Source organism: Neolamprologus brichardi, chromosome 16 (genome assembly GCF_056152115.1).
Source record: "Neolamprologus brichardi isolate AB-2024 chromosome 16, ASM5615211v1, whole genome shotgun sequence".
NCBI lineage: Eukaryota > Metazoa > Chordata > Actinopteri > Cichliformes > Cichlidae > Neolamprologus > Neolamprologus brichardi.
This window is the reverse complement of record NC_142119.1, coordinates 3153851-3442208: the sequence shown is the minus strand read 5'-3', so window position 1 is coordinate 3442208 and position 288358 is coordinate 3153851. Positions and strand designations below refer to the sequence as shown.

Below are 288358 nucleotides of genomic sequence, written 5' to 3'. Positions count from 1 at the left end.
CAGGATAACCCTCCGCCTACCCTACTCCTGCTTTACAGGTGAAAATAGAGCAAAAGGATCGCTAGTCTTTGACTTTATTTATTTTCTGCTGTGTTTTACTTGCATCTGAAAGAGTGAGTGTAAACACAATATATATATATATATATATATATATATATATATATATATATATATATATATATAATGTGCTGGAATGTGCAGAAAATAGGTTTAAATGTTAAACTAATTTCTTCCAGTCAGAGAATGGTGCATATAATTAAAATTTTGCTTCATGCATAAAGTTAAAAGATTAAAACTAACAAAACAAGTTTTAAAAAGAGACTTTTCCATTTGATTACATTTTGTATGATGGATTATGTAGAAAAAGTAGAATTGGGCTGAAAGATCTATCGCTTTATCGCCTATTCAGGTTGTAAATCATGTTTTTAAAAAGTAACTAAGTAACTAAGTAACTAAGTAATTAATTACTTTTGAAAATAAGTAATCAGTAAAGTAACGGGATTACTTTTTTGGGGAAGTAATCAGTAATTAATTACTGATTACTTTTTTCAAGTAACTTGACCAACACTGATAGCCACTATTTTTACTCATGAATTGCGATCTTTATGGCGACATGGTTATTCATTAAATGGAGAAACATTGTGCATTTCTTAGATGAAACTCTCTCTTTTCACCTTAGATTTTCTTGAACTTCTGATACAAGTTAAACAAAAACCAAACGGCTGGAGTGTGGTGTGGGACACAGGGTCCTCTGGTAGGGCATTAGACTCGAAACATTGGGTGTTTTTGACCATAAAGCCTTCAACTGGAGGGCAACTGGAGCTGCATGCTCCCTGCTGCAAAATTATTGGCGGGTCGGGTGATGAACCCTCTGAGATCTACTGACTAATCTGATAAGTATGTCCACTTGCAACCAGCCAAGATTAGATCCTAACATCTTAAAACCATAAGCGAAAGAAAATGGTCCAGCGTAGTCGGTTCACTGTGGTCAAACTGAAAAGTGCATTCCACAAACTCAATAAGCGCTGCTCTGTGACAGCCTGTGGTGACTTGGTTTCTTGATTAACTGCGTTCTGGAAAGATGTCATGTTGGTCTTAAAGTAGCTTTTGCGCAATACTTGCATGTCACAAAGCCACAACAGCTGCCTACAACTTAATATTGCTTTTGACGCTGTTCTTTTCCTGCCTGTTTTAATTATGAATCCAAGTGATGCATAAAAATCCAGTCCAGAAGCCAAAGCTGAACTTTCATTATTGACTGAATTGTTTTTTGGGGGGGGTTTTCACAGCCATCAGTTTCTCTTCACAACTCATTTCCTTACCATAGCTTTTTTGTGGTCCGATTTACTTGACAGAAACTCTCGAGTGAAATTGCAATCCGAACATGATTTATTCATAGAAATTAAGTTAGATGAGGTTCCCAGAATTGAGACATTTTAATACAGAGGTATTTGCTTGAAAGTCACAAAGGCTACAGTAGAACTTTTGTTCACAGTGTGTTGTTCAGTTGATGTGGGGTATTTTAGATGGCTTTGCCCACCGGAAGTCTAGATGGAATAAAAACAAAACAAATCCCTCCAGTGAATTCTGAGTCTACTGTATTTTGAAAATCCCACAAAGGATGCACACAGGAGATATCTTGGTCAGATGCAGCTAACTTCAGATCTCTGAGCGCCCTACCTCTAATGCTGAGCTCAGCATCACTTAATTTAGCGTCTTTTAGTCACTACCTTGATCTCTTTTGATTAAAATGGTCACAACTGTGCATATAAATATTAGGGCTACCACGATTACGTCAACTATCAAAATCGTAGACGACTAATTTAATAGTCGACGCGTTGTTTGAAGCTTTGTAAGATCCCAGAAGACGCAGGAATAAGTAGTGGGATTTAAGAGTGTAATAACGGACTGAAACAGAAGATGGCAGCACTGCATGTACAAGGATGCCAGCTGCCGTTAAACCCCGAAGAAGAAGAAGCAGAAGCAGTGTCCGGTATCGTAGCTGTATCCAAATTCAGGAACCGCATCCTCCTGTGCCCGCATTTGTAGGCCGATTATGTTACAACCACACGATGAAGACGGTCCAAATTCGAAGATCCCGACAAATGCGGCCGACAAATGCACGTTTCATTTCCCCAGATTTGAAGGATGGGTCGGGTGTATACTTCGTGGCCCAACCTATCCCAGAATTCATAGCGCGGCCCAGCTCAGTTTCCAACAATGGCGGCAGGTAGTTAGTTTTAATATTACTCTTATTAATCTTTCTGGGTCACAAAATAAAAGTTTAACATATTTTCAGGCGAGAATGTAGCTGTGTAAACTTCAAATATCTGCTCAATTTATCAAAACATCAAATATTTTCAAAAGCGCTCCAACGTTTTCAGAGACGTCTGTTACCCACCAGCTGGATAGCTAGCCGGGAGCAAGGCTCACTAGAGCCCGTGAGAACACCGGATTCCCGTTTTCAAACCCACCACTGTCTTTCGCTACTCAGGTTAAACATATATAAGTCACTTAGATAACTTAAAAATGTTATTGTTTGGCTTTTTTTAGTATTTTATTTGTTCCTGAGTAAATCGGTTTGGCTGAGATTAAAGTTATAGTTTTTACACAGCTGAATAAACGTCAAGCAGACAGCTGATTATCAGAAGTGTGAGATGCTCGAGAATATACTCCGGTGTCCTGTTATATTTTAGCAAGGAGTTTAATAAACTTCACCGAAAATATCTGCAGATTTTATTAAAATTTAATAAACTATCATCTTGTCTTTATTTTTAGTTAGCACATACTTTAAACACTTAAAGCTGTAAACTAATGATAGTTATATAAGAGCAGATGCTGCTGGTGCAATAAGCTGTACGTTTTACATCCAATGGATGATGATCTGATTAGTTGACTAATAGCAAAAATAATCGGTGACTAGTCGACTATCAAAATAATCGTTTGTGGCAGCCCTAATAAACATGCAGCTTGTGCCTAAGTGAGTCCACTTGGTCACCTGACGGATAAACGCCTTCCGAAATTCTTTCCAGAGATAGTCGAATGTTTGGTCATATGAATGCCTTTCTGCCTTTAGATCAGGAAACGTACATTTGACAAAGTAAAGAAGCTGTTTGTTACACGTGCTGGTCGAGAGGAGCGCTCCGGTGAAACGCTGTCAGCCTGCGAGTCTACATTGTTGCATTTCATTTTTATTTGTGACCTTTCTAAAACGATTGCTCACAGATCCTACAGTCCAAGACTGTTCAAAGACCCCCTCTCAGTATTAGACATGATTTAGGGTCAAAATTTACGGTTTGTATTTAAAAATGTTAAAGTTTTGTAAGTTTTAGAGTCCTTCTTGTCAAATAATTTTCCAATTTTCTGATCTTGGAGGGTTTTTACTATCTGGCATCAGCTGAACTGGGAATTTAGCTTATTTTATTTTGCAGGGACTATTAGAGTAAATGCTTTTTATTGTGCGTTTACTGTAAATTACAGCAGCACATCATCTCACCCTCTGCTCCTGCTTCCTTGGACGTTAGCATTTAAAAATGATTACCGATTTCTCGCAGAACTGGTGCAGTTCTCTAAAGAGCTGTTGTCTGTCATGGTCTTTATATCCAAGGTTTACCAACATGTTGCTTCAAATGTTTTCTCAGAGTGGTTATTTAATAAGTTACGTTTACAGAACTGCCAAGACTTTACCTAATGTGAACAGGGGTTTTTGTCAGATTATATTTTTAATCAGACATGAAGAGATTAGAGGTTTGTTCTGAAGTCTAATTTACATTAGTTTTGTGCATTAAAACGCCGAGAGCAGAGAGTTGTGGGCTGTGAGTCATGTGTTGCTCTGGGGACATTGCTATTAGTCCACTGTGCACTCACTCACTCCCTTTTGGTGATGGCAAAAATGGCTCTTGGTAGGTGCCAATAATCTAACCCGTATAGGGAAGAAACAGAATGCAACACCTTCCTAGCTAAAGCAGATTCCTTGAGTCTTTCATTTGGATTTTTCCACGGGATAACATCACCATGTGATGAATCTCGGTTACTCTTGTCAGCTGTATACATAGCCAGTCTTGGAAATTTGTGTGTGTTGCACCTGTAATAGCAGCAGCATGGTTGACTTCTCTTGTGAGAAGAGGTGCACATCACTCAGATGTGCCTTCCCATGGAAGCTTCACTACTGTTGTGTGGGTTTTTTTTTTTTTTAAGCTAAGTGCATATGTACTAGTTTTTTGTTTTGTTTTGTTTTGTTTTTTTTTTTTACGTTTCGAGTTGTTTAAACTTGAATGCAAAGGCCATACTGTGAATGTGTTAGATGTTTTAAATGTTTGAAGTACCAGACATCTAAGTATAAACATCAGCCTCAGTCTCAGGCAGGGTGGAGCAGATCATCTGGGCTTAAATCATGCGAGTATAGTGCTGTCAGAAGGGTACAGACAGCATTCATCACATTCCTCAACAGATGCCACAGACGTAAGACCAGCACGCCTTAAATGCATTGGACCTGAACCTGGGGCAGGCAAAACCGAGGAAATCAGAGCTGACTGGGGCACTGACGGAGAATGCTTTGAGGTAAAAAAAGAAAAATACTGTTAAGCAGACTTCTTACCATTTCCTCGTCTGCTGAGCTGCACCACCCAAAATGTATAAACAGACCTGATGAATATGTGTGTTGATGGATGCAATAGCACGCATTTCAACAGCAAATTAAACTGCACATGGCAGTATGGAATGTACTAGCATTAAAGTTTCCTATTATGTCTGTTTCCAGGTTTCCCTTACAGTGTTAGATACACTGCGTGAAAGGGAGATGGACCTCACAACATCTTTGTTTATCTCAATGCATCAAATTAAAGTAACAAAAAAAAAAAGTTTTTCCACCTGGCCTGGAAAAAAAATTCCAAGGTTTAGATGCACTTTTTTAATAGGAATGATGTAAAATGTAAAGTATTTAATTTTTTTTGTGTGTAATTGATGATAGTAGGGTTATTGCTAGTTGTCTTCCTTGACCAGTTTTTATAGGGTCCATTTTAATATCCTATTGTGGAGAAGTGGTTGTGCTAGACCTTTGAAATGTTTTAGGGTAAATGTATGGACTCTCAGGAGTGTAGCTCAAGTGATGGATTGAAAGATATAGAGCATAGGTGTCAAACTCTGGCCCGCGGGCCAAATTTGGCCTAATTACATTTGGCCCGCGAAGCCATACCAAATTACTATTAGAGCTGGCCTACTGGTATTATACAGCTAATATATATATTGTTTAGTATTAAGCTTTGCTTGTTCCATATTCAGTTTTTCAGCAAAACTTGAGTCCCTAAGAAGAGATTCATTCTTAAATCTGAAGGAAGATTTTTTTTTTTCTTTTCAATAAATATTAACATTAGCCCGCGACCTTGTTCCAGTTTTGAATTTTGGCCCACTGTGTATTTGAGTTTGACACCCCTGATATAGAGTATCTGGCAGCAGATTTGGAGGCCTGTAAAAACCACAGCTTTGTAGGTATGGGACTGATTTATTTATTTATTTTTAGCATATTCTCATATACATAGCACATTATATTATTTATAACAGTCCAAATCAGGTGACTGGTTTGACAGATATTGAAGTTTGATTGTAGAGGGAAAAACAGACATTTTCATCTAACTTTAGAATAATATTCCCAAGTTATAAAGTCAAGTTCCAAATCAGAATTTTTTTATTTGTAGAGCGGGTGAAGTTAATACTACGGCCAATATGCTGCTGCTGCTGATGATGATGGTGATGGTGATGATGAGGAACTCTCCAAGACGGAACATTTCCATGTAACACTTTTTAAAGCAACTTTTAAGATATTTCCTGAAACACTTTTAAAACTGGGATAGTGAGAGTTAGAACAGTTGAGTTCCACATGCAATCAGAAAGTAAAGATTCTTGGAGTTCCACAAAAAACCCCAAACACCCCAAACAAAACACGCCAGTGGCGCAATTGCTGGACAACACACTCATAACTGGCTCTGTTTTAGTTTTTCGCTAACTGCTTTAACACGGCCAAGGTCTTTGGACCGCTGAGCACAACATACCAGCACTATTACTTTTTCCTGACTCAGAACATGTAGCGGGCTTTAGCTTGTGGCAAAGATAATCAGCGTACATTGTTTGTGCATTGTTCTGCTTTTGAAATGGTTCTAATTTCTTTTAGCTTTTAAGAATTGTTTCAAAGGTTGGCTGTGATGAACAGCCATGCAGTTGAGATTCTTTCGGGGCAGTCATCATATTTGTGTGAGCAGAATGGGTTTGAAGCTCTCCACATTTCTGCTATTCTTAATTGACCAGATCTAATGACATTATTTATGTTTTCTTCTGTGAATAAGGACAATTTTCTTGTAATTGGATCACATTTGAAATATATAATTGGTTGATGCAGTGCTAGGCATTCATTCTTTGCATAGTTCACAACTGCTATTTGTGGTGTTTTAAGCTTTAAAGAGCTCGTTGACATTTTGAACGATTGAGATGTACTGCCAAAAATAAATAAATAAATAAAAAAATCCCAAATTCCACAGCTTTCCCAATCTCAGTCCTTTGTGTTAAGATTTGTCACATTTGTCAGTTTGGGATTTCCCCAGGAATTTTCAAGAGATGTCTAAACTTCAGAGGAAAAACAAAAAAATGTAAGAACAGCACTGTGAAAACACAACGTGGATTATCTGCCATCGTGAGCAGGGATAAGGCGCACGGTTCTTAAAAGAAAACAATCCAAAGAATTTGCATGTGCAGAAACTTCCAGCTCCAAGATGTGTTTCTGAGCGACTGAACAGGAAATCTTGACTTGGAGCGAACATAAGCATCTTTTTTCACATTTCATTTTTAACATTTTAACATTTTGTCTGCTTTTTCCTGTTCCTGTCTGCCACTGGGGCAAAACACCAGCAGGAGAGGGATTGTGTTTGATTGTGGTGGACCAAAACCCAGACTACTGACCAATACGCACTTTGAATCGGGCTTCGAAGGATCAGATTCAAAGTGATGGAGTGGAGAATGGAAGCAGGCAGATCTCTGTGGGTTGGAAGACTTTGTGAGTTGTGAAAGATTTTTGCCAGAGGACAGCCAAGCGGATGGCATCTGTGGTCAGCAAGGCATTGCCTTTATTTCCTTGGATCAAAGTTAGCCAGGAATCGGTCTGTTTAAAGTAGGCTTTCTAAAACTCTAACTTGGCAGCTTTTAACTTGGAATAATAAAAATACATCTGATTTGTAATGCACCTTTCATACAAAAATGCAGCTTTGTTGCCATGTTCCCAGTGAGCAGCCATTTCTTAACCACAGTTTTTGTTATGTGTACCCTTGTGGGTCACATGTAATTTTGAATAGCTAAAGACAAGATGGAACTTAAAAATATACAAACGGCTTCCTGCCGACTAAAGAATTCAGGTCAGCTGTTTACATGGGATGTGATTTTATTCTAGTCTTGTGTTTAAATGTCACAACACATTCAATCAGAACAGTGTTAAATGCTTTGCATGACTCATGGTTCAAAATAATCCTTGTTTTTCAGTCCTTCAGTTCATTCTGTCTGAAATAAGCTGTTTTAGTTCCTATCCTTTATGGCCTCTCTCCCTTTAAACCACCTTTGTGCTGATTAATTGCAAGAGGCAACCAAGGTGGGGAGTCGGGGGCAATTTAGACTCTCTAATTAACCTAACAAGCAAAGAGAAGAAGCCAAAGATCCTGAAAAGAGCCCCCCCATGCATTGGGAGAACATTGAAACTCCATAAAGAAGGCATCCTCAACTAAAAAACATCTTGCTATGAGGGAACAGCACCAACTACCACATTATAACACATTATTAAAACTTTGCCCAGGGTTCATGTTAGCACCCTCAAAAGGAAAAGCACAACATATAAGATTTTATGTTGAAAACAAACTCTTCACAGAGTAGTTGAGCTTGGAAGCCAGCAGTCTTGGAAAGCAAAGAAGCATACGGCCCCACGCATTTTAGGCCAAAACGGGCTGCATGAATGCAAAGCAAGGGGCAATGCAGCCAGCAGTGAATCACATTAAAGCTCTTGTGTGGTAGAATTCTTCTTTCAATCTGTTTTTGAAAACATTTACTCCGTTGCATTGAAATTCCAGCTGTTTATTCAGATTTAGGTGTTTATGTGGAGCATTTTTAAAATCTTGTGTTTGGTTTTTAATGCGATTAGAATCATTATACCACGCGCCATGTAAATGTAGCTATTCTTCTACCAGCCGCAGGCCTTTTATTTACCCTGTAGTCAAATATTTTTATACTAATTTTCATGAGTTGATTTGTAGCTTAGATACCCTGACTACACTAGACTGCATACATGTTCTTCCCAGCTGCCTTTGCTAACCACGTCTCGGTTGTGTATTCTATTTATGCCACTCATGACACCAGAGAACCAACCGGCTTTGCCCGGCCTTTATGACAACACCTGGCTTGTATTTAACTGGCCTATAAATAGACTTTACTCCAAATACAAACCACCTGGATGGGGTCAAACCACTGTCACACGCATTCATTTCAGTTTTGCCAGAAAGGGTTATCTGAGATGTAACGATGGTGGTGAACAGTGATTTACATAGATGATATCCATCAGAGCCTGTGGTCAGCCCTGTGGTCTGTGAAGACTAAGCACACACATGGAGGCTTTTTGGTGTCTACTCCATCATTGCTAACCAATGTAAGTTAAAGGGAAAAAACGTGATTTACTCTGAGTGAATTTTAATCGTCTTGTAATGGTTTTACTGCTTAGTCCCACATAACTGATGGGTTTGGGATGGGCCTCACACATGAAATGTCTGTGTTTGGTTTTCAGTAATTGCTTTTGCATGACTTGGTCACAGGTGTCAGGCAGAGACTTTTGGTAAATGTTTGGCATGGTAGAGTAAGAAAAGTTTCAGGGCCTACCTGGAATAGTCCGGGCTTTAAATAGCGACAAGGCGTTACCCGTTTCCTCTGCCGGTTCACTCACAAACACACATGAACTGATGAAAGTTGACTGGAAATTATGAAGACTTGGAGAAAATAAGAGCAATTTTGCAGTAATTGCCATCAAGCTGTTAGGTCTTCCAGTGCAAAGGCTGCGTTGCGTGTTGGGAGTGTGAGTGTGGTGGGAGGTAGATATTTTTAGAATCAAACTCCTCTGTTCCAATGGCATGGCACTCAAGCACAACATACCTTCTGTGCTGTGCTTTCCTCCTTAAGACGAGCACTTTCCCTTCTATGTTTTGTGTGCTGGGCTGGCGGCCAAGACGGTGGCTTCACAAAGGGTCACAGAGCAGGAGCTTTTAATATGACCGGCTTTTGCTGACTCAAAAAAAGAAGTCCGTGGAAGGATTTATGTAACTACATAACAGCAACAGACTGAACTTAGATGTTCCCTTTAAGGAAGGCTAATCTAAAAGGAAAAGCTTGTGAGGTTTGGAAAAATGTGATTGAGTGGTTAGACAGTTGTCTATCTTCATACTATCCTGTTGTTGTCACTGATTACTTGGAGGCAATCTGAAAGCATCCTGTGGCTCATTCGCTGCTCATTTTGGTTTTTGTTTTTTTAAATAAATGCCAGTAGATAAGAGTTTTACCAGCCAGGGAGGAAATTATTGTAATTACTTTATATACTACAGGATATTGCATAATTTAGTAGTAGCTTTCCAAATAAAGTACATGTAGTCACGTACACCCTGAATAGAACAAGCAGCAGTGACTGCTGTCACCCGGCCACTTAGTTGACAACAGTCTAAGAAATATGGAGATCTGATCCAGTGATTTCAAGTCGCTGATTCAAAGACTAGGATTAGAGACATTTGCACACCAGCTAAATTTAACTATTGCAGTAGCAGACATATAGAGTATTGATAAACAGGTTTTGAGGTGGCAGGCTCAAAGGACATCATAGCATTTTTTGATCTTGATTTTATTAATAGAACTTTTATATACATATACACGCCCAATTGCCACTGTAGCTTCTCTTCAGGCCCACAGTTTGTGAAACCGCCTTGCAGTTTCTCAGGTCATTGCACAGTCTGACCTCAGGTGAAATTACTGGGCCATCAGCTCCTGGGAAAAATGTTACATTATGTTAACACATGCCTGAATGCACTAGATCAGCAAATTATTTAAAGTTCTGCTTTTATAGAGATGCTCATGCTTGCTGATGATGAATTAACCACATGCATTTTATTAGCAGCTCTTGGCTGCGACTTACTCTCTTAATTACTATGGAAACAGTAACCTGTACTTAGTTTTTCACAGGCCATCAGTCCTTTTTTTTCCTAAATTCTTTTATAGGGAAAAGATCTATATGCTACTGATGCAGAGAGCAATATAAAGTTGACTTGCTGAAACATGAGAACAATAATTCCCTGTTTCCTTCAAATCCCGCCCCCTCCCCCCCCCCCCCCCCCCCCCCCCCCCCAAAATCCACAAAAGCATCACATTCCCTAACTATGCCCAAGAGCAGCAGAGCTGGCTGTGATAAATGTGCCGTGGTCATAACAGCTGGGGGATGACAGAAGCTGTCAGACTACAGATTAACTCAAAACCCCACTGAAAGCAGTCATGTCACTTCTTACCTGATGTGCACAGAAGAGCTGATATGCGCACGCACGCACACACGCACGCACACACACGACTGCACACAGAAGTACAAACTAAACTGCTTTGTTTTGTTGCACACATGGCTGAGATGATCTCTTATCATGATTTGCTTTTGCACACATGCGCACACAAAAACAGGCATGAAAGATCAAACACATGAGATATAGATCAGAGCACGGATGTGCACAAAGCATATACCGTACACCTCCACCCACTCAAATCACACAGGTAAGTTTTATTGTGTCTTGATGATGAAGCCATTAGTGCTGCAAATGTTCTTTCTGATTGATTTCTCTCAAGCTTCCCACACTGTTTTTGTTTTTTTTGTTTTTTATCTCAGCAAGTGGAAAGAGGTGGAATTGCTTCTTGCCTATACTGTGAAAAAACAGTGCTGGGGTCTGAAGTGATGGCACTTATGTGGAAGACTTTATTTATTAAAGCTCAGATATAATAAGTTGGAGCAAATGATATTGGTTTCATATTAAAACTTTAGTTTAGCACCTTAGAACACACAGTAACTTGTGTTCCAGATTTCATTACTGCAGAACCTGCTTCTGTTGTTCTATCAAGTGGATAAATATGCTTTATTTTGTTCTTACAGATGCTTAATGGTATGCAAGATAATACTGTCAGAAGCAGGCAGTCATTTGCTGAGAGGCCGTTTGTCAAATTCCATTAAGCAACAAAAATGTAGGAACAACATGTAAACTACCAGATATTAGACTGATATCGGACTGCGTGGGTGAGATTAAACATGGCATGCTTTTTTTTGCTGCAAACCCTATGACTAGTACAAACTTCAAAAGATTTGGAAAAAAAAACTCGATTAAAAATGAGGTCCAGTGTAAACTCTGCAAGACCACGTTAGCATGTCATAAGTCTACATCTACATGGTGGGACATTTATATGGATACACCGTAATAACATGGGAATGGTTGGTGATATTAAAGTCCTGTTTGTGGCACATTAGTATATGTGAGGGCTGCAATGACCCGGTTACTGCGTTCACCAGATATCAACGCAATTTCGATCCGCTCCTCACGTGTTAACTTCTTCGACATATCAATGGCTGTGAACAAAGAGAAACTTATAAATAACTCATGAAAGAATACAGTTACGTTGAAACCAAGCACACCATTGTTTTTCTTGTGACATTACCAATAAATTTGATGTGTCACATGGCCCTCTTCCTATTGGAAAAAAAAAAAGTTGTATCCAAGATGGCCGACTTCTAAATGGCCACCATGGTCACCACCCATCTTGAGAAGTTTGCCCCCTCACATATACTAATGTGCCACAAACAGGACTTTAATATCACCAACCATTCCCATATTATTACAGTGTATCCATATAAATGGCCCACCCTGTACAATCATTCAAGTGTGAATGCATAGGGCAAAAAGGTGATGGGTTCTCTGGAGGGGCTGGTCAAAAAAGGGAAGATCATGATCATGAAAAGCAACATGATTACTCATTGATTTTGAAATAATTGTGGATTCAAGTGCAGGAAAACCAAATCTTTTCTTTGCACTTTAACTATAATTCCCTTGAAAAATAAATATGAACTTACTAATTTAGCCACAGTCATACTGGGAGTCAAATGAAAGGGCCATGCTGAAAAGAAAAACAAGAAAATTTATGCAAAACTGAAAAGATGAAATATTTGATATTATCACTTCATATAAAGAGACTCCTTCAGCCCCAAATCACACGCTTGAAGAGATCAGTTGGCAATCATATGGGAGTCACTGGTCGCAATGGAAAATTGTCTATTCCCTGACTGGTTGGTGACTGGTTACTAGAGGTTGCTGGCTGTAGCTAGGTGAAATCTCTTTGTGATTTCTTTAGTCACTACTAGCAGATTGTTAACCTGTACTTTTCTGCAAACACTAACCAACTACTCATAGAGCAACCGTAAAACATAGAAAATCTGCAGTGCAAACTGAAACATTTTCACATTCACATGGTAAACAGTCCACATTTCTCTTTTGTGTCACACTTTTCAGTGAAGCTACTTGTCAGGGAATACATTTCTTTTGTCCATGGGTGGTTGACGGGGGGGTTGTTGACAAGTGTCCTGGCAGTGAGATTAGGGCCTAAAGTTGTGGGTAGGGCTCTGAATTTTTAACCTAACAGCACCCTCTTCACTCCTGTAAAGACTGCTGTGTTGGGTTTCTTGTTTGCTTTAGCTCATTGTCATAGTTCTGTTATTATTTGACTGTCGCAGAGATTCAAAGTCAGAGCAAATTTTACACACAGAGTGATGCCTTCCTATAATGTTATTGTGAGCACACTTTTCTGAGGATTATCCCTTTGGACCACGCAGTGATTAATAGGCCTCCTGTACCTTGCAGCACCATTCTTACCCAAATTAATACATCTCTTGGAAAAGTTTGGGGCCAGTTTCAACTGTCTGTCATGCAGTTTCATGGAAACTCTCAAATCTCTGTGTGTGCTCCATGCAACTTGCAACTTGTATTTGGGCTTGCGTGTGCTTACATGTGGTTGGCACTGTATATGGCATTGTCCTATTTGCACTCCAAATAATTAGTCCAAATGAGTATCTACTGAAGCATGAGACGAAGACAAACGCACACCAAACGTCATTAATCATTATCCCATCAGTTTTTAAAGATATTAACTGTAGCACCTCCGATTGTAGTTGAAGAATCACTAGAAGTTAAGCTACTTGTTGACAGTTTCTTTTTGCATTATTAGTTATGCCAGTGTAGTTGTAAAAGCATCATACCATTCATAAAAGTACCCCCATTTGAGTCTCGATGTGCTGGCTGGTTATCAATTAGCAAAAAGAATCAACATGCCACATGAAAAAGATGAGGGGGATTGTTTTTGGCTTTGAGGGTTTTTTTTTTCTTTTCTTTTTTTTCTTTTTTTACCCGCAGGTCATAAAATGATCAAGCAGTCCCTGGAATGCACAGTGGAACTCTTAAAACGTCCTTCAGTGCCAGAAGGCAAACCTAAAAGGAGCAGAAATATTGCCAGCTGTTGCAATCAGAATGGGAGGAGGTACATTTTTAACCTTTACAATATCACATCGTTTATTTCTGGGATTAATATAAACCGAAGGCTTACAGCAGATGTTTTCATAAGCTTGAATTTTTGTATTTATATACTTGCAGTAAATCATGCCACCTTACAGAGCTGTAATCAGTTTTACACATATCATATTTCTTTCCAGTCCATCGGCTCTAAAGTATGCTGAAACAAAGTATAGGTTTTGTAATGAGAAAACAAATTGGCAACAGTTTTAGTAGTTCATTAAATGGTTAAAATAAAGTTTTTATTTGTCATCATGGTAAAGGATGGTAGGGTTAGACATGACCAAAGGTTCAAATATTTAGGTTGGTGTATGTGCAGGTAATCCGTGTGAGGAATTCGGGCTTCTGTCTAGTCTAACCATCTGTGTTGAGTATTGTTTGAATACATTTGTACTTAAACCTTGTGATTATGCAGTGCATCCAGTCAGAAGAGAGTCGGCTTAATGGGAAGACCTTAAAGAGGGATGAGCTAAAACTGCTTGTTTTAGACAAAGGATGAAGTGAGGGGCTAAACAAAGACCAGTACAAGCTACTAATGGACCCCAACGATGAGGAGCTGGATGCTAACATGTCCTTTTTAAGCTGGCCAGGGAATGGAAAATATGTTACCTTGGGCTTGATAAAGTTTGATGTATCTATAGTGTGTTTTCTGTGAACAATGTATATGTAAATATAAATGATAATATAACAGTAAAACAGAAAGTATTCTAAGTGCTTGGTTTGGTTGCTTTATGCTTTATGCCCCCAGGCACTTGTGTAAACTGCACTTAAGCCAAGCTGAACTGTCTTTTTGTGCAAACTGCTGTTGAATTCAGCTCGTCAAACACGGCTTGTCTTAATTACCGTCTCATAGAGCGTCCCTGTCGTTCCAAACAAGATTGAGACGTCTAACAAGCTGACAGGGTCGTTTGTACTTTGAACTGAGCTCGAGAGTCTAGAGATGGGCCTCTCCTCTCTCTGGGAGCTGACACATGGAAAAATGAGGGTACACCGGAATGAATGTGTAGGTTTCTGCATATAGTGGAGATGTAAAATGCGAGGAAAGGAATGAATGCTAGCGTCTGCCCATGGACCGTGGCTCCTGGTACTCGATGCTTAAGTGCGATAGCGTGCATAAAGAATTTATGCATAACTGAGTTAGAGACAGGGCGGGTCGGGTACAACATGAATAAATTGACAGACAGACAGACATATGACCTGCGAGTAGCTGTGGAGTCGTTTGTACAGCCTCGCCTTTTATTGGTTTCACTTTAAGCCGGTCTCCGAATCTACACACTGGTTTCATTTAGCCCAACTCATGCTAGGTGTGGCACAGTGGCAGGCGAAAGGAAACCAAAACCAAATGGGCTCCGGGCTTGGCCCCTTAGCTGAAGCCGCCGTTGGTCCCTCCAGGAGCTGGCTGCTGTCTCGTGGCTGCCCAGGAAGAAAGGAGTGTAAATCAGGCTACATAGGCGTGGTCCACCGCAAAGCACACCACTGCACAGCCAGCCACATTGTAGATTGGCACAGGGACAGCCGGCAGACACAAGCCCCGTATCCTAACATGCAGTGAGGGGTTCACGGGAGGTTGGGGAGGCCAGCTGTGTGTGTTACTGTTTCTGAGGGCATTCACTCTTAACGAAGAAAGACACCTCTGGCAAAACGGATCAAGTAAGTGGAGGACGGTAAGGGAAGAGGGCAGCAGGAACACAAGGGCACAGCGAGTGCACTGTGCCAGCACCGCTGCAGCACTAAGAAAACAAGCGCCATGACCAAACTTCATGAGGCGAGCAGTGAACATGCAGTCGAGGAGGAGGAGACGACCGAGTGCCCTGCCAGCCCTCAGATTTAAACCAGAGCTTGAGTTTGTTGATTTTCTCGTAAGAAGGCAACAGTCATGCCAGCTCCGTTTTAATTCACATGGCTACTTTGCATGAGAGATGGTGAAAGCATACCTTTTAGGACTTTGTAAATGAGCCATTTGTTTTAATTTCAGTTGGTGTGCGTGAGTGGCCGCGAGTGGTTTTGCTCTTAAATGTGTCAACGTGCTTGTCTGCAGAAACACTGTAAAATCGTATTTGTGTGACTAATGCAGCACATATTACATTATATTTGGATAAACAACACATGCTCATAACCTAATTTATCCATTCATTCATCTCTCAGAGAAGTAGCACGTGAGGTTGTGAATGACATTGATATATGTGCTAGTTTTGCCTGAGCATAACCAGTAGCTTCTAGGGTTGGGTGATCTGCAGAACAGTCTGATGATCCTGTTCCCTTTGTGACATTGACAATAACCAATATCAACACTGCAGGGTGGTCACTACTACTACGTGCCTGTTTACACTCTTCTCAAAGCCCTACACACACATAGACACAGCAGAGTCCTTCGCCAACAAACATACAACAGTGAAACAGTGGTGCGAGAACGAATGTGGACACTCAGACATGTCAGGGACATGAAGAGTTGCCAATGTGAAAATACAGTGGGGAAGATTAAATTTGATAAGATGACCTGATGGAAGACTTTCTATTCCAGTATGCTTACCAAAGCAGACAGTTGCCTTTAAATGGAAAGCAGCTAAAGCTAAATATTAACAAAAATGTCCATGGCCACAAATCCCTGCTGTGTGTGTGTGTGTGTGTGTGTGTGTGTGTGTGTGTGTGTGTGCGCGCAGTATATAGGCCACAACAAGACCCAGATGCAGGAGTGGAAGAACGTCGAAGGATCATTTGCTCTGATGCAAGAATCCAAACACAACAGAATGACAGCAGCGGGCTGAGCTTCAGCCACTGTGAAAACCGGACTAAACAAAGGTTGAACACAATAAATAAAAAGACAAATCAACGATAAATGAAAAATGTTCAGATTAGATGCACTACCACACAGACATGACTCAGCCATGAAGGTAAGTGTAAGAGGGTCCACTCATCATTAACCATAGCCCCGAGCTTTGTAGAAAGGGGGGATACATTTAACTTATAAAACAAGCCATTTTATTGTATTTAATCTAATTGTTACATTGTTTTCTTAGTTACTAGTAATGTTCAAGAAGAATTAAAGCTGCTGCAGGACAGCAACGTAACTGTCAAATGACAGAAGCTTGGTACCTTGCTTTTATGTAGGCAAACAGTTAAGCTGAGGCCCTTACAAAGAGACACATAAAGATACAGACTGAACCAGATAGATTGTAACCTGTCACAAGGACTGTGCTGTCCTATTTTTACTCTAGTGTGACTGAGCCATAAATGATCAAAAGTTGTAATGGTGATAAATCAGAATGATCATTGGCTGATACCCGCTGATATGTTAGCAATAATTTAATGTGGTAGATTTAACTGCTATGGTTGAGTTCGATATCCCTATCAGTAAATTGTTATTCACTGTTTCCATTGGTCTGTGATTCTGTTGGGTCCCACTGATGCTGTGGTGCAACATAAAGATGGGAGAATATATTGATATTGGTATTGGCCCAGTTGTCATTCGGACCGTCCGTATGTGTTCTGAGCAGTGAGATGCTACTTTTTAAATACTGTTATGTAAGGTTTTTGTAATCATGTCTTATGTTTCTGGTGTGGTATTGTGTTGGTGTATTTATATGTACACATGTTGTAGCTTTGTCTAGTCACCAGGAAGTCTGAACATGACAATAGCTAAAATGAATTCAGCAACATTTACTGTGAAATAAAGTGGCATAAAAGTAAAACATAAGTACTTCAAAATTGTAGTTTCAGTTAAAACACTTGGGAGTTATGCCTCTGCCAAGCCATCTGCCTCCTTATGCTGACTTTGTTCTTCTTTTTAACGTAGAAATGTGGAGTTTCGTTGAATGGGAATAAGTTTTAAAAGACGGGGTCGCCTGGTATTAATAAACCCGACAGCTGAGATCTGCTCACATTGTGAGTCAGATCACCTCCAGGTCTGGCTGGTGCAGTCGCATTCCTATGACAGTGTGTACATGTAGTGTGTCTACATTTACAACTTGCATTAATGTGTTTTGCCTTATCCAAGCTGGGCTCTAGACTGCACATTAAAGTGATTTTATTAATCAGAAATGTGGGTTTGGATTTAGATGTGGAGCGTTTGCTAGAACCTTTCAGATCATGTTTTAATTACTCTCACTGGATGCATCCTCCTACAAAATGCCAGAGCATGCAAGATTTCGTTTTTTTTTTTTTTTTAAAGCTTTCTTTAAACTCGTTATGTGCTTTGATTTGTCCTATTCTACGTGTGGGTTGTGAGTTTTGTGTGTTTTTGCATGAAACGTGCTCCCTATGTTTCTGTGTGGGAACTGAAAAACTTGAAGTAATAAAAGTTTTTATAAGGTTACCAAAGAGCATGTCTCAGCATCCTACACAGACCGCTTTTACAATCTAATCAATTTCTCATTATGATGCTGGTTTTGATTTCTATGCCAAAAGGTTAACACCCGACTCCACATGTTCCCCCAAAAACTAAATGAATTTCTCTTGTTCTGCCAATACCACCAAAGGGGGCTTAAGCAGGCGTATTTCAATTATCTTCCATTAATGTTAACTTTTTGCCCCGAGGTTATTAAAAACTTAGAACTGTCTACTTTGATTTTAGCACGTAGTTTAGTCTCCGTGGCAGTTTTGTTTTTTTGGGGTTTTTTTTTAAAATGGAAAACAAGATCTTGGCTTTAGTGAAGGTTTTATTCTTGTGTGCAAGACAAAATAATTGCAGATCTGCACTGACACACGTTGAGTCATTCTGAATACAAGCTGAGAAATTATCCAATTGATCCTGACCTTTTGAGATGGGCTCTCTAAGACCAGCTCTTCCTCAGTTCCAGACATGGTCTACTGGCAGCCTTAAAGCTCTGAACCGTGTGACTCCTACAGAGGACTGTCCTGCCAGGCTAAATTTCTTTCACCTGCTCTAAAGTTAGACTGCCCTGTCTTTGGCACTTCATTGGCTCTACCATAACACTTGGTTTCTGGAAGGCAGCTGAGCATACCGAGGATGTTCCCATGTGACTTTCTCTTACAGTTTTAACAGAAAGGTACTTGACTTTAAGCTACAGCGTGCTTATCTATCCACACATCTCAGGTGAAAATAACTAGACAGAGATTTTTGGTGTCTGCTACATTTCCATAGAGCCATCTTTTGTAGAGAAGCACGACTACAGAAGTTGTAAAGCTCCAAACTACACAATAATCTGTTTAAAGAGGGCAGCCTAGCAGATAAGACTTGTGTAAATATTGTTGGAGTAGATTTAGATTGTCGTGTCGAATGAAGGTACCAGCATGCTAGCAAGCTGCAGTGTTCGTGTAAGACATGAATGAAAGCCCTATGCAGAGCCTTTATGATCGAAAGACTGTTTTGTGTCACTGACATGATTGTTCAAAGTCTGTCTGCTTGCCAAAACATGCATGGCATTTTCAGAAATGAACGCATGAAATGTGTCCTCCTCTAAAGATTTTCATACAAATACTTACGTGTCTATTTGGAAGTTTATTCATTAGGAAATGTATTGGGCTTTAAATTTGAGGATTTGGATGTTAGTCCCAACACTGATCATAGTTTGGACATTATGAGAGAGAGAAATGACACTCAGAGACTCGCCATCAACAGCTTAAACGGGAACGTATTAGCTGATTACATTTTTCACTGAAGTCTGTTCCCATTAGAGGTTTTGAGCAGATTTGGCCTTTGGGTCGGAGACGAATCTGAATGTGAATGGGATCTGTTTAGTGCAGCGGTCTCCAACCTTTTTTGCGCCACGGACCGGTTTATGCCCGACAATATTTTCACGGACCGGCCTTTAAGGTGTCGCGGATAAATACAACAAAATAAAACTAGTGCCGGTACCGAAAAAAAGAAGATTTATTCATAACACACGTGAAAAGACCCAGGAAAACCGAGTTAATGATAAAAACGATAACAAAATAACGCTGAAAACCGATAAAAACCCTGAAAACTATACATTTCACACCTGAGCCTCAACTCTCGCGGCCCGGTACCAAACGACTCAAGGACCAGTACCGGTCCGAGGCCCCGGGGGTTGGGGACCGCTGGTTTAGTGCAAAGACTCTGGGTTGAGTTTTTAGTGAACGATGTAACGTGAAACTTTGCACATTTATATTAAAAGCTTTTATTTGCTTTTTAAAACATTCTTTGTCATTTGTTTCATCATAAATCCACACCCGCTTCCAAACATAATGGCTTGAGCATCAAATTTCAAGTGTCAGTGTTAATTTTCTGTTGACAGAATGATGACTTAATCAAATAAATATGGGAGGGATTTCTAATGAGTGAAACAATCATTTTAACTTTCCAGTAATATCATCAAATAATTCTGGTGTTATGTTTCTGGGAGGTCTTTTCCCACTCCCAGTGAACTCCTGATACCCTAATGACATAAATCCAAAACGTATTATCTGTAAGAGAGCCATAGGACGGTCGTAATTCTTTTCTCAGTTTTGTCCACGCTGAGCGGCAACAAAAGGCAAAACATGTTCCCTCATCAGATCAAATGCTTCTGTTTCCAGCTGTGCAAAAGAGCAACACACACACACACAATTGTTGTATGTGTGTGTTAGGGCTATGTTGGTATTCAGCCCATGTGTGTGGAGTGCTAATAACTGTTAGATCGCTTACTAATCTCTATGAGATGATGTCTGAATGGCTCTGTTGTTTTATTTCAAATCTAAATACCCTTTAGTTTCCTTTATTTCAGTATTATTATTCTTTTTTTGGAAAATATGCTGTAATTTACTAAAAATCTCCCTTTCGGGGAGCGATCGTGGCTCAAGAGTTGGGAGTTCGCCTTGTAATCGGAAGGTTGCCGGTTCGAGCCCCGGCTCGGACAGTCTCGGTCGTTGTGTCCTTGGGCAAGACACTTCACCTACCGCCTACTGGTGTTGGCCAGAAGGGCTGATGGCGCGATATGGCAGCCTCGCTTCTGTCAGTCTGCCCCAGGGCAGCTGTGGCTACAACTGTAGCTGCCTCCACCAGTGTGTGAATGTGAGAGTGAATGGGTGGATGACTGGACGTGTAAAGCGCTTTGGGGTCCCTAGGCGGGACTAGTAAAAGCGCTATACAAATACAGGCTATTTACCATTTACTTTCAGTCTCACGTCTTATCCAATTTACGTTGTATAAAATCATTTTAGATTTCACGTGTTGATAGGTCTTTGTGTGCTGTAGCTTAGTTTCAAGAGTTGATCAGAGTCAGAATAATACATATTTTAAGTTCAATGGTATTTCCCTTTAGAGCAGGCAGTATTTCTTTGCGTTCTCTTACACTTGTTTGCACTGGCGTCATTCTTGTATTTGTCTGACCACTGCATGACCACACATTATAAAATGTCCTCCGAGCCGACCTGCCTCGTGCACAAATGTAATTATCGTTATTTGCATATCAGTTTGATCTCATCTCATGACGTCACTCGGCTTTCAAAATTGGATTTTCAAATACAAGGAAGGAACAGTGCTCATTAATGATAACAGTGAGCTGTGGTGTAATGGCTCAATTACTAATATGAAAATGTATTTCCAGGGTTGTCAAAATAAAACTCTGAAACAGGAAGAAAAAAAGAATTCCCCTTCCAATTTAGCTCAGGATGTGATTTCAAGAGATTGTTTTACAGCAGATGTCTCCCCTTTGAAAAATAAAATGACTAAATGATTGCTTGATAATCACATAAGTGGTCTTATATTTGTGTGAGTCATGTTACAGTATTGATTGGGAATCCGATTCTCTGATGCCTCTAAACTTCTCATTCAGGCTATGTGTTACCTCACATGACCTCACTAGGAGAGGAAAAAAACCCTCATCAGCGCTATCTGGTGAATTTAAAAAGCATGTCATTTATTCCTTCCATATTTAGTGGTGACTGTTAATTTGCATACTGGTGATTTGGGCTGTGACACATGAAACAAATGGAAACAGAGAATGTAACAAGACATTGCAGGAGGATGATGAATACATAAACAAAAAGATAAGAACTGTTTTTCAAAAACATACAGATGTTAATAATCGCTCTGTGTGCGCGCTACAATCATTAACTAATCAATTTCTGTTTGAAATTTATGCCACACAAGATATTGCAGTGCTATGCTGTATCCACACCACCCAACTCTATTAAAACATATACTGAATATGAAATATAAATGTCATCCATTGATACTGCAACTTCCTGTATCGCTACTCAATGTAACAGTTTTTTGTATCAGGCAGTAAACATGTTTATTTCTGTTGTGGATTTTGAGGTTTTTAACATGGTAGCGTATGGGGACTGATTCACTTTTGGATCCAGCCTCTAGAGGCTGCGTTGCTGTGCTGATCAGCTAGCGCAGACCTTCCCAAAGTGTGGGGCCCGCCACACTTTTGGGGGGGGAACAAAACGCTTGGACACTGCTATCATGGGGCGCCTACAGAAACACAAAGCAGGAGATGAAGCATCGCTGAATATGTTTCCAAACCAACTTCATTCTAAGCCAAAGACTAGAAAATATGGTGAAGCATATCTTCCCTTTGGTTTCACCTGCACAAGTGCCGAGGTAGGTCTCCCCTGCAGGATTGCTTTTCCCTTCGTCAGGAGCAGCGCTGGGCTGTTTAAATCACGGACAAACAGGGTCCCACATTCGTGATTTTTAGTTACAAACACTTCTTGTAATGACTAACTACTCCTGACATTTTGGAGACGTTAGCTCTTTATACAGTAAAGTTACAGCGGGATACAAATAATATCAGGCTAATCCTGCCACAATTTGTCCCCCCGAACATTTTTCTTGTAAAACAAAGGGGGACCCAGCAAAAAAAGTTTGGGAACCACTGAGCTAGCGGGTGTGTTCGCTTCCATTTTCAATGAGTCCCTGGCAAAGTCTGTGATCCCCACATGCTTCAAGAGATCCACCATCGTCCCTGTGCCCAAGAACAACAAGCCCTCATGCCTGAATGACTACCGACCAGTTGTGTGACTTTGGTGGTAATGATGGTGTTTGAGAGGTTGCTGAAGAACAACATCTCCTCCTCCATCCCAAGCACCACAGATCTGCTCCAATTCGCCTACCGACCCAGCCTTTTATTTTGGACACATTTCACTGCGTGTTGTACTTGTATGCATGTGACAAATAAAGAATCTTGAATCTAGATAAACTGCAGTTTGTAGCACATTTTTCAGCCCAAGAAACTTTTAATGAAATTAAAAATGTCATTCGTTTAGATAGAGGCTTCAAAATGACCTAAAGCATCTCTAAATGTGCTTCTGGAATGGCTTATACCTGCGTTGTCACGTGCAGTGTGAAACAAGTTTAAGTGTTCTGCTTTCTCTTGGGACTGTAGAGCTATGCTTGTTCCTCACTTTAAAGAATGAACTTGGGTGTAATATGTGAGCAGGCCTCTATTCCAGACTTCCGTCAAACTCTAACACAGCCAGTTTGCCAGCTTTTTATGGAAGGTCAATCAACAGTCCTCTGCACCCAACCACATGACAGAATTGAGGGGCAACCAGAAGCATCGCTGCTCTGCGCATGAAACGATGAAAGGGCCTGCTCGATGTAAGCCAGTGGAAAAAGTACTCGAGTGTATTTTTTCCATCATCAGTCAGATGTTTTGAAAAACTAGAAAAATACAAACCCACAAGTAGATATGAATCTTCTCTACAGAGTAGCATTTTTTCACTTCTGTTCAGTTAATTTCACTTTACTGTCTGACGGCTGTGCTTCAAAGGGTACCTTCTTAACTGTCTGCCGTACTGTTCCGGGTCAAAGCATCATCAGACCTCTGGCTCTGTGTAGGAATTAATGCGTTACAACTTCTGTAGTTGATTTAGTCTTTTCCTCTGCAGCTCTTTCATATGCTCAGTGGGTCCTTGGACCTCACCCAGTACAGGAAGCTGAACTTCTTGTGTGCACCTTTCATGTGATTCCAGACAACAGGGAAAGAAGGACACGCAAACACACACACATACACACAAGGCTAGGCAAATAGGGGGGGGGAAAAAGAGAGAGTTGCAGCTAGCCATAGAGCAAAACCGATTCCAAGGATAGATTTCATTATCTGTGTTTGGCGGCTTGAATTTCTGACCTCTGCAGCTGTGAACACTGTGGCTTTCTGACTGTTTTGGTGCCGCGTCGGTGAGGAGTGCAACTTTTAGTTGCCCTCTATACTGTATATTTTGACCACGTCTAGAATCTAATTATATATGCCATGTGTTCATACAGTAGCTTAGAATAATTTTGATTTTGTTTTGCAGAAAAACAAAAGCGTAACAGTCAAATCCAAAATTCTCGCAGGAAGTAAAATAAAGAAGTTATTTTTACCGTCTACACCATGACACGAAAACAAGATGCTCTGAATATGTCTTTCCTTCTGTTTTGTCTCCTTGCTCCTCTTTGTTCCCTGTTGTGCTTTCCACACCATGCTTTTTTTGCCAGTGCTTTGCTCCTAATGACAGTCCCAGATGTGGCTTAATAAATATACTGTTGAACCCCAGATTAACTCTGGGAAGTTCACTGAAGACGCATGTTTCACGGCACCGACAGATGAACCCGTTCATTCTAAGTTGGAAACTGTTTTTACTCTTGAAGAACAGAGCATGCAGGAGGTTTGGGGGAGGTGGGGGAACCTTCCTCCCTGCACGCCCACAGAGTATGTTTCACATTAGGGACACATCATATTTCATGTCATTTTATCAAGAAGATGGTCAGGAGTACAGGCTGTATGGAGCTAGTGAAACCGCAAGCTAAAAATACATTTATGTGCCACGATTGAGGCTGCAGCAGTACGCCCATTGCATGCATTGAAATGATTTTGTGTGGATCAACATCAGCGGCTTCAGCAGGCTTAATAACACACACTGTGCGTTTATATGGCCATATGTTATAAAAGCGGATGTATCCATATTGGACATGAGTGACAGACAGAGAATAAGCAAGCGATGAGACGGAGACTGGAAAAAATGCAAAGAAAAAGACTCTGAAGACCTGTTTGTCAGTAACTAGTTTAAAATAACTTTTCACCTTCTGTGCTGGCAGACTGAAAATGAGCCTGGTCCTGAGCCAGGTCTTGAGTCTAACGTGTTACATAAAGATACTTCTAACAAACCACTAGCAACATATTTGAACACACTGGATACAGTTTATGGTATTAAGCCTTTCGACGAGCATGATTAATGTTGAGAGTGAAACTGTGATATCAAAGCATTAGTGACTCAGCCTAACCAAAGATTCTGTGACAGCAAAACTACACACATACTGAAAACCAATCAAAACTCCCACAGAGGACACAAACCGTTGACTCGCTTCTGATTTATGCCATAACCACTTCTCTTGCCTCCCTATATGGCCTTTTAATGCTCTTTTAAATAGGAAGCTGTAATATTTTCGGGATTCAATATTACCATGGCTGATGAATCAATCTACCATCACCTGGGGACAGCTTAAAACGTCCTCTACTACCTGTCGTCAAGTTCAGATCCAAAGAGTTGTTATGCGTGCATAGTGCAGGTTTCTGCATATGATGGCCCTCCAGCTCCAGAGCAGAAGGTGGACCAGCCAATGGCAGCTGCAGTCCAAGAACGCTGGAGTACAAAAATGCCAACCTCTCCAACATGAGAAGGGAAGGGACAGGGCTAGGTGGTTAGCATCAACTGAACTTTTATAAGAAGAAATTATAGTTGGCCACCAGCAAACTGATCATGGATGTTTTCCTTCTCTTAGACAGATATATTTTAAAAAATCCTTTTAGTCTGTGAGAAACCCTGTGTTACCCACAACCAGACAAGCATTTGGCATTTCAGTATTTGCATGTGAGGGGAAAAAGACAAACTTTTGCTGGCGCACAGTAATTGGTCAAAAACTTGACAGAAAGATGCCAATAATTTTAGACACGGACACGCTTTAAATCTGCAATCTTGCTCAATTAAACAATTACTTACAAAAATTGGAACTGATTAAGGAACTTTTTGTGATGAATATGTAACAGAAATAATGGGGCCGTGAGTGACTTTATCCAAATTGCTTTAAGTGGTTGTTGAGCAAATGATTGGGGGCAACTACGAGGTCTTAAATCTCTTTATGTTTCTGGCCGTTTGATAGGTCCACCATGGACTCGTGTTCCTCCAGCTTGTGAGGAAAAAATGTCTCCTCAGACTGTTGTTCTACTGCACCGACCGCTCATTTGCTTTGGAAAACCATTTGACAGCTGTCTACGCTGGTATTTGGTGGAGCTGATGAGACTGGCGAGAATGAACAATATAATCTATGTGCAGGCCGTGTAGCCAAAACAATGAGCTAACGGCAGTGTACAGATCCAGGGTTACATGTGCAGGAAGTCAAATGGAGAAAATGCACGTTAAATGCTTCATCAGTTTAATTTGAAACAGGGTTGCATTTTGTTTAACTGTTGTCAGGTTGCAATGGGAGTTTAAGTCAATGATGGGCTTTAAAACTCCTCCATCACCTCTCCCTCTTCTCCCTCTTGGCTGTGAAGCACCAAAGCACATCCATCTTCCCGTCCCCCTCCTAGCTGCCATCTCTTTAACACCTCTTTAACACCACCTGTGACTCTCTCACCAGCAGCTCTGCCCCAGTTTTAACCACTCTCTCCCTGGCCTCTCACTTAATGGGCTGTTAGTTTGGGTCAAACCTTCTGATGGAGGATGGAGATCCATGTGGTTCAGTGCTGAACACTAAGGTAATGTAACAACCATAGAAAGGATTGGATTCGTCTTCCACAGTTGAGTTAAAGTGTTGCTTGCACATCTTTTGAATACAAAACGTCCGCCACCTCTATTAACATTGAGTGTGGTCAGCTTTGCTTCATGGAACTTGCAGTGGATTTTTATTGACTGCCAACTTTTTATGTGGAAAAACAATCTAACCATCATTGGAAAACTCTCGGATAAATTTAAATGATGCCGCCAGGATACTGTCTTAAAATCACTGGTTGATATTAAGCAGATATAAAACTGTAGTTAATTCACAGACAAACCTGTATGTGACTCAGTAAAAAGGCATTGGAATATGTTATGTTACTGTCATTGGTTTTGTTGTATATCCAAGAGTTGGGATGAATGTGTTTATTTGGAAATTAAGGGAGATGACGGAAAGGTTTTTCCATTACATTTGTTCATCTGCGTATATCTCATTTTTCTGAATCACTGTGAAAACAAATGGGTTTATAATCTACAAGTTCATTTGACAGCTGTGTACAAAGTGTGTCATTTTTGACGGCGTACAGAGTGACATGGTGAATATTTGAAGTTAACAGTAACCACATCAATTTAAGACACACATAGACACATGTAATCACATCACTAATACACTAATGCACTTAAATTCCTGCTAAACCTTTGCTGCTCTTAGCTAGCTATTAGCCAGTGTCATTGCTATTATTGGTGATGACACTGAAGACATATAACATCCTACATCCTCTATGTGGCCAAAAGAGCATTCACTCATAGTAACCAACTGTTAGGAGTGTAGCCTAACAGTGAGTCCTCACAACACACTTCACATCTTAATATATATTGGAGGGGATGCACCGTCACCATCCCCCGCTATTTCAAAAATGTACACAATGGGATCCCCGGTATTTTTATGAGATTTTTAAAAAATGGTTTGCTAAAAAGTGTCAGTAACTTCATGCAGTGGAAACATGATTTGTTTTTGTTGGTAAAAACTTTTTTTGAAAAAAAAGTTTTTACCAATTTTACCAGTTTTTTTGCTAATTAATTAACTTTAACACTAACTATTTTATCCATAAGGTAATTTTAATAAGTTGCCAAAAACTGCTGTTTCTAACGGCCTCTTGAGCCTTCCTCTCCCCATGTAAAAATGTCCAATTTGGTGAGAGCTTCTACATCCCGGTACAATGATTACCTCTGGGCCTCTATGGGGGTTCAGGCCAAAGAATGGGAATCTGTCCACTGTGTGTGGGGTGTTGGTGCCTTTTGGAGAATCTTTGGGAAAAGACATAATTTGGGCCATTGTGAGTTTTGTGCTTCTTTATTTTCCTTTGTAAAGCGAAATCCTAGCATCTTTGAGTGGATTGGTCTGTTACATAACACTACAGCTATCTGTAGCCAGACTAACCAGACTACCTTATAACTCAGCACTTCACCTTCCCATCCAAACATGGTCATCTCCATCTCAAAAACTCATTGTTACCACTTTGGTGGCCAAACTGGAAACGATGAGTCTTCAGAATGTGCAGTCCAAAATCAATAAATGACATCACATATGCAATCTTTCGTAATCAAGAATGATGCTCACATGTGTATTCGACTATCCAAAATGGCCCTGACTTAGATTTGATTTCCTCAAACTCGAATCCAAGGCTACTGCCTTGCTTCACATAAACTGGACCTGTCAGTGTAAATATGCTTTATTTACTAGATTTAGAATAAAAGGAGTGACGGGTACCCTGTGGAGATGAAAAATTAAGCCAAGGCAGAAGTGACAAAAACAGCAGTTCCTCCAAGTGTCATTTGAGGCTGGCTCAGTCCCCATAGACTCCCATGTTAAAAATATACAACTTTGACAGCATTAGCCCCTTTATAACAACTCGCAATTGTGATAAATGGGGGATGAATTATTTTATAACTCATCCACTTGGATAATGAGTTTGGGGTGTGGCCACGATGATTGGCAGGTGTCCTGATAAGCATCTTCTTGGCCTCATCACTACTTCATGTTGTGTTATTGGACCTCTTTACTGTGTATGCAGCTGGTGCTTTTAGGGCCATTTTTAATGGGTTATCCGACCAATAATATGGCTTCCTCTGAGGTACAAACCATCCCAACGTCTGTGCTCAGGGTTTGATGAGTGGAAAATAAAGTGTCACTAATTAGCTAATGATGTGTCTGTCTTATGAATGTAGCTTGCTAACCAAGTTAACTTCTGGCTTAAAAAAACAAAAAACAAAATCCGCAAAAGCATTCAAAGCGCTTAAAAATGCAGAGTCTAGTGACTGCATCAATGTTTCATACAATACACATTTTTCAGTATCACCCAGAACAAACATCCTACCTTACTTTGCATTGGTCAGTGTCCTTTTACATGCTTTGTGGGATAATAAAAGCAAATGCCAACTATTGTGCAAGTCCTCTTGTGCATTCACTGACACACTGGGTTATTTATTGAGTTCCCTGAGACATTTGTGAGAAGTTTTATGTGGCATGTCCACATGTTGTGTACAGATAGGAGTGGGTGCACCGCTCTTGTGCATAGTGTACTTTAGCTTTGATGATGTTTAAGTGTTAAATTTAAGTAACTTGTCATAGTAACAGCCGCCTTAATGCTGGGACCCATTGCAATGAAGTGATTAATTGTAATTCAGAGACAAACAAGTGAGCGTCAGCCAGGAGAAAGTATCATTCTTCCTTTGCACAGCAACATCACTCCTCCTCTACAGAATGATTTACGTGTTTAGAAATGTGTCCGTGTTGGTAGCCATGTGTTTGGTTGCAATAGTTTGTGCTTTACATAAATAAGAAAGGCTTTGCATGAAAAGTTGGTTTTGTCTCGTGGAGACTTAAAAGGTGAGGTTGAAGCGTAGCATGGCCTCGTACAGTAACTGGTCTCGACTTACGAGCGTGAACAGAGATTAATGTGACCGTGTCCCTGCATGTGCATCGCAGGGTCAGATGTGCATGCCTGAGTCTGTTCAAACACAAACTCTAACACCCTCTTAAGTAGATGTCAGTGTTTATGTGGGCGTGTGTTTGTGCAGAGCTCATACACCACACTGACTAAAGAAAGAGGAGGAGGAGGAGGAGGGGGGGAATGTTCCCATGGAAGTGCTGCGAGCTCCATGATGCCCTCAATTTGTTTGGTTGCTCCTGTCAAGCTAATGAGGTGAGTGAGTGAGGGCGGCCCGGTGGAGGCAGAGGTCAGCCAAAAGCCAGCGCTGCCTGCCAGGCTGCTTTGCTGTGAGACTGTAGCCCAGGGCTCGACTGAGACTCTGGTCACGGCACAGCTCCCTGGCGAGGCTTGGCACACAGCGTGCCCATCTGCCACACATCAAAACACTGCATGGCAAAGGCAGGTTTACACTGTTGCATGAGTGGGCCACTTGTCCATGTAGAAAGTATGCATATTGGCACATCCCGTGAAACACACACACACACACTCTGTTCGTTTTTGGAGAGCATCTTTTCTAGCCCCCGCAAGACCGCCATCAGGGTGGACTGCCCCCACCAGCTGCCAGTATAGCACTCAGAGTGGATGCTTCAGTGCATGCATCAATATGAGCAATTCTTTTAATTATGGGTGTTGTGCGGCCGATGCCGCTGTGTTTCCTGGACACAGTTCCAGTTATTGGGTCATTCGCACAGACTGAAATCCAATCTGTTTACAATTTTAAATGCCTGCAGAAGTTAAAATCTATTTTTCCTATCTTGTTGGTCTTCATGTGGTATGAGCATGTGTCTTAGTAGGCATACTTAGTTTTACAAATTGGAGCTGTCCGCTAATGGAGCCACATGTTGTGCTCAGATGCCGTGGAGTATAAATGTCAGATTAAACTCCGAACAGGGGATAGCATATCTTGTCCATTACACGAAACTTTATCCTGTGTATGGAGCAGTTTATTTCAGCTAGAAAATCTACCTTTTAAATGTTTATGTAATTGCCTACTTGGTGATTAAGTGCATTAAAGTGTATTTAATAAGGACATCCTGCTGGACAGGTAGCAGTTGTTTATATTCATTTCCAGGAGGCTCATCATCCTGCAGTGTTTTGGAGCACACAGTGCCTGATATTCCACATGCTCGTACTCTCAGTAGCTCTGCAGCCGTCAGAATTGCAGCTCTAAGCTGAAATCAAGTCGCCACACCTGCCGGACAGTGCAGCTGCGGCTGTGACACAAGTCCACAGTAACGGAGAGCAAGTCAAAGGTCATCACCTCCCCTCCTCCTCATCTCCGCAGCAGCACTTGCCAACCCTGTGACCCATAGCCCCTTCGGGGTAGTGTAGCAGCACCAGTGTTGCGTGTGTGTATATATATCAACACACTCGCTCACAGCTGAGGGTGATTCGACACAGAGGTCAAGGTCAGGCAACAGATGGGACTCTCTGTCGCAACCTCGTATGGATAACAGCAGCTTGATTAGGCCGTTTACTCGCTCCACCCTGTGAAACTCAGACTGGGCTTAAACCACTCACAGCCACCTGCTGAGTAGAATTATGGCCTGTATTTCTATCCCAGTGATTTCTCATGCAGGTAAAGGGTTACCTGCATGAATGAACTGCTTAAACACACTTTTTGCATTAAGCGTGAAGTCTGAACAAGATAACATGCAGACATTAGTACCCCAGGAAACAAGTGATTGAAATGGGGAAAGTGATCGGTGATGATGAAGGTGATGATGGGATTATTATGGACATCCCGTCTGTGACCTTACAGGCCCCAGACACACAGGCCTAGGGTCTGGCCACCACTGGTTGTGAGGGAAATTTGATATACCCAGGCCAGTTTCGAGTGGTTGGTGGGAGTTGCTGGCAGTAACTCTAATATTAATTTGTAAATTCACACTCATGCAGGCCTAGTGACTGGGCTGTTGCCCCTCTGGTAACCACTTGTTGCTAGAAAAAAGCGAGTGTCCAGAAACCAGTTGGAGAGTACAGGGTGGGCCATTTATATGGATACACCGTAATAACATGGGAATGGTTGGTGATATTAAAGTCCTGTTTGTGGCACATTAGTATATGTGAGGGGGCAAACTGGTGGTGACCATGGTGGCCATTTAGAAGTCGGCCATCTTGGATGCAACTTTTGTTTTTTCAATAGGAAGAGGGCCATGTGACACATCAAACTTATTGTTAATGTCACAAGAAAAACAATGGTGTGCTTGGTTTCAACGTAACTGTATTCTGTGCAGGAGGGGGGTTGGGGGGGGGGGGGGGGCTTTTCAGAAGAGAGACATCAGTCTATCCTCGGCTAGAGCGCCAACTTTAAACTTGATGTGTTATTTAATATTTGGATGGAAGGGTGCAGTATGTAGCTGTTTAGAAAAATGAGAGGGGAGGCAAAGACATGGAGCTTGTTAACATAATGAAACCGTAACAGGGTCAGTTGTTGTTTCACTGCGGTGGGATCCAGAAACCGAGCCAGCGAGTGGTCTCGGGTCACGTCAGGGTCTCGTCTCTCACAGCATAAGTGCAAACGTGACAATGATGCCAGCTTCCACTGTGAGCGGCAGTCTTCTGCCTCAAATTACTTATTATGGGAATTGTTGCAATCAGCTATTGGACTGCCCATTACAGTATGTGATGTTATGTAAAACACTGAATATTTTCCAGGACATTTGTTGACAGTATCATTGTTTTTCATTTTTAAGCAACATCTCTTTTGGAGACCGATGTTCCTGTTACTGCACACGTCTGGGTGCGCGGGGCTTTACGCCGCCTTTTGATTATTGATGTTTTCAACAATTTATTATTTGTTGGCCTCTGTTTAGTTTAAAGCTCTGAGACTGACTGTGTTTTTCCTGACCTTTCACTCCAGTGTGAGCCAAACTAATATAACCAAATTGTACTCGCGTCTCACGTCACAGGCGCCCGTGCGCACGCAGTGCTGTTACAAGAAATATCTGGACTATACTCTCAGCTGGTGACGGACATAGACAGACACATGCGCTGGCATGCAACAAAACTGGGAAGTGGACAGCGAAAGTGGGGAGAAGGAAGAACTACATACCAGTAACTGTTTACAGTTGCCCACCCCTTCCCCACACAGACGCACACATCCCGACGGTCCCACCAGGCAAATGCATCTGCCAGCGAAGATCCGGCCTGAGAGAGAGAACACTTTCCCAGAGATATCAGTGACGTACATATGTGAGCAAACGCACTTATAGTTTCTCTCTCGTACACTCTCTCACTCTCACACACACACACACACACTCAGATGTCATGTCAGTCACCGTCAGGTTTCATTGTTTTTGCTGGATTGCCTGTTTATATTATAAGCCGATCCCCAGGGAGCCGACAGTGAATCATAGATTCTGGCCGTACCCTTCCTTTACAACGTGAAGGTCAAGACATAAACAACTACATAACATGATTATTTGTATCTGTGTCTCAAGTATGCATCATTGAGATCTGTGAACATTTGTTGTATTCAGTCTGTTTTGTGTCTGTGAGTTGGAAACCTCAGTCGAGGAGGCCTAGAGAAGAGTCAGCAACCCCTGTCAACCACCAGGTGCTAGAGAAAATGTATATTCTTAAACCCATTGACGAGGAGTTACATTGTGACAGATTAAAACTGTTGCAATGAGTTTACTTGACTGGTCGCCACGGTGGCTGGTAGTTTGCATGGAAGACGCTCGCCAGTGATTCATTGAGCTCCAGTGAAACTGAAAAAGTACCAGAAATAAAGACTGCCTTCAGAGTTGCTCCTTTGAATACATGTTGGATGCCGCAAAAATGTTGGGTTCCAGCAGCTTTCCAAGCTTCATGACTGCGTGGTGAGTAGTTGGTGTTTGAACTAAACATATTTCATGAAAACTACAGGAAAACAGTAAAGGTTTCACTGCAGTACCCTCTTTGTGATCAATTTCCCCCAGAAACGGCCAACAACTATTTGCCAACTGGTCAGAGAATACACAAATTATCACTAGGGCTTGCTATATAGGCCTGTGAGACCTAGCTGAGGAGCAATAGGTTATTGTGAATTGACTTCTAGGGATAAAGTCCAATTTTGTGAGGCTTTCAGTACAGCCAGTGGGTGTTAGGTCAGGATTTTAGTTTCCATCAGTTGTTTGTTTTTTTTAAACTTAACACATAGGGTAATTATTCACACATGCATTTAGGAAGCCAAAAACTAGCAAGGTTCTTGTGAGAAAAACTGTCCCTTGCCTACAAATACAGACTTTGTTAAGAGATTAGAAAATAACAGACCCCAGGGCCCTGTACTAAGGAGCAAGTTCAGCATACCCAGGATATCTTTTCCTTATTCGGCTCTGCTCAACATCGTCAATCACAGTTGACATAAGCTAATAGTTTTCAGTATCGCAGCTCTATCACAGAAAGAGCAAACATATGATTACGGTTTCCTATTTCGTTAAATTAATCTGATGTTTAAATGTGCCCAAGACAGTTTTAGTCTCGTTCATTCAGTCAGTGTACTTAACCTCCTTGGTTGATTTATGTAAGGTCAGCAAGTACAACTCTTAGGCGCTTTATTTTAGGATTGTATATCAGTTTTTGATGGCTTATAAAGAAACAAAATTGATTTAAAATTGCTTGGACTCAACAGAAAAGTTGTCATGGTGATGAACCCCGAAGTTTCCCCACTAAGACAAATTCTTTATAGTGCAGGCTTCTCACATAGCTTTATTTTATGTCATATCATGGCACATAGTCTGGGTCTGGTGTGTTTAAATGATGGACAGACAGGAGGATGACTGCCCCTGTGGGTATAAGGGTTCACACTCAGTTTGTAGACCGGGCGGTGATCGGAGTCTAGACGCCTTGTAGGGAAGATGAGAGGCCGGGTGTTTGCTTTCCAGCTCAGAAAATGATATTGCCGGCTCGTGTTCCTTCACTTTTTCACCCCCTTTTTCTCTCTCGCTCTCCTCACCTCTGAGTCTAACAAAACAATTTGCACTTTCAGTCGCTAAATCTGCATATGGACCCAAGGCTGTTTTGGCCTCAATGCAAATGTCTACTTTTATGAAAACTACTAATCGCATAATAATATTATCCAATTTGTGAGTGTACAATGTGTAATTGGGAAAAATGTTTTCCTAATCTGTGAGGTGATTACTGTGACAGTGCAGGCTACTCCATTTGTGGAAATCCTGTACTAAAGCAGGATAAAACTTTAAACAAGGAAAAATAAATTTGGGGAGAAGAAGAAATTTGAGCTTTATTTTAATTTTCAGCTTAAGAAATTATCACTACAGACAAAAATCTAAAACACATTTCCACCTGGAAATCGTGCAGTGTATATATTTTAGGCCACTGTCTGGCTTCTCTTCTTCCTGAATTTTTAACGCGATCACCAAAGTTCAGCATTTTCAATTCAATTCAATTCAATTCAATTCAATTCAATTCAATTTTATTTATATAGCGCCAAATCACAACAAAAGTCGCCTCAAGGCGCTTCATAGATACAGAGAAAAACCCAACAATCATATGACCCCCTATGAGCAGCACTTTGGCGACAGTGGGAAGGAAAAACTCCCTTTTAACAGGAAGAAACCTCCGGCAGAACCAGGCTCAGGGAGGGGCGGGGCCATCTGCTGTGATTGGTTGGGGTGAGAGAAGGAAGACAGGATAAAGACATGCTGTGGAAGAGAGACAGAGGTTAATAACAGATATGATTCAATGCAGAGAGGTCTGTTAACACATAGTGAGCGAGAAAGGTGACTGGAAAGGAAAAACTCAATGCATCATGGGAATCCCCCGGCAGCCTACATCTATTGCAGCATAACTAAGGGAGGATTCAGGGTCACCTGGTCCAGCCCTAACTATATGCTTTAGCAAAAAGGAAAGTTTTAAGCCTAATCTTAATCCCTTTGTGTTCTCACCAATGGCATCAAATTGAGAGAAGTTTATGGAGTAATCACGCTAATGACAACAACAATTGGAGACTGCGGTACAAACAAAGTAACTGATAATGTGCAATTAGCTTGTGGTCTCGTTGCCTTTGAAATGGTTGCTTCAAAGACGGGGACCAGAGGTCTGTACAAAGCAGGATTTTCTGTGCTACAAAGGTGGTTCACTCCTTATCAGAATAATCCCACGACAACTTTTGCTGTATGTTTAGGCTCCACAAATAGTGACAGAGTTGGTCAACTCAAAAATGTGTATGACAACCTTGCCTTTACATAGGATTAGAACTAGAATACAATCAGTTGGCAGCCAGCTGATTCAAGTCCCCTGTTGCAGGAGAGTCATTGCTCAGTGGTGCAGACTGACTCAGATTGAGTGCAACATGTTGGGAATCTGTCTGCATTTATAAATTAGGTTACAGTTATTTGCAAACCTTTGCCAGTCGGTCTGATTCAGACCACAGTTTTTCGGAGACGGGCTGAATCATACTAGGAAACCTGTGCAATTTCCTTGTAATCCAAATTGGTCACCCAGCTGGTCACGGCAACTTCTTGCAATCTGTTGGTACTTGCAAAAAGATTCAGTGTAATTACTGATCAACCACCATTTTTTTATAGTTTGCAATGAGGCTGCTGTTCTGCTTTTACTCAAGTATGAATAATCGTGATTTTATGGATTGGTTCTTATTTAGCACTTTTCTACTCTACTGTAGCTCTATATAGAACTTGTCTCATTCACCCATTATATTTATTCACACGCATTCACACTGCTGGTTCATCAGAACTGCATCCTTGCCCAAGGATACTTTGGCATGCAGACTGGAGCAGCCAGTGATTGAACTAGTAGATGACCTGAGCTACTTCCTGAGCTACATCCACCTTTTTTTAAAAAAAAAAAGGTTTGTTTGCTAGTGTTGGCTAAATATTTAAATTTCTTATCTTATAAACTCAAAACTTTATGAAACTTTCCACACAATGTAAGTGAGCCACAGTTACATACTCGTGTGCTCCGTGATTAAGCATGAACATCAATCTTAAATAGACCAAGAAGGGTCAGGGGTCTTTTAGGGTTAAAGAGCACAGATTAATCAGAGCACCATGCTGTCCAGGTTCAAGTCCTTCCTTGTGCTCTTGTGTTTATTGTGGCCATCCCCCCCCTTCTCGACTTAACCCTGTACTTTTCCAAAGCAGATGCAAGGGGGTGCTGAGTAAGCCGAACGCGTAAATTCTTGTGCCTCAGTCTGGGATGACCGCTGAATCTCTCCATCCTGACTTCTTGACCTGTAATCAAAGCCCTGGCTTTGGGAAAGTATGGGGTTGAGGAGGGGGATTGGAGGCCACATGCTACTCATCCACCTGCACACTGACAGGCACACAGGCCATCTGACAAACACCCCTGCACCCTGGCTTAACCTTTGCCCACCTCCACCATACCCCACTGCTCCCCTGGTGACCTCTGGAGCCATCTGTTAGAAGGATCTGAGATGTGTTGAGTGGATGGAGAGCGTGGGGTAAGCAAAGGGGCACCAGTAGGAATTGGGCCTCCTTCATTGGTGATTGAGAACTACGAGGTTCAAGGGAATTTGTACACAAAGCATTGTGGGGTTCAAAGTGACACCTTGTAATAACAGTACTCTGTATTTATTTTGGCAACCCACAAAGGCCGTAACATATCTCAAAGCATTGCAAGGGTGCCTTTTGTTAAGGATGAGACTTTTTCAGCAGCTTGGTGTAGAGTGCTGGGTCGTGTTACAGTGTCCTGCACAGCCTTTCTACACGGCCGCCATCAGCGCTGCTCAAAAACACTCGAAGGAGGGCTTCCCACTGTAGCTCGTGCCACAAACAAGCAGTTGGCCAGTAATAATGAAATTCTTTTTCAAGATCCGTTTGTTTTGTTGTTCATATATGTTTATTAAAGAAAAAACAAAACAACTTATGCACTATCTTGTGTGTGGGTCACATTTTCTTATATTCTATATTGTAGAGGTTTTGCTGTGTATTCTTTCCTATGGCTGAATGCATACTGACTAGGATAAATAAGCTTCTAAAGTAGTGCCCTTAAAAACGTATGTTTGTCCAAATGTGGCTGTGTTGAGTCCAGAGATGGGCAGTAACACGCTACTTGTAACGCGTTACTGTAATCTGATTACTTTTTTCATGTAACGAGTAAAGTAAGGGATTACTATTGCAAAAACGGTAATTAGATTACCGTTACTTTCCCGTAGGAACGCTGCGTTACTGCGTTACTAAAACCGTGATTTTTTGCGAGAATGTCTCATGACAGTGACGTAAGCGAGTTCGACGTTCGTGATAACAGCTGTGTGCAGATCAACAATGGATCATATATCGAGTGCAGAGAGAGTATGAGCGTGCAGCGTTTAAAGCGTGGAAGTACTGACCTTACTTTGAGTTTGATTCCATAAAAAGTGACAAAAACATTAGTGTCCGTTGTGCGTGGGAAGAAAACTTCTTTTTACAGCGAAAAAACCCCTAAACCTCCAAGCAAGCACCGAGTGCGCAACAACAGTAACAGTAAGTAAGTAACTAAGTAATTAATTACTTTTGAAAATAAGTAATCAGTAAAGTAACGGGATTACTTTTTTGGGGAAGTAATCGGTAATTAGTTACTGATTACTTTTTTCAGGTAACTTGACCAACACTGGTTGAGTCTGCTTTTTCAGTCCAGCTATTTGTTTGTTAACAATTGAGATTTGAGATGGTTGTTGTGATCTGGAGCTTTCTGCCAGAAAAACAGAAACCAGAAGAATCTGTTTAAACCAAAATTGTGAGCAAGGCAATCAACTTTTTTTTTTCCTACTGAAAAGCTGGAAACGTTTTAGTCTACCTGCTGAGAGTGAAAGAAACAGCATGTAAAATGAAACAGCCATGGAACAGGTGGGTCTGCTCTGTTATGCAGCTAACTCTCCCACTGCTGGAGACATCAACCACCTGATGCCTTTTTCTGGCTGCCCACTCTCTGTCCTCTTTTTATTTATTTATTTATTTTTAACTGTAGTATTGTAAGTACTTCTAAGGTTTGTCCTTTACCACATTTCCCCAGGGCTGTTTTTACTGGCACATGCTTCACATGTACCAGAGGCCAGGTGGAAGGAGGCATTTTTCTGGCCTGTGCTGTGATGTGTTTAAGCTGTAATACAGTATTCAAAGCCATCAATGACTGTTTACGTAGCCTGTAATCATACACAGCCTTTATAGTTTGCAATGGTACAATGCATCAAATACAATGTTTTCCACACACAGGTTTTACTTATTTGGCCTCCCAGGTACATTAATGATAGTCAAGTATACTTGGCTGCTGTTTTTACCATTTATTTATTTTTCTGTGAAAGAACAGTATCACTCTCAATCATTTTACTATCGCTGGGCAGCTCTTGTTGGGCGTTTGGATTGGTCCTCAATTCCACGTGTCGAAATATCTTTGGGAAACATACAGAATCCCAAACTGCTCACGATGTAGCTGTGTGAGAGTCTTAGAAAGCATGTTGGTAACATCTTGACGCCGAATACCACAGCACAGCTCAAGTCCAGCTTCCTGTAGTAGCATCGAGCTACCTGGGGAACACCTGGCGTCCTGGTGCCAGGCACCAAGCACCTTCTTCCATTGCTTAGTGGTCCAGTTTTGATGCTCACGCGTCCATTGTTGGAGCTTTCGGTGGTGGACGGGGTCAGCATGGACCCCCTGACTGGAATCCACTGAGACACCTTTCTGTTAGAACCAGCTGTAAATATTTCTGCAATTTGAACTACAGTAGCTCATCTATGACCGGAGCACACGGGCCAGCCTTTGATCCACTTTGCTTATTTTCCACTTGTGAGTAAAGGAGGGGAAAAAGATGCTAAAATTTATATTTACCTTTGTCTTTACTGGTGTTTGGTATGTGTAATACATCTCTACTGCCAGACTGTGGCAGCCAGAAACAGTTTGCTGACCACCAATAAAATAAACAACAGAAAAGAGCACAATGCTAACTTCTAGTCCGGCACACACATTTTATCAAACGGAAGAAACATGCAAAGCCAAGACACAGACACAGCCATCAACTAGAAACAAAAATGAAGTCTAGTAAAAAACAAATCTGCCAGGTAGAGCTGACACAGGTGAATGAGGGTTATCTTGCACTGGGAATCATTCCCAGTGAAAACTTGCAAACCTGCTCTTCCTGAAATTTTAAACAAGATTAATTACCCATTTATTTGTGACATGTTTATATATGCTAAACGGTCATAAACAGAGTATCTGGGGTTCCAAATTTGGTATAGATATTTATTGTGAGGCATTTCTTGGAGCATATACTGAATGCATAGACTCCAACTGTAAGGGTTGGTGCTTGTCGCTGAAAACTGTCAGTTGCAGGTCGATAAGAAGGGATTGGCTGGCTAAAAACCACAGAGCTTTATAATGGAAAAAATGCTTCATAGAGCTGCAGTGGTCAGCAATAATCTAAGCAGGCTGGTCACTACATGAAAACCCAGTCACATTTAAAATAAGGTTTTAAATAGGCCTCAAAAATCCACCATAGTAACTTCTTCAGGAACTGCCTGTCGTCAGAGCCATCACATGCTTATTAGACTGCATTATTACTCTGACTGATGTGTGTGAGCAGTTTAACCTTTGTTATTTATGGAGAGAAGACAGAGACATCAAGTGCCAGGTTCAGAAAAGAAATCCAAGGCAGTCATGTATCGGTGCCTTTGCAATAACATCCTGAAGGTTGTATTTTTAGCTGAAGTCTTTGAGTCAGGGACGTGAGGCGGGCAGCCCAGGAGGGCCCTTACCATCCAGATGGTGACAGCACTCGATGGTTTTGCCTTTGAGGCGCCAAGATGGAAACATTTGGAATAGGAGTGAGTCACACACACCGGTCACAGGATGGACAGTCAGTCACGAGTCCAGAAATCACTCACACATATACACAACGTTTGTGTACACACACAGGATGCATACTGTATTTCTATTACATGTTTGTCCTTTCTGTGCACCAGTGAACCCCAGCAGCCGCAAACATCCTGTAAAACATGTCTAGCATCTCAGTCCCAATTGTCAAGATGAAAGGACAAATCAGATGTCCTCCTGTTTGTGACTGAATCCTCGCCAGATCTGGAGATGTGGCGTAATTTACACGATTAGAGCAAATACATTATCGTGCATGTATGTATTTTCGTTCTGCTTTTAAGGTTTGCACGCCATCTGGCAGAGTGTAAACTTTGCGCATCCAGTTGGAGCCAGGAGGCCTGACACTCATTTCTCACTCCAAATGGTGACATGTTTCCATGTGTGACGACGGGCAGCAGGCTTTAGCAAGAAACAAGACACCTGTTGCTCTGGTCAGATTACCGCGCTTTGCCAAGCAGACGTAATATTGATTTTCACATTTTCCCTCCCATTAAGTAGCATGGTTGCACTTTCCAAAAGATGAAAAATGGTTGGAATAGGTACTCTGATGGTTAAATCAACATTTATTCTAAAGTTGTTTTGGTAAATGGATTCAAACTGAGGATTCACCCACTCCCACACCACTATTCTGGGCTTTTAGGTGATTTCTAACTCTCGTATAGACACTTAGAATTTATGGTTCAGTGTATTACTTGGGGGCACTTTGACACCCAGACGGGTAGAACGACCCAACGACCTCCCGATGAGGTCTTTAGTCTGATCTGCAGCCATCTTTGATTCAGTTGAGCTGTAACTCAGGCTGTTTTTTATGTTGCAGAAATGTACATTTGTAACTTAAAATTTACAGTTATTAATTTAAGTTACATTTTAAAAGAAAATCTCCAGTGCTTAGCTGTTAGTAGGTGTAGGTGTGGTGACGTTTAGTAAACCAGTGCAAAACTGCTGCTCTGTGAAGCAGATTTGGGCGTCAGGTTTTCAGAGTGACTGCTGAAGCGAAGCCCTGCAGTCACTGGTCAGTTGCTGAAAGTAGTTATTAAAATTGGCTCCCATTCAGATTTCAGTTGTGATTAACGCTCTGTCCTGAGCCGCTGTAAGCGGGCAGCCATCTTACGTATAATACTAGAGAAAGTAGCGTCTGCCCCAACTCTTACGTCACAACAAAAGTGGTCATTTGTTATGCCCTGTGGTTTGTGTGTAGTTATGTTTGGGTGACTTAAACTACTTGTGGTTATGGGAAGCTCATGCATATAGTTTGGGTAAGTGATGTCATTGTTTGCATGGCATAATGATACCTATCGGACAAGAATGGAGTCAGGTAAGGTTAGACTTCTGGCTACAAACCAACCAAACCAACCCAGTCTGTGGATAAACCTCGCAATCAGGTGATCAAAATCAGTATTTGGTTTGGCGAGCCCGAGCTAATTGGCCCATAATTGTACAGCAGTTGTCTCTCCACAAAGCCAAGATTATATGTCTGAGTATGACAAAGGTGTCCAAATCAGAGCCACAGAGGAGAGAAACTAGCAGGCGAGAAGGCTAAACACAAGCAAACGCAGATTAGAAGTATTATCCACCGTCAAATCAACAGCTGATGCTCTCGTCGTGTCATCTGGACGCCATGCGGCGAAGCAACTTACCACTTCCAGAGTCGCAGCTCTGGCATGAAGGAGATGAAACGATTGGAATTCTGCTCATGAATCCTCTACGCACGACTCGCAGAGTGGTGATAAATCTTTCCCGTAAAGTGAAGGTTGAACTCGGTGGTAAGAATGCATTTAGAGAGAATGCTGAGGAGGGATGTTGCTTTAACTCTGAAAGACAAACTTGAGCTTTAATGTGAGATGATGATGGAAGGAGTTTTATGCACAATCACTGGGCTGCTTAAAAAGAAAAGAAATGCACCATTCCTTCTCTGAATATGACCCACACAACAACAAATGTTTTTTTTTAAAGCCATAACAATTTAATGTTGGTATGAGAAATACATCTACATGTACGAGTGGAATCCATAGAAACACAATGTACAGCTTACGTTCACTGAGGTGAGATGGAAATATTGTGCACAATACAAATGTGAGCAGCTCTGGACAAACATCTGTCTGGAAAGGAAACACTGCCATCAAGTGGGCGGACACATTATTACAGACCACTGCTGCAGCCGCAAGTCATACCACATTAAACTGAGAAGTCAGTGTTGCTTATTGGAAAACATCTGTGTACTATTGATGGATTTGTCTTTAAGCCATTTTGTCTGTACATTTGATCCCTCTGTGAGACAAACGTTTAAAAATCATTGATTTAACCCTTTAAAGCCGGTCAGAGCAGCACGCTCTGTTTTGCGTAACTATTTTTAAATCCCGGTAGCTCTGCAACCACGTAAGCTAGCGCAATAATTTTTTTTGCATATGAAACCGGAGGAGTTGTACTTACATCTTATGCCATCAGCTTGTCCTCGGTCACAGTTTCCTTCCACATATAGTTTTGCAAAAACTGCATAAAAAGCGCTTGCAGCAACAAAAACATAATATTCCAGAAACACGCTTTGCCATCTGATCAGCTGTTCATAACACTTCCTACATTGGATTAGAGGTCAGCGCAAACTATTGCATGTCTGCCATGACCTGCCCGAAACCGGAAGTGACGTCATTTCCGCGGAAATGTAGTTTTTTATCGTCCGGGCCTCAATGAGCCTATACTGGTGTTTTTAAAAGTTATGTTTGACTTTATGACTTTCTGTGTCGTTTCTGGGATGCTTAGGACTCATATTGCACTGCTGGAAATAGTTTATTTTGATGCATATGCTGCTTTTTTGCAAATTTGCATTATAATATTTATTTTCGTTTTTCCTGCAGTATATAAAAATTGGTGTATTTCAAAAATAAAACTATGAAGACACTCAAAATAAATTTCCTGTGGTGGGAAACTATTTTGTGCAACTTTTTTGTATTTACAGTTTTGAGGGATAAGCCTCTTAAATTTCTTTAACTAGAAATATATGTTAAAAAAACAAAAACGATTTTCAATTTTTTTGTAGTTTATTGCACTTTTTTGCAATTTATGTAATCACTATGCACTTAATTCATACATATTATTAAAATCTGGGCTGTAATGGTTGTATTGATGTATAGCAACTTGAAATGCTCCCAAAAATGGCTCCACAGCATGTAAACATATAATATAAGCTCTGGCGGACTTGGTTCTATGGTAGGTCTTAAAGGGTTAATAAGGACATCCGTTACAGCATCATGTAATACTGGATTTGTGCTGAGTAGTAAGATAAAAATGTTTGCCCTTTGTGGCATAAATGATTCTGTAGTGAGAAAAACACCTGCTGAGTTGCCTCGAGTTATCTCACCTGGTTTTCTGTGCTGTGTGTGGAAGAGCTGCCTGAACCCCGCCCACAGAGAAACTCAGAGACGCAAATGATTTTAAAATATGATTTAAAAACGAAATACCAAATATTATCATAATAAAACTCCTTTTGTTATTTAGTAAATGTGTAACTATTAGTGCTCTTATTATTGTTGCTATACTAAATATTTTGTGTTGATCAGAACCTTCATCCATGTATGTTGAAACAGATTTAATGGTGTCAATTTAAAAATGTCTTCTTGCATGAATGACAAAAACAACAGTGCTCACACTGTTTGTGTGAGTTCAGACATGTCAGTCAGATCTTATTATTAAATTCTTCCCTTCTGCTTCCTTGCTGTCACATGTCATATGTGACTTTTAGCCAGCGCTTAGACGTCAAAAGCAGAACTTGGCACGCACCTTTTCTGCCTTTCGCCGTTTTCCCAGATGGCCAAGATTTGATAGAACATGTTTTAGGATCCAGAAATATTGCTCATTATTCTCCTCGTGAAGAGATGGAGTATGTGTTTGTTCTGTTTGTTTGTCTGTTTGTTAGCAGCCTAGAGTCCATAGTTCTCAAGCTTTCATGTGTAAGTTTTGTGTGATTGTATGAATAATACCTCGAGCTGATTTAATTTCGGTGACAATCGTATGGGCTCAAATTCTGGTCATAAATATTTTGTACTTGTAAATCAGACTGCGTAGCTGTGAACGGAGTTTTGTAACCTTGTAAATCAAAATATATGAAAACTTTGTTTGTGCATCTATAGATGAGTGTGTGTGTGTGTGTGTGTGTATTTCCCCACTATACGAATTTGGTATGTCACTTTTTCTTGAGCCTTTGACTTCGCAACTAAAACACACAAATACACTCCTCTATATGTCTATATGGAGTGATGTGCCACTCTTCACTGACCCCCATATTTGACCCATTCCAGTTTGCTTACTGGCCAAACCGCTCTACAGAGGATGCCATTTCCTCTGCTCTCCATCTGAGCTTGGCACATCTGGAAGGAGAAGAACATTCACGTACCAATGCTGTTTGTTGACTTCAGCTATGCATTCAAAACGATGATCTCGCAGCAGCTGCTGAGCAAACTGACCTCCCTGGGTATCAGCACGGGGGTCAGTTTGCACCCCCCCATCAGCCCCCCCATGTGTAACTACCTGCTGGGCTTTGGTGAAGACTGCTGAGAAGATCATTGGGACTTCTCAATGTCCCATGCACAGATGCCATCTCAGCAGAGCCCGCATCACCATCAAAGACTCCGCCCAACTCCAGCCGACGCTGTTCTTCCTGCTCCCCTCTGGAGCTTTTGCAGCATCAGCATAATCTATTCTATTCTATAAGGACTCCTTGTCATCTCATTCTGAAGTTTGATTTACTCTCCAGCTTTTTCATTTAGTATTTATTAGAGACCTTTGTGAAGCCTCTTTCTAAACCATGTGTTTTATTTGCTTTTTGAGTTTGGTGTTCTCAGGCCTGGAGAAACTGTAGACTCGTGACATCATTGAAATAACACAAATGACATTAATTGCAAAGTTTTTATACCGTGACGTTCCTTTACCCTGCTCATATTAACTGTGTGCATTTTTTCATAATTTTATTAGGCTAGTAAGGCGACAGAAAATTGCTGTCTGTAAAACTTTATTATAACAATTGGAGAATTTAATAGACTAAAGCAATGATGTCATGAGATTGCCCTACAAATAATCCCAGTAGGTGCAGCTAGACTTGGCTGTGGATTTTAATGGGAAAGCCATTTGTCGCCGTTATGTTGTAAATCATGCGTGTGAGCAATAAGCCCAAGAACTGTGTCATCCTAAGATGACACACTTGTAATAAATAAGCCGTGGTTATTTCGGAAATCTGGAAGTTACATTTGATCAAGTGTTTGGTTCGCAGTGTGTCAATATGATGTGGAAATGATCACACGTGATTTTATTTTGCGATTATTCGAATGATGTAATTGATTATTCTTTTGTCTAAGCAAATCTTCGCCTACAAAGTGCCCAGAACGGTCCCCCACCTGTGTCCTCTTTACACTGGGTTTAGGATCCAATTCAAAATTTTAGGGATCATCTTCAGAGCTCTTCATGTCCACGTGTAATAGTGTGCTTTAAATTGAAACACCAGCCCTGACCTGATAACCAACCCAGCCACGTGAGCTGCAGCCACTTGGTTTTCAGTAGTCGGGTAAAATAGTTTGAACTTTATATTTTTTACAAAGAAAGTGAAAGTTTTTGTTTTTGAAGACAAGTCCATGGAGTTTTAGGCAAAAAGAGTTTTGAATAACTAGGATTTTTAATGCTTTAACCACTTTTTTACACACTTTGTTATATTCAGCATTCAAGTTGATTAAAGATGCTATTTTCCCACCAGTCTACATCCAATAAAACTTTTAATTTTGGCAAATTTGTTAAAAGTGTTGAATTTAAGTCTGTCATTTACAAAAGTATTCTCATCTTGCTCAGCGTTCTTTAACAGTCCCTTTTGCGGTAATTACAGTTTTGAGTATTCGTGGATAAACGTTGGGTTTCCTGGATTTGAGCGGGTTGATCCAATTCTTCCTGTCAAAGCTTCATCACACGGCATGAGAAGCATCTGTGAACATCAGCTCTCTCAAAGCAGGGTTCTGAGGGGTTTAAGTCTGGGCATGGCTGGGAAATTCTGACAGTTTGAGCTGGAATCGCTCTGCGATATTGTGTGAGCAAAAATATTGAGCCAATCCCCTTAATCTTTGAATTCGGGTGTTTACAGTCCCATTACCGCAAGTTTATAAAAAATCAAGCCCCTATGGATGCAGTCTGCCTTTGCAAATGTTTGTGAGAACAAGTTGACTGAAATTGAGTGTCATACTGTAATTATCTCGGTTACAGTTGATGGTGGAGGAAAGACATTTCTGACTTGTTGCAAAGTGGAAGCATTTAGGTACCACAGCAATCCAGCCACCACAGCAGGCCATGTAAAGTTACAGAACAGGGTCTCCAAGTGCTGAGGTTTGTAGTACCAGACCTGCTCTGGCATTAACATCAGACTTTCCACCAGGAGCTTCAGGGTTTCCATGTCTGAGCAATTGATGCAACGTAACGGTAAGGTCTAGCTGACCCAGTGCTTTTGTACATGTAATGTACATCTCCAAAAGTTGATTCTGTTCATCTGGACGTAGCGTTTCGTGGGAGAAGAGGAAAAGAGGGCTTTGCTATCCTACCCTGGAACACCACCAAGCCATTGGTTCAGATATGTGGATGACACCTGGGTGAAAATTAAATCTCAGGACATTTCACGGATCACATTAACTCAGTGGACCGACACATCAAATTCACCAGGGAGGATATGAAAAGTGGCAGGTTAGCCTTCTTAGACTGTGAGATTTCCATCAGTAATGGGGGACATCTAAAAGCTGACGTGTACCGTAAACCTACACATACGGATCAGTATTTAAGGTTTGACTCTCATCATCCACTGGTCATCAGGACACAGCAACACAGCAACACAGAGTGAACACCATCCCCACTGACACAGCGGCCAGGGAAGCAGAAGAACAGCACATCAAGAAGGCCCTGAGTAAATGTGGTTATTCCAACTGGACTTTTGCCAAAGCTGGAAAGGCACCTAAAGAAAGCTCCAGCCGATCCAGGAGAGAAGAACAACCGCTGCCCAAGCGAAAACCTGTAGTGATCCCATATGTGTCAGGAGTATCGGAGCAGTTGAGACACATTTTTTCTAAACACCAGGTCTCTGTGGCTTTTAAATCCCAAAACACGCTGCGCCAAAAATTGGTCCACCCCAAGGATCGGGTCCCCCGACACAGAGTAACATAGTGTACACTGTTAAGTGCAGGAGGATTGCCAGGATTTATACATCGGGGAAACCAAACAACCTCTGGCGAAGCGGATGGCACAACACAGAAGAGCTACCTCGTCAGGCCAGGACTCTGCAGTCTATTTACACCTGCAGGCCAGTGGACACTCTTTCAAGGATGAGGATGTAACATCCTGGACAGGGAGGAACGCTGGTTTGAGGGCGGAGTCAAGGAGGCCATTTACGTGCAAAGGGAAAGACCATCTCTGAATCGAGGAGGGGGCCTAAGGGTTCATCTTTCGCCATCTTACAATGCTGTGATTGCAGCCATTCCCCAACTCTCTGTGAATGGTACTCATGGCCATTGATCAGTGGTCTTTGATCAGGGGGTTTTGGTCAGTGGTTGTTGATCAATGGTCATGAGAATTTGCATAATTATGATTAAGGAACTGACCTTCCAGCCCATTGTTCCTTCAGTGGGCTGGTTTCTGTCATTATGCAAATGTACTGTTTATAAGATTGAAACCTGCAGTCAGCTGACACTGAAGAAGTCACCTGGATGAGTGACAAAACATTTCTCCCACAAAACGCTACGTCCAGATGAACAGAATCAACTTTTGGAGATTTACTTTCCTGGATGATTGAGAATGCATCAAGATGTAATGTACATCTTTGTCTTTCAGTCTTCCTTCTGTTTTGAAGAGTATCTCTGGCTTTGCCACTGTGAAGCAGCCATAAGATAAGATAAGATGACCTTTATTAGTCCCACAGGTGGGAAATTTGTTTTGTTACAGCAAAAGTGCAAAGTTAAGTAGCAGAAATTAGGAATGCACTGGAATGCAATAAAATACAATAGAATAAAATAAAATACTATATACAATAGAATAAAATAGAATAGAATAATATATACAATAGAATAAAATAGAATAGAATAATATATACAATAGAATAAAATAGAATAGAATAATATATACAATAGAATAAAATAGAAATACAAATACTATATACAACTGAGTAGGAAAATACAAAAATACAACTTCGTCAGAAGAAGAATTGCACAAGAATTGCACATATAGCAGTCTTATTGCACATGTGTGGGTTTGTGTGTTTGATCAGCTGTAATTCAAAAGATGAACACGGCCACCATAATACCACACATTGATTTTAGACGTTTTGAAGTCTAAGACTAGTCCAAAAGTCTAAAGGCAGAAAAAAACATCCAAAATTAAACAATGGACATGATCTTATATGAAGGAATTTGATTGTTTCAAATTTCACTGAGTGTCAAATTAGTTTTATTCAGTATGGCTAATGTTAGCAGTGCTAGCACCAGTAGTCTTACTTTCTGCAGGCTATTGTCCACATACCTGTGTAAAATGTGGTTGTACATTGCTTTGGTTGTGTGGATATATGTCATAGCACCCTGACACAGTCTATATAGGATTGTTCATTTTCCTGTAACTGGTTACTGTCCACCTCACAGGGAGACGGACACACTTTCGTCTGTCTGCAGCCCCGATTAGAGTCTTGGAAGCAACAGATAAGGCCAGTTGTGCTCCCGTAAGATAATACATCTGTTATTAATCTTACTTCTCATCGCAGAACCAATGTCATTTATTTGAGCATTTCAGCATGACAGACTATAGAGATTGACACGAGGCAGACTGAAGTGGAAATGAGCAGAACTGCAGTTTTGGCATTTCTGAGTTGGCTTAACTTTCCACACTTTGCAACTTCGAAGTATCCTCACTGTAGCATCAGTTGGTGAGAAGCAGTGTCTGGTTTTCACCACAGTATAGTTTGGTCTAAAGTGCTGTTTTGTTTTGAAGGGTTTTTTTGGCACGCTCACATTGTCCTTTAAAGGATAGTTTGTAACAACAGGTCTGTTATGAGCAGTGCTTTCAGTTTTAGGCAATGTGAACTGTGAGACCTTATGTACATGTGTGTGTGCTCTTCGTTGATATCAACTGGCTAAATGGCTGTTATCAGCTCTTATCAATCCCAGACCTGCTAACAGGCGGATATCAAATCATTCAGTGGTGGTTGTCGCCCTTGTTAAATAGAAATATTAAAGCAGCGTTTCAGTCTTAAAACAATGGACTTGTGTGGCGTGAGTTTGAGGCCAGGCTCTTTGGACTTTGGTTTGTTTTGGGTTTTTTTCTTTAAATCACTCTTCACTTAAATTTTTCACAAGTTACTCGGTTATGTAATTCGATTACATCACATATTCAGTTACAATACGTCTTTTTACAGCGTACAACAGATGCTTCAAAGCTCAAGTTGCTGCAGTACCTTGCAGCAACTTGTACTACTGGAGCATCTATATTTATTGCTGCACATAAGTGCTAGAGTCCTTCTGTGTAATCTGCGTTGCCCTGTGGTCTTTTCACATTCTTCTTCTTCTTCACGTTGTTTCCTTTTTCCCTCAAGGTCAAGAAAGTGTTCTGAAAAGATGAGGGAAGCATCTATGGGTGTGATTTGTGTACTCCAAAAAATAAAAACCCTCCTATGCATCATGAAAGCAAACAGAATGGACCTGACTACAGTCTGCCTGAGTGCTAGATTTGATTAAATTATAATGTAAAAAACAATAAAGTGTAAACGTGCACAGATCAGAACCACATCTTTGCACGTCGAGCCAAACATGTGTCTCACTTTAAAGTTATCCAACCAGGAGGATGAATAAACCTGTTTTATTGCAAGAGTCTGACTTTGCAGACATTCTTTACATCCTCTCAAATTTCATATGAACAATCCTTTAATAACAATCATAATCCACCATTTTTTTTTTGACTCCTCCCTTTATCCCCCCCTAAGTCCCATCATCCCACTCTGTCACACCAGCGCTCTACATGTTCTCCTTCACTACATCCATGAATCTTCTTTGTGGTCTCCACATCTTTGTTCAGTACGCCCACACTCCCTCTGCATGTATCCAGACTATAGCAGCCTTGTCTCTTTTCAAACTGCTCGACATCTTGGTTCATCCTGGTCACTCCCAGTGAAAATCTTCTGTCAGCTCAGCCTCCTGTCTTTTGTCAGTGCCGCAGTCTGCAATGCATACATCAGAGCAGGTCTCACTACCATCTTGTAAACCTTATCTTTGATTTTTGCCACCATCCTTCTTTCACAAACCACCCCTGACACTTGTCTCCACCCACTCCATCCTGCCTGCACTCTCTCTCCTTCACCTCTCTGGCTTTCGATGGTTGACCCCAGGCAACTGAACTCCTCTACCTTCACTCCCTCTGCTCTTTGCGCCTTCCACCTGTCTCCCTCTCACTCACACACATGTATTCTTTCTTACTTCTACTGATTGTATTCCTCTTCTCTCCAGAGATGTGACCCCTGCCGCACACCTCACCAACGCTGTGGGGTGGCTGTGGCTCAGGTGGTAGAGCAGATGTGCTAGTGACTAGAAGGTTGGTGGTTCGATCCTTGGCTTCCCCAGTCTGCATGCCAAGTATCCTTGAGCAAGATACTAACCCCAAGTTGCTCTTCACAGTGTGAATGTGTGTGAATGCTTAGATTGCAGTTAAGTATAGAAGGAAGTGCTTGTATGAGTGGGTATGAATGGGTGAATGAGGCATGTTGTATACAGCGCTTTGAGTACTCCGGGAGAGTAGAAAAGCTCTATAAGAATCAGTCCATTTACCATGTCCTGCATATATTTCTCTGCCACCCCGACTTCTTCATGCAGCACCACAGTTCCTGTCTCGTCACACGGTTTCAGTGAAACTCATTCTGACCTCCTCTGTACTCCATCAACGCTCTCAAAGCAAACGTCACATCTGTAAAGCTATTTCTTAATTTAAAGTTTCACTGCTGCTCACTGATCATCACCACTCTTCTTAACCAAACAACTCATTCTAACATCTATTGTTAGAATGAGTTGACTCGTATTGTATAGTTATCAGCTTTATCCGTGTAGTTGCCACAGCTCTGCAGATCACCTTTATTCTTGAAAATCAGAACCTGTACACTTCTCCATTTCTCAAGCATCGTGTCACTCTACACAAGACTGTGTTAAACAGTCTGATTTAAAAAGCCTTCTCTCGTAGACATCTCTATATCTCCATGGGAATCTCATCTGAGCCTTTCTGCTCGTCATAGCTGTCCTGTCTTTACTTTAAAATGTTATCCCCCCCCCCCAAAAAAAATGCTAAATTAACCTCAAATCTTCTGCACAACAAAGCCAACCTGCCTGTTTAGTGAAAGAACAAACTTAGGCGGTTTTGATTTGTACTGCTTTTTAATGTGTTTTTTTTTTCCATCAGAAATAGTAAAAGCCATACAATGTAGCAAACCAAAACAACATGACAAAGCTCTATACAGGAATAGTAGCTCATTCACACACATTCTTGGGTCCAGACGCCACTGGAGTGTCCATCTTGGCAAACAAATGACTGACATTCAGTTTCATGGTTAGGAAGTCTTATATTTTTTTCCCCTCAAGAAGGAGTTTGTAGGCAAAAAAAGCTTATTTGTCTTGTAAGCTGAGCCAAGAGGCAGTCGTCAGGTGAAACTCGCACTGATATCTTCCTATGGGCTTCTCTGCGGAAAGGCTGGTTTAAATGAGACATGAAGATGCTGTGCACAGATTAGTCAACAGGCCGAAGGTTACAATTTGAGTCGAGCATGCAAGCTCCTGCTAATAAATAACGGAACATTCTAGTCAGGTATAAAACTCCTGGAAGGGCTCCATTGCTTAGGTTTGAGTCCATATAGGCCCCCAAACTAACCCTTACTGATGTTGCATCATGCTGCCATAGGTGGGAGTTTTCATTGCTGCTCATTCCTTTAATTAAAATTGAAAAAGCAAAATAATTTTGTTTGTCAAGAAAACGACAAAATCATTTAAGTTTTGTCAGTGATCAAATTATGTTAACTCAATATTTCACAGCTAAAACACTGTATTAAATTAAAAGTGGCTCCTTTGTAGTGATCCTTTTGCGCCACACGGGGGAAGCAGCTACTTACTAAACTGACTTGGTTTGGCTGTTAAAAGCCTCAGACCTGCTGTGAGGCGGTGTGAACGTAAGGACCCCCGATAGTCTGCCTGAATACACGCAGGGACATGACACAGGTCTGTCAACAGCGCCCCTCCACTCGGTTGACAACAAAAACACAGATAATACTTTAACATTTTAAGTGCTCTAAACTTAGACAACGTATTTTCTCGGCAGGTTTTAAGTGAATAAAACAGCGGCGTTGGCATCACTTTAGGATAACTCCAATTTGGACTTAACAGTAACAATAGTAACAACCATTTTTCATACAAAATATTTCCCCCAAGAAAACAACAACAAGAATGTTAACAAAAGAAAATGCTGTGAAAAAAACATTCAAAAACAACAGTGATACCCCTTTTAAAATGCACACACTTTACACCTTTATATACGTCAATGCACTTGACTTTAGCCAAAATAAAAGCAATCTTTTCTTCTTGCTTTCAGTAATCTTGATGTATACTTTATAATACATGTATACAAGATAATATAGAGCAACAAAGCAACAAAAATAAATATCTTAAGTCACTGTTTGGAAGTTTATATATATATATTTATATCTATATATGTATATTTATATGTATAGCTTACTTTTGGGTAGGGTGAGAGCTTCTTTCATCGATGGAAACTTTGAGCAGAGAAAAGTGCAGAGCAGATTTGGAGGACTAAATCTTTTTTCTTTAAAATAAAGATCGTCCTCACAAAAACTGCCCTCGGCCCTTCAATCATGAGTGAACGGTGTGGCTGCGGAGGCTGAACAGAGGATGGCAGCAGACGGGAAGCAAACCCTCCTCCTCCACGCTTCTCTGATACAATCAATGCCTTGTGGATGCAGTGATTCAGTGGCCTGTTCTGTAATGTTTTTTCTGTGGTCTCACTGAATGCAAGGTTCAGCTGATCTCTTCGGGCTCAAGCTGCACATCAGTCGCATCTTTAGCTACACTACGAACAGGGAAGGACCTGTGGTATTTTGGCTATTTGCATATATTAAGACGGCGTGGATATGTTTTAGGTTCTTTTTTTTTCTTTAAAAGCTCTGCATTTAGTTAAGAAAGTCAGGCACCAAATGTTATCTAGAACAGTCCTACTCAAAAAAAGCAATCTAGAGTATTTACACAACCCTTACCAGCTGCAAAAAATCTTTTTTTTTTTCTTTTTTTGCAAGATGGCAACGGTGCAGAATTGACCTACAGTATCAGTACATACAGAAAGAAACAGTATTTTTTGTTTAAGCAGCCATATTTGTTTTACAAAAGAATACTTCCGACCCTCATAGTCAGTGGCACGCTATACCCGCCCTGACTGCTTTTTTAAAATCTTTGGTTGACCAGTCAAAAAAGCCTGATAGATTCACAATCCACCTTTTCCATCACACTACTTGACTTCTTCTTTTTTAAAAAACCAAAAATGAAACAGTTGCTAAAAAAATAACATTTGCACACAATGTCATTCCCTCTTCCTGTTCATGAGTTAACCCTGCCCGGGAGGTTAAAGTCGCCTCCCTTGCCCATTGTCACACACAGCCACGCCTCATCCTGCACTTCCTCTGGTCCATTCTGGAGTCCATCCAAGATTATAAGCAAACACATGCAACCACGCACACACGAACACACTCTCAACACACACGCGCACTCATTCTTTCACAACTACACACGCGTTGGCTTAAATGTGAAAGAGCAGGAAAAATAAAGCGATGCGTAAAACTGAAAGCCGAGAGCGTCTGTGAGGTTTAAAAGAAAAGGAAGGAAAATAACCAAAGTTATTTTGAAAAAAAGCGTGAGGGGTTTTTGCTGACAGCGCTCATCGTTTCTGCGAGGTGATCATCTTCGAGACGAAGTTGACGATGGCGCTGGCAGGTTGGTCAGGGTCCAGCTCGGCGAAGAGGTGGCTGACGTTGTCTGTTGTGCTTCCCTGCTTACGCGCCACAAACCCGAACAGCCTGAAACATCAATATTGGAGATTTTGTCATTAGGGCTGCCATTTTCATTCAACGACTTAACGCAGATTTACAGACACTTTAACCCTTTAAGACCTACCATAGAACCAAGTCCGCCAGAGCTTATATTATATTTTTACATGCTGTGGAGCCATTTTTGGGAGCATTTCAAGTTGCTATACATCAATACAACCATTATAGCCTAGATTTTAATAATATGTATGAATTAAGTGCATAGAAATTACATAAATTGCAAAAAAGTGGAATAAACTAAAAAAAATTTGAAAATCGTTTTTGTTTTTTAACATATATTTCTAGTTAGAGAAATTTAAGAGGCTTATCCCTCAAAACTGTAAATACATATAAGTTGCACAAAATATTTTCCCACCACAGGAAATTTATTTTAAGTGTCTTCATAGTTTTATTTTTGAAATACACCAATTTTTATACACTGCAGGAAAAACAAAAATAAATATTATAATGCAAATTTGCAAAAAAGCAGCATATGCATCAAAATAAACTATTTCCAGCAGTGCAATATGAGTCCTAAGCATCCCAGAAACGACACAGAAAGTCATAAAGTCAAAGATAACTTTTAAAAACACCAGTATAGGCTCATTGAGGCCCTGATGGTAAAAACTACATTTCCGCGAAATGACATCACTTCTGGTTTCGGGCAGGTCATGGCGGACATGCGATACTTCGCGCTGACGTCTATTCCAATGTAGGAAGTGTTATGAACAGCTGATCGGATCGGCAAAGCGTGTTTCTGGAATATTATGTTTTTGTTGCTGCAAGTGCTTTTTATGCAGTTTTTGCAAAACTATATGTGGAAGGAAACCGTGACCGAGGACAAGCTGATGGCATAAGATGTAAGTACAACTCCTCTGGTTTCATATGCAAAAAAAATTATTGCGCTAGCTCACGTGGTTGCAGAGCTACCGGGATTTAAAAATAGTTACGCAAAACAGAGCGTGCCCGCTCCGACCGGCTTTAAAGGGTTAAGGTATTTTTGTAAATGTGTGTTTGGTTTTGTTTATTTAGTTCAATCTCTTCCGAACTGAAGTCATCGACAGGAAGTAGTTTTTGAAAATACATTACCTGAACTATTGCCAGGATGTACTTCATTATAATACCAATAGTACCCTTAGTACAAAGTACTAAGTACTTAGTACTAAGTGAAACTGAATGTTTGTTCCTGCTTCCCATGGAGGTGAGGTTTTTACCAGTTACCAGAGCGTTATTACAAAAAATGACCTTTTAAGTAGTTCACATTAGAGCCCCACTGACATAACAGCGATAGCATCTTTGATGATATATCGTTATGTGGTTGTAACAGCCAACTAATCAAAGTTTAAAAAGGAAGGAAGAGATGGAAGTAACACCGACCATTGTGTTGATGTTACACAATCCACCAGAGGGCACTGTGTAACTTCTCTGTTTGCAATGTGTTTGAAACACTACAAACACAAGCAGAGTGTGAACGAATAATCAGCAGGTTGGAAGAGTAAAACAAACTGTTTCTTTTCAAACTTCAATGCCATATCATCTTAGTAAGGACTCAAATTACTACACGAAGCAACTGTTATGGGTGCGTCTGACAGAAACTAAATATCAGCATCAGTCAGGCTCTTAAAAAGCGTGCTTTCAAGTATCAAATATTGACTGAAAGGAAAGTTTACTTACTTGGCTGTTCCTCCCTCAGGCTTGTTCCATCTGAAATGATTTAAAAGTATTTTGTTTAAGGTCTTAACAAAACCAATGTGCTACTTGGACTAGCTGAAATCACGGGCTTTAAACACACTTGAGGAACTGAAAACAAGTCGCTAATATTGTTCTATTTTAATGGCTCTCTGTACTCACTTTCTGTCCTGAGGGTCTATATCACAGAACGTGACAGTGTTGGTAGGGTAATGGCGTCGGAAGAAAAGCCTAAAAAAGATGTAAATGACACAAAACTTAAAAAGTGAAACGTCCATTCTGTGGAGTGCATGTCATAAACTTTTATAGAGCTTTTAAACAGAGCAACCATTGATGATTTAGACTGATTTGGTCAATATGAACTTTAAACTCAGACTGTCCCAGTTATGCAAGGGCTCTACTTTTTCTCGTGTATCACTACACATCAGACTGGTTCTAAATTGTTCATTCCATCAGTACCAGTAAGCTATCTCTCTTTGTTAATGCTAGCATGCTTTTCCTGACAGCTGTGCATTTAAAAACATTAATGTAAAACTTGTGGAAGCTGAGCTTCTATGATAATGCTGAAAGTTCATGTTTTCAAGCATTCGAGTAGTGAACTTGAATGCTTGAAATCACTCTTCCTGTTAAAAATGAGTTCTTCTTCTCTGCCGTCACCAAGTGCTTGATCACAAAGTTGGAGTTTAGGGTTGCTTTGAGAAAACTGCTGCTGTGAACTACCACTACATAAATAAAAATTGAAACATATGCTGCACATGTCCACCCTTATGCTTATCTAAAGTGCTTTTGGTATGGCCACTCTAAAGGAGAGTAAGACTTCCTTTCTCCCCAAGATCTTTTTCCATCTCCTCCCAGGGAATGTTGAGATATATAATCGTTCCAACAAATTCTACTGTGGGCTCCCGTCCCAGCTGGGTGTGCCCTAAAAACCTCAAAAGGGAGGTATCCAGGATACATCCTGATAAGATGCTCAGATCACCTCAGCTAGCCCCTTTTGACACACTTTTGACACTGTGTTCCTCACAGTATCTCTAATGCTGGGCTCACACTAGGGATGGGTATCGAAAACCGGTTCTTGTTGAGAACCGGTTCCCACTGTTTCAATTCCTTGGAATCGTTTGCCATATTTGCAAACGATTCCCTTATCAATTCCAGTCGCCCCGAATGATGTCACCACGTTGCGGAGCGTCATTTACCTGGCAGGAAACACGGCGGCTCAAACGCTAAAAAGTTTGGTTATACTTTACGAGAACGGATGACAACAGGGCAACTTGCAATACTTGCAAAGTAGATATTTCATTTAAGGGAGGAAACACTACGAATATGCAAAAGCATTTGCTCACAAAACACACGATGACCTTAAATGAATGTCGTGTTTTTAATTCCGCTCCGGACTCGTGAATCTCAACCCAGCAGCAGCGGTAACGTTTGCGCGTCCTCTCCCGTTAATGCGGCAGGTAAATAATCAACTAACAGTGCATATTATGTTAGCGCAATCTGCCTTATTACAAAACCTGCCATTACTGTGCATTTAGGTGACCATGATGAGAGAGACAGAGTCTGGCTCAGATGCTGGCAGTTCTCGCTGCAGTCTACCGTTAGCGTCTCCTTTCAGGCCAGGATAGACGAATGTCACCGAGCAGTGACTCAGTTTGTGGTCAAAGGCTTGAACCCATTTGCCACAGCAGATGATTTTCAGTAAGTGAATGTGTTTAATTGTAGGCAGGGACATTACTGGATATTCTTGTGTAATTGCTACAGAATAATTTATGTTATACTTTGTTATTGCTACAGAAGAATATTTATTTTATTATTTTACATTCACAATTTTTTTCCTGGGGACCCTGTGACACCCCATTGAAGAGCCGTAGGCTCTGGATCTCTTAAGATCTCACTGTTGGGTCTGTAAGGCCATGTTACTCCTAAATTTCTATCTTGTTCAAAGAGAAGATAACAAAACAAAGTTCTAAGCGAATCGACCTTAGTGTTCTCCTTTTTAAAAAAAAAAAAAATCGATAAGAGAATCGAATCGTGAAACAGAATCGAAAATGGAATCGGAATCGTGAAAATCTTATCAATACCCATCCCTAGCTCACACTGTGCGATTTTTTTCAGTCGCGCGATTCAGCTCCTGCTCAAACTGCACGATTGACTCGCAGGGGTTAGAAGTTCGTAGGTCACGATGCAGGTCTCACACTATACGACCCGATGCTCTGATGCGACCCGAGTGCTCACACTGTGCGTCCATAAAATGAAGGTTATAACAGAAGTTCTGTCGCTCGCTCTCCCTCTCTCTTTCACTCACACAGACACACACCACCATCAACTTTGCTAACTTGCTAATGAAAAACATGATCAGGCAGCTGTGATTGAGCAGCAACGTCTATCCAACTATTTTCAAGGTTGTTGTGGTCGTGATAATTTGGTGATGCCACATCGAAAAGGCTCGGATGAGCTTTCCAAAGTTCTACAAGTGCCTCCATCGCTTGTGTCCAGATCACACGCTGCACTGCCGTGCTGCGCCGTCTTTTTCGATGACATTTGTGTTTGCGCGTGCGCAGTGTGAGAAGCTGCGGTGACACCCTCGCGACCAAGCGATTGATGATCGGGAGCTGGTCGTGAGGTGTTAATCGCTTCTCGTTACCCCACGTATACTACACGATGCACGACGCACGATGAAGGCCAAAATCGGGCCGATCGCCAAAACGGTCGCACGACTCAAAAATCGGCTCAAAACGGGCCAAAAATCGCACAGTGTGAGCCCAGCATTACACCCTTGCAAAGCTCAGCACCCAAATGTAATGATGATATGCAGATGTAATAATAGGGAAAGCTGTGAAATAGTTAATAATACAGTGTATAACAATTCTAATACTTCGATTTTCTCTATTGTTTTGTGATTGTGTTCAGTTGCTCATATTAATACCAGCCCTTTAAAGACATGTTTATATCTTAAAATACGCTGGGATGTCAAAGGCTCGTCAAAAATATGTCTGCAACAACATCTCCATATGACATACAACGTCTACACTTGTGAGACATCAAACACCTCATGTTTAAGATGGGACAGGCGTGGTTTAGACTTACTTCCTCTGGTTGTCAGTCAGTGTGATGCCTTGTGAGGACACCTTGAAGTGCACAATGGTGGCAGTAGGTGGAGAAGCAGCAGCCAGTGTCTCAGATATGGCCTTAGCGACAGCCTGAGGCCCTGTCAGTGATTCCATCTCCACTGAGTTGATGTAGAGAACATTGCATGCTGCAAAGAGAGCAGACATCCCAGCTGGGTAAATGGTGTCAAACCCAATCGTGAACAATCTGTTCATGCAATAATGTTGACAGTGTCCTCATTAGAGTGCATGCTTTCTGCAACAAGGCTGGGGTTTTAGGAACCAAACAGATCATTCCACATAAAACATTCTGTCTGTTATGGAGGGCAAGCTGGACGCTAGTGTTAAAAGACATGTTCTGGGGAAATCTGTCACACAGGACTGTTATTTATTCGTCTTCATTTGTGGAGCATACACGGACAGACAACACACAGACACGATGCACATTCCAGTTGTAGGTTTCCAAATGAAAGTGCACAGGGTTTACCATGGGAATCAGCAGGGGCCCTCAGCACTGGGACAACAAGAACGTCACGTTGTCAGAATGAGTGACAAAACACACTAATGACGCTGACAATTATGTCCAAGAACCTCAGAACTTGGCTGACTGTCTTGGAATGTTAAACTTAAATAACCTAATGACTTTTAATACTGACGAGGAGGTTTTACCTGCTCCTTGTTTCAGCCTTTCAGCCATCGGGTTTGCTGTTGTGACCTCCGGTACTTCCTCAGTGAGCTCTGATTTACAGGAGAGAAAGTTTAAAGTTTACAGTTTTAGCACGAGAACTCCATCAAGGGTCAGATTTTCAGTTCATATAACTTTTTTTTTTTTAACTGTAAAGATTTGCTTAAGAGTAACACAGAAACACTTTTAAATGGAATACATGTTACACAGAACACTTATTGCACATACCTGTGGTGGGGATGACTAGTTTGCATGGGAGGGCCAGTGGTGTTATAGCATGTTGGTAGACCAATGCAGACAGGCAACCTGTCAAAGAGAAACAAGTTTTTATAAATGTTCAGCATTACTTAAAGGGAGTTTTGAGTTGCCATGAGAAAGTTTGTGGATTTTTTTTCTCTCAAATAACTGGATCAATTCTGCCGCTTGGTAGTTTTCTTCTTAGAGTGCCAAATCACAACAACAGTCGGCCCAGGGTGCTTTATATTGCAAGGTAAAGAACTACAACAATGGAACAAAAACCCCAACAATCAAATGACCCCCTTAGAGGAAACACTTGTTGACAGTGGGAAGAGAAAAACTCCCTTTTAACAGGAAGAAACCTCAGAACCAGGGGAGAGCCATCTGCTGCGACTGGTTGAAAGTGATGGGGGGGAAGACCGGTGGAAGAGAGGCAGAGATCAATAATAACTAATGATTAAATGCAGAGAGGTGTATAAACACATAGTGAGTAAAGAAGAAACACTGCAGTACATCATGCAGCGTGACTAAGGGAGGATTCAACATCATCTGGTCCAGCCCTGACTCTAAGCTTTATCAAAAGGAACATTTTAAGCCTAATCTTAAAAGTGGAGAGAGAGAGAATCTGTCTCCTGAATCCAAACTGGGAGCTGGTTCCACAGAAGCTTCCAGTTTGGGAGTGTTGCTTTCTTCAGTTATAACGACCATCTTGACACGTGGTGTACATGACCTGTAGCTGGTTAATTGTTTAACAAGATTGCTGCCATTAGGCTTTTATTATGGAGACCCATATTAAAATTATAAATAAAGAGGTAAATGTATGTGCGCGTTTTGACCAGTCTGAAACATGAGCTTTTGACTCTTACAGTGACTTATTGTTGCAGGTTTTCTACAATAGATAAGCCCTATTTACCTGCTTTTCAAACCTTCTGTTTCCATTGGGCAGCCAATCTGATGAAAGCAAATTAAAGGGAGGTGAAGGGAGTTAAAAGGCTTCTTTTAGGGAGTGTATGAACTGAGGGGCTGCATCACGGTCAAGGATTACTGAAAACGACTCTATTAGTGTCGAAGAATACAAATTTAGATTTTAAATTAATCATAATGGATCCCTCGTTAACTAAATCTGTAGTACGCCTGACTTCTTACACAATGACAGCTAATCTTTTAATTGGAGTTATTAATGTTACTTTTTTTAAATGGTGGAGGATTATGGATAAACTTCACGAGCTCTGAAAGAGGGATTCAAAGGACTCAGGTTTAATTGTTAGATGTATTCAATAAAAGGCTCTTGAACCCCACCATTCATTGTTGGCTGTAATGTCACACTGAAGTAAATATTTTTTTTTTAAAAAAGATGACAGGAAAAACAAGTTTTGTGCTTCTGTGTTAGTTGAAATTAAAGAAATACAAGCAAAAACTCCACTAAAGAATAAGAGCGATAAAGTGAGTTACAAGCTGAAGACAAGAGTGGAAGAGAAGAAACGAGGAGCGCGAAGGCAAAAGTTCACAGAAGTTGGCCTGCCCCTTTAGTGCATGCAGACGCACACACAGCCGTGTAGTGTAATTAGAAGGGAGAACACGAGAGAGATCACGTCACTCAATACTATAATTACAGCAGGATTAGACGTTTTCAAACTTGGAAAGGGGCTCAGATTTTAACTGACACACAAAAGAGAGAAAGCGCTCGTGCTTGACATTTCCTACAGACTCGTTATGTCACTGCTAAGCTGTTAGTGTATGTTTTAGAAATGAAAGACAGCAGCGAGAGTGCTTCCACTAACCAAAGTAAGGCTCGTTGGGGCAACCTTTCAGCTTCACTCCTTTAGGGCTGCTCTCGATCAGGAAATGCCTCACCAGTTCATTGGTGATGTCACCTGCAACAAAAGAGCCAAGCAGTGCGTGAGTCCAGGCGGGTAATACACCAGCTGAATCACATTCAGACATCGCCTCATATCTTTGGTATTAATGTACTAACATTCATGCTGCCTCCAACAAAACAAGAAGGGCTGCACTAAACACAGACGTAGTGTGTGTACTGAATATTTGGCACATTTGTAACTGCTTTGATGTACCGCCCACCGTCCTCCCCCTACCTTTCTTGTTCGGATGCACAGTGGGTGGAGGAGACGCCACCTTCATGGCTAGGCCATAAGCTCCTTTGAAGGAGTGACTGTCCCGGATAACAAAGGCTCCGGGCTCCCTGTCCTTCAGCAGGCTGATGGCTGGAACACAGAGAACATTGACTTACTTTAGAACATCAGGAATCTGGGAGGTGATACAATAACCTACATGAAAAGCCACCGGTGCAGCAGGGCTGCGGAGTCGGTTTATGCACCGACTTAGATGGATTGATGTTCCAACACTCACCTCAAGATAAATTAAGATCTTTTAACAAATCTTTAAACAAATTTCCCATGTGTGGGACTAACATCTACTGACTGTTAATCTGATATCAACAAGCCACATTTCATTTGTGCCTTTCTCAACAACCAAAACTCGAATGTAAAAACTCTTCGGCCGTCCGTTTCTGATAGCATGCTGTTGCTAGCAGCCCACAGAACGACTCGCCTGTGCCTCATTATGGCCTCACAGATGAAATAACAGTCGCTCTTTACTTTTGCTGGGTTCAGATGACACAACAAAGATGTAAAGCAGCACCAATCCAAAGATTTAGGCTATAATGGATAAGAGAGGCCATCAACAGTTGCCATCTATCAGTAAAAGCTAGTAGTCTTGGGTACAGTGTAATGCATGAAATGATACATCGGCCAAAGGACAAGCAGTCCAGATCTGTCCTCTTAGTATGATCTAGTGTTTGTTTAAATTCTTGTCTTTAGTTGTAATTCTCTGGCACCTCCTTCCTGATTATATCAAATAGGGGCAAAAGGCAGCAAAGCCAGATCTGCTCTGTGTTTATGTAGAAATGTATGTATCCTGGCCAAAGTCGGCAAGAATCTTTGAGCCTACAGTCACCTCATACCACACGGTGACCATCTTAAAGTCCTAAATGTCATACAGAACTAAGTGAACCTGGCATTAGTCTTGTTATTTATCTATTACATGCACTTTCCTCTGGGTTATGTCAATAAGTTGTAACAAAGCTCAGTATTAGATTACATTGTCAGTGTGCAGTCCACTGGCAGGTTGTTGTTAAAACATGGCGAAACTGCATACTACAGTATACAAACCACATGTTACACAATTATGGTTAGAAGCTTTATTTGTTACAATAAGTACTTAACAAAAAGAAATGCATTTGAGGGAAAGAAAAATTGGACAATGTGTCCACAATGGAAAAACCTCTTTATTATTCCACCAGCTAAATTTAGGTGATGGAATTTGGAGGTCGGAAAAGTCATTAAAGAAGGAAGGTAAGCCAAGGAAGAAGGTGGCATCAAGTCAAAAGTGAAGCATGAGTAAGAGTAGGATGAAATGAGTCCTGACCCTGCTGTTGGTCTGCATTTTATTAGAACTACAACTTCTAACATGACACTTTGCTTCAGACACTCCATTGTTCACAGAGAGGAGCTTTAGAGCTTTAACTTCACTGTTTAGTTCAATGCCCAGGCCTGTCCACATGTGACAGTTTAAACAAGGAAGATGGATGAGATGAGCAACACATGCAGATGTTCCCTAATTCTCTGCATATGGTGTGGCTTTCTTTCTGGGAGTGCACTGCACTAAGTATAAACTCTCCGTGTGTCTGATGTCATCGCAGTTGAGCATGTGCTTATGTTTAACATGATATAATCCATTACAGGCCAGTCACTAGCTGCTGACCTCACAGCTAAAACACACGAGGACAGAAATGTTTTGTGTATGCTGCTGCATGCATCGTCAGTATTGTGCAAATGCGTACGTGCATTTATCAAAAGTGATGACGTTGCCGGGTCCTGTGACTTACATCGCTGACATTCAGAACAATGACTTGAGTTTCAACAAAGACTCCTTTTAGTCCAACTCAAAGGATTCAGAGTAATACTCAATTAAACCATGCAGCCCAAGTCATTTCTATAATATGCTCTGTATGTTCACCACAATAACATTTGCAAAAGTACTGCTCACAACACAGCTGATGTGTTACGCTGCTAATGATGACAGCTGCTTCTGTTCCTTAATGTTTGTCTAAATGTTTAAAAGTATGACATAAATCCACCCACTTGGATGGATCTATATTTGATTAATATATTAAATGAGGTCTTTTGACTTCCTACCTTGCTCTCTGGAAATGTCAGGTTTGTACCAGAACTTGGACGTGTCTTGAACAAACTTGACGTTCAGCCTGCTGTCGGGGCTTCCATCTGCAACAAAAATCCAAAGATGTAACAGGATATCACAAAAATATGTCCTCTTTGCCTTGATTGTGAACTGGATCGGCCAAGATATAAAACGGATGTCACCCCAAACACTTCAATGCTGATTTGTGGACTGCTGTTTTTGAAACCCTGACTTCACCATAGTGGTGCTTTGAAACTGTACTAATTGTTTAATTCTAGAGTTAGCTGGCTAGCTTGCCAGCAAGATCAAGCAAGCAAGCAAATCCATAGTTTACTGAGATATTACCTCAGATGCTAATTTTGCACAGTTGATCAGTTTAAATCAGGTTTGTCATTTTCATTTTTCTGGTCAGAGTCTGGAAACTTTTCCACCGCACTTCTATATACAGTGTATGGAATTGAACCCCGTAAGAATCCATAAATTGTATTTACTTACCAGTCATAGTGAACCTTGAAAAGTCAGAAAGGGTGTGGAAGTAGCTGGGATTGCCTCCTCCACTCATTGTGGGCATCATCTTCCCGTTCATCGTGCCATAGGACAGCGCTCCGTTTGGTCTATCGCCGCTTGACATGCGTCTCTTCTCTGGAAGCTGGGGCTGGAATCCAGGGGCTGGACTGCCCTGCCTGAACCCTAAACCCATCCCCATCATCCCTCCATCTTGGTAGCCTGCAGGTGAGATGGGGAATGAGGGAGTTGGTGGTCCCTGGTAGCCCGAAGAACTGCTCTGTCGTGACAGGTTCCCATGTCGTTCATCTGGTGTCGTGTAACCACTGTGCATGGGGTGACGGTCTAAACTGGGGCTTCTCTGGGACATCTGAGAAATGGAGGGGTGACGGCCCAACACCGGACTTCCTTGAGCCTGTGTGATCGATGGCTGTCGGCTGAGCACAGGGCTGCTCTGAATAGGCTGACCGAGGGACGGCTGTCTGCTGAGGACTGGGCTCTGCTGGGGCCCTGACCCCATAGCAGCCTGCCTGTTGAGGACTGGACTACTCTGCGCTCCCTGAGATGGACAATGACCAAGGACGGGACTGCCGCTGAGACCCGACACGCCCACTTCAAAGCCGTTAGCTGGTGATGTCTGCTGGTTCATGACGGGAACTTCCTGATTACTACTGGGGCGCTGCTGGAGGACGGGATTGTTAGTAGAGCCAATGATGTTGGTCTGGATCTGTTTACTGGGGCTTCCATGGCCGAGTGTGGTCTGAACTGGTTCTGAACTGGGCGGGTGGGGATCTGAGGATGGATAGCTTCCTAACAAGGTGCTAGGACCCAGGTAAGGTGGTGTGGGTGTTGCAGTGCCAAGGTAGGAGGAGGTTGGAGAGCTAGAATCCAGGTAGGATGAAGTGGGGGTATTCAAGGCTTGATATGATGGAGTAGGAGTGGGGTAGGCACTCTCTGTAGGCTGGGAGCGGAACCCGGAATCAGTAGTGGGTTGGGACGGAGTGCTAACGCTGCTCTCTGCTACAGGGTGATCGCTGAAAGAGAAGCGAGAGAAGTAAATAAGCGTGCGTAATAATGCAGTATAGCTTCTCACGGAGGAGTACAAGTACTCAAGGAGAACTTTATAAGACAGGCCCATCTTACCCCGGTGAGCTCTGTATGGGACTGCTGCTGGACAAAGGTGGGTTCAGTGTGTGAGTGGTGGTGGGACTTGGACTTCTCTGCTTGGCTGTAGCATCTCCCAGCGGAGTAAGGCTTCTATGTGATGTGCATGGCTCTCCTCCTGCCACTGCTGACTTGGCGACAGACTCCACATAGCTTCTTGGTGCTGCATATGAAAGACACGCCTAAATAAATAAAAGCTCTATACTGGGTTTCTGATTTTCCAGGGTGGGGTGCCTCATTATTGTCCATAAGGGTGATAAAATGCAAATAATAGCACTAAAGTGATACTTAAGACCACTCCGAAAAGCAGCATACACTATTACTTAACTCTGATGGCAACTAAAAATGGGAATGGCTTTGCCGAATGTGACACGTGGACGGAAAAAGACTAAATATGTTGAGAAAAATGGGGTGGAGAGGGTTAAAGTGAATGATGATATGTGGCATTATACTGGAGCTCTTACCTTCCTCACCCTCACTGCTTTCATCATCTGTGAAGCATCATTGGGATAAACCAAAGAACAAAATGTTGTTTTAAAAAAAACCAAAAAAAAAAACCAAGACGTTGTATCAAGGGGGTTGGAAATTTAGTGTTTGGTGTCTTTAGGGAAAGACATATTAGCAGCAGTTAAATGTTGTCTTGTCATTTTTAACCAAACTCCTTTTATTTCTGTTTCTCAGCTCATCTGAACTAAAATGTATGCTTATAATGATCTTCAGTTGTATTTATAGACGTCATTAGAAAGGACTGGCAACTTGACTCTCATTTATCGATAACAGAAGGTGTTTGCATCACCAGAATCTGGAAAGTGTTGCAACCAACCTGAGCCTGTTTGATTGAGGAGGATTTCTGCGGGGTTGTGGGGCTTCAAACCCAGGGCTGACAGTGGAGTCTTGGCAAGGCCAGGAGGGGAGCGACCTGAAGAGATACCAGACATTTATCACCGCGCACCATGGTACATTACAGACCTCTTGACAGCTGCTACCTGCTCGCACAGTTTAACACCAACTCATCACTGGTTTTAGAAAATTATGAGGCAATCTAATTAACTTAATGTTTAAACCTATTAATGCTAAATTAACAGGTGAAAAGCTGTCAAGACACAGTATTGCATTTCCATCAATTAGCACACACGAGTGCAGTGTTTAGAAGGATGTGCCCATGCCTCATGCTCTGATGGAGGAGCAAAACATGCATGTGACCAGTAACGGGGTAAAACACGAGCTTAGACAGTCTCTGCTGTACTGACACTGGAGGGAAAGATAAGAAGAGGAATATGTTACTTCTCAGGCTTTAGCCATTAGACCTGTGTTACTCTAACAACAAATATGTAATACTCCTGTTGACTCTTTCCAAAACATTACCTATCTTACATCTGTTTTATTGCAATGCCCACTTCTCTTTTTTCCCCTCCAGTCCAAATTCAAATAAAATCAAGATAACAGAATTATCAGATCAAGACACTCTAGCTGGGTAAGACTGACAGGGGAAGGGAGGCAATGCAGTGAAATAAGGCAGCAACATGACCCCAAACACGAATGAACAATATACACTGAGAGCAGCAGCTCTAGAGAGTGTAAAAGTTCATGATAATGGCTGTGCTGTGTGTGTGTTTGAGTCTGCATGTCCTAATCTGTAGAGTTTTAACTGTAAGTGCTGCTCTCGTGTGGTTCTCATGCCAAAGCGGTGCAGGATTGTAGTACATGGCGGGTAATGGGGGCGAGGGGGTCGTTATGGCTGACGTTGTGGGACAGTGGAACTCCGGTAGAGCCGTGCATCCTCCACTTACCAAAGAATCCGAATCAATTCTTTGTACTTGAGACCCTGATGTGTCACCTTTAATCAGTGGTTTTGGTGTGTGTGTGTCTTTAGAGCGAGGGAGGGACAGGTGATTTGAAGACACACTACTCAGAAGACAGCTTGGTGGGAAATAAATCCGATGTCACGTGCGCTCATCATTTAGCCAACCATGCGCTTTCAACCGGTTTTGCAAAGGACTTGCAAAACTGTTCTCAGTTAACTGGTAACCAGTTAACTCCAGTTTGTGCACAGCTGGAGAAAAAAAAAGGTTTTCTGGCCCATCGTCATGTTTTTAAACCCAGTCCAACAATTCTTTTTCTCCCTGTTTCGCAAACATTTAGGTTTGCTTTGTGAAAAAAATGTGCGGCTCCATGTGACTGAGAAGTGTTCCTGAGCAGTGTTCCTAGTTTAAGTGGAAGGAAATATCTTCTGCCACAAAATAAGTGTTAAAAATACAGTGTCTGCATTTTATAACTAACTTTTATGGGAGTGCCCAAAGGGGAGATACGCAAGAGAGCTGGATGAGGTAATTGGCAGAGCTGGCTAAGACACGGTTATGTAATGCATGACCTTTTTTGTTGGGTGTGTGAGAGACTAAGAGGGGGTAGATGGATGTATGTGGATATGCTTCCAAACTTATATGCTGGTTTGTCTACATAGTTCTTGTCAAAAACTCTGTTGTCCAAGTTACAAACTCATTTGTCAACACTAATAAAGCTTATCCTGTTTTATTATCTTTTTTACTTTGAGCATACTTTGCTAAACAAACCTCGTGTCCCACTGAATTTGATTTGAAACAGTTGGTGGGGAAGATAAACAATCCAGTGTTAACTGAGGTCATAGATCGAGTGTTAAGCTGGGTTATCCTCTCACAGAATTCTATATGTTCATTTTGCGACCAGGAGAGTCGCCATCTGCTGGCCATCAGAAAGAATGCAGGTTCAGTGCTGGATTAAAAAAGGCTAAAAATAATAATTTGTTAAATTCCAGGATATAAATCTTGAAAAAGTAATTACACCTGAGCTCCACAGTGCCCTCTGTCAGCCGGAGGGGGGACTTACATAGGTTGAAGTAAGGGGTTTGCGGTGAGACGGGGAAGGCAGGGGTTTGGGGAAACACCTCACCACCAACTGTGGGTGTAGGACTGATGTGACCTCCTTCCAGCTCCTCAAAGGCCTCTCGATAGCTGTGCATATTTTTCTGGAGTAGGAAAAGAGATGAGATGAGAAGAAAAACAGAAATTGCCATCGCTGGTGCAGAGAAAATGTGAAAAGCTGTTCTAAAATGTGCGTTTTCTACCTCCTTTGGCCGTCCACCGGGGTTCATCGCTATGGCGTTGACAAACTCTGGTGAAACACACCGAATAGGAGAGCGAAGTGGGACATCAGGAGACGTATTGTCATCTGATCCGTTCTGGTTCTGGCCTTCGCTGGTGATGCGACGCCGGGGAGCAGCTGTGGGCTCATCCAAGGATGACACTCGGGCCTGGACGCCTAAGAAAAGCAAGTGAGTGTTACAACTTGGCAAAAGCTTGCTGCTTCTCTTTTATCCGCCTTCACTCCATCACTTCCATCACCGCCACCGGATGTTAATGGTTGTCAGCGCTCGCTAGTGCTCAATGCACAGGCCACTGTGTGTGTTTTGCAGACAATCAAACCAGGCAAAGCATTGGCAGGAGCCCGTGGTCCTTTCAAATTTAACATGCACATACAAAAAAAATAAGTTAAGAATGGATTAGCTGCTCATCAGAAGAAGAAGCCTGAAGGTCAACAGCGTTATTCAGAAGAAACCCACACCATGTTGGAAATGTGGCACACAGAATGATACTCCCGTCGTCTATGCAACAATTCTTTAATACTAGGACAACATGTTCTGTTACAAACTCTTTGATGTGCTGGTGCAAACTGAATGTTTTGGCTGAACTTCAGAGCAGCCAATAAGCTGATTTTTCCTAATCTCATTTGAACTGAGAGGCAGAGAGAAAAGCTAGCAGCATAAAATAAACAGGATTGGAGTAAAGAGGCTTTTGTATGCTAATATTCAGCAGCATTGACTCAAAGGATTGAGGGAGCAATACCTGAAATGCTGGCCAAAGCAGAAAATGTCAGTGCGAAAGATTAGCGCTGGCTGCCCAGTGCTTTGAAACTAGATGGAGGTTAATGGGAGGAAGTGAAAAGAAGGAAAAAAACATTAAGAAACAAAGAGGGGAGTGGGCGGATTATAAATGCTGTGATGGTGCTTGTTCTCAGGCGGCTGTTTACACTTTTTAACAAGTATCTTGTTTCAAATTTTGTCACCAACTCTTCTCCTGCTTCTACCTTTATGTTTATTTATGCCTCTAATTCAGACCTAAATGAAAAGATGCCTTGTACAGGTGGAATATCCTTACAGGGAGATAAAGTTTAGTCCCTTTTTTTTGGTACGTTTTTAAAGTCAGCACTAGCCAGCGAGCCCCAACTATTCACAGCCTATGTACGTGTTCTATCAGCCACTGGAGCCATCCTTTTCTGGACCATTTTACACTGCAGCTGCTGGCAGATCATCTTCTGCTCTGGAGATCGGGTGTGAGCTAACCAGAACCCAGAACCTGCAGCAGGTGTACAACAGGTTCACAGAGACTGCAAAGCAAAAAAAAAAACCTACCAGCTGTCATTCAAGACGGTGGAGTTGGACTCTGTCCACTCAAAAAGCTGCAACAGAAAATAATGACTGTATATATACAGCATATAGAATTCCTTAATTGTTATAAGAAAGCGTGCACCACCCTGCTGCAGATTCTGTGGGAAACGCTGGTGTGACCGAGCGCTTCTCTCATCCTAACACTGGCAGATGATTTTGTGGACATCTTGAAAGCCTGACTGTTGTGGAAACCTAAAAATATTGATATCCCCTTCACTCGGCTCCACTTTGAAGTGAGACAAAAAAAGACTTGGCCAAATATCTTAGGAGAAAAGTTGGAGATGTAGCAGTCAGACAGTCGGGATTAAAGTTATCAGGCACTGCTTTTACCGAAACCTGAGATGTTAAAAAGAATTTCCTGTGAGTTATCACCAAAACTGAATAGAACTTTCCAAATGCATGTGTTTCATTTTCCTGTTATTAATTTATGTATCTAAGTCATTCATCAATTTTAAAAGGCAGAAATCGGTGCCGGCGTAGGTGGAATGCCTCGGATATTTCAGCACTGGCCAAAATCTTCATCCAGACAGCTTTAAAAGTATGCAGTCTACACCCCCAGAACAGAAACACACCATCACACCGAGCCTGGAAACTGACAACCAGATGTACCCATGATACACTGCTCTACAGCGGAGCACTGTCAAACACCATGCCGTTGCCTTAGCGACAGCTAATAGTTTCCAGCTGGGGCTGCTGGTAATCCCTTGAACTGATTTTTTTGTCTCTCATCTCCTATTTCTGAGCTTTTGAAAGTCCAACTATATCATGGCATTGATTCGAAAAACAAACTTGATCGGTGATCCTGTGGCGTGCTTTTTCTTTTCTTTTAAAGTGAAAGACGCCGTTTCCATATGTGCACACCTGCAACTAAGAAAGGGCATTTAAGGCCAGACTGAGCAGACTGTATTACTGGGAAAGTGTTCAGATCGATAAGAGAACTGAGCAGTCTTAATGATCTGCACTTTTGCGTGACATTTGCGTGAATAGTTCTGAGAGTTTGTTGTATATAAATGTCATGGCTGTAAATATGATCTCAGAGATTATTCCAGTTCTATCCTCGATCATTTTAACATTCAACTGTGATGTGGTGTTGCATCACTGCAAAGGATATTACTGTCTGTGGTGGAGAGGCCAGACTGACCCCTTACACAGAACAATCCTGTCTGCATTGTGGTCACTAGTTCTCAGGGGACATATAGCACTTTAGTGATGTTTCCAACTAGGACTGTGTCCCTCTTTTACATTCGGTGTCTTTTGTCTGGCTTTGTAAATCTTGAAAGTAGCACAAGAGAAAAAACTCGGCCTTGAATGAGCCCAGTGTATCCTGGCCTCGGTATTGTTTCCCAAGTTTGGCAAAACGGATCTTGTGACATGCACTCTCCTGGCAAGGGACAGAGCCTCCTTTGTGCTTCCCCTGTGTCGTTCTTGTGAAACTTTAACATTATCCAATTGAGGGTTTTTTTCCCCTTCTTTTTACACCACAGTTGGGGCGATTCCCTAACCTTGAACAAGAAAACAGCTCAGCAGCTCAGAACAAATATAGATGAAGTGTGAGCGTGTACGAAGAAAGGAATCAGTGGTTAGTTTGATGATGATGCACCTCAAACCTGATGATGACAGAGAAACGTATAAAAGGGAGGAAGTGGAATAAAAAGACAAAATGAGCAGATGGGGGCAGTCTAGTATTAAACAAGAAAAATGGTTAAAAATGCAAACCAAAGCCCACATCAGTCAAAGGCAAAGCAGACACAGACTCGGTTTGAAGCAACACTTGCAAAAAAAAGAAGAAGAAGAGAGGATCTCCTTTTCTTTCTTTCTTTTTCCTTTTTTTGAAGTGTTCCTTCAGACAGGATGGGAGAACCAACCCGAGAGGGAGTGAGAACGACGGTGCTCAGACTGAGAAGAGGTCATGCTGGGGATGACACTTTGGACACGAGCCGAGTACTCTGGGTAAACAGATGAATGATGAAAGAAAGAAGAATGATGAGGAAACTGAAAAAAGGAGATGGGGGGAATGAGGGGTCTGATAAGAACAGCAGAACGAGGAGATAACAGACATTTTCTGTTCGCATAAAAGATGCTTTTTCCTGAAAACAAGAGTGAATCACACATACACACATAAAAAAAACCCAGAAGTTACACAAAGTTGCCTTCACAGTCCCCAAACAAATTACATAAGTGTATTTCTGTTTTAAAGAAAGTAAAAGGTATTTTTAACTCCTGATGTTACAAGAACAAAAACTAGCATTTTGTGCTCCTTAATGTAAAAAGTGTTCTACATCCAAATGGCAGCAGAATGAAGTATTGTTGATTCTGGAAAGCCTCATGTTCGCTATCTGAGGTCATGGCTATCGCACTTCGTCATGTTGACTTTGTTCAATTTCTTGCCATTCTCCAGGATGTCTCCCAGGCTTATCTAGGGATAGTCAACCTGCTGGACTGGAGAGAACACTTCCTGTTTGAGCCGGAGTGACGGGGACTGATGATGTGACATGCAGGAAATGTGATAAGGGCTGAACAGTGTTTTCCAAGAGAGATGTGTATACAGTGCACAGATGATGGCATCAACTCTACTCATCACTACATTATTCTACATTTGCTGCCAATTATGAACTAAATGTACAGTGACGGTCATGTGAATGAGTTTCCATCAGACTCCTTGATGTCCTGTAAAAAATTTACTACAGCCCGTGATTAAGTAGTATCTAGACCCACCTTTAGCAGCAATAGGTTTAAGTAATTATTTGCTGTGTGAGTTTATTAGTCTCACACTTCATTGTGGAGGAATTTTGGCCTGCTTAATTCATTGACGTTTACAGGAATTCCTTCTTGCACAGCCCTCTTAAGGTCTCACTACAGGATTTCAATCAAGATTCCAAAGGTTCTGTGGGTGCAAAACAAGCCAAAGTCATCCGCCCTCTCCCACTGTGCTTCATAAATGGTATGAAGCTTTTGTTGGTTTGTTTGTTGGCATCATGGCCAAACATCCGTCCAAAGGACATTGTGCTAGAAGTCTTGTTGTTTGTTTAGATGCAACTTTTGTAAAATCACGGCATGCCGTGATGTTCTACCCTCAAATTTCCTATGGAAGCAGTAAGGGTGCATTTATTTAGGACTGCAAAGTGTCCTGTAAAAACTTTTCACATGACTGTAACGGGGGGCTGTAGTAAGAGAGTTTGTCAGTTCCGTGCCAGTCCTCATGGTAGAAATTTGGACAATTTTGTAGAAAGAGACAATGTCAGCTGCTGAACTCTTTAGTAAAACAGTCTCTAGATTTTAGAAACGGTATCTGTCAGCTGTATATAAAACACTAGTTAAAGAGCTTTATGAGAGAGCAGATTTCTCCTGTTTTGGCTTCCCTTCATTGGCTTCCTGTTAAATCCAGAATTGAATTCAAAATCCTGCTCCTCACATACAAGGTCTTAAATAATCAGGCCCCATCTTATCTTAATGACCTTGTAGTACCATATCACCCTATTAGAGCACTTTGCTCTCGCTCTGCAGGCCTACTTGTTGTTCCTAGAGTATTTAAAAGTAGAATGGGAGGCAGAGCCTTCAGTTTTCAGGCCCCTCTTCTGTGGAACCAGCTTCCAGTTTGGATTCGGGAGACAGACACTATCTCTACTTTCAAGATTAGGCTTAAAACTTTCCTTTTTGCTAAAGCATATAGTTAGGGCTGGACCAGGTGACCCTGAATCCTCCCTTAGTTATGCTGCAATAGACGTAGGCTGCCGGGGGATTCCCATGATGCATTGAGTTTTTCCTTTCCAGTCACCTTTCTCACTCACTATGTATTAACAGACCTCTCTGCATTGAATCATATCTGTTATTAATCTCTGTCTCTCTTCCACAGCATGTCTTTATCCTGTCTTCCTTCTCTCACCCCAACCGGTCGCAGCAGATGGCCCCGCCCCACCCTGAGCCTGGTTCTGCCGGAGGTTTCTTCCTGTTAAAAGGGAGTTTTTCCTTCCCACTGTCGCCAAAGTGCTTGCTCATAGGGGGTCATATGATTGTTGGGTTTTTCTCTGTATCTATGAAGCGCCTTGAGGCGACTTTTGTTGTGATTTGGCGCTATATAAATAAAATTGAATTGAATTGAATTGAATTGAATTGAATTATGACACATAGTAGAAAATAATGTAACGCTTTTTAGACAGAAAGCTCATCTTATTTTTTACTTTCAAAGACATCAACAGTTTGCTAAATTGGAAGTATTGGAGTATAAACCTCCACAGACTGTGGCACTTCAAGCAATTTAGTTTTTGTTGAATGTCATATCAAATTGACTACTTTGTGGTTATCGTGGCTGAACAAAAATAGAAAGTAAGTATTATTGACACACATAGTTGAATGTACTGTAGGTCAAGTTCAGTGCCCATACATCAATCTGTAGCAAAGATGGATTTTAACTGGGTTTTTTTTTTAACATGCCAGAAAGAATACAGAAAGCTGTCAGATCATATACAGCAAATACCTTTGAAGATACAACCTGCAGCATTATAATAAGTTTTAAAATCTATACATACATAAGGGTCAGCATAAAATAAACTGTGTGATCTTACCAGCCACTCTTTGGGCCACCAGACCTTCGATGTTAAAGACCTCATCAGGCTCACTGTCTCTTGGCTGGGGTGATGCTGAAGATGCACTAGGGCTTTTCTGGGGTTCAGAGGCCTCTGCAGACTGGGGCAGCGTTGTTGGTGGGTAACTGCTGACCGTCTTGATCTGGCAACTTACAGTGGGGGAGGCTTGTGAGGAAGTACTTGTTGAAGCTGTTCCAGAGGTGTAACTCAGAGATCGTTGGACAGGTGCAGGTTCTGATGTACTAGGCTTCACAGGTGGTGATGAGTGGCTGGACACGGGGCCTGAAAAATGGGTGTGAATGGTGGAATCAGGCAGGTAGGAGGGCCTGGTTTGGTTCTGAGAAAAGGATGGCTGTGTGGTCACTACAGCAGTGTTTTCGCGCAATGGAGCACTTTGGGACTTTGTCACCAGCGAACGGCCTGGCTCCAGGTCCAACATAAGGAGATTAAGAGTTTCAATTGATTGCTCAATCTCTTGTTGCGAGGCGCTGTGGCGATGAGGGAACTGTGGCAGGCTGTGGTGGCTGGGCATGGTTGCAACAGTGGGAGGCGGACTAAAAGTGAGACCTTCAGTTACTGGCTCTTCTGGCACTCCGAACCGCTGCCAAACATTGAGACCGCGCTGGACGGCATCCCTGCTACTAGTGGTGCGAGTGGGAGCTTGTGGCATTGACTTTGACTCTGCACCAAAAGACTGAGAGCGGTACAGACTGCCATTCTGAGTAGGCATGTAACTACCAGCGAATTGGGTAGAATCATTGTGGGGCAACGTGACAGACTTGCCAGATATGCCAAGCTGTGGTTGGACGGTTTCCAGAGGCTTTTCTGGGACATTGCGCTCCAGATATGGCACGTGGTCCTGACCATTGATAATGGACTCAGACTGATAGTAGAGATCAGCTGGTGTAGCCCGCCCATCTGTGGAAGAGAACGTCCCAAGGCTGTCAACACTGTTGCCCTCTTGACTGGTAGGAAGCTCATCATCTAGAATGTCGGTCTCACGGTCAATGTTACCATGCCCATTAACATGGACCTGTGCGGGCACCAGGTGAAGCATCCCTCCAACAGCGGATGCCGGAGCTGATAGGTAGGCCTGTCTGTGCATGGGCCCCTCCAAGCCACTCAGTAGCTGCTCTAGCTCCTTTTTCTCTTGCGGACTGATAGACTGTTGGGCAGGTGGAGCGTGTTGATGGACCGAGGGTAACTCCTCACCCACAGGAATGTGTGTCTGGTTCACTGTGGAAGCCGGAGGGGCTGCTGTTGCTTCATCAGTTCGGTCGGTTTTGATAGAGGCAGTAGAGTTTCCTGAGTCGCTGCTCACAGACAAGGCATGGTCAACCGCAGGTAAAGCATGTTCAATAGCAGAGGGTGGAAGGCCGTTCGATGTGACTGCTCCGTCAACAGATTCTTTTTTGCGTACTTTGGCATAGAGGCTGCCATCCAGGGGTCCTTGGGTATGAATGACTTCTAAAAACAAAAGTATGAAAAAGCATCATTAGAATCACATTAAGCCAAATACAAATATTAAAGATGCCTACATTTTCCACAAACCTTAAATTTTCTGTTACCCAAGTATTTTTTAGAGCCACAGCAATTTGCACATTTATTTCTGTAATTGTTAATCTTCAAAATATAAACACATGGGATTCATCAAGACATTAAGAAGAAAGAAAAAGTGTGAGGAAATATCAGAGATGCTGGATATCAAGAGGTTCTGTGGGTATAGCCAAAGCAGCTGCAGTAAAATTAAACACTGGCTCATGTCCACCTATTCTACCAGCTTCAGGAAATGAGCCGGGTCTGTGGCATGTGCTGTGGAAAAAACGATGAAATCACGAGGGTCTGCCTTGCACTTTCTCAAGCCAATTGCATTAAATGTGTCACCTGAGAAATGCTGGCATATCAGCAGATGAACTGGTGGTTAACTTGTTTTTTTATGATCCCCAAAACCGCAAACATGATGGTCTGATATAAAATAAATAGAGCTCTATACACAGCAGATGTAACCTGCTGAGTTGTTTCTGCATAAGCCAAGATTGAAGTGCCGCTGTAAACAAGCACAAACACGTGCGCGCACACACACACTGACACATTATATTGTAGATCTACACTCAGCCACAAGTCTAATGAAGAGGAAGTAGGGTGCCCTAAACAGAAAATTTTAGTCATCACTGGAAAAATCTGCCTCACTGAGTAAGGAAGTCCTGCAGGCTTTTTCTGGCCTATGCAACTGAAAGCAAAACAACAAAAAAAAGGCTGAAAACACATGTATACACATGAGCTTACATGCTCGCTTTTTCCCCTCTCTCATCCAGCCAACTCAGTAGCCCAATGCCAACTGAATTAGCAACTTTTTCATGTGATCCGTAACAGGAATCCAATCTTCAAGAATGTAATGCCAACAAAAATCATGACCGACATCCTGTAACACCATTTACCGACAGCTAAACAGGCTTCAGGAGAGTAAAGAGGAAAAACGGTACCTTCTCAAACAATTCCTCTTCCACTGTCTATGAAAGTTCCTCACTCATAACGCATGAATAGGCACGCCCTGATAACAAAATCAGATTTTACAGCTGGAAAAGAAGCTGCACAAAGACGCTGTCTGTATCTCGGTACCTTATAGAGATCTCCATCTCAGCTTTAGTGAATACGGGGCTCTGTAATGGAGCTCAGTGGGTGTACACAAGCCAAGTACTGCAAGGTCTCCTTGACTGGCCAGAGGCAACTTGCCAAGGGAATGGCACACTGTCAGGCTGCTGGTGGAAACAAATCTGGTGGCTCCTGGTCACAAAAACATAGGTTTTCTCCTACTGAGCTGCTAACGAGTTTGGTAGATTTTTGGGGCACATGCAGAGAGAAAGACATTATGGTAACCACTGTTATAGTGTTTCTGATATGGCCCGCTGCAGATTTACAGCATTTGGAGGCTTATATTTGATGTATATAGTAGCAGCAGTTAAGTCAACTCACTGTATCAATACTCAAGGCTGTTGCCATAGTTATTACGCACAGTACATACCAATTAGAATAAGTGTTCAGACTTCTGGTGGTTGTTATTCTGTATTATTCCCGTAAGTCTCTACTGAAAAGTTCACTAGTAAAACAGGACACTCCAAATCAAGTTATCATGACACATTTATGTAGCCCATGAAACTACTTGGGTTTCCACTGACATGAGCGCACGCACACATACACACGTGTGTGTGTGTATATATATATATATATATATATACACACACACACACACACACACACACACACACACACACACACACACACACACACACACACACTTTTAATGCATCAGTCATGCCGATAAACATAGACATAAGTCATGAAAGAAGAGCCCTCCTCACTTTCTCCATTTCAGTGCCTTTATAATCACCTGCCCGGTAGCCAAATGTGACCCCAGCCCAGCTAATTTGACATCCTCCCTGCCTCAGCTACACTACGTTAACAAGCTAACTCAAAGTTAAGTCACAGCCTTGTCAAAGGAAACGGCGGAAAGACCTCAGCAGGAGGTGGTTCCCCTACCTGTGTGAGCAGAGGATGAGAGTACAGTCCCAAACTAAGCTGGGAAAAGCCCTGCAGAGTTGCCCCCGGGGTGGGACATGAAGGATTACAGCAGGAGTTGGGGGAGTTGGTTTTGGCTACTGTTCCTGCTCCTCCTCTCTTTCCTGAATACCTCGCTGTCTGCATGGAGAGCGACTGCTGCTGTTGCTGGCTGCTCGGTGGCGCGCACTAGTCTAAAGGCTGCCTCTGCTATGTGTGCGCATGTGGGAGGTCTATCACAACAAGCTGTCTGACGGTTTATGTGAGAGGTGGAGGGTAAGGGGCCACTGAATTCCACTGCATAGCGTTTGATCAAATGACATCAGTCCCTTTTAGGTTCTCTCTGAAATGTATGGCTTGTTATGAGTTATGGGCATTTATATTCTAATACATAATATATGACACTTGTCCATGCCAGTTAATGTTATAAATAGAAGAGACAAGCTGAATAACACATTCAAACATCCAGTAATATACGTAGAAATAAGCCATATTCATGCGCACACAGATGCCCATCCCTCAGTCCATCAGTGTTGAAAACACTCGTGTAATGGAAAGAGCTACATCGTCCAACAGTCATTAAACAAGCACTCTCAAAGCTAGGAAGCAGGGAGCAAACTCCACCCTGGTGCAGGCAGATGGAGAAAACAGAAAAGAGTAGTGGGTAAAAACAAAAAAAACCCCAGAAGAGCAAATGCTGATGTGATTTATGCAGTTACTGTCCAGCTAAAACAACAGATAAAGAGTGACGCAGATGAGTCACAGTAGCTGTTTGTTATATCTTCTAACCCAAACATGGGAAAAGTGTGTGGTGCATATCACCTAGCCATTTGTATTTATTAGCATGCTGGACAACCACTTTATTATTCCACAACATAATCCAGAATAATGGACAAAAACCACATGTGTCACTCTGACTGAAAATAAAAACGTTGTAAAAACTATATATCCACATTTTAGGGCTATTCAGTGGAAGTTGGACTACTTTGAGTGGCAGATTGTCACCAGTTCCCATCTTCCTTCCTCATATCCTTCCTTCTGGTCTGTTCTTTGAGTAATGTTGATGATTGTACTGATTGCAATGACTCCAGCTGTTCCACTGTCACATCCAGTAAAAGCCCAGCATAGTCATCCCTCGGCTTGTGTCTTCACTTTAGACGCGACGTGACTGATCGGCAGTATTTGTACTACAGGAAATCTAATCTGTCACTTTACACTTGTGAGACTTTTCTTAGCCAAGCAGGACTATTTATGTTGAGGCTGCTTCTGTGTGTGCTGCTATGTCTGCTGTTTTCTTTTGGTTGAAATGAACCAATGTGAGCCTCTACAAATAACCTTTGACAGGGCTCCTTCATTTGCTAAGAAAGGGCATGTGTACGTATGACGCTCCACACTGTGTGTGTCCACGCTGGTGTGTTTTTATATAATCCCTGGGAGGTAAATACTTGCTCAGTGATCCCGAGCACAGTACTTGGAGGAGAATATCTGCAATCCAGACCTCTTAGCTTTAACTAATTATAACGCAGCAGGAGAGACTGGACCAAGTGTTACCAGTGTGGAATGACCAATTAGTCTACATCCGCTTCATAGTGACAAGACTGAGTTTGACAAACACTTTATCATGTAATGCTTTAGGAAAAAGCAGGAGGCCGGCAACCAGACCAAACAAAACAAAAACACCATCACCAAGAGATACAGTAGAGTCTACGATGTATAGTACTGTGCAAATGTCTTAGGCCTGTCCTCTTTTCTTCATGTTTTGCTTCTAAGAAGCTAGACATTCGTGTCATTTTTTAATGATCTTAATAGTAATAGTAGTAGTAATACTAACAGTTGTCCAGGATTTTGGATGATCTTCCAAAGTTTTTCTTTGGACATTGTTCCCAATCTTGAGTATATGAAAAATGCTGAAAAGATAACACAGTTTGACGGGTATAAAATTGTATGTTTGCGCCAACAAGGTAATTCAGAAAGAGCCAAAATTGTAGCACATCTCGGGATGATGTGCAGTGTGTCTGTAAGAAATCTAAAGCAGATGAACAGTATCTGAAAATTGTGTTTCTAAGAAATAGGCTGATCCAATGAAGCCTCATCAGAAGTGGTCTCAGTGGCTGTGAAGAAGTCATTCTTAAAGAAGGGAAACAGGACGAAAACGGCTTGGCAGCAGTTTCATCTTTCAGAATGACAATGATTCCAAACACATTGCCAATGCAGTAAAAGCATTCCTGGATAGGAAGGCACACAGCGAAACACTATCAGTTATGCACTGGCCTCCCCAGAGCCCGAACCTCAAAAAAAGTTTAAGATCAAAAGATGGCCAACATCAAAAAAAGAGCTCTAAATGTCCTTCAAGAAGCCTCAAGAAGAATTCCTGAAGACTACTCAAAGAAAATACAAGAAAGCTGTCTAAGAGAGCTCAGGTTGTCTTGAAGAATTGACTTTCACCCCCGTTAGACCTGTACGAAATCTGTTTTTGCCTTAGATGCAGTATTCCCATGTATGTTTGCACATTTCAGTACATTGCTTTATCTTTTTCTCCACTTTCTTCTGATAAGAAAGTAGCTCAATATTTTTTACAGTACCATATAAAAACAGATAAATGGATAAAAGAAACTGAGAAGACTTGTAGCTAGAAAATGGTGCCAGATATTTTGAGGTTCTGTGGGCCAGATGGTGCAACTGTGTGACCTCCTAATCTCTGAACTCTGAGCTATGACCTTTGTGGCAATTGACCCTCCCTCTTACAGCATGTTTCTCCTCAAGCTTACAAGTATAAACATACATGTGGCCGTCTTGAGAGAAAAAAAAGTCTGTGTGTGGGCGCTGCTGCCTAAACCAGTCAGGATGGGGGAGTCCATGTTTTCTGACTCTAAAGGTTGCACTAATAAAAAGCAATGACAAAACAATTGGACAATATATTAGTATAGCCTGGTGCCATTTTTGGTCAAAGTTAATGGCTTAACTATTGATTTGGCAACAAAGTCTACTTTTATTGTATAACTGGGCTCAAGGACACAGATTAAAGTAATACTGCGGTCTCGTAAATGATCTACACTCAAGATGATTTTAGATGTCCTAGGGTGGATTAATTGGACTTGTGAAGACTAAAAAGAGTAAGTACAAGTTAATAAAGCTGACCTGGGACAAAAACAAAACAGCAAAGTGCTTGTCATGGTAGAAGAGTTGTTATTATTATTATTATTATGAAGAGATTGGATGCACATGTAAGCACAGTTTGGCTAATACCAACACTCACAGTTGCCAGTCAAATGTAAGTACAGGAACTTGTTCTTGCTAAATGAACACTTGCCTTCCAGCTCATTAAATATACATTAAAGATCACTGTGAATCAATCTGCGTAAGTGCAGATTCTCTGAGTTGGGGAAACAAAGAGCACAGTAATGGATGGTCTTTTCAAGTAGTCAGGAAAAACCTATCGATCACTTCAGACTGGCAAACACTGTCCTGATTACAGGTACTAATGTTTGTATTCCAAAAATAAACTTCAAAGATAAACATAAAGTACATTAGCATCAAAAAATATTCATCTTATTTAACCCTATCCAGGTTTGCGGTAACCTGTAGCCAATGTTGGTCACACATAGTAACTATATTTAGCACAAATACTACTAAAAACAAACCCAAAGGCACAGCCATAACCTACGCACGCCACAAGCTATAAATTATCCCAACAGCTCATCCTCGCAGAGCATTACGTTTCATCCTGGATGAGGCTGTGTCTCAGGAAAAGTCATCAACGGTCGTTAGCAGTAGGGCTGCAAAAGGAAAAATCTTGAGGGCCAAATGAGGAGAGCGTCTGATGAGCTGGCTGCAGCTATCTTACTCCAGAGGTGAAGAGAAGCTTTGATGACCTAACTCTTCATACCCATGGTCTGGACTTACTACAAAGACAGAACTGCAATATTTGCCTTAAAGCCTTGATAGTTTATGCAGATCTTCCTCAAAGCGTCTCTTGTAGGCTCTTGTTTTAGTCAACATCCTCATAAATGCTTCAGACAGAGACCGGTCTTGCTTCTAACTGATACTTCCTGCTATTAGAGCTGTGTCAATATGATTTTACATTGGGTTAAACTCTCTCAAGTACGTTCAGACCCCCCCAAAAAACTCAGTTTATTGTGATAGTGACAGTGACCCAAGTGACTGCTGTTGCTCTTTACTTTTTAAGACAAGAGACAAGAAGAGAAAAAGCAGGGCATCTAAATTTAAAAAAAAGACCATAAAATTATGACCTTTTTTATTTTGGTGGTATTTCTGTAGCATACTACCCAGCAAAAATACCAGTTTTCAATTTTTTCACCGATTTTGATTTACAAATAACCCTGTAATTACAATCATAATCCATTATTTTGGCCTCCACGTTGTGTCACTAGCCACTTCTCTGGATCTATCCAGGATGGCAGAAGTAGTTACCGCTGTTCCGCATGCTTTTCAGAGGCGCCTCCAGAATTTTTGGCCAAAATTATCTCGGTGGGACAACAGGAAATTGTGAGGGACGTACAAATTGTATATGCAGGAATAAATAATAAGTTCATGTTTCAACTCATTATATGGTGTCCTCCTCTGTTTTGTGCTCATGTTTATTAAAATTATTACCAACATAGGACAGTCTTGTAAAGTGCCCCCAACCCCCGGTGGCGCCCCGATGCCATTCCTATCCGTGCCAGTCGGCAACCTACACAACCATTCTTTAGTGCAGCAGCAACAAAGCCACAGTCCCTCACTGGCTCCTTCCCTTTCTGGCTTTGTTTTGGTAAAAACTCATAAATCTGAGCTACTGCTATCAGGGACTGAATCTAGACAGTGATTGTGCCAAGATCTGCCTCTCAGGAATCCTAAACTATTGATAGCACTCAGATGAGAAGAGTGGAAGTTCCTTGATGTTAATATAACACTTTTTTCCCCTGGTGAAGTGAAAAATATTGTGTTCTGACAAAGACCAGGAAAAGTCAGTGAATAGACTTGTCTTTAGGCATCAAATAATAAGGCAAAGGAGAGGCCAATTATTCCCAGTGGAACTGAAATGAAAGTGAGATCTCCTGTGCTTTTACACCTCTGTGGCTCAAAAGAAGAGAAAAGCATGACCCACAGGACAGTGTGCCAGGCAAGTAATGCAGTAAATAAGAAGGTGGCATCAAAGAAGAAAACATTTTGTGCTGCTCCGCCTATTTTCTCCTGAACTGGATTAAAAGAAAGGTGAACATAGAACCATTGTGAGTGTGCAGCAGGTATTCCATCACCTATGTCAGGTCTGTCTTCTAGACACGACATTAGCTATTTCAAATGTGACATCCACAAGAGTCCAAGATGAGAGTGTTACTGCGTGTCCACTTACAGTGCAAAGACCTCAACAGCAGATAAAAGACAGATACAAAGAGGGCCCTGTGAGAAGAGTGTATGGAAAGTGATCATGATTAATTATGTCGTGACTCTTCAGTGGCACTTTTAGCCAGATCAGCTGTGTAAAGATGGAGAGAGAACAGGAGTGTCCGGCCACAGCTGGACTAAATCTGTGTCCATACGGACTTAACAAACCAGTCATTCATTCCCACGCATTATGGAAAACCAGCATCCACTCTCTCAGGATAGCCGTAGAGTATAAACTGAGGTTTTCCTGTGGGGGATTCAGCCTCTAAGTCAAGTGCACATAAAACATTCTAAAAATCTTAACTAAACCCTAAGCTCACGATGCTCTCTCTGTCACCTAGCAGACGTCCCTGTCCCTGTGCCCCTGTAGCCAGGGTCCAAACTGGGACACTCTACAACACAAGGCACTTGTTCTCTCTTTGTGTGCCGTGCAGTCTTGACTAGAGAGGCCTTTATTTTTCTGTCTTGGCTGTTACGCAATAGGAGCTGTGCAAAGTTTGGAGTCAAAGCAGCCTAATCCGCCCAAAGCCTTGGACCAGACTGCGGGATTGATAGCATGGAAGCCTGTTGCCAACACAAAAGGCCAGAGATTTGACCTCTGCACAGTTTGACACTGTCTCTGTGCTTCGAATGAGATCACATTTTTTATGGAGGAAGTTGGATTTATTTATTTATTTTGCATCAGGGAAACGGTCATTAGAGTGGCTAAAATGTGGCATAAGCAGATGTTCAGGCCAAGTGATATGAGAAGAGGTGGACAGCTGCTGTTGAGACGATAGCATTTAGGACACTTTACAAAGACGTGTACACATTAGTGTCATTTCCATTTAGTTATAATACAATTCATCTGGAAAAACCTGGCTTCCATAAGAACATCTGCAGGAAAGAAAACTTGGGAATCCAACCCGGTGGAAATATCTAGAGCTGCTGAAGGACCAAGGACCAGAACTGTTCAAGGATTAATAAAGGTTTCAGCAATATCACGTGTGATTCCAAAGAATAAAAAAGCAAGAAAAAATGTGACGCCGATATTTGAGTTTTTGAATTAAAGGGACAATTGATCATTTTAGTGTGAATTATCCAGTTCTGCAGATATCTGTTTAAATATATGGTGTGCTCTTAATGTGCAGTGGAACTAAACAGCAATTTCCGTCATCAAAGTGACAAGAAAAGAAATTTGTTTTAAGTTCATTTCTTAGCCACCAGAAAACATCCAGTTTGTCCAAAGAAATTCCACAGATTCACACAGAAACTACCTTTTTTCTGCTGACTACACCTGTCAACCTTTACACTTTGCAGGAGGAACCGTGTGCCAGCCTGTGACTGGAGGCTTTTTAGCCAGACATTAATGGTGTCCCCCTGTGTGGGGCAGTGCTGGTAGCTTGCTGTATGATTCTTTTTGTAGCTGGATGTACATGACATAAAGAAAAGTTCCTTTTTTACATTTCAAGGAACAATTCAGAACAAAATATTCTAGACGAATGAACGGCACTGTAGGATGAAGGGAGGGGGGAAATTGTTCATTTGTTTTGGCGATGAAATGTCCCTTTAATATTTAGGTATTTCTTTGAGCTGAGAGAAACTGAAAAAATAGATGTGACTGGAATTTGAAGTGTCCTTTTCTATTTTCTGATTTATCCACAAAACAAAAGAAGAAACTGCATTCTTTTAGAACAAGTAACGGCTGCATGTCACAGTCTGGGCTAATTTATTGCTCACCTGGCCAACACACCATTTGAATCCCAGTCATCCTTACGAGCCCAAACATAGTCTCATAGCAGTGATATCATGCTGTTGCATCAACTTCCATTTCCACCAGACTTATGTAACTCTCCCAATCCCACCCCGTCCCAGTCTGTGGCTCACAAATACAGACTTAAGTATAAAGCCCTCTCTATTGCTATAAGAAGTTACTAACAAATCGTCTGTGCCCACAGGGCAGGCACGATCCACCTCTGCTGGACTCCGAGCTGTTGATCCGGGAACACACGTCTCTCCCTGTGACTAATGCGCATGGGATCAAGGAGGAAGCATTAACCTCCAGCAGAGAAAGTACAAAGCATACAGGGAAATGCTTATTTGGGCACTGGATAAAGTGCAACATTACAGCATCAGAAAAACACGCTTCTGCAGACAAATCAAGGACACTTGAGTCCTCTTGTTTCTAGAATTTGCTATAGTGTCTCAAAGCTTCCAGGCAAAACATGTAGTGTCACCCTTCATCTTGAGACATTATTGCACTCATACAGTTTTGCTGAGATGTGGGAACGCTACAATGTAACTGACCAGAGAGGAATGAGAAAATCTGTTTCAAGGATGCTCATCTCCCCTCTTTTAAGTTCCATGATGATTTCTCCCAGTAGGAATCATTGATAAATTCCATAAACGGAGAGCCAAAAAACACACAACTTTCTATTGTTGTGGAATAAAAGCATTTGTAAAAGATTAAACATCAAAACATAAGTTTCCTTGTGAAGCTGAAGAACTAAGAAACATTAACAAATAGCTCACATGGTCAAGTGTTTGGATAATATATAACCTGAGGGCAATAAGTATCGTCAGGAACTGTGAAAATCAAATCTGTGATTGCCTTCAAATTTCCACGTTACTCACATGTGAGAGACGTCAAACTGCTGAATTAGTGACAACGTTTCACTCCGGAGTCACCCGAAGAGCAAACTGCACACAGGTTCGCGGCTGAACTCTTCAACAGCTATCAACGCTTGAAAAAAGGCGTCACGGTGAAGGGAAATTGAAGAAGCACCGGACACAAATTCACTGTGTAACTCTTAGAAAGTCTCTCTGCTGAGCAGCAGCGTGCACAAACCCACACTGACATTCTCTGTCACTCCTCCTCCTGTGAATGTGTGCACAAAAGAGCTTCACAGTTGAGCTGAAGAGTCCTGCCCTTAACTCCTCCGACTCCTCAGAGGACACGGGGGGAGAGAGAAAGTGAAGACTAAAAGGGCCAAAGTTTGGACCAAATAACTGAACTGTGGTTCACAAGCCTAGTGGAATATATGCAAAACGTTTTTCTGAGGCAAACCCTAATCACTTGAATCCCTCTATTTAACTTTTCATCCAACACTTCACTTAATAAACAGTTTTTTTAACTGTCTCGTAAAAAAAAATATCTCTCTTCAGCCTTGTGCAATTTTTTTTCTCTAGATACATCTCTCACGATTTCTTTTTCTCCTTATCAGTCATCTCTCCCTCCTTCTCTTTCCAGTTATTTCAGAAATATAGCAGGGTTGGCCAACTGAGGAGATGAGTACATAAGGGTAAACAAAAAAAAACAACGTCCGTCACACCGCAAAGGACTCTCAGTACAAAAATAAATGAATACAATCCACCCTTCACTGAAGCTGAGAGTTCAGGCTGTGCTGCACATCGGCTCCTCACACAGATTCCTGAAGTAACGAGACCGTTGCAGAGCAACAAGCTCGCAAAGAATTCAAGCAATGAGGACAAAATCAAAAAAGTAAAGTATCAAGTCTCCCTGGGTTGGACAATACTCGTGATATAGTAGCCAGACAGCTAATGAATGAGCTAATGAATCATTGTGATGCAGCTAAAAAAAGTCACTTCTGACATGCCCTGCAATGCACCGTCTCTCAGTCTGATTTAGGTTGCGCTGTTTGACTTCTCTGACTATATTTTACCTAATCGTGAACACCAGGATACATCTGGAGACATCCACACAAACAAAGCTGTGGCTGAGAGCTCATGATGACCTGAATGAAGGGGTCAAAGTGTAAGATTAAAAGTTTTTCTCATCTTTTTCTTGGATCTTAGCGATGGCTGAGACTAGATAAACCCCAGTGTGGTCATCGCAGCTCTGCATGCACAGCAGCTCCACCCATCCGCTGTTAAAACCTTCTGTTTTGCAAGGAGCAGCCAATCGAAAGGAAGCTGGCTCAAAGGAATGTGTCGTGCAAAGGAGAGGAGTTTAAATGGCTTGCTGTAGAGCAAAGATAAATTGAGGGTGCATTTGAATTATTCAAAGCCACTTTAGCAGGTTCCAGGAATAAAATATGGGGCTGTAAATGAGAATAATTCAAGAAATATAACCAGGAGACTCAGAACTTACTCCACCATGACTGAAATTTGACTGGCTGATTTGCATGGGCTGAACCACTGAAAGAAGGCAAAATGTACCTTAGTTATTGACATGCATGCTGTCCAAACTCATCATCCGATGAGAGACTGCCTTTCTAATATTTGACCATACTTTTTTACTAGGCTATGAAGCATCCTGTCCAAACTTTCATTCACAACACACCTCTATAACACTGCATAACTAAGGGAATAAATAACGAAAGAAGGAAAAACTGTAGGCACAGTGCTGTAGGCTAGCACAGGAATTTGCATGGGAGTAACACCACAGATGACCGTTGACTTTATTACAAAGTATTAGAGGTCCACAGGTAATACTACTCATGTCTAAATCAGGCTTTTGAGTGCATGTAAGGTTATAGTTGTGTATAGTCAGTTGTGTAAGTGTTGTTTTGGATGTTGCTTGTTGTGCTGATGCAAGGTGCAGGCATGACAAGAATCCCTGAGCTAAAACTAACCCACAGCAGCTGAAACTGTTTTTATGCAATAAACATACTAAAAGTCAACATCAATCTTTGGAAACTAACAGCCACAGAGACACCACTTACCCAGAGTTGATCCCAACAAAACATCAGCCCTATAATTTGAAGCTTTATGTAGTGCCCTAATAAGCTAAGGGATCATGCAAGTAGCCTTGTGCTTTCCCAGCAGTGATCCCGACAGCGTGCAAACCCAACAACAACTCTTTTTCTTTCTAAGACTCGTGGAGATGTAAATCCAGAGCTATTTTTCCCTTCGGCTCTAAAAGTCACTCTTTCAAAGGAGCTAATTGCCTTTTCAGCACTAACAAGTGTGAAGCCAAAAAACAGTGGAAACACTTTGATTTATTGGAAACACTTTTTCCTATCTAGTCTGCGAATTATTATTTTTTCTTTAATTTAAAAGCTATTTCCACACTGAGCCCATTTGAAACCGTGCATCAGTCTGACGGTGCTGGCCGAGTAGTCACAGCACAAAAGGCTATTAAGGGATCACCTTTGAAGTCTTATCGACTACTTCAAACTCGAGTGGCTAAAAAAAACAAAGTATGGGTGTGTGTGTGTGTTCCACATGTGCAGATGCTTACTTATATCATGCGCGCGAGTCTGTGATCTCATTAAATTCTAATTCAGATTTGACCACAGTATCATCATCAGATGACAGAAGGCAAGATGAGACAGACGGCTTGGACCAGACTGGTCTGGACACACAGATAATTTACACACACACACCTTCACTGAAACAGAGTGAGCGGAGACTTACACCTGTTCTATTTTAGTAGGGCCTATTTCAAGCTGCCGCCAAGTGTTGGGTAGACACTTTATGAGCAGTGATAGAAGGAAGCCAATTGACCTCTGACCTTTAACTATTTGGGCAGTTAATAAAAAAATGCTGGAATGTTGTATAAAATGTTTGTTAAAAGAAAAAGACCTCTTTTTTTTTAGGATTTTTTAAATATATATGGTAATTTTGAATTTGTTTGAATGTTTCTTCTTTTAACCACACTAAGTTAGAGTTTTAGAACTGTGGAGACCATGTGCTGTAGTTCTGACAGCCAAATGCTCTGCTATTATTGCTCAAGATTGGATTGTGGCTGTTCAACAGTCCAGGACCTGCTTTTGTTACACACTACATGGACAGAAGTCCTGGCCCGCCTACACAGTACACCTACAGGAGCTGCCACGAAGCTCCCGGAAACAGTTTTTATGCTGATATTAATAAAAGAGAAGATTTTGAACTACTAACCTACATTCTGAGTCAGCAGAATGTTGGTGACTTTTACACACAATGATGTTCCTCAGCATGTGGCGACTCCACTCTATAACTTTACATGGTCTTTACATGTCTCTTAAACGCTTCCACATTGGAATAATATAGCTTACAGCTGAGCCCTGCTATTTAAAACATGCAGAAAGTGATTTGGTATTGTCTTGCTGAAGTATGCAAGGGCTTCTTTGAAAAAGATACCAAATGCATGGAAGCATATGTTGCTCCACTTCTTTCTGCTTTAACTGGGACCCCAACAGATAACAAGCTGGATGGTTCCTCCTCTCTTTGAAGGACTTTGAGTTCTTGGGGTTTTTTGTTGTTTGTTAAATCCGAGACAAACCCATCTAACGTACGGTGCTGTTTCTAAGGGCGTAACATTGCTTCCTTTTTTGGGTGGCATAGAAAGCAGCACTTTGGTTACAGAGTGACCACGGCTCCCTCAAAAGGAAGCTTCTGTCCATGCCTGTGGCTGAACCCAGGAATGTCTCACACTGTGCTCTGGAAAGCGGTTAAGTTCGGTCCCAAGGGGCCCTCGGTTTCTCTGTGGTGATAATTTTACCACAAATGAATTCAGCGGTAGCGATGCCTCTCCTTCCTTTCAAAATACAATCCAACATTTACATTTGCAACCTAAAAACTTGGTAATGCAATTTTGGGGTTATTTTTGGTATTTGTAGGGCAAAATGTCTGAATGGAAAAGATCTGAATGTGTCCTCTGTATCTGTATGGTGGGTTCGGCCCATGATTTAGTCCATGACTTCAATAATCCACACAGTTTATAATAAATTAGAAAATTTGTGTAAGAAAATTATTCTATAAATCTCACATGAAATCTGACTGAGAACTATCATATGGCACATCTATAAAGAGTCAGTGGATCTGACGCATTGTAACACCTGAATTCTACCCGGTAAAGTTTGAAGGATAAGCATTCCTACCATTTTCACCTTCTGTGGTGTCCTCGCAGTTCTGATTGAAGTTTTCGTAGGAGTCCCAGCGGATCAGGGGATCTTGAGTGTTGTAGTCGACTGAGACGCTCGGCCCGTTCTCCAGGTGGTCCACACCTTGACCAGAAGTACAAAGAGGCAGAGCAGAAAATGTGAATGTCTTTACATCTGGAAAAGGGAAAAGCTATTTTTATCAGAATCAAGGAAAAAAATTGAGATTCAGAATTTATATTGAGATAATTGTTTTCCCTATTCGATTACATTCAAGACCCTGCGCTAAACTGACAAGCTTTTTTTTTTTTTTTTTTTAAACCTGGCTGGATTCTTTTGCTGCATGCTATCATCCTGTCTCACTTTTCTACCTGAAACTGTAAACTACACATGGAAGATGGACTGGTCTGGTGGTTTCTTCCTGTTACCAGGGAATTTTTTTCTTCCCACTGTCACCAAGTTACTGTTCCTCAAGGATCATCATGTTGTTGGAGTTTTCTCTCTAACACTGAAGGATCTGCATCTTGAGGCAAGGTGACAGTTATTGTAAATTAACCCTTTAAGACCTACCATAGAACCAAGTCCGCCAGAGCTTATATTATATTTTTACATGCTGTGGAGCCATTTTTGGGAGCATTTCAAGTTGCTATACATCAATACAACCATTATAGCCTAGATTTTAATAATATGTATGAATTAAGTGCATAGTGATTACATAAATTGCAAAAAAGTGCAATAAACTACAAAAAAATTGAAAATCGTTTTTGTTTTTTTAACATATATTTCTAGTTAGAGAAATTTAAGAGGCTTATCCCTCAAAACTGTAAATACAAAAAAGTTGCACAAAATAGTTTCCCACCACAGGAAATTTATTTTGAGTGTCTTCATAGTTTTATTTTTGAAATACACCAATTTTTATATACTGCAGGAAAAACGAAAATAAATATTATAGTGCAAATTTGCAAAAAAGCAGCATATGCATCAAAATAAACTATTTCCAGCAGTGCAATATGAGTCCTAAGCATCCCAGAAACGACACAGAAAGTCATAAAGTCAAACATAACTTTTAAAAACACCAGTATAGGCTCATTGAGGCCCGGACAATAAAAAACTACATTTCCGCGAAAATGACGTCACTTCCGGTTTCGGGCAGGTCACGGCGGACATGCGATAGTTCGCGCTGACGTCTAATCCAATGTAGGAAGTGTTATGAACAGCTGATCGGATCGGCAAACCGTGTTTCTGGAATATTATGTTTTTGTTGCTGCAAGTGCTTTTTATGCAGTTTTTGCAAAGCTTTATGCGGAAGGAAACCATGACCTAGCACAAGCTGATGGCATAAGATGTAAGTACAACTCCTCAGGTTTCATATGCAAAAGAAATTATTGCGCTAGCTCACGTGATTGCAGAGCTACCGGGATTTAAAAATAGTTACGCAAAACAGAGCGTGCCCGCTCCGACCGGTTTTAAAGGGTTAAGACAATATAAGTAAAACTCTGCTGAGCTGAGCTGGACTAACAACAGTCTGGCAACCTGTCCGAATTGTACCCCACGTTGCACCCTTTGACAGGTGGAACAGGCACCAGCCCCAACGCAACCCAGAATTAGATAAGCACTAGAAGAGAGATGGATGGTTCCATTTACAGTTCAGTGGAGTCACTGTTGTATGGGGCGTATAGGAGTGAGCTAATTTTCTCAGTCATGCCAATTATGTATAAGACTGTAGTATGATTATGGAAAATGCTTAGTATGGCCATAAGACCCAACACATTGATCCTTACCATGTATTTTCTCTGGTCCAAAGGAGAAAATAAACTCCACTTTTCCATATTCTGGGAATCTATCGTCTGCAAAGAAAAAAATAAATAGATAGTTTTCTCTTTATATCTAAAGATGCATATATTGTTACACTAGAAAACACATGCAGTTTTTAAAGATTATACGCCCATTCAGATGTTCAGGTTTTACTTATTACTAGGTATAAGTTCATTGTTTGCAGGAGCATTATAATGCTGTTGTCAGTAGTATTTCAGAGTTTCAAGTCTTTTACCTTTGAATGTGTCATCTAGCTCATCTTTCCCAAAGACAATCCCCAGGTCGTGAACAGCGCAGGTGTGGAATTGTACCCGGAAGATCACGTCTCGGCATGGGCTGCGGTAGCGTTTGTGGTAGCACTTAAGCTGCAGGGCGATTAAAAAAGAAAAAAGGCTAATTTGCAAGTACATTAATCTCTTTTAGCAGATCATAACTGGGTGTCATACCAAACAAGCAAAAGTAATGTGTCTTTATTAATAATTTATAATAAAATAATATTTTTATAATATATAAAAATACTGTTTCACAGGATTCAATTCACAGGATTTTAACTGAGTGCAAGCACAGAGACACAGTAGCCTGATTCCCTGCTGGCTCAGGTTTACTCTGTTTTTTTTGTAGCTCTATGTTTATTTTATTTTATTTTTTTTATCTGTTTCCCTTGTAATGGAAGGACCATCCACAAACATTATTATCCAAACTGGTTTTCCAAATACAGCAGCTTTAAGAGTAATGTTAAAACCACACTGAGGAAAATCGGCTCTCTCCCTCCTGCTGCTTCCTGACTGGCGGCCTTTTTTTAAACCAAGGCCTCATTTTTACATTCACTGAAAGAAACCAAAGAACTGTAATCATTCCTTACTGTGGATGTAAAGAATAATAAAACAGACAAGCAGATTATTGCATATAGACAAAGAAATTAAAAAGAATTCAGCTACAGCTAAAATTAACGATTTTTGCTAAAGGACTGACTGACTCGACTTTCTGACTGTGGGGTTAACCATAAAACCAAAACGTTTAGGACTGAGGAATAAAAGTAAAATATCCTCTGGTTTTGTGCAGCTTTTTGGGATATCGTAAAGGTCCTGCTGAGTGGTCCATTACCGCTGCTGAGCCAAGTTTAATTACAAAATATTATTCTGCTAATTTTATGCTAACATGCCTTCAGGGCTCGACCAATTTTCATTTTTAGGTAGAGGCTTTAAACATCCCAAAATTGTTCTTCCCTCATTTGTGAAAAGGTTATTTTTAATGTGCTATTTCCCAAAATGTCAAAGAGTTTGACATTTTGGGAAATTGGCTCATTTGCTTTCTTGCTGATAGTGAGAGAGGCAAAGGGATCAGCTAGTGCCAGGAGATGGTTAGCTTAGCCTAGCATAAAAACAGGGAGGGTTAGCTTAGTTCTTTCTGAGGGTTAAAAAAGCCATATACAATAATCAATATTAAAACTCAATTTTTTTCATCATAATGACTGTATTTCTTCTTTCATGTGTATGAAAGGCTCATATTTGCACTGAAAAGTCTCCGTACACAGAGACTAGCAAACGTTTTCTAAAAGCAAACGTTTTTTACATTTAGTTTTGTTCCTGTACCCTCATGACACTCTGCAGGCCTGTGAACACCTTGCAGGTTTGCAGAACCACTGTTAATAGCAATAACTTGAAGTTATGGTTTTCTGCATAACTTCTCTCACAGGGTTGTGGAGGAACTCTTCTTTAACAGCATTGCTTCAGTTCATTATGGTTTGAAAGCATTTGTTTATGCACTGCTCTATGAAGGTGGTCTGGACTTTATGCATTGCCTGATTCTTTTCTCTTTCAGCAATTCTGTTATAGATTTGCTACTGTGCTTGAGATCATTGTCCTGTTGCATGACCCATTTTCAGTCAACTTTTGGCTACCGGACAGATGGCCTCAGATTGCCACTGCAAAGTTTCCAAAACAAGCCAAATCATCACCCCTCCACCACCATGCTGACAGTATGAGGAATGTATGAGAGGTGTTGTGCAGACATGCTGAGTTTGGCTTTCAACACACATGCTCCAGAACACCAAAGTTCTGGCAATACGTCTGCTTTTGAAAAAGTGTTCATATTGGCTGATGATCAGTTAATCAAATGTGCAGCTGGCTGTTGTTTACCTTCTTAATTCAGATGGAAGCAGTGATATTAGTCCTGTTAAAATTTACTGTACATGTCAATGACCTTTAGCAGTGCCAAGAGGTGGATTGTGTTACACTAGGGCAGACACTTTTTTGCTAATGCAGTTCATGTTAATGTAACCATCTGCTGCTCATTAAAGAGAGGCTTCCATCTTCTCCATTCTCCAAGAAAGCCACTAAAGATTTTCCCAAAATGTTGAAATGGCCTAACTTGTTATGGTCTTTTAGGTTTAAAGTTTCATTATGAACCCCAAATGCAAACTTTAAAAAGATCATTAAAACAATTAACTGACCAATGCGAGGTTCTTCTCTGCTATTATCTTTAATCTGACCAATTAGATATACAAAACCATCACAGTTAAAAATGCAGGAGCACTCTGTGCTAATGTCCCCTCAGGCAGCGGTTCAAATTTTCCCTGTTATTTGAAAAATAACGAGCATCAGCAAGCAGTGTCTCGGCCTGACGGTGCATTCAGCAGAATCCATTAGTCTGTGTTAAATAAAGGATGAGATATGAGTTCAGCTTTGAAGGCCAAAACAGCCTCGGGTACAAACTAAGTGCTCACTTTCTAATTCTTCATGCTGACATTATGAGCCCAGAGGACATCCCATAGATAACATTATGGCTCAATTGACAGCAGAAGCAGAAACATTGCTGATGTGTGGAGTTTTTCTATAGGCACAAGAAAACCAGAGGCTCTCACAGGTGCTGCTAAACTGAGGATCTTTCAGGAATGATTTCATAAAAATTCCTTGAATCTCCCTGAGAGAGTTGCAGGGATAGGTCTCACACGAGAGTTTGTTTGAAATGATTATGTCCTGTTATAGCGATACCTCATGTATCCTTAAATGCTGTTTTAAAGGAAGTACACAGCCTTTTTCACGTCATAGTTTCCAGCAACATATTGTGTGCTAATGAGGGCCTATAAACCGAGGTATAGGACTCAGTCCAACTGTCTTTCCCCAAGTTTTTACAGCCCCATTTCATCTGTAAATGGCTACTATAAACTGCTGCAGCACATGCATTCAGTGCATTAAGCCAACGTTCAATTGGAAACACACACAGGATTCCCTCATTATTATTATCCAATAAAAAAATAAATAAAAAAATCTGAATATCCTGCATGTATTTTACCCTTATCGTCATTTGGTATCCATATATTTTTCCCTTTTCTTCTGGCAGAGGTAAAACAATAAACATTCAGTGTTACTGGCTTCACACACTGAGCTTAGCCAGTGATAAAATGTTGAGATTCGGTTTCTTTGTTTTGCAGTTAAAATCCGCGGAAGCCAAATGATTTAAATTTTACAAACAGCTAAAAGATTACTGAGGTTTTTATCAGTCTATATTGTACAGCACTAGCTTCTGGGGTATGTCTGTGTTGTTCTTACCAGGATGTCCCCCTTCAGAAGGAGACCAGGTTCAATGGTGATGCAGATGCTGGTCTGGCTGTCACCCTGGACATTACTGCAGAGAAATAAAAACACAACAAGTCACATGACAGGCCCGCTTTTATCATTCCTGCTGTGGAAATCATGACTGCAAGTCCACTGCATCAGCTTTTGTTTCTGATGCTACTTCCCTGGAGAAAACCATGTGCCAACAACAATCCCCCTTTTTTCCCCACTTTAACAGTGGCCTTCACAGAGCGTAGCCCGTGGTGTTTTGGGGTATTAGTGCCTGCCTGATTGTATTGTTGGGAAAGAAGGATCAAAGGGAGGAGAGTGACAAAAGGGAGCATGTGAGAGAAAGTGAAGAGGAATGTGATTTCACCAAAGCTTTAAAGAGTACGAAAATGTGTCTGCACTGATTGTTTCACAGGAAATGTAGCGTCATTGTGCAACCATCACCAGGCTTTGTTGTTTAGAATAAGAAGAGCAGTAACAGTGAAAAGACCGAAGAGTTTAAAACTGAACTACGAAAGATTGGATCCAATGACCATTTCAGATGAGGAGATCATTGAGTCAGAATATATATATATATATATATATATATATATATATATATATATATATTATAATCAATATATAATATATTGATTAATCATAGTTGCTGTCGTTTTACAAGGTGATGTAATGGTTGTTATTCCTAAACAACCTTAATTCAATACTTTTGCTCAACCTTTGAATCAAAGTTGAAAGTCCAAACAAGGTGTAAATGCAGAATGTGTGCCTGCCTCACCTCTCAGAGGACAGTACAGCTTTCCCTGCCTTTTTCCTAAACTCCCCTCTTTCCAAAAACAACAACAGAGAGCCACAGAATCCTTTGTTTCCTGTCTGGCCCTGGGAACCAACAGGGTCCTGTGGCATGAAAACCCTGCAGGCGTCCACACGGATGCCTGTCTGCCTCTTTCATTGGTTCTCCAGTCACCAATAACACTAGACGTGATTACGGGATCTAAAGTGGGGAAACAAGAACCTGCAGCTGGGGAGGCTGGCTAAATACAATAATGTGGGCCGAGTGAGAACTCTAAACTGGAGAGAGGGGTGCTGTGGGTGTATATCGGAGGGCAGGGGGGAGTAAGAGGAGAGGCAATAAAGGAAAATCAGCGTTTTTATTATTGAGCCATTACGAGCTCGCTATCCCTGGAATCTTGTAAAAGCAGTTGAGTGTGACTGCTTTTTAAGACTTACTAGATCCCAGATGTGTAGATGGGCTGCATGGCCTGGTAGATTTTGAGAAAAGGACGACAACCTGGGACATAAAAAATGCATTTAAGAAAGGGGTTCAAAGCTAAATTATGCGTGGTATATGTGTGTGTGTGTGAGAGAAAGATACTCGCCTCCCTTGGACTCGAAGTTGGGGATGCCGTGCATGATGACGTGATGGAGGAACAGCGGCTTGTTGTTGATCTTGATGTGTCCGGACAGCAAGCCGCTAAAGTACTCCACATACCTGAGTGAACAGAGGGAGAGAAGCAGCGGGGATTAAAGTGATGCCCAGTGTTTGACCACTAAAGGATGAACATGTAATCCAAGACACAAGCTTTCACTTTGACCTTTAGCTTGTCAGTCATGTCAAAGGAGCCAAAAAACTTCATGCACCAAATGATTTAAAGTGGCACTAATCACAAACTATATTTACTAAGACAGATCCAAAGACAACTGCCACCCAACTCTGCATGTTCAGCCAATTATGAATCTTTGATTTTGGTTATCTGCCAACCAACGAACACAACTATGAATCCACCACATATAGCAGCTAAAAAGCCTTTCTTTAAATAAGACTGACCAAAATTCATAACAGGGCAGAAATGCGACTCCAAATGAAAATGAATCTTAACGTTGACTGCTGAACGTCTACGTGTGCAAACGATTCTTGAAAGTTCCCACTTTGTTTGTGGTTACTTCTACTGCCCCCCGGAGGCCATTAAAATCAATTAATGCGGCTTTAAAAATGTAGTGAAGTGACACAAGCGAGAGAGTTCACTCAGGGGTCAAACTTGAAACAACATTGGAGGGAAGACTGACCTTTTCTGAGATGGCTGACCCACAGGAAGCACTTTGTCTTCATAGAAGCGTTTCATGGCAAATCTGTCCAGAGCCTGGTCGGCACTGCATTTCAAAATAAAGTTTTGTTAGAGAACATTTTCTAGTCCATTTCCATTTCAGTATTTCTGGAATGTTTTTTTAAAAATGTTTTTTTTTCCCCTTTATTTAACTGGGAATTCCTTTGATATAAAAAGCTCTCAAGAAAAAAAGGCAGCCGTAAGGTTGCAAAAATTAGAAAGTTGAAAATAACAAAAACAGACATGAGTAAAAAAAAATGGAGAAGATCAAAATGACCCCTGTAGAGTATTAGCTTGATAACTAGAGGAGAGAAAAGCCGAAGTAACCACAGTAGGTCTATTCATGATTTGTTAGAGATCAGAACAATGTGCAGCTGTTGGAAATGTGGATACCTTAGAATAAGTAAGACAACAAATAAAAGAATGAAGGAAAAAACAAGAAAAATGTTTTAATGACAGTGTACTATGCTATACGTCCCACAAGAAACTAATGACAGCTGTTCTACTTAACCTCAATGCAAAGAGTCAATCAAAAGCTTTGACCATAAATCAACTTTTCCCTGCACATCTGGCACATCACAATTTCACAGTTGTTTTCTGTTTGAAGCTCCTTTACCTTAGCCTGCAGGATAATGCAATAACAAAGGAACCTGACAGCTGTGCAGGAAAGTACGACGTTTTTGGGTTTTTTTTATGAACAATCGGTGTCATTTTAAAAACAACGTTGATTTGTGCTCGTCTGGTTGTTTCTTTACCAGGAGGTCATTCTGTTAGTGGTCCTATCTAAGAAACAAAGCCAACACAGAAAACGAAAAGCAGCTCACTTATAATCTGAGTCGCATGATGCGATGTCTCTTAGAACTTAACTCACTTTAGCTCACTTTTATAATCATGACATCAGGACCTGTTCTTTTGATTTACCAGAATTAAACTGGTGGTCTTCAGTCTCATGTTCTAACCCCCCTCCCACTGCCTCATCACATCTTTAACTGTACTTCAGATGTGGGCTTCAAACCTGTGAACAATGCAGGCTTAACAAGTTTTTCCTCTTAAGCCTGTCCTCATGTAACCCCCCCTCCCCCTTGTTTTCCAAAAATGCCAGATTTCATCTTCACGCCTTCTCTTTCTGACTTTCGCCCCACTTTTTAAGTGGCCGGGACATGTGACTTTAGCTCCAGCTGCAGCTGGGATCAGAGACCTACCTGGCAGATATGTTGCTGTAATGCATGTAAGCTGCCACCACCACTCCTGTTCTGCCTCGATTGCCCTGAAAAGACATCAGTCAAGCACAAGTAAGCTAATTTTATCTTCATCTCATGATGGTCAAGCATGCAGAAAACAATATTGTTATGGATTTCTTCTCTAGGTATTTCAGGCACTAACTGTGTAATGTCCAAATATGTTTAATGGTTATTTTAGTCATGTAGAATATAACAAAAGACATAAAAATAATTCAAAGTTCAAAAGAAGCAAAGAGGTACAGATATCATTCCCAGGTTAATGATAGCCATCAAATTTACACAATAAGGACCAGATGGCCCTTATTTTTACAGGAACTGCAACATTATTTAGTATCACGTTAGATAGGGTTGTTCTCTTTTTTAAAAGTAATTTTATTTTTGTTAAATTTCAAGAAGGGCATGTCCTTATTTGCAGTTCAGTTCCACCACAGGGTGCTCCACTTACACTGAGGTCCAGAAGTACTTGAAGAAAGAAAATCTGTTGTAGTTTTGGAAATTTGGGTGTGACTGTGTGTTAAGATGTCTGAAATACCTAAATACTTGTGCAATACTTTTGTTAGACACCTTGAATTAAAGCTGAAGGTGTGCACATACAAAGTATGATATATGCACTGTTGCAATCAGACAATTATGTTTGATGTAGGCTAATTGAAAAGTTGATACAGAATGTTAAAAGTTGCTTTATGCAGGTATTCGTAACCTCAGAACACATCAACTTTATGCATATTAAATGTCAAAATTTTCCAATAGAAAGTTCTTATTTGGAATCAGGCTCCAAATGACACTGTATTTAAAATAATCTATCATATTATGTTTGACTTATACAAATTCATTAAACTATGGCCTTCTTTAAAAGAAAAATGCTGTCAGGAATGCAGAGATTCAAAAACGGCAAATTTTTTTTTCTGTCATGGTAGATTCCTTGGATAAGTCTCCAGGCCCCAACCGAGAACATTGGGACTCTCCAGAGCCACAGAAAACATTATGCAACTATTTTCACAAGCTGAGCCCTCCGCATGACCAGTAAACGGACCGTTTTGTGTAAAACTGGTGAAGTGGCCCACGTCTGGTTGTAAAAAATGTCTGCATATTTGAGCACGTATATGTGTCCAGGCACGTGACACTATGTCAACAGAGACGGCGTTCATTTTAGCCCATCTATCCGCCTTTAAAATAAAGCTCGTGGTGGCGAATGAGTGAGTTCCACATTATAAATATCTCGGCAGCTTTAACAGCGTGGAGCCCAGTGGAAATGATTTGTGGAAACCAGCACGGTCAGCTTCCTTAGTGACCAAACTGTCGTTACTCAACTGGCAGGAAAAAACCAAAAAAACAACAGCGGTTGCTACAGCAGCCGACTTGTTAGTAGCCTCCCTGTGGGAATGTTTTAGGATCCCATGGTTAATTCCTATGTTGCAAAACACAATCAGGAACAGAGCGGGGTTAACGTGAAAATGATTAGGTATTACATTCGGGACGGCAGCCTAGTAGCTGTATTGGATATACTCTTTATGGTGTGTGTCAGCACACTGAGGCTTCCCACAAGCGCATAATGTGATCCAAGTAAGTTTAGGCAACAACAGGAAAATATCGGTCACTTTAGTTTTTATGGTATTGTTAAGGGTAAAAGGGGTAAATAAACCTAAGTAGCCATGATGACTGGCATGCTTTACAGCCTTAATTTGTGTTTTCCTAACCATCATCCAGCCCCAACAAGCACACAAAGAGACACACTCAGTGTCAGTGTTTCACTCAGATCATTAGACGCACACATGCACAAACAGCTGCAGCCTCTGAGGTAAGCAGGGGTCGTGAAAAGCCTGAGAGCACCCTCTACTGCCTGCAGAGATTGACTGTTTTTACAGCATCTTCTCGTTTTTCACTCTTACCTTATTGTGTATAACCACAACATTGTGGCTGTCCGCACTCAGCCACGTGTCCATGGCCTTACAGATGCTGCAGATTTTGTCCAAGGCTGGAGCGTGGTGGTCGGGCCAGCCAAAGTCCAGAACCTGAGAGAGGAGGAGAAGAAAGGTTGCTGTTCAGTGGTCATACGGTAACAAAGACAAAGAGAGGAGATGTTAAGCAGGCAGCTGTACCTTTGGATTGAGTTGGCTGATGTCGTAGCGCTTCTCACTGAGGTTGAAGAGCTAAAGAAAAGTACAAATAAATATTACACAAGATATTAAAGGAGAGAGGCAGGGCACTCTGGGAATCCTGAATACGAAAATATTAGAGAATTCGTACAGCCAAGCCAGTAAGCAACTGAACCAAACATGGGGGTTCGTGATATGAGATGTACTCATTATCACCTCAGTCTTTGGTTATCATAGTAAAGGTAAGGGTACACATGTTTTTATTTGCCTATAATCTGAGTTAGAATCATATTTGTTCAGTGTGTTTGTGGGATGAGCCAGACGGAATGATACACCACACATTACAGCTACAGGGCCATGGGAACCTGTGCCATGAAGCTCCTGGTGCACAGCTTCTGTGCTGATTTTCATCCTAGAGGAGGTTTGGAGCTCTGTAGTTATTGGCAGTTGGCAGCTTTTAGGCATTATGCACCTTGTGTGTGAGTTGCTGATTCCTAAACGCTTCCACTTGGCAATAATAAAGTTTAAAACAGATTAAAAAATATTTAGCAGAAAGAAAAAACTTCATAAGCTGACTTGTTGCAATGGTGGCACCTTATTAATTCAATTCAAAAGACCACTGAAATTAATGCTATGGCTCTCTTCCCATTTTATTTTCGGGCTTCTATCAAAATATTGTCAAGTGGCGGGACCAAGATGGCAACCAAATGTCAAGGCTTGCTTCATGAAGAATTTTGCAGACTTTTGAGGCATGCTACATGCACATAGTCGAGTAACAAGGATTAAAGTGTTTAGGGATTTGGGATTTAAAACTTCAGACAAAAGCTGTCTCATCATTTGCAGTAGAAATGACAACTCTCATTGACCGGTTTTATTAGCTATGATAGATAACTAACAAAGTAGAGAGAGAAATTGGTAGAAAACTCCATTTCTGGCTGACTTTAAAACATTTCAAGCTAAATAAGAAAGCATCAAATAAATCATATTAACAATACTACCATGTAGGAAATATGGGATTAAACTAATTGTTGTCAAACAGGACAGAGCTAGCTACTTCTATATGTTATAGTGCAACATAATGTTAGCTTTGTGCTTTAATGTTTTTGATTCCAAAGTCATGCTTCACTAAACTCCAGAGAAAAGACGACTACATTTAGCAGGGTCATCGTGGTTCAGTGAATAAAAATCATGTGCTTTTAACATCACCCAAACTCGAACGAAGCCATTTTTAGTATCTGGCGGTGGTGTTAAATTAGCCAACACATCATGAATGAGTCAGTCCTGAACAGAGTTTATTGTAACTCAACCTGTAACTCAATAATGTAGTTAGCTGTCAATGAACTAAGTGTTGCCCTTGCTGGGAAACTTCTCTATTAACTGGCTGGTTGTGCTAGTTTTGGTGACTAAAAGTGTATCCATTTCCTCCCTTTCACCCATGTGTGTTTGGATTTGCAAATGCAGTAAGAAAGACTTACTTTAAAGATATGATTGACTCTTAATAGATAACAGCAGTGTCAAGTTGGAGTTGTTTAAGTTTAGCAAAAGATTAAATGCACACATTGACTGAGGGTGTGTCCCCGCTGCCCAGCATGGGTTATATCCTACACTGCTAACAGATACAGGAAGTCACAGTTTTGGGTGTTTTCTATGTCTAATATCTTTGCTTTATATTGGTAATTAGAACTTTGTAAAAAGGATTTACCAGTAACTGAAGAAATAACATCTTTTTCATGGGGGGTTTTGTGTATGATACTATCTTTATGTGTTATTCTGCCGCCAATATAATCAATCCAGGACTTTTTCAGCCACCTAAAATATCTTTATACTCTTATGTTATTTATTTATTTATTTATTGTAATTTTTGCTGCCCTCTTGGCCAGATCCTGTTTGAAAAATACATTTTTTTAACCTCAATGAGACTTTTTGCCAAGAACTGCCTCTAACTTCTGACAGGAATGTTCTTTCTGGCTCAAAATAACTTTTATGAGAGATATAATTAAGATCTGTTTGGCAGATAATAGGACAACAAACCATTTACAACAGTTTAACCCTTTAAGACCTACCATAGAACCAAGTCCGCCAGAGCTTATATTATATTTTTACATGCTGTGGAGCCATTTTTGGGAGCATTTCAAGTTGCTATACATCAATACAACCATTACAGCCTAGATTTTAATAATATGTATGAATTAAGTGCATAGTAATTACATAAATTGCAAAAAAGTGCAATAAACTACAAAAAAATTGAAAATCGTTTTTGTTTTTTTAACATATATTTCTAGTTAGAGAAATTTAAGAGGCTTATCCCTCAAAACTGTAAATACAAAAAAGTTGCACAAAATAGTTTCCCACCACAGGAAATTTATTTTGAGTGTCTTCATAGTTTTATTTTTGAAATACACCAATTTTTATACACTGCAGGAAAAACGAAAATAAATATTATAGTGCAAATTTGCAAAAAAGCAGCATGTGCATCAAAATAAACTATTTCCAGCAGTGCAATATGAGTCCTAAGCATCCCAGAAACGACACAGAAAGTCATAAAGTCAAACATAACTTTTAAAAACACCAGTATAGGCTCATTGAGGCCCGGACGATAAAAAACTACATTTCCGCGAAATGACGTCACTTCCGGTTTCGGGCAGGTCATGGCGGACATGCGATAGTTCGCGCTGACGTCTAATCCAATGTAGGAAGTGTTACAAACAGCTGATCGGATCGGCAAACCGTGTTTCTGGAATATTATGTTTTTGTTGCTGCAAGTGCTTTTTATGCAGTTTTTGCAAAGCTATATGTGGAAGGAAACTGTGACCGAGGACAAGCTGATGGCATAAGATGTAAGTACAACTCCTCCGGCTTCATATGCAAAAGAAATTATTGCGCTAGCTCACGTGATTGCAGAGCTACCGGGATTTAAAAATAGTTACGCAAAACAGAGCGTGCCCGCTCCGACCGGTTTTAAAGGGTTAAAGGCAGGCAGCCACTTTTCGGCCCAACAAAAACCAACAGGAGCGATGCTTTAAACAATGAAGGGTGAGGCAGGTATCACATGTAATATAAAGTATACAGATGCAGATGCTATATAACCACTCAGTTAGGTGAATTTGTGGTTACACCTTAGCTAAATGAGCTGATAATGACTTTTTATAACTATTCGGTTTTTCTGAAACCCTACCAGGTAGTTGTTCCCGTGTTTTGATCGCAGCATGGAGGCCACCTCCCTCAGGTTGGCAGCGTAGCTCTGCTCCTCCACATTGCTGGGGAAGGAGACAGAGATGATCCGCTCTGTGATGTAGATCAGGTCCAGCTCGTAGCTCTCCTCCAGGGCCTGCAGCAGACTCGCACTCCTGCAGAAAAAAACCCAAGAAGTAATTCTGAGTATCAGCTGATAGAAAAACCAATGCAGGTCACCGGACTGCAAAAGATAGCTTTAATACCCCGAAGTAATGCAGCACATGTGATTTATACACTGCAGCTGAATGGCTTTAACCGAAGACTGCCAAAAGGATGGAAGCTGGTCAATTTTAATTAGGTAGCAGTTTGTGTTTAATTTATACAGATACTGGATACACATCTGTCCAGTTCATGTTATATGGGCAGAGAGGGCTGCTTTACTAAAGATGGTAGCAGTCCCAGTTTGTTTTAGGCAATAACATTATTATGGACACAGTCATTTCTTACAGAGAAATGTCACAAGACACGTCTTCTTCTGATGTAATTTCAAGTTAGTACTTTAACTTCACATCTTCAGAGTCACATATTTGGAGCCAAAGGCAACAAAAAAAATGATGTGGCTTCATACGTCATCTGTAAACTGAATGTCCGCAGTGTTGCAAACAACATTTCAGAATTACTAGAACACAACATTCTTTCTTCAAGTCAACATGGAACAAATATCCTAATATGGAGAAGGCAATACACCATATAAATCCCAAATCCACAATGACATCACTAAATCTCAGCGGGGTTCATGCTCTCCCTGCTGCATTAAACACAAGTCATGTTCTTAGACTTTGTCTGCAAAGAAAAGCGAGCGAGGAGAAGGTGACGCATCCGATGAACACACCAGGGGGCTGCGGGATATGTGGACCATGCAAACTGATGATCAGTGATGAGCAAAAGTGTTTTGGTTCTTGTTCTGCTGAGTCTTTTTTCCCCCTCATTTGGTCAGATTAGATCTAAAAGGAAGAGATTAAGGAGGCCCAGATGAAAGGGATGTCAGAATTCCCTGATTGATCCGTAATTTACTCTCAGGCTCTTGAGAAAATGAGAGCAGGTGTTGCTCTTTGACTTTTCCAGATGTCTAAACAACGCTAAGATTTGGTTAAAAAGCGAAGGAGCAAAAAAGCAATTTTTTCAGTAATCTGAGGAGATTAGCAGAAAAAGATGTGCTTTTACAGCTAAATATTGGAGAAAAGTCCATTTAAGACCAACATGCAGCCCTCAATGAGTCGTGCTTACATGAAAGAAAGGTCCTTAAAACGTGGCATCAACTTGCTTTTATGCTTAAAAAATAAGTTATCTGCATGGCTGAAGTGGCTCTCAACCAAATTAAATGTCATTTGCATTAATTAGTGGATGGTTTACTCACTTTTGAATCACATTTAGTCTTTTTTTTATCCCTCTTTTAAATGTTTGCTAAAAGATGACTTTTACTTTACAAATCCTTCTTTTTAAAGGTCAGGACTGATCAGATTTACCCCAGAAACAGCATCCTTGTAATTATTCTTGTGTACAGCACTTTGTTTCTGCTGCATCTGTTTTTAAAATGTTTACTAAATAATTTTGGGATAGTATGATACTGTATGGTACCAATGGTCGTCTGGTGCTTGGGCTTGTCCCCAAATGTGCTGCCCACAGTGTGTTTATAGTCTTTAGAGTGTAAAATATATTTCATTGTTACTTTTACATTTCTCACTGATATTGCTCTGAAGACGTACTTGAAAAATTTTCTTGTCTTTATTGATTTGTGACATTTTTCTGTCAAACTCACTTTTACATATAACTCTTGTAGCCCTGTTTACGTGCCAAAGAGCTGTTGCAACGAGCAATGTTTAGTTTAGTTCTGTGTGTGTGTGTGTGTGTGTGTGTGCGTTTCTCCTACCATTTGCACATAATTACTGAAATCTCTCTTGGAAATTTAAAAAAAAGATCCACCTAATTAGAAACACAGGAACAATGTACTGTACCAGATATTCATCTGCAGTCCCTAGAGGAGTCCATGAATGACATGCAGATAAAAGTTAGCAGTCAGATGTCATAAATCTAAAACTGACACATAAAAAGGACGTATACAAGAAAACACCTTAACAGAAAAAAAAACTGAAGAAGAAGAAGTGTGGATGGGAGAAAAACACAGTTGTCTGGTGACTTTGCACTCAGTACTTGCAGTGACCAACAATATGCCACACCCCTTAACTCTAGGGCAGCAGTTCCCAACCTTTACAATATTTTCACGGACCGGCCTTTAATGTGTCGCGGATAAATACAACAAAATAAAACTAGTACCGGTACCAAAAAAAAAGAAGATTTATTCATAACACATGTGAAAAGACCCAGGAAAACCGAGTAAACGATAAAAACGATAACAAAATAACGCTGAAAACCGATAAAAACCCTGAAAACCACACATTTCACACCTGAGCCTCAACTCTTGCGGCCCGGTACCGGTCAGAGGCACGGGGGTTGGGGACCGCTGCTCTAGGGGACCACTTTCATTTGTGATGTGATTGCACAGGTTGCACGGTGGGAGGCAATCTGTCTGCAAACAATCACAGACTGACTGTATTCACTCTCACACAAATTTGCAAAGGTTTGCAATTAAGTGCCGTCTAATTATTAAACAGATCGCCAACACATTGCAATCAGAGTTGATCTGAAATTTGTTAATTGATATGGTAAATGGACTGATTCTTATATAGCGCTTTTCTACTCTCCCGGAGTACTCAAAGCGCTCTATACAACACGCCACATTCACCCAGTCACACCCATTCTCACAAGCACTATCTCTATACTGAGTGCTTTCTAACTACACTCACACACATTCATACTCCGATGGACGCATCGGAGAGCAACTTGGGGTTAGTATCTTGCCCAAGGATACTTGGCATGCAGACTGGAGGAGCCTGGGATCGAACCTCCAACCTTCCGATCAGTAGGTGACCTGCTCTACCTCCTGAGCTACAGCCACCCACAATATATATTCAAAGATATATTCTGTTGTATTGCCAAATATTTACCAAAAAGATTGTTGATCAGGTTTTGTGGGTTTTTATTAGAAGGATCACCACATGCAAGATTTATACAATATTGCTGTGAATATACACAAGTTGGATTTTTTTCTAATTTCCTTGCAGATGTCTGGATTTGGTTTCGTTATAGGGGCTGAAGTCATTTTGCAGGCTGAGATGTAGAGCCGTACAGGCGTCCTCTGCGACTCACCGTCTCACTAGCAATAAACAGACCTCAACTGATCAAACCTCTTTCCGACTTTTGCCTTTGAGGAAAATATCAACCATAAAGAGGCCATAAAGAAGTGAAGTGGGTGAAGTGAAGGTGGGGAGTGAGTTGAAGAGGTTGCACGAGAGGTGTCTGGAGCCAGACTGCAGCATATTTCCCACATTTGTCAGCTGTGAGTAGCCCCTGAGGAAATTGCTCATATGTCTGGGAGAGGGGATCGCTCCAGCTTTACTGTTCAAATACTGTAACCTGCTCTTTTCTGTACATCTGGAGCCACTCAAAACATGCTTACTGGAAATTATTCATCACTTCAGATAAAAGAAATTGATATGTCGCACATGTCTCTACTGTGCTGAGACAGAAGTCTTATCAAGTTTTTGAAAATATTTCTTTAAACCTGCATCTCCTCTTTCCCACCATTTCCTTTTCACTCTCTTGCATCTCCTTGTGTATGCCTCTCACCTCCGAGTGTAGACCTGTGGTTTGGTCCCATTCCAGATTCACCAGCATGTGTTGACCGGCTGAGTGCCAACCTGCTTCTCATCAGCTGAAGAGATTAAGCGATTGCTCCTTTTCTGCATACCGCATTTGACAAATGACGCATTATCTCTGCATGCTCTATTTCAGTGCTGCAGTGATCTCGTTTGTCAATTCAGACAAACACTGAACCTTTTTTCCCTAAATCCAGAAACCTTAGACATTTAACTGTTAAAAAAAAAATCCCCCAAGATATCTGCAATAAAAGTCAACAAGCAGGATTTCCATTCAAAATACAGAGCACCCTACTTGACTTCAGCGTATAATCATACTTGTCATACTTCCTGATGGGTATAAGCATATTATCACATATTTTCTCATGACCCAAAAGGTCACTTGGCTCGTCCAAGTTAAACTCGCTACTTAGACTGATTTGACCTTTTCTATTATTAATATTTTGAGTTTCTTAAGCAAACAACTTAACACCATGCGCTATTCATTTTTTCCTCTGCATTAGTTACAGATGCTTTTCACCTCTATATGTTAAATATTATATAAATGTGACGCAGAAGGAATATTTCACAATGACAAATTGTAATATAAGACCGCCAAGCTCCCAGGGATTTAAGCCCATTTTAGCTTGTTTTGGTTTTCCAGCAGAGACTTATTGTATATTTCCATTTCCAGCACCAAACAGTAAACAGATAAAAGTAATAAATATCTTTTTTACCAGTTAAATATGTCAGTGCTTCCCTAGAAGGTGATGAAGACAAAAATACACCTGAAAATGGTTACATTTGTATACCTATACCGATAAACCATCGTAAATCCCAAAAAAGTTGATTCAGTCCATCTGGATGTAGCGTCTTCGTCTCTGAAGAATTGACTTGGAGTGATGATACGTTTCTCCCACTCAAAACGCTACGTCCAGATGAACAGAATCAGCTTTGTGATTTACCGGATTTATCCTTACTGGGGTGATTCAGCATGGATCAAGACAAACTATCTTAAAGTTCGGTAGTTTGAACATTTGCTTCGAATGAGAGCAAAAGAAAAAAGCTTCTTTTTTGCAAGTAGCATGTCTAAAAGTCTTCAGTTGAAAGATCTGTGCACCACATTTCAGAATCAGAGAACCTATGTAATAATATCTGCAATGTTGCATGACCACAGCTGTCAAATTAACCTGTCACTGTAGATGTGTTATGATATGTTATGTTTACCACAAGTGAGAATTGTGGTTTTCTTTAGCTTTGATAAAAAATACTAAACATGTTGTCTACACTACCTAGTTATTTAAACTAAGTAGGTAGGTAGTATTACCCAAACACTTTTATTTGTAGGCTTAGAGGACGGCATAGCAACACAAACCTCCACGCAAATAAAAAGTGTGATCACAGGAATGTACCAAACCTGTCTGAACCCAGAGTTTGACTGGATTAGTTAATTTAGCGGGAGGATTACATCAGACAACTGTCAATGATTCTGATGTTAGGCACTTAAAAATGTTTTCCTTTATATGGATGGAAATCAGGTGTAATCCTCTCAGTAAATGAACCCACGCGTTCTCTGCATGAGCTGTTAAACATGCTGATGTTCCAGATGTTGAACTGTTTTTATTACCTTATATCGTGTAGGTGAATTGCTGCGAGGGAGCCAAACTGTCATTCAAGCTTCGCACAGCACACAGTTGTGTTGTGCCATCAAGTCTGACACATTAATTACACAACTGACAACATGTGTGACTCCCTGAGGACCGAGGCTGACACCAGATATCTTTATGTCCAACAACACAGCGAGCGGTCCAGTTCAACAGCGGGGCATGTTGCTTTTACAGTGTCCCCTGGTAAAAATCGGCCAATATCACGTTACATCTAAACTTTTCATTTTCAGATTCCTCACATTATCAAGCAGGATGCAGAGAACGCACAGAGCTGAGCCTGATATTTGTTTCACCCCCCCTCATTATAAATCTGCACTTTTGCTGGAAGCAGGGGAGATCGTTTTCTAAAATAATTAAACAAACGCAGCCCGATAATCCAAATGAAGCCTTTTATGGGAAAAGTGGAGAGAAGGGAGGAAACGGCAGGGAAGAGGAGAGGAAAAGTAGGAAAACTCAAAACTGATGAGGAGGACAGGAGACAAGAAAGAAGGGAAGCTACCTCGATGGCCTGCGCCGTGGCTCCATGCTCTTTGAGGATTTTGTTGAGCCCTGCAATCACAAAGAAAAACCTTATTAGTATTCTTTGCATGCACACAAAGATGTTTCTCAACAAGCTGTTAAAAACATTCATACACCAAATAAGGAAATCAGTTAAAGAGACGTTCGAATTATTAAAATGACTGCTTCACAGTCATCCATGTAACCAGATCAGCCTTCTGAAATTTGGAAAATAATGCAGCCTTTGATTTTACAGATTACATCATAATTATTGTAGCTGTAGAAGAATCACAGACTGGTTAGGGAGGTCCGTGGGATGCATCCCAGTGAGAAACAGAAGAATGCTGCACACACAACAACTTGTCAATCACTAACTAAAGCACTACCTACTTTACCCTCTTATTTTCCTCTAATAGAGACCATAATTTACAAAATAAGCATTATGGTGTACTGAGTAAGACTTGAAACTAGTGGTTGAGGTCATAAACTCATCAGTAAAGTGTTTACTGTGGTCAGCAATCAAAATGGTAAATGGCCTGTATTTGTATAGCACTTTACTAGTCCCTAAGTCCCTTGATTTGCAAGCACAAATCTCTTATATTTAGAGACACTGTGTGCCTCTCACACATATCAGTACTGAGATATATGTTGTGTGATATCCGGACTTTATTTCTTTATTATTTAAAAGAAAATTGATGCTCGATGTAATTTAGAGATGTGTTATGGCATCATTTGCACTCCCCTCAGCGCTGTCCGCAGCACATGTAATAGGAGCAGCAACACAACTATTTGTGGAAACCGAGGAAAGAATGACTGCATCACTTCCCCTTTTACTATAATTTCAACATACCGCACGTAGATCTTTAAAGAAAACAATCCTGAAAATTCAGAATCAGCCAATCAGGCTTCAATCTGTGGAGTAGCTGAGGTAATGATACTAACAGAAAACTCCGACGACCTTCACCTCGACACGGCAGATCTTCTTACTGCTCAAATGAGACTGTAAACGCGTGTTCAAGCCAGCTGTCTCCAGTCTTGTGATGTTCTACTGTCTAACAGGCAGTTAGAGCTTGAAATTGTTTTCATCCCTACTTGTTGTTCCCAGAGTATTTAAAAGTAGAATGGGAGGCAGAGCCTTCAGTTTTCAGGCCCCTCTTCTGTGGAACCAGCTTCCAGTTTGGATTCAGGAGACAGACACTATCTCTACTTTTAAGATTAGGCTTCAAACTTTCCTTTTTGCTAAAGCATATAGTTAGGGCTGGACCAGGTGACCCTGAATCCTCCCTTAGTTATGCTGCAATAGATGTAGGCTGCCGGGGGATTCCCATGATGCATTGAGTTTTTCCTTTCCAGTCACCTTTCTCACTCACTATGTATTAACAGACCTCTCTGTATTGAATCATATCTGTTATTAATCTCTGTCTCTCTTCCACAGCATGTCTTTATCCTGTCTTCCTTCTCTCACCCCAACCGGTCGCAGCAGATGGCCCCGCCCCTCCCTGAGCCTGGTTCTGCCGGAGGTTTCTTCCTGTTAAAAGGGAGTTTTTCCTTCCCACTGTCGCCAAAGTGCTTGCTCATAGGGGGTCATATGATTGTTGGGTTTTTCTCTGTATCTATGAAGCGCCTTGAGGCGACTTTTGTTGTGATTTGGCGCTATATAAATAAAATTGAATTGAATTGAATTGAATAGAAAATAAACACTCTGAAAGACAAAGATCTGATCACTGCTGCAGAGTGTGTATTATACCTTAGGAAGGGAAGGAGGGGGAGGTCTCTTATATGAAGCTGTGTAGCGCCATGTGAGAACGGCTTCACATGGCACCTTCACAGAGCAAAGCAGAGGAAGTGTGGCTGAAAGTGACCGGCTGTGTTTGGCTCCACTAAGCCTGGCCCGCCTCTGACCCCCCCCACTCAGACCAGCTTGAGGAGGGGGGTCAGAGGGCACGTGGACTTATTCACTCTCCTGTGATGTTTGGGTCACATGTACACAGGAAGGGGCTGTTATCCGTCATCATCCATTATATCAGATTGGCTGGCTAACCATCAGTGTCAAGAGCACCACTGACCTTCCTGTATGAGCATTAGTCTGCTCTGCTCTCCTAACAGCCGACTCTCGCTGAGTGAAGAACTGACACTCTGTTAGAAATGTGAAACCTTTTCTCATGTTTCATATAATAGTCTAAAAGGTTTCTAAAAGGGAGACTCAGGTGGAGATTTTGCTTGTCTGTTTAGGATTTGTTTTAGAAAATCTTTATGCAAAAGTATCCTGGGCCATGATGGTACAGGAAACAGATGGAAGCTCCAGACAGAGGACCTTCTTTCTACTCTGTTAAGTTTTATTTGTACAGCGCCAAATCAGGCTCAGGGTTGGCAGCCATCTATAAGGCGACAGCTAACCACTGAGCCACCATGTCAGATATGTCAATAGTCAAGGCTAAGCATGACCTTTTGCTCCATTTTCCCATTACTACACCTTCTGCAGATGCACAAATACCACACACCAGTAGAATTAAAAACAACAGGTTCATAAAAATACACATTTAAGAAAAATAAAAAGTAGGACTAAATAAGATCGAGGGTAGAAAAACTGAACACAACAGATAGCTTCACTTTCAGAGATCCTGGTTCCCCTAATAGCAGCTTCCACGTCCCCGTCCCAGAGCATTTAACCGGGAAATTGCATTTTTATCACCGTGGAAGGCTTTCACTAGATCAACTGGTGATAAATGACATTAAAGCAGCTGTGGGGAGGTTACTTAACTCTGGTCCAACGTTAAAACCTCCTAAATTCTTGGGAAATAAAAGTCAAACCTTACAGTTACAGTTATTATCTGGCATTTCAACATCCCACAGCATCAAATACCAACGTTCTGACAGAAGTGGCTTGCATCCTTCGAGCTTGAATATACCAGCTGCAGCAATATTATACACAAAGGGAAAAAGTCTGCTTTGAAAGCAAAGACACGCCTCTGCAGCGTCCTTAAAAAATTATGCTTACTCAGTTTGTTTTAACATGACAACCTTTACGAGCATCTAGATGTGATGCACTGTCTCTATGTTGCTACAACCTGGTGTGTTACATCACCAACACTAAAAGGACAAACAGCTTTGACAAAACAGCGTTATTCGACACCCCAAGACAGAGTTTAACCATTATTTGGTGAATCTGGAGATTCTAACAAATATCTGTATTAATTGTGACATTTCCTGGGGGCCGTGAATGCGTTCGCATACATAGGCACAAACACTGGTATTTTTCCAGAACGGCCCGTTTGTTTTTGATAAATGCTTCGCTTCCCTCCCCTCGATTCTACAGCCCAAATGTTCACATGAGTCAGTTGCCCAACTGAGGTGACACAAAGCAAATCCACCCCCCACTCTGTCTGCACTTCGGACTAAGTGCTTCAACATGTTGCAAGGGGCTCCAAAGCGCAGCGAGTCACCAGAGGAGGACAGAGATGAATGAGCGAGAAACAACCCAAAAGAGAGGGTTCAAAGACAAACGCAGAGCGTGAAGAGGGCTGAGTGTTTGTGCCGAGCGGTGCTGAGGGAGTTACCGCGCATCAGCGTCAGGAAAAGCCCAAGCGTTTCTTGAGGTAAAGGGATGCCAACACGGGACACGGAGCCACCAGCATGCAAGCGAAAAAGTCTTAATTAGAGACTGCCAGAGAGCTGTCGTTTATATTGTGCTGCAAAGACGGCGGTTAATTCATAGTTTTTGCTTCAAATTAGCCTGAATTGTTGTGCAGAGGATTTTATGAGCCATGAGATTTAAGTTAAACTGCAACCATCTGGGAGAGTAAAGGCGCTGCATTTAAGCCAGGGTCAGCAATAAGACAATAACTTTCACTGTGGTCACATTGATGTTTCTGCCTCTGAAAAACTCAAAGACATGATGTGTGACGAGTTCATGAATGGAGGGTCTGCAGGAGCACATTGGAGTAGCTTAACAGAATGAAAGAAGAAAATTATCTTAACAAGCAACAGTTTCCCAAAGTTAAAGACAAAGTTAAAGCTCCTAAACACGACACAATCCGCATCCCATCTCCTTTGGGAACTTCCATCAGGGAGGAGGGGGAAGAAGCAAGGTAGTGGGTAAAGAGGAGGAGGAGGAGGTGGGAATTAGAGTGGGGGGTCCTCCAGGCCCTGTTTCCAGATGAAAAACATCTGGGGAGGTTGACTTTACAAGCAGGCCATACAAATTAACCATCTGAGAAAGAGTGAGGCAGTAAGGGAGGAAGGGGGGAGGGAGGGAAAAGACGTTGGAGGCTTGTAAAAGTCTGCGAAGGAGACAAAAACTTTTTCTACGACAAAGAAGAAAAAAACATTGAGCGTGGAAAGAGAAGAAGCAACAAGAGCCGCTTTTAGCCAAATCCATCATCCATCGCATCCTACCTTCCTGAAAAGGTAGCCCGTACTCCATCGCCATGCCCCCCTCAGAGAGGAGAGCCGCCTCCTAAAAGACCCTCCTCGGTTCATCTCTGGAGAGCTCCCGCTGCCTCTCCCTGCTCGGCAGTGAACTTCCCTCTAAGAAACCTCTCCCTTTTCTCTGACAGCAGAGGAGCAGCAGAGGAAGAAGGAAAGCAGAAAAAAAGGGCTCTATTTTGGGCCGTAGCCTGCAGCGGCCCACTACACGCTCGAGGTCGGGGCAGACTCCTCCACAGAGCTCCTCGTCCTGTTCCTTCTGTCCTCTGTGTGCTCTCCCTTCCCTCTCTTTCTCTGCCGTTGGCCACCCTCCCCCCTCCGTTATCTCTCTCTCCCCCCCCGCATTCAACTTTTCCCTCCCTCCCTCGCTCCCATGTCTCTTTCTCATCTTTGCATGGATCTAAATTGCTAAGCCTTTCCGTCTCTTTAGCCAAACATGTGGGAACTGATGCATGTTTGTAGACATAAACACACACAAGTCAGCTGAGTGGAGCTGCTCACCGCTGCACGTCCTAAGTCATAACCGTACAAATGTAACCACGTGCCTTTTTTTTGTGTCATCTTATCAACTTTCTCACACGAGAAGCTGAGGATCGAAGGCAGGGGGATCTGTCGGGGGAGTGAAATCAGAAAAAGAAGTAAAATGATGCAGCTTAAAAATTAATACTGATTAAAGAAAAACAGCCAAGATGTTCATAGCAGAAAAGAAAAACAAAGCTCAAGCAGAAACTGATGCAGGTCTTGTAGTCACAAGATAAATCTCTGTGATGCTCCAAGGCGATGAGGCGTGGCCAAACATCCGCCACACGTCACTGTGTAACCACACAGCAAATGCCCATGACAAGACAGCAGCAGCTGCACTTGCACACAAACAGACACTCGAGCACATACAGTCCACTCTGTACAGACATGTGATCATACAGTAAGCATAAAACACCAACTCGTCTAATCACACACTTACGCCGAGGGTGTGATTCAGACTTTGGCCCTCGTTTAAGGTGCTGACCAAACTGTGCCCGACTGGGAAAAACTCACAAGACTTTTAAAAGACTGTCTCAAGTGACTGCGCTGCAGAAAAAAACCTGAAGGATAACATGGGAAACGCCAATATAAGCAGCCACACACACCATTCCCAAAAAGGCACACAGCTCTGTTTGTGTGTATTTTTGGTCCTTGTGGGGAAAGCGGGCACTCGGCTTTGGGTGGCAACTCTAAATTGGTTACTCGATCCTTCCTTTCTCAGACAAAATACAACTCGCAGGAAGTCGTGTTGGAGACAAATAGTGCCCAGTGAGTCCAAAGCAAACATGTACCGCCCTTATTTTTGAGTGCTTTGTCAGAACATCGAAATTTATTGTTCTCAAGGAGCTGGCAAAAAGAACCAACAATCATATCAACTCTTCTGAAACTCTAACAATAACAAAAAAAATGTGTTTAAAATACATTACTACCCAATGCTACCTGTGGAGTCTGGGCTGAAAACCAGCATGTCCAAATGCTCCAGCAGTCACAGACAAAAACGTAAGGTTTAAAAATACTGGAAGTTGTTCATATCTGCTAATGTAGCTGCAGCACTGGGCCCAGTGTTGCATGAATGCATAGACATTAGATGGTCACGCCTCAAAACTTCCATCCAGTCCACACACTGAGCCCCCAGACTGGAGGTTTGTGTCAAACAGTGTATGCAATGAAAATTGAGGGTCTCCTTGTTTCACACATGTCCTTACTGATTCATACTTAGAGCTTAGTGAAGGAGGCATAAGTCACACTTTTGTTGTTAAGTTGTGACCATTCATCTCATTAACCCGGTAACCCAGAGTCTAACATCTCATGTGTAAATGCACCATGCCAGCACCTTGCATAAAACAATGCAAGCTACAGCTCCACACTTGATACTCAACACAATTTATTAAACAGATAATAATATTTATCTGATCCACAACTCATTTTATAAACTCACTTTAGCTGCAGATGCTTCAGTTACATTTTAAAAGAGTTTATACTACAGTAAACAGACAAAACCTTTTTAAAAATAGTTAGCGGCTGCCCGTGCTGGGCTTATCTCGCTCACGCTGCGTAAGCTGAACATCACTCAGATGGCGTAGTGGAGATGAAGGATGCCAGAATTCACGTGCCAGAGACACTTGTCTTTTCACTAAACACATCCACAATTTTTCCCCAAAATATTTCCATGTTATGATACCATCTAGCTTTACTCCAGAATATTTCCAATGCAAATATTGAACTTTGCAACCTGCATCATATATTTTAATATAAACCGACTAATGTTCAATGGTGCAGTATTATCGATAAAGCAACAACGTGATATATTAAGTAATTAAAATCATCTACAGCTTCAACATTAAATTGATTAAACACATTATTAAATCAGCAATTATGATTCAATAAAAGCACGGACGTCAGTCAGAAGAAAGTACTTTTACTTTACGTACTTTAAGTAGAATTTGAAGCTCAAACTTGTACCATTCAGTAGAATTAAGACTTTTTCTTAATGGGCCATAGGCCTCTGCATGAGCCTCAGAAAATGCACGCCTGCTACGCTCCAGGTGCACAGGAGAAGGTGCAAACAGAGTTTGCATTCCAGCACACTGCACTGGTCACATTAGCTTAACCAAAGTGCTTCTAGGTACAGGCTGCCAATCAACGGCCTTGCAGGTAACCGCTCTATGCAGTTTTTTTGTTCTACTCCAGATGTACTTGTTTCAGTCCAGCAGCTCAACTGTCTGAATATATTCTTTTAAAGAAAATAAGGACTACTTGGATGTAGGGTCGAAGGATGTGTCATACATTAGATCTCTTAGATCAAGTGATCTTTTGCTTTTAGCTGTACCAAGGTCGAGGCTGGTTCATAGAGGCGATCGAGCATTTGAGGCCGTAGCGCCCAAGCTGTGGAATAATTTACCCCTACACATCAGACAGGCTCCCACTGTCAATCTTTTTAAATCTTATCTTAAAACGCATTTTTATTTACTGGCTTTTAATACAGCATGAGAGTTATTTGTTAATTCATATTTGGTGTTTGCTTTTAATACTCTAAGTTGTTTTATTAGGTATGTTGTATTCTTGTACAGCACTTTGGTCAACGCTCTTGTTGTAATTAAATGTGCTATAAAAATAATTAAACTATTAAAACTACAGACACCATCTTTGGTGTTACGGGGTTCGCCGATAGATTTCAACTGGGTAATATTTAACGTTTCTGTTTTGCTCAATCAAAGACGACCAAAAGCAGCCAAGAGTCCACTTAGCTGTTTGGTACAGTAATGTGGCTTGATGCCTAGCAAAGAACTTCCTGTTTGATATGATTTAATGTTTGTGTTCTGAAAAGATAACGTGATATCATCTGGCGCAAATGTGTTTTTGTTGTGGACGATGGATGTGAGATATTGTTTAAAAATATCTCATGAATGAGTGGGATTTTGATCTCAACAGGCCCTGCTGTGCATCAAGCGTAGACTTAATCTGGCTTTTCTGAAGTATTTATTATAATGAATGTCCTTCGTGGCAGCTGGGAAACCATCCACTCATACTTTATACCTTTTCTACATCAAGTATGTCTGACCTCTCAGCCAAGGCTGCAGAGGCAGATCCATCAGCTCCTTCATTACAGCAGTCTAACCAAGCAAGAAGAATGGACCTGCGAAAAATCAGCAGGTAAACTCACCATGGTGTCTACGTGTTTGAGAGGGAGGTCACTGCTCGGCGCCTGTTCAGAAACGACAAAAAGAGACAGACAGTGAGATCAACACCTGCCGATACGCTTCAAACAGTTGACTTCGTGAGATGTTATGTTGTGTCATCGGGTGTTTACGCTACGCTCAGAGCCATTCCTTGCCCTAATGTGGCCTGGAGTGGAGTAGAACTCCACCTTGAATGCGTGGGACCATCTATAATCCTTCTGTGCAAATATTTACACAAAGAGACAGGTCTGCTTCCATTAGCCAAGACCAGAGAGTCCAGCCGAGGAACTCTCTTTTTCAACACCATATACAGCTATGGAGAGAGAGAGTGTCAGGAAAGACAAAGGAGAGGAAAAAAGGGGCACTGTGGGACAAGAAACCAGAAGAAAGTGGTGGGAAGGGGTTCTTTGCTAAGAAAAAAACCAAAACAAAAAGCACAGGAACAATCAGACAGATAAAGAAACAGGGTTTAGGGTACAGAGAGGAAAAGATGGCAGAGAGGAGAAGAAGAAAACATCAGAGCAATCTGTGACGTCATGAGCTTGTGTGGGCTCCACTAACCTCAGACTAACACACATGTGCATGGAACTAAATGAGGCCTAAAATGCATCATAGCATTTGAAGATCCACGCTGCTGTGGATTTTTATGCAGAGATGTTCATTACCTGACCGTTTCAACACCAGTACAAAAAAAAAGAAAGAAGAAGAAGTCCAAAGTTTCAATACTCTGCACTGAAAGTTGGGTTTGCTCATTTTTTCACGTTTTTTCATGTTCTGGAGATCATGAGCCTGTTCGGGCTTTAGACAGCATTATGGTAAATAGCAGGAAGATCTGAACTTTAAATACTGGCAGTACCAGTTGCTGCATATCATTCTGCATCTCTCAATCCCTAAATGTCCTCTTTCTCTTCACTAGTATGGAAAAATATCTTTTTAAATTCTCAAAACCATGGAAATAACCTAAAAAACACCCACACATTAGTCCTGTTTTTGGTAACAGAGCTGATACCAGAGAACAAAAAGCAATCTCCTCTCTGTAAATGCCATTAAAAGTCAAGAACGAGGAAACATACGGCTAATTCTCAGTGAATTACAATAAAAAGACCAAAAATCCATCTATGTGGGCTTTGTGAACATCTTTGTCTGCCTCGTGCACAGATATAGATTCTCTTCATCACACCGAAGACACTTAAGTTCTGTAACATTAAAGTTTGCCTTTAGTTTTATTGAAATTATATTTTTTTTTAATTTTATTTTTTTAACTATTGTAAAAATTTATTTGTGAAATTCTAGCCCAAAGTTTAAAATAGGGAACAGCTTTATTAGGTGACCAACACGTTTTTACTTGTGGCCTTCATCAGGGTCCAAGTTGAAGGCCGAAGCCCGTTAGTCACCTACTAAAGCTGTTCCCTTTACTTTAAGTGTTGCTGGAGTCTTCACGTCATCAGATCTTTGTCTTCTTCATGCACCTTGGAAGGAGGTTAAGTTGTGCCATGCCATTATGTGTATAACAGAATATATTTTTGTCAGTCTTTTTATTTTGTTATTATTGCTATTTTCCCCCTCTTTATTTCCTGGGAAACAAAGAATCTTTCCTATAAATATAAGGAAGTCGTTCAGCTGTTCATGACAATTTTAGAACCTTTAGCCGGACAAAGACCAAACAGACATGAAGAGCATGCTGACACAGCTGGGCATCTCCACAAAAAATCTATTTTTGTGAATTGATTATTCCTCACAGAAGATATCAAATGTGAGTCAAAGTTGAGCAGTGTGGCTCACTGAGGTGGTCTTTATCCCTGCTGACCAACAACGTAGCCAAGACACAAAGAAACGAACGTCGGGCTGTGGTTACACACACTTCATTAGTGCCAGGTAGTGGCTCACCGTTAGCTTGGGAATTTGACGACAATGCAAAAAGCATAGTAAAGTAACAACACGTCACCCTTCAAATACACTGATGAGAAAACATCTGATTGCAGCGCTTCATTCTTTAATCCTGCTTGGTAGTGATCACTGCAGAGTCCCACACAGAGAGCTGGGCTGCGACACCCAGGACGATCTGCTTCTGTAGAAACTTTCAGTGGAACATAAACAGCAAATGTAAACTGTTAATTACAGTCTGAGTGTGCAGGCCCTAGAATACAGACTCCAAACACTCAGACTAAACCGCCAAGCAGGGAGAGCACGAGAGACCTACAGTCGCTGGAGTCTGCTCCAAACGGCAGCATTTATGACTGAAAGGGATTAAATTATCAGCATCGTGACTACATTTCTCTCTGTTGTACATGCAGACAGATGTTGTTTCTAAGAATGAAGGACAAGGAAACAGCAGGCTAATGTTTGAGATTCTAAATGCAGACTGTGGATTTCACTGCAAGGCCAAAATTTGCAGCCGCAGGCATTTTCACACAAATGGAGGCCATTGTGTGTAAACCCAGAAAAACACACAGAGACACAAACAATTCTCACAATGATATATTCGAACATGTGCATTTCCGCTTTGCAAGATTGCAGCCAGATGGCTGTTTTGCATCCATGTGCACGTCGTCGCTTAGAGATGCAAATAATTCAGAGAGCACGAGAAAGCCTGGGAAGTTTTGTATCAGCAAAACAGCCGACAGAGGAAGTGTTTGCAGTTTGTGTCAGTAATCTTCAAAAGAAGCATTTGAAGAGGGGCTTTGATACAGACATTACCATTTTTTTTTTTCTTAAATCATGGCAATTCTTGCAGGCTGTGCACAATAAATGTCACAATTCTGAAACAAGAAACAGACCAAGCTTTCAGAAACTCCAAGACCCAAAGGATTAAATGCTTTAAATTAAACCTAAATTATCTGTCCCAGTTCGGAATTTCAGATTCAAGATCAAAAGGTCAAGTCTTCAAGCCCAGGACTGTGTACGTATTGACAGTGAAGGAAAGGCCAATCACTATCTTCTTTAAGACTAGATGTCTACCTCTGGTTCCTGGGTATTTAAAAGCAGAATTAGGAAATGGGCAAAACATTAAGCTTTCAGGCCCGTGTTCTGTGGAACCAGCTCCCAGTCCAGGACTCATCTTGTTGGGGTCTAGTTGTTTGGGGGGGTTCTCTATATTACTGTAGGGCCTTTACTTTACAATGCTGTGAAACGCTTTGAGGTGACTGTTGTTGTGATTTGGCACTATACTAGTTTTATTTGCAGTCCTTATGATGACATAGCAAGCTCTTAAGGCTGCAGCTTTAGTGCATCATGCTGTGTCGTTCTGCCACATGTCTGTCAGCGGGAGCCTCTGCTGAATCAAGCCAAGCAACAAGCTGATCTGAAGCTCTCATTCGAGACATGTTCGTATCGTTTCTTTTCTAAATCAAGAACAAAGCAGATGTAACAATTTTATTTATTTGAAGCTACAGTTTAAAACTTCAGGATCTCGTAATGATGAGATTAAAGCAAGAAGCTGTGGAGGATAGTAATGCATACCAGAATCCTCAATCTACTTTATAGCGAGACAGTTGTGTTTCTCATTTTGAAGCACATTGGCCCATGTGACAGGGGTGCAAACTTGCAGAATTTTAACTCTTAGCTGGCCTCCCTGTGCACACCGAATGAATGTGCTGTGGCCTGACAGCACACAACCGCAGGGCAGACTGCAAAAAACTCTTTAAACATGATCGTGATTAAACGTAATTACAACAGATGCGAGAATAAAGATGAGAGCAAAACAAACACTCCACTGTGGCCAAGAGCTTTGCAGCACCTGCGAGGCCAGCGTAAACACAAACCTCACAAGTATGTTAGTGTGCCCTTCTAATCGTGCCTCACATTAGTTAAGCATGTGCCATTTCCATACAACTATTAGTCTGAGAGTGAGCCTTTGAACTTGAAATCATTTTCATCATAGAAATTCAGATTTTGTGCCTCCTTTGCGCATCTCTTGCTCAGAGCGATGTCATCATCGTGAACAAAGTCAGCTGAGGCTCATGAGAGGGGCTAAATGCAGGCTGTTGCTCTCCCACAGATCTACAAAATATTACAACTTCGGCTTAAAAGGAAAACAAATTCAGTATGCCTGGTTTCAGAGTGAGGATATCTGGGAGGTTTCATAGTGTTTTTGGTTAATAATAATGATAAAGATTAGTTCCAGAGCTGCTAACAGCTGCATTCTGTCAACATTCATTGATCTACATGTCTCCAAACTGAACAACCTGTGTCACTTTTCTACTCATCACATTCAATTCAATTCAATTTTATTTATATAGCGCCAAATCACAACAAATGTCGCCTCAAGGCGCTTAGATACAGAGAAAAGCCCAACAATCATATGACCCCCTATGAGCAAGCACTTTGGCGACAGTGGGAAGGAAAAACTCCCTTTTAACAGGAAGAAACCTCCGGCAGAACCAGGCTCAGGGAGGGGCGGCCATCTGCTGCGACCGGTTGGGGTGAGAGAAGGAAGACAGGATAAAGACATGCTGTGGAAGAGAGACAGAGATTAATAACAGATACGATTCAATACAGAGAGGTCTGTTAATACATAGTGAGTGAGAAAGGTGACTGGAAAGGAAAAACTCAATGCATCATGGGAATCCCCCGGCAGCCTACATCTATTGCAGCATAACTAAGGGAGGATTCAGGGTCACCTGGTCCAGCCCTAACTATATGCTTTAGCAAAAAGGAAAGTTTTAAGCCTAATCTTAAAAGTAGAGATAGTGTCTGTCTCCCGAATCCAAACTGGAAGCTGGTTCCACAGAAAAGGGGCCTGAAAACTGAAGGCTCTGCCTCCCATTCTACTTTTAAATACTCTAGGAACAACAAGTAGGCCTGCAGAGCGAGAGCGAAGTGCTCTAATAGGGTGATATGGTACTACAAGGTCATTAAGATAAGATGGGGCCTGATTATTTAAGACCTTGTATGTGAGGAGCAGGATTTTGAATTCAATTCTGGATTTAACAGGAAGCCAATGAAGGGAAGCCAAAACAGGAGAAATATGCTCTCTCTTTCTAGTCCCTGTCAGTACTCTTGCTGCAGCATTTTGGATTAACTGAAGGCTTTTCAGTGAGTTTTTTGGACATCCTGATAATAATGAATTGCAGTAGTCCAGCCTGGAAGTAATAAATGCATGAACTAGTTTTTCAGCGTCACTCTGAGACAGGATATTTCTAATTTTAGAGATGTTGCGCAAATGGAAGAACGCAGTCTTACATATTTGTTTAATATGTGCGTTGAAGGACATATCCTGGTCAAAAATGACTCCAAGGTTCCTCACAGTGTTACTGGAGGCCAAGGTAATGCCATCCAGAGTAAGAATCTGGTTAGATACCAAATTTCTAAGCTTTTCAGTGCCGAGTACAATGACCTCAGTTTTATCTGAGTTGAGAAGCAGAAAGTTAGTGGCCATCCAAGTTTTTATGTCTTTAAGACATTCCTGCAGTTTAACTAATTGGTGTGTGTTATCTGGCTTCATGGACAGATAGAGCTGGGTGTCATCTGCATAGCAGTGAAAATGTATGCTATGTCTTCTAATGATGCTGCCTAGGGGAAGCATGTATAATGTAAACAGAATTGGTCCTAGCACTGAACCCTGTGGAACTCCATAATTAACCTCAGTGTGTGAAGAGGACTCTCCATTTACATGCACAAATTGGAGTCTATTAGATAGATACAGATAGACACATTACATTGAATTGTCCATGTTAGTTTAGAATACTTCACCTATAACACTAAACTAAAGATTTGGCAGATTTTGCCAGAATGCCGACAGCTGACAAAAAAGTAGAAAGCTCGGCGTGATTAAACTGTTGTTTCATCCAAGGTCCGCAACCGAAATGAAAGACAGGCTGTAGGCTCAAAGTAAGTCAGGTGTTTGTATATTACAACAGTCAATTTAGACCTCAGACCTCCCCTTCCTCCTCCTGCTTTACTCACATTGCGGAGCAACGGTAGCTGCTATGGGAAAAGAAGCATTGTTATAAAATCTGCAGCCACTAACTACATGTTGGAGAAGTGATCTAATTTAGTTTCAAATCTGTGTTGCTTTAAATAGTTAGAGAAAGAAAGGGTTGATGCAGCACAGATGGGCAGAGCCAAATTAAAGGAATCATAATAAAATGCTTTCTAATGTTATATAATTACATATATTCTGCTTCTGAATCATCTGTTCTTCCCATTTAATATCAGATCATCTGTGGTGGAGGCTCACTGCCTCACGGCTCGTAACGGCTTTGTTTCGGTGGTATAAGTAAAGTTTTTATACCTGAAATGAATCTCAGGGCAGAGGAGAACTGAATGGAAATATTAGGCCAGAGTTAAGGCAGAAGGTCTTTCTGTTCTCTGCAATGTTTACAGCACAGACTGTATGTAGAAGATGGATGTAGCTACTGTGACGACATCACCACATGGCTGGCTAGGTGTCACTGTGAAACCTTGAGCTGAGTATTTTGTTGTTTGGAAGCCATATCTGCCAAATAGGATTGCAGGGATACAACAAACATTTGATTGAGCAACTTGTTAATCACAAAATAGTTACACTTTACACACTTTATCTTTGTTTTTGACTCTAACAGTGACCACCATTTAGAAAATGAATATCATCTTCCAATGTTAGAAGACTTGAAAACAAAGATTGAAATTATAAACTCATCAGTAAAGTTTTTAATAAGGTTGTAAATCTAGGGAGCCAATTTTCCCACAGATTTACAGCTAGAGTCGCCCCCTGCTGGCTAGCAGATAGAACACAAATTTAACTGACACACCGACTTCTCTTTTCATATTGGAACACTGACTGCTGATGTTTTGGCAGAGGTTAGCATCATGTTTTTGTCATCAAACGTTAATGCCATTTGACATTGCAAATCACTTCCAGAACACAATACTCTGCTTATTCACTAACAAATTCTGAGTGAAGGAGTCTTTTAACTTAGTTACTCCTGTTTGTCCTTGTAAAAAGTGTCACGCGAAAACACACAGATGATAAGAGACCATCGACTCAGCCACGTGTTCGTCTCCTCTGAGCGCAGCAGACCGTCACCCAGAGCTCTATCTGCTCCGCCACTGTGCCATGTGCTCTTTTTCACATGAACACAGTGGCTCCTTTGACCAATTTACCAAATTATAGCCCGCTACTTTAAGGAGAGCAGAGGTAGCGAGCACGCTGGGAGTTTCCTCCCATGAGCGGCGGGGAAGAACGTAGACAGTGAGCGAGAGCCTGTCGGGCAAATGACCCAGGGCTAAATATACAGCTATGCATCTTTGGAGATCGAGACACAGCCCATTTAGCCCGGCCCAGGCGGCTTAGTGTGGACAGAAGAGTGGTTAAGATCACCACTTTGGGTGTGTGAGTGTGGGTGTGAGACACAACGAGAGAGGGACGGGGTTTTGGCCTCTGAAAGGAAACAGACTGTTTCTGTGAGCACTGGACGGCTACAGTGTTTACATTCAGTCAGCAGACTGAGCATCGAATAAACTGAAATACATTAATAATAAATATACATAGAAATAAGTACACTAGAATGACACAATGCCTGTGATCTCACAGAGTTAATCCTTGTGTCATACATATATATATACATACATATGAGTCAGGCTCAGGGAGTGCCCCTCATCCTGTCGCCCTTTTCTCTCTGACTGGACAGCCTTTTTCCAGGACTTGCTTTCTTTGGAAACCTTAAAGAACACACACCATATGCATTGGCTGCGCCGTAGCTAGGCACCCGCGCTGCTCCCTGTGTTTACACTGCATTTTGGACTACATCCCACACAGAGCTTAGCGGCCTTAGATGTCCCTGTGTTTCAGCTAAGCTGCTGAATGATACAAAAAACTCATTTTACTTTGATGAGAAGCTATGCAGCAGCATTCCTTGGCAGCGAGATGAAACGTTAAATGCATGATCTGAAACTATCCACATTACACTAAAATGTACCGTCAAAGGACATAATTTGCAGAGGAAGAAATGCATTCCAAAGCAACCAAAAAAAACCTCATTAGTAAGACTGATGAATGCTATCTAGAACAGATAAAATAAAATACTACACCATGATTGCTTGATGCTTTAGAGTGGCCACTTACGGTCTCAAATTACATTCAATTTGAAAATAAATTCAGTTGTTGGAAACCAGGTGTTGGCACCATCAGGATATATCAGTCTCAGTTTGAAAAGTCAATAAAACCTGAATATATTTAATTGCTCTCCTCCAATGTCATAAAGGCTTCAGCATTATGAGTGACACAGACTGTCTGATATGACACCAAACACCTGTAAAGTGTCTTGTGCAACAGTGCCTTCTAGTGGCGATAAGCACAAACTGTAGATCTGGACACAACGATGGTGGCTCACCTGATGCTGTTGTACAGTTACGAAAAGTTACATGTGTTAAATCTGCATTTATACACATATTTCTAAATAAATGTACATTTACAGTCAGCGTTTCCCCCTACTTCCAGGTGCTAATGCAAGTTATGATCAAGTTGATGTTTGACAATAACCTAAAAAAGGCAATCGTGCTCCAGTGGTGCATCTCCTGATGTTGGTTCCCTATGTTTTCAGTAAAAATCACCCATTATGCATACGGACATGTAAAATATACACACATCTGCATAGGGTAGCAGCACATTAAGGGCCAGTAACTCCCCAATCAGTACCTTATTAATAAGAGGCCTTTTTGCATACAAAAACATATCATCAAAGCAAAAAAAAACTGATTCCAACTTTGTATGATGGTGCAAAACAACCTGCAATAAGACATTTTCTGTTATTTTTTATTTTTTGTTCATAGGAGAATTGCACAGAATCGAAATACAACAAACAACAACATGGCACCGCTGAAAGTTAAAAACGGTAATACAGACTTATAGCCAAGCTCTCCTACTTCATCAACAACGGCACACACACAGACACACAGCTGTGCCTCTCTCATGCTCCATGCTCCTTCATCTGCAGCGTTCACATAGCCACGTCCCAGAAATGTAAACACATTGCTGAGGAGGCAGGGCCTGTGTGCATCCAAGGTTGGGGTTAAGGTTAGAGTGTTTATGCTTGTTCTCAGTTCCTCCCCCATTGGGGTTAGGCCCTAACATGCCAGGGATCCCTGAGGACCCGGGGTAAAACAGAGCGGCCGGTCCTTGCTGTGGGAAAAACTCTTGAGCCAGCCGTGACCCTAAACCACCCCTGACATCGGTCTGTTTCCTCACCCCCCGCCCGTCCCTGCTCCTACTGATACGGACCTGGCCGCTCGCTCCGTTATGTAACCACAAGCCTTTTCTAACATGTGCGAGGGGAGTATGCAAAAGCATCCGCCAACTATTTTTACTTCTAACGTGTATGTGCAACGAGAGTCTAATAAGTCACGCTGTCATGGACACAAACAAAGACACACCTATTAAACAAGCTGCTGCTTCTTTTGTGCTCTAGTACGTGCTAGTATGGTAAGAGCGCAAAAATTCCATAAAAACAATGATGTGTGTCATTGGTAAGCATGTCTCATGAGGATTCAAATGTTGTAGTACATATGGTTTTTATTTATTTTCCAAAAAAATACGAAGGATTTGGTTTAGACAGCAAATTACAGAAATTATAAAATTAAAACGTGAAAACTATGTTTAATTAGTCTTTCATAGTGATGTGTTATCAACTGAACCTACGACTCTGCTCTGCTTTACTAAGATTTATAGCAACTCTGAGCTCATTGTTTAGCTGTACTATTTCGGTTCAGTCATCGCTCTCATAGCGTCATTTTTAGCTACAGGAGGCAGCTGTGTTCAGCAGAAAGAAAGCTCTTATAAACCATATTTGTATTATGTTTATGTTATACAAAAAAAAGGAGACTGAGACAGAAGCAAGGTAGTGACGAACAGAGGAAGAATTAACAGCTAAAAGCCAGATGTGTCCCTCTGGAGGTGCTTGAGGTTGCAGCGGATTTCCAGATCATCATGTTGCTCTGTCACTGGTGGATAAACAATATATATTTAATGCAAAGCAGGCTTTTACCTTCTGAGGTATCAGTCATACAAGCTTAGAGACCAATTGGTGACCTCTGGTTGCTAGGGAAAAATGTGTATTCCCCAAGTGATTGGCAAGATGCACAAAGAGGGTGCAAACTGCAACTGTTGGAATCAGTTCCCTAACCAATTAGCAATCGGAATACACATTCTTCTCTAACTGCATGTAGTTGCAAGGGGGTTGCAGACCAGTTTGTGGCCCTGTGTGATTGTGGTGTTTTTCACAGTAATTGTTATGTGAAAAAAATCAAACTTCTTTTATTATTTCAACAGAAATTGCTGCTATATAAAAGACATGAGGTCCAGGTCAAAGACACGATGTTGGTTAGAAGCATCACTCCCTGATAGGTCTGTTTTTAGGTAAAGTGAGCAAACTTTATAACCAGATTTTATCTGATTTCGTTTTTACATCCCGTTGATCACTGAAATTTATGTTAATTTATACATTCTTCAAAGTAGCTGCCCAAATAAGTGTCCACAATATGCTTACCCTAGAATGTTTCTTTGATAATTGAATAATAGATAATAGAATGATAATAGAATGTTATCACGCTAATACAGCTTATTCTGATATTTAGGCATTGTGTTACAACTCCACTTACTGAAAAGATTAAAACATCACTAGGAAAAAAGTTGTGTTCTCACCAAATTATTTATTACTCAACATGTGACGGAACAAGATGTAGGCGTGGCTAAAAACAGCTTGTTAGCTTGTTAAGTTAGCTTGTTTAAGACTATGGTCAGGGAAAAAGGAAACCAATGCTGACTGTTTGTAAAGAGAAGCTAACTGTGGCAGTCTTACTGTGTTAACACAAATCACCCAACCAGACTCCCTACTAAGTATGGCATTGTTTGTGTAAAACTATTGAGGGATAACTGTCAGGATTTTTCAAGTAAAGATGGTCTATTTTGGTTTTAGCCATCAAACATGCTGATTATTAATAGCAACAAAACTAAAGCAGTCATAAAAAAACATAGATTTGCTGAGGGATATATTGGCATCTTATACCTTGCAGTTACTGAGTGACCACAATCTAAACTGACAGTCTTCATACTGTGTTTTCTAACACTGGGGAAAATAAATAACTGCTTAGCGTGCAAAAAAAAGTCCATTCTGGTAATCAGGTCAGAGTGAACAGAGCTGGAAATACTTGGACTACAGCTACTAAGTTTGTAGGATGACTTCATAAAACTGCAATTTATAAGCCACTGTTCAATTGTAAATCACCATTGTAAACCAAAAGGCTCAGCTATTTTCAGTGTATCAGTTACAAGTATACTGGTATATACTTTTGGTGCATTATACATTTTGCTTTGCAATTTGATGCAAAGCAACCAAACTTGTATGAGCTTTAAAATGTTATATGTTCACAAAAAAGAACTGAATCTCTAGAAGAACATGCACACTGCATTTGGTTTGGAATTCTATGGAACTGGATAGAAAAAGCATGAAAGTTACTTTCTCCTAGTTGTTTAACAACCATCTCCTTATAGAAGTCACTCTGAGCAGTATGTAACTAATTCTTTTTACTGTCTAAACCAAAGTGCCGGAAGAGGAAAAACTTGACCATGATGTCCAAACTTTCACACAGCATCTTTATGTAATATCCACTTCAAACACTTGATAATGTAGGATTATTGTGCTGTGCACACGATAAACACCAATGCATTATGCTTTAGTTGGCTCTCAGTCCAATGTTAAACATGCCTATTTTATGTTTTAGTTCCTACTTTCCCAGGGCTCTGCGAACATTCTGTAATTTGTAACCGGATCCCTGGTTGCTGCTTGTATACACAGCGTAACACAGGGCACATTGGGGAAATATGTGTGGTTCTAAACGCAGCACTAATTGGACCACATCTACACCATCTTTGCCCTGCAGTTACTCATTACTCAGCGATGTCCTGGCCCTGTTCCCTGACTACACAAGACCTATATTAAAAAAATGGTGGATGACGTAGGTGTTAGTGGTTTATGGTTCTCTGAGTGTGTGCATACCTTTACTTGCGAGAACAAATGTGCAGCCTATCTCACCGGTGAGAACACCTAACATCTCCACGACAGCCCACGTACCCTCATCTAAGGGCTGTGCAAAATAAAACTGATTCCTGGCAATATGAGCTCAACATGAGGGAATATCTGAGGAATGCTCCCAGCATGCTCCACGGCACACTGGGCACCCCTCACCCAAGAGGGGGCTAGTTGGAGGCAGTTGCTGTCATCTTCAACAGTTGAAGATATCTGAAACGCACATCATCACTTACAGTAAATGTTGGCATCACCTTCCAGCCATGGGTTGAATCATTTCAAATTCACTCCAGAGGTAGTCACCAGTATATTGCTACAACATACTAAAATCACTAAGCACCAATTTCACAGTATCATTGACTTAATGCTGGTGCTGTTAAGTTTTATTCATAAGTACAAAATTATTACTCTAACCGTTCATCTGGCTTTATCATCCACAGTTTGATTGAGACCAGAATAAAAATACGTACATTTAAAAGCTGCATCTATCCAGCTTAGTTCACAGAGTGCCCTGCACTGTTGGACTAGCTTTGTGCTGTGCCCTTAAACCAGTTGCTATGGAGACAGATTTACCTTAAGCAATGAGAAAAGTCGATTCTCTTAACACTTAAATAATGGTGATAAGTCTGCACTCTTTTTTTAATGATATTTGATTAAATCAAAAGCACCACCAGTATCAAGAACAAACTTTTACTCCCAGCTGTTGTGATAACAGGTCCTTCAAAGGGGATCAGTTATGCTCATTTACAGTACAGCTCCCTACTTTTATTCTTGGTATCTCCTAGAGTAGGTCTGCGTCATTTAAAGTTCAAAATAATCATTTTTTATCTTATACTGGGCCTTTATAGGGCCCTCTGATTCGCAGAATTGCCTTAAACCTGCAGTCTGTTAAATGACCACCAGGGGGCAATAGCTGTAGTTGCAAAATGACTTCGCTCCTGTAGAATATGGTGAAAATAGCCCTCGGCCCTGACCTTTGTAGACATTATCCTGATAAATTTTTTAAGGGTCAGTCACTACTTTGGGGTCACATTCAACAAACAATTACGTTCATTTTGCGAATTATTGCCATTATTAGAGTCTGAAAGGAGAATTATACAGGATGTGATGGTTGTTAGCCAATGAACATGCGGTTTGACTGTCAGCTGACCCCTTCACTCATTATATCCAATTTCAAAACACCAACCTGATTATGAGAAATCAGTCAGCTTAAGACTTTATGCGAGAAGTTCACAAACCAGTACATGACATCAGGGTAGCTACATCGCACATCTTTGATACTGTTTAAAACCAACCGGTTTTAGGTCCTCACACTTAAAGGCCACCCTGAAATTCAGCGAAGTTTCTTCTGACTGGCCATTCCCCCTCAAGGGGGATTCCCCCAAAAGGTTTGAACAGCAGGACAATAGGGCCTCTGCATACCTAGTAAGGGCATTATGGATAGGCACTCTTGGTGACAGCCAGGATCCGAGAATAGAAAAAAAACCCAAAAACTTTTGAAATTGAGTTCTTATACATAATAAACTCCACTTCAAATGCTCTGAAAAAAGGCTTTGAATATCTGCAATTTCAACTCCACCTGCTGAGGAAGATCAAAGATTTCAAAAGCTCCCGCAGCACCTACTAAACACCTCATTGCAGTCATGATGTTGTGGTTTAATGAAAAGCCAAAAACAAGATGCATTTGCTGTGAACCAATTTTGTTGCTTCCAAATTTTACTTTTTTTTAACTTTTGTTTGGACATGTAATGAATAAAAAAAAAAAAAAAAAAAAATCCATATTCAAATAAAATATTAAACTCATTAAGCACTGTTTATTTTCATCTGTAGCCGAGTAGCAGCTGCATGAGATTCATTATATAAGGAGCGCGATCATCTGGTAATAAAGTTGAATTTCTTCCAGTTGTAGCCCGTCAATCTTACTGGAATGTCTGGATTAAAAAAATAAAAAAAAAACTTTCTATTTTTTTTCAGCATTTTTCTCCAACTGAGTTAATATATGGTCAATCAGAGTGTACCTGATGCAGGGCAGTAAATCACGTCGCCTTTGGCTGTGAGCAAAGGAATTCACCAAACAAGGGCTGAGGAGAGCTGACTGAGAGCACACCTCAGGCCTCGCAGGCATGCACACTCTCACGTCCACACACACACACACACACACACACACCATCCAGTTTCCTGTCACACACCAGAGAGGTGACGCACAAACACAATTACTTACTCATTTCTGTAATACATACTGCACTTTAAAAACCAAACACAGCAAAGCTTACCAACAAAACTTAACCCCACAAGTCTTTGGAAAACTTCAGGTGCATAAAAGCAGGTGTCCACCACTGTGTTTATTTTTCATGCTTCCTATTTCCTCTTCAGTATCTGCAGTTGTATTTTTAGAAAATTTTGTGCCATTGTTTGTGTTGAAATCCATTGTTTCCCTCAGCTTTAACATTTCTGTGTTTCTTCCTCTCTCCTCAGCAGTACAGTAAAGACACGTCAACCAGTGTTTTACACCTCAGCCTGTCCGTGTTTATGGAGGCAATCAGCACCTTTAATGCAGGCATAAAAGCCTCAAGGGAGACGCCTTTTGGCAAGCTCAAGAGATAGACTGTCGAGATTTGCCCTGCAGTTACTGTTTGCCTCTGCTTTCTTCAGCAATACACAACCAATTAAGACAGAAATATTTTTTAAATCTGTATTTCAATACTACTAAAAAAGTGTCCTCCACACTGCTTGAAAAATGTGGGTATGAAAAACATCATGAATGATAATGAATACAGTGTCTGTTACACAACTGTACAAATGCATTAAAAAAGGCATATTTTTTTAAATTTTCAATATTATTTATATGTGTATTTTTGACATGACACACATATGTCTAGCGGATAAATTGTTTTTTCTTCCTTACCGTTGATTATTAAAATACTACTATACTACTAATAAACTACTTAAAACTCTGGATTAGGGCTGCCACAAACGATTATTTTGATAGTTGACTAGTCACCGATTATTTTTGCTATTAGTCAACTAATCAGATCATCATCCATTGGACGTAAAACATACAGCTTATTGTACCAGCATGCATCTGCTCTTATACAACTATCATTAGCTTACAGCTTTAAGTGTTTAAGGTAAGTGCTAACTAAAAAGCCAAACCAATTTACTCAGGAACAAATAAAATACAAAAAAAAAATCCAAACAATAACATTTGTAAGTTATCTAAGTGCCTTATATATGTTTAACCTGAGTAGCGAAAGACTGCGGTGGGTTTGAAAACGATTTGCCCTGAGTCCGGTGTTCTCACGGCTCTAGTGAGCCTAGCCCCCAGCTAGCTATCGAGCTAGCGGGTAACAGACAACTCCGAAAACGTCAGCTTTTGAAAATATGTGGTGTCTTCATAAACTGAGCGGATATTTGAGGTTTACACAGCTACATTGTCGCCTGAAAATATGTTAAATGGTTATTTTGAGACCAAGAAAGAATAATAAGAGTAATATTAAAACTAACTACCTGCCGCCATTGTTGGAAACAGAGCTGGGCCACTCTATAAATTCTGGGACAGAGCTACTTCTTCTTCTTCGGGGTTTAACGGCAGCTGGCATCCTTGTACATGCGGTGCTGCCATCTTCTGTTTCAGTCCGTTATTACACTCTTAAATCCTACTACTTATTCCTGCATCTTTTGTGATCTTACAAAATTTCAAACGATGCATCGACTATTAAATCAGTCGTCGACGATTTTGTTAGTCGATGTAATCGTGACTAGTCGACTAATCGTGGCAGCCCTACTCTGGATAAACACCTAAATTGGTGAAACTTGAACCTAGTCCATGTGACGGCTGCAGGAGTGTGTCAGATGAAAAAGGTGGGGGGGAAAAACTGATAGAGGCCAACAGATAGCAGTGAAATCTATTTTTGTGGTAAAATCTTGCCCTCTGCATCCCAAAGGTGTTTCAGAAAGCAATGAATTCAAACACATGCCTTTAACAATGCCCAGAGAGCTTAGCCTCATGCCTCTGCACATCTCAAACAGATGTCTTCATGGAGAAGGCATCTAGTGCCAAGGCAACTGCAAGGATAATAACATGTTCTTTCTTAATTACTGCTGCTTTTAAAAACAAAATAAGACAATTTCAAGAAATATTTTCTGTGTGAGCACAGAAAAGTGCAGGGGATATTTGCTTTGGTTTGTCAAGCGCCCAAAACCATTTAAACACACAACATTCGATGAAGCGAGCAAGCAAATCATATCCAAGTCTAACACAGCCTCGTATGTCAATACCATATAAGGCAACCGAGCAAGCGAATATTTTATGGCTCTTGCAGAATCTTTTCATACCCAGAATACGTCCCACATTGCTCAGTGTTATTTCAAAGGCCAAAAGTCGTCATCATGATATAGCAGATTCAATAGCACAGCTTTTTATTTACCTTTCTTATCCAGAAGACTTTTTAAACTTTTATTCCAAAAGCTATAACCTTTATAACCTTATCAGAACAGAAAACGACCTGCCAAACAACGGTTAAGTCGAGCAATGTCAGGTTTATTTATATAGCCCCAAATCACAAGTTTGTCTCTGGGGGCCTCCAGATAATGGACCATTATCTGCTATAGTGACTGCTGTGCTAGTGTAGCTGATAGAGCATGTTACTTTCCAACCTTATTTGTAACAATTCTGCACCAAGACAGACACTGTAATAAGTACAGCATGGAAGCAATTACCAAAACAAAAAAGAAAAAAGAAAAGAAACACTGTTGCTTACCAACTCATAGTTTGTTGCTGGAACACAAGATGAGGACACCTGAAAACAGAAAGACAAGCAGTGAGTTATGTGGATGCTAATTTGGAGTTAGAGAAACACTGTAAACAACAAGCACACTGGCAGCTATATTTAGATTACAATTTATGGCTTCATATTTTCGACATGAACCCCAGATGCTTTAAGTTAGCACCCATGTGTTTCTGCATATCCACTGTAGAATATACAACAAGCAAAGGACAAGCTTCTACAGAATTAGAGCTACCAGAAAGAGAAAAGGGAGAATCCCCTTCGGAAACAAACTAATGTAAAATAAAAGTCTAAAGTCTAAAAGTCGCCTCTGCTTTACTGTTTTAACTCCGTTCAGCTCACGGTTTTGGCTTTATGGCAACATTTGTGCAGGATGTTGAATTGAAAAAAGTATTTTTGTGACCCCCAAATGTGCAAAAAACAATGGATGCATCTTTAAATAAGGCTGATAATTCAAGAACTGTATGGACAGTGTTTAGCAGGTGCTGATTCGGAGCTACTGAGTTTAAAGACAAGGTAACGACAGACTGTTGTTGTACATGTTCATGTCCGACCCCTCGTACCAGAAGACCTTATTAAACTAGACAGAAGAACAAAGCGGTGGGACCGCTCCAACAGAACTCATGATCTGTCAAGTGCTCGGACTAATCCGATTACCATCCAACAGTTTCCATAATCATTCTGTGAGCTCAGCGTGAGGGCATGAGGCTGATAAACAGGAAGAGTATAATGATAATGGCTTCTAGCAGAAGATTCAAATGATGTGCGCCTAGAAAGTATGAATGCAAACAGGATGTCAACGTGGTGGTTGTTTCCTTCCTGTGCATGCCAGTCTTCTCATCATGGTTAGTGTTTCGTATCATTCTTCTGACACTTCTCATTTGGATTTTTACCAGTTAGTACCTTCATCTCTTACATAACGGACTGACCGGTGACAGCACGGGGCAGCTTTACGATTCTAGAGGGCTTTTGTCATTGCTCTTTTCCTATATTCAAATTTCATTGCTATGCTCCGTCCGTTTTAGCTTTGAACGATTAGGCCTCGAGGTTATCACTGCTGTCAACCTCTAAGAGCACCTTTCATCTTTGCCACCGCTCCACCTCTCTCCTTATCCGAGACTAAACGAGTCATTGCTTGAAGACTGGATTTCTGCGATGTCGGGGTCTGCTTTGTGTTACTGTAGCACATTCTTCCTCTGCCCGCAAAAATAAAATAAAAAACAGCCTTTGAAAAAGTGCGGTCTCATTAGGCCTTTCATGCAGCTTAGCGCAGTGTTGTTGGGTGGATATTGGCCAAAGAATTGCTCGCGTCATGTATCGCAGACTTCGCTTCACTGTTTTTGACCCTTCAAACTATGTGTAAATGTTGGCAGGTTCAGTGCCAGCGGTTTTGCGATTGATGAAGTCTCACTATGATTTAGTGGTTATGAAAATCCTAGCTGGAGCTCAACCACCGCTGGATTTTCTTGCTTATTGTTGGGCTGTATACTCATATGGATATGGATACAAAATAATCAAATATTTATTAGATCGGGTGACCAGATTCATTGTCCAATTTCCAGTCCCAGCCTTAACAATTTGAATTAAAAAGACCCAAATTAGCTAGCACTATGTACTTGTATAAACAACCCACTGTACTTTTGAAACAAAGTATGTTTGACTATCTGCCAGTTCTCAAAACCAAACTAAAAAGGGTCACTGGATAACTGCCACTGGGATGTTGGACGGCTGATTAGATTCACAAGGTTGAGGATGTGTGAGTCACCTTGGGTCATTACAGTCTCTTTTATAGCCGTTACCCCATCTGGAATACAGGAATGTTAACTCTAAACAGGAAATGACCTTAATCAGATTACATGATTCTAGTCCCTTTAGCAATGGAAGCAGCTGATATGCAAAAAGACAGTGCCTAAATTTAAGACAGGCTCCAACACAGTGGCCGTTACTACTTCAATGGAACCCTTCCATGAATGCTTGTTAGTTGTGAAATGCAATACCTCGACCGTGACACAGTCTGTTCCAATTAGTGTCAAACATGAGGTAAGAGCAACACTTTTTTCACTGATTTCATGCTGTCTGTCACAGTCACCACCGTCCTAATATATTACCTGCTAGAATGGATTATGTCTGTTTTAACCTCCTAAGACCCGAACTCTTCCACGGCATGCATTTTTAATTTCTCTCTGATATTTGGGCTGATTGGGACCTGATGAATGTAAAAACAAAGAATTACCAGATTTTTTTTTTTTACCTAATTTTTGTTTCTAAGAAAAACGAGAGACACATATGAGGATATTCGTTTAAAATTTCGATAGAACAGTAGCAGTATAATGTCCTCGTCAGTGGATATCAGGCCCTTGTAGAGCAAAATTGAGTATTTTGGTCTAAATAACCCAAAATGTGTTGTCCACATATGTGGACGCCAGGTCCTACGAGGTTAGAGAATTTTGTCTTGGTGAAGTCTGCCTGGAGATGACAGGATACAGTATTTACGTCTGCCTTAAATCAACCTCAGTTACAAGTTATTCTAGCCCTCCCATCCTTATCACTCGCGCTCAACAGCACACCGTTCTTCTCTCCCTGTTCCTTCGGGGGCCCAGGCTCCTTGGGCCTGGTCAGTGTTCTCACCTGACGCTGCCCCTGCCCCATGCTGTTGACAGCTCATCCACCTGCAGTCAGTCATCACCCAGACTGTTCACATGCACGGAATTTCAAGTGATCAAGTTTTTGCAATATCTAGTCTGCATACTTGAACAAGAGCATGCTTTTATCTTGACTGTAAACCATGTTTAGGCCCTTTCATTATCTGTTATAAGCTCAGAAAGATAGCTAAAGTAATACCAAACAGAACAGTGTGTTTAAAACGACCATTTCTTTAAAGTTAATTTGCAATAAAAGCCTATATGCTACGCTCGACGGTCCATAGCTGAGCACACAGGTGTTTTCACTTATATTGTCTAATCTTCTCAGGGCTGTGTGGGCATGTGCAGACAGTGATTGATTGACATCTTTCTTACTCTGCTGTTACTTCTCGTGTGCCTGTGGGGCTAAACTTGTCTATTAGTGCATGGAGTTTCAGTGACCTCATGTTATTCCCACCAGAGCTCTGCTCAACTTCTACTAAAGTAATAAGCAAATGCAATAGACAGAGAGGCAGTTCTGTGAAAAACTAAGTACATCATTGCTTCCTCCACAAGAGTTAAAGGAGCAAGTAGCAGCCAGTTGCTCCTATTCAAACGCACCTGAGTAACTGATCATCAGCAAGCGTTAGCAACTCTATGAAGGCAGAAGTTTTGGCAGTTTGCTGATCCATGCAGGCATACAATGCCACAATAATCCCAGGAGTGGATATCCAAACAAATTCACCCCAAGGTCAGCTCGAGCATTGTGCCAGGTAAGAAACCGTAACAAGCCAAGAGCTCAGTTAGCATTTTAAATACTAAAGTTTATGGACTGATGCATGGCTTAGGTTTGCAAAGTTGCATGTAAAGAACATATTAGGACAAACACATCATACCAAATGTCAGCACAATGAAGGAATGGTGATGATTTTGTCCCTTTTTGAAGCCAGAATACCTGGGTGCTTTGTAGTGCTTTGTGTATTGAGTTGATCATGAACTCCTGTGTATACCAAAGTACTCTTAAGTATTCTAGAGTCAAATGTGAGGCCTTCTGTCTGACAGCTAAAGCTTAGCTCAAACTGGGTCATGCAGCAGGATAAGCACACTAGCAAATTAAGAATATAAGAAAGTAAGTAAAACACAAGGGGGGAAAGATATTAACAGAGAGGAGAACATTAGTGCTGATATGTGACTTAAGGGTTGTACTGTTCTGTCAGGAAGGAGCAGAAATAGCCATGAAGGGTCTTGTTTGGTGAGCCCCAAAACAATGAACACTACTATGTTTGACTGGGCCACATTTCATTTGAAGAATCAGCCATCAGATAAACAGTTATTAGGTCTGATGCACTGTACAGAATAAGTGGAAATGTAATCATCAGAACAGAACATAAAGAGCAAGTTCATGAAGGCGCCAAAACATTTAAAAAACGAGTTATTGCAACTCAGTTGTCATGACAACTAAATTATGTTTGATGCAATATCAATGACAAATTAGCGAAAGGCGCCACTGTAATGTAACCGCTGATTAGAAGTTCAGATTGAGACTGTAGGTAGTCTGCCCACATTAGAATAGCTCACATTCTCCCTCGTGCTGAGTAGCTGCTTCAGTGGGACTTGGTGCCATTGTACTGTTGCAGTCAGAGTCAGGGTCCAGCAGAAACCACAGCAAATATTTATCTAAAAGCAGGTGAGCACTTAGCAATGGGATAGCCACAGGTCAAACAGCAGGAAACCACTGAATGAAACAAATATATCCAACACGAGAAGTCTGCATGGGCAAAACTAAAAGTGCATTAATTTACTTTTCAATAGAAGCGTGAGCATTAAAACGTTTCAGGATAGTCATCAGTCGAGTCCGCCATGTTGGTCCAGAATTAAATATCTAAAGAACTCTAAACTTTGGTACCTAGACATTAAACTCTTATTTTGGTCCTCTCCTCATTTTTCCTGTTGAAACACTGCATGTGTTTTGAATTACAGATACATATATTTATGTAAATGCTGCAATGATCATTGCCATCTATGGAAATACTGCTCTAATATCAAATCTATGTGGCTTTCATATTGCACGGGGGAACCATGGCTCCTAATGCATACATGCCAATGCAGGCAGAGAACTGCACACAATCAAATTAATCACAAGTTACTGATGTTTCAAGATACTTTAAAGCAGGTTTGTTACTTTAAAAATCTCAAAACTGTATTTATGATGCAGAATACTCTTTAGTTAAAAACTAAGGTAGCATGATTTTCACACCTAAATTCTTATCTTCTATTAAAAGCAGCAATGACAGTTCTAGACAAACAGTTTCAAGACAAACGTTTGCTATACCCTCTGCACCTTCAGCTGCCTCATGATACAACATATATCCTCTTTATTGCATGAGGATGTAACCATCAGTAACATCGTGTCTGTCCATTACCAGCTATTTCATTTTGTACAAATGGACAAGTTTGTGTGTTTTTCCATCTGACCACATGCATTTTCTGAGAAAAACAAGTTGGGACCCGCACTCAGAAAAAAAAAAATATAATATATAAACACTGAATATTTCAGCAACTATTGGAAGAAAAGACAGAAGTAGCCAGAGCTGCTGTATCAACCTCAGCTGTACATTGTAGATTTCATGCTTTAAGAAGTCAGATTTCTGTAAGTGTATCTAAACACCCCCATGGAAAATGAAAGGATATTTTACACTACTGCAAGATAAGCTCGGATTACTAGCCTCAGTACTATAGACCCACACATAAGGTATATTGTTGACCAGAATCAAATGTGCAAACAGCCCATAGAACGAAATGCAATGGGTCCAGTGTAACCATGGCTTCTGAATAATGTCTGAATCTAGATGAAAACCTACACAAAGCCTTTGTCCGGGCTCTGCGGTGCGTGGGGAGGAAGCCTGGTGAGAGTGTGTGTTGATGCTATCGGCAGTATTCAAATGAGTGTAATATAATAAAGGATAATTGTGTTGTTGCATTCCATACATGCTTCTGTTAACTGCATTAAACAAGGGCCCATTTCCTGCAGACAAAAGTCCATGTCAGATATCCCTGGCTCGTATGACGGCGTTCACATGCAGTAAGCTTCCTGCTAGCCGCTGACACACTCCAGACACTGACACGTTATGTAACCGATGTCATTCTCCCAGATCTGAATATGTTAATAACCCCACCAACGACCCCACCAACGACCCCACCGGTGCAGCACGGAGAAAAAATGAATCGATTCATTATTTGGGTAAACAAATTCCGCTATGCCTATTTCTACAAATCTCAACCTTCACAGAAGAAAATCAAACACAGAGATGCACGTTCCAGCTTTACTTCAAGCAGCAAACCGATTTCCATGCAGGTTAGCTCGCTCTCCACCGTGGAAAAGAGCGTGGGAGGGCGTGCGCTAGAAAACTTTCTCCAGCTCTCTGCACTGGCATATAAACACACGGCTTCCCTGTGTGCTTTTATGTTTATCCAGATCTTTGCATCTGGCACGTCCCGGCCGAAATATTCACTGTGCAAATTAAATTTGCGAGGCGTAACGAGTAACAGAAGGCTTTTCTGCGTCCGTGCTGGTCGAGTGTGCCAGAGTGCGGCTTCGTATGGACTTATTGGGATATTATCAAAGCCCAAAGGAATGATGGGAGAGCTTTGGTCCAAGCAACTATGCCCTATCACTTTGCTGTTTTCTCCTTCTCGATCCATATTCATTATTTTATTAGAATTCTGATGCATCTATGCGGGCTGAATAGGAATTCCTTAAACCTCATTCTTTGCCCGATGTATTTTTCTTTTTTCCTAATGTACACTTCTGCTGCTTTACATCCACATATTTTTCTTTCTTGTCTGTCTCAGTCTGTGTGAAAGTTACGGCCTCTTTGTTTCCCTCAAGGGAAAGTTGTGGAAAATCTCAGATTTATTAGCAGATTGGACTGCAGGACGTGTAGACGACTGAGCCGCTGTCTCCAAACACTGGTCCTCATCTCGGCGCTGCTGATTTATGTGTCACAGAATGAGAAGCACTTCAGGAATGAAGAGGCATGTACGCACAGTTGTGTCTGTTTTTCTTTTGTCAGCATATTTAAGTACACGTCTGGGATTATTATACTGTACTATACAGTATTTGGGTGTATGCAGTATAGTATCTTATAGCAAAAACAATTAGGACATCAATTAATTATTCACCACATTGGGGACTTTTGCACAAAAAAATCCATCTTTTCTAGAAAGGCTTTTTATCATCTCTCTTTGTATTACTATAAAAGCGTCTGGACTTCTTTAAGTTGCTTGAAGACGTTTCACCTCTCATCCGAGAAGCTTTGTCAGTTCTAGGGTCAAATGGTGGAGAGTCCCAGATTTAAGCCCTGTGGGAGTGTTCTCCCAAGAAGGACAATGGACCTCCTAATGAACCTCTACCTAATCAATGAAGAAGCATCTCAGATGAGAGGTGAAACGTCTTCAAGCAACTTAAAGAAGTCCAGACGCTTTTCTTTCCAAGCTTCTTAGACTAAGGTGGTTCCCAAACTTTTTTTGCTAGGCCCCCCTTTGTTTTACAAGAAAAACGCACAAACACATCCTCCAACCACACACACCCATATTTTGCTCCATTGCGGTTTATTTCACACCTCAAACATTTAGTAAACAATTAAGCAAATACAAGTAATCTGCAATAAATTACAGTTAGTAAGAAAATAAACTAACTCTTTTACGCTGCATCCACACCTACACGGGTATTTTTGAAAACGCAGCTGTTTCGTCCACACGTAAACGGCGTTTCGAATCACCGAACACTGAGATTTTTTAAAACTCCTTTTTTGCGTTTACGTGTGGACGAGGAATACAGAGTTCGTCACGCAACGTCAAAGGTATGTGCCTTTTTTCACGTCATGCTGTGTGCACGTTATTGTTTACATGAGATGAATTGCAGAATGACAGATAGAGACAAAATACTGTTAATCTGACTATCTGCAGGTTTTACACGCTTACATACACACACACACAGTTACTGTCCCTCCAGTTACAAAGTCAGAGGCGTCACGGTGTGATTATTTTACATGTAGTTGTTTTTTTCCTGTGTAATAATATTCAACATTGCTATCAATGAAGTTGGTTTGGAAACATATTCAGCTATGCTTCATCTCCTGCTTTGCGTTTGTGGAGGCGCCCCGTGCTAGCAGTGTCCAAGCGTTGTTTTTTTTCCCTTCTCATACCGCGCCCCCCCCTAGGGGGCGGGCCCCACACTTTGGGAAGGTCTGGACTACGATGACCTGGATGACTGAGAACCTTCACAGACAGTCTAAAGCCCTGTTTACATGGGGCTAGTACAGGGGTGGGCAATCTCAGTCCACGAGGGCCGGTGTCCCTGCAGGTTTTAGATGCGTCCTTGATCCATCACAGCTGATTTAAATGGATAAATAACCATCTTGAAGTTCTCCAGAGGCCTGGTAACGAACTAATCATGTGATTCAGGTGTGTTGACCCAAGGTGAGATCTAAAACCTGCAGGGACACTGGCCCTCGTGGACTGAGATTGCCCACCCCTGGGCTAGTATTACTCTGGATCACTCATGATTTGCAGTAATTGCAGAGGTGTGAATCAACCATGTCCATAATTTCCAATATGAAAAAAATCCACCACAAATTACCCACCTTATTTTACAACTAAGAGGTTATGCAACCATTTTAAAATTGCACGTGCAATTGCCGCCTCAGGAATTTCAGCCTTGTATTTCTTTCTTTTTGCAAATCTTTTTGTGTACTGGCAATTATAAATAGAAGTTTGGACTGCATTGTTAGTGGTAATTCTGAGAGGCTCGTGTTCAACCTTAACCCTTCAGAAATAGTGAGACGCAAAACATGTGCGACAGCATTCGGTAAAAAAACATGTTGCTGGTTTGAATTAGTTTGTGTCAGTCTATTAAGATTAACTTTGGGTCTGTAGTTGTCAACCACACAGCTCATCTCAGTTCTGATCCTGTATGTGTGCACTATAAAAGAAAGCCACAGCTAAGTCCATCACACTACCTAGCAAAGATTAGCTAACGCTAACTTTATTCACTGCCACAGTGGTGATAAAGAGATACAGATAGATGTCAAAAGATTTTTGAAACAAAAAACCATCATAATGAGCACACAGTTTGTTTCTTTGCCTGTGTAGGAGCAAATTGAACCCCCAAGGGATCAGACAGCCTTTCCATGTCCCTGCCATGCTTCTTCTCCACGGCTGCAGCTCAAAGTGGCCTTCAGCCGACCAGAGCGCCTGCTCATTCTCACCCCTGTCTTTGTTGGACGGGGCTGACAGCGTGGTGAGGGGAGAAGCTGCGGCTTGTTTCTTTTGTTCTAAAGTTACAGCGGGGGTCACGTTCCCTTCCCAGGGTCTTTCAGCTAAGAGCTGGTATTTACCAGCACGCTGATTTACACATTTAGCATGGCTCTCACTTTCTGGCACCAGGCCAAGCGGCTGAGGACGAGAAGAGGGGGTTAAGAAGAAGGCAGCCATGAAGAATCAGGGTTCAGAGGGTGGTTTATGTCCTCTGGTGAGTTGGCAAGCTTGCCATCTTCTGTGCCATTTTTCCTTTGACATTTTGGGCATCGTGCTTGTGTTTGCTCCCTCAGCCACAGTCAGATGAAAAGATCAATACCAATTTCACTGCTGTGCTTACAGTATGGATAAACCTTTGCAAGGCATTTTGCCAAGCTTTGCTGAAAGACAGCGAGCAGAGGGAAACCTCAGCTTCTGTCAGAAGTCTTTCAGCATTTCCCCATTTTATATCTCAGTGACACATGTTCACATGAAGACATTTTTCCACATGTCGTCATTGGACATCTGCTCACTTGCAGGAGATGTTACTGTAGGAACGGCCCTTAAAACATGCAAACAAATGGAACAAGCCAGAACAGACAGAAATAATGGGTCAAAGTCATAAAACCAGAAATGAATGCTTAATACAGAATAACAATTTTTGTCTCATAAACATTTGTTAACAAAACCTTTAATTTCTTTGATTCGTGTCTAAATCTTTATGATGACATATGTTTGCATCCTGGAATATGATTTGATTACAAAAGACTTGCATTCAGAGTTGAGGTGACCACAGAGCAGGAATGTTAAAACACTTTTAATGTGTCCAACTCTGCACATGCATTTTTCTGCAACAGTAAATATCAAATATGCTCAAAGAAGCAGTTCACAAACATTTTAAGCATAGCTGGACTTTTTAGATATATCAAACTAAGTCATTCCCATCCCAGAGTGTCACATACTGCCATTTTGTGGCATCTTCTGGTGTCGGTGGTTTGACACACCTAGCATATTGGACGCCACAGGACGAGGACGTGTAGATGGAGGTGGTGTAAGTCACGAGTCAAGGACTGGGGTTAGTGTTGTGTTTGGAAGCGTTTTCTCATATTCTTCTGATTCTTTTCACTGGCTGCTTTGTTAATAGCAAATTAGTTTATCAGAACGAGTGACAAACTTACAAAATCAGCAAGAACGAGCAGCTAGACTCAAAGTCAGTCATCAAGTGCTGCTCTAGTGCTTGTCCACATCATCCCTTGGAATCTGCGTGTTCCTAAACATGAAACTAAATGACTGGTTGAGCTTCACGCATGACTGCGCCACTGAAGAAATGTTGAAGCCAGCTCAGCTTTGACTTGTGCACAAATCAGTGGTGTGAACAGAGAACCATACGGCACTTGGTGCTTTACGCTTAAATGCTGTGGGTGAGCATTTAAACGTAAAGGGGTGGCTGTAGCTCAGGCGGTAGAGCAGGTCATCTACTGATTGGAAGGTTGGTGGTTTGATTCCTGGCTTCCCCTAGTCTGCATGCCAAATATCCTTGGGCAAGATACTAATCCCAAATTGCTCTCCGATGCATCCATCGGAGTATGAATGTGTGTGAATGTTAGCTACGATGCACTTAGAAAAATGTGCTTGTGCGAATGGGTATGCATGGGTGAATGCACAAGTTGTGTAAAGCGCTTTGAGTGCTCAGATGAGTAGAAAAGCGCTATATAAGAACCAGTCCATTTACCATGTACCATTTACCAAAGCTAAGTGTCTAACTAAAGAGTATGACAAGCATTTCTCCGTTAAACCCAGTGAATCATGCCAAAGGAGACCTTTCTAGTATCCATGAGATCTTTTGACACCCTGGGAATGAGACCCTAAAGCTACAAGAAAAATAACCACACAGTATGATATTATATATTAGCAAATGAACGATAAAACTGTCTAATGGAGTAAACGTTAAAGGAGATCTATTATGTCAACCTCCGACTCCATATTTTTATTACTAGTTTAGAGTAGCAGTAGCTCTGCATGATTCACAGTTCAAAATAATCTTTATTTATCTTACACTGAGCTTTGGTGGAGCCACTCAAATCATCCTTTGCTCCCTTTAAGATAACTTTCTCCTGATTGGCTGCCCCCCACCTGATGTTGAACTTTGAACAACAAGTGGGCGGAGCTTCTATGTTCACAGCCAGAACAATGTTCCTACAGTAAGATGACCTTATTAGGTATACCCACTCTCAATGACGTCACACAGAGCTAGGAATAGACAAAATGGTTCAAAACACGGTGTTAGAGCAGTGTGAAGCCTGAGCTTTGGACTCGCAAGGTCACATTTGGCCATGTTTAATTTAAGCATCCACCATTGTAATAGTATATACAAAAAGAGAAGATAAGGAGAAGCATAATAGCTCCATTTTAAATTTCCATTTCTACAATTATGCCCCATTTACTGATTACGAACACATGATGTGATTAAAATCAACAGAACATTTTTTTATTCATATTTGCATATTTTGGAGGGGAACTGTTATCTCAACATTAGATTGCATTTGCACGAGAAGCGTCGAGATCTTGGAAAGCAACAGGTTGATGTCAGGGGAGAAAACTGGACAAGCTGAGACGAGCCTGTGCAGTCAAACTGTGCACAGCTGTTATGTTATAACCTCAATGAAAAAGAAAAGGAAAGAAAAACCCCACAAAGGGAAGGATATCGTTCATTTAACTGCAGCACTAAGTCACCTGCACGCCTACACATTTAGCTGTTTTCTAACAACAGATGGATGGGTGGCTTTGGGTTTCACATTTAATCCCACCAAAGCATCTCCCTCCTTTATCTGCTTCTCCTTCAAGTCCCGTTTTTTTTTTTTTTTTAACTAAACTGATGTTCATCATGCACTCATCAGCTGTTAAACATGGGATGTTTCTTAGGATTACTTAAGAGTTTCTATTTGCTCCATTTTGCTTTGCGCAAAACACTCATTTCTGACATTCGGTCAGTATGAAACAAAAAAATCTGCAGAGAAAACACAGATCCATTCACAGATCTGCATAACTTGACTCAGCCGAGCATTAATCACTGCCGCACTGTGTTTCCAGCACAAATATTAATATACTAAATAGAGCTATTAATAATACGCATAAGAAAGCAAACTCACCACTGCCATTAACAGGTCATGAACAAGTTGAGCAAAACTATCCTAGCCATTAAAATCTGATGTCTAGCAGTTACACTCCTATATACTTCCTGGCAAGCTTTAAAAACGCTCCACAAAGCTGAGAAACTATATTTTATGTTTTATAAAAAAGATTAAAGGCATATTTGTACTCAGGCCCAGACAAGCCTTTCTCCCATCTTTTAGCTCTCCAGCCTTCAAGTGAGTCCAAGCAGCTTGGTGAAAAATCAGGAACCTGGCACTGATGTTTCCTGCCTTTCTGGTCAGTACTATAAGCCCCGCTCGACACCAATCAGTCATGAAAAGCAAACAACAATATGAAGGTTTCTGGTAAAAGCGAGGAAACAGGTCTGCTTTCTATAAACATTCCCCACAGAGACATGGAGGCTTGATAACAAAGAAGGAGAAAAACGGAAAAGAAAACAACCTCCCGCCCTCCTCGTGGACTTCTGGCACACACACATGAACATACCTCGCATGGTGTTCACGTGGATGCTCAGTCATGTGGACACTAAAATGCTTTCACATCTCACATTGATTTAACGGGATAATTTACCTTCTTACCCAGAGAATAAAGTGACATAAAGTTTGCATTGTTTTTATGTTTTCCATATATATCATGTTAAAAACCTCAAAATGCAATGATGGGATAAGATGCATCTTTCAAACTGTTTTTGAACCAAACATTTGTGACATTTAGACTTTGCTCAAGTCTAAATGTCATAAACTTTATCAATCCATCCATTTTCTTAATTCCTTATCCAAACAGGCTCATGGTGCGCTTGGATCCTATCCTAGCTGACACTGGATGAGAAGCAGGATACACACCTTGGACACACCTCACAGAACATACAAACTCCATACAGAAAGGCCCAATCCAACCCGCTGGGTTAAAAGTAGCTTTCTTGCTGGAAGGCAGGAGTGCTTACCACTACACCACCATGCTGGCCTCATCTAATCAGGAGCTGGTTCACCAAATCTGGAGGAAATCTTAAAAGAATCAGTGATGAAATAAGTGGCCACAGAAGTTCAAAGCTACGGCATCTTGTCGAAGGCCATTACACGTCAAAGTCAAGAACTAAGTCCAAAGCAAACTTATAAGAAGACCTGGAAATCAAATCCTGAAACATGACCTCATCAGTCTTCTCTCGTATCTACTGTGCAAACAATCTGAAAGATGTTTGAAAAAAGTTTCAACTCAGTGGTGCAGGTTGAGCAATAATGAGATCAAAAACAAACCATCCTGATCGCAGTCAAGCTATGACATCAGAAAATCAAAATGTTTACATCTTATACAAACCCTCGGAAACTAGAAGAACTGAGTGAATACCTTCAAGGAAAGCATAACAAAGCAGAAACTGTGTTTTTTATTGACCTTTGGGCACGAATGGTGTAGGAGGGGCATAAAGGCTTAAAAAGAGTCAAACCATCCCAACTAACGTGTGCATGTAAGGGCACCGGGATAACAAAAGGTAGATAAATCTTTCAAGACTCTACACGTGGCTCAGTTCCCCTGGAGGGGAAGGAGTTCAATAATCATCAAGCTGCTTTAAAGCCAAAACAAGTCAATGTTTGTGAGATGGTGCACTGCAAGGGTACATTGAGGACATTGATTGGATACCCCTGATACAAAGTATTACTGGTCTACTGATAAGGTTGCCATCCTGGAAAATGGGGAACGGTGTCATTTGGTAATCAAAAAAACCCTGAAGTTGCGTGCCAAAATAAACCTCCCAAAAAGAGGCATGGGAAAATGAAACCCCCCTCCTTTCTCAATATGTTCCTTGACTATGAAACTACCAATGCTATTCAAGAAAGGGCCATTATACCAGGCCTCCAGCTTGATTACATGGAGTCATTGAAAAGATTAGCTGTCATTAAATGTTCCACTTTTTGGGGGTATTTTAAGGAGCCCCTCTATTTAAAGAGTAGTAATCTGTGAGGGTCCTCGGGAAGTCTAAAGACTGCTGGCTCCAGTTACCAGTCAAGAAACATGGAAAGAAAGAAGACTGCGGGCAAATTCTTGACAGCAAAACATAAAACAAGCCATTGTACCCACTGAGGTTTTTAGCCAAAAATAAATTAATACAAATATTTTACAAACTGTACATGATGCACAAAAGGCCAGCTGGAGGAGCTGTATAACTATTTTATCTATCTGCAATGGAACAAGTCCAATTCATATTTCAATTTATTTCTTCTCTCAAGGTGGTGCCATCTTTTTTTTTCTTGCGTTGAGCTACTGTTCAATCACTGCCAGAGATTTCCATAATGTGAGACCAGCAGATTAAGTGTTGTGAAGACGTTCAGTCCTGGAGAACAAAAACATCAGTGTGGAAGTCTACATTCCCATTTTGGACAAGTTTCTCCAATAAAAAGATACCAGAAGCCTCAAACCTACCAGTAAGTCACAACCAGCCAACAACCTTGGAAGCTGAAAACCGAAGAAGATATAGGAGTACCAAAAACTGCAGGCCTTCAGTGTATTTGAGGCTGGCTCCAAGAAACTGCTCAATTCCCATAAACTCCCATATTAACATGCGAAATTCTACAGCAGAAAAAAAGCACGTTTGCAGCCAGCCGGGCCTCACTTCCGCTACCCGAGCGTGTTTGTGGTGTTGGTGCTTTTTGGAATTGTTGTCAAATAATGCAGAGTAAAAGCCATCAAAGCGACTGTGCTCCAGCTTTGTTTTGTAATGTTATAAATGGTAAATGGCCTGTATTTATATAGCGCTTTTCTAGTCCCTAAGGACCCCAAAGCGCTTTACATATCCAGTCATCCACCCATTCACGCACACATTCACACACTGGTGATGGCAAGCTACATTGTAGCCACAGCCACCCTGGCGCACTGACAGAGGCGAGGCTGCCGGACACTGGCGCCACCAGGCCCTCTGACCACCACCAGTAGGCAACGGGTGAAGCCCAAGGACAAGGACACAACAACCAAGGACACAACAACCAAGGCTTTCCAAGCCGGGGCTCGAACCGGCAACCTTCCGATTACAAGGCGAACTCCCAACTCTTGAGCCACAATCGCCCGTTATAAGAAGAAAGCCATAATTAGCAGGTATGTATCTGTATCTATGGGATGAACTCGTACAGTTTATGAATGTTCATGGCCGTGTCGAATTATTTCAACACATCACCCAATGATAATGCACAACTTAAATACCTCAAAAGAAAGCTTGAAAACAGTGTGTGTTCATCCAAGCTGGTGGGCTGATGGTCCCGAGTTGTTCGAGCATCCTAAGCAGTAAATTTTGAAGGGGGTTCGCTGTTCATTTTAACTGCAACATTAGTCTCCGGATATGCTCTTTGAAACGCTCTTAAAACACCTTCCTGTGGGCCTATGACAGCAGTTTCTCATATATGCCAGACGACCTGCTAAGCAACGACAATAAGTGAAACATTATATGACGCCCTTGATAAATGTGAAGCTTTTATTTGCTCTCAGTGGAAGCTATTAATTATACTAAAAGCCCAACAATAAGGCACGATACCTTGGCATGGCTATGGATTATTTATGTTGCTAATGTATTGCAGGTTTGCAGTATGTGCCAACATTGAGCCCTGAGGACCCAGGGAATAAATATATTGCTGTGTGCACACATTACAGTTCAGCACAGCATTTTGTGAACATAAGTGAGAGTGCATTAGTTCTATTATAATACAGTAGATGTATTATGCAATGTATCGATTCAGCCTATGCTGGATATGCAAACTTTGTACTGTACTTGAGTGTAACATTGAGCAAAATCAAAAGTGTCTCCTAGCTTACATTACAATGCACCTTTGTGCCCTTGAATAAAGGGCTAAAGCCAAGTTCTCTCACTCTTCTAGAGTTGTGCACAGTCACAATGTGAGTCCGTGAGAAAATAGTAAACACAAGAAACAAAATGGTTTGTTACAATACACGTAATGTCTTAGCTGAGGCCGTGTCTGCAAGAACTGAAACATACACACAGAAGAAGAAAGATTACATCAGCTGAAGAGCATGAGAATTCACACTGGTGGTTTTTTATGGTTCATGAAGCACTGCCTTATCCCTAATCCTAGAAACACACACACACATACAGAGTAAGTGAACAAACACACCTTCACAAACTGGCCAGCCCTTCCTCTGTCCCGATCTTATGGCTGAATGTGTGGTTGAGTATGTAACTGTGGTTAGAGTTGCCTGTAAGAGTGGGTTGAGGGAGGCTTTGGCAGACTGGCAGACAGTAATGATGAAAAATGCCTCTTCTGAAACCCAGTCCGGCACGGGCTTCAAGCCAGTGGATGTTCGCCATTCCCACACAGCCAGGCGTCACGGGTAATGCCGCTCTTCAGGCAAGACAATGCCGTGTTACACATACGCCAGCCAAGGAATGTGTGGGTTACACATCCTTCAAGTTATTACCAATTGTGATGTCAGAAACCGCTCATTCCGGCAAATCATTTGTAATCAGTATTTTGCCCGTAATATTGGTTTAAAGGTCTGTGCAACACAGGAATCTGCATTTCCTTTAATCTCTTGAGTAATTTAAATTATTTTTAGCTTCTTTAATTGTTTTGGTTTCCCCTTCCTTTCTTCTGCTTTTAGAAGAAGACTATCCGGTGACTATGAAAAATTAGCAGCTAAAATGAAAGAAGCTGCCCTCAGGAGTTGGTCAGTTTGACAGACAAATGCTAATATCGTCCCATTTCTCATCTCCGGTCACTTTACAACAGTGTTATGCATGCAACCTATTGTTTTTCCTTAGATTAGCTGACCACATAATGCTGCTTTTAAATGGAATTGCTTCTGGAAATTCAACAGGCTTTTAGATTTAGTTACTGTTTCTTGTTTATTCTTTCCATTCCAAATGGTTACCACTCCAAGACCTCTTTCACAATGTTGCTTAAATATATATTAAGACATCACTTATTATAGTTTGCTTATATGGTGCGTTTTCATAAATGAGTCCCCAAAACTACAAGTGCTGAAAGACTTCTGGGTCTCTGTGGTTATAATGAAGCTGAAATGTACAATGAAAATTAAAGGTGTTGGGTGGTGGAAAGTGCTCTCATACACATTGCTCCAAAATGTCACAGAGGTGGTCAACTTGGTTAAACCAGTCCTACTGTGGATGGAAGCACTGCAATCCTGGACGATACAGCTCACATCAGGACAGAAATGTTTCCTCAGAGCATAAAGGTGATTACTCTCAACAACTTTGGACTGATTTACAGTCACATCTCCCTGTACTGGAAACCATGCTGACAAAATGTACCCCACTGTATAACATCTGGAAGTGACTGTGCACACACACCATGTGTAGAAAGCTGGGGGTGCACAGGGGTCAAATTTAGACATTTTTGTGCACACATATAACTTTTCCATCAGTGCGTAGCTGGTGCTCAATTTCACACATTTCCACCATCTTTTAAAAAAAAATGTTGTAAGGCTAGCACTGGCACTACAAAAGTGCCAGACCCAAAGTTGGAACCTCTGATGTCAGTGGTTAAAGGAAGGGTTACCATAATGAATTCACCAGTGACTGGCAGACGGTGCCCACATATTGAGTCCAAAATGAAATCCTACTGAAATTACCCCAATATCTGCTAATAACACCATTGGTTCTCAAATCTGTCAAAACGAGGGCCAGTTTTTAAAAAGCACAAAGGCTAGAAGGGGCAGTCATCAACACCAGCTCCATGCTGAAAGATAAGTATTACTGGACTCGTTCAGCTGTCTCTAGCATACATTACCAGCAGCAGCGATACATTACATTATAGGCTAGTATTGTGTTCCAACAGCTCCAACTACACTACAAAATGTATTTATGGGAACCTACTGTCTTCTATGTGAAGACAATTTAACCTCTTACTCACATTATATCCTGCTGAAATAACCAGAATCTGTTAAAAATCCAAACACCCACTCAGTGAGGGTGGATGGGACAGAGAAAAATCACAGCTGTCAGTGACCAGCGTGACCTTGCAAATCTGTTTAAGAATACGCTCTGTGTTTTCACATTACGTCTTTATCCTTCTCCCCAGTTTGAAGCAAACTGGAGGTAACTGTAACTCCCGCTATACGTGCCAAAAATTCCCCAAGTGCTGTTGGGTTTTCTCACGCCTGGGGCGATTATATCTGCGGAACAACTTTTGCAAGGTCTTATTGTGAAACAACTGCAGCAGTCGACACAAACACACACGCACGCAGACACATACTTTATACAGAGCACCACTGAAAGCATGACAGCAAACACATTTTCATTCTCACTCTTGGTAAGTGGAAGAGAAGAGAAGAGAAGAGAAGAGAAGAGAAGAGAAGAGAAGAGAAGAGAAGAGAAGAGAAGAAGAGAAGAGAAGCTGCCACCATCTTTCCAGCTATGACCATGGGCCACCAACCACAAACATGGTTAGCCAAGGAGACCACACACATACACAAGCACTACAGAAGCAAGCAGTGCTTTACATTACCTGACATAAACACATTTAAATACTACACTGATACAACATGAGCTTGTGTATGTTACATGCTCATTAATATAAAATCCTGCAATCCACACCAGAAGCTGCTCGATGCTCTCTGCTGTGGAAACACGCAATATGTGTCTGAATTCACTCTTTATCACTGTTCACCTACTGAAGACAGCACTGCTCCAGTGCAGCATAACGCACATGAGTATCACACCTATGTCAGGTCACACACATCCTGCGATAACTTTGTTTCTCTGTAACAGTGAAGCAAATCCACAATGCAGAAAACTGACACACACACACGAAAAGCCAGGAGCTCGAACATCAGACAGACAGCAGTACTTTACCCTCCTTTCCCAACCACGCTTCTTACCTGAAACACTGCGGTGGCCATCCTGTCTCAGAGTGAGTGTGTCTTTTTTTGTGTGTCGCTCTCTCTCTCTCTCTTTCACTCTTTGGTTTTCTCTGTCTGGTTTTAGTGCTGCATCGTCCTTTGGCTTTTCTTCCTCTGCCCCCCCACCGTGTGCAGCAGAGAGGTTTTTCCTCTGTGCTCCGACCAGATGGCTAAAAGCTAAATCCACTCACTGTTACCTTGGTGCAGCGCAGGACTGGAGGAGTGTGTGTGTGAGTGTGTGTGTCAGAGAGCGAGAACGAGAGCGCGAGAGAGAGAGTTTGTGTGTGTGTGTTTTTAAGGCTTCAGGCTAATAGGTCTGGTTTGCCTCTCCCTCACTCACTCCTCCTCCAAGAAAATGAGCATAAAGATGTCTAAAGAGTCTTAATGTGAGCGCGCGAGTGGGGCGAAGTGCAGCCAAAGGCAAATCTTAACATCCCACAACTGGAGACGGCGCAGTGCAGCACTCGGCGCTGAATAAGCAGGCAAAGTCTGGCTACGGGCTACAGCTATTTCCCCTCTCTTTCACTCCCTGGGTTTATTTTCTCCTCCCTCTTGTTCAGACCATTTTCACCCTCCTCCCAAACGGGGAGACACATGAGTAACGAGAAAGGAGGAGAAAAATACTCAAGTCAAATTTCCCAGGGAGATCGGGAGGGAAGAAGGGGACGTGAGATCGGGGGGAACAAAAGCACGGCTCTTTCCTTTCACCGTCTTTTTCTCACTTTCTCACACACACTCCTTCATCATTCTTCATTCTCTCCTTGTTATCAGCTTCTCAAGTTACAGGTTAAATATGAGTCGTCGGCAGACCTCCACCCGCCTTTTCTGCCCCCCCTTCCCCACAAGCTCTCTCCTACACACTCACTCTACGGCTGCCCACGAGAGGGAAAGTACCATGAATGAATCCATTGACTTCAAGGCAAAGTCAGACAGTGTAAACAGCAGCAAGGAGCTACATGCTGACCAGTCACCAGCTCACAAAGCCATGAAATTCTATGGCTTTGATTCCAAGAGTTAAACCCTGTCCTCACATGCTATTATAAAGATTTAGAACATCACTCTAGAGTGAAAGTAGTCAGAAGATTGCTTTCACTGACTATCAACTAACTCCTGCAGAATAAACAGGAACGTTATTCACATTTTAAATATCTTTCCTTTAAATGTATCACCTTGGCTTTGAAAGATACAAGTTTTAAGCTGGCAAAAAAGAAGAATCAAGTAACTTAAATAGCAATAACTTGGAGAAAGATCAAAAGCTCTTGACCCCTTAAGTGATCTAGTGGGTCCTGTTAGGTCCACAAATCAAACCAAAGCTGTTCCGAGTGATCACCTTCATCCAGTGATGAAATATGTCTATTATGGCAGGAGAGGTTTGTTCCCATCCACAAAGCAGAAGTGCTCACAGAAAAAGTCTAAGAATAATAAGAATATGGGAGTCACTCGCTGTGGCCTTCACAGTCACCAGAGCTCATCCTAGACTGATGCATCAGACGCCACCAGTAAAACCAACACGTCGTCTTCCAGCCCTGTCTAATGTGAGAAATATGAAATAGTCACTTGTTAACGGGGGTGAATCATCACTTTTTACCTGACAGGAAACTGAGCTTTGAAAGATGAGGCAACCACTGTCTTTTAAACTAACCTAACAGATTAGTTGTTCATTTCTAACCCTAAATTCAATTAGTTATGCATTAAAAATAATACAGGGTGATGGGGATGCTTGAGCGTATCCCAGCTGTCACAGGGTGAGGGCTGGGGGATACTCCCTGGACATGTCACCAGTATAAAGTGGTGAAGAGAATGGATATGAACAAAATTACTGATTGAAAATGTGACTTTTTTTAATTGAATCTAGTCTTAACTTATCATTAATGTCAGTTTAATGGCCAACAGGTGATAACCTGGTTGGTGCGATTCAGCCACTGCATGAAAGCATTGGGGGAAGTGTGTTTGTATGCAGTACTATAGGTTTTGTTAGCAGCTGTCAACCGATTGGCACATTTGGACCACATCAGACTCAACAACTATCCAGTAAATGCCATTAGGGGGCGATCGTGGCTCAAGAGTTGGGAGTTCGTCTTGTAATCGGAAGGTTGCCGGTTCGAGCCCCGGCTCGGACAGTCTCGGTCGTTGTGTCCTTGGGCAAGACACTTCACCTACCGCCTACTGGTGTTGGCCAGAAGGGCCGATGGCGCGATATGGCAGCCTCGCTTCTGTCAGTCTGCCCCAGGGCAGCTGTGGCTACAACTGTAGCTGCCTCCACCAGTGTGTGAATGTGAGAGTGAATGGGTGGATGACTGGACGTGTAAAAGCGCTTTGGGGTCCGTAAAAGCGCTTTGGGTAAAAGCGCTATACAAATACAGGCCATTTACCATTTACCATTAAACTGGATGGCTTTAATCTCACCTCAAGTCATCCAAGCAGCCAAGGTTATAGCACTACTCGCAGCCTTACAGTAAGCGTGCCGTTTTAATGTGCTCCCACAACGTCGCTGGCTATTATCCAGTAGCTTTACTGAAGAATGCATGGTACAAATTTGTAGCACATTAAGGATTATGTCTCAACATGGAAAGAATGGCCACCGTCTTTGATGCTGCTTGGAGGTAATTACACGGAAGGCGGCTCTGAAGAGCAACACCTCTAGCTTGAAGTCGTGTTCACCAGATGTCAGCTCTGTAAGCGTTATTTAATTCACTATTAATGACAAGGCCCAGGAAGGAAGGGAGTGCTGCCAAAGAGCAGACATGTGGTTCACGGCAACAAAACAACATGCTTGTTTATGTGAGATAGTCACCTTCAGCAGAGGGACAGGGCTTTAAACTGTGGGGAGCGGGAATTCCCTGTTCCTAGTGTCTGCGCTTGCCTGTGCGGCTCTGAGTCGAGCTTTGTGTTTCACCGCTCACCACAATGCAGTGGTGCAGACCACCAGTTTCATCCGTGTATGTCGGGAAGTGCAAAGCGTGGGGAAGTTATCTGTCTGTGTTTGAGGTTGATATGTTTCTCTTAGTCTGGGCTATTTCCTGCGTCCTGGCTTTTATTACCTTCATAATCCCGTGGCTGCTGTCTGTAATCACACCGGCACTGCCAGAAACAACTATCGCACAGCCACGTCAATTCTTTTTTTTTTTTACTCTTACTGCTCATTTTTGTAGGAACAGAAATCTCTCAGTCTCTTTTTAACTCATTTTAATAGGACACACCATTAACAGGAGGGTCTGGGAATCCACCACAGGAACAAACTCCTTACATTTCTATTGAATTTTCTACATTTTCTGCATTACTTTATGATAGCACCATCTTTTTTCCCATATAAAGAAAAGCACAATAATCAGACTTCCTTTCAACTAATTTACTTTTATCGCCCAGTATTTTCCCTGCTAAATCCACGCACATGTAGGCAAGATTTCCAAACTGTGTGAGTCACAGCGTAACAATGTGTTATCTGTTTATAAAGCACTTAATAAAGCCATGGGCTTAATAGCTCAGATATATTAAAGCTCATGTGCAAAACTTTCTGCATGTTTAAACGTGGAATCGTGCGCATCTCAGCGACGTTTTTCAGACTGATCAAAAACAGTTACATTAGCTTAAGCAAACAACACTCTCAGCTTGGCTTTCAGTCAGACCTCCTCCTTCATCATGTTCCTTCTGGCTTCTTCAACCTGCTGTGCAGCAGCTCAGAGATCAGAACACAATGTGTCTTGCATGTTCTACAAAAACTTATAACTTACATTAACCAGGCAGTTCATTAGTTACCCCTTGATAGGACTGAGTTGGATGCCCTTTTGGAGACATCCTTAGAGCTCTCTGAATTCTTCATGGCATTGATTCAACAGTGTATGTCTGCAGCACATGCTCGATGAGAATCTTCACTTCACCACATCCTAAAAGTGGTCCACTGGACTGAGATCTGGTGATTGTGGAGAAAACTCATTGCCATGTTCAAACCAATCTGAGCTTTGTGACATGATGCCTTGTCCTGCTGGAAGCTGTCATCTCACTGCACAAATTATATATAAAGCAATAAATAACCTGCTTCCTGACAATATTCTAAAAATGTTTTCTAAAAGGGAACGGGGATACAATTTGAGGGGGGAATTAAATTGAAAACATCCTCGTATCCGTACAACATTAAAAAGTTTTTGCATCTCTGTGTGTGGAGTGAAGCTGTGGAACAGACTAAGTAAAGATATAAAGCAATGTCCGAGCATGGCGCAGTTTAAAAAGCGGTTTAAGGAGATGGTTTTTACAGGGTACAGGGAGGAGGTAGAGATTTGATAGGGTGTTCTTGTCTGATATTTTCATGTGTGTGCGGGTGCACGGGTATGTTGGTATGGGTATATATATATTTGTAGGTTGTGTATCCTTTGAGGTGTTAATGGGGTTATTGAAAATGTGTATATGTGCGTATGTGTAAATACGTATGTATGGATAGATAGAAACATATATGTATATATTATAAAAATAAAAAAAATAAAAAAAATAATAATAATTAAAAAAAAAAAATACACATGACATATAATGTGATTGCAAGGAGGTATTTCGGTAGTCTATAAATTACTAGATAGTGGAAAAGGGGTGGGATTAAATAAGCTCATGCTTCTTCCTGCTCCTTTTTGAACATGACAGATATTTGTAGTTGTGGTTGCTCGTTTTCTTTTTTTGTTTTGCTTTGTTTATTTGTCTCTTTTAATTCTATGTTGTTGTACTTTTTTAACATGTTCAAAATAAAGATTCAATCAATCAATCAATCAATCAAGCTGTGAAGATGTGTACGCTGCAGTCATAAAGGCATGGTCATGGTCACCAGCAACACTGAGGGAGGTTGTGCTATTTAAATGATGGTCATGTGGTACTAAGAGGTCCAAAGTGTGCAAAAAAACATATTTCCTACATCATTATACCACCCAAATCAGCCTGAACTGCTTTTATGTTCTTTACACCTAATTTCAATGTTGCAGCAAAAATTGAGACTCGTCAGACCAGGAAACATTTTTACAATCGGCTCTTGTCCAATTTTGGTGAGCCCGTGTGAACTGTAGCCTCAGTTTTTCTGTCAGGCTTGGCAGCCGGTGTAACAAGTGGTTATTTGAGTTACTGTAGTCTTGAAGAAGTCTGGCCATTGTCCACCAACCTCTGATATAGACATTTTTTCCCAGAGATCTACCGCTCACTGGATATTTTGCCTTTACAAACCATTCTCTGTAAATCCTAGACCAGGTAGATGGTGCAGCCAACAGCAAAGGTCTTTCAAAGCTCACAAAGGCACTTAAATTCCTTTTCTTCCCCATTCTGATGCTCAGTTTGAACTTTAGGAGGTTGTCTTGATCCTGTCCACGTGTCTAAAAGCATCAACTTGCTGCCAAGTGACTGACTACATATTTGTGTTAAAACACAAATAAACAGGTGTTCCTAATGAAGTGGCTGTGAGTGTCTATGCGAGAGGGGTAAAAAAAAAGATTGCTACATCAGTTTCACTAAGTAGGCCCTTTGCTCCTTTAATGTTTATTATTGGGAGGGAACAAATTCTTTTTTTTCTGATTATGAAAAAATGAACGCACCCATCACTTTGTGTGGTCCTCACACAGACTAAGAAAAGGAGCAACAATGGGGGGGAATCAGTGCCTTCCTCAGTGAATGATGGGAGAAGAAAAAGAGGAGGATAGAGAAAGAAAAACATAGAAAAGAAAAAACAAAATAGTGCACAGGAGTGCTACAGAAAGGAACACAGAGCGGGAGAGAACACTCTGGGTGAGGTCCAGTTTCATGAGTCTGACTCAGGCTTTCCCAAGCAACGTCAGGGGCGAGCGTCAGGCTCTCGGTCCCCCAGCGCCCGGTGGAACGCTTCGGCAACGCCCTCGCAGCTTACAGACCAGATTTAACATGGATTTTTCTACTGGATGGTCATGATTAGGCAGCAGGAGCTGACATGGAATGGAAAAGCTGTTGCCTTGAACCAAAGGACAGGCTGCAGATGTAAGGGTGGGGAACTTGAACAGAACAAAGTCTCCAAACTCCTTGAGCACGTAATAAAGAAGGCTCCTCCGAAAAAAAACCTCAACACTCGCAGCTGTTGTAGCACTCAGAGACGATTAGAAACTCCGGGAGAGATGGTGCATGCTCAGCAGTTCTTCCTCTGTACAAGAAGGGCAATGAAATGAAAGTGGGGAATTTTTTTTCTAATTGATCCTTCTCACTCACTTCTTCCATCCGCGTCTCCTTCGTGCACTTGGCACGTTGTTGACATTCTTTCCCACAGCTCTTGATTACTCCATCATGCTAAAGCTGGGCGTTCCTGTTTGTTTTCTCTGCTGTATCTATGCACATGTCGCTAACATGCACTTACTAAATACATGGCCGTAAGCCCATGGTCCTTGTGTGAGCCGTTAGTTTATGCACATGAACAAGGAGAAATGACACATGATTGTGACTGTAGGTCCATTTTTATTTCTTTTGTTTGACAGTCAAAGTTAAAGTCGCATATTTATTTTTTTCATCTTTCTATAATGACTGCAGCGTATGTTTGTAGGTCTTCCTACATGTGTTTATCTATCTGGATGAAACTTACTGTATAAAAAATACTGTATAAAGGATCATCTATATAGCTTAGCTGACTTGGCTAATCATTGACTAGTATGTTGGCCGTTGTTTTGGGGTCTTTTAACACATCACTCACAGTTTTCGTTTTAGAGTCTTTAAAATTTTATTTTCCCACCTGCAAGGCTTGTCTGTACTGTGCAACTTTGTATATCCATCTCCTGCTTTGATAGCATCAAACATTATTTTTCTCAAGTCTAAACAGATTAATTTTGTTCTTGGCATGATGCTTTTTCATGTGACAGCCCAAACCCTCTCTGAAGTTTTTATACTGTGTGCAAATTAGAAGATAATCCTCAGTTTTAACTCAATTTTATAAGCCTTGAGCATTACAAAGTTAAATCACATCACTGCACATCAGTGGTTTGTGCTATTATTCAATAATAAAGTCCATTTTCAGGGTGCTAATTATATTAACCCTGATAGTTTTATTTCTGAAATAATTCTGTTATTATGTGCAAACAAAAATTATTTATGCTTTCTAAAGGAAACTATTTTAGAAATGCTATGTCAGAAAAGCACTTGGGAAAATAATGACAAAGCCTTTAAATTTAATAATTCTGTCCACATCTGTAGCACACAGCAGGAGGTAGCACATGTAGCAAGGACTCACTTTGCATAAAATTTCAGACAATTGCCTTAAATATTTTCACGTGGGAACAATCAGAAACTGCATACTTGCTCAAGTTCAACATGTCTTGACAAATACTGAATTGTAGTAAAAATGTTTACTTAGTTGATAATTTTATATCACGAGGATGAAAATAAAGTCGAAATCGCAATGAAATTAAACCCAGAAAACATCGCTCCTTATACAAGAAATGCACTCAAATTAGAAGCCATATGATTTATCCCATGATTGAGCTGTTGTTGTGTTCCTGCAAACGTTTGCGGTCATAAGGAGGAGAACAGAGTAGCGAGCATGTGTTCTGTCCTGTGACTGCTAATTCAATTAGCCTCAGAGCTGCTGGCTGGTTCTGCATTTGATCAGACGAGGAGCTGTTGTTTTCTTTTTGTTGTTGTTTTTTTAAAGTAGGTGCAGATACCATGACCAATACAGGAATATTTTAGTCATGAGCCCACCATTGTGTGTTTGCTCTAACTGGTTGGCGCGCTAAGTGTGTAACAATTATACAACTCTGACACGGGCTCTTCCGTTTGTTTTCTTAACAGAGGGTCAGCCCCTCTCCTACTTTAACTTCCATTTCTCACTCTCTACACGGCCAACACAACATGCAAAATGAAGGAAGCTGTTAATGTTGTCAAAGGGGTTCAATGCAATGCTTTAAAACCTCCCCAAACTTGGACTTATGTAATGTCTTACAGCAAAAGCACAATATGTATTTTTGCCCCCTTTCTTTGAATGCCTTGTTTATCCATTAGAGCGAAAGCAATGCAGAACTAAGAGCATAAAGGCCTTTTCTACATGGAGGGGGTTGAGCGCCATAAGTAATATAAATTTCCTGATGACGATCCAATTTATTTAAATGATCAAAGAACCTGTTATATTATGTGTCTTAACAGAAACATGAATTTCTAAGAGAAATTAAAGGTGAAACTGCTACAGAGACTGTGTTACAGTCTTTGAATATAAAAAACCTTTGCTGGGGCTCAGTTGTGGTGACACATCACAGTTTCTGCCTGTGTGATAAATCAGCGCTGTGGCAATGTGTGGTATCTACAGGAAGTAACTGGAACAGTAGTCAAGGTTAATCAAGCCAAATGATCCTGACAGCTGCTGCGACTGCTGAAGCAAGCGCTACACGAGAGAGGATGAGGCTCGAGGGCAAGAGGGGAAAAAAAATGCGAACTAAAAGAAGGCTTGTGTGTCAATAGAGACTGGCTGCAAAGACACATGGGAGCAGTGGGTCATTCTGGGATGAATCTTCTTCTTTCTGTCTTCTGGCACAGTGTGGAATAATCTCCAAAGTTTAAATCATGGATACACTGGGCTGGGGAAACAAAATGAATCAGTGACTTTAAATGAATTTGTATGTAAAGGCACTGCTGGTTTTCTCCTTTGGTCAACTTCTTCCTGAAGTAGACAGTATGAAAGACGGATCCAGGTATGCCTCCAACAGTTCAAATGTGTGTTGGGTAATAGGTGAGTCTGAATTGGCTGTAGGTGTCTAACTATATGTGAACCCTGTGATGACCCTGTCCAGGGTTTACCCCACCTCTCCTCTGAAAGATGGATGGATAGGACATAGTGGTGCTTTGAACCAAATGATACTCACTAACCAGAGTAGGTAGGATCAACCCTCTGGGGAGCGTCAACTTCATGCCAGATGTTTCTACAGTTAACAGAGTTTTCGCCTTGAACCCAAGTGTTGGACCATCACACCTTCGCCATTTCACACATGCACTGCGGCCCTGACCTTTCACTGATTCACACATTCAGACAATTAACAGACAGCGAGTGTGTGCCGACGTGCGTCGTGTCCTGCCTCCTGCTTGATCGGCACAGGCGCCACCTCATGACCATCAATCTCCAGCTGTCTGCCTCATATGTGAAAGGCCACATCTGGACAACGTCCAGAGAATCAGATCTGTACAACATCCAGACCTCATTACCTGGATTCATGGTTGAAAACAGTTCATCCATATCCATATAGAACAGATTTGTTTTGATTTATTGGGTGTGGGCTCTGAGGAGTCATTAAACAACCAACCGCATAATCAAAATGGCAATAATCTCAAAATCATCTAAAAAACAGAAAAAGAGGTCAACAACAGAACAAGCTATTGAATATGAATCCAGGTTTTACCGCTGAAACAAGTGCCCAGATAGCTGCTAACCAGATAACTGCTCCAGCATTTCACAGTTATAGATGCAAACATTGTTCTCCAGGTGAGGAGAAGGCCAGCTGCAGACCTGACGATCTCTCTCAAAAATGCACCTCACATGTGTGGATACAGGTGTTTGGATGTGTCAAAGATTTGGAGGCGATAAATAATACAAGGTAGACTGTTTGTCTTATTTGTAGCCGCACCAAGAACTTTATATCTCCAGGTGATCGCTCAGAAATGTTAAAAATGTCGGGAAACGGTAGCTACTGACAGGCAGACGGTGCCAGAATGACTATTGAACTCAGTGGTATGTAGTAAGATCCAGAAACTTCCTGGAAAGGAGAAAATTTATGTAAGAGGCTCAATGCTGCAAGTGAACCTACTGGTTTTATTATCATTTACTATTATTTCAATAGATTTATACTCTGAAATGCTTCAGTAACACAATTTAAGCTTGATGAATGGGAAAGGAATCAAGTGTTAGTAATAATGTTGCAACTTTCATGAAACAAAGGGGGCAATTTGCAGCTTTTCACTTGGCAAACCTGATGAGCCGAATGAGGGCACATCCATCAGGAAGTTCCAAGCAGCAACAACAGAGCTCAAACTGCAACATGATGTGCTCAGTGAAAGGAACTAAAAGGGTCACAAACAACAAATCTGAAATAACAAAAGCACAAAGTGGAAGTGAGCCAGCACAAAGAAACGTACGAGTTCTCTCCACAGTTTCAAAGCATGCGCTCTGAGAATTTCAGGAGCTGACAAAACAAGTGCTTCATCATTTCAGAGAAGCGGAACGAAAACACCAGCAGACGGAGAGACGGAGAGATGATACGCTCTTCCACGTTGCTCCTGATTAATGGTGGAACACGGTGGTTTCCTTCTCAAAACACGCTTGACATGCAAGGATCAGAGAAACCAAATAACTTCAACTGGACAGCTCAGCTGGATAACACAACATACACCAAATACTATATTTGAAGTAGGGGTGGGGGGAAAATCGATACTGTGTAGCATCGTGATATTTTGTTTGCTAATAATGTATGGATACAGGGACAGCAGAAATCGATATTTTGTTACAAAAAGGTTTTTGTGCTCTGACTTCAGAGCATGTTGATCCTTTTTCTGAGCAAGAATCCTGACATTCCTTCACTGTCCAAATGTGTTTAACTTTTTTTGGCAGCAATAAACATGACAGTTTACTTATTTTAATTTAAGACATGTTTTATTTTAATTAAGTTTAAAACTTTTTTATTTAATGTAAAATTATATTTTGTTTTAATTTACTTTCAAATTCTTCAGTTGCTGAAGGGGCTGCATAGTTTTCATAAACTGCATAGTTCAGAATAGCTATAATTGTACCAGATGGTTGATTCAGTTAAGTTGGACTAGACTGTAATACAAACCGTTCAGTTTGTCAACAATAAAACTGAAATGAGAGAAAGACTGAGTGTGAGACTTTGATATTAGATAAAATGAATATTGATAAAGTTTACCTTTATGTACAGAATCTGAATATCGCAAAATATTTTGCAATAATATCGTATCGTGCGTTAAGTATCGTGATAATATCGTATCGTGGGATGTATGGTGATTCCCACCTCTAATTTGAAGCCACACAAATACACAGAATAGCAGGTTCCTTTATTACTATCAGCAAGGACACTGCAGTTCATTTCTGTACTATAAAGTGAAGTAGCTCCTTAATAGAAGTAACTTCACGATTTTAAGCCTAGCTTCAGAATTACCCCGCACTACTAAATCATTTTAGCTCAGGTATGTTCAAAAGGTAAGGAAACAGCACAATGTTTGGTGTACATAGAGGATCTTTGCCTTTTAGTGACTATTGTCAATAGAAATACAGATTTTAAGTGAAAGCAATTCCATTCCTTGCTTGACTTCCTTTCTATAGACCTTTGTAGACTGATCATAAAGCAGCCTTAAGGGGCGTCCACACAGATAGTGACTGCTGGTGATGTCCCAACAACAAGAGACCACCCAAAGCAAAGCAAGTACTGGCAGGTCAAGAGTTAATATTGTCTCAACTCAAAAAAAGTCAAAAAATTAAAGCAACTACCAATGAAAGTGAAGAATGCTGTTGATTGACATATAGCACAAAGGAGTAGTAATTAGTAGATTGTCTACTAGCAACCAACCATTAGTGACAAAATAATGCACAGTGAGCGAATCTCTTCCTGTATTTATATAGGATTTGCAGGTGGCTGCTCCTTCCCAAACCTGGGTCTGCTGGAGGTCTCTTCCTGTTAAAAGGGAGTTCTTCCTCACCACTTTGTTGAGTTTATCTTACAATGTAAAGCACTTTGAGCAAACTGTTATTGTGAATTGGTGTTAAATAAACTCAAAGTTAATTAAATATTGATTGTAATTAGGGCCAGGCAATGATAAGGCTACTCTCCTTATTAGCCTATTCTTATCATTTATGTTTTTAACCAACACCCTTCTTGGATTTGACCGCTATTTTTATTTTCCTCACATTTATTTAGGGTTACAGTTTGCTCTTAAGAGAAATCTGTTGCTCTAGACCTGTCCGTGCTTGCAGATGGCTATATGGTATCAACACTACCTCTTTCACATCAATGTGTAATCTCCTGAGTAAACACTGGGCAAACAAACCTATATTTTAATAACTACCTTGATTCAGGTAAATGAAGACTCACAGCCCTGAATTTGATCTTGATAACTCTAGTTGAGGTTAAATTCTTTCTAACTTCACACCTTCAACGTCACGTGTATTAAACCCCAGCGTTACTAGGATGAAGTCTTTTTGGAAAGATGGTGTCCTGAACTGATTTCCAGCAGTGTTTTCTTGGCACAATACCCTGTAAGGTTAAGTAAAAGGGAAAAATAAATATATTTTAATTAGAACTGAAGTCTGAATGCACTCAGGCTGTTATTTAACTGCTGGGCAGTGTGGAAGGCATACAAGCCATGCCTTTAGACTGAAATTAGTGCTTAAGCAGTTTGAGGTTTTACCTTTCCTCAGCGCTTTCACAGCAAGTTGGCACGAAAGTCCCAGAAATCCAGCCTCTCTGTTTTTGTAAGGAAGTATATATATATTATATATACAAAGGAGACTATGCATAAAGAAGGGAGACTTGTAAATTAGCCTGAAAAATGGAAAGATACCATCACTTCATGCAAACATATTCATGTTCACTTTCAGGATCACCCTATGTGATGTTTTTGGCTCTTTCCTGTCATCACCCAGAAGCAAAATTTTACTGACAAGCTTTAACACATTTTTCACATCCAGCTGTGAGTAAACAGGCATGAAGGTGGGGAGGCCTTTTGTGACCATTTGTTTGCTGCCCGGTTAAATATGGGCTGTATATTATTCTTATCTCCAGATGGAGATTTGTAATTGTAACGTGTACTTACGAGAACTGTCCTACCTCTGAGTTATTTTCGAGCGCTCAGATTCCTAACATTTCAGATCCTATATGGTTGACAGGTCGCAGAAAAGAGCTTTAGCTGGATTTTAAAATAAATAAGTCATAAAAATGTAGCCAGTGGTCTCGCAGGCCTGACTGAGTGCCGATAGTTATCATGCTTGACCCTGTCGTGGTCACTCCCTTGTTTTTCATCTCAGGCTTTTTAGCAAATTGCTTCCTGCCAAAGCCTTGACATTTTTAGCTGAAATGTTTAGAAAAGGAAATGCTGCTGTGATTTTTGGAGATGGAAAGTTGCAGGTTTGTATATATAGACACTGGCAGTTTGCTAGGCTTCTCCAACAAATTTGACCTCTGGCTTCCTGAAATTCAAGCGTTATCATGTAGTGTGTACTTCCATTCATCACACTTTAGAAATTGCACGATCTGCAGGGAAAACAAAGGAGAAAAAGACGGAATTTCTGCAGGTTTCAGCGACACATTTCTTCTCAATAAGGCCCTTTCAAATCAAAGTACATATTATGAGGGAAGTCAGAAGCTCATCGCTAACCAACACCAATGCTTTACCAACATTAAAGTGAGAGATCTGGATCCACAGCAGAATTTAATGTTATTCTTTTTCCCTTTAGTAACATTGTGTTTTTTCCCCCGAAGCTCCAGCTCTCCACCAGGTTTCATGACATTTAGGTTTACAGTAACCTTGCTGAAACCCTACCATCACCCCAGCTACCTACCTAGCTGTCAGTTAGACAGCTACCTGTAGATGCTAAAGATTGAGTAATTTAATGATTGCTAACAGACACAGCAGCAGAATAAATGGAAAGCTGGAAAGAGGGACTGGTGTCACTCACGGGTTTGTAAGGTGTCATTTTGAAGCTTCAAGATTAGCAACTTGGATGTGTCGAATGAAGGGTGCATCTGACTTTGAAACCACATGCTCATGAGCATTTTCTGGAAAATCTTCTTATAGAATAGCCAGAATTTATAAAACTTAACGGCCTGTTTAATATGACCTGAAGGTATTGCCTGACACCATGAAACAACAGAGAAAGGTCTGCTTCCCATAGACTTTGATATAACTGCAAGTCATTTTTAACCACAAGCATTACTCCCTACTGGCTATTAAACAGGATGCATTAAGACTCTTCTGTGATGCTTCACTTTTCAGACTCCCACACTATTCTCATCTACCTTTATTAACCAAAGGTTAAGAGAGAATCAGACAAAAGGTTTTTAACCTCCGCCTACAAGAGGCTCAGATCCTAACTGGACATATTTGTAGTAAATTGCTTCTTTAAGCCCACTAAAAAAGTCTAAGTCATTCATGAAGAGGTTTGAGTGCATGACAATTTATTGTCAGAATTAGAATCAGCTCTGAAATTGCCACGTATTCCCATATGCACCCGTTTCCCCAACTTCATATCAGCCCAGAGTAAAACTGATTTACACAGAAGCACTCTGAGCGCAAATAAATGCAGCACAACAACATGAGCTAAAAGACTAAATAACTTTCTTGAGCAAAGCAGTCTATTACTAATGACGGAGGAAAAAGAGACATTAGATTGGACCGTCTGTGACGCTTAACCCTTTAAAGCCGGTCGGAGCGGCACGCTCCGTTTTGTGTAACTTTTTTAAAATCCCGGTAGCTCTGCAACCACGTAAGCTAGCGCAATAATTTTTTTTGCATATGAAACCGGAGGAGTTGTACTTACATCTTATGCCATCAGCTTGTCCTCGGTCAGTTTCCTTCCACATATAGTTTTGCAAAAACTGCATAAAAAGCACTTGCAGCAACAAAAACATAATAGTCCAGAAACACGCTTTGCCGATCCGATCAGCTGTTCATAACACTTCCTACGTCCATCAGCGCGAACTATCGCATGTCCACCATGACCTGCCCGAAACCAGAAGTGACGTCATTTTGCAGAAATGTAGTTTTTACCATCAGGGCCTCATGAGCCTATACTGGTGTTTTTAAAAGTTATGTTTGACTTTATGACTTTGTGTGGTTTCTGGGATGCTTAGGACTCATATTGCACTGCTGGAAATAGTTTATTTTGATGCATATGCTGCTTTTTTGCAAATTTGCATTATAATATTTATTTTTGTTTTTCCTGCAGTATATAAAAATTGGTGTATTTCAAAAATAAAACTATGAAGTCACTCAAAATTAATTTCCTGTAGTGGGAAACTATTTTGTGCAACTTTTTTGTATTTACAGTTTTGAGGGATAAGCCTCTTAAATTTCTCTAACTAGAAATATATGTTAAAAAAACAAAAACGATTTTCAATTTTTTGTAGTTTATTGCACTTTTTTGCAATTTATGTAATTACTATGCACTTAATGCAGACATATTATTAAAATTTGGGTTGTAATGGTTGTATTGATGTATAACAACTTGAAATGCTCCCAAAAATGGCTCCACAGCATGTAAAAATATAATATAAGCTCTGGCGGACTTGGTTCTGTGGTAGGTCTTAAAGGGTTAATAAACACGAGGAAGCTGTAGGAGTGGGAGAATTTTTCTCTGACGATCCTAAATTTATTATTATATTATTCAAAAAACTGATAAAGATCACACATTCTTTCAAACAGCAGTAAGACTATTTCACAGAAGTCACTGTACATTATCTATTGGGTGACGGTGGATGTGTTATATTTTAGGTTGTTTAGAGCTGTGGAATTAAACCTGAACCCTTGCACCTGCTCTCTCACTAGCTTTGGTGAACTAAAACTTTAAACCATCCTAAGAAACTGGCACTCTCATTTGTCAAGGTTATAATATTGAACCGCAGTCACCAGTGAGACAGGAATCACACGCAGGTCTTATAATTTCAGCCATTTTGTTTAATAACGTTCCACTGGAGACCTCCCTCACATGGTTCACCAAACCCACCGCCTCTTATTCAGCGTGGCCCGCCTGCCCTGCGCCCCTGGTATTTCCTGTGTGTAAAACAGAGTGGGCAACGCTGGCAACTAGCACCCATTTCCAATAATGGATACCAGATGAAGGGTGTGTGTTTAGGTATGTGCTGTATGTGTGCAAATCCTGCCCTAAACCCTAAATGAATGCTGTACCTTTCTAATTATCCAGCACAAACTCCAGCTTCTCTTTGTTTTCCCTCCCATTTTCTTGCTCTTTGCTTTCGCACAACATGATTAATCGAGCTCCAGCTCCACCAAGAGGTCTTTTATTTTTAGAACACGGGGACGATCTCCAAGACGCAAGAGCTCATCCAACATAAACAGATTCTGGTACAAAGAGTACTTGTTTAGACATTCTTAAGATTCTTCTGCAGAACATAAACTCCCCCCAAACCCCACCTATCTCAACATCTGCATGTATATGTGCACATACGCACATCTTAAAGAGTAGATGGCTCCAAATAAACAGAGAACATTCAGCCCTTCTCATGTTCCTTCACGTGGAAAGCAATATTCACTTGATGCATGAAGGTATTACTAAATATAACATTCAAATATCAGCAAACATGACATTGCCTTCCTTTTTGGGGGTTTTTTATGTGTGCAAATTGTTTAGGACTCTTACCTTGACTTCACATTTCTTGTGGCATGCGATTCGGCACACTGGAAAAAGAGAAAAGGAGAGAAAAACCAATTAACTCCACAGATCATAAAAAGCTTTTGAACATTATGGAGAAATTCAGACTGCGTGTTGCATTATGAGTGATGACGCTGAGCAGCTGTCAAGAAGACATGAAAAAGCAAGAGGTATATTCAAATTCCACAATGTTTGTACTGTGGTCAAAGTCAAACAGCATCTGCTGTTAGCAGGCTGATACTGCCACAGCAGCTCACACTCCCAGCAAAGGCTTAGAATTCACTGCTGTGAAGGATAACACACAGCGAGAGATCTCATCTCTGTGTCATCGGTTAAATGAACTTTTTTAAAGTGAAATCATCACCAGTGCCATGATCTTTTTACTGAAGCATCTCAAAATCTACAGATCAGTCAGGAGTCGGGATGTTTCAGCCGTCTGTGCATTTGTGCGACAGGCCACTCTCCAGTTATCGATTCCTACACTGACCACACGACTGTCACATGAAGTTAAAAGATCTGATTTATCTCAATTCAATTCAATTCAGTTTTATTTATATAGCGCCAAATCACAAAAAAAGTCGCCTCAAGGCGCTTCATAGATACAAAGAAAAACCCAACAATCATATGACCCCCTATGAGCAGCACTTTGGCGACAGTGGGAAGGAAAAACTCCCTTTTAACAGGAAGAAACCTCCGGCAGAACCAGGCTCAGGGAGGGGCAGGGCCATCTGCTGCGACCGGTTGGGGTGAGGTCTGCAGCTGGAAAAATATTAGGTTACTCATTAGTCCCAAACAACAAATGATCAGTGTTGATGCATGCTCAATTATCCAGGTAAGGAAATCCCAAACAGTTGATTCTGTTCATCTGGACGCAGCGTTTCCAGTGGGAGAGACGTTTCGTCACTCATCCAATGACTTCTTCAGTCCCAGCTTCAGTGGTGCTAGTTTTAGCCATTGTGCAAATGTACTGTTTATAAGGTTGGGGAAACCTGCAGTCAGCTGAACTGAAGAAGTCACCTCGATGAGTGACGAAACGTTTCTCCCACTGAAAACGCTACGTCTAGATGAACAGAATCAGCTTTTTGGAGTAATTAATCAGTTTCCCTGAATTTCTTTCTCCAGAATATTAATCTTAGGCACCGTTTTAAAAATCATGGACAGATTTTCCTCCTGTTTTTGGAAACTTTCCACCTCTTGAACATTTTAACTTTTTTGCTACAATTAAAAATCCACGTCTGTCTGCTTCATTCCAACCAACACCCCATTTTTTTCTGGGTTACTCCTGGATTTTAAGACCACCTTCTAGAGATAAGCCTTGCTCTTTCTCCTAGGAACCTTCTGGGATTTTTTTAAAGCCTCTCAAACTTTATTTCAGAATACTGAATGAAACAGCCGTTATCTTTTGTGTCACACAAGAGCGTCGAAATCAGTCATATTTGTTATTTTTAGCAAGATGTCATCTTTTCTAAACATCTTCTAAAACATGACTGATTGCATGAGATGTATTCAGGTGATATCAGTAATTTGTAGCTATGAAAAAAAGAACCTCAGTTGCACTCTCTTCAAATAGCCACTGCACCAGTACAGTATATGGTTAAAGCAGATCTCGAAAATTTCATCAAAGATTAAAGAAGTTGTTTAACTATAGAATTTCTGCACAGTTTTCACAGCTCCCCTTCTGTCCTCAAGGCCTCTCTGTGGACTCCCACTGGGCCACCAATAAGGGTCAACAAGAGAGAGCACCTGGACCAGCGGCTCATAAATTCTCAGCTTCCCTCGAAGGACAGAAAACCAAAACACGGCTCAGCGTGCCGAGGTGTAGGCTTTCCAAATAAAGGAGAAGGCTGTATGCTTTTACTGGAACACTCTACGCCTTATGTAATGAGTTTTTCTTCCTGTCTCGAGCCACATTCTTCAAAGCAGTTGTAATATCTGTTGTGAATAGTTGTCAAGTCACTGATATGAAACTGGGAGGTGGCCAGTCCTGACATTGTGTGAGAGTCAGATTGTGTGTTTTGTATTATGTTATGGTGGCAGTGCAGTGTTTTCCTGAACCCTATACTTCCTCTACTCTTGCTTCCTAAACACTATGTTCTCTCTGATGTATACAGATTAATCAAACAGGATATCCCTGAAACACTCCTTTAGTTCTAAAACCACGTGGAGTTTTCTCTGCGTGACCCTCCTTCTTATAAGCTGCACTCTATGAATGTCAAGTCAATGTTCCACTGAGGCCAGCAGTTTAGTACATACAGACAACACAGAAAGACTTGATAAAATGCTAATTCTCCCAGGCTTGTGTGAAAGACGTATCTTGACATTTCTTGGCCAAGTTCAACTAGTGAATGGTTTTGCACTTGCACAGGCTTAAACAAATCTGCAACATAAAAGGTAAAAAGACCAGAGGTGGAAGGTGAGACTGAGGGAAGAACCTGTTGGATGAACCCAGAAAAACCTCTAAAAGGAGGCAGCTAGTATTCGCAGCCTTGCCTTATTAGTTATTACCCAGAGCTCATGACCACAGGTGAGGGTTGGACCATAGATCTGGTAGCTGGAAAAGCTTTGCCTTTTGACTTATCCCACTTTTCACCATAACAGTCTGCTACAACACCTTCATTCCTGAAGATGCTGCACCAACCCACTGGCCAAGCTCCTTTCCATCCTCGTGAATAAAATCCCAAGATACTTGAACTCAGGGGCAGCTTCTCCCCCAACATATTGGGAGAAAACTACTGTTTTCCAGCAGATAAGCTTGTGGAAACTATGAATAAACAAGACTTTGTTGGTGCAGTGGCGCCTATTGCGTACTATTCTTCACAGCTGACTTACTCTGGTTGCCAGAAAAGCTCAGACTGAGCATTTTGTCTTTTAAACAAACACACTTAGTTTAGTTAGAAGTCATCTTTTAATTTTAATATAAAAATCTATTTCAAGCGTGCATGAACAAAATCTAATGTCGGTTCTAAAGCAGGTTACGCTAAAACAATGACATACTGCTAAATTTGCAGCAGGTATCTTTAATGTTGGATACAAATGCAGGGGTGTGAACTCTTTTCCGGCTCGTAAAATGCCAGGATAAGTTTGAGAACCAGTGCATTTAAGAAGGTTAATGCACACGTCTCTTTTTAAGAGTTAATTTGACTGAAACTTATTTGGTTATGAAATGGTTTTGATCAAACTGTCACACAACGTTTATTTTTTTAAAGACTGTTATTAGCAGATGCCGTTTTCTTGTTTGAATATCAAGTTTCCGATGTGTAAATTACACGTAAATACATGCAAATGATCTTCTATCTCATCCTGTGACACACGGTGCTCTTATTGGGACTGCTGTGGCCTCTCTGATGTCAGCAGTCATGGTGTGGTTGAGTGTGTGTGTTGGTCAGTTAGCTCAGTAGGAAAACATCTGGTCTCCAGAGTCTGAGTCTCCCTCATGGTGAATTACGTTTTGATGTTTTATACACCCAAAAATGACATTTGTTTTTTCTGTTCGTTTCATTTTGTTCTCAAAAATGATCAATGAAAAAGAATATGAGAAGTTCAAGAAGGATACTGAGGAACATCATCATGGCCGCCCGCACAGCTTTTCAGTAAATGTTCTGTCAGTGATTATTCAACATTGTTTTCAAGACATAATGTGACACTACAGCCAAACATCAGACACTGACAGTAAAGCCAATGCTTATTTGCTGAGAGGCTCAAGTCAACAAGGCCCAGAACACCTGATGTTTTACCTTTAGTCTTAAATGCTTTAAAAGATGACAGCTGCCTTAGGTGAGGCTTCTTCAGTTCTAAAACCTGATGGAGAGTCACAGTTTAGTGGAGGTGTCACCCTGGATGTGGTCCTGAAAGATGATGAACCACCCTGTAATTATGTGAGTCATTAAAGGCCACACATCCAGGGGACAAACCCCCAAACACAATTCAATTTATATAGTGCCAAATCATGACAAGAGTTGCCTCAAGGTGCTTTATTTAATAAGGTAAAGACCCTACAATAATAGAGAGGAAACAGAGAAAACCCCAACAATCATATAAAAGCACTTGGGTGACAGTGAGAAGGAAAAACTCCCTTTTAACAGGAAGAAACCTCTGGCAAAACGAGGCTCAGGGAGGGGCGGCCATCTACTGCGACCGGTTGTTGTGGTCGTGGCAGACCAAAGTGACTGAACAACTCTCCGGACCACCTAAACACAGGCCAACTTCATAAGGGGTTGAAAACCTGAGACTCTCCATCAGAGATGGGCAGTAACGCGTTACTTGTAACGCGTTACTGTAATCCAATTACTTTTTTCAAGTAACGAGTAAAGTAAGGGATTACTATTGCAAAAACGGTAATTAGATTACCGTTACTTTCCCGTAGGAACGCTGCGTTACTGCGTTACTAAAACCGTGATTTTCTTGCGAGAATGTCTCATGACAGTGACGTAAGCGAGTGCGACGTTAGTGACAACAGCTGTGTGCAGATCAACAATGGATCATATATCGAGTGCAGAGAGAGTATGAGCGTGCAGCGTTTAAAGCGTGGAAGTACTGACCTTACTTTGAGTTTGATTCTGTAAAAAGTGACAAAAACATTAGTGTCCGTTGTGCGTGGGAAGAAAACTTCTTTTTAAAGCGAAAAAAACCCCTAAACTTCCAAGCAAGCACCGAGTAGCTACGACGTAATGACAAATTCACAGAGAAACTCGCGGATTCTTCCACTGACCGCTGCACACCTGCACCAGGGTAACCCTCCGCCTACCATACTCCTGCTTTACAGGTGAAAATAGAGCAAAAGGACCGCTAGTCTTTGATTTTATTTATTTTCTGCTGTGTTTTACTTGCATCTGAAGGAGTGAGTGTAAACACAAAAATTTTTTTTGCTTGATGCATAAAGTTAAAAGATTAAAACTAACAAAACAAGTTTTAAAAAGAGACTTTTCCATTTGATTACATTTTGTATGATGATTATGTAGAAAAAGTAGAATTGGGCTGAAAGATCTATCACTTTATCACCTATTCAGGTTGTAAATCATGTTTTTAAAAAGTAACTACGTAACTAAGTAACTAAGTAATTAATTACTTTTGAAAATAAGTAATCAGTAAAGTAACGGGATTACTTTTTTGGGGAAGTAATCAGTAATTAATTACTGATTACTTTTTTCAAGTAACTTGACCAACACTGCTCTCCATCAGGTTTTGGAACTGAAGAAGCCTCGTGGATGAGAGCTGAAATGTCTTCATGAATCAAAAAGAAGTCCTATTGCCTTTAGCAATGAAAAATGGCCTGGATGCAGAGAAGCTACACAAAACCCTTTACTTTTACTTTGATGCACTTTGAAGTCCTTAATTTTGCTCAAGGTCAGAGGTCATGTTCTCTGAGCAGCAACTGTAAGGATTAAGCTACAACCTACAAGGCTTTTCAGGAGACTTCAGTTTTTCTTTCACATCTAATCCTAAAGTTAGGGGTTCAGGAGTGGGTACTTATCAGTTTTGAAATCAATCTAGGGTTAAATTAACATATGAGAACTTTATTAACATTATTTACATCAGGTGCACAACACAGTTGAATGTGAGCTGCAAGATGATAAATGTAAGATAAAATATGTGTTCACGGGTATTTCAGTGTGCGACAAGAGTATGTCTACAAACTGAAACCTGAGAAAGTGACAAGCTTCCTTTTTAGATCCAAAAAGTGTACTTACATCATGCAGAGGCATTTGGTTTCTATTTAAGCGATCGCTGGACTATATTTGCACATGGGGGGGCTTTTATGACTTCTTAATTAGAGGCCTTCAAATGTGGGAGGCACCATGAAATCCTACCGGGATGCACAGCGCATCCCAGAAAGTTCCCAGAGTGAAACTGGAAGGGTTTGTTTCTACAGCATGACTCACAAAATCTGTCAGGGAGCACCGAGATCGACTCCAGACAAAAATAATGAAACACGTTCATTTAGATGACTGTCGATACCCGCAATGACTGTTTTCTTAACTCACGTGGGAGCTTGTAAACCTTCTGCTTGGCTTTTGTCATGTTTACTTTCATGATCAAAATTGTTATGAATCATTATTTTCTTATAATTTATTGGTTTTTTCCATCTAAACCCCAGCCAAATCCACCATAACTGCCTGTACAACGATGTAAAACAGAGCAAAGTACTAAAATCTCAATTGCTGACACAATTTGCCCACAAAGCCCATTTAACAGAGGCTCTGCAGTTTTAAATCATGCTGTATAATCTCGCAGATTTGTCATGGACTCTTAGATGTTCGTGTTTTCTGAGCAGGCTACACTGGCTTAAAAGTGCAGACTGACAATCGATTTTTGACTTTGGAAATAACAAAAACGTCATCACAGTGAGGCCCTGCAGCTGGGTCGGAGCTTTCTGTCCAATCACGTAAGCTTCTTCATCAGCTTAAGTGTTTTTCAGCATCAGCCTTTTATGGTGACGTATAGCAGATGAGAATCCTCGATGTTCAGAAACGCGCATCTGTGTAATCTCACGACAAACGGGAATGCTCATTGGATAAGAACGCTCATGTCCATATACAACTGGAGAGATCCATGATGGCTTCTAAATGGATCGGGCGCTCTTCCCAAAGCCACAGTAAGAAAGTAAGAAGAAAAGTTTAACCAGTAAATATTTGATAAATAGCTTAAACAATGATTTAGCTAATTATTGGTGGAAAAACAATTCAGAGTGGACCTATTGTGTTTTTTGTTTTTTTAACTCTTAGACTCCACTAAAGTAGCTCTCCATGATTAACAGTCATACAGTAATCTTGATTTAACCTTCTCCTGGTCCTTACACTGACTGAAACAAGCTCTACTCCCTTTAAGGCCAAGCTTCACTCATTAGTATGACTAGCAAATGTGGTGCTGTTGCCCTTATATGGTCAATGTTGAGTCCTATACTACTGGTCTGACAAAGTTTGGAGCTAACTGGAGTCTCTTCTAGCTAAGCTGGGAAGGGAGTTGCTGGTCATAACTGACCTTCATCATTTAAAACTGATTTATTATCATTAAAACTACATATTTTGTTTTTGAGCAGTTTTGCAGTATTTGCAGTTCAAAATAATCCTTTTTTTTCATTATATTGGACCGTGGTGCAGATGTTTTAGTGCCCTGAACACCTCCATTTAAACCAGCGTTCTCCTGATTAGAGCAGAAGGTGCGAGTTCTGTGCCTATAGCAGAGGCTGTGTGCCTGACACGCTCATAACAGGGATAGCCAATCACAATGACGACATAAAGAGAAAGGATTAGAAAAAGCTGTCAGAATCAAAGTCTTTAGAGCAGTGCGAAGCTTGAGCGTTAGGTCACAGGTGGCATCATTTAAAATTTTGACCATGTTTAATACTTGCATCCCGCACTGTAAGAGAATATGTATGTGACAGAAAATAAGCACAGCAGGATCCCTTTGACGCTCTGTAGACTCGTGTTTCAGCGCTGCACATGTGATGAGCTGTGACACAAGTCGCGTGGAATGTTCTCATATGTGTGGAAACCAAACACACTTTGCTTGATAAGCATAAAAGCCCTGTGCTTGTCCATCAGGACGATGTCCAGCACCGTCCCCCGTAAACAACTCTCCTGGGCCACGTGGGAAGAAGTAAGACTTCCATATTGGGTGTGAAAGCGTGGAGCCCGGAGCGCTCAGGCTGGGCTTTACCTTGTTAGGAAGTCGGTGCTTTGGAGAATAAACAGAGCAGAAATGTTCCTGCTGGAGGGAGGAGAGGAGGGAGAGGAGGGAGAGGAGGAAAGCAGCACAGTGATGAGGAGGGATGGAAGATGAGGAGAGAGAAGATACTGGAGAAAAAAGACATCTGTGCAGAGGATGAGTAATAGAGCGAGGGGGTGCAACAACTGCTCATATCAATCATTGAGAAGATGAGAGGACAGCAGGGATGGAAGTCGATCAAAATGAGGAGATGATGACGAGTGTGGAACGCCGGCTGCTATCTGACTCTGGGTCTGTGGTATGCTGTACGACGTCGGAGGCAGGGGGAGAGAAGGGTTATAAAGAGGCGGGTGATTTCCTTCCCCTGGTCCCTTGGAATGAGCGTACAGTCCCACAGGGCTGGGCTGGACCCCTTTACAACACAATCAGAGGGGCAGGGGTTGGAGAATTTCCTCTTCCTCCACCCTCCTCACTCTCACTCTCTCCATCCTTCCTTTTTTCATTTGCTTCCCATGCACAAACACGTGAGCACCAACACGTGTACATATGATGCGCTAGCATACTCTACATCACTCGTGTGTGTACACACACCAAATCCCTGAAATCACGATTTTTTTACACCTCTTTTTACACTGTAAGCGAAGCTACAAGTTAAAACGTGAAGGTGGATGGATGGGTGGGTTTATTAAAGTAAAAACAAGAATGTCTTTGTCATGCTAAATGACACGCCACTTGCCCAAGTTTGAAACATTTTGGACTGGTAGGCATTTCCAGGTCCTATTTTAACCAAACATGAGTCACGAGCCATTCATCGTGAATCGCACTGCTTGGAGGTCAGTAAACAGCCTTGTGATGCATTAACACGGCCTTAACAACGTGTCAGGGGGACAAAAATAGCAGCACTGTGTGCAGGAAAGTCTCACAGTGACAAGAAACTTTTGGGGACAAAATAATCATTTTGAAAGCTTCATGGAAAAAAAAGAATCTTGGAATCTCAGTTAGGTGTTTTGTATTTAGATAAAATATTCATGAACAAACGCACTTTTAAAGCTGCAGTGTTTAAAAAGAAAGGACTCCCACAATATTACACCTTTTACTTTTTTATATCAGGTAAAATTAAAATTGCACCACTGCATCTTCTGTGGGGTTTGTCACTCTTTATACTTCCTTACTTCATGAGAGGAGAGTATCACAGAGACATCAATTCTGAAGCTTGAAAAGAGAGCCCAAAGTAGGCTCAGGAGATCGAGTTCCCCCTCAGACCGCTCAAACATAATTATGGATTTTTTAATTGTTTCTTTCTTTGGCCAAAGACATTTAAATACCCTCCCCCCACCACTCAAAAAACAAACAAAAAAAAAACAAACATGTTTTCTACCCCAGCTTCAACTCCATTTATAGGTTGTAAACAGCAAGTGTGTTTGAATTGGCATCTCTGGGTGTTTTTACTTGAAAGAATGTCTACTCAGTGGTTCAAAACCCACACATGCGGTAATGTGTTTATTCCCCTGTAAACACTGAAGAGACGGGACTTTCAGTGTTTATGATGAAGATGTCTAGCAAATGCAGGTGGGATATATGACATTTAACCTGCTTAAAAATATTTTTTTTCCATGTGATTATGTGCATTTTGTGGAGAAAAACTGCTGAATCTCGCTGTTAGTTTGAATTTTTTTTTTCCAAGCAATGTCATCCAAATAGCAATAAAATAGCAAAAGTAACAATACATGCTGTGTTGCATAATTAACTGCATTAAATAAACAGAATCATCCATAAGCCAACCACTGATTTTGGAGTTTGTCTTAAAAACTGAATATTGTAGACAAAACAATTATCTTGTCACAAAAGTGACTCCACAGGCGACAGCGTTAAATCTTCTATTGTTCCAAACGCTTTTAAACCTGTGGTAAATTTCTTAATTTCACCTGGATCCCTGTTGCGTGGTGCAAAGAATGCTATGAATGTGTCTACGCATGCACTCTGCTTGCACCAACCTGCAGTGCACTTGCTGCATTTTCTGTGTGCTGTAGCATTAACGTCGGTAATTATCGGCACCCAGCCACCTCTATCCATCTTTTGACTCACACAGGGTGTCATCATTCAGCCCACATGTTTTCCCGAGCTAAAATCCCTGCCTGTGCTGGGTTTCTGCGGGTAAAGCCCCACCTTCATTCAGCTGCTCAGGGTTTCTTAACTTGGGAGATCCCCACAAACATTGCAGGGGAGTTGGATAAATCCTGAGCAAGAGTTCCCATGGACTCAGATCTGTGTCATGAGTTTGCTTCTTCCTGACAAAACAGGACTTCTGTTTGTTTACTCTTGTGTCTGGTTGTGTGTGTTTCACTGTGAGTATTAGTCTGACTTTGTTTTGTTGAAACAGCTGTTTCCCTAAAACAATGTGCAGCTATGGAGAAAAAACACAGGAAAACACTCAGGATTTAAGTTTGTGTAGAAGAATTCTGGAATTTTACAGTCTGCAGCAGATGTCGTGTGAAACAAAGACCTCTGCTGCCACCTGGTGGTTGCTGAAGTCTCTGAATCTGCCATGTTTTTCAAAACGAGGTTTTTTTTAATGGCGGCTCATGATTAGGGAGGTGTCCAACTTTTTGTCGGACTGCACGGCGCTTTTATCAATTGTCTCACATTTTCATTGCCTCTGGTTTACAAAAGTGAACATCTGGTAAGAAATGTGTGCCTCAAAAAGTGGCGTGCTGATCTGTGCATCCCTTCTGAAACCCCACAGATGAACACAAACTCTTTGCTCTTCAGTTTGTTGGGTGCTGGTTACCCTAATCATGACCCAAGGAGCCACAGTTTGTTGGAATTTTCTAAAGTGGTCCGGAGCAGCAGTGCTCCAGGCTTTCTGAAGGACTTTCAAAGGTTTTCTTTGGACAATGGCTGCTTTTTCTCCAATTTTCAGTCCAGTTTTGCACCTGATTATTTTCAGAGGAATGATCCTTTGTTGGTTAAGACTTAGGAATCAGTCAGGCATAAATTTGGCACCTAAGTCAAGGGATGAACCACTGTTATGGCTACACATAACAGACAAGCTAGCAAAGAATCAATTAGTAGCAGCCTGTCACAAAACACATGACATGTTCACATTTCTTTGGTTGCATCTACAAAGCTGAAAACTCGCATATCTCAGTATGGTGTGGATTCTGGGAGACCTAAAAAAATATCTACATACTATCTACAGCAAATGAACAGTATCTGAAAGTCATGTTCTTAAAAAAGAGGAAAAAGGAGAGGGGAAAAAATCCAGGAAAGACATGACACAGGACCTGAAAGAGTCTTCTGGATCTTCAGTTGATCCATTTGATGTTCACTGAAGCTTCATCAGAAGTGTCTCAGTGAAAGGACGGCTGTCAAGAAGCCATTGTTAAGCTAAGTTCACTTCATTAAGCTAAGGGAAACGGGGAGAAAAGGGTGGGGTATGCCAAATTACACATTAGTGGCAACAGGTCTGGTCTGTCGGAGTGATGTGTCCAAATTTGAAATTTGTGGTTAAAATTGTGGAATCATCATTCGTCAACACTGATAAAATTGTGAACATCAGACCATCAGATTTTGATCCACCATGCAATACCATCTGGAAAGCATCTGATTGGCAACAGCTTCATTTTTCAGCAGAGCAATGACCCCAAACACGCTGGCAGTGCAGTAAAAGCACACCTGGATAGAAAAAAAAACACACATACTGGAACACTATCAGTCAACATTATTGAAGCAGCTTGAGAACAGAACAAAAACGCAGAAACATCCAAAGAAGAGCTTTGAAAGTCTTTCAAGAAGTCTGGAGAACTATTCCTGAAGACTATTTGAAATTACAATAAGATGCCTCAAAGGGTTCAGGCTGTGCTGAAAAATCAAGGTGCTCATACTAAATATTGACTTTCAAGCTTGTTAGAATTGTCTAAACCCTGTTTTTGCCTTAACGCGTAATATAAGGAAATAATGGGCATCTGAAGACTTTAGCGCAGTAGTGTAAATAATGAAAAGTGTATCACGTATCACGTTCTATTCAGTTAAATTTAAAACAGCATCTGACAGCATAAACTCATCAGGGATTCTTTTATCTCTTTTTACAGCCAGGCTCGCCCCCTGCTGGCTAACATAAAGAATGTCAGTATGTCAGATACGGTTGTAATGTTTCCATCAATCCAGCTGGTGGCTCCCTGACTGCATGAACTGATTCGTAGAGTTCACCGGGGACTGGTTTGTTTCCTTGTCTATTTGAACAACAAGCAATGTGCGTAGATTTCTTAGAACTGATAAGAAGCTAATCAGAGAGCAGGTGTGAGTGTTACAGAGTGTGAAGGTTTCAGAAGAAGAAACTAAATCCGAGCCCATGTGCCTGATCACTGCTCACTGAAAATCATTGTCCCATCAGTTTAGCAGATTAGTATAACGACATCTGACAGGGAGACGGCTGCTTTCCATCATCTTCATCAATCGGCTCTCCTCGTTAAGCCAATGACTTCTGTCAAAGCACGGCATCACAGCGTACATTTGACGTGAACTTGGGCACTTGCTACACAAACTGAAGTAAGATGTTACTCTGCTGGTGAGTAATGAGCCCATTTTGACACGATGCTGTAACACATGTTTTCACAGCCTAAGAATTTCTTAGCATCGGTGTACAGCTCCACGTGCAGGCAGTTCTAGTTGTGCGTACATGTGCGCATGTTTGCTTGATGTGTGATAAGTGTGCATACTTGATGTGTGAGACGTGTGTGTGTTTTACCTTCACTGGGGTTTGCTACATACCAGCTGTGTGAGCTAAGCGGTCAAGAACAGAGCAACGATAACCTTCACTCTCCCTTGGTAACAAACACACACACGCACCTGCTGTAGTAGATTTTCTCTGGTCTGTGGAGGGGACAAGTGTGCGGTCACAAAGGAGTCGCAGAGCTAGACTCTTTGCAGAAAAGTGCTTCTTATCAAACCTTCACCATTTTCTAAAAAATATTTTGGAGCTGCAGAAGTTTTATTAAGTGCCTGTGACTCTTCTGCCAAACTCTCAGTTGGATTTTACCTTTTAAGGGCACAATAGCAGGTCTAATGTACTACACACGAACATCTGTGTGAAAGAATATAAAAGCCAGTTCCTGCCTGCAGGCCCACCAAAACAGACGGCCTTTTTTTTCTCTTTTGTTTTGTTTTTTAACTGGAAAATTTCGGCCCTGACCTGCGTCAACACGCTATTGTCGGAGTAACTAACACCTTGTATCTTAGCAACTGCTGAAGAGAGAGGAAGTGGAGGTGCTCCTGCCATTACGCGACCATGTGACTGGAGAGTGTTGGTAAACAAGAGCAGAAACAGGGAGGGAGGGTACTGCAGGGCGATGGGAGTGGAGGTTTTGTTCTGAACAACCATTTGACACATGTTGGGTAATCGGCTTATTCACGATCTGGAAGAGAGTCCGACGAGAACACCGAAAACAATCCTCATGTCTGTTCGGTTACATGTGCAGAAACATGGGAAGCAGGGAGGAAGCAGCTGGCCCGCCTCCATCAAAATGCAGCAAAATGTGCACAATCAGCACCTGAAGCTCATTACCGTTTGCCCAAAAACCCCTTTACACTGAAGCGGTGTTACGAGACACACTGACACTTACATTTGTCTATTTTGTGTCCACAAGGTCTCCAGCTGACTACTTTTCTTCAAATTTCAGCACTATGCTCATCAATTCTGATTGAAGGTCAAAGGATCAAAAGACAGATTTGTTTAGCAAAGAGCACGAGATGTTTCTAGAACTAAAAACACATGCGCAGGTTTTTAAGCTGCTGACATTAGAAGGACATTCGTGGTTTGGGTGCAGCACAATAAGACTGCTGGACCGCCACGTCCTGCATTAGCAACATGCTTTCCTGTTAGGTGCTCGTCAGTGCTGCATAAGGACAAAATTAAACATTTTCATTAGATATGGTGGTTGTTTAGACTTTTACTGCCACAACACGCATTTTAAAACTATGTGGGAACGATTTACAGAACGGTGTGCTCTGTTTTTGCACAAAAAGGAAGGAGATCACAGATACAAGTGGCAGAAATGAGCTTCCTCCAAACAGAGTCTGTGTTCAGGAGAATCATAGCTAGGTATCCTCTTTATTGCCGTCGGGCAGACAACATCCAAATTCAAAATCCTGCTCCTCACATACAAGGTCTTAAATAATCAGGCCCCATCTTATCTTAATGACCTTGTAGTACCATATCACCCTATTAGAGCACTTCGCTCCCGCTCTGCAGGCCTACTTGTTGTTCCTAGAGTATTTAAAAGTAGAATGGGAGGCAGAGCCTTCAGTTTTCAGGCCCCTCTTCTGTGGAACCAGCTTCCAGTTTGGATTCGGGAGACAGACACTATCTCTACTTTTAAGATTAGGCTTCAAACTTTCCTTTTTGCTAAAGCATATAGTTAGGGCTGGACCAGGTGACCCTGAATCCTCCCTTAGTTATGCTGCAATAGATGTAGGCTGCCGGGGGATTCCCATGATGCATTGAGTTTTTCCTTTCCAGTCACCTTTCTCGCTCACTATGTATTAACAGACCTCTCTGTATTGAATCATATCTGTTATTAACCTCTGTCTCTCTTCCACAGCATGTCTTTTATCCTGTCTTCCTTCTCTCACCCCAACCGGTCGCAGCAGATGGCCCCGCCCCTCCCTGAGCCTGGTTCTGCCGGAGGTTTCTTCCTGTTAAAAGGGAGTTTTTCCTTCCCACTGTCGCCAAAGTGCTGCTCATAGGGGGTCATATGATTGTTGGGCTTTTCTCTGTATCTATGAAGCGCCTTGAGGCGACATTTGTTGTGATTTGGCGCTATATAAATAAAATTGAATTGAATTGAATTGAATTGAACATAGAGGGATGGCTGCGTGGACTACCAGATTAAAGGACAGCTTTTCTTGTCAAGCTATCAGACTCCTCAAAAGCAACACCTGACACTTCCAATGGATATATGGAAATTTTATGTGCTGAGCTGTACGTCTTCTGAACGAGACAATAATCATTCTGCCAATAAAGGTCATTTCAAAAAGAAACCATAGGTTATAACAGCAGCTTTGTTTTCTGTAGCAGCTCAGTCTCACTTTTTATCATCTTTACACCTGATACTGTCCCACCGTATTATGTCTGTGAAGGTTCTCAGTCATCCAGGTCAATATAGTCTAAGGAGCTTGGAAGGAAGGAAGGAAGGAAGGAAGGAAAGAAGGAAAGAAAGAAAGAAAGAAAGAAAGAAAGAAAGAAAGAAAGAAAGAAAAGAAAAGCGTCTGAGGACATTTCACCTCTCATCTGAGAAGCGCCTTCAATTTTAAGGTCAGATGGTGGAGAGTCGCAGATTTAAGCCCTACAGCAAATGCATACCTTGAAACTAAGCTTACCCTAATGAAATCAACAGATGATGTATTTAGATTTTACACACTGAGAATACACTTTTCAAGTGTTTCCAAAGCCCCAGCTCTTAGTTCTTAAAATCATCTGAGTGCTTCTTTAAGTCTAAATACTTCAAATGTATCTGGGTACCATATTCTGCATCTTTGTCTCGTTGCTTCTAGTTTTGGCAAAATGGGAATTTAATGAATCATATGACATGGAGACAAACGAAGGAAGAGAAAAACGGAGACTGCTAGACGTCTGCTGTCTGAGCAGACAGCTGTCTCCTGTTCACTTTGTGTTGTCGTCGTAAATCTGTCAAACACACACACACACACACACACACACACACACACGACCAAAGCCAGATACAAGTAGGGGAAGAGAATTATACCGAGGTAAATTAAATCAAAATAGAGTCCAGTGAAGCCTTGCCATGATGGTTTAGTCCTCTAATAAATCATATCTTACAGGCGGTGGTCCCAGGTGCTGTCCTGTGTCAGTTTATGAGAACACTTAAGGGCTGTCTCCACACACAAGTGTATGCTGTTTAACCAGAACAGACTGACAGCAGCAGTGAGTGTGCTTCACATAGAAATAAATCTTTTTGGGGAATGACTTATCATTTGCTGATCACTGCAAAGTGCACCAATGGAGATCTTTGTGGCATTTTAATGGAATTATTTGGCTAATAACAAGGTTTGCTACAGGAGAAGGCTTCTACATCAGGGTTTTTTTTTTTGAGTATTTTAATTGTCTGTTAATTAGCACTTATTAGCAATAATCTATGTATATTGCCCATACACATGTAGTTTGCTTACTAAGATTTGTAGCATTAGCTAACTTAGCCTTCCACCCTCTCATCCAACAGCAGTGTTCAGGCTTGTAAATGTAGCCCAGACACATTTTTTTGAACAGTACGTGTTGTTATTGTTGCGTAAGCAGCAGATGCAAGTTTGCTCCTGTGAAATACAGCATCCTATGCGGAACATGAAGGCTAATGTGAAGATTTAATTACATAAATTATCCCACCAAACACATTCAGAACACCTGGAAGCACGAGTTAGATCAGAGGATAAAGCAGGTGTTGAAGTTCAATTATTTTCTAGGCCTTTTATGATCCCGGAAAAGAAGACTTTACTGTGCCAGCACAATCTGCTCCTGCATCATTTTGCTTTATACTTGCAGTAGTCACAGTCACCTAAAGACCTGCTCTAATATCGCAACTGAGGAAAAGATTGTGCTCTTCTTCTGCTCTATTTGTTATGTAATAGCAGATATAACCACACCTTACAGTATCCTGAGCTTTTGGCACTTTTTTAACATGAGCATTGCACAATAATATGTCAGACCGCCTTTGAGGAGCTGATAAGATACCAACAAACAAGTAATGTTCATGTTTTTCTAAGCTACATCAACCAAGCCTGTGTCAGTTTTGGGAAGATGCAAACTAAATATCCCCCCCCCACTGTGTGCCAACCCACACATCCAGCCTTTTCCGCATGGATTCATTTGACGTTATCGGAGTGAAAACAGGCATTTCCACAACAGCACGATGTGCCAAGCAGGCCGAGGTCATATATTCTTCCGTTTTTGTTTTTATCCTGCTCTGCACACTGGACCGAAAAGATTTACTGCGTCGAAATGGTCAGAAAACGGTGACCACATTAACGTCGGTTACTCCGTCTCAGCTTCTTTCCTGCGATTGTTTGACGTTTTATGTTATAAGCCTATCGCAGTAGTTTCAGGTTTAAAATAACTGTAAAAACATAAAAAATAACCTCAGAAGGGCTCAGAGACACCCTGCAGTGTATATTTTTAAATGAGAAAACATGCCTCCATCTTTATTCGATTAATAATGACTGCACCGATGGAACGATGCAAATCAATCAGCCGTCAGTCAACCACATTGTCTCTTCAGTAAACACCATTAAGGAAATTGAGAAGCTGTTAACCTTTAACCCTCCTGGAGCTTCTTCTGCCGTCCTCTGTCACTTAACTGACTAAATCCCGACACAAAGGCGACCCCAAGTAACCTTGGATGACCTCTCATTTAGACCACTGACGGATGTGTAACAGATATTGCCTTCAATGTTTTCCTGACTGCAGCAGTTATTATTACCATCCCTGTGTGCCTCTTAACTCTAGCTCGGGGAGATTTAAGTGATCAAACAGAGTTTAGATTAGGAGTCTAACGAAAGTGTTTTGCAGCCTGTTTCCAAAAAACATAATGCAATCATTTGTAAATCATTTTAATGCTATAGTTTAATGGAAAAACGCATGCAAGTGGCAAAAATGTATGCTCATTTTCTATTTGAAAATTGAAAGCCTGAAACGGTAAAGAATTTAGGAACGAGTCTGAAAGCCAGCGCTGAGTGGACTCAGGTGGTATTTTATTAAAAACAGACGTATTTCTAAAGTGGAAATCACCACAAGGACTCAGCAACACCTCTGGAACCAATCACCAGCGAACACAGTTTGCTGCTGAATTCTAATTAAAACTGTCTGGATTGATAATTTGCGTAAATTCTTATTAGTGCCTGAAGCTAAGCGACCGATTACAACTGTTGTGAAGAAGTACATGTATAACATGTGCTGGTGGGGGCTTTGTAAGGTGTGTATTACACATTGCAAATGGGTGTATTTTAACCATAACTCAGTAGCTTTTGCTCAAAACCGTAACAAACAAGTGAAAGCAAAAACTTTCCAAGGAGTTTCCCCCCAAAGTCAGGTGTGTTTATGCCTCTGTAGTCGCGCCTGCATGCTCCCAATATGACATTTCTTGAGACCTAAAAGTGGAAATGCTCCTTCAGGTGTTTGTCGTACATGTAGTTTCAGAAATGGTAACATGGTTCAGACTGTAGAAGCAGGGAATCAACTCAACTGTTTAGTATGAGGACTTCTGGACAAAAAGCACACTAGTGTGGATAACAAGTCTGACCAATCAAAGTGAGCTGAACAAATTTTTGTTTGTCAACTCTCCCAGAAATGGTAGGTCAGACTGTATATGAACCTTGGACCCTGAAAATATTATCTTAACCACAAAAAAGGAGGATTCAGATAAGATCTCATATCTTACCGGCTTTTAACTACAATGCTTGGCTCGGCTCACATAGGCAACAAACTGAAACTCTTTGAAATGCTTTCTAGCTAAGTAGTAATGAGTGCAAATATTAGACAATTTTTACAATTTTATGGTTTTGTTTTTATTGCTTTAAAGTTATTATGTTGTCTAAAATAGGTCTCTTAAATGACACTGAGTCTCAATGGGATTACTTGTATAAATAAAGGTTAAATAAAAAAAAGAAAGATACTAAAGGTAGGCTCATCAACAAAAAACGTTAACCGAGCATAACTCTGCTTGAATTCTGTCATCATCACGAGGAGAGCTGCTGGGGTGAGTCCTGATGTGGGAGCTTCAGGACAGGTGACTGACCTCGGCAGATGAATCCGTCTTGGATGATGGTTTGTTTGCAGACGCTGCAGTGCTTTGCCTTCTTGAAAGTCTTCACCCGGAACGTGTGGGAATGAAGCGCCTCCAACTCCTCTGGCTGCAGTCAGGAAAACAACAACAAAAGACAAAAGAGGAGGAATGTTAGTTCAAAAAAAATGTTGCAAGCTTCACCGAGTCCAGGTGGCGTGAGTCATTTTATTGAGCGGGATTTTTGTGCCCAGAAGATCATTCAAAACACAAATGAAATCATTTTATAAGCTAGACAATACTAAATCTATAAAGTCAAACTGTAAATCATATATCAATCCTTACATTCATCTCAGGAGCAACTCCTCCTCCAGAGGCAAATCATTACAACTAAGTTATTTGTGCTTAAAAACTGTGCTTCAAAGTCCTCTAAAGTCCTCCCAGGAAGTAAAGCTGTGGGGGTTTAAGCTGTCAGAAGCAAACAAAAAAAAAAAAAAGAAAACACTGTCTTATCTCCTGTTTTTCTTTCTTTCAACCACCTCCTACTCCTTTCTCCTCCCCACATTTGACCTGTCATCTCTTTGCCCTCCTTTGCAGGTGTGTTACACAACTCTGGAGAAACTTTATCTCCCAGGCCTGTTAAACATCCCGAGTGTCTGTCTGCAGCCTGCTGTTTTTCCTTCACCATGTACCATCCAGCGCCCGGCCCTTTTCCTGTCGGCTTTGTAAACGCAGTTTAAGGCCGTGACACACACGAAACACAAAAGTGAGACCGACTCCTGCAGGGTCTTTATGAGAAACGTGCGTCATACTTCCATAAGCCCCCCCCCCCCCAAAATGTTCAATCATGGGAAACGTGACATAATTTTTGTTGTTTATTTGCTCAGCTGGTCTCAGTTTGTGTCTTAAGGGAATAACAGCTTAACGGATTATACTGTTAAAGACACTTTTATATTTAATTAGGAAAGGCTGAAATGCATTGGGCAAGAACTGCAAAACAAACTTACACAACACTGACAGTATAGCACCATGTAATACCTCTGCAATCCTACTGAATTCTTCTCTGTAAACGTCTCCATGCATGTGTAGGATTTTTTCATGCATCTAAGTGCCTCAACTCTACATACCTTCAGTACTGGGATGAAAGAGAGAAAATGGATGTTTTCTCAACACAGGAAGTGCCCGTTAGCATGGCGTTCAGCCATGAGGCTTCCATTAAGAGTGTGTGTGTGCGTGTGTGTCGGACAGGACTAAAAGTGACCATGTGGTTGGCATATTGGGGGACGTCTTGTACAGGAATTCTCAAACTGGAAGACCACAGAGTCTTATTGAGCATGTTAGAAGGAAACTCAAGTAGTTCCCTCTCTGAAAGAGCTGCCAGACCACCAACCATCACAACCTTAAAACCACTAATGCCCCCCTCTGTGTTCATTCTCCTCAGTCCAAGCAGGAATCTTGTTGGAAGGCAGTGAGAAATGACAGCACAGGAATAACGCTTCAATTATAAATCAAACTAAGTATCTGTTGGACTAAGTGTGTAGTCTTTCTTCCCATTTAACTGCTCTACAGTAAAGCTAACTGGTCATCAAAGTGCTACACTCCCTGTAACAACAATAGCTGTAATTTCTTTGCACTGTTAGATATGTAATTCCAGAGAGGTTTGGATTTACATGGTTTGGTGTTTAACAGTCTTTTCTAGATTTGTTCTGGTCTGTTTTGTACAACTAATAGGCAACATCAAAGGCATCGTGGGAATTGTATGATTAAGCTTTCTTGGAACTTGATTTATATTAGTGATTGCAGCTGTCTGAGCCTGGATTTCCTCAATGCAATGTCATCTGGGAAGCAGTTAAAACACAAGCAGGTATGATTTCAGGTTACTCTCTAATATAACATTGAGTTCAACACTGCAAACGCTAAAATGACTCAACAAGACTTGACAAAGATTTAAAGTGTTTAGGTATGACAGGCCTACAACATTTCCTTTAAAGGGCAAAAGCTGTTATTCTTGCACTTCCATGGACTCGGGGAGGAATGTCGAAACTTGTTGATGTAGGTTTTTTAAAATTTATCAGCATTTCCTGTCATACAGGCTCAATAGTATCATCCATTAAATATGGCTGACTGGCACAAAGACAGATGCAATTTTTTGGGTGTGAAACCTGAAGCCAGTGCAGAACTGCATGAAACCTGCATTTATAACAGGCGTCAGGGGACAATACCGGGGGTGGCAGAAACATCTCTTGTCCGACAGAAGTCGGAAAACAGCCTTCAGCCTTGACCCTTAGTAAACATTTTCCTGAAGAGTTTATGACACCAATCAATAACTTCTTGTCATATTAATAGAGTCCTTTTTGCAAATATTGGTCATTCTAGGCATCAGACAAGAACATCATCCAGGATATGCTCAAGAATTTGTGATTTACAAATCATACAGCTTCACACAAACATCCACACTTGCACGCACATCTGGGTTCAAAACGCCAAGATGTCAGTGATGAAAACACTCATCTTGAGTCTTGGGAACTCTACAGAAATACATGATTATCCATCATGTCAACTTCCACATAGTGTTGAAGCAAAGATCCACCATATTAAAAGAAGTTTTAGCAAGATTGTAGTGTCAGTATGTTCTGGTAGCAGACATCTCTCTCCAGAGGTCTTAAAAATAATATTCAAAAGGCTGGCACTGTGAATAAGGCTTTACAGCTTTATGATGCATTACACTTTCTCAGAATTGATGGTTTCTCTGATTCACGAGCTTATCCAGAGGTTTAGCAACTTAAACATACTCCAGCAGCTCTATGCAGCACTTTTCTGTTTGTTTTTCAGAGCCGCATGGCAACAGCAGGACAGCCGACCCTTCATTCCATCTCCCGATTACGCCTTGCCACAACATAATGTGATTAGCTTAATCTAGTTAGACTGAAATAATGACCATGGCTGTGCAGGATGCACCATGTTGGCAAGGGGGCTTTTCTGAAGAGGGGTGAAGGTCCCTGGTTGGCACTCATATGTATCTTGCCAAGGCCCTGGCTGCCACCTGCTGGTTTAAGACTTTGGATATGGATTTAGACTTTGAGAGGCTGGAAAAGTGTGATACGTGGGTTTAATTGTATGCTCGGTCACAGTAATTCAAGCATGTCTAAGCTTTGCCAAATTACACCAAATTTAATGGACACTGATACTGCTGGAATGAGGCAGGGCGCAGATTACGTTTATACAGAAACACTGTTTTTACTTCCAGGCTGTTGGGGAATCAACTGTCAACATAAAGAGTCTATACTATCAGCAGGCAGGTGGCTGGAGGAACACCTGCCTTTAAATTGCTTTTTGTCAAATGTCTATTCTAATCAAAAACAGTCATTAAGTCCCGTGGGGGCTACAATGACATCACCTGTTTTGGATGCAATTACCACAACGATACTTGGGAAAGGATGTGAGGCAGTAGTGCGCTCTTTAGTGAACTCTCATGTCCTCTGCTTCCACTGGTACATTTTAAATTTCATTTAAAAAAAAAAAAATACATTGCATCATAACAATACAATAAATTAAGCTAACAGTAAAAGAAAGCTCCCAGATGTCTCTAGTGAAATAAAAAAAATATGAAAAAATTACAGGAATCTGTTTTTAAAACATGCCAGAGTATCAAAACGTTAACATAAAGTAAAGCAGGTAACGTAAAAATAAATGGAAAATTAAATGTAACATACTACAAACCCAGGTGTCAGTTGCTGGGGGGGATGTGATCATCCTAATTCTCCCCACAACTGAAATCCCATCACATGGTTATCCTCAATGAGAAGCCCATCATTTCCACTCAGGGCTACAGGTCTTTGTGTCCGGTTTTCACTCAGATTTTGATGCACATCTCCACAGCTTCAACATTACATGACACAAAAGAACACCACTCAGTAGTTTTTTATTGTTGTTTGTTTGTTTTCTCATCAGCAAAAGTTCTACAGCGGAGCCAAAGCTAAAGGGTGACATGAAAATCCTGCAGACCACTGACTAGTCAGGGTGAAACACAGAACATCAAACTCGCTGGCTTCCTTTTCTAAAACCAGAGTTCATCTCTTTGCTGTGGCATACAGCCTCCCACCAAAAAAGCCATCCTTGTTTTATCATCCATCATTTCTGTTTATACTACCTTTATGTCACGTTGGCTTCACACACCTATGATGACCTGAGTACCGTCTGCAGTGTAATAGAGAAGTTTGGACTCCTTTAAAAGTAGATGCCTTCTCCATGCACAAGGAAATTCATTTTAATAAATTTGGGAGTTCCTGTGGAGCTATAATCATGAACTAGGGATGGTCATGATGGTTACGAATAGTCATTAAACTATAAAAACAAATCTAATCTAAATCTGTTTCCTGTCATAAGTAGAGGTATTTTATAGGTATTTTTCTTCTCTCTTTAGTAATGAGACAATGTTTTGTAATTCCTTGTCTATAACAAACTTCACCTTTCTTTCACCCCTTCTCCCCCCCCCTCTCTCTGTCTCTCACACACACACACTCACACTCACACACACACACACCTCTACACTACACTGCACTGTGTTAAACAGGCAGGATGTCTCAATCCAGGAGTCTATTCAGCGGCCTCTTTGACCACTCCTGAGCCTTCTCACACTCTCCCAGCCCTCTATCCATTCACACACCAGGACTTAACCAGTCAGACAGCCGGGGGAAGGGGGGGGGGGGGGGGGTTGGAGGGTACAGTCGTCCACTGTTATGCCACTTGTCTTGTTTGTACATTTTTATTCTCTGACTTCTGTGGGTAGAGCGGTTAAACTGAGGCTGGAGGAGTGTAATGGTGCATAGAGGCTACTCGAGCTGAAATTCTTTTGACTTTGAGAGGTTTAAATTTGCAGTATCACTCGAGTGCTTAGTAGTCCAAGACATCCTCCTTCACACAGCCACACAAAAGAAAGAACTCGTCTGTTTGAGTCCGCTTGCCCTCACCAGAAATCTGCGCTTCAGTCGTTTAACCCCAAAATGTAAATACGGCGCGCAGCAATATAGCAGGACGCTCCCTTTTGACAGCCCTTAATTGTTTCCGATCATTAGCGATGCACCCGGGGCTCTCAGAGTTTGTTTATTGTTTCGGGGGTGGAGTATATGGGGGATTCGACTGAGGATGATGAGGAGACCTATGGGGGTGGGGAGCACAGATCTGCAGAATTAAAAGCGTCCCTCTAAGTGCGTTCACGGGATATGAAGCCCAAGCTGATTATTTTTTGTTTCAACCTGTAGCGGCCCATGCAAATGGACTCTGTCCCTCACATTTGCGTCACACTTCAGGCTCTCAAATGGACCACAAAGGAAGGAAATGGTTTCAGACAACCACCCGGCACCCCCGAAAGCTGGGGTCAGGGTGTACAAATACCCCCCCCTCGTCAACTCAGACACTGCAGCTCCTGGGAACAGACTCCCGTTCCCGTAGAGACGCACACATAATCTCCTGCCTAACACTCATTAGCACGCATGGGCAAAACAGGCGCTCTCGTGCATAAAGATGTGCAAATACGTACACACAGATGAACAGACCTCCTACATCACACATTCATACACATATGTGCAGAAATAACTGACCATCACTCACAAATTCCACCCTCATTTTACACTCTTCATTCCTAAAAGTTGTAAAAAGAAGAGGAAGGTCTTCACTTAGCAGCTGCTACATTTTCACTTTTCCCAGTTTAGTTTTAGGCACAGCCTGGAATGGTAACAAAAGGGCTGACATCAAAAAGTTTAAACCAGATTTTTCCTCTTTAATGGAACAATAGGTTTAGATGTTAATCAATACTGTGTTAAGGTTAAAAGATCTGTTATTTTTATCTGTATTGGGCTCCATGGACTGTTGTGGTTGACGGGGCTCAGCATGAGAGCCGCTCATGCTTTCACCAGCACCAGCTGTCCAGCCATCAGCAGCAGAAGTTTTACATCCACCACTTTTGCAAGATTCTAGCCTGATGCACACTGGGCTTTAATATCTGCAGTCTAAAAAACAAAAAACTTTGGTTTTGTCATCGTTCCTCTTTGTTTTTGGGGGCATTAGTTGCACTGTCAGTAACACCCACATCAGTCCAGAGGAATTTCTTGTTAAGTCATGACATTAAATCTTTAAATTTTACTTTTTTCTGTTCCTTGACAAAAATTCTTTTTTCTTTTTTTCACTTTACAGATTTGGATTTTCTTGATCGCCTGTAAAGAGTCTTGACAACATTGTGCTGGAGGGATAAAACACACTTGTGGTCGAGTTCATCATTTTCAAATGACACATTTTAACAACTGTTTGCTTACGTTTACATGTAGTGGTTTCTGATTAGTTTGTAGTTCTGGTTGATATATTTTGGCAGTGATAGGATTAGTTATTTGTTTGATGAACACTAATGAATTACTACATTTTCAAGCTAGTGGCTTCAGAACACAAAAACCAGTGTGTGGACAGTATTATCATCAGTGCCAACACTTGTTTGGCCAGGTGTCAAGGTGTCCATCAGAGGCAGCTACAACCAAAAACCTCTGCACAGCTGCAGGCTGCACTCAGCCATTCCTCCACAGCAGATCCTCCATGCATTGTGTCCTCATATCAAATGTCTTGTGTATAAATATATTAGAATACTGGTAATTAATCTAAAACACAAAACTGTGTTTATTTCAATTCAATTCAATTCAATTTTATTTATATAGCGCCAAATCACAACAAAAGTCGCCTCAAGGCGCTTCATAGATACAGAGAAAAACCCAACAATCATATGACCCCCTATGAGCAAGCACTTTGGCGACAGTGGGAAGGAAAAACTCCCTTTTAACAGGAAGAAACCTCCGGCAGAACCAGGCTCAGGGAGGGGCGGGGCCATCTGCTGTGATTGGTTGGGGTGAGAGAAGGAAGACAGGATAAAGACATGCTGTGGAAGAGAGACAGAGATTAATAACAGATATGATTCAATACAGAGAGGTCTGTTAACACATAGTGAGCGAGAAAGGTGACTGGAAAGGAAAAACTCAATGCATCATGGGAATCCCCCGGCAGCCTACATCTATTGCAGCATAACTAAGGGAGGATTCAGGGTCACCTGGTCCAGCCCTAACTATATGCTTTAGCAAAAAGGAAAGTTTTAAGCCTAATCTTAAAAGTAGAGATAGTGTCTGTCTCCCGAATCCAAACTGGAAGCTGGTTCCACAGAAGAGGGGCCTGAAAACTGAAGGCTCTGCCTCCCATTCTACTTTTAAATACTCTAGGAACAACAAGTAGGCCTGCAGAGCGAGAGCGAAGTGCTCTAATAGGGTGATATGGTACTACAAGGTCATTAAGATAAGATGGGGCCTGATTATTTAAGACTTTGTATGTGAGGAGCAGGATTTTGAATTCAATGTCTACTTATAGTAGTCATTTAATTGACTACTATAAGTAGACATTGAATGATGGGCAATTTTATTCATCATTTTGTTTTTTGTTCTCCTCTTTGGCTTCATGGGAGGATTGTGGGTCAAACTGGGGGCATGGGGTACCTCCCAAAGACAATGGCAGGGGAAGCAGTGTTGTCCAAGAACTCATAATGCACAATTACAGAAACATGATCTTGTCACGTAGCGAAAAACCGCCATAATTTGATTAATGGCAGAAAAATTAAACTCAAATTTGAGATTTAAAAAAAAAAACAAAAACAAAAAAAAACCCATCTGAAACACATTTGTCCAAGGCTGAGTTTTAGATTTCAGATAGCACTGTTTTTCTTGCAATGGATATAACGTTTTAGAATCATACTGTTCATACAGCTTCAGCATGTATTAGGTAATGTTATAGTATGGAGATAAACCCTTCCAGACTCCGCTTGGCGACAGACATTCCAGCTGAATAAGGTAACCAAGAGGCTGTTTTTCTCCTCAAGTTTAGAATTCAAAACTATTCCCTCGACTGCTTCCCACATGTGACTCATGCAGAGACCTACGTATTTACACACACTGATTTCCCCTCTGATTTCACTGGCACTTGATGCATTACCTCATATACACACAGAACCATGTTTGTATGGGTACAAACGCCTCTGACACTTGGCCTTACTGCTCAATTCAGTCTGTCAGCTGTAAAAGCTGTAAAAGTAAAGTTAAAAAAAAATAAGTACAGAAAAAAATTGAATTGCAAACAAAATTTGGTTCCTTTTAATAATAAACAGACAATAAAAAAAACCCGTATACCATACACATAACACAAAATATTAAAGGATCAAAGACATGAAGTAGGAATGTGTGAGCAAAGTAAAGTTTATTTTTAAACTGTCTTTAGAATATCTGATACAAATCTTTCAAATCCATGTTTTCTGACAAAGGCCCCATTTTTTTAGTAATTATAAATTTTGCTTTCAGTGTGATATGGCTAAAATGGTTATTTCAGCACACCAGTAAAATCATCAGGACTTGTTCTAGGACAAGTCAGTAAAATAAAACAATTAGCTAGTGTTGTTCTAGAAGGCCACACGAGGCATTATCACTGTCAATGGGAGTTAAAAAGAAAATGTATTTCTTAAGTTTAATTTCATATCAGCCAGTTCCAGGTTCATATGTTCACTGTCCCTAAAAACAAGACAAAGAAACAGACGTACCACTGACAGTTAAAGAGTAAAATACTTTTATAATCCTGATAACGTGCTCATAGTCAAGTGTAGCATCCAGGCATCCATGGATAACAAAATAACAAGGCTAAGAGTAAGAAGATAGGAGTAAACTAGCTAGATGTCACCTAAAGATAAGTAGGCTAATGCTCAATCAGCAGAGAAAAGTGCCATCACATGACAAAAATTACATAAAAAATGAGGATAAAAAATTAAAAGTTAGAGAATCTGAGATGACCCCATTCACACGATGATACTGGCAATTAATATGGTGCACCACAATTCAATTTATATGTGTTAGAGGAAAAAAGTTACATCTGTTACATCAGTTACAGCTGGCTAGACGGCTGGGGTGTAACAGTTCTCCAAAACCACCATTTGGTGGCACAGCATCCGAGTTTAAAATGTCAAGAAACAAAAGATGTAGCTACTACTGCTACTCTACTATCTTACCCTGAAATTCCTGACCTAACAAGTGTTGCTGGAACAGTCCACAGTAATTGCTTATTCTCCACTTAAACTGGTCCTAGAAACTAACAATGACACCACTCCCTATGACCAAAAAGAACCCAACCAAACAAAAAAAAACAAAACAAAGATATTTTGTCTTCATATTGATAAGAAAATAGAACTTTTCACCAGGTTTCATGCAGAAAAAAAGTAAGTGTTTTGTGATTTTTCAGCTGTAGTGAGAAGAGGTGAGAAAGAAGCCGTCACAACAGAAGAGACAGACAAGCACCAGCCGTCCATCCTCCCCTTCTGTGTCGATTTCCTACAGCGTGAATGGAGGCGGTGAATAGTATATACACACATACACATAGTATAGTGCTTCATTATTGACCCCCACCAATCAAACACTATTGTTCTTCCCGCTGAGGCCAGAAGACTAACCGAGACCTCTGCAGTCAGCTGGGTTAATGAGCCAGCTAGCACACTACAGTGTCTCATATGGGACACCATATGCATGGATAGACATTTTAACAAGATGCATTGGAGTGATCACTGCATGTCTCCATCTGTGTTTTTGTGTATACACATGTAACGCTCACTGAGTATGCAAGCAAAACTAATTTCAGATGACTGCAAACAGAATTTCTGAAAGATTTCTCAAAAGCTTTTTCTACTTTTGTGACGACCCCCCCTCCCATCCTCCAGAGGATGGTCCCTTTTCACAAAAGGCTGCTATTCTTCATTTCAACTGGCAAAGGACAACTGACCTCTAACCTATGTCCTCTTCCCCACGACCTGACCTCTTTCCACCACGCACTACCTTCATCGATTCAAGTCTTTCCCCATCACCCGCTAAAAATCCAAAACAATCTTAACCTCTATTCTCTTTCCATCTAAACTCATGATATCATGTGACTATAAACAACTCAAATAGTTGGGGGGGGTATAATCAGAAAAAAAGTCTCTCTCCCTGGAAACTTTACAAACTTCACAAAGTATATTAGATCATTTTAATGGTACCTAAACTGTACAGCCTATCAGAATGAGGCATGACTATAACAGTGGGTTTAAAATGGGGGTCATTAAAAAATAAATTCCAGCCTTGACACTAGCCATCCAAAGCCAAAACCCCCGAATAATTTAAACAGCACTTAAACTTCAGTTGAGAAATCAAAGGACGAGTTACTGAAAGATGCAAATGCTACCTGTAAAGTGGTGCTAAACTTTGTAATGCTCCCTCTAAACCAGTGATGAAAGATACAGATAATTGCTGTCTTTGAAGTAATGAGGCAAGACTGCTAATGTTACCAGTAATCTGATGCTTAACGGCCTGTATAAACCTGTTCAAATATGTCAATGCTACAGCTCTAACATCTCCAGGACTTATGTAATCATGGACTCGAGTAGCTCTGCTAGAGTCACAGTTGAAAACAATCCTCATTTATCCCACACCGGGCTTTGGTGGAGGCCCTCAGTTTGAAACGAGCCATATTAGCCTAGTTTTAAGTCCACTTTCTCTGGATTGGCTGCCACTTGCAAACAGCTTGAAGAGTAGGTGGGAGGGGCTCAACCCAAGCTGTGATGCAAAAGTAGAAAAAAAATTGCCTGAAACCAAGCATTTTGCCTAACAAGGCCTGTGCTTAGTCTCCCAGGGATTAGTTGCATCTACTCTGACCTCATTATTATTTAATATGAACATTCTCCATGGTAACAGTAGATGTGATAGAAAATAAAGAAGAGCTTAACATGTCTTTAAATGATCCAACACAATATAACACTGAAGACTTTGTGATTCTTAAAGGCAGAGTTGACAGTTGCCTGCAAAGGTTTGGCCACCCCTGTGCAAACATACACACGCCTTTGGCAACGGTGTCAAAACAGCTCAATTTATACCTCGTCTTTCAGCATGACTTGTATCTAAAACAGCTCTAGATTATCCAGATATTGTTTTGCATACAAAATACGTCAGGCATCAAGTATTACGACTGCGTCGCCCATCCTGCAACTCTTTGTGGTACTGCCATCAAAAGGTCTATCGGATTTGCCTTTTTTATTTTTTTATATATTTTTATAACTATCATTAGTCATTTTTTCTAGTCTTATGAATGTCAAAATTTGCTGATTATTGTTTATATCTAGCAAACAAAGCTGAATACTTTTAGGCTGCTGTTTAGACAAAAAAAAAGACAAAAAAAACATTTTAACTTCTGGGCAATTTTTAAGGGATATTTTCAAAATAAACAGGCAATCAATTGAATTAATGCAGATTTTAAAAAAATGCATCTAGCCTATTAGCATGCACAAAACAGTAAGGATGAAGTTAGGAGAATGAGAAACATGAGCTTACACAACAACAGTGAGTGTTCTTCTTCCTTTCACAAACTCCTACAACACCATTTTCGGCTGATTCTCACATTTCTGTTTAGCCTTTGACTCCTTTCACATGCGATGCCAATTAGCAATTATGTGCACGGGCCTTGTTTGTAGCAGTGTTATTCTGTCTTTAACTGAACCTCAACAAAACTAATTTGTTATGACTATTATTCAGCTTCAGTCAGACAGAAAAAAACTTCCAGCCTCAAGCTGCATGCCAACCAGAGGCTTAATTTTCTGTTACCACCAGCGCATTGTTGATATTTTCATAGGCTAACGACAGAACAGTAACTTTACAAAATATTTCCACAAAGCTCATCCAGATAGCTTTGTAATGACTTCTTGGTCAACTCTCGAGGAGAAAGTGAGAGCACATAAAACAAGCCTGGCTCCAATTAACTGCCTTGCTCTGAATGGCATGTTACAATACATTCAGCAGTTGAAGTAGGGAGTTTCTCTGAATCCCCTAATTGTCAGCAGCCCACTACAGAACAAGTGCAGTGAGCAGCAATTCACAGCTAAATACCAGAAAGAAGAGAGCTCCCCCAAAGCTTTCCTTCCGCTCTCTGGTTCCCACTAACCAAATAGTCTTACAATGAACAGTCACCTGCTTTTCATTTAGGGGGGAAAAATGCACCCCAGGCATTCCAGTCCAGTCTCTCTTTCCTCCACTTTACTTCCTCTGACTCTACAGGCATTTCATTTCAGTGAGGTGGATCTCAAGGAGGAAATTACTCAGTCATCCAGAAGTAAGGAGAGGGGGGGGAAAAAATCCCTTCTTTTTCACAGAGCATTAGAATAACGCACAGCAGTCATCTTTTCTAAGTTGTCACAATCTGGTACTCATTCAACTTTGTGAGTAGCATAGGAAGCAATGGAGAAAGGTAGGGGGACAATAGAGGTGGTCAGCCCTCCTACTGAAACACAACAAAGACACAATCTGTGACTTTTTATGTTAGGTCCTGAATTTTAACGCAGAACACCACACCAACCAGTATCTCAAGGTTCTTCATTGACAATCCTCTATGACAGGCTCGGCCAACGGCAGGCCTCGAGGGTCGGTGTGGTGCAGGTTTTACATATCACCCTGGGTCTAAACACCTGGATCAAATGATTAGTTCATTTTAGTTCAATGTAGCCATTTAAATCAGCTGTGAAGAATCAAGGATACATCTAAAACCTGCAAGACACCGGCCCTCGAGGCTTAGTCTACATCCATTTAACCTCCATTTTCAGAAATAATCTCTAACTGCAACCCACTAAATACATATTAACCTCCCTTTTCACAGACAACATGCATGTGTGTTCTTTATGCAAACAGGATCGAGAAGGCCGGTTTGTTTTCTAAAACACTGCACAGGTAGAAAGAGATTTCTGTGGTTGGACCGAAGATGAGGTGAAAGTGTTGCTGGAAGTTACCACATGAGTCTAAGGCAACTTTAGTGAAGAAAGTCACAGCTGTGAGTCCGTGGACAAATGTTTGCCAAAGTTTCAAGTTTATCCTGAGATCAAAGCACGATCCTGGATTTTAAACTGCAGTTAGGTCAACACTTTTCCAGCGTGAGTGTGTGAATGTGGTAAAAACATAGTCTACGTGCTCATTAGATTCAACCCTTATCAAGTGCAAGAATACAAGTCAGGTCCAAGGTTGTATGAACTTTTTTCTTTTTTTTTTGGTGGTGGTGGTGGTGGGGGTTAGGAGCTAGTTAGGACGCATGTACCCTAACTAACCCTTTTAGCATATGTCTCTATTGCAATGTAGAAACGAATAGACACACGCGGTAATGAAGTATTCCTGCAACAGCTTCAACCATGACGTCAGTACTGATGGTGCAAGTAGACAGAAAGTATGCAGGGAGGTGCTGCTGTGTTATCTGTTTTTAGTTTCTATATCTAATTTTACATTGCTGATAGCTTTCTTTAAGAGGAGCAGTGTACTATTCTTCCTCTTGCTTCCACTTGGTTGCTGAATTTTAAAAAATTGTAATAATTTTTTTTTGTAAAGCTATTTGTTTCAAGTTTGACCAATCAGCAACCAGCCTAGCAGTTATTCAGTGTCACTCAGGAGTACGTAACTTAGATTAGGTACTTTTTCTCCACCTATTCTAACCCTAAAAAAAGAAAAGAAAAACGTGTTGTAGGGGAACATAGTGTGGTAAAACACATGCACCAGGTGCAGACCGCCATAACACAGCCCACTAGTTCCTACAGTGGCCAGAGTATTGGCATCACACTGATCCCTACACTCTGCTACAGTCAGGTCTAATTTCAGATCGCAGCTGTTCTATAAGTTTGTTTATTGCCAATTAGCAAATGTTAGCGTGCTAAAATGGTTTTGGAACATCATATCAAATTAACATTAGCACCTGTGTGATTAAGCCCATATCGGCAACTCAATAGGTCTGTCAGCTCTCTTATGTTATAACCTTGATGTTTCAACCTTGATGAGGTTTATTACAAACCACACAAGGGCTTTACCAGGTTCAGTCCAATCACATTGCACATTTGCATTTTTACATTGAAATCAGTTAGGTCCTAGAAAGAGCTGCAGATGACATCTAAATGATATTATAGATGCAAAACAAACTTCATAATAATGAGATAATTTAAAAACAAAAACTTTATTTATCAAACAGAAAATGCTGGATACTCATCAATTTAATCATGTAACAGGAGACGCATTAATTGTCAATCTGTTGATCCCACTTTGCTTATTCTTGTTTTTACTTATTCAACATTACAGAGCTGCTCTTTTCTTCTGTCTGCAACCTCAAAAGAAATTCTTTATTACTGCTGTAACACAATTACAGTATCGTTTCCTGGCTTGGAGTCAGGTATCTGTTTCGAAATGTTACAGCAAATCCGTATTAAGCAAGTGATACAATTTCAGCTTCATTTGTTTTTACAGAAAATCTCAAAATCGCCTGAGATAAACTTCCTGTCCAAAGAAAACAGTTGAACCTTCTGAACTTTCCCTCGCAGCGTTGTCATATAGCAGCGTATGAAAATAAATTATACATGTGGAACGTAGAGAGCTACAAGCTCCAAATAAAAATGCAGACTGTGCCTGCCAAAAGTTTAGATTCAGAAGGATAAAAATGGGTTTAATCAAAGACAGCCAAAGTTCATCATAGGAGGAAACTGCTGAGGGAAACAGCACGTGCTCCATATCGTGCTGGGTTGGCAGAGGCAGACGCTCTTGGATGGGACGAGTGAAACTAAAACCATAACCCCAGATGAAGGAAGAATGGGGATGACATGTTTTGGGGGATTTTGTTCTTATGATTAGATCTTATTATTTCCTGATGAGAGCTTCTTCTGCTTTCCCAACCTAAATCTTATCTAAAAATGCAAAAAATATAAAGAAAATCTAAAAACTGCAGAAAATTATTCATGGCACCAGCAAAACTAAACCACCTGAGCATGAATTCAAATAATTAAAGAATCTCAAAGCCCCCCCCCCCCGATCCCCTTTGGATAAATGCACGGGCAGCGCAGCATGATGCTGTCAGCGCCGCTTCCAATGAGCGTTGTTTGGCCTCACTCTTGAATGCATAGGTAACCACAGGAGGTCTCAGATCAAGTCCAAAGTAGTAGGTTATCATGGCATTAAGAAGCTCTGTGACTCTCATTGAGACAAATCAAGCAAGTGGACGGCTAAGGAGAAAGCTCCTCGCCCTTTCTCTTAATCTCCACAGAGTGCTTTATCATGATGTCAGGCTCTCAAACAAATGTGCTCGATTTCTGGAATCAGATTAAAAAAGGTGACATGTTTCCTGGCTTTAAACCGTGTTTGTGCTTTGTTGCTGTATTTAAAAAAATTACAGAAGTTTAACTTGGCTGCTAAGTTGTGTTCTGGCACTGAAGACGCTTGAAAATTCGAGTCTACGTGTACATGTAAGGAATGTTTTGGCTTGCAATTAGTCTACTGCACACATGAGATATGAAGCATATCCATATAAGGTGACTCTCAGCAGTAAACACGGGGTCGATAAACAACACAGTAAACGTTTGAATCTTCTTTGACATTTTTCTCTCAATCACCTTCCTACTGTGAGCAGAAAGGGTTCGAATGTACGTCTCTTTAATTAGCAAGGGTGTAACAATTCTTAAATGAGATGTACTGTAATGTTTAAAGTTCAGGTAAGTAGTGAGATGGAAATACATCAGAATACCAGAGTTTGTTTTTTCTTCGTAATCCAATCATAATCAAGTGGTCACTTTTTTCCCCTGCTTCTTCTTTTTCATCTCCAAAGAAAATGTTTGTGAAGTCAAACTAAAGCCCAACAATGAAGGCATGAGCCTTTAATAATCAGAGAGCAGAGGTGAAACTCCACAACAGATTTACCAGTCAGCAGCAACAAGGAATACTTGGCTATAGTTGTAACTTAAACTGATTAATGTAAACAGAAAAGCCTAAAATAGCATTACATGAATCCACTGAACTGCTGATGATCAACTGACCTAATTTTCTAGCTTAAACCTCTAAAATTTTGGTTTCTATACTTCTTTTCTGGCGCAGGTACAGCTTTAATATGTTAAAACCTGTACATCACTGGTGACTGCATTACAAAATTGCAGATTAGTTTTGCAATAAACGTGGTCCCAGGTACCACAGTGCGCTTCCTGTTAGCTGCCTTAATTATTACCAGGTTCAAACACCTACACACACTCAAGAGCATACTCTACAGCCAGTCCACATTGTTGTTCTACTTCTCAAATGTTCACCTTTGACCCTCCTTGTTCTCAGAAGTCTAAGGCATTTCCTTGAGTGAGGTCACCTGTATTAAATTATTGTCCAGCACAAAAGCAGAATCCAGAGAGGGAGACAAAAGGTAGAAAGCTGTTGCTGAGGAAGAGTGAAGAATATACTTTATTTAAACAAGATGGTACCTAAAAAAAATATAACAAAGTGTTTCTTAACAGTCAAAAACTAAGATAAAATCCATAAAACAAGCCAAAGTATATTTGGTTAAAGGTCATTTTAATCATAAAGGAACAAAAGCAAAAAGTCATGGATTCGCCAGACTCAAACAAACCATGTGATAGACACGACATGGGGATAAGCAGAGGTTTAAAGGACAAGTATTAAACTTTCTAAGAGGCCAGGTGGGTTAAGCTCTTCAGAGAAAGTAATATTTCTACTAAAGTGGACACAAATGTTTAATGAGCATGGTGTCTAATGTCACCAATGAAAATGTAGATAAACTAACTTTTCAGCAGTCTAGAAGCCAGTATCCCTGGATTAGGCCGAGTAAAATGAGGCAATCTAATTACGTTTCTGAATTCCAAACTTCCTGTCACAGAAAACCAGAATACCATGGGAGGTTAAGGACCAATGCGCCCAGTGAAGCATGGACAAAGCTGAGGGGGTCCCTCAGGACCAAAAGGGGCAGGTGGGGGTATTACACAAAGCTCAACATCTCTCGTAAATCAATGAGCAAGAGTTAAATGTCCCTTTTTGTTGTTCATGATTTTTCATCTAAGTCACGACCGTGAGAAGGAGCCACACAAAGATAAAGATGACAAAACTCCCCAACATGTCAACAAGTGGGTCAGCATCAAACCCAGAATGTAACTGTGAGGCAAACTCACTCAAGGGAGAGAAAAAATATTTGGGGTAACATAAACGCAGATGTTACGGTTAGGAGTGGTGATGTATTTCAAAGGGGGCCACACATGCGGAGCACTTTTCTCCAATCAGAGGTAATCTCAGGCAATGGGATTGAGGCAGAAGCTAACTACGAACAGAGAGAGACAGAAAAGGGAGAGTGGAAAAGGAGATGAGCTCAGAGAGCGTGTCGGAAAACGGCCAAAAGTAGACAACATCCAGGATGACAGTAGGTACTACACAGAGATATGCTAACCCACTTCTATGTGTTGCAGCTGTAAAGTTTTTGGGCTTCTTATCTATGTTTTATTGCCATTTAATCTTTTTTTCGGTAAGTGGCTTCCTTTCCTGTTAGAGCCAACAACTCAACAACTCAGCTTTCGATTAATACATAACTGTGATGGCTTTTTGGAAGACTGCATGCATTTGTAGAACTCCCAAAATCCCTCTGTCTGCATAGTCAAGGACTACACAAATGGGCACTACCATGAGACCATGCATCTTGCATAAAGGCATGGAGGCTGGAGTAGTAACAACAGGCTTGCAGCATGTCTTGATTTTCAAGTCAAGACAACTAAAGACCACCAACCTAACATTCTTCAGATGACACAATTTCCCAGAACGATCCTTTTGAGACCCAACTCTGACACTACAGCATCTGTACGTTAATTAATATCGATCATCTGGAGGAGTTCTTTGATCCCTCGAAACTGTGACGGTTCAGCGGACGTCAATATTTGCTCCGACAGAAGTGTGAGGCCAATATGTGAGACTGTGGTTATAGCAGTGACCAGAGGCACCTGGTCACTGCTACCGACACATATCCTATCAACTTGCCTGTTTGGTCTAAAGGCCAAAATAAGTGGGTGTGTTAATAACCTACTGCTCCTGAATGTCAACAGGATTTGCATGGCTTTTAAACTTTATAGGCTGTGGGCTGGTAAAGGGCATTTCATTGCTTTTCCAGGCCCCTACAGAGAAACCTGATTAAAAAAAAAAAAAAAAATTGAAAAAAATCCCTAAAACCCTTTTTGGCATTCATTAATTATTCAAAGTGTCTGGCGGAGGGTCAGCACTCTACTGAAGGTCTTCTTTCAAGGCCTTTCTCATCATCCGTAAATACTTTGCCCTCCCATTTCGCCCGCAGCATCTTCTATTCATTTCCTGTGTCCTTCAAGTCGCTCCTGCCGTTTCCTATATTTCTCTAAGCATTTCTTACAGCTTCCATGCTGGAAAAATCTTCTTTATCCTGCTCTGACAAGAGGAAGCCCTCCCCATTGGAGGATAAGGAACAGATCTCGTCTAGTTCCAGAAGCCAGTCTGTTTCCTGAACCTGAACTTACTCGCTGTCACATGCCCAGTCTCCCACTTTGTATCATTCTATTCTACAGACCAGTCTCTTCATAACAGCTTTTGCAGCTGTACTCACTTTCCCATCTGCTCAAGGAGGATGTCTACAGTATGCAGAGTTTATCATCAAATGGACAGTCCCTTTTTTGTTTTTATGTTTTATCTTGGAAAAGAAATTTGTGGCAATGGGTCGCCTCGTCTCTGCGATGTAAAACACATTCCTTAAAGACAAATTTGAGTAAATCATAGGCTGAAAAAAGCCACCATGACACCTCCTGTCTGTTTGTCAACTCAAGTTTAGCACGGTCACCCTCCCCATCTTGGTTTTGTTAGAACTCACGTCTTTGGCAGAGTCACAGATTTTGGGTATGCAACCAGCCCAGTCCAGACATGCTTGCTTTTGGTTCACCAAGAGTTAGTGCAAAGCCCAAGGTTGACTGGCAGAATGCTGATTTGTTGAAGAGTTAATTAAACAGAAAAGTCAGCAAAAGCAGAGATAGGAGCATGAAGATAAGCTCAGTGGGGAAAATGGTTGCAGTGGACAGATTCTACTGTTTTTAACACTCGCTTTCCCTCACTATAATCAAGTTCTTTATCTATGATGACTTCTATGTTCCCTGTGACAGGGGTTAAAACTAAAGAACCAACAACAGCATAAATACGAAAGTAGCCCAGAGATCAGCTGTTATGCGTATTTTGATAGTGCTGCACAGATGCCAGCCCTTTAAATTAGTAAACAGCATCTATAGTGGCTTTGTTGGCACCCACAGTCCCTTAAAGTGCCAATGACCCTAAATGATGAGATTTAAGCCTTAATTTAATTTAAATAGATCAGTTATATAAAGCGTTACAACCTTTACAGCTGGCATAAAAGCCACAATTAGGTTTAGAGATGAAAACAGCCTTTTAAACATATTTCCATCCATCCATCTTCATCCGCTTTATCCGAGGCCGGGTCGCGGGGGCAGCAGCCTAAGCAAAGAGGCCCAGACCTCCCTCTCCCCAGCCACCTCCTCCAGCTTATCCGGGGGAACACCAAGGCGTTCCCAGGCCAGCCGAGAGATATAATCTCTCCAGTGTGTCCTGGGTCTGCCCCGGGGCCTCCTCCCGGTGGGACATGCCTGGAACACCTCACCCAGGAGGCGCCCAGGGGGCATCCTTGTCAGATGCCCGAACCACCTCAGCTGGCTCCTTTCGATGTGGAGCAGCAGCGGCTCTACTCTGAGTACTCACTACCCACAGCTCGTGGCCATAGGTGAGGGTAGGGACGTAGATCGACCGGTAAATTGAGAGCTTCGCTTTTACACTCAGCTCCCTCTTCACCACGACAGGCCGGTGCAGCGTCTGCATTACTGCAGCCGCAGCCCCAATCCGTCTGTCGATCTCCGGCTCCCTTCTCCCATCACTCGCGAACAAGACCCCGAGATACTTGAACTCCTCCACTTGGGGCAAGAACTCATCCCCGACCCGGAGTGGGCACTCCACCCTTTTCCGGCTGAGAACCATGGCCTCAGATTTGGAGGTGCTGATCCTCATTACCGCTGCTTCACACTCGGCTGCGAACCGCTCCAGTGCGAGCTGGAGGCCCTCACCTGATGAAGCCAACAGAACCACATCATCCGCAAAAATCAGAGATGAGATCCTGAGGCCACCAAAGCGAAAGCCCTCCGCCACTTGGCTGCGCCTACAAATCCTGTCCATAAAAATTATGAACAGAACCGGTGATAAAGGGCAGCCCTGGCGGAGCCCATCACCCACCGGGAACGAGTCCGACTTATTGCCGGCAATGCGAACCAAGCTCTTGCAACGGTTGTATAGGGATCGAATGGCCTGTAGCAATGGGCCAGACACCCCATACTCCCGCAACACCTCCCACAGGACACCCCGAGGGACACGGTCGAATGCCTTCTCCAAGTCCACAAAACACATGTAGACTGGTTGGGCAATAAACATATTTCTTTGTGGTTTAAAGTTTGGCATTTTAATATCAGGGCTGAACATCAAGTGGACACTAGAGGAACTGCTGCTTATTATTAAGCACTTGCGATGAAGGGAGCTCGACTTCAGGAAGACGTTTCACGTGTCATCTGAGAGGCTTCTTCAGTTCTCAATACTGATGGAGAGTCCCAGGCATTTAACTCTTGAAGGGGTTTTAATAACTCTGTAGCTGGAACTGAAGATGCTTCTTAAATGAGATGAAACTTCACGAATCTTCAGGTCTTCATGAACCAAAAAGAAGTCCAGCTACCTTCATTGCAAATGCTTAAAATGACCATGACCTAGATGACTGGGAAGCTACACAGACTGGATGATGGGTTTATATTTCAGCCCTGGAAGCTGCCATTGGGTGTTTTCCAGAGCTACACATTTTTAAGATATCTCATTCAACAAAGTTTCTAAATGAAAATGTTTATAGCTTTAGGAAATCCTTCAAAAGGTCAGAGGTCATCACAGACAGGGGAGAAAGCTACACATTTTCAGTCACTTCAGGAAGAGCAAAGTGATTGGAGCTTAATATTCAGCTCTTTTCTCTCCTCAGCATTTCTTCATATCGATCTGGCCTTAAAGTGGCACTGTCCGTTTTAGGAAATTTCAGAAATGATCATGCACGGACACCTTCTCTTTCAGCATCACCCCCCCCCCCCCCCCCCCCCCCCCCCAAAAAAAAAAAAAAAAAAAAAACTTGATAAAGGATTAGTCTGTCCAGCAAACAGGTCAGAAGGGTGCAAAGCTCGTATAACCCACAACACCAGGCTGCTGGAATAAGGTGTGCCCAAATTAGGGCCATTTTAGCACCAAACAAAGATCTGCTATTAACACTGGAGCTCAGATTGAATCCCGCCCCCTTAAGTGAGCTCGCTTTGTCATACACCGCTCTGATGCAGTCAATCAGTGACCCAGAGCTTAGCTGGGGGGCATTGAGATTCTTTTACAACCCCCCCACCCCCACCCCCTTCACCTCGCCTCCTGCTCTTCAAAAGAAAGAATGGTAATTAACTGATGAAGAGCTCTGTAAGATTATCCAGTCCTCACGCCAAGAGCTGCAGCTCTGCCAGTGGTGTGCAGTCATGTCCCAAAGGACCACTGCAGAATGGGGAAGGATGGATCTCAATGGTCTATTCAAACCAGTCTCCTCTTTCATCCTCTATTCAGCTGGAAAAAAAGTGGAGAGCAGCAAGCAATGTCGTATATTTGAGACAGGAATGTTCTTTCATATCAGCACAAATTAGGAAAAGCACTCACAGTGTTTTAAGACATGTCGAGACCGTAGTCACAGCACATTTAGGATGGACACTCACACACACACAAACACTGACCAGAGGGCACACAAGTGCACAAACAACCCCTCACTGTGAGCGGGAATGCGCGGCAGATTGAATTATACAAGAGAAAGCAAAAAATAGCTGTGTGTCCCAACCACCTAGTGCGAAACAGAGCGGGACACAGGGGGAGTGAGGGAGTGGGAACGGGTGAGAAAGGAGAGCATTTAATTCAACTCAAAGTCGGAGCAGAAAAGTTTTCAGCGTGCACACGGAGCAAAGAAAACACAAGAACATGTTACTGAAACGAAGCAGACAATGCAGAGGTTTGTCTCGCGTTTGCACGCCCTCCCGTTCTCCTTCATAATATCTCCCACATTCAAATGTGTCACCGTGCCAAGGCCCCCCACAGCCGGGGTCCCAACCCTCCACCCAACCCCCGAAAGCAGACCACCCAATAGATCCCCTGAGCAGGGCTCCCAAATAATCTGAAGCATAAACCTTTTCTTTACAGAAAATATCATGCCCACTGCATCGTCACACTATGTCCCACGTGAGTCAGCCCACTGACTTATACTCATGATTTCACTCTGACATATTAGAGCTGCAGAGAAATCGTGCTAAAATTTCTGCTGTCAGACATCCTGTGAACTCCTAAAAATATCTGACTGGAAACTTTTCTCACCCAGAACATGCAAGACAGGCAGACCCAAGTGCGTGCAGGTCCAGCCAGAGCTGTGGGCAAGCTGAGGGAGACAGACGGCATGGTGACGGACAGGAGTGATGCTGCTGCTGGGGCTGCTGCTGGGGCTGCTGCTGCTACAGACCAGTGGGCTTCCTTAAGTTTAATCCAAGAAGAAGAAGAGTAGCCCAGCACTGGAAAGCCATGACCATCCTGGACATAAATACAGCTTCTTCTTTCTGCCTCTTCCTCAGTGTCCGGCTTGCTGTTTTCCCTCTATGTGTCTGCTCTAAATTGGATCCTTGCTGCCTCTCCTCTGCGCTCGGTCTGCCTCCCGTTCCCTCTGCCGGGGAAAGGTTCACAAAGGTTTTTTTTTTTTTTTTAACTGAGGGGGGTCAGGCTGCCCCTACCTCTCCACGGGAGCAAAGGGGGAGGGGGTATAGTCCACTTATTATCCATCTCTTTTGCGCCTCCTCTCCCTCTCTCTCATCCCATGTCTCCCTCCCTCCTTAGCCCTCTAAGCCTCACCACTTTTAATTTCATTCATCCCTTGATCCCACCCCTCCCTGCTCGTCCCCCCACAGCATCCATGGCACTACACCTCCCTCCCACCTTCTACCCCTCTCTCCTGCATGCTTTCCTTGTGCATTTCTGTATTAAGCCCATTTTAATATTTCATAAACTCCACGCCGCCTGCTTTTACCTAACTACCTTTGAGGTAAATCTTCACTGACATTTCTCCTGACATCAAAAAATGCAACTTTCAATCACTCTGGGAATCAAAAATAGGCACATGCAATTTATTTTTTCTAGTCTTTTCTCAAGGGAAATTTGCACCAACTCCTTTGGTACCTGCTTTCCTAAATATTTAAATTAAAAAATGTAAATAAGAAAAAAAAAAGTCAGTTCTGCCTTTGGCTTGGATTCAAATTACAGATCAACACAACATTGTATAAAAAAGATCACGGCAACTGTTGGTTTATGGAGCTTTTATGAAGTTGAACTGTCATTCAAGGTGGCCACACTTCAATAACTTTAAACCTTAATATAATCTAACCAGCTGAGTTAGGCCTCAGTCACACAGGCTTAGAGACTGGTCAGCAGCAAATGGTTGCCAAAGAAAAATGTTTATTCCTGACAAGTTGGCGAGTGGTTGCCAGAGGCTGCTGGCAGTCACACGCAGAAATCTGTCACAAACAGTGCTGCTCTTTGAGTTGCCACTTTCTTGGTTTGCATAGAAAATACCATCTTGTCTAAACAAGTGCAAACCTTACTTACAAGTGGTAGACAGTTTGCCTTCAAAGTAAAAGTTGCTCCTTTTGAAATGTGTTGGTTGTAGCCATAAGGCACAAAACTTTTACTTTGAAGGCGAGCAGGCTGCCTTTCCAGTTTGCATTGCAGTTCTCAGTTTTGCCACCCCTCAGCGACAAGTTGGCAAGTGCTTGCAGACAAGCTGTGTCTTCCATGCAATCTACAGAGCTACCATGGCAACCTGCTCACAACCAAAGCAATTGCAAAGGAGTTTTCAGAGCAGCACAACATGCCTCTTTGCAATCCTAACCGTGATCACGCTGCTCTAAAACATTATCTGCTTGTTATTCCACGCACCATCAGCTGCAACCTAACTAACACTAGTGAAATGGCACAAGACATCACTGCAATAACGAATGAAGGAACGACCAATTTCATTAAACGATTAAATAGCGACATGCGATTGCCAGTGAGGCGCCAACCAGTCTCAGGGTCATGTTTGTTTCTACTTTAAAGTTGGTCATTTTAACATGGTAGTCTATGGGGACAGCCTCTGGTGGTCATTCCAGGAACTGCAGTTTTGGTGCTCGATCAGTACATGAAATTTGACTGACATTTTATCTCTTATGTGCAGAAATACAAAAACAAAAACAACATGCTTGGTTAGTGACAGTAGGTGGCTTTAAACAGACCCCACTCCCGCTTCACACTTTACAAAAGGGAGAAAGAACACAGGGGCCAGGAAGTAAAAGCTGCCTCATTAAGTTCTCACTGCTCATCAATGACCATGTTAGCCCCATGACTCTTTATCCCTTTCTGCAGGTTTTTCATGCACATGCGCGCACACACAATGCTCCATACTACTTGAGCCTACCCACGTGTGCACTCAAACCCATCATTTCCCATCAGAGATAAACAAAAACACTCAGAAAAATCACAGCCCACAATTTCCTCAAAACACAAACACACGTCATTTAAACTATCAAGTTCACCACAGTCATATACACAAACATCCACCAATAACCACCTTTTCCTTCTCCACCCTCTCGCGCACATCTTCACAATTTTCTCACATGGTGTGTAAATACACAAACCCACCCACACACAGAAACAGTCATGCATACTCACCCTTTGGCACAGAGGATTAGTGGCCCAGTATTTCTTGCAGGCCACCACCTACACAGACATTCGCTAAAGGAGACGAGGTTAAAGACAAAACGAAAAACACACGGACACACACAAGGATGCAAAGCCTGACACAACAAGAAGTACGCATGGCTTCAATTCACACTTTCAGATTAAAAACTGCTCTTCGAGAGGACCACCTGTCATCAGCACGGGTGAGTCCTAAATGAGTTTATAATTGCATCAGTTAATGGTGCTTTCATTCATTAAATGTTAGCATTTAATTAGAGTTGGATGGTTTAGTGGTCAGTGAATTATTACCAAAGTTTTCAAAAGTTTGTAAGTTTTAGACACATTTTAATTAAGATTTTGTGTTATTGAGTTTTGGACACTTAGAGGCAGCTAAAGCCCTATCACACAGTCCAGTGAAGTCACGGATTATGATAATCCCTCGTCCCTCATTGCCATCCAGTACATACATCTACTTCCACCTTTGCAGTTAAGGGTGGGGGGGGGGCTGAGGTTTTTCCCAGCTGTCACGGGGCAAGAACCAGTGTACACCATGGACAGGTGATCAGTCTGTTGCAGGGTTAACACAGAGAGACATAACTATTCATGCTCACATTTACACCTACGGCCAATTTAGAAACATCAATTTAGCCAATATGCATGTCTCTGGACTGTAGGCGTAAATCAGACTGTGCAGATTACAGGGATACAAACTTCAGCCATGTAGTGGATTCTAACCCAGGACCTTCTAGGTCTAAGGAGATGGTGCCAACCCCTGCACTGCTGGTCCCAGTCAAACACATTACGAGAAAGAAGCCAGGGAGAATTTAAATATTACGACTCCTTGTTTTTCCCTGCTTTTTTATTCTATTTATTTATTTATTTGAAATATTTTAGTATCTTTTCAAACACAAACTAACTGCAACTTAACATTTAGCACTTGAACATCAACAGTCCTGTGAGACTTTACACTGTCTGGCACACATGTTGATGGGAGAGCACAGCTGACATGTTGCTGGAAATCAATTTCTTTTTGGACGTCATTTAACACCCCACTGTTTTTCTACATTCTAAAAAAAGATAGAAATTACTACCTTGGCCTCTTAAATTATACTGTGGCAGAGCTGTAGGTGGCAAGACATTGGCTTTTTGACCACATGGTCAGCAGCTTGATTACCATCTGAGAAATGGCAGGACAGGAAGCTTTGTTTGTTTACTTCTTTCTTCTTACCCCCCCCATGTGTGAAATCAATCCAATGCCCTTCCCAATCATAACTGTCAGTGAATGACAGAGCACTGAAGAGTTGTCCAGCAGAGCTTAGCTGTGCTGAAATAAAAGCAGTCACAGCACTGCACACTATGTTCTTGCATAAAGTCATCCTCCACATTATCTGTCAACACACTCTCATGTAACAGTGCATGATGCATAATTTATTTTTTGATAGTCATAACGCCTTCTATATATAGTAACAGAAGAAACTGTATCAAGTTAATGAATTTCTACAAGATACTCAAAGTCTTTTTTACCCCAGTCACATTATTTCACTATAAGACCACCAAAAATCAAACAGAAACTAAGTGCAGCAGCAGCACCCACTGGTGGTTTTTGAACAAACTGCATCCCTGATTACTTATCAAGTATTTGTTCAAACGGTGATCGGCCAAAACAATTAAAACCAACGCCCAACTATTGTCCAGGTTCTCCTTTTGCCACCAAAACAGCTCTAACCTGTTGGGGTGTGGACGTCATTGAGGGTATCTGACACTGCTTTGTTTCCAGTGGTTGGACCCTACGTGGATCGGGCTTGTTGTGGTGCATCCCACAGATGTTCAGTTTGATCTGGGGAGTTTGAAGTCAGGTCAGCTCGGGTTCATGAGCAGGTTTGCGGTGTGGCTGGATGCCCTGTCCTGCTGGAAGTGCTGCACAGATATCCTAGATAGACTTCTCTGCATTGAATCATATCTGTTATTAACCTCTGTCTCTCTTCCACAGCATGTCTTTATCCTGTCTTCCTTCTCTCACCCCAACTGGTCGCAGCAGATGGCCCCGCCCCTCCCTGAGCCTGGTTCTGCTGGAGGTTTCTTCCTGTTAAAAGGGAGTTTTTCCTTCCCACTGTCGCCAAAGTGCTGCTCATAGGGGGTCATGTGATTGTTGGGTTTTTCTCTGTATCTATGAAGCGCCTTGAGGCGACTTTTGTTGTGATTTGGCGCTATATAAATAAAATTGAATTGAATATCAAAGTAACATCCAGAAGAATGGCAGCTTTTTGTAACAGGATGAATTATATTACTCATTTCACCTGTTAGTGGTTTTAATGTTGTGGCTGTTTGGTGTAGCCCGGCGATAAATTATAAAGAGGGACTACAGAGACTGAGGGATTGTAATGCAGGAAAGGAAAGAAAGGCAAGTTTCTACGACTAATCAAATCACTCAAATAATTTGTTTTAGTACATCTTTAACCTTGACCATTTCGGTTTCTTTTGTAAAACCAGAGCCAAGAGCGGACAGCGAGACAATTAAGAAGATTAACTGCTGTCGGATCACCGTCCTTGAACCATGTAAAGACGGATAAACAGCTGAGTGAGATCAAAGCTGCCCAGCCTGTTACGACGGGCTCAAAACAAGAGACAGAAGGGAAAAAAAGAATGAACTGATAAAAGAAGAAAAAATAAGCAAAGGCTATCACACATGGATGAAAAAGAGGGCGGGAGAAACAAAAAAACCCTGAAAAAAAACAGGGGTCTGTAGTCAGTGATCACATAGATAGATGAAGATAGTAGATAATCATGCGGATAAAGGGAGAGTGAATGTGCAAACAGCAGAGGGGTGTGTTCTGTGATCTTGGCCGGTGTCCTGACGCGCTACATGAAGGGGAGTTCACTTGTTGACAGACAGAGGAAGAACACACTCCAGCAGGCCTCACACACACACACACACACACACCCTTGTGACTCCCATCTGTTGCAAACAATGCAGGCCCGCCGCCCTCCCTGTGAGAACGCTCACATGCGTGTGCACGTTTTTCCTCTGTTCTTTCTGCTGAGAGGAAGGACCGTCCACCCAACACCAGAACACACTGACCCATGAAAGCAACAATAACACGGCTGCAGTACACAATGTGAGGCATTTCAGGGTGGTCGGGCCTATTCTTTAAAAGACTCTAAGGTTCATTAGTGAAAAGGCCCTTTAAAGCCATAGATGACCCAGGTGACTCCATCTGTTATGTCCCTTATTGCATAGCAATACTAATAACAAATAACACTTGCTTGTTTTTCCACTTTCTAACACATCAGCTTTGATGACCAATTGTTCACTTTCTTTCTGATATGTCCCACCCACTAAAAGCTGTCAGCGTTATTCACCTCACCTGTGAGTGGTCAGGTCTGGGCATGTTAAGACCAGATTTAATGCTCTTTTTAAGCAGTTATCACATAAATAATAAAATGCATCGGTTATCCAAATATCCTCTCCACCTACACAGATTTACCCAAATGCACGGTAAACTTATTTCTACAACTCTCTCTCTCTGCATTCCTAATACTTGCAATCTCTTTGAAAAGAAACCAACCAAAGCAAAGCCATGAGGATCTGATCTTCCTATTAGAGCCTTTAATATCCTCCAGGGGAAATAAGTAGCAAGCACAGCAAACAAACTGTTCAAATTCACACACACACAAAAATATCTTGTCATGATAAGAAACTTGTTTTATACTTCTGACCAGAATGAGATAAGATATATTACAGGATATATTCTGTTCGTAATAAGGTTGGATGATCTGATATCCTCGTGTCGGTGTTCCCACATCATCATAATAAATGTTGTTCCAGGTTCAACATTGCAACATTGTTGTGACATCCCCCTTTTCTGCCTTTGAAAAATACCGCCTTAAAAAAAAAAAATCTACTTCACTTGCGAGAAGAGAAACCGCTTCTGTCCGCCGATCCAGGAACTTGAATTCTTTGAATTTCAGGATGCTTTTCTTTAATAAACGGTAATTCAATTCAATTCAATTCAATTTTATTTATATAGCGCCAAATCACAACAAAAGTCGCCTCAAGGCGCTTCATAGATACAGAGAAAAAACCAACAATCATATGACCCCCTATGAGCAAGCACTTTGGCGACAGTGGGAAGGAAAAACTCCCTTTTAACAGGAAGAAACCTCCGGCAGAACCAGGCTCAGGGAGGGGCGGGGCCATCTGCTGCGACCGGTTGGGGTGAGAGAAGGAAGACAGGATAAAAGACATGCTGTGGAAGAGAGACAGAGATTAATAACAGATATGATTCAACACAGAGAGGTCTGTTAACACATAGTGAGTGAGAAAGGTGACTGGAAAGGAAAAACTCAATGCATCATGGGAATCCCCCGGCAGCCTACATCTATTGCAGCATAACTAAGGGAGGATTCAGGGTCACCTGGTCCAGCCCTAACTATATGCTTTAGCAAAAAGGAAAGTTTGAAGCCTAATCTTAAAAGTAGAGATAGTGTCTGTCTCCTGAATCCAAACTGGAAGCTGGTTCCACAGAAGAGGGGCCTGAAAACTGAAGGCTCTGCCTCCCATTCTACTTTTAAATACTCTAGGAACAACAAGTAGGCCTGCAGAGCGAGAGCGAAGTGCTCTAATAGGGTGATATGGTACTACAAGGTCATTAAGATAAGATGGGGCCTGATTATTTAAGACCTTGTATGTGAGGAGCAGGATTTTGAATTCAATTCTGGATTTAACAGGAAGCCAATGAAGGGAAGCCAAAACAGGAGAAATATGCTCTCTCTTTCTAGTCCCTGTCAGGACTCTTGCTGCAGCATTTTGGATTAACTGAAGGCTTTTCAGTGAGTTTTTTGGACATCCTGATAATAATGAATTGCAGTAGTCCAGCCTGGAAGTAATAAATGCATGAACTAGTTTTTCAGCGTCACTCTGAGACAGGATAGCTAGGTAGATAGATAGGTAAGCATTATACATATTGTCCTTACAGAGGCGGTTTCTCTTCTCGCAATTGAAGTAGATTTTTTGAAGGCGTTTGTTTTTTTCGAGGTCACGGATGACGTCAGGAGAAGGTGATTGGTCACTTGCAATGTTGAACCTGGAACAACATTATTTATGATGACGAGGGAACAGCACCAACACGAGGATATCAGATCGTCCAATAAGCACATCCGCAATTTAAAGATTCTGGCTGACAGGTAATTTTGACATCAAATAAGAAAGTCACATAAATCAAAAACTAATAAAATAAACAGTGTGAGTACAATATTCAAATGAATGTTTCAAATGCAACAAAGGGCTGAGTGTAGCAAGTGGCTGTGTTCATATCAGGATGTGTGAACTAACACACTGAGCAGTGGCTGCTTTTACAGGATTAATGGTTCTATTCATCGACACAGGACCTACAATCAGAAAAAGTGCCATGTCAAGTCAATCTGCTAATATCCTGCTGTTTTGACGTGTCCGTGCCAACGCGCTTATCTCTCCAGCTCATCATACCATGCCAGGCTGCTGAGGATCACACAAATATTAAATTTCCTTTGTCATTTGGCAACTGCAGATCTTAATCACGAGAATAATAAATAACTTCTCATACATCTTCGGTCAAAGGCTGTAAGTCATTAAGTTTCATCAGCGATCACACCCAGTGTTCTCTATAGATGAGCTAAAGCTGCATCTAAATCTGTGGCAAGTTCTCCTTCCTGCAAAGCATGCTCATAATAATAATAACAAAGACAATGCACTATTGTTTAGAATGCATGATTTTTGCCATGTTCACCACATTAGTTTAACGAGTTTTAAACCCCCCCCCATTGTTTTCAGTGTGTTTGCTTTTTAATATTATTTTGCTTTGATCTGCTGGCCGAGTTTAGACATTAGGTTAAAGACAAAAAACCCTCACTGGTGCAGCTAAGGCACAAAAAAACTGCTTGGTTTGGCAAAAAACTAAAAACTAAAATAAATGAATAAGAAAAACTACTTGGGTTATGAAAAGATTGTGGCTAGGGTTACACATGCCCCCTCCTACATTGGACCTTGCACGCTGAAAAGTTGGAAATGCCAGCTCTGTCTTTATAATGCAATGACCTGGTCCACAACCTGCCACCTTGAACATACTGTAAAGCTGACAAACTGGCAGCTTTCTAAAGCCTGTATACCTTGACTTGAATATTTTGGAATATCTGTCTCAGTTCATATTATAATCCTTCCAATACTATCCAAGCATTTCAGTCAAAACCGCAAATGTAAACCTCGCTGTGGTGCAAGAGGAAATTCAAGAGGGGCACCAGCATCATTAACCTGCACTTTCTTGAAACCATGAGTTGAATTTCAGCAGATAGACATTTCATTTTGAACCAAACTGACAGACTTGGTCACCGGTACACCGCTAAAGTATGGTCTTAACCCAGCCCACCTCAGCACTGAGCTATAGGCAGCAGCTAGAGACACCAAAAAAAGGTCAACTTCAATATAAAGGTTCCTGCCTCTTAAATTAACAAAATAAGACATCAAAATTATATTTTATTGAAGGTAAATACATCTAAAATACCAGCTGTACCTTGTTTTTGCTTTTCCCTGGCTTCCAGAAAGGAAAGATGCAATAGAAGAAAAATTTCGCCCAACTGAAGACGGTGGCGAGACACCAGCCTAGTCCGCCCATTCTCTCGTGGAAAAACAAAAAAACAAAAACCTCCTCGCGTCCTCTACCGTATCCTGTATCTCCTTGCTTTGTCTCCCCTCCCTCTCTAGCCTGCCCTTCAAGAGCCGTGTCCAGAGGTGCAAAGACTCTAGCAGTGTGTCCTGGAGAGAATCCCAGAATGGCTTTTCATCCAATCCAAGAAAAGGTACCTTTTCCAAGTGTTTAAAAAAAACTGGAGATTCCCATAAAGTGCACTTTACTCGTAAATGCCTTCTTCGCTCTCTTGTCTAGCATCCCTACAGCATCCCTCCATCTTTCTGTGGATGCTGCAGGATCTGCCATTCAAAGCATGAGGAGGAAAAAGATTAGGAGAGGGGAACTCAGAAGTGGGCGGTGGTGGGATGGGTCAGGCAGAGCCGTCTGGTTAAGAATGAGGCACTTATAGTGATGGAAAAGGGAGGGGGGGTCTTAAATTTAATGTAGAACAGTGGGGGGATGGCTTGAAGAAAGAAAGAAAAATAAATCAGAAATGTGTTGAGTGGACAAGCAGTCCGTCATCGCAGTTTAAATAATGATGTATAGTACAAAGCTGGTATGCTCCAGCTGATAATTCAAGCGCTTCTTGTTTGAGGTTTGCAGTGAAAGAACCTAAAAAGAATAAAATGAATGCAGTATTTGGACTCAGTGGAGGATGCTGGTGCATTTGGAGCTTTCCGGGGGGGTTTTAATGAAGACTGGCAGATTCTGACCAATCATAAATGGTGCATGGAGCCTCTGAACCCGTTTGCATCTTCAGTGATTAGTTGGGTGCCTAGCTTTCCTTATTGGATAAAGAGGAAGGCAATTGAAATCAACAGCTCCTAACTTGCTTTACATTTGAGGAAGAGCAAGAAAGTGTGTGCAATTACAAAAGGAGGCTTGTGATTATCCAAATTCTCTGCATTAAATTTGCAATTTCACCCAATTTAATCACTGATCATGAGACAATTTACCATTTAAAGAATTAAGAAAATGGAATAGTTGGCTCTTTATTTGGAAAACCTCCCAACAGCAGCTCACTTTCATTGCTTCCCCTCAGAGAAATCAGAAAAGAAAGACTGTGACTCTTTGGTGAAAAGGCCATAAGATAGGCCGTTAAGTCCAATTTGGGTATATTCTTAGCTTTTTGTTCCCGCTCTGTGGTTTCTTACAATCAGCCATAGCCTGCCACAGATTTGTTTTTAAATGTCAAAAAGATGTTGGAAAATGTGAAGATGGTTACACTTTGATATCTGGTGTGCCCATCTGGTATGACTTTAGTCCATAAATCCCAATTGTTAACAAAAAATAACCCTAAGTAAATGAGACTGTATGTATTCAAGGAGTTTATCCTAAAAATACACTTACACAATAGCAAACTTTACACACTAGAATGAAAAACCCCAGGAAGCAACAAACATTTGTACATGTACAAATTAAGAGTCACTTCTTACAATCAAAATAATTTCGCATTGTATCAAGATAACTTTACATGTATATAAATGAATGCAAAAAACGAGAGTGAAACATGGCAAATATTTAGCAAATTACCAGTTAATGTTGTTGTTAAGCTATCAGATGTATTCAGGTAAAGCATAATAATTAAGGTGGACTCTTATCAGTTTGATAGCAGGTAATTATTTAACTTACCCACATTAATGATTTCCATCAAACCTGCTGAAAAAAAGAAACTGTTCAATACCAACCTAACCAAGTCTAACTAATCAGTTCAAGCCTTGATTGTACTTTGCTGCTGACCCGATGGCCCAGTAGGTGTTCCAGATGCACTCCATTTAAGTTGGCTTAAAGTCTATTGCCTGGGGTGAATGCATTGTTGGTCTAAAGCAAGTTCTTAGCAGGAGCAGCAGGTGTGTGGACATCCGCATGGACCCTCAAATTCATCACCTAATGATGAAATGTATGTCACTCAGACTCACACGGACCCTTGAAGACTTATGTGATAAGTATCCTAGCTCAGCTATCCATTAGCAAGTTAGCTACCTTTTCCCCCCATTTAAATTTTTTTTAACAGATTAAGAGTTTAAGGGTTTGATTGATATAACCCTACAACTCCCTGCAAAAAATTTCAACACCTCGAGAGTTAAAACTTTCAGGATTTCATGCTCCAGGAGATCAAATTTAATGATTTGTTTCCCTAGTTTACTCATCCATCTCCACTTTCCCAACTTCCCATAGCTAAAAGCAACTTGGACACATTTAGCTTACTTCCTCAAGCATTTCTGACAAGCATTCATTTTAAACATAAATGTCCTGATATATGGACAAATGCTTTGTGTATTATAGAGAAAACAAAACTGCCTGGGGAAACTACAAGAGCTCACTGCAAAAATGGTGATATGACGTGTGACGAGCAATTACATTCATGTTTATGCAGCCTAAGACTCAGGGTGTAGAAGAGAGAATACAAATTCTAAGCATATAAATAAAAATGCAAACAAAGCACAAATAAGATTCTAGTTTACTTTGCTGCACAAGCAGTGTGCTTGTTCTGGAGACACTTGCAGATATATACAAATTTTAACATTTCAGTTACTGAAACACAAAAGGGACCATTTATGTATCAAAGAAAAAGAATATAACCAGGGGTTTCCAATAAGAGCAATACTGCACAGTTTCCAGAGCATTTAGCAGATATGTTATTCTTGCAGACACTTTGAGAGTGAAGCGACTTTAAGTTCTCAAGTGAAGGAAAGGTCTCACCATTACACCAACCTATCAAGAGCTTTAAGCTTACACAATACTGGCAAAGGGAGAGAAGTTCCAGAGAAGGCGCAGGGACAACACTATGCACACTTCCTGCCTCTCTGCGGGACAAACAATGGGCTGGTTTCACGTCTCAATCTGGCAACGTCAGCTCTGTTGTCCATTCTAGGAAACCAGACAAGAGGTGAGGGAGTGAAGGGTCATTGTTTCTGGGAGAATAAGAGGGGAAGTGGCCGGTCATGGTCTTAATGTGGGAGGGTTCACTGGGATGTTTTACTCACAGCTGGTGGCATCCATTTGTCACTTTAATTTGATATTGTGTATCAGTAAAATGCAGTGGATTTCTAAAAGCACTGATAAAGGAAAACTGCTTTAATGCCATCTGGGTTATACTTTTTTCCACCACTCAGGAATTACGTCATCCCATTTTCCCAGAACATCACATCTAACAATGCTGCGGGGCAACAAAATAACGTCTAGCATATGAACTCAACATTGAAAATGTAGCGTTTTATATTCAATAGGCATCGCCAGTTAGTCGCAGCTTTCTCATGAGACTTATTAAGTGCAGACGCTGCGCTGCACTGCAGACTCTTTCATCTTTATTCAATATTTTACATACATTTCAGCTGTCAGTAGTGAGTGCCAGTCTGTGCCCAAGCCTTCACTAAATCATGAAGGCCTTGCTGGTTATACCCATGCACATGACTGCAGTAAGAGACCGTTATTCCTGTAAATACGCCCAGGATTAGCAATCACTGCATCACTAGAAGGCAGAACAAATCTACAATGAAGTTAACTAATAGCCAATAATACCATTTGCACTGGAGACCCATTTGTTTAAATATTCCACTTCATATTTCTGCCCCCAACAAAGTGGTTGTGATTGATGCTGCAATTACCTCCTGCCCCTCCCATTATTGATCTAGGGCGTTTTTGGGATTGAGAGCTTGGCGGCTTTAAGCACATGGCAGAAAGCCATGTGGGAATTAAGTGAAAGCTAAGCTCATTTCATCTTTTGACATAGCACAGAAACACTCCTCTATCTTAAGTCGGCAGATGGGAGCAGTTTTGGCAAATTAGCAATCATGGAAAATTCATGTGTGGATTGGTGACAGAATGGAAAGCACATGAAAGATGCTGGTTTAAGAAAAGCTATAATCCCAGCTGCTAACCCAAAGCTTCTTTAGGTGGAAGAAAGATTTTAGTTTTTACCTGCAGGCAACTGATACTACAAATCTGAATCTGTGTACGAGGTGAAATTTGGAAAAATTGTATTGTTTTATGGAATATTTTATTCCATAACACTTTAAAGGTAATTTGTTTGGGAACAAAATGTCAGTTATGGGTTGTTTTTGGTTGTTTTTAAGGAATTTGGTTTACAGAGGTCCAAATTTACTGGTAGGTTTAGGGTTTACAATGAAATTCATCGGAATTCATCCCATTTTTCCTACATTATTTTAGATGCATACGGCAGCTATGAAGCTAATAAATCATAAGTGTACAGGAAGGACTCTCTAGCAACTTCAATCCTTTGTAGGGGAGTAAATTACGAATTCCAAAAAGGAAAGGGTGAGATATTTAACCTTTACTTATCATCTACACGAGCAGCCACCACACATAAAGTACACAAAGTCACCACTTCAACTTTGGAGGAACTATCAGTCTGCCACTGACCAATCATCAGCTGTCTCATAAAAGCCCAGACGAGGCTGAAATGGACAAGCTGTGGGCCAAGGTGATGAAAGCGGTGAACATCCATTTTTAGAGACAGCTCTGTCATACCTCACTTTGAAACTGTAGGTACTTCTAAGTATACATAACCCTGACTACATATGCTTTATTTTAGGATTTACATTTAGCCATTATGGATTAACCGATGGTCATTTAAAGAACTCTGATGACCAGTTCACGACAGATGTTAGTCCACTTCACAGCCCTATGTAAAACAGTCCTTAGTGTGAAAGTTATTACGGTCTGTGAAGCCATAAAGTAATTACCTCTGCGGACACCTCCACATCAGAGGACAGAACGAAACAAATGGACGAAGCACAGACCGTCTCTGAGCGAGGTCAAAAAACAGACAGACGGCACAAGGCAAAGTGTTTGTCATAAAAAACATTTTATCAGGTTAAAGTACAGGAACAAAGTACTTCATAACGATGTCGACTTTTTTTTAAGTGGACACAAATCAAAAGGGCAGAAACCACCTTTCAACTGCAGCCCAGTCTCACAACTAAACGTGAAACAGAAAAATGTATCTACTTTTTATGTTCATCGGCAGAAATGATCACATTTTCCGGTCGGTAAACACGAATGTGGAAGTAATGTATTTCACAAGGAATTTTGAGTCACAGGGACATATTTCTATAGTGAAAGCAGGGAGACTTCACCATGGCAACCAACAAAGAAAAGCTTTAAAAAGCGTGGCAAACCTTGTGTTTGTAATCAATCCATGATCTTTTTCCAAACCTAACCCAGTAATTTTAATGCCAAACCAGTAATAATATTTCTAATAATATATTTTAAAATGATGTGTAAAAATCTTTGGCTTCAAACTTTGGCCTCTAGCATGATCAGTAACACGAATTACTACAGCTCAAACCTCTCCAACTTCTAAATATAGACTCTCTTTTTTTTTTCAAGTTATTTCACGTTCAAAAGATTAGCGATGCGAGTCCAGGTTGTCCGCCGTCCAATGTAACTCATAATTTTAACACAAATATACTTGGATCCTTGTCTATTACTTCTTGCATTTTAATATTGAGGTATTTTCGAGTGACCTTTATATATTTTAACACAGCCGAACCATGTTTCAAACAAAGCTCATTTCAAATACAACACTTTTCACCTCTTACAAGTCCAAGCAATACTGAGCCTGAGACAAATGGAAACAATATAAGCGCTGTGACAGTCAAACAGTGTCTTGTCTGTCTCTTTTTATTTCTAAAGCAGAAAGCAGTGCATAAAACAATAGGAAGAGCAGCTGAAACAACACTAGCAGTCACTTTCTGCTGTAAAAATGACATCATCTGCAGCACAGAAATCAGCTGTATGTAATTAACCTTGACAGCAAATCAGACTAAACTGAACTTTTTACAGTTATCTGCTTTACAAGTGGAAAGAAGGACGTTGGCCACCAACAATTTTACAACCTCTAACATTCCATGAGAAACAAAAGCCACGACTCCAGCCGAAAGCAGGATAATGATTAAACCTTTCAGTTTTAAAGTCCTGCATGGACATTTTGGATCAGCATGAATCCTCCTACTTTTTCACTCAATAAAAATGTTTACAAACTTAACTTAACTATACCACATATGAAAATGTTTTTTTGTTAGCTCACTTACACAAAGGGGAAAACTGACAACAGAAATCAAAGAGGCCAAAAAATGTCGCAACAATCAGAGTTTGGAACATTGGAAAGTGGTTGAAACAGTAACCTGAAAAAAATAGCAGAAAAAGCCAACAGCTTTGGTGCTGTGCATGCTAGGGCTGACCTCAACACCAGGAGCAACACCCTGATCACCCACAGTTTAAAGTGACATGTTGCAACAGCACTTACCAGCCAGAGGGACATCGCAGTTCACTTTGAAGACACCTGGGCAGTAATTCCCTTTAACAGATCCGTAGCTTATTGAACACCGAGCTAGCTTTTCTGGGATTAACACGCTCTGTTAGTCCCCCACAAAGTTGGATGCACATACCAAAAAAAGAGCCTGACAGTCTGGCCCTTATCCTGACATACTTCCTGAGCTGTATTGTTAGTGCAGGGAGAGGAAACACGCACCGTGGAAAGCCAGTGTCAAGAGATCATAATATGGAAAGTGAGAATACCAGGAGCTATTGTTTGTTCTGATATTTTTTTTTTTTTTTGCGTTTCTTGTAATTTTGCCAAGGTCAGAGGTTAAGATAAAAACAGCCAGAGTTGCTCTCTAATAATCTGTTAGAATCTAGAACTTTGACAGATGCTACCACGTTTCAAATCCAGCAAATTATAAAAACTAAAAATTTTACTTCAGAAAAAAAAGCTTAAAAATCATATAAAAAGTTCAATTTCTGATTTGTTACTTAGGACTCATCATTATTATTATTTTTTTTTGGAGGGGGGGGGGCAGAAAGTATAACTAACTACTAACTTTAACAAGCTAGCAAACAATCTCTACATTACAAACCTACAAAAACCTGTATGTCAAAGATGTAGTCACTATGACCTCACTGACTATAAAGATGAGCATTTTTGTCACCATCACAAGAAGGTGAGAAACCAAGGACCCTGTATGGTTCTACAGTGGAGACATAAACCGCAATGTTTCTGAGTCTTACTGTATACCATGAAGTTATCTTGTATTTTACTCAAAATGGGACCATAAATTACAAAATTAACATCAAGCTATAGCAACTAAAACTTGAAATCAGAGATCAGCAAATCAGGAAAACTATTACTGAATTCATTAATTAAGAAAGCAGTGGGGTCATTTTCTCATATATTTTCATACAGTTCAGACTTCTTTTGCAGCCAACAGTTGTCCCCTGTTGGCCATTAGAAAAAACATGCAGGTTCAAGGCACTTAAGCATTGGATGACAAACAAAAAGTTAATTGCATTACCTTCAACAGTAATACTCCCATTCAAAGAATCCAAATTTACGGCATGTTTTTGATTTTAACAACATTCTACTGAGACTTCAAACCAGTATACTAAACTACTAAGACCATAAATCACGACTTAAATTCAAACAGGCTTCATTTTTCAACCAGAGGTGTCACCCACTGCTGGCATTAGAAAGTCTGAAGATTTAAGGCACTTTATATGAAGCTTAAAACGTGTTGGTCAGAAAATTTAAGACAACAATAAACTTCACTAAACAGAAAATCTCATTCAAGACGTCGGTGATACATTTACCTTTGAAACAGCTCTCCTACTGTTTGATACTTTGGTGCAAAGTCCGGCACTCTTGCTTTTAACTAAAAGCCAGCTTCACCCCTTCACACAAATTCTAAAACACATCAACAATTAACCTAACATGCTTTTCTCTGAGAACATGCAAAATCCACAGAGAAGGAGCGATAACAGGCCTAAGCATTGCTCCGCCATCTAACAGAGTTTGGAGAACACAGTTCTTATTTAGATTTAATGGGCTTAAAATCAGAGGTGAGCTCTGTGGGGCTAAATCTTTTTGAGATCTCCTTCTTCTTATAGACGGAGAGATTTTTGTGAATCTGGCAAGTTTGATGAATATAAGAATTTTTAAAAAGGGCTAACAGAGGAAAGTGCAAAGCTGAGAAGTGCAATTCTCTGTGGGTACTGTCTATAACATTATGCTGCCTTTTTTCCTTTTTTTCGTGTTACAGGAGGTAGGAAACTCTTCTAAACAGATAAATTAAAGCACTAATGTGCTGGCCGAGGTGAAGAGGTCGGCCCTTTGCGACAGTCTTTTCTTAAAGAACTAACTCCAAACTAAACAGCCTTCTCTTTTGTTTTTTTAAACAGACCCTTAATGGAAACCACCTCAGGTCTGACAGATTCATTGCCACTTGTCCGTGAGTTAGGAGGGGACTCTTAGGAAGCAGAGCATGCAGACTGTGAGCAGCCTGAGTGGCATGGAACATTAACATCTCCCTCCAGTTTGCTTTTCTCTTCTCCACATGACTTTTACAAGCTTTTGAAGAAGAAAGGGAAATTAACTTTGCTGGGGGACCCAGAAAAAAAAGGATGCCAGATTCATTCATTGAAGATGTAGACAGCAAAAAAGAAAAAAAACTTGCTGGGTCTGCTGCAAATTCCTTCTACACTTAGTGGAAGGTACTTAACAATGTTTTAATTGCTTTTAATGGTTTTGGAAGTGGGAACATAAAGGGTTGAACAACAGGAGTTAATCTAATGGCCACTTGACAAGTGAATTGATTAGATTCCCATAGACCTTATTGTTAAAATACTTTATAGCATAAAAGAAATCATGTTTTCACCCTGGTACAAAAAGTCAAGGGTAGTTTCTGCACTAGACACTATAAAGCAGGCTTGGTCAACTCCAGGCCTTAAGTGCCAGAGTCCTGCAGGTTTTAGGTATCGCCCTGGGTCAACACACCTGAATCAAATGATTAGTTCATTCCTAGGCCTCTGGAGAACTTCAAGACATGTTGAGGAGGTAATTTAGCCATTTGAATCAGCTGTGATGGATCAAAGACACATCTAAAACACAAGTACCCGTCAGCAAATTTTGCATGACGGTCTTCTTGCTCATCATAGATTGTCTGAACAAAATAAACATATAGTAATAATGTGGACTCCGGCTCATGTCGGTATTGTGGGTAATGAAAGGGCAGACAGGTTGGCTAAAGCAGCTGTTAAAAAAGTAGATATAGATGTACAGATACCATTGTCGAAAACTGAAGGGAAAAGTATAGTTTGGACAGAAAGTAAGAACCTCTGGCAAATGGCGTGGGATAATGAAACAAAAGGAAGACATTTATATAGTGTACAAAACACGATAGAAGTTAAAAAGAGTAGTGGATCAAATAGAAAGGAAGAGGTTATTGTAAGTATACGAACAGGTCATTGCTTTCTAAATGGTACTCTTTTTAGGATGGGGAAACATCCGACTGGCTTGTGTGATTGGTGTAATGCTATGGAGACGGTTGAACACGTGCTTCTTAATTGTAGGAAGTATGCCAGTCACAGGTGGGTGATGAGGGTTGAACTGAGTGGTGAAATGGAACTGACCTTTGGAAAAGTGGTTAATCAGTTAAGTCATTGTGATGGGAAAGGGGTGGTTTTTCGTTTTTTGAGGAATACTGGTTTAATCCAGAGGATCTGAGGAATCGGAAGTGAAGTAAGAAGAAAACGTCTTTGGATGCAAGCTGCCGTTAAACATGAAAGAAGAAGAAGGACCTGCAGGACACCGGCCCTCGAGCCCTGGGTTTGGACACCATTGCTATAAAGGATGGATCCAGCTCTGGTGATGTCGCCCACTGATTTCTGAGATCCAATTCTTAAGCCTCAACAAGAATGTTTCCACCACCTTGGTTGCAAAAAAGCTAACGAGGTGTTCTTCTTACCGAGGAAGGGTTGGTCTGTTAAATCGCATGCTCAAAAGACTTGGGATTGACAACAATTGTCCTCCTCTTTAAAACTTTTTTTTTAATTTAAATTCAACATGAACCAAACTAAGTGACTGAGCCCATGAAATCAGCAGGAGAGTGTTTACAGAGGTCAGGTCAGAAAGCAGTTTTCCCACAGACTTCTACAAGGCCAGAAAGCTTCCCCCCCAAAACACAGCTATCGCCATCTGGTGGCCTTCAGATAGAACATAACTTTTTAGGAACTTTGGCATTGGGTTTATTTTTTTCAACCCAGAAGCTACGTCCATTATTATACTGTCTTCTGGTTTCCCCCTTCAAAAAACTGACCAGTGAGTGATTGTATTTTATATATATATTTATGTACTTGTTAACTCATCCATCTGAAGACCAGAGTTAGCAGAGTTAAAGGCATGGCCAGTATGACTGACAGGTGTCACCACCACTGATTCAAGACACTGAGCTGGATTTCTTGACTGTTTGTGTGGATTGCTTTCAGCACTTTGGTCAGTGGTTGCTGGGTTTGAAGTGTTTTATAAATTAAGCTGGCTAGGCTGGGCTTGGCCTTGCATCCATATAGTTTGAGGAACTACGCATGCTTGATAACCAATAGGCTAGCATTCATTTATAATCATTACACTTCACCCCCTCCTCCAAACAAAAACCAGTGAGTGATTTCATGGTCCATCCTTCACATTCAAAAGATTTTTCCTATAAACAGAACAAAGTAAAAATGAATGTGTTTGAAAAACATTTCCGAAAAAGTCTCAAAGTCCGTTTTTGTGATGGTATTGAAAGAAAAAACAAAGCTCCACTTTGTTTTCGTAGACCATCAACTTCCCACATCTATACACCCACACATCTAGCTTAAACACAATTTTCATAACAGTGTAGCGGCAGTAAACAACTATAAACACAAAGACTGACAGCTTAAAGCATGAGAATGTGTTTCTGTCTGTGCATGTTGTAGTAGATGGAGGGATCCTGTCTGTGTTGTAAACACAGTGAAGCTCTGAGCTTAAACCATATAGGATTCATTCTTCCTAAAGCCTTTCTAAACCCCCCCACCGCTGGATCAAAGCCTGTGTTGTGGGCTTGGTTTGTGACGCAGGGGGGTTACTTTTCTGGCCGGCTGTTATTGTCCCTGAAAATGCTAAGCCATGAGTGAGGCCTGTGTGGTGAATGCTGCTGCCAAGAGGAGTGTCTGAAATGTTTGTAGTCCTCCCTGCCATGTGTGCTGCGGATAAGGCAGAAGGCCTGGCTTTAAATTGGACGTGCATGTTGCATGACCTCACATTTGTCATGTCTGATTAAACCACACGAACCCCACATAAAAGCCAGCTCTTGCTTTAATATAGATAACAAAATACAACACTGACTGCCCCCTGCTGGCCTCTTTTCTCCACAGTCACCAAATGGAGGAATTGTTTAAGGAAAGACAGAAGTTTCTGACTTAGTGGCGGAAATCATGAACATGTTTCTCTCTATGCAAATGTTAGGAAGCCACATGGTTAGAGGCTCAGACTGTAAACATAGCAATGCTGCTTCAAATAAACACTAGAAGACCATTTCTATTACTGTGCTCTATTTCACGGCCAAATATGACCGCAGAACAACAAAATATGAAGATGATAAAACAAAACAAAAAAAGAATGACACCAGGCACCAACCTGCAACTTTTGGGTCAAATTCCAAACCTTTGTAAAGTTTCTGTTTCGGCATTTTTCACCATTTTCAACCAATAAGATGTTAACGTTCACTGTGAGTGCTTAAATTATTCTACACAATCAAAACTAAAAGTGTGTTAAACAGAACACAGTAACCACCAGTCACTAGGGGACAATGTGTATTCCCCGACTGGTTGGCTAGTTGTTGCTGGAGGAAATCTGTCAAAGAGGGTGCTGAACTAAAAACCTTTTTGTAATTGCTTTAATTGCTATTAGGCTGCCATAGTTCAACATAAAGGGCATGAAAGATGGTGCGTTTTCTGCAAACACTCACCACTTATACTTCGAGCTGTGGGGAATCTGGAGAAAGTGCAGCACCAACCAAAAACAGATAACGTTCAGCTTCAAAGTAAAAGCTCTGTCTTACCATTTCTACCAAAACATTTCAAAATGGGCAACTTTGTTTTGTGTTTGCGTTTCACAGCTTTAATTACGCCGCGAGAGCAGCTTGCAAGCGATTGCAGAGAACCTGACATCTTCGGAGGTTGATAATCACAACAACCTTCTAGCAAGGAAAGCATTCACATAGACGTTCTCAATGCAGCACGATATACACCTGTATGCAACCAATTTCTCCTACCGACAGCCAACATCCATTCACCAGCCAGTCATGGATTACACACTTTTCCCTAGTGAGAGGTCAAGTGGTCACAGTAATACTACAGCAACTACCTCTGCCTTCACAGAAGTGGATGTCAAAGATGTTACCAGGTACGTGAAGACACCAAACGCAGCAGGTAAACTGGGGACTTAAGAAAGCAGAACTGTTGACTACAGCTGACAGCTAGCGGTGAAATTTTACACACTGCAATTTTATACTCCATCTATAAAGAAATGACTCTATAATAACAACATATTATTCCTTAGAGTTCCAGTTTAAATTCAGATCTTATTTTCATTGATGCCATTTGTTTCCCTTGCACGTGCTGTCACACTTCCAGAAAGTCATAAATGCAAGAGTGTTTGCAGCCTCCACCCTTTAGCCTTAAGATTTATACGCTGGTGACACTGAAAAATAGATTTCAGTTACTGCACTGTATAAAAATGCGGCTAAGATTACCAGCAGACCTTATAGAAGTAAAAGAAAGTTTATGTGTATTTGTCTGTGTGTGGTGGTTGTGGCAAGGACACCCTGCCTGTCAGCCTTAGATGTGATACACCCTCTGAACATGGAGCTGCATTTCTTCGCAGCACCCACTGTAACCCATGGCGATGGCGAGCCTGCCCAGCAGCCAGGCATTATGCAAATGTAAATCACGCTTGACTGGCCACAAGACTGTGTGTGTGTCCATCGCATGGCTTCACATTTCACCCAAACTTTATTGGTGCCAGTGGTCTTTTTGTCTGCTTTAATTGAATTAACTTCTCAGAAACAGACCTTTGCAGGAGAGCGATGGGACGTAGCATAGCCATCAACCCGGCACGGGAGCTTTTAACTGTGTTTATACTGGAATCATTTAATTCTTCCGAAGGAAAGGAGGGGGGGGGGGTCTCATTTACTTCATTTTATAACTTGATAATTCTTATTTTTAAGAGCTACATGACACATTTGTCACAGTCACAAAGCAAATGCATCGTCAGCACTATCAGACTCACTCCCTTTGCTTGGAAAGAAAAAAAAAAAAAAAAAAAAGGTAATTTAAGCTCCTGAAATTTTTTTTCCTCAATCAGCGTGCTGGCTTTAGAAATGCATTCCTGCATGAACAAACTATTTTCTGCCAAAGTCAGGACATTTTTGTCTCTGCTCCTCTCACTGGTTTACAGTGGGTGGGGCTCGCTTAGCCTAACTGTCGTCACATGTTCCTGCGCATCAATCAACATTTAGCAACATAAAATAAATCAAATCTGACTAAACCACAGCCACATAAATTAGCCTTGTTTTTAGGTTAATAGACATAGAGGAATGTCATAAATTGAGTGCCAAAAAAATAAATAAAATACAATCAACACACCTTAAGTAACACTTTAATTTATGGTAATTATTCCTCAATTTGAAGCTATGGGCATTTTTGTGTAATTACGAGTAATTTGAGTGAGTAATTCTCAGTTTAAGGTACAAAAACAGTCAATGGTAATGTCCCCATCTGCTGGTTAAAAAGCACAGCATCATTAAACCCACATCGACGAGACCTGAGCTCCACTTTGAAGGGTCTGAAAATCTTCAGATAAAATGCATCACTCTGCTGTTGTTTTGACTACCAGGCGCTGTCTGAAAGAAGGAATGCGTTCATCCTTTCTTCTTTCACTTCAACTGCGGATAAAGTGTCGTGGTGTCCCACCCAGATGCCAAGCAAACAGCGTCACATGGTTTCCTCTGGCAGATAAAAGGGCTGTGGAAGTCCAAATGTTTGGCCAGTGTCTAAGATAATGTAGCGCAAACAGGTTTCTGCCATCTCTATGTGTTTGATTTATGCAGACTCGCAGGCATGAATGGACTTGAATTCTGCAGAGTGATCTACGGTGGCATTTCAGTTAGATGTGCATCAGACAGCAAATAACACTGGCTCTCACTCAAATGGATATAAAGAGCCCAAAAGTTTCCCCACTGCACAGAAAAGTCATTTTGTATCAAAAGAAACGCATTTATTCAAAGAGTCAACAGGGAAGTTCAGGAAGAAAGGCCTGTTCTGCTTTTCAGGCTGCTCATTAACTGGCAGAGCATGCTGCTGCTGTCGGGAGTTTCTTTATCCAGATCTGTTCAGGTCAAACACATTGTGAATTCAGCCAAACAACACCAGGGACTGTTGAGATTTAGGCTCACAGCCCTCGGGTCACTCTTGTTATCCATCTTCACATTAATTTCATCACTCCTGGGAGGCAGGAATAGCCAAAAATGTTTCTTTATAACTCACAGAACGTACATTTTCATGTTAATTTAGCCTGGCATGCAACAGTGATTTAATAAGCTAGAAAATCTACTTTAAAAAAAAAAACCTGCTAGAACCTGCTTTTCCAAAAATTAAAATTCACAGTTAAGAAATAAAAATGGCATCTCTGTTTCTGCAGAAATTTCACTTCTTGTCAAAGGAACTACTGACTTCAGTCAGGATCATCCATCTGTTTTCTGGAGCCTATCCCAGCTTTCATATGGAGAGAGGCGGGGTCTCTCCCTGTGATTGACAGGTCGCTGCCACAGATTACAACACACGCTCATATTTACACCTACATCTCATTTAAAATCACCAGTTAACCAAACATGCACGACCATGGACTGTGGAAGAACACCAGAGTACCCGAGGAGAGCATGCAAACTACACACAAAGGCTTCAGCTGATGATCAGATTCAAACCCTCAAACCCAGACGTCTTTGCTGTGATGGAGCAGTAACGCCGGCACATCACCTCAATGATTAGTACTCAATTTCCAATACTTGATGGTTTGATTTTAGTGGTATGGCTCTGTTGTGCGTCTCAAACAGTCTCACTGAACAGAGCAGGATTCAGTGACAACAGACTCTACAGTGAAGCAATGAATGTGTATAAATGTTGGACACAGCCTTTGAGACATCAAACACTGATTAAGTCCTACTGTGAAGCTTGGACCGTTTGGCCACCTTGATGTTTTAAAACCACACATGACAAACGAGAGGTGGATAAAAAATATGCTTGCTTTTACTGGGGACTATAATTTACAAGCTGAACATCAAGTTTGCATTTTTGTGTTTGTTTTGTAGAAAGAATGCAGGTTTCAAACCTGTAAGTTATCTCCAGGCTTTATAGACAGTCTGTGTTCAGAAACAGCATTAAAAAAAGGGGAGTTTGGGTTCCAAAGCAGCTTGCAGAGGAAGACATCATGTGAACCATCAACTAATGTAGGCTTTCTCTGAAATGCCTGATCTTGACTTATTGCACTCTGTTGTATTATTTCATGGATGAATGAATAGTAGAAAGTTTAAGCATGTGTCACAGGAAACTGCCTTTAAGAATTAAACACAATTACCAGATTTAGAAATTTTCAACTGTCCTTTCTTTTCTTTTTCTAAGGTGTGACTGCGTGCCCTGGGCCTCAGTTTTGGCAGCTCACCTCTTTACTCCATAAAAGACCCTGACATGCTGAGAGCTAATCCCAGAGTCTAAATTTAAGAATGCACATGTGTTAAAGGCTTGGCTACGGTGGAGCTTAGCAGTAATATAAGACAATAGCACAAAAGGGATCTCAGGAATGTGCCACAAAAGTGAAAGTGCAGAGAGAGGAATGCTATGCAGTGAGGCGATAAGTAACAGTGTCGCGGTGGAGGGAGCTGCTCGCTGATAATGCAGCCATTAAGGCAACTTGTTCGGCTTCATCTAAAACCATTTAAAGGCACTTTATCTAACATTAGACTGTTAAATTCATTATTGTTATCTGAGAAAAGAGGAGGCCAAGATTTCCCTGAAAGACGGCGTGCAGAAAGTTTGTCTTTTTAACCCAAAAAATGTGATGCAATGTCACGTTGCTGCAACAATTAATTATCATTTATGGTACAACTGCAACTGCAGACATACATCAGTCAAAATAAAGCACATTTAATGGCAGAATAACAGTTCAGGGCAGTATAGTGCGAGTATAAGATTAGTACAACTCTGTTCTTATGTAACTGTGAGTCATTCTCATTATCCCATGTCAACAAGTACGATATTACTTGCATACCCAGAGTAATATTAGCCTCCAGTCAGAGTTGATACACAGACCTAACACTACAACACAATAAGGTGGAGGTATTCAGGCTATTTTCAGAGTCATGCCACGAAGCTGCCAAGGCAGATAGGCACGCAGGAGGCAAACAAGCAGCAGATTATGTTCTGAGAACTCCTGTGACTATCGTGATGTAAAATGAAGTGGGATTAAAGGGTAAAACCCCTCAATTTAGGTAATCCAATATGTCATTCTTTCAGTCTGGGAAAGTCCATGAAGAATCAACGAAACCAGACCTGCATTAAAGCCAAATGCTTTTAGGCTTTTACAGCCATATGTATTCTTTTCCTCCTTTGCTTTGATGCGTGGGATGAAGCACAGTTGTCTTTGTCCCATACAAATAAAAACAAGATGAATCAGGAGGCAATGCACGAAGAAACAAAACTTAGCCAATAATAATAATAATAAATATTTCAGTTACTAAAACGTCCAATTAAATACATACTGTTGTCATACTTAATTAAAAATAAAGGAAACCTGAATCTAATAACCATAATGCCTTACAAGGGTGTTGCTTGAGTGGCACTGACGGGTTTTCTTTCATGTTTTTAAAGTTTGGCAAGAGTCGCAAGTTTTACAACAGCGCTGTTTAGGATGATATGAGGGGGTTATTCAACATGCTGTCAGATATCGCCAGTATCACAGGGCTAAGCATAAGATGTTACAGTTAAAGGCTTTATACTCTGCAGTTGCATCGCTTGACTTTCATACACGGAGTAAGTTTACGGACAAAAGTATCGGGATGCACAGTCACTTAATCTTTGAGTTGTTTGGGAATCAGAGGAACTCACCCATGTATGAGTTACAGAGCGTGTTCAAGTCCTGCGGTGCATAGAGCATAAAAGTCGCCAACGCTCTGCTGACTCAGTAACTGCAGACCTCATCTGGCATTAACATCAGCACAGAAACTGTGTGCCGGGAGCTTCATGGCATGGGTTTCCATGACCAAGCAGCTCCTGTAGGTGTGATGTGTAGGTGCCCAGTACTTTTGTCTTTATAGTGCATGTTTAATTACCAATTATTTCGTACTTTAGCTTTTACTTGTTGGTTAGGTTAGGCACTAAAAACAGCTCTTTTGGAAATAAAATATTCTGACTTGTGACAGGGGATCTTCTGCAGCCACATGTGAAGACTGGGAAGCGAGCAATCTGTGTTACCGCTACAACATGGTACAGACAAGTTGTGCTTAATGGCTGGAAACAGAACTGCCGTATCCAACCACCTGTAAATGCAAAGGCTGGTTTATCATCATGTCAAATAATCAGCTATTGATCAGAATAACTTTGATTATGTTTTTTTGCATAATCGAGCAGCCTTATAAGACACCAATGCCCAAAATCTCTAGTCCCAGGGACATTTACAGCCCTGCCTGCAGTCATGACAAGGATAGCGATCTAAAAGCATAAAAACATCTGCAGACACATTCCAATCATCTAGATATCATTTTAATCATCCCACCCTACACATGTGAATCTAAATAGAATCACTATATTTTCAGCTTTAGTGTGAACACGGCCTTGGAGCCACCCTAAATAAACTCCCGGTCGGGCTATGTGACATAAATACGCGGCATGTCGTCGTGGTCGTGTAGGGTTTCAGGCGCGTGTAACAAATGTGCAGCATCGCGTCCAAGAGTGTGATTTAATTAAAGATTCCTTTGCCCTGTGCACGGGGTGGGACACGCCTGCTCTCATTAACAGGGATCAGGACAGGAACGTGAAACATGCAACGTTTTTCTCTCATTTTTTTTTTCCTTTCAAATGGTGGGCTACTGACTTTCTGCTCGCATTTTACTAATAATAACTGCACAAGCTTTCCCGACAGAACAACCTACCGTTGTCCCCTGTTGTTACATTGAGGGCCCTGAAAGCCACTATACATGTAAAAAAACAGACAAAACAAACAAACAAACAAAAAAAGCAACGGATAAAGACACAGCTTGATACGTCAGTGTTTGGAAGTTCATCATACCAATTGTGCTTTTTTATTTATTTTGTTTTTTTACAGTCTAGAAACCACATTCCAGAGCAAATACCTATGATATTCCTCCTAAGAGGAATGTGTAAGTGAGGAAATCTATCCTTTAAAAAAAAAAAAAGGAGAAAAAAAAGAGAAATGAAAACAGTAAAGCAAACTGGCAACAAAGATCTGCCTCAGCTTGTTACAAACATTAGTGCAAAATGGAGAGACGAAAAAAATCTGGGGTCTTTTTTCCTGTGTGTATTCACAGTAAATGCAGCATGTCAAGGGGGGTGGGGGGGTGGGGGGTGTCATTACGCCCCCAAAGAAAAACATTCTCCTGATGATGAAAACATGATTGGGCGACCTGGGCAGCCCAGCCTAACTTTTGCTCCACTGTCACAGTAATTACCCTTGGAGCCCTGTGGCATCCGACCTTGGCGAAAAGACCCCGGGAAAAGAGAGGAGGCACAAATATCAACAAAAGACACATTTTGAGGCAAAAAGGATGCGACCTGGGAGAGCCGAGCTGCCTGTCCATCACTCGGAAGCGTTGTGAATGGCTACAAAAGCCCCCAGAGCGACACTTTGTGGGATTTCGACGTTGCCAAGAGCGAATGCCACATCGCCTTGCCAAGTATTAGGAGCGAAGACAAGAAAATTCACCCCCCTCAAACACACACACACACACATAAAGAAATATCAACAAAACTGGAGCATAAAAAGGCCACATTCACAGCTACACAAAGCCATCGAAGCTGGATGGTCCGAGGCCGAGGTGGAAGTAAGATCTCAGCTTTACGTTTTAAGAAAAGAAGCAAACAACTGGGACTCTGGAGGGAACATTTAGCTGCTCTCTGCTTTAATCTATTATTTCGACTGTCATTCTATCCACTGTGCTTTGCCAAGTGAATTAAAGACACTTTAAGAAGCTCATTTTGTATCCCTTTATCTTCTCGTTCCAGAGGCTTTGTGGCAAACGTCACGCATCGCTGCATCAGTAATGTCCTGAAAGGCTATTTGGAAAAGAAATATCCGCTCATCGGATTCACACATCCTCTGCCTGCAAGGCTTTGAAAGTAGAAAGCTGTTTGACTCCCAAAAGAAAGAAAAGGCCAAAAGTCGGATAATTACACGCCTGCTGTTGACATTAAAACTTTTTGATGTGCGTGCATTAATACTACATTTGATATTTAACGGCAAATAGTTATGATTCGCTATTATTAAAACAAATCTTTCCTTCTGCTTCATATCTGAACAAAAAGTTTATGTAAGATGGATATACAACTCAATTTTGTAAATTATGGTCACTCTACACCAGGAGTGTCAAACATAAGGCCCGGGGACCAGAATCAGCCTAGAAAAGACTCCAATCCGGCCCACTGGACAGCTTTGAAAACATGAAGGTGGGCATAAATTTTTGGGATGGATGACCATCATGTATGTCTGACTGTAAGCCAGTGTGTTTCATTCATGCACACAGGCAAATAGTCACGTGCACACTCACAGCCACATCCTAACATTCATCAACTCTAAACGTTCATAACAACAGACCTAATCAGACGCTTAAAGAACCAAACAAAGGCAAAACGGCTGAAGTTACAGCTATCATACCAGAGACAGATACAAATCAGCAGCCTCGGTATAAACAAAGGATCAAAGCAGTTATAAGAAAAATCATAGAGATGAGTGAAAAAGAGAGAAGGGCTGATATCTTGTTATTGTAGTAACGTAAATCTACTGCACCTGGTTTTGTTTTGGTGTACAGCAACTCATTCTCATTGAATTAACTGTACTAATTTAAAGAAGCAGAGCACTTTAGAAGATCCTGCAAGCTAAAAAGTTCATTTATTTTATTACGTTATTCAAAATATTATTGGCATTTTGCATTTTGAATAAATTTTCTTTAATGTTTATACTGTCAGTTATAGTTCTTAAAAAATTCCTTCCATCTCTCCAACTACCTCAAATTTGTCCTTCCTGTCGAGCACCATAGCGATAAAAACCAGGTGTCCCGATACAACCAAACGAACAAACACCAGTTTTCATTGGAAGAGTTCACAAATCCAGGCCTGAAAATGATGCTAGAGATTGCATTAGCCAAATGTTTTCTGCTGTCAATAAAAAAAACTCAAGGCTGTCCGCCACTTTGGCAGATTAACATACTGATGGAGGATCTACTGTAACACGAAACACTGACAGAATATAAATTTATGAATTTGTTACCAGTTATTAACATAACTGGGTAACACATCAGGTTAGGAGTCCGGCCAGTAGCATGCTCACTCTTTCCTGACATTGACAGTTTTGCATTATGAATTTGTTGCCAGGGACAGATCATCAACTCAAAGAACTCCTGACTCTTGGTATTCGTTGCAAAGTTTATTGGGTTGTTGATAAAGATGCAAAGAGACAGAGAGTCATTAAAAGTGCCTCACTTGAGGGGAACAGATTCACTATATCAAGATTCACTATATGAGATGAGATAGCCTTATTTAGTCCCACAGACGGGAATTTCACATATCAGGATAAACTTACTGCCTTTGTTATCTTCTGATCTAAATCCTTTGCATAACAACTTGAAGTCAAAGACAATAAATCATTCAGTCCAGATTGTCACATGCTCCATTGAAAGCTTGGAGCATCAGAGTAAAATGTCTGCAAGAGGTTAAATTCCTGTGTGCACAGGCATTAAAAAGGGAAAATGATGGGGGTTAACTTTTGCTGAGGCATCACGCCCTTTCCCCGGTCAAGTACACAGTGGGCACCTCTCCACAGAGGAACACACAGAGAGGGTCTTGTTCTGTAGCCCATGTGCAGGTCAGTGCCGGCAGGTAGGAGTGAAATGATAGGCCTCCTCAGAGACACGGCACAGAGGACACACTGTTTCCCAAAGCGAATGCATTCACTGGAATGCAATATGGGGCAGCAGGTAACTCTCAGTTCACCGCATACCTTTATCGAAAACCTTCAAATGCCAGGAAAGCCCCCGCCTGCCATCTGACACTTTGGTGGGAATTCAGAAATAGGGGAGTTTGAGAGCAGCACCTGACAGGCATCAAAATGAAATGAGGATTCATTTCTTAAGGAAGGAGCAGTCCAGCATATTACTGGTGTCAGTAACCTTGTTTTGCATTTTAAAAAGTACTTATGAAAGTCCTATAGACAAGTCTGGATTCACAGAAAAATGCACTGATTTAAATGCAGAAGGAAAATCTGAATGAAAATGTGCTAAATGTCAAATCCAACACAGACATTTCATTTTAATTCAGTTTAATTGTCACACCTTTAATCTAATTCTAAGAGGAATAAAAAAGCCAGACAAGGGCTGAGATTTTCAGCATTCCTTGACTTAACCAGTTGACATGAAAACAACAGCGGCACTGACCATGAAGAACGTCGGCACAGCATCAGCAACCAACATCCAGTTAAAGCCTTCTTTAAAACAGCAGGTAATTCACAAGTTAACATAACTCTGATCAAACCAAATAATGGGAAACTTTAAAGGAAAATATGAGACAACAATACAAACCAGAGGGGAAAAAAACCAAAAACCAAACAAACATGTGAACATTTAGGTACAAAAATAGGCAAAAATTGTCTGCATACATTTTAATGCATTTCTTGAAACGTTTAGCAGAGGCAACATTTTAATGAGAATCTGGACTGGAGATTTTTAAAAAAGTGTGCAGTCTTTTTCCATTCCCTTTTTACAGGAATAAATACATCATTAGTTCCAAATCATTCCTTATCCCTGCAGGGTGGGAGTGACATCCACCACTCACTCTTCTAGAGCAGCGGGTAATCAATGCCACCCCTGCTCGGCCATAGAGCTCACAGAACAGGGAAGTAGTACAACGTTACCCCAAGAATTTAGAACCACGCCAGGAAGGGAGGCAGCCACAAAAAACTGTTTCAGATTTTTACCTCACAGATGTATTTTACTTCTTCTAAACAGATCTTGTGGACAAAAGTCTCCCTCTGTGTCATATTGCATTCTTTTATGCTGCAGTAAAAAGTGTAACGTATAAAAGTCTATTGAAAAAAACACCCTGCGTGTCAATTGATTTATGATCTCATTATCCCATTACACATTCCTTATGTCAGCCACTGGTTTGTGGACTCTCCAAAAATAAATAAATAAATCAAGTTGTATATTTTAACCATCAATCTTGTTCATTTTTTTCCCTGTTTTGACTGAGAAACTGGAGACACTGTGCAGGTCAGCGCAGTAAGAACTCCGCCACCAAAAAATACCCCACTTTTTCATGCAGTTTACAAATGAACATCATGCTTACAATCATGCTGTTGTAAATTCGACTTTAAATTAGAGAGTAAGACTATTACTCTCTAGCAATGGGATAATGAGATCATAAATCAATTGACACGCAGGGTGTTTTTTTCAATAGACTTTTATACGTTACACTTTTTACTGCAGCCAGTGAGTGACCGCCTGCTGGGTTATTCAGAAAACGCTGGTTTCAGTGCACTTTCATCCCTCCATCATTTTTTAGCTAGTCAACATAACACAGAGGGAGACTTTTGTCCACGAGATCTGTTTAGAAGAAGTAAAATACATCTGTGAGGTAAAAATCTGAAACAGTTTCTTGTGGCTGCCTCCCTTCTTTCACCAATGACCTCCCACTTTCCTCTGTCATTCAACAGATTGGTGGGTTCAGCCCTGCATGGCTACTGTGCAGATCTCCAGAGGTGCACGACTCCACGGCTGGCCTCCTCAACTCCTACCACATCCTACAGTTTAGGCTGTGAACTGGCAGGAACTTGCCAGAGATGGGCTTTATGGTCAAAAATACCCACTAAATTCTTAGTCAGCAGCATTGTACATAGGGACCAGCTAATAAAAATTGGTTCATGCCCCAACCTCACGAGTACTAATGGTCTGACCTTAAGAAAACGCCTTTGCCAATCCTAAATTATATCCAAACCTACTTGGGTCCTGTCTGAAAAAGTTATTCACCCCCCGAGGTTATGCCACAAGACAATGATCTCAAACACACCAGCAAGTCCACCTCTGAATGGCTCAAAAGATTTTGGCAGAGCTGCAAGGCAGAGCGACTCTGAGGGCAGGAGCTAAAACAAACTGTTCACTGCCTGCCTGGGCAGCCAAAGTACACAACAGCACCAGCGCAGAAAGTCAACTGAAGCGAGATATTTCTCCAGGATGTTGGTGGACCTAACAGAAGCCAGACATTAGTGGATTGTGGGCATTTATAAAACAGGTAAGCAGACTCTAAAGGCAGCTCTAAGCCAAAAAGAAAAGAAAAGAAAAAAAGGAGCATGAACCCAGCGGTTCCCATTCAGCACTAGTCGTCAGAAATACATTAATTTATATTTAAACATCCCAATCTTAGCAGTGCTCAGCCTTTGGCAACATGTATCAACTTTCATGCTAACAAAGCACACTTTGTTTACATGCAAATGTGCAGGCTGTATGTACCCAATGTATGTTGTTGTTGTTTTTTTAAACACCAATTGTGCATGGAATTCATTTACAGAGCAACTTCATTTTGATTCCAGTGCAAAGTATTTAAATGGCCTCTTTGGCCATCTACCACTGCAATGCTCAATTTACTGCCAGCTTATCTGGTGTGCATGGCACGTGCCACCAAACAATAACCCACTTGACAAAGCAGCATACATAGCAATAGACCTTGCAATGGAGTCATGTTTCTCTCCACGTGATGAATCCACTCTTAATATACCCACATGGCTTGGTCTGCTAAGTATCTCTTAGGGTGTGCCCTGGCTGGCTTCACAAAAAGCATATTTTAAAAGGCAGGGCAATTACAAGGACAAAATAGCCTACAAATAGATGTGGATTTCCTCCAGTTTAAGCTGAGGTGGTCGGTTAACTTGTGCAAGTTAACCGACCATTGTGCAGTCTGTTTCATGAACATATGGAGCCAAAGGAGAGGAAGAAACTAAAGAAAGAAAATAAGAGAAAGACATTTAGAAAGACATAGTAATATATGTTCAGTTCTCTCAGCTTTTCTCAATATCAGAAGCTCTTCAAGAGTTAAAAAAAAAAGAATAAAGCAAGATAATGTTTTGCTGTAGAGCTGCTTTTTTACATCAGCTGCTCACCACTTGTCACCAGGAATTCGATTGGCTATTCTGAGCTGGAGGCAGCTTGCCAAAGTTTTATATGATGTGGTTACTTTAGCACTTGCTTCTGGGAGTCAGTCAAACTGAAAGGGTTGGTGCTAGCTTGGAAAGCTCTGCCATGATTGGTCATTCAACTGTTAGACGGCTCTTGATATCTAGCATTACCGGACAAGAACATTTTACAGTTTGCTCCATAGACTATATGGAGGCACCCTTTGGTTTCTGAACACCATGTTTTTTGCTTTGCCTATAGTATTTTGACCACCAACAAAGCTTAGCTATCGTGCTGGATTTACAGTGGTGTGAAAAAGTGTTTGCCCCCCTTTCTGAGTTCATATTTTTTGTATGTTTGTCACACTTAAATGTTTCAGATCATCAAAGAAATTTAAATATTAGACAAAAATACCACGAATAAACACAAAATACAATTTATAAATGAAGGTGTAGGCCACTCCAGAGTCTTCATTTTGTTTTTCTTAAGTCATTCAGAAGTGGACTTGCTGGTGTGTTTTGGATCATTGTCCTTTTGCAGAACCCAGGTGCACTTTAGTTTGAGGTCACAAACAGATGGCCAGACATTGTCCTTCAGGATGTTTTTGGTAGAGAACAGAATTCATGGTCTATTTACCACAGCAAGTCTTCCACTTCCTGAGGCAGCAAAACAGACCATCACACTACCACCACCATGTTTTACTGTTGGTTTGACGTTCCCTTTCTGAAATGCTGTGTTACCTTTACACCAGATATAATTGGACACACGCCTTCCAAAAAGTTCAACTTTTGTCTCCTCAGTTTCCCAAAACTCTTGGGGATCATCAAGATGTTTTCTAGCAAAACGAAATGTTTATGTTGCCTCAGCTCAGCAGTGGTTTTCGTCTTGGAGCAGGCCATTTTTGCCCAGTCTCCTTCTTCTGTTGGAGTCACTTACCTTAACCGAGGCAAGTGAGGGCTGCAGTTATTTGGATGTTGTTCTGTGGTTAAAAGTAGAGCTTTTTTTCCAATAAGTTGAATACCTACCATGACTACTCCCTCCCGCCCTGAGTTTCAGTCAAATCTCACCAATAATCTAGAAGGAGTAGCAATTCTTGCAGATCTTAGACTTCCACTGAATAAGCTCATCGGTCCTTTGATTGAATGAGCTAAAGAAATCACAGTTTGTGTTGTTTTTGATGGATCCCTCTGCCAATCATCTGTCGGTGCATGTGTTCCCACTGTATCACAGCACCTAGCACCAAAACAATCTCAGGTCCCCCTCATCTAGATCAAAGTCTTGATTTTATATTTTGTTCGATCGTTATCGCTCTTCAAAGTTCGGTGCCTTGAGCTTCCCTGAGCACTGCTGACAGGTGTAGTCAAAACTATCTTCTTCATAAGGAAAACAAACCACAAGCATCACACGTAAAGTAATCTGTGTGCACCTGAGTACACCACCAACGCACACATAGACATGAAAAGGAAAACAAATGGTATGCAAAAAACCCTCTGGGAAGCAAAGGTTTAGTCCAGAACTTTTACTCCAGTTTACAGCTTAAACTGTAAAACTTGGTTAAAAACTTGTTAACCAGGTTTCTCTTTAACACTCAAGCTAAACTAAGGAACAGCAGGATTTCACACATGGACACTTTTAGAGCTTCTTCTTCACCGCTCCTTCAAGCGACTGCTGATTGTTTACACTCAGCATGATTGACACTTGGCTACCTCATTTGAGTGACTATTTTAAACGCTTTGGCACTACTTCATTACTGGAACCACAGCTCTGCTGGCAGAGTCAGGGCATTCATTTCCCGCAGCTCTTAGTGCGCCCACAGCCCTAAACGCCTCAGTGCCAGCTGCTTGTGTGCACCACTGGCAGCTCAGCACATCCAGGAAAAGTCACCCGAGATGCTCTAAAAATGTGTCTGCAGTGTTACCTCCAAGCAGCACAGAATTACACTGGTTAATATAAAGTATGTGTCTGTGCTATGGTGGGCAATAGATGCCTATTATTTAAGAGATTAAAGGATTTTCCTTCCACAGTACACATGGTGTCTTCTGGTGATTCCCCACCAGGGCTGCAGTTGCAGCATGTTAGATGGAAAGATTGTTGAATAGTCCGAATTTAAAAAAGAAATCAAAAAGCACAAATAAGTGTTTGACAGAAGAATGCCACATGCACTTAACTACAAGGCATAGGTTACAACACAGTGGCAACTTTTGGGACACCCTCGCAGGAATTTGCAGTTAGCCTGTGCCTCTTTCTTTTCAGTTTAATTCAGGTGTTTTTCCAAGATTTCCAAAATAAGATAAGATAAGATAACCTTTATTAGTCCCACGCATGGGGAAATTTGTGATCCCACTTCTCTCTTCTTTCTTGTTTTGAAAGAATGGAAATAAATGGAAATAACACAGACTTGATGAAGTACTGTTAAAAAAAAAAGTTTAAAAAAGTAAAAATTATGACAAACAACATTTCATTGTCCGTTACTGAGAGAGTCCTGAAAAAGTCACACAGATACTTGCACCTGCACACAAAACATCTGCTTTCACTTTGAAGTGTGGTTAGTAAACACGCAGCAGAGCAAACATGGAGCTGGAGGACCTTATCAGCCACTTCTACTTAAAGCTAGTTGGCTTTAAACAGCACTCAATGTTGGGGAACCTCCATCTGAATGCTTAATTCGAGCAAAAGTGTGTAGAAATACACACATCAAATCCAGTCTGGCCCCAACTCCCTCTCAGATACTCAGGAAACGCCACACAACAGCAAGTATGAGATGAGCGTAATTATTCACTTTGTTAGAAGCCAAAACTAAATGAAACAGCATTCATGGAAATTAAGTTCAGGTTTGTAAACTTTCATGACATTTTTGAAAAGCACATAAGATACCTTAGCAATAAAAACCAAGAAGAAAGAAAGTAATGATAACGACTGCGAACATATTAGACATATTGTAAAAGCCGAAACGGAACTGGGCCAAAGCTGGTGCACTGGACATAATCAAAATATATACATCTAAAGTAGAAAATATCACAGAATCTGAAATGCTGTTTGTACCAGAGAAGTCAAGATGCCCTAAAGCTTGTCCCTTTATTTCAACCTGTGTGTCTCCACAAATACAGTGTAGCTGAGGCTAGGTCCTTGCCGAAGCAAAAAACTGGTGTCTGAGTGGAAAATAAGGAGTGGACCCATGGGAGTAACTCAATCCACTGGATTGATAGGTACTGAACTGACCGGCAAGCGTCCCAGTTACTAATTTTACAAGTCATCTTGCAGTGTTATATTCTTGGCAGATTAAAGCCAAAACTCACACCATCATTTAAACAGAGGCTTCTCAGAGAGTGGGAGGCTCTAAGGACCAGAGTGGAAAGAAATCCAAGTCGGTTGTTTTTCCAGCAAAACTGGAACTGCTCCTTACCATCAACGGCACCTAGCAAAGCCTTAAATGACCTTTTGAACATCTCTCTTAGCCAGCAGGCTCTGCAGAAGCAGAATACCTCCACGCAACATTATTTGTTCCTTTTAATTGATTTTCTCAATAAACTTAAAATTTTGTCTCCACTCTATGGATCCATCATACAATTCATGTTGAGACCCGACACATGAGCCACAACAAAGGTTTTAGAAACACAGGCTGATGTAAACAGCTGCCAGCAGCGCTTCGGGAGGTCGAGGAAGAAGCAGTGTGTATAATACCGGCACAAGCATGCATTTATCCACACATCTGCAGGCTGCACAGGGGTATAAGAATGTGCATCACAATGTGATCACAAGAGAGCACAGAGGTGTTGATTTGCCAGATTCTGATTGCAGAAACGCAAAATTTATGAACAAATACAAAGAAAGAGGAAAAAGACTGTTAAATAACTCACACCCTTGGAGCAAGAAGCACCTTTTGAGCTTATCTGTAGGGCTACAGGTTAGAAATATCTGATCACAGCAGAAAAAGATTAGAAAAGGGAAGAAAATGCAAATAAAGAGGCTGACACAGGCATGTGATCTTGAAAGTAACTAAAATGTATCATAACGCAAAAACTGGATCAGATTATTTTCATCACGCTATACGTCTGATAAGTTAGACTCAAGATTAACTTCACACATACAGTACTTTATGAACGACCTTAAAACATTATTCTGAGAATGATCAGGTACAAAGACTGGACTGAAAAAGAGTTACAGCCAGTGTCCAAAGAAAAACTTTGAAAGACCTTCAGAAAGCCTAGAAGAAATGATGGGTGGCTTAAGACTTTTGCACAGCACTATAGCTCATTGTAAGCAGAGAGCCTAAAACCATATTAACTTTTGGGGGGTCGGAGTTTGGAAAACTTCCTGATTACCTGTAAATTACACCAAACCAACCGGAGGCTGTTCGCAGCTGCAGTTTGGCATCGGGACTGATCTTCAAAGAGAGCCTACAGTTCAAAGTTGATTTTCCTGTCAGAGAGGTGCTGAGAGGTGGGTAGTTTATCTTCTCAGAGCGGCTGAAAGACTGGCTCAAACATATGTAAAAGTGTTGATGCGGCACAGGTCACGGCCACGCTAACTTGTGATTTAAACTTGACCCTTTACTGAGCTACTCTGAAGGCTCCACCACCGCAGACACAGCAGCGGAGGGTAAGAGAAAGAAAATGTAAATTATTTCCATGACATCACCACAGGTAGCTCCTTTGATGCGTGTTTTTGTCGTGGACTAAAAGCATGACTGAACTTGGACTTTTCAGAGTTGCCCTTGGCATCCATTGTAGTGAATGGTTTACCTCATTTCCTCCCAGGAGCAGTGTTTGAATGCCTAATGTCAACGCAGGAATTAGACGCACACTAAACCTGGATTGATGCTCGTGAGCAGGCTGTTTCTTGTTCATTTAACGAGCACTGGATATATCCTGCTCTTACTGGGTGACTTATTGCTGGAGAGAATCTGTGTTGCCTGCAATCGACTTTAGCAAGCGGAACCAAAGGTCGCTAAGTCTTATCTGATGTCCTACATAAAGAAAGTCAGCTGGCTTATGTACTACACACACACACACACACGCGTAAGCAAATAAACAAACCGAGCCTGCAGCGAAAACAACCTGAACAAACACGCAGGCAAGCCCTGTCTGCTCTTTTCCTAAAATTGGACGCCCACTCGTGTCTGCGCACATTGGCCACCCGCGCGTTTCCCCCCTTCTGGCAACTTCTCCTTACCTTCTTCGGGCTTCCTTTCTTCTTCTCCTCCCCATGGTGGTAAACAGGCATTTGCAGAAAGTCCTCTTCACAGCAGATGAAGCTCACCGAGCATCCCATCCGAGCAAAGCCAGAGCTCACACGTCCAAACCCATTCAAAGACTCCCAGCACTCAGTGCCCTTGTTCTCTCACGCCACTGCTGCTGCTGTAGGCGCGCTAATTACTGCTTCATTCCGCTTAAACGCATCGTGAATCGGCGCAGTCTGTGCGGCATCACTGTGCGCTGTTTGGGTTTCCAGTTTCCAGGAGTTTGTCGCACTTGTTTTCGCCCGCACGCGCAGACTAAGCGCTTCCCACTGCAGCCTGTGGAGGACGAACAGGTAGCCTGCAGCCTTAAACACTGAAGGTGTTCCTCCCTCCCTCTCTCGCTCTCTCTCTTCGCTTCAGTTATTCGGACAGTACACACTAGCTGTGTTACATTACTGTAAAGACTGAAACACGTCCATTTCTGTCCTAACAGGTACAATCCACACCAATGCTCTCCCTCCGCCTTCCCCGGAGTAATGATCTGACCTCCAGGTAAACATGTGCAGGGGTGTGTCCAGAGATTGGCGGCATCAGGTGGTACAGGCCCAAACTTATTCTACTGCTTTTTTTTGTTTGTTTGTTTTAATCAGTTCCAGTGTTTGACATATTCTTTAACGTGTATTTAAAAAGGGATGACGCTGCATCCTGTGACAGGTGAACACACCTGCCAGGACATGTTTTAGCATTATACTGTCATGCAGCTTGTTTTACACTATAGATTTAAAGCATGCATATTATTTAATAATACAAGTTGCACATCTTTCTTACACAATGTCAGTCTTACTTTAACTGTTTCACTTAACTTCAATTTTACTTTCCTTGTTTTTATCACTGTTGTAAATACATAAATTCCTGCACTATCATAGTATGAGGTCCTTACCGGGTGTGTGTGGCACTTTTATTTTAACCTTGTTGTTTATTGTTGTGTATTGTAGACTGTTCTACTTTTACTCTTTATCATGCTACTGTAACTTTCCCCTGTGGGATCAAAGTATCTAACTTACTATCTATTATACTACAACTGCAGAATAACAATATTGATAAGACGGTGTGTCAGCTGTTTATAAAGTCTCCGTAACGCCTCCTGAGGCTGGTTATGTTGGAAAATTTGACCAGACTGACAAACACTAAGGATGTTTCCTGTTTATTTTCATTTGTACTTTTAAGGAAGTTTAAATTCAAAGAAAAGTTTCACACATACTTTTAAGTTCTGTTTTAGTTCACTGTAATAAGATAGTACCACACCCCCTGAAATATAATTACCCGGTTTTAATGTACATGTGCTTTATTTAGTACAACCCCAGTTCCTGAAAAAAGTTGTGGGTCACTGTGTAAAATGTACATTAAAAACAGAATGTAATGTTCTATAAATCTCTTAAACCCATATTTTATTGACAATAGAACATACTAAATGTTGAAACCGAGAAAGCAGCACATCTCATAAAAGTTGGGACAGCGCCATGTTTCCCGTCGTGTAGCATCCCCTCTTTTTTGAACTACAGTCTGCAAAAATCTGGGAACTGAGGAGAGCAGCTGAAGGACTTTTTGGGAGATGAATGTTGTCTCATTCTTGTCAGGTAGAGGACCATAGCTGCTCAACAGTCCTGGTTCAGCTTTGTCGCATGTTTCATGTCATGATCCTTCAAATGCTAGAAGAGCTGCAGTATTTGATTAAGCATTGTCTTATTGAAATATGCGTCTAGATCCAAATATATGTTCCTCTAAAAGCTCTGCATACCTTTTAGTATTGATGGTACCTTTCTATCATCTTTGAATGATAGAGCTTTAACCTGCATTTGTGAACGGCGTAGTGAACTGTTTTCACAGACACACTTCTGCAAGTGTTTATGGCTGTTTTGATGCAGTGCAGTGCTCCATGAGGCATCCAATAGTGATTTTCAGCCCTCCTTATGCACAGATTTCTTCAGGTTATGTTAAAAATATTATGTAGCGTAGCTGATTAGATATTGTACTTCATACCATTTACTTTGTAGCTTTAATTTAATTGCATTATTTAATGCAATTAAATTAAAGTAAAGAAGTAATCAAAGTCATGTCCTGTTGCAACATTAAATTGATACTCTGTGCATTCAGTTATGAAATGTAGATGATTCTGCACAATATGTACTTTAAGTATAAAATTAGTTACTTTGAGTATACTATCCTGCTATTAAGTAGCACAATAGAGTAAAAAATATCAGGAGACAGTCAATGAAAGTTAAAAAGAAATCCTGTGAAATATTAATTTTACTATTAGAATTTAAGTTTTAGTTTTTTAGCTCATTATATGGATTTTTTGATTGCTGGTTGAACACCAGGTGCAAAACAAGCAATAAAATCTTCCAGTGTGCTGTATTTTAATTTGTAACTTTGTAACTGAGACAAAACATTTGCATATCTCAAATCCATAAAATCCTTCAAGCACTTCAGTTTTAGTTCTTCAACCCTGGTGTGAGGAGTTTGCAGAGTGAATGAATCTCTGGGGTATGTAGTGAAGTGAGGTTAAAGGGCTTTTCATGCAATGATGCTTCCCCCTGCTGGATCATTTGTAAAGTAGTGACCAGAGTCAACAGAGCTGCCCGCTTTTAACCTTTCTTTAACCTGTCTTTCTATTGGATACAAAAATACTTACAAAGCTGCACAGCTATGCTCCATAACTTTCTTCTATTTATGTTCAGGAAAGATGGTGAATCTGGGTGAACTTCGATAAGAATCGACAACGGTTATAGACCCTGAAACTGTAATCTTTACAGTATTCATAGTTTTATATCCAGAAACTGCCCAAAGGAAAAGAAATCCAAAAGGTCCCAATATCCAGGGAAAACTCGAGAGAAGCAAAACAGACACGAAACAAAATATAAACATTTCAAGACAGAATCAAAAAGAAAAAGGAGAAAATGAAGCCATGCAATCACACGTATACACTACTCAGGGATGTGATCATAGCCAAGGAACAACACACAGATGCAAAGAATCAAAGAATAAGATAAGGGAAAGTACAACTAAATACAGTTAAACTAAAAAAACAGGAAGCAACAACATGAAAACCAGATTACCAGAAGTACTAAAACATATTACTGAGGACACTAATAGACTATAAGAGGACGGACATACAGAAATATAAGAGGTCCAGGACCTTGACAGCATCCACGCTGAACGTAGATGAGCTGGATTACCCCAAAGATGTAACCGTGAGGATGCAAGGAGCAGAAATACTGAAGGTGAACAAGTTTAAGTACCTGGGGTCAACCATCCAAAGCAACAGGCGATGCACAGGAGAGGTGAAGAAGAGAGTGCAGGCAGGGTGGAGTGGGTGGAGATGAGTGAAAGGGAACGTTTGCAACATGGTAGGGAGACCTGCCACAATGTATGGTTTGGAGTCAGTGGCAGGAGGCGTAGATATGGAGAACATGCAGACGATCGATGCACGAGACGAAGAAGCACACTTTTTTTCTTTTTATAATCTGTACCTACCTTCTCTTGTATCTTCAGTAACAATGCCAAAAAATGTTATACCTTCAGATTTTCCTGTTAGAAAAAGCCAATTAATTGCTTCCATTTAACACTACAACTCAGCCAGTATTTTCAATGTTTTTTGACTCAGTAATAAAGCCCTTCTATGAAAAGCCTTCAGCTGATCCAACATGCTGCAGCTAGAGTCCTGACAGGGATTAGGAATCCAGAATCCAATCTAAAATCCTGCTTCTCACATACAAGGTCTTAAATAATCAGTCCCCATCTTACCTTAATGACCTTGTAGTACCATATCACCCCATTAGAGCACTTCAAATGGTAAATGGTAATGGCCTGCATTTGTATAGCGCTTTTCTAGTCCTAAGGACCCCAAAGCGCTTTACACTACATTCAGTCATTCACCCATTCACACACACATTCACACACTGGTGATGGCAGCTACATTGTAGCCACAGCTGCCCTGGGGCGCACTGACAGAGGCGAGGCTGCAGGACACAGGCGCCACCGGGCCCTCTGACCACCACCAGTAGGCAAACACATGGTTAGTATCTTGCCCAAGGATATTTGGCATGCAGCCAGGAGGCAGCCTGGGATCGAACCACCGACCTTCTGATTAGTGGCTGAGCTACAGCCACCCACTTCACTCTCGCATTGCAGGCTTACTTGTTGTTCCTAGAGTATTTAAAAGTAGAATGGGAGGCAGAGCCTTCAGTTTTCAGGCCTCTTCTGTGGAACCAGCTTCCAGTTTGGATTCAGAAGACAGACACTATCTCTACTTTCAAGATTAGGCTTCAAACTTTCCTTATATAGCAATCCTAATTCACTTGCTTGATCACGTAACATATAAATTAACACATTAGTACACTGTGCAGATAATAACAGACACAATTACATAGACTTTATCAGAAAAACATATTTTATGTGTATGTATGTATGTATATATATATACACATACATATATATATATAATATACACAATAATCATCTTTTATTGAATTGATTTTTAAAAAACAGTTTAGATGTGTTTTTCTATTAGAAAAAGTTCATCTGATGGTTTTCAAATCAAGTTAAGGAATGAAGAAATAAAGAAGGTTAAAGATCTCAAGTTTTTAGGAATAATTTTAGATTTACATCTCAAATTTGATAAGCATGTAAAGAAGATTTCAAAGATGGTTAAGGTTAATCTGAATTGTTTAAGTTAACTCGGCATTACATACCCACTTCAGCACCTCAGTTATTTACGCATTTATACACTTATATTATATATTACATAATATTCTCTAATTTTTCATATTTTATGACAGTTTGGACTCAAGCAGCACCATCTACAGTTCAGCATCCTTATATAATCAATCTTTGAAAATAATGGATAAAAAATCTGTTCGGTGGAATCATTGTCACATTTTAAAAAAATATAATTGACTTAGTTTACGAGCTTCAGTCATTTGTGTTTTCTTAAATTACCCTTCAAGTGTATAAATAGGCTGGTCCCAGAGTGTCTTAATAGATACATCCAAAGACAAGATAGTAATCGCATTACTAGGAGTATAGTGAATGGCAACTGCAAAATATCATATCGCAGGTCTAAATTTGGACAATCAGCGTTTTCCATAAAGGCTTGCCATCTGATATCAAACTGATTACAGATATTAGTTCCTTTACATTGAAGGTTACAAGTTAGTTAAAGGGAAATCAGAGGTGTAGTGATTTCAATTAATCTTTTGTTTGTGGGGTTTGTTTGTTTGTTTTTACATTGTCTGTTAATTGTAGCTGTATTCATGGTGTATTTTGGTTTCATGAACATGTATGTTTTAACTCTGTGTATTGTGAATGTAAGCCCAACAAGGGGCAATTGTTGAAAATTAGCTATAGCTATAATGTTATGTGCAGCACATCAGTTTCATGTTTTATACTTGGACTATGTGAAACTGCGCTGTCTGTTTTAAATAAAGAATTATTATTATATCACTAAGTACACTAAGAGATTATGAGAGGATGGATATACAGAACTATAAGCTGACTGCTGCAGTACATACATAGAGGAACAGTGTTAAGTTGAACTCTTATAGCATTACTTTGATGATACAACATTTAAAATTGGATGAGTTAAAGCATTTCAATTTGTGATTACAAAGGTTTAAAATCCTCTGCTCCCGTCTCACTGACTTAATACAAACCACCATCACTCAGTCTGCTGTCTTTTCTTATCTTCTGTCCACAAAGTGCAAATTTAGTTGTTTGTCTGGTACCAGAACTGTGCGGCTGATGGATTTCAGCTCTCCCAGTGTGGGGTCGGGTTTGATTTCAAACTGCCTGATAAGCTGTGAAAAAAAAATAGAGTTAGTGAGTTCTCTGAAACGTGGATGACAATTGATTTGAATATAGACAAATGTATTATCTCACACAATCACAAACAACAGAGATGCATAAGACACATATATACCCTTCAGCATTAATGAAGCCGTTCCAGATTTCCGTAGGCACTGATGCCCAAATACTCCATCAAAGACTCCACCTTCTGAGCTAAGTGCTAATAAAAGCTGAACACGATTGTGCGATTGTGGCTCAAGAGTTGGGAGTTCGCCTTGTAATCGGAAGGTTGCCGGTTCGAGCCCCGGCTTAGACAGTCTCGGTCGTTGTGTCCTTGGGCAAGACACTTCACCCGTTGCCTACTGGTGGTGGTCAGAGGGGCCGGTGGCGCCAGTGTCCGGCAGCCTCGCCTCTGTCAGTGCGCCCCAGGGTGGCTGTGGCTACAATGTAGCTTGCCATCACCAGTGTGTGAATGTGTGAATGACTGAATGTAGTGTAAAGCGCTTTGGGGTCCTCAGGGACTAGTAAAGCGCTATACAAATACAGGCCATTTAACACTCCCTCTCATTTAGTCTGGTGAAAATGTTTTTGAAAATTATTTCAGGTTTCAATTCATCTGATAATGTTTTGAATGAGCTTTGGCCCAGAGAAGATGGCAGCATTTCTAGATCATGATCACATGAGCCCATACAGTGATTTCTATTATACCTGTTTTTAATGCCCGAAGGGCCCGAAGATCACTTGCATCCAATTTTGACTGTCAGCCTGGTTCCCTGCGCAAACAGATTTCTCCAGATTCCCTGAACATTTTAATGAAGTCTTCACAATTTCATGTTCAGGGACGTCATTCTGAAATTATTCCACAGCTTGTACACATAGTTTTTGGAGACTGGTGAACCTCTGCCCATTACAGGACACTGAATTTTCAACTAGCTTTCGAGTGCTTTTGTTTGGTTTTTATGTCCGATTTTTTCCCACTTCCCATGAGACCCCTACTCCCCCCCCCCCAAACCCCCGCACTTATTGTTGGACACACCTGGGTCACATTTAAGAAAAATCCAGGAGTTTCCCTGGGATGTTCAGCAGTTTTTTCTCCTTCTTGTCACTTACTTGAAACAGGAGCAGATACATCTCGAGCTCAGCAATCCTGCGACCGACACAGCCTCTTACTCCAAAGCCAAACGGGATGGAGCCGAAGGGGTTTGGCCTCTCACGGCCGTCTCGGAGCCATCGCTCTGGCTTAAATGTGAACGAGTCGGGGAATGTGTCCTCATCATGGCTGATGGCATAGTGACAAAAGGTGAACGGCGTCTGTAGAGCAATCAACAACTGGAAGTCAACACAATATGGAATACTGATCCTGGCTATTGTCCTGGCTATTGTGTTATATCACTTATAACACAATAGCCTTTTTATATCCAAGCATTATACGTATGTCTTATTAAGTTAATACAAAAAGCCCTCACAAACAATCTAACAATGGTTAAAAGCAGACCTACTTTTTTTGGAAACTCATATCCACCAATAGAAATATTCTTTTCTGCAATGATCCTCGCATTGGCAGGAAGAACAGGATACATCCTGCAAGACAAGTTATTTTTTGTTTGCATGTTACTTTAGGCTGGTTCATAGTCTGGCTTCTTCTTATGCAGGTGAATAAGAATATTGATTTTTGAAAACTGATGAATTAGTCTACATTTAACCTGTTAAGAGCCATGAGTTCAAATAAAACCCATTTTGGCTGCTAAATAGACAAACTTTAGGAAACTAGAAGCTATTTTCACTTCCAAAGATTTTCAGTTTGGCTGTTACAAATATGTGAAAACTATCTATTAAAAACATGTTTGTTTACTGCATTAATCGCTTCAGTTAAAGCTAAATCATAGCAGTCTCACCTCAGCGTCTCTTTGATAACTGCCTTTAAATACAGCATGCCAGTGATGTCAGCAGCGGTGGGGATCCGGTCTAATGGTACCATAGTGGAAACTTCTTTATAGAGTCTTTCCTGGATATCAGGGTTCTTGGACAGCTCGTGCAAAGCCCACGTGAGAGTGTTGGAGGTCTTGGGAGTTTAAAAAATGTGAAAGTAAACTTTTGAGGAAATATATGCTGAGCCTTGCATACGAAACATGCAAAAGAAAAGTGAATACACTGAGTGGCGAGCTTTGATGATTAGAGCCGTGCAGAGTGCCTTTTTACATGTGATGTTTTATTACTAGTATTGGTATTTCATTTACCGTTTCCACTCCAGCTAAGAGGAGCTCAGTGACGCTGCCATACACATCTTTAGTGCTCATCTGCGTGTTTGAGAGTAGGTATGTCAGGTATTCACCCTCCACATCCTGCTTGTTGTCAACCCGCTGCTGAATCATCTCCAATTTCTTGTCAATCAATGTTTTGGCTAGAACAGGTGAAGAAAAATGGTGCAAAAAAAAAAAAATAGTTGGAACACTGTATAATCAGTCAAAACAGAATGCAGTCATTTATTCATAAACCTATATAGAGAATAATGCCGTGGCTCCTTATGGGAAGTTGGTGCAAACCCCCCCCACAGATTTCTTTTTTTCTTTTTTATAATACTGTTTATTGTTTCCTAACACTCTAAAACTTAACTAAAACATCAGGACTGTGAGGTTCAAACTGCTCACCAAAGCTGAAGATGCCCTCCCAGCCAGCAATGTAACGTCTCCAGTAGGGCAGCAGATTCCGGCTCCACTTGGGAAGCATAAACACCATCGTGTTGTTGGAGAACATCTGGGCTATGGAACTGATGAAATCTTGTGTACCACCAGGAATTTCCTCTTCCAGACAACCAAGCCTTGTCTCAAACAATATGGAGGCAATTCCTGAATGGATAAGAAAAAGAAATGGCAATGAAGCTAACAACAAAGCGTCCTTTTAACTTTAGTTTGAAATTAATATTTTTTTTATTTAATTCATTAAACTAATATGTTATTTAGTCCAGCATTCAGCATTTGCAGTTTTAACCTTCAGGCTACCTTCTAGTGAAAACAGATAAAGCTCATTGCCAATGTTGGTCACAAAGTCTCCCGTTGGGCTGCACTGGCACAGACTGCGCATCTTCTTGGTGAAGTCTTTAACCACATCACTGATAATCCCAGAATACTGGGCCGAGTCCTTCGGATGCAGCATCTGCTTGTTAAGCACCACCCTCAGCTTGTACCACCTCTCTCCCTCCCTGTTGGAACAGAAACATGTTTGCACTGAAATAAATAAATCCAAACGCAAACACAACAAAGAGTCGGAACTATGATACACTTATGCATCCATTATGGCTGATTTTCTGCTACATTTTTCCATTCAACCAGTTTTTAGCTAGTAAACTAAAGAGCTCACACAAATATCTAAGCTGGCTGTGGTCTGCAGTTTGTTTGCTACTATGCTTACACGTGCACACACACACACACACACACACACACACATACACACATATATATATATACATATATATATATATATATATACACATATATACATATATATATATATACACATATATACATATATATATATATATATATATATATATATACATATATATATACATATATATATATATATATATATATATATATATATATATATATATATATATATATAAATGCATAGAAACATTGAGAGGGTGCCTCCATCATTTTGAGCACTATTTTAAACCAGTTTGTCTTGTGAACAGAGTAACGTTTTGTGTTTAAAGTACAGCAGAACAGACAGACCTGACCTTCATTGACTACTTTGATTATTTACTGATATTTACTGACTGGTATCTGTCACGGCGAGTGGAGTGAGCCGTGTAGAGGAAATGAAAGAGGATCCAATTGCAGGCACTTGCTGAGATGGGAATGCGGTTTATTGTAGAACAAAGGTGTGTGGAGATTAGAATATTATTTTACTGTTACTATTCATAACCATTATCATTACTGTTGTATTACTTATCATTTATCATTATCATTTCATCAGAGCATTTATTGAAGCTGTTGATGTTACATTAAAGTCTGTATTTCAGGTGTGAGCATAATTACATAATAATCTTTCATTGCAGGTGCAACTGTAATCATGTTATACACATATTGCATTTTTGTGCTAATTAAAGGGTTGAAGCTCAGTCAGTTAATTGATAATGGTCTGAAGCTTCGGTCAGCGCGATGTCTGGCCGATCTATTGATTAGTTTAAGGTGACCCAAGCTATGAGAGGATTGCATACATGCTTACAATACAATACACCACATATAACCTGTAAACAGAATACAGTCCTGTGTGCACTCAGCAGCCTGCTGCATTGGAGTCTGCCTGGTAACAGATGACTCAGACGAAGTCAGGAAGTATACTTCTAGAATGTCTTTGTTTGTCGAGTGAGGTCATACACTGAGGTCAAGACACATAGACTGCCTGTACACATACACAGTATCTAGACTTGTTTGCTCGAAACTGCAAAGTTTTTTTACCTGCATACGTGACAGTTTAGTTCCACAGATAAGTGAAGTGCAGTAAATGAAATAACAGGAAGCATCTGGCGGTGGCGGAGGAACAGAGGAAGGAACTGTTCTTTTTTAGAATATGGGTCGGAATTACTGGAACTGATGCATTTTATCTATCTGCTTGGACGCACAAGGGGCGTTATATTTCCTGATACCCTGATGTTATATATACGACTGCTCGTTTATTGTTCTGGGAAGATCGAGGCTGATGTTTTGCAGAGCTCATCTTCCCACATATATGTATTTAAATAAAATCATTGTTTTGACGCACAATGGACCTCCAGTCGTTTGTCTTTCACCTCAAATCACGAATCAGGACAGGTGGAAATGGCAAAACGGAACAAAAATAATCTATACTGAGACAAACTAAACTATTGAACAGCAAACATGAACACGAAGGAATGTAGACAAAGGTACATGGTGGCGACAGCAGGGAAAAAACACAGTAGATACGCAGACGGACCAGCGACTACAACAACAGAAGACACGACTTAAATACACTCAGAGAATACAGGGAGATTACACACAGGTGGGGAACACAGCTGGAAGTAATTGACAAGACAAGGGAGGCAAACTGAATACACTCACATAAGACACGGACTTTCACAATAAAACAGGAAACAAGAAACCATCACACAAGGACGCAGACTCGACACTGAGAGGCAGACAGAATATAACACATGGAACTCAAACTATGCTAAACATGAGACACAACCGAAGAACAAATCCTTAAACACGAATAAACAGAAACATAGAATTCTAATAATAATCAGCAAAGCACACGAGTCTCAGAAAACAATCCAAAATGCAAAGATAAACCAAAACATAAGAAACTCAAAATGCTGGGTCAAAAACGACCTAAAGGACATAAATAGGTTTACTGCTGCTACTGCACTGAGCTAAAATTAAACATTGATCCCCTTATATTGTCACCGGTTCATAAAACTTGTGGAGCATTAACATTTTTCTGATTTCTTATCTTTATGGAATATACCAGCCTGAGAGGAATCTATTTAACCCAAATAGGTCAAAAACAATCCCTTCCACTCATAATAAAACTCTTTCCCTGGAAATCTGTTACGTATTAGAATCTAAGCAATCACAATGAGATTATTTTTTTAGGTGGGCAGCATTACTACACTGTTTGGTAGTCTTACTCTGTAACAGGTCCATAGCCGAATCCTCTCATGTCACGATATTCCCTCCACACACTCATGTCTGCTCTACAAGGGAACTTCTCCTCCTTCCTCAGCAGCTCGGCCAAAAGCTCTGGGGTGTTCAAGGATATTGCTTTGAGTCCGTCTCTGTAAATGGGCCCATACAGCAGCTTCTCGTAGATCTGACGGTGGAAAAGTGATAAAGGTAGAGCTGCATTCTTATAGAATAAAGATAAAGACATCTGGGGATTTTTGCAATGTGTAATTTAAAAAGCAGACATTATATTTAATCAGTCAGTAATCAGATGCCAGAGGTCAGTGTGTGCTGGAGTGGCCGCATGTGATTCATCAGAGCAAGGGCGTAGATTTGGCATGGACGGAAGGGACATGTCCCCACCAATATCCAGCGATGTTGTGTGCCCACCTTATTACTAAATTAGGCAGAGCACTCTGAATTGAATCAGGACATAAAGCACGGTCTTTATCTTGCTTTATTGAATACTGTCCATCTAACAACTAGCCACTTAACGGGGCCTCCTTCGGACAACAACATCCGGTTCAAAGGTCATCACATTAAGACATAGCCATATCAATACATGACATCCCCCTTTTCCTTAGATTCAAACTTTAGTCTTAATAACTTTGATGTCTTTTTTTTTTCTCTTCAACATTGAACATTTTTTTCTTGTCTTACTTTCTAACAATTATATTTTCTAACTGTCTCACCACACGTACCCCTTTTTTTTTCCCAATATATACATGTCGACATACACATATGAACTTGCAACTTGAAACTTGCCCATTTTCAGTTACCTCTTCACCTTAACATATTATAGTTTATTTCACCACAAAATCACGAAACCTCTCAGGTATCTTTTTAGCCCTTTGTGATCTACTTGATCTCGCTGGCCCCTGGGAGCCCTCTTGTGGTGTTGGAGTGAAGGTGTCAGTCTTTTTGGGTGTTTCACCTTCCTCCCTTTCAGGTATTGTGTCGTAGTGTCCTTCTCTAGTCTCATTTGTCTCGCATTTCTTCACATGTGTGGTGTTCCGGTGATAGCGAGCTCCTGTTGGTGATTCCATAATGACTTGGTTTCCAGTTCTGCTTACAACTTTGTGTGGTGTTGCGTTGAATGGTGTTGTAAACTTGTCCACTTTGTCTTGTTGAACCAGCACTGTGTCTCCCGTGTCAACTTTTGAATACTCAGCTCCTTTTCGTTCATCAGCATAAATCTTTGATTTTCCTTTCTGTTCAGCATCTCTGTCACGCACGTCTAACTCTGTTGTTTTTGCCTCACCGATGTTCGGTAACTTTCCTCTCATTTTGCGGTTGAACAGGAGTTCTGCTGGACTTTTGCCCGTGGTTGGATGTTCAATGCTGCGATACACTGTTACATATTTTCTTAGCTCTCGCTTCCAGTCAAGTCCTTCGGCTTGTGCGATCCTGATTCTTTTCATCAATGATGCATTTTGCCGTTCCACTTCTCCATTTGCTTGAGCCCATTTTGGTGTAGTTCTTATATGTTTGATTCCATTAGTTTCACAATATTCTCTGAACAGCTCAGATTTGAACTGTGGGCCGTTATCAGATTTCATGGTAACTGGTAGCCCATGTCTGCTAAATATACAGTCAATAGAGTCAATGACTTTTTCAGCAGTTGTAGATGACATTACATCATACTCATAGTACCGACTGTAGTAATCTATCAGTACAAGTATTGAGTGGTTCGAAGGTAGCGGTCCCAGTAGGTCTACCGCCACATCTCGCCATGGTCCATCCGGTAAAAGTGTGTTTCTCAGTGGTTCAGGTGGATCTGGTCTGGCTACTATTTGACATCCGTGACAAGCTTTACAAAACTTTTCTGCAGCTTTGTCCATCCCTGGCCACCAAACTTTTGTTCTGAGATGCTGTTTGGTTCCAACAATTCCTAAATGTCCTTCATGAGCTAGTGAAAGTGCTTGAGCTCTGAGGTTTTCTGGCAATACAATTCGAGTTCCCCGCAAAACTATGTAGCCGATGACACACAGTTCATTTGCAATGGGAGCATATGTTTTGCATTTTTCAAAATGTCCATTTTCAATAGCTCTTCGCACTTCTGTTAATTCTGAGTCTGTAGCAGAGGCTTCTTCAACCTCTTTTGTTGTGAGTGCTTTTGGAGTAGCATTAACTGCAACAAATCTCACATATTCTTCAGATTCATGCTTATGTATCTCTTTTGACGTGGTGTCAGACAGCAGTCTTGACAGTGAATCCGCAATGTTTTGTTTTCCCGCAATGTGCACTACTTTAAAATCATATGGTTGTAGTCTGAGAACCCATCTTTCTATGCGTGCACAAGGTTTAGATCTCTGGCTATATATGACCTCTAATGGCTTGTGGTCTGTGATGAGGTCAAACTTCCTGCCATACACATATGGATGTAGTCTCTCACATGCCCATACCAGTGCTAGGGCTTCTCTTTCTGTTTGAGAATATCTTCGCTCACAGTCTGTTAAACTCCGACTAACGTAGCACACTGGTACCTCTTCTCCGTTCTGTATTTGTATTAGCACTGCGCCCAAGCCTACAGGGCTCGCATCTGCTATGACTCTGGTTGGGGCTTCTTTGTCAAAATAGGCTAGGGTACCTGCTCTGGCTAACTCAGCCTTTAGTCTTTCAAATGCTTGCTTTTGTTCTGGCCCGAATGTAAACATAGTTTCTTTTCGAGTTAAACGTCTAAGTGGTTCAGAGAGTGTAGCAAACTGTGGTATGAACCTGCTACTGAAGCCTACCAGTCCCAGAAAGCTTCTCACCTCAGTAGCATTCTTTGGTTCTCGGGCTTCCACCACAGCTCTCACTCTTTCTTCAGTTGGGCCGATGCCTTTCTGTGTCAGCAGTATTCCCATGAACACGAGTCTGTCCATGTTGAACTGACACTTCTCTGAGTTTAGTGTCAGGCCACAGTCAGAGAGTCTCTTCATCACAGCATGCAGGTGCTTATCATGGGTTTCCTGGTCTGGCGCATGTATGATTACATCATCTGAAATGTTCTCAACTCCTTCAATGCCAGCTAGTGCATTGGCAATCTCATGCTGATATTGCTCACTAGCTGATGAGACTCCAAATATTAGCCTTTTGTACCGGTATACTCCGTTGTGCACTGCAAATGTAGTTATCTCTCTTGACTCCGGGGTAAGCTCTAGCTGATGGTATCCCCACTTGAGATCGAGTTTGGTGAAGATTGCAGAGCCGTTTAGTCCTTGCAAGATTTCATCCACAGTGGGTATGGGGTATCTTTCCCTGATTATTGCTTCATTTGCTTTTCTCATGTCTAAGCACATTCTGATATCATTGTCACATTTCTTTGGGAGTACCACTACAGGATTTACCCAAGGTGTAGGTCCTTCTACACGTTCTATAATGTCCATGTCGATTAGTTCATTAATCTTTTTCTCCACTGCATCCCTCAAATGATAAGGTATGCGCCTCAGTGGCTGTGCTACTGGTTTCACATTTGGATCAATGTACAGGCTGATCTGTTTGGTGTTTAGCTTTCCTACTCCTTTGAACACTTTTGGATACTTTTCTTTAAGAGTGTGCTTTAAATCTGTGACAGCCGCCACATTTTCACCTATTTTCAACACTCCTAACTTTATGGCAGTCTTTTCCCCCAGGAGTGGTTCACCATTACCTCTAATCACAATAAATTCAGCCTCTTCAGTCCTGTCACCAATCTTGATTTCGCATCTGAATGCACCTTTAACCGTGAGTGCCTGTGCTGAGGAATATGCATATAAATTCCTCTGCTCTTTCGGTACATATGAGTGACATTTTATCTTTTCAGCTTTTAGCTTTTCCCATATGTTGTCTCCCATCACATTACTTGTAGCTCCAGAGTCAACTAACATTTTCAACTCTATTCCCCCAACAGAAAAGGTAAGTTTCTCAGGTACACTATCATCATTTACAGTAAATGCATAATCATCTTGTTCAACAGCATTCACATTTTGTTTCTTTTGTCTTTTGGTACGACACATTTTTGAAAAGTGGTCCTTACCATTACACTTGTGACATGTTTGTCCTCGTGCTGGGCATTTGGGATCTTTGCCCATGTGGTCAGTATAACCACACCTGTAACATTGTCTGTCTGTTTTATTATCATCTCTCATTTTTCCTTTTGGTCTGTTGTTCTTCTCTTTCTTTGCTGTAAAAATCCGGCTGACCGTGTCCTCTCCTTTCTTTTCCCCGGCGACGCTCATCGCCGCCATCTGCTCCTCCACGCGTTCGCAGTGTGAAGCCACCTCCAACGTGCGAGTTAGGGTTAAGCCTGGACCCTCCTCAAGCAGCTTTCTCCGTACATATTCAGAAGTGCATTTACTCAGGATAGCGTCCCGTATCTGGTTATCATTGTCACCTTGAAAGTCACAGTCTTTTGCAGCTCGCCTTAAACGTGTACAAAATTGTTGCACAGTCTCACCTGGTGTTTGGGACAATTTGTGGAAAGTTTGGCGTGCGTATGCTGCATTCACTTGAGGAACAAAATAAGTGTTGAGTGCAGTCACCGCAGCGGTGTAATCCTTTGCCTCTCCCGTCTGTGGTAGAGTGGAGAAGACGTCCTGCACGTCTTGTCCGGCCAAGTGCAGTAGAAGAGCGCGTCTCCGCTGTCTGATTGCGTCTGTAGCATTATCCGTCAAAATAAGACCTTTCCCATCAGCAAACAACTCGAAGGATGTTAACCACCGCATCCATCTCGGTCCGAGCGTAGCTGGATCAGTGTAGCAGGCGAACGGTTGAATACCCGACTTTTCCATGTTAGCCCACAAGTTTTTCGCTAACACCGTACCGCCGCTGGGTCTACTTTTCACAAAAACAAATCCAGGTCCGTGTCATCCTCGTCGCCATTGTTGTGTGCCCACCTTATTACTAAATTAGGCAGAGCACTCTGAATTGAATCAGGACATAAAGCACGGTCTTTATCTTGCTTTATTGAATACTGTCCATCTAACAACTAGCCACTTAACGGGGCCTCCTTCGGACAACAACATCCGGTTCAAAGGTCATCACATTAAGACATAGCCATATCAATACATGACAAGCGATTATTGAATTGTCCCCACCAATAATTTGATCTCTTCGAGTAAAGAAAAACAAAACCGATAGAAATTTTAAAAAAGCGATCTGTCAACGTCTCATTCACCTAGCGGTGCAGAAAGAGTTAAATTACGTTCTCTACTGGAGTCCTATATCATGTGACAAATATGGCCAATGTGATTGGCTGTGCCTTTCAGGGAGCTCTGTTTAGTTTTAGCAGCTGCAAGCCTGAGCTGCGAGGAGGAGAGGAGGACGGCAGCAAAAAGAACCTGGATATAAGCAGTGTTGGTTGGGATGGTTACTTTTAAAATGTATTCCATTACAGAATACATGCCCCAAAATGTATTCTGTAACGTATTCCGTTACGTTACTCAATGAGAGTAACGTATTCTGAATACTTTGGATTACTTAATATATTATCATGCTGTTTACAACTACATGAATGTACTATTGCTGTGATTTATTACTGTTACTGAAGGTCCGCGGCTCCGAACCGTAGTAAAGGGACCTCTGGCTAATACGGTGGGTTCTGTGTCGGGCTCGTAGCTGAAAACTAGCTTTACTTTGTTGTCTGGGTCAACTTTGCTAGCGAGAGACAGAGAGAGGCGTTGAAAGGCTGCTCCAATAGAACTTATTGTTTTTGGAGGAAAACACGAACACGTGTACAGTCGAGTCTTAATAGCTTACTTACAACTGGGCTCGTCAGGCACTCTTCTTGGCTGCAGTGGTTATTATTATATTTACATGCTTCCAGCTCCCGTTTTTGCTCGATGACAGCTCGTACTTTTCCTTTTTCTCCCTCCCTCGCTCACAGACACATAACGGGTATGGCAGTCCATTCTCCCTGCAGCACGGACTACACTGCCTATGATGCTACATTCTTTAGAGTTATACCTGTAGCATTCTGCCTGTTAGCTTAGCACAACAACAACAAAAAGGTCTCTCTCACCCAGGAAACACGCAGAGAGAGAGCGTCACCCTGTAACCATGGCAACCCTAACGCTGCCGCCTGGAACAACAGAACGTAGCTGTCAAACAAAACCCAAACAGTCCTGACCCGCCACAGTATGAAACAGGGAAGTACCGCCGTGTAATCCATTTATTTCAACAAAGTAACTGTATTGTAAATACCACCTTTTTAAACGGTAACCGTAACGGAATACAGTTACTCATATTTTGTATTTTAAATACGTAACGGCGGTACATGTATTCCGTTACTCCCCAACACTGGATATAAGAAAGTATTTTTCAAAGAGACCTGTAAGTGACTTAAAGTCAAGTTCACTCATAAAATCTGTCCATCATAGTAACGTTACAGGCTATGCAAGGCAATACATGCCAACCCTCCTGTTTTTTCTCGGACAATCCCGAATTTCAGTGCCCCTGTTATTACTCTTTCTGGGTTGCAAAATAAACTTTTAAAAAATTTTCAGGCGAGAATGTAGCTGTGTATGCGATATTCTGGATTAGGCTCTTTGAAAAGATCAGGACAGAAGGGCGTGGATAGGTGCCTTTATTGAACAGCAGGGCATCACACACTAACTTGTTGTTTTCTTAGCGGTGCACAAACTACCCTTTTGTTGTTATATATTGGTCAACCAAGAACTAGCCCTGTAACAGGCACTTCTGTATTTTACCACTGGGGGGCAACAATTCACTCTATTACAGTGTAAACTTCAAATATCTGAACCGGGGAGAACAGCAAACACCCGGCACATCGTTTTAGGCTTTGGCCCACATCAGTCTAAAATTGTATGTAACCATGAATAACGTGTTGCCATGTCCACCAGGAGACACTGGACAGTATCGATGTAAAACAAATATGCCAGCAGTTTATCTCAGTTAACGAGAGGAGAAGGCATGTGTTTGGCTCCTTCACATAGTGGACATTGAGTTGTTGTGTGGGACATGTAGTCCATGTCTGTTGCTGTAACTGTAGCATCCCTGGCTGAATGATAGTCTCTTATACTGATGCTTCACAGAGGTTTTATTGGAAATTTTTTTATTGAAACATTCAGTGAAGACACCGTAAGAGCTAGGAGCAAAACAAAACCAGCAATATTAATACCATAACATCAAAGGAAAAATTTCTCCTGCTCACATATAGCATATACATCAAATTTACATCACTCAATTCATTATATCACCTCACTAACTTACAACTATACATAAAGGTCAAGGTTAACAACATAAACTCTATTAAACAACATTTTGATTGCATGTAACTTATTCCATTAAAGGAAACATTGTGCCACTGTCAGCCAGGTACTAATTGGAAAAGGAAACGTACATATTTTTCACTTTAAGGCACACTATTTACCATATCCTAAAAGAAACGTTACTAACAGCCCTTTAACGGTTTTGCGCCAGTTTCCTGTTTCAAAATAAAAGCATAGATTTCAAAATAAAACCGAAGTACCTTTCAAACAAACGTAAAAAATATTTACCAAATTTAAAGGTCATTTACAGCAGGCACGTGCAGGGGGGGGGGGGGGGGGGGGGAGGGCTAGAGGGGCTTGAGCACCCGCCCCTTTCCTGATGGGTGCCCAAAGTGCCCTTTTGTTGAGGCAACTTTTTTTTTTTAATTATTTATTTATTTTTTTTAATGTGTGTGTGTGTGCAGAGTCCTGTCTGTGCCCCTCAACAATAATATTTAACTAAATAAAAGGATCTGGCTTGCATCAGTCACATGATCACATTTAACCAATGATCGCCCTTGACGGCAGAACGCGCTGGTTACGAGCCGGGAACGAGCTCACAGAGAGCACGCACATTTTTTGCGGTTCGGAGCTGTAGGAGAAACACAAGTTAACTCAGAGACAGACTGATGCGACAAACCCAGTAAGTAGGTGTACAGCGTACACTGTAGTGTATAGCACACAGGAGTATTAGCTTATTACGTACACGTTGGTATGTTGAAACAAACGAGCGTGTGTAACAGCATGACAAACATTACCTGTCCGTGTTTTTGTCCGCTAGAGTGGGATTTTCATGGCACATTCTGCACCACATCTCTGTGTGTTCATCATTTGTTTGAAGCCAGCTCACCTCCTGCAACCACTTTTCCGAGAATACGTGCTTCTTTTGTGGTTCGGACTTCTTCTGACATTTCTTTGGAGGTGGAGGAAAACCAAAGTAATTGCTTAAAGGAGCTTGCTTCTAAACAAATGTCTGTCCTCCTCCAGAAAATCTTATGTATGCAAACACGCGTTGCAACTTCTTATCTTGTGTGCGTTTTTTATTTTGACAGCGAATGCGCACCTGCGGACCACTTATGTGCAGCCCTGGTTATTTAGCTTGTCATATTGCAGCCACAGAAATTCTTTTGTCCATGAAACCATAAAGCTGCACTTTCTTTTTGCCTCATTGTCTGATTTGTCATAACTTTTCCGTTTTGTGATCGGCTTTTCTTTGGCTGTCACTTCTTCACCCTGACCTGTCTTATTTGTCTCAGCAGAACTAAAATATATATCCTGCTGCTTTTACACACGCACTCACATAACGCTCAGTGATTCTCTGCGCGATCAACCTCTCACATGTTTAAGCTGCAGGAGATTTCACTTGTCATGTTTTCATAGTAAGCTACCGATTGATAAGATGATGTCAGAGGAATTGGTGCGCAAATTATCGTCACTCACCGATCAGCGCTGTCGCTCTCTATACACAGTTCGCGCGATTGCAAAGTGAAAGCAAAAAACAAGCGCAAATTCACGATTTTAATATGTCACATATTGACAGTGGCTCACCGATGCCAATGACATAATTACCCAGCTACATTTCCGAAAGAATGCAAAAGCATTGACATATATTTTTCCTTCCTACGATAGGCCTACGGGCAGGGCAGCCCGACTGGAAAAATCGCTAGCCCCAGGACGTTGGATTAGCGATTTTGCGAGCCCTGTATCTGATTGAGGAATCACTCATCTTTGGAAAAGAGAGTTTATTACAGAGAAATGGCTCTTTCCAAAATAAAAGCTATACTATATGCTTCTTCTGGGCTATATTCTCAGCAGCATATTAAACATATCAGGTCCCCATAAGGAGAATCATGTGCTAACGGCTGTCTAAATGACTCGGGTAAAGTTTGTAGCATGCGTGCTTGTTGTTTTTGTCTCCTTCCACTTGTCTTTGCACTAGGATGCTGTCGGAGTAAATGTGCAGTCATATTCGTTGTGTTCCCACTAGTGCTGTCAGCGTTAATCTGAAATGAGGTTAACGCCACAACACGGCAAATCTCCGTTAATGAGCTTCCGCGGATCGCCCCCTGCGTGGGGCTGGACAGCGTCAACACATTAACGAGCTAACTGCGCTAACACACTAGTTCCCACCCATGTAATTGAGCATTACGTGGCACATCCGACATACTGTTTTATTTTTGTCCATGACGCGCTTACCTTCATGGTCATACGTTACATGAAGAACAAAATAGTTCCAAACGCCAGATCTGAATGAGGGTGGGGGAGGTTCAATTTGCCATGTTGCAAGGAGAGCTTAACTTCTGTCTGGCTAGCTTGCCCTGCGCTCCATGAATCTGTGTTCGACTACTCCGCCTAGGCTGCACTGTCGAGCGCAGATCGCAGGAAAGTTGATAAAATAAATTAAAAATTTTGTATTGTTCGATACATATGCGTACCGAACCGAAAGCACTGTATCGAACGGTTCAATATCGATACGAGTATCGTTGCACCCCTAGTATATACAGTATTCTGAAGAAGGTCTAAAATGTCACTGTGTGTGCGAGCATGTGTTTCTTTTATGTATATGGATTTTTTTAAAATTATTACTCATGATATAACATTGTCCAGACATGCCTGGTAAGGACATGAGGAGGAAACAGTAGGAGCTGTGTGAGGCTACTAAAGGCAATGCTATAACATTTTTCTGTCATCATTTTATTATAGATTAAGTAGGGGTGCAACAATACACAAAATTCACAGTTCGGTTCGGTTCGATACTTTGGTGTCACGGTTCGATATTTTTTCGATAAAAAAAAAATGTTCATGCCTTTTTATTAATTTGTCATTTATTAAATTTTCACGGCACATTCTGCACCACCTCTCTGTGCGTTCATCATTTGTTTGAAGCCAGCTCACCTCCTGCAACCACTTTTCCGAGAATATGCGCTTCTTTTGTGGTTCGGACTCCTTCTGACATTTCTTTGGAGGTGGAGGAAAACCAAAGTAATTGCTTAAAGGAGCTTCTTCGACATCTTTAAGAGTTCTAAACAAATGTCCGTCCTCCTCCAGAAAATCTTATGTACGCAAACACACGTTGCAACTTCTTATCTTGTGCGCGTTTTTTATTTTGACAGTGAATGCGCACCTGCGGACCACTTATGTGCAGCCCTGGTTATTTAGCTCGTCATATTGCAGCCACAGAAATTCTTTTGTCCATGAAACCATAAAGCTGCACTTTCTTTTTGCCTTATAGTCTGATTTGTCATAACTTTTCCGTTTTGTGGTAAGCTTTTCTTTGCCTGTCACTTCTTCACCCTGACCTGTCTTATTTGTCTCAGCAGAACTAAAATATATATCCTGCTGCTTTTACACACGCACTCACATAACGCTCAGTGATTCTCTGCGCGATCAACCTCTCACATGTTTAAGCTTGCTGCAGGAGATTTCACTTGTCATGTTTGCATAGTAAGCTAACGATTGATAAGACGATGTCAGAGGAATTGGTGCGCAAATTATCATCACTCACCAATCAGTGCTGTCGCTCTCTATACACAGTTCGCGCGATTGCAAAGTGAAAGCAAAAAACAAGCGCAAATTCAAACGCTATTTCAATATGTCACATATTGACAGTGGCTCACCGATGCCAATGACATAATTACCCAGCTACATTTCCGAAAGAATGCAAAAGCATTGACATATATTTTTCCTTCCTACGATAGGCCGACGGGCAGGGCAGGGCAGCCCGACTGGAAAAATCGCTAGCCCCGGGAGTCGGGCTAGCGATTTTGCGAGCCCTGTATCTGATTGAGGAATCACTCATCTTTGGAAAAGAGAGTTTATTACAGAGAAATGGCTCTTTCCAAAATAAAAGCTATACTATACGCTTCTTCTGGGCTATATTCTCAGCAGCATAATAAACATATCAGGTCCCCATAAGGAGAATCATGTGCTAATGGCTGTCTAAATGACTCGGGTAAAGTTTGTAGCATGCCTGCTTGTTGTTTTTGTCTGCTTCCACTTGTCTTTGCACTAGGATGATGTCGGAGTAAATGTGCAGTCATATTCGTTGTGTTCCCACTAGTGCTTTCAGCGTTAATCTCGTTAAAATGACGTTAATGCCACAACACGGCAAATCTCCGTTAACGAGCTTCCTCGGATCACCCCTTGTGTGGGGCTGGACAGCGTCAACACGTTAACAAGCTAACTGCGCTAACACACTAGTTCCCACCCATGTAATTGAGCATTGCGTGTCACATCCAACATACTGTTTTATTTTTGTCCATGACACGCTTACCTTCAGGGTACATGAAGAACAAAATAGTTCCAAATGCCAGATCTGAATGAGGGTGGGGGAGGTTCAATTTACCATGTTGCAAGGAGAGCTCAACTTCTGTCTGGCTAGCTTGCCCTGCGCTCAGTGAATCTGTGTTTGACTACTCCGCCTAGGCTGCACTGTCGAGCGCAGATCGCAGGAAAGTTGATAAAATAAATTAAAAATTTTGTATTATTCGATACATATGCGAACCGAAAGCACTGTATCGAACGGTTCAATATCCCCTAATATATACAGTATTCTGAAGAAGGTCTAAAATGTCACTGTGTGTGCGAGCATGTGTTTCTTTTATGTATATGGATTTTTTAAAATTATTACTCATGATATAACATTGTCCAGACATGCCTGGTAAGGACATGAGGAGGAAACAGTAGAGGTGTGTGAGGCTACTAAAAGCAGTGCTATAACATTTTTCTGTCATCATTTTATTATAGATTAAGTGCGAGAGTTGTTAGGTGTGGATAATTAGATTATAGTTTATTGCAATAGCAAGTTGTGCCTTGTTCTCAGATAGACAGCAAGTGGAGAGTGATATGTGAAATGATGGGATGGAAGGAAGAAGAAAAGCAAAGAGTGATTCACAGGCAGAGCCTAATTTATTTCTCACAGTTTTTGTTGCCTTATGGTTCCAAGCGCTGTCACCAATCTTTGCATTTTGTTATTATCTTATCTTATCTTATCGCATGTACTGTACCAGTGTACCTGCACATGTGATGTGACAATAAAAGTGATTTGATTTGATTTGATTTATCTCATGACACTTGTTTAATCAGCTACCATCTCTCCTATGGACTTTTTACTGTCTACAGTCTCAGATCAGCACAGCCCCGCCCTCCAGCACTATCAGCAGCAACCCCTCAACAGCAACATCGTACCCATCAGGTAAAACATCGGCTACGTTTGCTTTGCCTTGTTGCCCATATTAGATTCTTGATGAATGTGTGTTGTTGTTATTCAGCCTGGTTCAATGTGCCCCTTTTTAACTTTGAGCACCCGCCCCTTTAAACCTCTCTGCACGGCCCTGATTTACAGTAACAGTAGTTCATGTTTAGAGTAAAACATCCCAGCTCACTGACTTGATAGGGGCAATAGTGCCTAAAATGTTGCATAATTTTGCTGAGAGATCTTTTACTTTGTGGTCATCTTAGATGAGTAGTTGTTCAGTGGTTCAGTGTTCCCTTAGTGCTAATGTATAAGAGATGTTGGTGTAGTATAACTGAAGTAATGTTGTTAAGTCCTTAAAGTCATATTCTTTTATTGTCATGACTGTATTTTAAGCTATTTTTTTTATTTTTGTATGATATCTGATTTATGTGGATTATGGTTGAAGTAAACTAAAGTATAAAATACTTAGTCAGTCATTTGTTTAATAGTAATTTAACATTATATAATTCACATATAAAACTATGAATTGTAATTTTAAATGGTTTAAAAGCATGTAGAATAGCATATGTAGGCAAGTATATTTCTCCTTTTTTGTCAAGAAGCAAAGACAAAAAGGAAAAAAAAGAAACAGGGCAGGGTTCGATGGTTGAATCATCCGTCCCCACCAATGCCAAAACCAAATCTACGCCCTTGCATCAGAGAGAGAAAGCAGCCCAAGACTGTGTGTCAGTTAGCTGTGAGACAAGCTGATACTGTCTGAAGGTAACTATGGAAAAAGAGTCATACAACCAGCCCAACATTTTCTATTATGTATTGTCACTGGAGGAAAATACAGTCACTTGTAAACCCATGAGCTCTCAGATTATCGAATTTGTCACCAGGGTTTCTGAAATGCATCAGGTGGAAAACACAAAACATCTTTGAACTCAAACTGAAAAAAAGCACGCATCACTGTGAGTGAACATAATAAAGATCGTGCACTGCAGCCTACCTGAAGCTCATGCATACGTTTGTAGAAACCCTGAAACACCACTCTGCAAAGAAACTCCAAAAAGCTGACATGTGGGAGATCTTCCACTGTCCGAGGCTTTTTCTGCATGGTGGAGAGGGCCCCTGGGGCAGGGGAGACCCTTGCCACCCCTCTGGAGCAGACTGGGGCCAGGGAGATAGGGCACGGCAGCAGTGAGCTGCATTTTCTCTTCACCAGTCTACTGGACAGCCATGCAGCCATTATGAGGGGAGAATAGAAAATACAGAGAGCTCCTATTGCATGCAGAAGACTAGCCATAAAGGGAGGGGCCACATCTTGCTAAATGTTTAACCTTTAACCTTAATGTTTAAGGATCAACAAAGACAAGAAGCCACAAAGGACCACAAATGTAAAAATACCTAAGCTCACATTTCTCTGCTCAGTAACAGTGAGATGGCAGCCATCTCACTGTTACTGAGCAACAGTGAGATGGCTGACTATAGTGTCAAAGTAAATCGATGACTGTTTCTAGTTACTGAATCAAAAGAATGCTTTTAATTTAAAACACATTTGTGTGATGAAATCTGATCAACACGATTTTCAGTCTCCAGCAAACCAGCTTTGGGTACTGCAAGAGTTATATTTTTGTGTGTGTCTCATCTCAGTACCCTCCTACTGTGCTGTACAGTGAATACAGAAAGGCAAGCAGAGGTGATAGAGCTCCACACCCTTTAGTCATACACAACATAAAAAGACCAGTCTAGTACAGTCAGTCATGTGAAACAGAAAGTATATGCTTCCTTTTCTAAAGTTGCTTCAAAAGGACTTCAGAGGACAAGTAGCAACCAAGTGCTTCTTATTAAATACACGTTATTAACTGATCATTAGTAAGAGTAATCGCCTGTGTAAAGGCAGATGTTTTGGCAGTTTGCTGGTCTGAAGCATTCAGGTGCATGTTACCATAATGACACAATCTTCCCAGAATTGGGCGTCCTAATTAATTCACCTCAAGGTCGCTTCGTGCAGCCCTCAGAGAAACTGTAAAAAACAAACAAACCCTGAGCTCCATCACAAACTCTGAAGGCCTCAGTCAGCATGTTAAAGTTCATGATAGCACAATTAAAAAAAGATTGAGCAAGTTTGGAAGAGTTGCGAGGAGAAATCCTCTACTCTAAAAAGAGCAGGGCAGCACAGGTTATGTTCAAAAAGCTGCATCTGACTAAACCTCAGAACTTGTGGAACAATGTCCTTTGGACCGATGAGACCATACGACCAGATGTTTGATCAGCATGCATAGAAGTATGTTTGGAGTTAACTAAACACATTATAGCAACAGTGAAGCAAGGTAGTGAAGGGGTGATGATTTGGGCAGCTTGCAGTCTTCAAGTCAACCATAAGGTCCTCATTGTACCAAAGCATTCTGTCACATGTGGTGGTGGACATGTGGTGGTGTGACCTCAAAAGAGCTGTGAATGAATGAATGCTCAATGGCCTAAAACAACAATGTAAAACAAAGTGGATGCCAGACTGATAAATAGAAAACAATAATGTTATCACTGCTAAATGTGGTTCTATCATGGGGTGCACTTAGGTGTTCAGAAGCTTCTTCTGCATTTTAGTTCAGTTTTTGTCAAATAAATCACATCGTGTAAATAGGCAGTGTCTTATTTTTCACCTCATTTTAAGGCTTGCTGCTGATTTATATGTGAAAACTATAACTTTAACTACAATTATAACCAGGGCTGGACTGGAACAAAAAAAAAATCGGCCCGGGCATTTTGACTAGAGACTGGCCCACCAGGTATTATAGGAAAAGCCATAAAGCCTTTGAATGAAAACAAACGCTGTTGTGACAGTGATGTACTGTCTTGTTGGTATATGTATGCTTTCTATACATTTTACGTAAGATAAAAACTTTGGTTGTAAGATTCAGATAATTATTTAATAAAAGCGAGACATTTTTAATGAGAATAAGAAAGAAAAGTATTTCTTTGTGCGAACCTCTCCTTGTTAACGCCCTACCTGGCCCGCTGGCAAAACTTTGCAAGAGGACATCTCCTGGTTTCATCTTCATGTTTCCCTCTCACCAGATAACCAAACCGACATCGTGGCCAGCAGCTTTTACAGCTGTGGCTCCAGCAAACATCAGCTGATACTAGAAAGTAATATTAAATCAATTCCAAAAACAGCTGATCAAGCTTAAACGTGCTGCTGTTGTTTAGCGCGACATCCGCTGGTTTCCTCTTTCTTGCGCAAAGTGGGCGATAAATAAACAAGAGAGCCGATCAGCTGATCATTGATCAGTTTCATGATTGAAGTAGCAACAGGAGAGAGAGGGGAGAGAATGAGAGAAGAAGAGGCAGCTGTGCAGCAAAGACACAGAATAACTGCAGCTTTGTGTCTTTTCCCATTGTAGCTGAAGTACGGGACAAATTGTGTTCCTTCTCAGCTCAGTACAAATCGCGTAATATTTTCTCTGAATACGGGACGATTCCGTTTTTTACGGGAAGGTTGGAAACTCGACTAACCTTATGAATAAAATAAAGTTCACTATCAGTAACATCTTCATAGCACCCACCCAGCTGTATAGAAACTCCGTCATGCTAGCTAGTATGCAGTACGAGTTTTTGTAACTGACTGTAAAAAGTCAACACAACGAAAATAAACTCCACCTAAACTTGGTTTATATCTGACCCAGATAGACTGCAGGTCATAACTTCTTACCTGAAGTTCAGTTCACCTCTCCTCCTCCTGCCTCTCCTTTCCATCTGCTGGCCTCTGTGGTGTTTTTCCAGGTAGGATGGATTCCCAGAACACCACCACCACCACCAAACAACTGAGTTATTTTTACACATCTGCCAGCATCTGACCAATCCACCACCTTTCATTGTTTATACCATTACTGAAAAAAAAATAAATCATCGTCACATAAAAACAAAAAATCACCATCGGCCCACCGGGCAAATGTCCGGTATGCCCGATGGCCAGTGCAGCTATGACTATAACTACATTTGGAAGACAACCTTTCAAGGTCAAAGCAAAGTTTTTTGCAAATTTTTGAGAATGAATGTTTCCAATAAGACAGAGCTTGGATAAGTAAATGTAGGTGAGGTTTTGTGTGTTTGTATTTCCAACATCCTGCCTTCCTCCTGCTTCAGTGCGAGTTCTCTTGCTGTAAAACAGGAATGAAAGCTCAACTAAAAGCCCACTCAAGCATTTTGTCAAGTACAGTTAAGTCTGTAAGTATTTTAGACAAAACTTCACAACTTAGCCCATGTACACCACACACTGTGCACTGAAATTAAGCAATTAAGGGAGCAAACATCCAGACTTCAAGAAGTTACTCGGTGCAAACATTTGGAGGGATGAGCCTCAAATCCCAAAATGTTGATTCTGTTCATCTGGACATAGATGAGCCTCAAAATTCAATGTGATAATTCTGAAAATACATCTGCAATACAGGTGAAAGTCTAAATATTTGCACACCTGACTTTATGTGTTGTTAAACTTACCTTCTTGTAAGATATTAGAGAAGATCTGTCTGTCTCTGCCTAAAGCTGTGAAAGTGACAGACTCCCAGGGGGTTCCAGTGTGCAGATCCACCATCTGCTTCTCCCTGGTTCTCTCCACCCTGATCCACTTCCTCCCATACCTGCAGACCTAGAGAGTAAGACCATTACTTTCTAGCAATGGGATAATGAGATCATAAATCAATTGACAAGCAGGGTGTTTTTTTCAATAGACTTTTATACGTTACACTTTTTACTGCAGCCAGTGAGTGACCGCCTGCTGGGTTATTCAGAAAACGCTGGTTTCAGTGCACTTTCATCCCTCCATCATTTTTTAGCTAGTCAACATAACACAGAGGGAGACTTTTGTCCACAAGATCTGCTTAGAAGAAGTAAAATACATCTGTGAGGTAAAAATCTGAAACAGTTTCTTGTGGCCGCTTGTGGTCGCTGTCGACCCTTGGTGGCGCTGTCACTTGGTGTTCGCTCGCTCTGCGGTAGAGTATCACTTCCTGTTCCTGCTCAAACACAGTGGTGTTTCTGAGTAGCTTATTTGCTTAGCAATTTAATTTAATTAACAACTTTTAAATACATTCTTTTTTCAGAGTATAATCTTCACGTGCTTCATACGAAGCACACTTTCTGTGTACTCACTACCTAATTTATAGCCAAAGTATTCACTCACTGTCTCTGTACTGTTTCGCTAGCTTAGCTTAGCTCGTAGCTGACTCGTTAGCACCATGGCTACTTTACCTGTCCCTCCTGCACTTTCTTGCTCATTGTGTCAGATGTTTAGTTACTCCTCGGCCTCCTTTAGCAGTAATGATATCTGTAACAAATGTAGCATATTTGCAGCTCTGGAGGCCAGGATTACTGAATTGGAGACTCGGCTTCGCACCCTTCATTCACCCGTAGCTAGCCAGGCCCCTGTAGCTGGTGCAGCCGAAGATAGCATAGGCCCCGCTAGCTGTTCCCCGGCAGACCCCAAGCAGCTGGGGAAAGAGGGCGGCTGGGTGACGGTGAGGAGGAAGCATAGTCCTAAACAGAAGCCCCAGGTACACCACCAACCCGTTCATGTGTCTAACCGTTTTTCCCCACTCGGCGACACACCCGCTGGGGGTCAAACTCTGGTAATTGGTGATTCTGTTCTCAGACATGTGAAGCTAGAGACACCGGCAACCATAGTCAATTGTCTTCCAGGGGCCAGAGCAGGCGACATTGAAGGAAATTTAAAACTGCTGGCTAAGGGTAAACGTAAATTCAGTAAAATCATAATTCACATCGGCAGTAATGACACCCGGTTACGCCAATCGGAGGTCACTAAAATCAATATTGAATCAGTGTGCAACTTTGCCAAAACAATGTCGGACTCTGTAGTTTTCTCTGGTCCCCTCCCCAATCAGACCAGGAGTGACATGTTTAGCCGCATGTTCTCCTTAATTTGCTGGCTGTCTGAGTGGTGTCCCAGAAACGATGTGTAAAAGAACCCACCCACCACTTTAATCACACTCTAGATCTTGTTTTAACATATGGCACAGAAACTGAACATTTAACAGTGTTTCCTGAAAACCCTCTCCTGTCTGATCATTTCCTGATAACATTTACATTTACAATAATTGATTACACAGCAGTGGAGAGTAGACTTTATCAAAGTAGATGTCTTTCTGAAAGCGCTGTAACTAAGTTTAAGAATATAATCCACCCACTGTTATCATCGCCAATTCCCTGTACCAACATAGAGCAGAGCAGCTATCTGAACGCTACCCCAACAGAGGTCGATTATCTTGTTAATAATTTCACCTCCTCACTACGTACGACTCTGGATACTGTAGCTCCAGTGAAAACTAAGGTCTCTAATCAGAAGTACCTGACTCCGTGGTATAATTCTCAAACACGTACCCTAAAGCAGATGACTCGTAATCTGGAGAGGAAATGGCGTGTCACAAATTTAGAGGATCATTATTCAGCCTGGAGAAATAGTTTGTTGCTTTATAAGAAAGCCCTCCGCAAAGCCAGAACATCTTACTACTCGTCACTGATTGAAGAAAATAAGAACAACCCCAGGTTTCTCTTCAGCACTGTAGCCAGGCTGACAAAAAGTCAGAGCTCTATCGAGCCAACCATCCCTTTAACATTAACTAGTAATGACTTCATGAACTTCTTCACAAATAAAATTTTTATCATTAGAGAAAAAATTACCAATAATCATCCCACAGATGTAATATTATCTACAGCTACTTTTAGTACCATTGATGTTAAGTTAGACTCTTTTTCTCCAATCGATCTTTCTGAGTTAACTTCAATAATTACTTCCTCCAAACCATCAACGTGTCTTTTAGACCCCATTCCTACAAAACTGCTCAAAGAAGTCCTGCCATTAATTAATTCTTCGATCTTAAATATGATCACCCTATCTCTAATAATCGGCTATGTACCACAGGCCTTCAAGCTGGCTGTAGTTAAACCTTTACTTAAAAAGCCATCTCTAGACCCAGCAGTCTTAGCTAATTATAGGCCAATCTCCAACCTTCCTTTCATATCAAAAATCCTTGAAAGAGTAGTTGTCAAACAGCTAACAGATCATCTGCAGAGGAATGGTTTATTTGAAGAGTTTCAGTCAGGTTTCAGAGTTCATCACAGCACAGAAACAGCTTTAGTGAAGGTTACAAATGATCTTCTTATGGCCTCTGACAGTGAACTCATCTCTGTGCTTGTCCTGCTAGACCTTAGTGCAGCATTCGATACTGTTGACCATAATATCCTATTAGAGCGATTAGAACATGCTGTAGGTATTACAGGTACTGCGCTGAAGTGGTTTGTATCATATCTATCTAATAGACTCCAATTTGTGCATGTAAATGGAGAGTCCTCTTCACACACTGAGGTTAATTATGGAGTTCCACAGGGTCCAGTGCTAGGACCAATTCTGTTTACATTATACATGCTTCCCTTAGGCAGCATCATTAGAAGACATAGCATACATTTTCACTGCTATGCAGATGACACCCAGCTCTATCTGTCCATGAAGCCAGATAACACACACTGTTGGATCTAAAGTCAGACCCCGCTGATCCCAGAACTTATTCCCATGAAAGAAAGACAAGGCAACAGCGATCGATCTTTTTACTTGCAAGGGAGGCCTTGTCAGTTGGTTAGCTCATCACAAAATGACCTCTCCGACTGCCCCCTCTTGCTCCCTTTTATTGACAACGTTCACACAATAAACAATAGTTTACAACACGTACCTTCCCCACGTAACCCCCCTTGGTTACAAAGACAAGGCACTGTGTGTGTGTTATGTGAGAATGTGTGTGTGTGTGTGTGGCATGCTGCTGATCAAAGGGTCATATAACATAAAAGCACAGGAACATCCTTGGTCATAAAGAGGGTAGTCTCCCCACACCCTAGATAACACAATGAAGCCATACAAAGGGGAGGAAGTTTACTACATCAAACAGACCTTCACAGAGGGTGTTCCTGTGATCAGAAACACTACTGCCCCCCCTCCCAGAATCTTAAGGATCTGGGGAGGGGAGGACAGAAAGAATTCTTTAAAACTATGTACAAATGACAAACATAAAAATGACAATATTTAACAACTCACCCTAACACACACCAATTAGTTAAACTGCAGGAATGTCTTAAAGACATAAAGACCTGGATGGCCGCCAACTTTCTGCTTCTTAATTCAGATAAAACTGAGGTCATTTTACTCGGCGCTGAAAAGCTTAGAAATATGGTATCTAACCAGATTCTTACTCTGGATGGCATTACCTTGGCCTCCAGTAACACTGTGAGGAACCTTGGAGTCATTTTTGACCAGAATATGTCCTTCAACGCACATATTAAACAAATATGTAAGACTGCGTTCTTCCATTTGCACAACATCTCTAAAATTAGAAATATCCTGTCTCAGAGTGACGCTGAAAAACTAGTTCATGCATTTATTACTTCCAGGCTGGACTACTGCAATTCATTATTATCAGGATGTCCAAAAAAACTCACTGAAAGCCTTCAGCTAATCCAAAATGCTGCAGCAAGAGTACTGACAGGGACTAGAAAGAGAGAGCATATTTCTCCTGTTTTGGCTTCCCTTCATTGGCTTCCTGTTAAATCCAGAATTGAATTCAAAATCCTGCTCCTCACATACAAGGTCTTAAAAAATCAGGTCCCATCTTATCTTAATGACCTTGTAGTACCATATCACCCTATTAGAGCACTTCGCTCTCGCTCTGCAGGCCTACTTGTTGTTCCTAGAGTATTTAAAAGTAGAATGGGAGGGAGAGCCTTCAGTTTTCAGGCCCCTCTTCTGTGGAACCAGCTTCCAGTTTGGATTCGGGAGACAGACACTATCTCTACTTTTAAGATTAGGCTTCAAACTTTCTTTTTTGCTAAAGCATATAGTTAGGGCTGGACCAGGTGACCCTGAATCCTCCCTTACTTATGCTGCAATAGACGTAGGCTGCCGGGGGATTCCCATGATGCATTGAGTTTTTCCTTTCCAGTCACCTTTCTCACTCACTATGTATTAATAGACTTCTCTGCATTGAATCATATCTGTTATTAACCTCTGTCTCTCTTCCACAGCATGTCTTTTATCCTGTCTTCCTTCTCTCACCCCAACCGGTCGCAGCAGATGGCCGCCCCTCCCTGAGCCTGGTTCTGCCGGAGGTTTCTTCCTGTTAAAAGGGAGTTTTTCCTTCCCACTGTCGCCAAAGTGCTTGCTCATAGGGGGTCATATGATTGTTGGTTTTTCTCTGTATCTATGAAGCGCCTTGAGGCGACTTTTGTTGTGATTTGGCGCTATATAAATAAAATTGAAATGAATTGAATTGGCTGCCTCCCTTCTTTCACCAATGACCTCCCACTTTCCTCTGTCATTCAACAGATTGGTGGGTTCAGCCCTGCATGGCTACTGTGCAGATCTCCAGAGGTGCACGACTCCACGGCTGGCCTCCTCAACTCCTACCACATCCTACAGTTTAGGCTGTGAACTGGCAGGAACTTGCCAGAGATGGGCTTTATGGTCAAAAATACCCACTAAATTCTTAGTCAGCAGCATTGTACATAGGGACCACCTAATAAAAATTAGTTCATGCCCCAACCTCACGAGTACTAATGGTCTGACCTTAAGAAAACGCCTTTGCCAATCCTAAATTATATCCAAACCTACTTGGGTCCTGTCTGAAAAAGTTATTCACCCCCCGAGGTTATGCCACAAGACAATGATCTCAAACACACCAGCAAGTCCAACTCTGAATGGCTCAAAAGATTTTGGAGTGGCCTCAATCCAATCGAGATGCTGTGGGATGACCTTAAACAAGCCGTTCATGTTCAAAAACTCTCCCACGTGGCTGAATTAAAACAATTCTGCAAAGAACTGAGCCAAATTTCCATCACAGAGATGAGAGAGACTCACTGCCAGTTGTCACAGTTCTGCCAAGGTTGGGACAACCAGTTAAAAGAAACAAAGCATGAGGTTTAATTTATATGAGCAATATGTTTTCCTTCTGAATGCAGAACTGATCAGTAATTTAAGAAATGGTCAAGATCAATTCTTATTCTGCTTTGAACTAACTGTTCCGGTTATCTGGGCCTACACAACCAAACCAGAGCTCCTTTCTGTATAGAACTGCAAGGCAGAGCTGCTCTGAGGGCAGGAGCTAAAACAAACTGTTCACTGCCTGCCTGGGCAGCCAAAGTACACAACAGCACCAGCGCAGAAAGTCAACTGAAGCGAGATATTTCTCCAGGATGTTGGTGGACCTAACAGAAGCCAGACATTAGTGGATTCTGGGCATTTATAAAACAGGTAAGCAGACTCTAAAGGCAGCTCTAAGCCAAAAAGAAAAGAAAAGAAAAGAAAAAAAGGAGCATGAACCCAGCGGTTCCCATTCAGCACTAGTCGTCAGAAATACATTAATTTATATTTAAACACCCCAATCTTAGCAGTGCTCAGCCTTTGACAACATGTATCAACTTTCATGCTTTTCATGCTGTTTACATGCAAATGTGCAGGCTGTATGTACCCAATGTATGTTGTTGTTGTTTTTTAAAACACCAATTGTGCATGGAATTCATTTACAGAGCAACTTTATTTTGATTCCAGTGCAAAGTATTTAAATGGCCTCTTTGGCCATCTACCACTGCAATGCTCAATTTACTGCCAGCTTATCTGGTGTGCATGGCACGTGCCACCAAACAATAACCCACTTGACAAAGCAGCATACATAGCAATAGACCTTGCAATGGAGTCATGTTTCTCTCAACGTGATGAATCCACTCTTAATATACCCACATGGCTTGGTCTGCTAAGTATCTCTTAGGGTGTGCCCTGGCTGGCTTCACAAAAAGCATATTTTAAAAGGCAGGGCAATTACAAGGACAAAATAGCCTACAAATAGATGTGGATTTCCTCCAGTTTAAGCTGAGGTGTAGACACTTGTGCAAGTTAACCGATCATTGTGCAGTCTGTTTCATGAACATATGGAGCCAAAGGAGAGGAAGAAACTAAAGAAAGGAAATAAGAGAAAGACATTTAGGACACTCAACTACAGTAATATATGTTCAGTTCTCTCAGCTTTTCTCAATATCAGAAGCTCTTCAAGAGTTAAAGAATAAAGCAAGATAATGTTTTGCTGTAGAGCTGCTTTTTTTTTTTTTTTTTTTTTACATTAGCTGCTCACTACTTGTCACCAGGAATTCGATTGGCTATTCTGAGCTGGAGGCAGCTTGCCAAAGTTTTATATGATGTGGTTTGTGAGGAATTAGAGATATATTTTGCTGCTATTGTTAATAATCATCATCATTACCATTGCATTAATAATACAGTCTGCAGTATTGATATTGTATTCAGATGTTTAAACATATTGGTACCCAATTAGCCTTTATTATAGGTGCAGTTATAACCACTCTAAACTGTTGAGTTGAATCTATAATCTTAAATGCTTTTGAATGCTTGTTATAATCTTAAATGTGTACGTGCTGGCCTTCTGTCTGGTGGAAAAGGTTACAAGGTTCAGCTGGTGAAGGGAGAGGTGAAACTGAGTGCATATCATGATGACACCCACACACACTCACACATTAGATAGACTCATTTATAGGTGAGAGGTTAATCATGTTTGCTTGTAACTCTAAAATTGTCTCTGTAAAAGAGGAATAGTTTCTTGCTGTCTCTGCAAAAAGAGGAACAGTTTCTTGCAGGGTGTGGGTCTGGTTTTCCAGACAAGAAGTGAAAGTCAGAAGGCTGACAGGAAGCATCTGTCGTGGAGACGGAGACAATGTTATTTTTAAACTGTGTTAAGTCATTGTGGTTTTGAAACCTATGTATGAACTGTATCTGAGTGACGTTGAAGGGGCGTCAGTAAATTTAAGCCCTGAAAGGTATAAAACACCTGCTTATGCTCTGTAAGTTGGGGATCGGCGCTGTCTGCGTACAGCGGCGGCCTTCCCACGCGTGTCATTAAAATCATCGTTTGACTCCACCCGGCCGGATTAGTGTTGTTATTATGAAAGTTGATTACCTCCTCTACCCCTCCTCAATATTGAACCCAACATTTTGGGAGGCTCGTCCGGTTATTGAGGAGGGAGAGTGAGTTGGAGGCTTGGACAGAGAAATCCGGGGTCCGAGGTGGTCAGACGGGCAGGCACGAATATCAGTGGTCGAAGTGAGTGGGCATAAGCCGGCTTATCCAAAGATAAGGCATTACTACCTGTTGAATTATTTCGAAAATGTGCCAAATTGGACATGAAAAAATTAAAGTCTACTCACTGAAATTACTGGTGGGTGTCTGTTTTGATTTTGGTGAAAATCTCATGAGAGTTGAAAGTTGAAGTTTGAAAGGGTTAAAGTCCCTTAAAGAAAGAGAAAAAATGAAAACAGTGAAAGGGTTAAAGTCCCTAAAGGGTTAAAGTCCCAAGTAGGAAAGTAGGCAATTTGGTCATTTTATGGGTTTGAGTCCCAAATTGGTCAGACAGGTTGGACCTGGGTCGGTCATACACTTGTTTTGGGTGTTGATTGTTGTTTCAAAGTATTATAAATTTTTGAAGGACGGTGGTTGGACCACTAGGAGGCACCTTTCTCGGAGGTGACGCTCCCTCCTGGCCAAGGACGCTCAGCCTTGACCTATCGGCGAATAGGGATAGTACGGTTGGCAACCGGGGAGAACTTGGGAACCTCTGGCGGTCTTCCCACGCGTGTCATTAAAAATCATAGTTTGACTCCACCCGGCCGGATCAGTGTTGTTATTATGAAAGTAGATTACCTCCTGTATCCCTCCTCAATATTGAACCTAACAGGTTACTTTAGCACTTGCTTCTGGGAGTCAGTCAAACTGAAAGGGTTGGTGCTAGCTTGGAAAGCTCTGCCATGATTGGTCATTCAGCTGTTAGACGGCTCTTGATATCTAGCCTTACCGGACAAGAACTTTTTACAGTTTGCTCCATAGACTATATGAAGGCACCCTTTGGTTTCTGAACACCATGTTTTTTGCTTTGCCTATAGTATTTTGACCACCAAGATGTTGTATATTTTGGAGACAAAAGCTTTACAGTTGTGTGAAAAAGTGTTTGCCCCCCTTTCTGAGTTCCTATTTTTTGTATGTTTGTCACACTTAAATGTTTCAGATCATCAAAGAAATTTAAATATTAGACAAAAATAACACAAATAAACACAAAATACAATTTATAAATGAAGGTGTAGGCCACTCCAGAGTCTTCATTTTGTTTTTCTTAAGTCATTCAGAAGTGGACTTGCTGGTGTGTTTTGGATCATTGTCCTTTTGCAGAACCCAGGTGCACTTTAGTTTGAGGTCACAAACAGATAGCCAGACATTGTCCTTCAGGATGTTTTTGGTAGAGAACAGAATTCATGGTCTATTTACCACAGCAAGTCTTCCACTTCCTGAGGCAGCAAAATAGACCATCACAATACCACCACCATGTTTTACTGTTGGTTTGATGTTCCCTTTCTGAAATGCTGTGTTACCTTTACACCAGATATAATTGGACACACGCCTTCCAAAAAGTTCAACTTTTGTCTCCTCAGTTTCCCAAAACTCCCGGGGATCATCAAGATGTTTTCTAGCAAAACGAAATGTTTATGTTGCCTCAGCTCAGCAGTGGTTTTCGTCTTGGAGCAGGCCATTTTTGCCCAGTCTCCTTCTTCTGTTGGAGTCACTTACCTTAACCGAGGCAAGTGAGGGCTGCAGTTATTTGGATGTTGTTCTGGGGATAAAAATAGAGCTTTTTTTCCAATAAGTTGAATACCTACCTTCCACTGAATAAGCTCATCGGTCCTTTGATTGAATGAGCTAAAGAAATCACAGTTTATGTTGTTTTTGATGGATCCCTCTGCCAATCATCTGTCGGTGCATGTGTTCCCACTGCACAAGCATCACACGTAAAGTAATCTGTGTGCACCTGAGTACACCACCAACGCACACATAGACATGAAAAGGAAAACAAATGGTATGCAAAAAAACCCTGTGGGAAGCAAAGGTTTTCAACACCAAGGTCGACAACTTTTAGTCCAGTTTACAGCTTAAAATGCTTGTTAACCAGGTTTCTCTTTAACACTCAAGCTAAACTAAGGAACAGCAGGATTTCACACATGGACACTTTTAGAGCTTCTTCTTCACCGCTCCTTCAAGCGACTGCTGATTGTTTACACTCAGCATGATTGACACTTGGCTACCTCATTTGAGTGACTATTTTAAACGCTTTGGCACTACTTCATTACTGGAACCACAGCTCTGCTGGCAGAGTCAGGGCATTCATTTCCCGCAGCTCTTAGTGCGCCCACAGCCCTAAACGCCTCAGTGCCAGCTGCTTGTGTGCACCACTGGCAGCTCAGCACATCCAGGAAAAGTCACCCGAGATGCTCTAAAAATGTGTCTGCAGTGTT

General features: G+C 41.2%; 2 protein-coding genes across 19 annotated transcripts; both read right to left on the bottom strand.

Annotated features, from left to right (window-relative positions):
* Positions 1 to 52497: 52497 nt before the first annotated feature.
* On the bottom strand, positions 52498 to 250520 carry tns1b (tensin 1b). Of its 18 annotated transcripts, none has more exons than XM_087829953.1 (35): positions 250009 to 250520; positions 189190 to 189304; positions 170708 to 170745; positions 135404 to 135442; positions 118626 to 118667; positions 110517 to 110566; positions 104597 to 104768; positions 101425 to 101475; positions 101215 to 101337; positions 99287 to 99351; positions 98047 to 98130; positions 97359 to 97471; positions 97210 to 97270; positions 95968 to 96043; positions 92652 to 92781; positions 92383 to 92448; positions 90602 to 90727; positions 74838 to 76325; positions 72141 to 72221; positions 68896 to 69089; positions 68658 to 68796; positions 66619 to 66714; positions 66260 to 66286; positions 65775 to 65958; positions 64623 to 65665; positions 64124 to 64210; positions 62003 to 62131; positions 61691 to 61783; positions 59901 to 59978; positions 59657 to 59725; positions 59475 to 59501; positions 58968 to 59136; positions 56043 to 56111; positions 55866 to 55895; positions 52498 to 54182 (listed from the first exon to the last, which is right to left on the bottom strand). In XM_087829953.1, the coding sequence occupies exons 1-35, from the start codon at positions 250105 to 250107 to the stop codon at positions 54044 to 54046; spliced, it is 5592 nt and encodes a 1863-aa protein (XP_087686079.1). In that variant the 5' UTR covers positions 250108 to 250520; the 3' UTR covers positions 52498 to 54043. The 18 variants fall into 18 exon arrangements, with proteins under 18 accessions (XP_087686079.1, XP_087686082.1, XP_087686077.1 ...); XM_087829956.1 differs by having other exon boundaries at positions 90611 to 90727; XM_087829951.1 differs by having other exon boundaries at positions 90602 to 90735; positions 92385 to 92448.
* A 4122-nt stretch (positions 250521 to 254642) lies between these two features.
* LOC148098115 (sterol 26-hydroxylase, mitochondrial-like) lies at positions 254643 to 275263 on the bottom strand. Its single transcript, XM_087829971.1, has 9 exons — positions 274967 to 275263; positions 261513 to 261694; positions 258859 to 259058; positions 258508 to 258705; positions 258097 to 258260; positions 257755 to 257921; positions 257359 to 257440; positions 256970 to 257170; positions 254643 to 255870 (listed from the first exon to the last, which is right to left on the bottom strand). Exons 1-9 carry the CDS (start codon positions 275261 to 275263, stop codon positions 255754 to 255756), a joined length of 1608 nt encoding a protein of 535 aa, XP_087686097.1. The 3' UTR covers positions 254643 to 255753.
* Positions 275264 to 288358: the final 13095 nt, after the last annotated feature.

Coding starts and splice junctions, on each gene's coding strand:
- tns1b (XM_087829968.1), bottom strand. CDS start 220,558: ATGGGCGGACTAGGCTGGTGTCTCGCCACCGTCTTCAGTTGGGCGAAA. Junction 59,979..61,690: donor CCCCAACGAGCCTTACTTTG/GTTAGTGGAAGC, acceptor TCTCTTTGACAG/GTTGCCTGTCTGCATTGGTC. Junction 54,183..55,865: donor CCTGAGGGAGGAACAGCCAA/GTAAGTAAACTT, acceptor TTGATGTTTCAG/GCTGTTCGGGTTTGTGGCGC.
- LOC148098115 (XM_087829971.1), bottom strand. CDS start 275,263: ATGGCTAGTCTTCTGCATGCAATAGGAGCTCTCTGTATTTTCTATTCT. Junction 258,706..258,858: donor TTATCTGTTTTCACTAGAAG/GTAGCCTGAAGG, acceptor TTATCCATTCAG/GAATTGCCTCCATATTGTTT. Junction 257,922..258,096: donor TCTTAGCTGGAGTGGAAACG/GTAAATGAAATA, acceptor TAAACTCCCAAG/ACCTCCAACACTCTCACGTG.